At 32.1% G+C, this 202,608-nt stretch overlaps 20 protein-coding genes, 3 long non-coding RNA genes and 2 pseudogenes across 38 annotated transcripts; 18 read left to right on the forward strand and 7 right to left on the reverse strand.

Moving 5' to 3' along the window:
• Window positions 1-232: 232 nt before the first annotated feature.
• LOC105197297 (NPC intracellular cholesterol transporter 2 homolog a) lies at window positions 233-5,178 on the reverse strand. The gene is made up of 4 exons (XM_011163595.3): window positions 5,027-5,178; window positions 3,606-3,722; window positions 3,074-3,255; window positions 233-537 (listed from the first exon to the last, which is right to left on the reverse strand). The coding sequence occupies exons 1-4, from the start codon at window positions 5,103-5,105 to the stop codon at window positions 454-456; spliced, it is 462 nt and encodes a 153-aa protein (XP_011161897.1). The 5' UTR covers window positions 5,106-5,178; the 3' UTR covers window positions 233-453.
• Window positions 5,179-8,206: 3,028 nt separating this feature from the next.
• LOC105197298 (protein transport protein Sec61 subunit gamma) lies at window positions 8,207-9,752 on the forward strand. The gene is made up of 4 exons (XM_011163596.3): window positions 8,207-8,374; window positions 9,114-9,220; window positions 9,307-9,409; window positions 9,487-9,752. Exons 2-4 carry the CDS (start codon window positions 9,127-9,129, stop codon window positions 9,494-9,496), a joined length of 207 nt encoding a protein of 68 aa, XP_011161898.1. The 5' UTR covers window positions 8,207-8,374; window positions 9,114-9,126; the 3' UTR covers window positions 9,497-9,752.
• A 2,137-nt stretch (window positions 9,753-11,889) lies between these two features.
• Window positions 11,890-41,152, reverse strand: LOC105197299 (activating transcription factor 3). 2 transcript variants are annotated; one of them, XM_011163598.3, is made up of 4 exons: window positions 40,999-41,152; window positions 19,909-20,193; window positions 17,066-17,202; window positions 11,890-14,474 (listed from the first exon to the last, which is right to left on the reverse strand). In XM_011163598.3, exons 2-4 carry the CDS (start codon window positions 20,159-20,161, stop codon window positions 14,031-14,033), a joined length of 834 nt encoding a protein of 277 aa, XP_011161900.1. In that variant the 5' UTR covers window positions 20,162-20,193; window positions 40,999-41,152; the 3' UTR covers window positions 11,890-14,030. The 2 variants fall into 2 exon arrangements, with proteins under 2 accessions (XP_011161900.1, XP_011161899.1); XM_011163597.3 differs by having other exon boundaries at window positions 11,890-14,525.
• Window positions 41,153-47,046: 5,894 nt separating this feature from the next.
• LOC105197302 (nucleic acid dioxygenase ALKBH1) lies at window positions 47,047-49,962 on the forward strand. Of its 2 annotated transcripts, XM_039454122.1 has the most exons (5): window positions 47,047-47,203; window positions 47,264-47,372; window positions 47,955-48,105; window positions 48,296-48,824; window positions 49,839-49,962. In XM_039454122.1, the coding sequence occupies exons 1-5, from the start codon at window positions 47,111-47,113 to the stop codon at window positions 49,851-49,853; spliced, it is 897 nt and encodes a 298-aa protein (XP_039310056.1). In that variant the 5' UTR covers window positions 47,047-47,110; the 3' UTR covers window positions 49,854-49,962. The 2 variants fall into 2 exon arrangements, with proteins under 2 accessions (XP_039310056.1, XP_011161902.1); XM_011163600.3 differs by lacking the exon at window positions 49,839-49,962 and having other exon boundaries at window positions 48,296-48,939.
• Window positions 49,876-52,782, forward strand: LOC105197300 (V-type proton ATPase subunit D). The gene is made up of 4 exons (XM_011163599.3): window positions 49,876-50,014; window positions 50,541-50,658; window positions 51,619-52,104; window positions 52,236-52,782. Exons 1-4 carry the CDS (start codon window positions 49,974-49,976, stop codon window positions 52,326-52,328), a joined length of 738 nt encoding a protein of 245 aa, XP_011161901.1. The 5' UTR covers window positions 49,876-49,973; the 3' UTR covers window positions 52,329-52,782.
• A 324-nt stretch (window positions 52,783-53,106) lies between these two features.
• LOC105197303 (dopamine N-acetyltransferase) lies at window positions 53,107-57,044 on the forward strand. Of its 2 annotated transcripts, XM_011163603.3 has the most exons (4): window positions 53,107-53,624; window positions 54,089-54,358; window positions 54,837-54,888; window positions 55,556-57,044. In XM_011163603.3, the coding sequence occupies exons 1-3, from the start codon at window positions 53,406-53,408 to the stop codon at window positions 54,864-54,866; spliced, it is 519 nt and encodes a 172-aa protein (XP_011161905.1). In that variant the 5' UTR covers window positions 53,107-53,405; the 3' UTR covers window positions 54,867-54,888; window positions 55,556-57,044. The 2 variants fall into 2 exon arrangements, with proteins under 2 accessions (XP_011161905.1, XP_011161904.1); XM_011163602.3 differs by lacking the exon at window positions 54,837-54,888 and having other exon boundaries at window positions 53,131-53,624.
• Window positions 57,045-57,262: 218 nt separating this feature from the next.
• Window positions 57,263-60,896, reverse strand: LOC105197304 (zinc finger protein 622). Of its 2 annotated transcripts, XM_039454121.1 has the most exons (4): window positions 60,581-60,726; window positions 59,971-60,090; window positions 58,062-58,765; window positions 57,263-57,843 (listed from the first exon to the last, which is right to left on the reverse strand). In XM_039454121.1, exons 3-4 carry the CDS (start codon window positions 58,711-58,713, stop codon window positions 57,353-57,355), a joined length of 1,143 nt encoding a protein of 380 aa, XP_039310055.1. In that variant the 5' UTR covers window positions 58,714-58,765; window positions 59,971-60,090; window positions 60,581-60,726; the 3' UTR covers window positions 57,263-57,352. The 2 variants fall into 2 exon arrangements, with proteins under 2 accessions (XP_039310055.1, XP_011161907.1); XM_011163605.3 differs by lacking the exon at window positions 59,971-60,090 and having other exon boundaries at window positions 60,581-60,896.
• A 2,720-nt stretch (window positions 60,897-63,616) lies between these two features.
• Window positions 63,617-65,785, reverse strand: LOC105197305 (protein Tube). 2 transcript variants are annotated; one of them, XM_026130187.1, is made up of 4 exons: window positions 65,610-65,785; window positions 65,062-65,228; window positions 64,816-64,985; window positions 63,617-63,997 (listed from the first exon to the last, which is right to left on the reverse strand). In XM_026130187.1, exons 2-4 carry the CDS (start codon window positions 65,220-65,222, stop codon window positions 63,735-63,737), a joined length of 594 nt encoding a protein of 197 aa, XP_025985972.1. In that variant the 5' UTR covers window positions 65,223-65,228; window positions 65,610-65,785; the 3' UTR covers window positions 63,617-63,734. The 2 variants fall into 2 exon arrangements, with proteins under 2 accessions (XP_025985972.1, XP_011161908.1); XM_011163606.3 differs by having other exon boundaries at window positions 65,426-65,762.
• A 228-nt stretch (window positions 65,786-66,013) lies between these two features.
• LOC113002953 lies at window positions 66,014-69,414 on the forward strand. 2 transcript variants are annotated; one of them, XM_039454124.1, is made up of 9 exons: window positions 66,014-66,401; window positions 66,525-66,729; window positions 66,818-66,989; window positions 67,399-67,595; window positions 67,760-67,825; window positions 67,894-68,051; window positions 68,852-68,987; window positions 69,087-69,253; window positions 69,362-69,414. In XM_039454124.1, the coding sequence occupies exons 1-7, from the start codon at window positions 66,384-66,386 to the stop codon at window positions 68,864-68,866; spliced, it is 831 nt and encodes a 276-aa protein (XP_039310058.1). In that variant the 5' UTR covers window positions 66,014-66,383; the 3' UTR covers window positions 68,867-68,987; window positions 69,087-69,253; window positions 69,362-69,414. The 2 variants fall into 2 exon arrangements, with proteins under 2 accessions (XP_039310058.1, XP_039310057.1); XM_039454123.1 differs by lacking the exons at window positions 68,852-68,987; window positions 69,087-69,253; window positions 69,362-69,414 and having other exon boundaries at window positions 67,894-68,496.
• Window positions 69,415-89,520: 20,106 nt separating this feature from the next.
• On the forward strand, window positions 89,521-99,269 carry LOC105192969 (electron transfer flavoprotein-ubiquinone oxidoreductase, mitochondrial). Its single transcript, XM_011157266.3, has 8 exons — window positions 89,521-89,679; window positions 90,620-90,727; window positions 90,800-91,148; window positions 91,651-91,957; window positions 92,045-92,286; window positions 92,355-92,749; window positions 92,861-93,082; window positions 97,270-99,269. Exons 1-8 carry the CDS (start codon window positions 89,646-89,648, stop codon window positions 97,431-97,433), a joined length of 1,821 nt encoding a protein of 606 aa, XP_011155568.1. The 5' UTR covers window positions 89,521-89,645; the 3' UTR covers window positions 97,434-99,269.
• LOC120358867 lies at window positions 92,292-126,865 on the reverse strand. 5 transcript variants are annotated; one of them, XR_005575743.1, is made up of 11 exons: window positions 126,580-126,865; window positions 114,721-115,060; window positions 102,804-102,963; window positions 102,403-102,739; window positions 101,272-101,449; window positions 100,923-101,131; window positions 100,628-100,856; window positions 99,297-99,391; window positions 96,748-96,894; window positions 95,170-95,501; window positions 92,292-93,079 (listed from the first exon to the last, which is right to left on the reverse strand). It is a non-coding gene; the product is annotated as an uncharacterized LOC120358867 (long non-coding RNA). The 5 variants fall into 5 exon arrangements; XR_005575744.1 differs by lacking the exon at window positions 126,580-126,865 and having other exon boundaries at window positions 100,628-100,835; window positions 114,721-115,233; XR_005575741.1 differs by lacking the exon at window positions 126,580-126,865 and having other exon boundaries at window positions 114,721-115,233.
• On the forward strand, window positions 102,738-107,407 carry LOC105193410 (annotated as a pseudogene).
• LOC120358868 lies at window positions 107,503-108,302 on the reverse strand. Its single transcript, XR_005575747.1, has 2 exons — window positions 108,164-108,302; window positions 107,503-108,094 (listed from the first exon to the last, which is right to left on the reverse strand). It is a non-coding gene; the product is annotated as an uncharacterized LOC120358868 (long non-coding RNA).
• On the forward strand, window positions 108,216-110,567 carry LOC105192973 (odorant receptor 4). Its single transcript, XM_011157279.3, has 6 exons — window positions 108,216-108,469; window positions 108,736-109,084; window positions 109,499-109,729; window positions 109,861-109,974; window positions 110,212-110,367; window positions 110,442-110,567. The coding sequence occupies exons 1-6, from the start codon at window positions 108,216-108,218 to the stop codon at window positions 110,490-110,492; spliced, it is 1,155 nt and encodes a 384-aa protein (XP_011155581.2). The 3' UTR covers window positions 110,493-110,567.
• On the forward strand, window positions 111,404-121,842 carry LOC105192981 (odorant receptor 82a). Its single transcript, XM_011157293.3, has 6 exons — window positions 111,404-112,263; window positions 112,752-113,079; window positions 116,377-116,607; window positions 118,251-118,364; window positions 118,551-118,706; window positions 121,663-121,842. Exons 1-6 carry the CDS (start codon window positions 111,953-111,955, stop codon window positions 121,711-121,713), a joined length of 1,191 nt encoding a protein of 396 aa, XP_011155595.2. The 5' UTR covers window positions 111,404-111,952; the 3' UTR covers window positions 121,714-121,842.
• A 535-nt stretch (window positions 126,866-127,400) lies between the features above and the next one.
• On the forward strand, window positions 127,401-133,874 carry LOC105192988 (odorant receptor 82a). Its single transcript, XM_011157304.3, has 6 exons — window positions 127,401-127,895; window positions 128,778-129,105; window positions 131,482-131,712; window positions 132,576-132,689; window positions 132,874-133,029; window positions 133,677-133,874. Exons 1-6 carry the CDS (start codon window positions 127,645-127,647, stop codon window positions 133,725-133,727), a joined length of 1,131 nt encoding a protein of 376 aa, XP_011155606.1. The 5' UTR covers window positions 127,401-127,644; the 3' UTR covers window positions 133,728-133,874.
• A 1,792-nt stretch (window positions 133,875-135,666) lies between these two features.
• LOC120358866 lies at window positions 135,667-138,142 on the forward strand (annotated as a pseudogene).
• A 1,496-nt stretch (window positions 138,143-139,638) lies between these two features.
• On the forward strand, window positions 139,639-145,779 carry LOC120358860 (odorant receptor 4-like). Of its 2 annotated transcripts, XM_039454491.1 has the most exons (6): window positions 140,337-140,605; window positions 142,896-143,250; window positions 144,088-144,315; window positions 144,400-144,528; window positions 145,129-145,284; window positions 145,518-145,779. In XM_039454491.1, exons 1-6 carry the CDS (start codon window positions 140,337-140,339, stop codon window positions 145,566-145,568), a joined length of 1,188 nt encoding a protein of 395 aa, XP_039310425.1. In that variant the 3' UTR covers window positions 145,569-145,779. The 2 variants fall into 2 exon arrangements, with proteins under 2 accessions (XP_039310426.1, XP_039310425.1); XM_039454492.1 differs by lacking the exon at window positions 144,400-144,528 and having other exon boundaries at window positions 139,639-140,605.
• Window positions 145,780-145,897: 118 nt separating this feature from the next.
• On the forward strand, window positions 145,898-150,236 carry LOC105193428 (odorant receptor 85b). 4 transcript variants are annotated; one of them, XM_011157862.3, is made up of 7 exons: window positions 145,898-146,642; window positions 146,770-147,124; window positions 147,680-147,907; window positions 149,437-149,550; window positions 149,667-149,822; window positions 149,907-149,981; window positions 150,061-150,236. In XM_011157862.3, the coding sequence occupies exons 1-6, from the start codon at window positions 146,308-146,310 to the stop codon at window positions 149,955-149,957; spliced, it is 1,239 nt and encodes a 412-aa protein (XP_011156164.3). In that variant the 5' UTR covers window positions 145,898-146,307; the 3' UTR covers window positions 149,958-149,981; window positions 150,061-150,236. The 4 variants fall into 4 exon arrangements, 3 of the variants coding, with proteins under 3 accessions (XP_011156164.3, XP_039310421.1, XP_039310422.1); XR_005575736.1 differs by having other exon boundaries at window positions 149,667-149,981; XM_039454487.1 differs by having other exon boundaries at window positions 149,667-150,236.
• Window positions 150,237-150,545: 309 nt separating this feature from the next.
• On the forward strand, window positions 150,546-160,114 carry LOC105193444. Its single transcript, XM_039454027.1, has 11 exons — window positions 150,546-150,976; window positions 151,205-151,556; window positions 153,061-153,291; window positions 153,349-153,462; window positions 154,532-154,687; window positions 154,747-154,785; window positions 156,445-156,737; window positions 156,964-157,318; window positions 158,775-159,005; window positions 159,074-159,187; window positions 159,363-160,114. The coding sequence occupies exons 1-11, from the start codon at window positions 150,726-150,728 to the stop codon at window positions 159,573-159,575; spliced, it is 2,349 nt and encodes a 782-aa protein (XP_039309961.1). The 5' UTR covers window positions 150,546-150,725; the 3' UTR covers window positions 159,576-160,114.
• Window positions 160,115-160,220: 106 nt separating this feature from the next.
• Window positions 160,221-164,870, forward strand: LOC120358861 (odorant receptor 82a-like). The gene is made up of 6 exons (XM_039454496.1): window positions 160,221-161,258; window positions 163,184-163,538; window positions 163,741-163,971; window positions 164,040-164,153; window positions 164,371-164,526; window positions 164,607-164,870. Exons 1-6 carry the CDS (start codon window positions 161,002-161,004, stop codon window positions 164,655-164,657), a joined length of 1,164 nt encoding a protein of 387 aa, XP_039310430.1. The 5' UTR covers window positions 160,221-161,001; the 3' UTR covers window positions 164,658-164,870.
• A 643-nt stretch (window positions 164,871-165,513) lies between these two features.
• On the forward strand, window positions 165,514-176,469 carry LOC105198113. The gene is made up of 12 exons (XM_039454028.1): window positions 165,514-167,535; window positions 168,044-168,377; window positions 168,513-168,737; window positions 168,795-168,905; window positions 169,981-170,136; window positions 170,196-170,221; window positions 171,031-171,303; window positions 171,405-171,747; window positions 171,893-172,114; window positions 172,419-172,538; window positions 172,785-172,940; window positions 173,143-176,469. Exons 1-12 carry the CDS (start codon window positions 167,279-167,281, stop codon window positions 173,191-173,193), a joined length of 2,274 nt encoding a protein of 757 aa, XP_039309962.1. The 5' UTR covers window positions 165,514-167,278; the 3' UTR covers window positions 173,194-176,469.
• A 3,406-nt stretch (window positions 176,470-179,875) lies between these two features.
• On the reverse strand, window positions 179,876-183,308 carry LOC120358869. Its single transcript, XR_005575748.1, has 3 exons — window positions 183,186-183,308; window positions 181,607-181,790; window positions 179,876-181,461 (listed from the first exon to the last, which is right to left on the reverse strand). It is a non-coding gene; the product is annotated as an uncharacterized LOC120358869 (long non-coding RNA).
• Window positions 182,033-186,921, forward strand: LOC105193450 (odorant receptor 82a). Its single transcript, XM_039454506.1, has 6 exons — window positions 182,033-184,034; window positions 184,537-184,870; window positions 185,004-185,228; window positions 185,286-185,399; window positions 186,456-186,611; window positions 186,671-186,921. Exons 1-6 carry the CDS (start codon window positions 183,778-183,780, stop codon window positions 186,719-186,721), a joined length of 1,137 nt encoding a protein of 378 aa, XP_039310440.1. The 5' UTR covers window positions 182,033-183,777; the 3' UTR covers window positions 186,722-186,921.
• A 219-nt stretch (window positions 186,922-187,140) lies between these two features.
• On the forward strand, window positions 187,141-189,790 carry LOC113006128 (odorant receptor 22c-like). 2 transcript variants are annotated; one of them, XM_039454503.1, is made up of 6 exons: window positions 187,141-187,778; window positions 187,880-188,222; window positions 188,368-188,589; window positions 188,909-189,028; window positions 189,275-189,430; window positions 189,632-189,790. In XM_039454503.1, the coding sequence occupies exons 1-6, from the start codon at window positions 187,525-187,527 to the stop codon at window positions 189,680-189,682; spliced, it is 1,146 nt and encodes a 381-aa protein (XP_039310437.1). In that variant the 5' UTR covers window positions 187,141-187,524; the 3' UTR covers window positions 189,683-189,790. The 2 variants fall into 2 exon arrangements, with proteins under 2 accessions (XP_039310437.1, XP_039310438.1); XM_039454504.1 differs by having other exon boundaries at window positions 189,275-189,774.
• Window positions 189,791-202,608: the final 12,818 nt, after the last annotated feature.

Consider the following 202,608-nt stretch of genomic DNA (forward strand, 5'->3'; position numbering starts at 1 on the left):
AAAAATAATAACAATTGCGATATTAAAACAATGTTGAAATAAACTAAACAATTTTCTTGTGTATTTTGGAACATAAAACATCGGCAGAAAAATTTTTCTTAGAGCATATTTCCAATAATAAAAATAGTAAAAGAAAATGTATAAATCACCTTGGAATGTTCTGTATCTTCAAGAATAAACTTAAATAAGATTAAAAGAATTATCTATCAAGTATTAAAAAAAAATGCAAATGTTATTAAAAATTTTGTTTAATTATTTATTATTTCAATGTTTGTTTTTATTATAACAATTTTATTAATCAGTAAAGCTTGCATCGACATGTGTGTTGAAAATGTGTACAGCGAGGTTTATTATTTAGAAACTAATGTAGGTAACGTTGTTCACTTGGACATCTGATTGTGAGTCTAACAATTTGTCATAGTTCATGCAAAAGTGCCAGCTACATCCTTAGGCTTATTGAATCTTCACCGGGAATTTTACGCACAGAATTTTTTCGTCATTCTCGCTTCTAAATTCCCACATAACTTCAATACTCACCTAAAAAAAATGAAAATGATTTAGTGATAACATAATAATATTTTAAAACTAATATACATTGTATATACAATAGGAGAAGAGGATAATAATGTGGTATCCGAGTTTGAATTTTATCAAACAACTTTGTTTATAATCAATATTTTATATTGAAACTTGAACGATTATATTCATCAAAGTGTTGTGTAACATATTTAAGACTAAAAGTAATGAAATATTTATTACTTAGAACGTGATTTATAAAAATGTGACGCACTGCGTAATTGGTTAAAGAAAAAGAAAGTGGTGGTAATATTGCTAGCACAAAAATAAAACCGGTCCAGTTTAAAAATACAGCATTTTGTTACAAAACTAAATATATTTTTAATTTTCAATCTTTTAGAATTTTTTTGAGTTCAGAAACTTTCCTGAAATCATTAAAGTCTTTTAGATATCCACTTGTTAAAGATATCTTTAAGATATTTCTAGAAGATGTATATATCTCAACATGTTGCGTAAGATATCTTTTAAATCGCTAAAGATGTCTTATCAAAACGTTTTAAAAATTAAGACATAAGACATTGCAAGATATCTTTCAAAAATCTAAAAGACATCTTTTTTTATACGGGCTTAGAGATAATAATAGAAATATTATTTTATCCCTGTTTAACATTTAATAACAATAAATGATATAAGGTGGAGAACGAGCTATTCTTTGATTTTTTGAATTACAATTTAGTTTAATCTTAACAACCAAGATACAGTTAGCTGAACGTTTCGGACGTACTTGTCATTCTTCAACCGCATTAATTTACATTTCTAATGTCCAATTACTATACTTAAATATAAATTTCTACCTGAGCGCATAACTATGCTAAATTGTAATTCGAAAAACCAAAGAATAGCTCGTTCTCGGCTTTATATTATTTATTGTTTATTGATAAGAGCGTAAAAAGATTGATATTAAATAACAAGTATAAAATGATATCTTCAATGTTTCTGAACACTGTCTTCTATATCAATAACAAAATCGATTTATTAAAAAAATATTTCTATACGAAAATTTTGCTTAAAAAACCATATTAATAAAACCTCATGTTATTGTTTAACTTTGCATATTGCACAATTCAAAATGTGTACAGCCAAATAAAAAATTAAATAACAAAAAAACACTCGAGCAGTGTACACACATTCGTGTGATAATGAGCTCAAGTTTAAAAACAAGGGAAGTACCTATGTATAATTAAGTGCTAAAATGTACCTTGAAAAAATTTCAAAGTGCGCGCTCTCAAAAGTAAAAATGTCTAATTTTTAATAAAGTTAAATAACAATTGGCACTTATTATATTGTGTACTGGCATATTAGTGCCATTAGAAAACAATGAGTTACTAATACGAATAATTCCATAAGGAATTATTAGAATTCGTAACCTAATAACGGAGATAATTGAGTTAGACGTAATACCACAATAACCATAATACCTTCTTCTCCTCTCTACACACATGACACACACAAATGCGCGCGCGTAATTTTGTAAACATAATATTACATTTTATATATGTATATATGTTTAAATAATCTACATATATGTATATAACAAAATAAATATAATAAAAAATTTGTAAAAAAGTATATAATCAAATGTAGATTTAATATATATTAAGAAGTCAAAGGAAAACAGATTGACAATACGATTGTAATTTAAAAAAACCGCTTTTTTCAAGTCACTATATAGACAACAATTTATTAAAAAATACGGTTTTACCAAAAATTGATTTTTTACAAAAATGTACTGTTCTTGCTATGTAAATGATAAGTTATCTAATTTTTAATGTCCATCATACTAATGCGATCCAGGAAGTTATGTAATCTCATTTTTATTAAAATTTGTATTTTTTTTCTATGTTTGGTCCATCTCACGGACTGAAAATAAATATCGCATGTTACAATATATAGAAAATAAATATTGTAAGCTGGATTAAGAAATCATATATCGTAATATAGGATAGACTTTGGTACTATATGAGACTACCATTATGGTATAATAAAACGTAAATAATTTTCAATTTTCAATTTTATAGCATAATCATATTTATTAGTGTCACGAAAAATCGTGATCTACAATTAATAAATCACGTTTCTCTGTATCTGCAGTAAATATTAGACCACTATAAAAATTTTTAAATTTTGAAAAGTGTATCAAAGTCATCTTTACAAAATATTTTGGTAACGTTATATTATTTTTAACTATCTTTAATCTGTATTAATTGTAATTCTTTGAAGATATTTAATATCTTTGACAACACAAAAGGAGAAAATATTTCTTATTTTTTGGGCGTCTATAACATTTTTCAGACTTTTGTATTGTCTGGGGTATAACATATTAACTATATTTAATTTAAGTTAAATATACATGATCATTTTCTTTACAGAAAAAAGCAAATGTTTTACAAACACAAATAAATTTTTCCAATAAATTTTTCTACCCTTTGAAAAAATTGAAAAAAACCAATTTTTTCCGAGTTTGTAAAACTATAAATGTGGTTTAAAAAGAATTTACCGGAGGAGTTTTCTTCTCCACAGCGAATGAAGATTTGTACTGATATTCCTGATCTTTCTTTAACGGACAACTGACTCCAGAACTCGGATCACTGCATATTTTAGGTTTTTCTAAAGGAAAAGGTATAGGCACTTCCATCATCACGCCAAATGCAAGCGCTGTAACTTCCGAGACATCTTTGCCTGTAAAAAATATATATTAATATGACCAAAAAGGAGTAGACAAAGGACTGATGAAAGTAGTAGCGCTAAGCAATGCACAGAAAATCTTTTCTTTTTGACAATTTTTAGAGTTTTTTTTTAATTTATTTAATATTAATACAATTTAATTAATATTCTATAAATAAAATTATTGCATTAATATTGTAAACTTTTTATTAAAAATTGTAAATAAGATATAATTTTGAATCAATAACTATCTATCGATAACTATCTACGTATCAACAATGACTCTTCTCGTAGATATAAAACTTTTTCTAACGTTAAAAAAAGATCTATATAAAATATAATTAAAATACATTTGTTTTACTAACTTGCTGAAAATTTCATGTTTACATTTACGTCGGAGCCACGAGTAAATACGCATTTCTCAGCAGTCATATCGGTGCAGCTTGAAATTGAAAGTTCCACCATCTTGCCTATTTCCGAACCTAAAATGGGTAGTATAGTAATAATTTAAAATTTGCAATTATACACTGTCACAAATAAATGATTTATACGTAAACATTATACGTAAATTTATTGTTAAATAAGATTTATAAATGTTTATTCAACACGTGAATTTAATTTAATTCAATTTAATTTAATTCGATTTATTAATGATTACACAAACATCCGCATCACATAAAGATACTATCTTTATATTGCTGATTTGCTGTAATTACAGTAATAACAATTGCATGTTAGCTAACTACTGCAACGTTATTATGTACACTCAAACAAACATCTAAAGTATATATAATTAAATAGCTTAATGTGTAATACTAATAGCTTCCGGTATTACATTCTTAATTTATAAGGTCTTTATTGTGCAAATATTCCTCCTCTAATTTATAATTAACGCTACGCAAATTAATTGATAATACGTTACAAACACTAATGCTTCTTCAAACGATTTCATAAGATTCTTATATATCGCTTGCTATTTACCAAATTAATTTTATTTATATTCACTTAATTCTTTTTCTTAAGTGAAAATTAACGATTAATTTTAATAAATGAACTCTGTGTGAAAAATAACATTTTTTGCTTTAAAAAGTCCATAAGTTTAATAAAAAAAAGTCAAATATAAAGAACAGATAATCAAATATATAGAATGTTATAAAATTATTTCTTTATTGCACATTCTATAACAAAAAATAAAAGATATCTTATTCTGACTCAGTGAAATCAAAGATTAAAATGGATTTTAATGACAAAAGTCTGACAATTGCGAAGTAATAAGTACAGAAGAAAAAAGTGACTGTCGTCCTGCAACGTTCTGAATTATCAGGAATTTTTTTTCTAAGCTTTCGTATTTAAAAATCCGCTTTGAAATTAAATAAAATTTAAAATTTTTCTGGAATATCACGAAAGCAAAAATTGATTCTGCTAATAGCACAGTGTGTGTTTCAAGGTTAAAGATATTCTTTAATATCGTGACTTAAAAATATTTCTAAGTCGTTTCGAAAACGTCTCTAATGTTTCAATTTTGGATATAATATGCTGTCTGGATCATAATTCAAGATATAAAAATATTAACATATTAAATTATTTTGAATATAAGAATAACAAAATTTATTTTATAGGCAATGCAAAAATTATCGAATAAATGATAGACAAATAACTTTTATTAGTCTTGTTTATTTTAATTAGTATAATTAACATATTAAATTAATGAGCAGTCTTGATAAAGAAAATAATAACTGAGCTTCTGACGGTAAAGTTCTTCAAACTTATTAGAGTACCAACTTACCACAATCCTCGAAAACGAAGGCAAAGGAGGACGTTATGCACAGAACACATAATAACGGAAAGACAGTGATTCGCGTCATGTTGCTTCCACGATTTTCACGCAGATATTAACGATATCGTGTGAGATCTTTGCACCTAAATTTATAAGTGCATCCCCGCTTATCTAACATGAAAATGTAATTTATGTCATTACACTAATGATAGACTATTGTTACAAATGGTTTCACAAATGGCTAGGTGCCACTTGGTTTCTCATCCACATTGAACAATGTTATTGAATTTTCAATACGAAAATATTGATAACAGACAAAACTTGTAATGTATAAATAAAAATAAATATATGCGATATAAATCAGTAAAGCTAAAATTTTTTTGTTGCGTACAATAATATAGCGAAAATTATTCCAATTATTTTAAATATCTTGTTTGAGATCTTTATAGTTTCATGTTTCGTACGTTGCCTTATTAATGCATTTGTTAGTTTTATTAAAAAAACATTGCTGGCGGAATAACATAAGTAACGAACCGATAGTTTCTACACATTATTTCAGAACTATCAGACAGTTCTTTTCAGGTCCACCAATGCAAATTATTTAACTGTGGAACATACATCGGAAACGCATAATTTTATTATCAACGAAAAATAATATTACCGGACCAATTTTTAATTTTAATGAGTTATATATTCCTTTGACTTTCCCACCTTCTTATACCATGTTTATCTCTATTATTTATTTTAGATCTATCTGTGCAATAGAAAAAAACATAATTACATTAAACGGAATATTTTATATTTGAAATTGAAAATATATAAAGTACCAAAATCATGTTTAATTTTAATTTTACTTTTTAGTTTAATTTTATGCCATTTATTTTACTATACATTTTAACATGTAGACTTTTAAATATAAATAATAATAAAAATATTTAATCTAAAATGGACTGAGAAGAAAGAAGAGTGTGACTAAAAGAATCAGTATCATATTATTCTTCGTATCAAATTATTGGTGATATCACTTCCGAATATGCTCGCACCCGCGTTTATCGTTATCAACTCAACGTTAATAAGACGGACCATCTACTATGACCTTGCGAATTATATCAAATTCAAAAGACGTTTTACTATCGCAACAAAAAAAAAACGTCTTTAAGACGTCGTATGACCCGATTTATGACGTTCATAGTACTCAGAAAAAAAGAAAAAAACAAAAGATGCTATTTGTGATTTAATAAATTTATTATATACATAATAAAAAGGCTCTGGCATCTTATTAGGTACCAATTTACGGCGAAATCTATTAGGGATTTTCTAAACGCTTAAGGGAGCATATACACCCAGGAGGCCAAAGTGACAATTTTCTAGAATTTTTTTTTTTGGAAACTGTTGGAGTTACCAAATTGGGTTTTTTTTAGTTCAAAATATATATTTTAAAGAAACTTCATGATTTTTTTTATTAAAAAATTGCGCAAAATGACAGAGATATGGTGTCGTAAAGAGGCAGCCCTGAAAAAATTGCCCAAAACGGTACCAGGTGTACCTTCGCCAAAAATCCACTAAAACAAAAAATGTTTATAAAATTTTAAAATATATAATAATATCTTTGGCGTATTGGGGCCGATTTCAAAAATATCATTTTTTGACAAAATGGCGGGCGTTTAAACTTAAAGTTGCGATTTTCAAGGCAAAATTCGTTCGTTTTCTCGCGCCACCCAAAAAACTAAGAGGTCTAAAAAAACCCCTTCAATACGCGATAGATAATCATGTGTAGAATAGCCAGTATAAATTTCAAGCAAATCGGTTCAGTGGTTGTCGAGATATTTCTGGTACTAGTTTAAAAAATGTTTTGAAAAAAAACGCGTTTGAATATTCAACATATGTTTTTGTAAAGAAAACATGCAAAAATTGGTTTAACTTCCACAGAGTCGTCAATTCCAGGGCCATAGTACAAGTCCTCTGCAATAAATGCTATGCACATATCGTCTAAATTTTGTTGTCGATGACGTATTCGCGCTTCTTTCGTCTGTTCCTGTGCGTGTACTTCGGCTTGCGCTATGCGGCGATCATCTTCGCGTGTAGCACATTGGTGTGCATTCGATCAGAAAGAAATGCCCATAGTGCTCACTATTTGTAATATTGAAGTTATACCATCATTGAATATACAAGCAGCTATGTCTGCAGCAATTTCTATTGTAATAGCACCGCTGTGCAAATTGTTTTTGAGACTATTTTCCAAATTATATTGTTAAAACTTTTATTGCTATTCTGAGTATAGCTATATAACCAACACAGCACTCCAATAATGCGTCTTTACTGAGGTATTAGACACGAAACCGAAGAAACCGGCCGTGGTCCAATCTCGATATCTCAACGGCGCGCCAATGTGCTATCAGGGCTATAACTTTATCATTTTTCAGAATTTTGATTTGAAATTTTCACCAGATATTCTCGAAATATTAAACATTATAAATATGAAATAATCAAAAAATCGATTTTTTTGACCTTCCTGGGTGCATACACTCCCTTAATCAGATTATAAATAATAAATAAAAACACTATTAATATTTTATATAGGCTGATTATTAATGACTGTTTTTATGTTTTACCATAGGAGCATGATTTACCGACGGATACGTATTTCTAACATATTATTATATTAAAAATTACAAATGCATGCTCCTATGGTAAAAAGTGAGAACAGTTATTAATAATCACCCTGTATAATATATAATTTTTATTATAACTTTTCAATACACTTGCAATACCCTGAATATAATAAATTCAAAGTGCTCAAGTATTTTAAATTTATAAGAGTTTTAAAATTAATTACTTCAGAAATAGTGTTTAAATTTATTATATTTAATGAATTACGATCAGCAATATTTCAAAACGATTTCAGATTTTTAAGCAATTAATACTTCTACAAGATTTTAAGAGCAAGAACAGACAGCTTTGTTATTCTAAAAACATATTTGAAATATGCTGATAAAATATGAAATCAATGAATAAATAACTTGCATATTTCGAAATCTTTCTGAAATGTTTCATTTTTTTTCAGTTGAAATCTGTGCGCCCGAGTTGAAATTTGTTATTAAATACCCTTCGAGCTCCCCGCAATGATATCGATTGAGCAATCGCATCGCTGTTGTTTAAAACTCTCGCATCGTGGCGCCGCGGCGCTTCGATGCCAGCGACCACTGCCAGCATCAATCGTGAGGAAGTGACGTTCTGACAGCGCACTGTCCACGTAGCGTTTTGAGTACTCGCGCATTGCGCAGGGCATCGAAGCAAAGCATTCATTAAAAGCGACGTTTCGCGTTTCGTGCGGTGTGCTCGTGTGTAACGCGTGACGTGAGTATCTCGTGTTTCTGTCTCATTCGATTATTTTTGCGTATGGGTTTTATTCTTCTCTGGCGAGAGCAATATTTGTATTGTGCGATTTGTATTGTGTAAAGATTCACGTTTCTTCACATAACCCAAATTTCATTTGTCATATCGATGTCCAAGAATGCATCTTTGACATCGTTATTAGTGAACCAAAGTATTGTAGCGTGAATCTGACAGTGCTGTACGAAATAGTCGATCGATACTTTTCTTACTTGCATATGTAAAACTTGAAGGTTCTCACAATAGATTTTATTTACTGTGTCAAAGTGTAAAGGTATCTCGTATGCTGCGTAAAGTATCTTTCATGCATTGTTTTTGACACAAATGTAATAGTAGATTTACTATTTGTAATTAAACTTTTCATTATTAACTTAATTTCTCAATTTCTTCCTTTCTTTCTTTAGCTAATTATTTTATTTTGTACACAGAAAGTATAATACGGTTTATCTAAAAGAACAGACCTATTAAAGTATTATTACAAAATATCATATGACAATTGTTGCTCAATATGGAAACCCACAGAATGTCTGAAAATTGAAAGATTGAAATGTATCTAGATACTTATTTGATTAATTACTGTTTATTTTTATCAATGTAGATTAATTTTAATCTCGATTTAATTTACTTAATTTTTTCTTATCCTCAGAATTAGAAAATGAACATGGATACTTTTGAAATTGTTCTAAAGTAACTTCTTTTGCAGTCTCTCAATCGCTATGGATCAAATCAAGAAGCTCACTGAACCTGGCCGTCAGTTTGCTAAGGATAGCATCCGGCTTGTTAAAAGATGCACCAAGCCAGATCGTAAAGGTAATTTAATTTTGATTATGCTATATATATATATATATAAGGATCTAATGATTGGTCACACACAATTCACCTTTTATGCATTACAGAATTTCAGAAGATCGCTATTGCTACTGCAATTGGTTTCTGTATAATGGGCTTCATAGGATTCTTTGTTAAATTAATCCATATTCCAATCAACAATATCATTGTGTAAGTATTTGTAAAATTGTTATCTCATTTTTAATTATTTAGGTATATATTTAAATATACGTTTTTTTTATTTTCAGAGGCTCATAAAATTAATCCCTGAAAATTTTCATCAATATTCTTAAGGAAATAATTGATAAGGTTTCGATAAGACTATTTCTGTTGTTGCATGTCCTTCTTGCTCTTATTTATAAAAATGTATCTGCTGTACTGAATTGAGTTTGCGAGTGAGATAGATGAGAGAGACGTGTGTATAATATGAGTTTTATAATAAAATAGTTATCTAAAAGATCGGATATTTTTTTACTAATTATGCATTCTATAAAAAATAAAGGTTTTTAAAAAATTGAAGAGAAAGATTGTTACAATATTTTGACCATACATGTACAGAAAAAATACAATTGCAACAGTCTCTTATTTAAAAATACAAAAAACTATAAAATCAATATTTTTATAATTTTTTAGGTATTAATTAGGTTTATTTTATAACGAAATTTGTATTTTAATTCAAATCAAAATTTCTAAATAAAATTTAAATATAAAAAAGGGATTTTTATAAGAAAGTTCGGGGTCATTTTTTTAGTATTAAAGACACTTTTATTTAAAGAATAAAATTTTTCCTCAGTTTATAACGATTAAAATTTTGTCGGCCGTTTATCTGTCTCGTTCGCGCAAAGTGTTTTAACCAGAAAAAAATTTGCGAGAAAAACGGCCACATTGCATGGAAAATTATAGCCAGGTACTGAGTAATGTACGTAAAATATATAATAATCTTGTAAAAATCTGCCACGCAGTTTTTTCTTTTTACTATTTCGCAATTTAACATTGCTTCAAAAAACGGCGCTTAACTTCTAAAAGAAAAGAATTTCTTGGTTTACTGATAAAAAAAGAAATTAATGAGTCCTTAGATACTAGAAGCCACGATATCTGGGATCTTAGTATTGGCAGTATTCGAATAACAGAACGGGCTATTTAGAATCGCAAATGTAAATTTATCGAAGCGCTTTTAATAAAGTTCTTAACGTTGGAGCTATGAAACATTAACTTAAAATGTTACTTTTACTTAATTTTGAAGTAAAATATCTTCTAATCTGACATTTAATAAACATTAAACTATTAAATATAGATAGATAGAAATTTATTGTTCCCCCTAAGGGCACATAAACTATTAAATACTCTGTTCTGGCAACTTGATAAAAATTCTATAAAAAGAAGGTAATATTTCTAGCACCATTCACGCTGTTGTGTGATATTGGCATGTATGCCATACGCTCTCTCTTGCGATTTACAAATCAAAAGTCATACTTGGATTTTACATGATTTTGTAAATTCCGTATGTCGTATATTATCGAAGAAAAAGAGAGGAGAAAACGCGGAAGACTTTGTCCCGCTTTGCTTTACTCGCGAAGCGCTGGAAAAGTTTTTCGGATTTCATACAATTATCAAGAATTATTTTATCAATTTGTAGCAACACTCCGAAGAGAGGAAAAGTCATCGTTTAGTCCGCGGATTTGTATAAGCGTTTTTCTTCGTTAATTAATATAATTACAGCATTCCGCTAACGATCAGACTAACTTTCATTACGTGAGAAATCATCTTATAAGCGTAGCCCAAAGTGTGTTTGCCAATTAAAAAATAAAATCATACGCAGAAATCTTTCAAGTGATTCAAAATTATTTTAAGATAGAAATTAGAAATAGATTTGTATAATTGTAGGAAAAATATACTTCAATCATTGTAGGGAAAAAATATATTTAAAATAAAATTCGTGTTTTCCATCTGAAGATATTAACCCTATAAGCGCATATTATTATTTAAATATTAAATAATATTCCTGAAATATTTAATATTAATAATAAGTGATTATATGTCTACTCCTCATAATATTATATGAATATTATATTAAAAGTAATTAATATGATTTATTTTAATATTTTAAATTATCGAGGATATTATAATTTTTAAGTGTAATAATTATAAAGTTTATGAATATTTTATGTACAATAATTCACATTAATTTTTAAACAAAAATAATAGTCATAAAATATTTTCATAACATTTCACAGAAATAAATAAATAATGTATCATAAATATTATATAAAGTAGACATATAATATTAATACCATATTCCTATAATATTAAAAGATGTATTCTCGGAATATTATTTTAATTTTTAATAACATTCCTATAATATTCTAGGAATATTGTGTGCTTATAGGGAAGTAATTCTAAAAAAAAAATAGAATTGAACATATAGAATTTGCTCAACTTGTAACAATTATTATAGAAATACAAAACATATTACGTCATGCTTTCTCGCAGTTTTCTTTGGCATTTCCATGCTTTTGTAAATATATATTTGTGTAAGCTTTCATATAAAAATTGACAACGGCACCCAAGAAATTAACCAATAATCTCAATTTGCAAACGCACTGTGGGGAAGTAAAACAAAACTAAATTGAGGTATGTCGTTAGGCACGTAATTTTCGATTTTCCAACGATTCTAATATTTAATAATCGTCATGTAGTTAAGTGTTCATTAATTGTTAATGGCGTGCATTTATTTATGCAATTACTTACGCATTTTATACATATATGAATAATTCACATATATAATTTATATATATATATATATATACATGGATTTCATATATATATAAAATATGCATTTGTATAAAATATATGCGTACATATATAATATTAAATATCATTCTTGTATAATTATTATTTGTATAATTATAAGTATCCTCTGAACAGGTTATCGACTCCTTGATAATCAATATCAATGATAGAGAAGACTTAAATTACTTACACCGGGGTACTCGCATGTACTCTCTTTTCTCACTGTCTCGCAAATCCGAGACACGCACTTCGTGAAATTAAAGGACTCATTTTCAAAACGTTTCAAACCCTTTCTTAAATAGGGGTTTTCCACTTATTATTAAACAAATATAAAAAAGATTCTTTTCTAGGACTCCAAAATTAATCTCGAACAAATTTTTCACATATTAAGTTCTATATCGAGAATCTTGAAATTTTCCAATGTTTTTTTTCGAAAAGTGTGACTTTAAAGCGATTTGAAAATAATTCTCTCCAATTGTCGTCAAAATGTTCGACGCGGTGTCTCGATTTTCGCTTATTAGTTAACGACGAAATATCTCTTAACGATGCTTACTCGTCTCACTAGTTTTTTACATCGGCGCGACAAGTATAAAAAGGAAATAAACAAAGAAGATAATGTATTCGCTTGTCTGAACTCACTGAAAAAAATAAAAGCGGACTCTTTCAAAGTCTTGTCGTTATTACTAATAGAAAGAGAAGCAATCTTTTTAGTTAACAGAAATTATAAATCAGTCAAAAGAATAAAAAAATTCGAAAGAATACAAAAATTAATCTATAATTAACATAATTAAAATCAATAATATTTTGAATCATGAACAAAACTTTTCTATTGATATATTGCATTTTAATAACTTTTATTAGATATTTTAAATAATAGCAATAATAATTTGTGTAAAAAAAGTGAGCATCGTTGGACAATCCGTTTTTATCTTACATTATCAATTATATTATTAATTAAAGGCCTTATAAGAGAATGTCACAGTACGGTTATTACGAAGGAATGTCTTCAAGCGTTCTCTACGTTGAACGTATTTCGAGTATAACAAGAGTTCGTTAGAAAAAAAAGGGAAAAGGATAAAATGAAACGAAAAGAAAGGGGAAGGAAAGATCGATGGATGAGAAGGAAGACGAAAGATAAAAATCATTGTTCGCGGTTTAATAATAATCGACTTACAAGCTACGGACTTATACGATCGGGAGAGACGAACGGTGAGAAGCTCGGATGGCTCGTTTAGAAAACTAAAGGGTTAAGAGAATTAAAAAAATCAACGAAATAAAACAATCAACGAAATAAAAAATTAAAGGCAATCAACGAAATCACTTTCTCTCAGTTCTCCGATACCTTGTACATGGAATGCATATAATCCTGCCGTTATTGGCAACTCGACGTCAATCATTTTATCGAGCAAGGCATAATACTCAAAATATACACAATTCAAAAATAAAACGTTTCTCTATATATTCTACATCAATTAATAATTAATAATTAAAATTTATAAAACGTATACTAAAATTCTGATATGCAAACTATATAAAATATGTGAATAGAATATATAATGAAATATATTTATATTAAATATAAAAAATTTCTTTCGAACGTTTTCTCAGGACTTTCAACTTACAATTGAAATTTTATAACAAAGATTTATTCCGCTAGCACGAAGGCGATAAAAAAGCTGAATTGCATAAAAATTAAAAATATTTATATAAGATTGGATTTGCGCGAAGAGTCACTTTCACCAACGTTAATTAACGTTCATCATATAATTTTCAATCTTTGTTAACATTGATCCATGTGTCTGTGGAACAACATATCTTTTTTATGAAAATATGTTCCTTAAATATCTTTTAGACATCTTCGAAAGTTCTGTATCGTGAAATTGAATTAACGTTGGTGAAACCATCTCAAATACTCCAAGAACCTTCAATTACACGCATTCCGGGCTTCTCGGCGATCCTCCCTCCCTCGAGATGGCGAAGAAAAACGATTTTCGCCGTTTCGCTAAACCGTGCAACCGGCATCCGATGTTGTCGGCACGAATGGGCTACTCTGCCGGTAGAAATCGGTCTCGTACTCTTCGACCTTCACCGGATACTCGGAGACGCAGTTCTGCGGCTGATTCAGGGCCGGCGGGGGTTGCTGTGGCACAAAATTGTCCTGGTAGGTGGGCAGATGAAGGGGCTCGGCGAACTGCTGATACGACGTTGCGTCCACGCCCTGCTTCAAGCAGGTCGGACCGTGGAGGCTCAGCATATCGACCAGCCTGCGCCTTTGGGTCTCCAGCTCTTGTATCTGGGACTTCAGGTCGTGGTTTTGGGTCTCGAGGATTTCGGATTCCTGCACGAGGATCACCGTTTTCTCGCGCTTCTTCAGCCGGCACTTGGTCGCCGCGATCTTGTTGCGCTCGCGTCGCCGCCGGCGCCGCTCCTCATCCTCCGCCGTCAGCTGCAAACGACAAGGATTTCCGCATTTTTTTATCCTGATGTGTTCCGCTTCCTTTCGAGAAAACAAGGAAATTTCTTGGGTATATCTTCAACTATAACTATTGTTATTTTTTTTTTTTTTTTTCAAGGAAATTGCATTTTGATTCTTCGGATTTGAAATTTTTAAAATCTCGACCTTGATATGTGTGTAAAAAGCAGGCTTTGAAGATCCTGAGATGTTGAAGTCCTCAGATTTCGAGATGTCGAAAGGAGGATGTCTTGAAGGAGTTATACGGGAAACAATTTTGAATTTCTTCCAATTTGCAAGAAACAACTGTGGACACATTAATTGTTTCTTCTACTTATTTCTTTTAGAAAAGCAAGATTTCTTGGACCTTTATTGTTGTCGTTAGGAGATTTTATACTTTCAAGAAGCAAAACTTTTTTTTTGATTTTGGGATGTGAAAAGGAGAAGTTGGAAAATTTTTTGGTATGTTGCGAATCTCGCTATTAAAAAATTTAGATGTGAGTTTCAATGTCTGAATCTAAAACTGAAAGCTCTTGTAATTTTGAAAATTGCACAAATATTTTCTGTAAAAATCCGTCGATTATCGAATAATAACGACGGATAAATTGTTTGAGAGAAGACGCTAATTGTTCGCCGCTCGTTGCACTTTCGCGCACATTAGCAAGCATTAGCAAAGATAGATATGGAGGCGCTAATCAAAACTCGGAGTGATTTTCAAATAAGGAAATGCGCAAGTATAATGTTATGATGTTACAATGCATTTCCGAACAACACGATCTTATTACATTTTATTCATCACGTCACATTTTACTCATTGTGACTCTATTTATACGTTAAATCACATCCCGGTGTTTCTTAATAATCACATAGTTTGAAAAAAAAATTCCAAATTTGAAAAGCCTACAATTTTTCACAGAATGATAAATGTCGATATTATGCTTATGTATTACTCAAAAACGAAATATAAAAGCGTGAAACTTTATTACAAAGTTTTATACGATATTCGTTATTCTATATTTAAGGTAGTAATATCAGTAGCGTTAAATCTGCCGAAAAACGCGACATAATAGAAAGGGAAATGTTTGAAAAATAAAAAAAAGGTATAATTTTCTTATAGCGACTACAAACGCGTGATCCGTTTAGCGATTAACATACAACCGCGTTACTTCTTCGCGCTTTCAAGATTTCGCTAATTTTAGCAGCTTGCACTTCGTGCCGTAAACAAACGATTCTGTGCACAGCATGCAAATTCGCGAATGCCGAAACTGCCGAAATGGCTCGACACAGCGCCTGTCGGAATTAATTTATTCGCGCATGCGAATAATCGCAACAGCAGTCAAGGACATAAGAAGAATCGAAAGGATTCGTAGTCTGGTCTGGGATTAAGAGACGTCTCTAGGCTACCGCCAGAATTGTCAAGATAGAGTCGAGTCGCTATGATATTTCATTTAATTTATTGTTTTGTTACTCGCTTTAACTGCATTTTTGCGTTTTCTTGTTCAAAATTACTAATATGCAATATTTTTTGTAATTATAAACTTGTACCGCTATTTAACAAATAAGAAAAATTAAAATAAAACAGTCATATATGTGAGATTCTGAAGAAAAGTGTGAAAAAGAAAGTACAGAATGTGAAAAATGCAATTGAAAGGAACAGGTTTAACATCGGAATGTTATCAAAATCGAATAATAATTTAAAATCTTTTATATGTGTAAAACATGTATAATTTATAATTTAAGAAGGATAATTAAAATTTTAGTTAATTTAATTTTTTTCCACAAATTATACGAATTTGTGTTTGTTAACTTATACTTTTAAATTACTTGCAAATTCTTTGGTTTCATTTTTAGTGAGCAGAATTGTCACTTTTCTGAAAAGTCAAAACCCGAAAAGATTCAGGGATTCTCTTTTAAAATTGAAATTTATTGAAAGAATTTCTCCCAATAAAAAGGTTTGAAGAAACTGTTTAATTAATTATTCGAATGTTGTATGTAGTTTCTTCTTTTAAATTTTAAATCAAAATTATAAATTCTATTATTTTTTTATCATAATACAGCGTAATATCTTTTTCTTATTCTATTAATCCCTGAATATTTATATTAGCATTAATAAAGGAGAGGAATAGGAAATAAAGTTCAGAGAAAAAAAAGGTAATCATAAAACTTTATTTATTATTTACAAGCCACCAACTACATACAAATCCTAAAAAATAAGAAATTCTCTTTTACAGAATCTGGAATTTCAACCCTTTATAGTCCAAATCAATTTCATTTTATTAAATATTTTTAATTAAATTATAATTTGCAATTTTAATATTAATAGCAATTATTGATACGAAAGTATGATAATTTTTACTTTTTCAAACTCTCATAAAGAATCCAAAGATATAACTAATAATTCTTTATTTTCATGTTACTTACAATTAATTATAATTTACATAATCAAGTTGAAAAATTAATAGACACAGAGGGTTAAGTATGAGTATGAAAAGTGACAATTCTTACCAATAAGTTCTCAAAAAAAATCTAGGTGAAGTTGATTCTAAGAAGAGAATAATTTAAGAAAAATGCAAAGATTTACTTACGCCAATCTTGTTGTTGTTGCTCGCCTCGTCCTCTTCCTCGTCGTCGGCGCCGCTGCCGTCCTCTTTCCTCGTCTTCTTCTTGCCGTCGTCGCCACTACTGTTCGCCCGCCTCTTCGTCTGCAGCGTTAGCTTCAGCCCTGTCCAAAGGAGAGTTTAATTAATTTCCATTGATTAATTTTGCCCTCAGGTACATCGCCAAGGCCAAAACAGCCATCACTCGCAATATGCGGAGAATGTGAATCCGTTGGGATTATCCCAAAAAAATGAAATACTAGTTAGACGCTGTAGAAAAAGGTGGAGCACCTTCCTCTTGCTATTTCTCATCAAATACAAGTTTATTAAAATTAACTCTGGTTCTTAATTAAGTGATAATATGATTTTAATTTTAAAAGGGGCAAGATTTTTTATTAGTATCATCAAAATATTAACAAAAATTACTAAAACAGTCAAAATAACTGATTTACAATTTTCTACCAAAATTATTCAAGTTTATAATAATGCATTTTTTTCACTCTCATTACATTTCTTGTTACAAAAAAAATGATTGATCAAATTACTTTTTCCTTTAATTCCTTTTCAAATTAATCATAGATGGTTCTAGTATTAATAGCGTTGTTAAAAATAAAACTGTGGTGTTTACGTGATAAATATAACTGTACAATAACTCGAGTATCATATTCATTATAAAAATATACAGATCGCACAGATTGCGCGAATGTAATTGTTTTATTTCACATATATGTATTCCTTAATGTCATAATAAATTACAGACTTCCGGAGAATGGACTCAAAAATGTTGGAACGCACAATGTATTATTGCCATAGAAAATGACAGTGATCGCTAACATTTCCACGCGGTAGAAGGACACTCTCGTGACCTTCGAGAGATTAAATCGTGATAATTAAGGATTATTTGCGTCAGCGATCGCGACATGTAATCCATTAAATTATCAAAGCGCCTCACTTTACACCAACGTTGTTCTATATCCCGCATATCGAGAGTCAATTAAAAGAATTTCATTTAATTAATTTGGCGATTAGTACAATAGATCGGGGCAACCGGTGCACGAGCAAAATCGCAGAGGCAATTACGATAACGATCCACCTTTGCGTGTATGCGTGTCTTGCGTAATCTGTAATTTGAAAGGAACAGGATTTGCGATTTAATGCGTTGCACCGTGCATAGTGAAGACAAAAAGGTAAAAAAATAAAGAGGGAAGAGAAAGAGACGCACGTTATATTAGCGAATGTGAACTACTATATTGTCATTGACATTTGTTAAATGTGAATAAAGTGGGTGCAATGAGTGCAAATCTAGCTTAGACCTCAGTACTCTTCTCAGTTGGCGTGTTATAAAAAATTAATATTTGCTTACAATCTGATCTTATCCGAGATTTAGCAAAAATAAATACTTAAAAAAATATAAAGCGAGAGAAAAAATACGTATTTTCTTTATTAGAGAAAGATTATAAAATTGATAATTAAATGTGATACTTGTTGAATGGTAAGCCAAATCAATATTACAATAAATATATTATATAATATAATAAATTTTATATAATAAATGCATTTATTATAATGAAATATAGCAATTTGATAAATACAAGGCTCTTAAATAATCAATATTCTCACATGTATGTACACGCTGTTTTGTATTATTTATTCAGAGTTGAGTAGTGGAAAGTGAAAAGTTAAATAATAAAGTTAAAAAGTTATCAACTTTTAATTTAGCTAATTTTAATTGACTAATTTCTAATTTCAAACAGTTATTTTCAAAACGCGAACTTTGACCTAATTTTATTTTACATTAAAAATTTATCTATAAAAAAGAGTATACATTTTTGAATTATAAAAAATACATTTTAATAAAAATTATATTTTTTTGTCACATGAACTTTATTTACAAATAAAGTAATAAAATATTTGATGATCCATTTTTATAATTTACTTTAAAATATGATAGCTACCTAATTTAATCTAAATAATACTTTCCAAAATTAAACTTTAATTTAATTTAATCTTAATGTATCTTTTAATTAAATTGGTTTTTTGTTCGTGTAATTTTGAATATAACTAAATTAATTAATTTTATAATTCATTAACTTCAACTTTTAGCTAAAGGAGTATTAACTTACCCAACTCTATATTAATTTCTTATGAATAAAGAATATCTTACAATTAGTCTTGAATAAATCTTGAATAATAATTCTGTGAAGATTTCATGATATATTAAAATGTATTTGCGATTCAATCTCTTTTAAGGGAATGCTCGTTAATTTTATCGATAGCGACTTACATACAATTTATGTACAATACATATATACAATTTACGAAATCAATGTGTCACTAAATGCTATTACATCAATATCGCATGCACGTAGCTGCACAAATTTTCAAGCACACTAATCTTTCATATTAAGTATTAAAATCTAAAATTCTAAAAATTTAACATTGTATTTTCGTGTAATCTGTATTCAAAATCGTTTGCATTTTACAAATCTAAAAATGCAATTAAAAAAATAATGTGGTAAAAACAATCGCATTTAATCAATAAAAGAGAACAACATTATCTCCTTAAAGAATTTTATTTTTCTCAGAGAGAATCTTATTTCTCGTTATATTCATCTATAATTCATAGAATTGACTTCTTCATTCTCGTTCGTGATTATTTAAGAGAAAGTCTTTATTTCTTAAGAGAATTATTTATTACTTAAAAGATGAAATCGCTTCTCGATTTTATTCCCAAAGAAGTAATTTGCAAATTTCGCTTACTGGGATTAACATTTACGTGTATATAATAATTTGCACAATGTAATGAGCGACATGATGTAATCTTCATTTACCTTCCTTGATAAGCTGACTACAGGTGTGCTGGACGCTTGGCGGGCTCGGTTCACCACTGCTGGTCGAATCCGTACGATCCCGCATGCCCTTCTCGTTACCGCTGCCGTAACCCTCGAAGGGATTGGTCATGGCGATCAGCGAATTTACGATTTCCGGTGTCCTTGGCGTGACCTCGGCCGCCGCCGCCGTGACACCGAGAAAACCCGCGGCCCCGGTCGGACTGGGATTCACGTTCACGTTTAGATTGTACATGGCTTGTGCTGGTCTCTCACCATTTATCTAACCTGGGAAACAGCAAAAAGGCGTCGCGTGAAGCTAATTAAGTCTGAAAGCGCGCTAAGCGCGTAATTGAATGTTTCAAAGATAAAAAGGAAATGTTGCTTATTATAGCTTTTATTTTGTCGCTTTTATTTTTGGCTCTTTAGTAAAAACTGATGAAACGAAAAAAATTAAAATTCGAAGAGATTTGAAGATTGAGTCAATCTTCAAGTTTCTTCGAAATATGTAAATGCGTTTCACACAGTCTACACTATTTATCTTTTGAGTCATTACATTTACATAAATTTAATTAATATTTATTAAATCTGAAAACGTTCTGGACAAATTCCTCATTAAAAAAATGTTGACTCCTAAAATTTTAGTTTTGATACATTCCGCGGATTAATAAAAAACATTAAGAGAAAAAACGTTAAATAGGGATTGAAGGAGACTGAAATAAGCTCAAGAAAGAACAAGATATTGGCTTGATGAAAAATCAGAAATAGTAATGTAATAGTAATAAAGGCAATTTGCTTCTTATTTATCTTTATTATGATCGACATAAAGCAAAGACTGAAGATTGAAACAATAATCGCACTTCGAACGAAACACGTGTATAAGTATTTATAAAGATCGAGAACGACCCTAAAGTCTTCGGGCCTTCCAGAGCGTGGCCTATAATTAAGCCGAGATCGGAGGTCCGCGTGAATTCTCAAAATAAATTATCCTGCGAAAACCGCAAACGAGAGGATGTCGCTCTCTATCGCTTCGTTCCGTGCCCCGGAATTCCCGAGAAAGACTGACGCTTATTATTACGTTGCGTAAAATGTCGGTATAGTTACGCGATTTCGTTTTGGCGCGCTATCGCGAACATGAATAATACGATTATCTGGAAAGTGATCCTATTTCGCGCATTTTATTTAAATGTTCACGTCATATGCGTGCAAACTATGATAATTCCAAACCATCGATGAGTAAATTTGCAACAATTGCATATAATGCTTGTTTATTACAACAAAAGTTATTATTTCACCATTTTCTGTGTGTGTGTGTGTGTGTGTGTGTGTGCGTGCGTGCGTGCGTGTGCGTGTGCGTGCGTGTGCGTGTGCGTGTGTGTGTGTGTTTGTGCAAAATTGTAAAAAAGTATCTTCTTAATGTATTTAGAACTTCTTGATCTGCATATTATAGTAAATAATATTATTCATATGTCACAGCTATCAAACCATTTTAAAAATATTAAATATAAATACTAAAATTAAACTTGAATATAAATCTTTGTCTTTTTTTCCCAGTAAAGAATCGTATAGGACGCGTGACATAGCACAGCCGCGTCAGAAACAGCAGATTCTTATCGATACGATCACGACCTTCGTGATCTATCAATGATCGATACGTATACATACACTCGCCTACAAGCCGAGTCGACTTGACAGCACCTGTACAATTGAATTGCCGATAACAAGATACCAGGAAGACGATCTCATCGAGCAGTGAGAATTCCGCCAATTCCGTTTAATTAACAATGTATTTTTTATAATTTTAATAGTAATTTAATAATTGAATTAAAACGTTTATTCTTTTTTACATATTTGTTTGTGTTTGTTTATTACAATATAAATTAAGGTTTAATAAATTAAACATTATTTTTTTTCAACAATAAAATATTGACCAATCATACGTAAAAACACAACTAATTAAAGCTTATTTAATTATAGCTGAATCTTAGTGTTGATATTTCTTTTATGATTTTACATATTTTTTCGAGTTCGTTAATTTTTCAATATCCAGATACAAATGCAAATGCGCGACACTTAATGAGCACATTTGCATTTTCTTCTGTATTTTTTTTCTGTCTTTTCAGATGCGTAGATTTCTTGTTTATACGTAAACTCCATTATAAATAATATTCATAATATGATATACATAAATCATAATAATTTATTTAAAAATCATAAATTATAATTATATAAATTACATACAAACGTATGCAAACATAAACAAAATTACATAAATATGAATATTTATTATACTTCAATATCTTTTGCGCAAACTATTCGTGTGGATTACGTAATGCATGCTTTTTTGAAATGCGTAGAAAAATCAGAGTGTATTAATCAAGTTTACATTTAATTTCTCCTTGATCAAATTCAAGAGTTTCCGTACGCCTTTTCTCTTTCGATGCCGCGTTTTCAACTGCGATTAGATGTTGAAAAATAGGCCGATTATCTTGTCCGGTCGCATTTAACCGATCTCTGGTGTGTGAACGCGTCTATCAAAATTACTCTTGACAGGGATTGACAACCTTTTAGTTCTCGCCCGTTTGCTTGCTCGTCCCACCCACGACGAATTTTCTCGCACATTTTTCACGCACCGGATGATACACCAAGTCTTCATTATACTTCGATATTTTTACAAGCACAGACTACTGATGAAAGAATTACGTAACGCCGGAAATACGTAGAAAAATTGTAGTGTTCTACCAACAAATTTTTACTGGTTACTATAAAGAGTAACATATTTCTAAATAAATTGATTTTAAATAGCAACATTAATATCAACATTAATTTGTAAATAACTGTGGTTGTCTATAGATATCATTTAATCGTATTAAACATAAATAATCGTATACATTGTAAAATTGCGCTAAATAAAAAATATACAAATGAACATAAATATAATAAATATAAATAAACATAAAAATATAAAATATAAACAAATTTAAAATATTAAAAAGGAAGTCTCATTAAATTCGTTTTACCATTGTACTTTTGTAAAAAAAAATATTTTACATGTATATTTACAGTTGCGTTCAATTCGATTCGAGGAATTTATTTTAATTACTATCAACTTTCATATTTAACAACTCGTCGTCGCATGTCATTTTCACGGTCTCTCGCATCTTATAAATCATCGATTAACATTACCCTATCAGATAATGGTAATGAATCGTGATCATCAGCGACTTCAGAGATATATTGATTGTAAATAAATTTAAATCTAATTTATATGTCCTGCAAATATATTGAATCTGTATATATCGATTATATGTTGTTCCGATTAAATGTTATTCCATATTTTGCTCATCCAATTCTCTCGACGATATTGTAAAACTGTGCAGTCACTTTTTATACATTTGTGTTATTTTCGTACTTTTTGTACGCCTAGACGTACATGCAGCAACGTTAAGTTACATATGTAAATGTAACACACAAATACATAAAGTAACTACACAATTTTACACACAAAAATACACACTCGAATTTAGAGTGAAGTCAAGCTATTGCAATAGAAAATATTATAAAAGATGTACTTCGCTCGATGTTCGTTCTGAATTATAGAAAATCTTCAACAACAAGTAAAATAAGAATGTCTGGGATTTCCTTTTATAGAGAACACGCTTTGTCGAAATCTCTCGTTGAATTACGTAATGCGATTCAATTAATACATACGTGTCGCTCTTCAGCATCTTCAAGCTCTCGACACTCTTACATCTCGCGCTTCTCGCGTCTTCCACTTCGCTTCGACCTCAATTCGTTACATTCCTCTCAATCGCGCCGGCACTCGTGGCGCTGTTTTATCTCCGTGAATAAATCATTAAAGATAGCATTAAGATACATATTTTCTCCGAAGCGCAAACGCGTCGAGATCTCGCGACATGGCTCATCATAGCGTTTGCTGACAATCCTCTCGGAGAGAATTCTCAACTTCCGCCCGGTCGTTACTGCGCTCTTCTTGTATTCGTTTCTCTCGTTCATTTGAACAGGCAAATTCAACATTAATATCAACGTAAAATATTGAAAATCAATTTAAGCTTGGATATATTAATTTAAAATCAATAAGAGTGGACTATACAAACTAAACTAAAATATTATACGTTAATTAAAAATTGAAATTGGATAAGAACTTATACCTTCGAAAAAAGAACAGAACTGTATTATATAATAGATAAAAATGATGCTTCTTGTACAAGAAAGAGGAATATAGAAAATTTAAAAAATGTTTACAAGCAGTAGTGAAAAACGCGCGTTTTCGACGGTTAAATCTTTTTCTCGGAGACACATACACCAAATTCTCCAGCTAGTAGTTGCTCAATCGCAGAGAAGGACCTCTTTTCCCTTTCGCTCTCTGCACATGCGGGTATTTCGTAAGAATTTTATCGTTCCGTATTCGGGGGGCCTAATGCCCTTGCAACTCCTCCTCCTACTCGGCCTTCCACTCGGATCCTCCTCCACCTCCTCCAACGCCCGCTTCTCTTCTGCTCGTGAGCAAAAAGAAGAGAGAATGAAAAAGAAGAAACAACTTCCTCAGGCTTGAGATCTTTCGGGGCCCACATGCGCACGCGTGACAAAGGGTCTTCTCGGCACCCAGTGACCTATATGTGGCCGAGGTGGCAGACGTGGGATGAGCTCGAAACGAAAGAGCTTGATCAAACACGCTTTTGTGTGTTTTCTCTTTCTCTTCTCGCTTTTTCAATGGTAATGAAATCAGATATTCCAGCAGTTGCATTTTACTTTCAAAATAGCGAAAGAGTAAGAATAAATGTCTTGATTTTTATGAAGTTATATTTTTAAAATATTAATAATTCTTGCTCAACTGTGAAGACTTTTCGGCGCGCAGTTTCGCAAACTTAAAAATGTATATAAAATCGCACAGTAAATATCAGCATTAAGATTTGGCTATAAGGCGTTTCATTTAACGTACAAGTCCTATATTTAATTGGATTTTTTTATAAAGAAATAAAAATATATATTTTTTCCTCATATTTATAATTATATAAATACATTAAATATTTTAATTTCTTATATCGTAACTCTCTTATGTATAAGATTGTATTGGATATATAGCAATAAAAATAACTTTGTAGTACAATGAATAAATAATATTTCTGGCAGAATATTATTAATTTCATTCACAATCTAAATTAAACGTACATTTAAAATCTTAACATTTTTTTTAACATTCGTAGATTTTTGACTGAAAGACGATACAAGCAAGTATAACTCGCGAATTTACAGGAGACGATGTCTGGCGATTTACTGGCAGCGTTGCAGTTTGAAATAATAATCGGGCCGCCTTTTCGCGTTTGTTTGAATGAGAACAGGTGTCCGATCGAAGCCTCCACTGGTTCACCGCGCCGTTAAACTTATAAATAGGAATCGTTTGATTTTGACGTATGGCACATTCAGACTCGCCGGTATTCGACCGATTTTCTCTACCCAAGATCTTTCTTCGAACACTGTGCACGAAATTTGTTCAACTCACAATTAAAAGAACAAGAATACATATTTTACAAAAATCATATTTTTGAATTAAAGAAAAAGAGCGTCAAAAAGTTGAAATAGTGCTCTGTACTCATAGTTAAGCGTAAATATATACATATTTAATTTAATTTGGCATATTATGGTATTAATTTTACGATTATCATAGTATTTATATTATATATATAAATATTTTTTTAAAAAGAGGCAAAAATTTAAATAATGCATAATCGTTTAGTCTATTGAAACGTAATTTTTTATCACCTTTTTTTCTGTAAACACTTTTTTCAATATTATTGAAAAAACAAACTTATGTGTGCACACCCATGCACACATTTATGTATCAATTTAAATTAATATATCAATAATTTTCTAAAAATAAATTTAATTTTGCAATAAGGATAAAAAATGGTCAGTCTAAACATAAAAAAAAACGATTTTGCTGAAGAATCTAATAAAAATTTAACTAGACATAAATCTGAAAATAATTTTTTATTGGACCATTTAAAAATATTATTAGAACGCTCAAGCTGTCAATTAAAATTTCAATCTCTTTGTTTAAGCATTGCTCGTCATGCTTAAACATCCAACAAAAAATTATTTTTAAATCTGTGTCTAGTTATTTTATTTAGCAAAAACCTTCAGATACGTCAGCAAAGCCGTTTTTTCTGTTTTTGTTCGTATATCTGCAAAATTAAATATATTTTTCTCTTAAATAGTTTCTTATTTGATCTATATACATCAAATGAATTTTTTCATTTTATGTATATTAATATATATATATTTTTTTTCTTTTTTTAAATATACATATATGTACACACATATATATTGTATACGTTGTATCTTGTCTTGTTTCTAGGAAGCAGTCAGTATCTAATTCTTAGAATCTCTGTATTGCACGATCGTGATCCCAGATCCCTTCCTCTTCTTACGTATATATTGAGTAGATGGTAATTAATCTTTCTCCAAAGAGAAGGGGGATGCTTTCGAAAGAACATATGTGTTTCACATTTCTAACTCCGAATTCCGTATATGATGTAAAATTATCTCTTTCTGTTCTATTTCTCTCTTGGACTGAGGTAAAAATATAATATATATTTTGTTATACAAAATATTTCGCATTATATTATTTTCTTTTATGATAACATGCGCATTGTCGCAATCTGCTTTCGCAATTTCTGGCAAAAACAGGAAGACAGATCGTGACAAAAAAAAATGAAGAAAAAAGAGGCAGAAGAAGAACAAGGGGAGAGGATACGAAAGAGAGCTTGCGCAACCGGTGCCCATCTGGCCACCGAAAGCTTTTATAGCGCTTTTTCGACGTGTCGACGACGAGCGAACGTGGGCGGCCTAATTCCGACAAGATCGTACCGCGTGTAACGCCTGCGAACTCGAGTGCAGACTTCAGAATAATTACATATCGCGATATAGAACGCGGAACCCGACCACATATTTTGGACGGCGGAGGTTAGTGAACCGATCGACGCGTGATCCAAGAGTATCGTTACGTGTTCCATCTACTACATAGGATTTCTAAATTTGTGCGATTTAGAAAGAGAATTCTTAAATTATAAATATTATATTAATTGCGTGAAGAAAGTTGGAAATTCAATTAAGAAGAAATTGATAAAAAGAAATTCAAAGTTAAAAAATAGATATGCTCATAAAAATAGTAAAAAAAAAAAATAAAACAAATACAAGGTAATCGCGTGAACTTGAACGTATTCTTCATAAAAACGTTATATCCTTTTAAAGAAATGTAATACTGACAGTAATAATTTGATGAATAATTTAAATAATATATTATTTATTTTAGGTAATTTAAAAGTATTGTTATTCGTACTTTTAACATTCAAAATACGTAATATATTACTTGAATTACTCGCCAATTTAATACTGAGTATTACGTTTCTGTAAGGGATATAGACATCCCGGGTTTTAGGATCTCTTATTACTTTTAAATGCATTATTTAAAAAATTATTATTCATATCCTTTTAAATTTAATACGAAAGCTATAAAAATTTGATTTTACATTCTCGCTTTCTTTTCTTTTCCTTATTTTTATACAGATTTTATGAAAAGTTCTTTCTACCATAGAACATTTTATTCTAAAACATCCTCAATAAATTTCATGAATAACTAAAAATTGCACGTGTATCGAACTGTTGAAGCAGCATCAAGAGAAAATAGCAATGTCCTGCGGAGGAGGTGAATTGGACTACACATCGAAACTCCATGAAAGCCGCATTAAAGTCGAACGGTTTTACGAGCGTCAATTTACGACGACGACCAACATCTTTTCGCCTCTCCCATGTAAAAAGCGTGGATGTGGGCTACGGCAAATTTCCGCTGTCTGTTTTAGCAATCTCTACCCAAAAATGAATATGTAAAAATCGACAATCTCAATGGAGAGACTTTGCCCTCGCCGCGAGAGAAGCAGTTTGCAACCTCCAGAATGCTAAAGATCCGGAATGTCCCCGAAGTTTCAAACCGACAAAAGATATAAATAAAAAATTTTATTGGATCAGCTAAAACACATATTAAAAAAATAAATAAATATAATTGCGTGAGTACATATGATAATTTGGAGAAGAATGATTTTTGAAATTAAACGTTATGATGATTTAATGTTATAAAAATGAGCTAAACAGAAAAAAGGAAAAATAAATTAGAATTATTTAAAATTTACGGCAAACGACACGGATATTCGCTTGATTTATAGTGGAGATGAAAGGATTAAGGTAAAATAGATTTAAACATATAGACTTGTCCCCTCACACGTACCATGTATTTTACACACGTGCGACATGATTGATCGACATAATGTTCCGGAACTTTTATCGTGATGTTTGCCATCATGAAAATCCACGAAAAACATCCTAAAGTTCCTTGATATTTCGTCGATTTACAATAGATGGAAAACGCATTATCGTTATTATTATTTTTATATCAACGATAAAACAATCCATTCTCCAGTACAAGTAAGCATATATAAAAAATCAATGAGAGATGAACAGAGAAAAATTAAAAGATAAAAATGACAATAAAAAATATTGTAGAAATAAAAAAAATAAATGTAAAGAAAAAAATAAGATAAAAAGAGAAATTCATAAACAAAATAATTACAAAAATGTATTCAATTTAGTGACACATCAATCGTCGAAGATCTAGTCGCTTCTGTCGCTAAAATGGCAGAGAGAAGCGTGGTAATGTCTCGTCCTGCGGCGGGGAAAAGCGATAAAGCAGGAGCCTGTCGAAGAGAACAATATGCTCGCGCGAGAATTTCAGCGAGAGAAAAGAGTTTGAAAGGTCAATGCCTCCCCTCGGGGGGGATTATAGCCGAGTCTTACCCAGTATTGCAAAGTGTACTTTCTAAAAATACGAATCCCGTTTCGGGAGATAGGCGACTCTTTTCAGAGTATGCCACGCGCAACTCGAAAATTCGCGATTGCAACACAAGCAAGAGGGGATTAACTTTCGTTTCGCGTCAGATGCGGAATCGGCCTCGAGTGTTTTCACTAAAGTTGAACCAACGCGAAATTAATCACAAACGAACTTTAATTTATTTCTTCTGGAACCTGACGAAAGAAGACGTGTAGATTGTAAAGTAGAAACGCGCATCACATATTTTCTCGATCTAACACTTTTTTTAACGTCTGCCGCGACGTGCGAAAAGCCAGCAAAAATTATTATCGCGGGCGATTAAATGGAATTTATGTTGTACTTTAAAGAAGACAGGATTATTTTCGCTCCGCCTCCGAACGGGACGAAGAGAAGAGCAAACACAAAGGCCTGGCGTGAGACGAGGGACGCGGCGCGGCGGCGCGACGCTATCTGTCCCAATTATACCGCTTTAATTACGGCGAATTACCGTCCTTTTTCTGTCCTTTTTACCGGCGCCGCCAACCGTGATGCGACACCCGTAAAACCGATGGCACTTGCACACTTGGCGAATTTAGACCTTGTGCTTAATTAAATTTTAAGTAGCAAGAAGTTTACCTTGATAAAATATTATAAAAACTTTTATCTCGTTCAATAAAATGTTTATAACTAGACATTTCTGAATACATTTATATGACAAATATGAAAGAACCCTATAATCGTTACAATAATATTTAATATTAATAAAAAGTGGTTATATGTCCACTCCTGATAATATTATATGGATATTATATGAATATTATATCAATATTATGATAAGTAAACAATATTATTTATTTCAATATTTCAAATTATCTGAAATGTTATAACTTTTAAATGTAAGAGTTATAAAGTTTATAAATCTTTTATGCATAATAATGTATATTAATTTTTGACGACAATAATATTTGTTGAACATTTTTATAATATTCCACGGATATTGAAATATCGGATATATCGGATATATTATAACTTTAAATGTAATAGTTATAAAGTTTATGAATCTTTTATGGATAATTTATATTAATTTTTGACGACAATAATATTCGTAGAATATTTTATAATGTTCTACGGATATATTGTAAATATAAAAACGGACATATAATATTAATACAATTCCCATAATATTAAAGTAATATTAAATACTATTTTCGGAATATTATTTTAATATTATTTTCATTTTTAATAACATTCGTATAATACTTGAAAAATATTGTAGCACTTATAAAGAAATCTCAATTTAAATGTTTCCTAGAATTGAAAATTAAATCTTTTTAACTTTATGCAATTGTTTGGCTGTTTACTTAAGAAAATTTGGATATAATTATTAATTAAACATAGTTTTATTTATTTAAAAAATTTTAACCTCATGTTCTTAGGAAAAACTACTTAAAAATTTTAAAGTTTACTAAATATAATATTAGATATAATATTCGCTAAATATACATTTTATTGATGAAACTGAATTCGTGAAGTGATTTTACATTCTTCGTAAAATCTAATATGTATACACATATTCAGTGTCACAGTTTTATCGCGAATTATAGATGGTTCAAAGGATTTAAAATAAGTCACTTTTACGACAACGTTGAAATTTTATTTCTTCAGACTTAGCGAATATTAGCTCATAATCTCGCGTAGATCCCTTATTTTTACGAAGCTAGGAGTGTAGAAAACATAACACGCACGCACGCATATTGTGTCCTCTCACTAGCTGTGTTTGGAGTTCACGACGAAATTTATGCTTCCTGTCCGCGCCGCGAGCGACACACACGTGTTGTACTCGTCCTGCGTACGTCTCGCGCTTGTGTGTACGTGAGCCGCGTCCTTGTGTCCTTATAACCGAGCGCGCGCGTGTCTCGCCTATAAACCCATTCTAGACGATCTATCATTCACAACAGAAATTTTTTTACTTTATCCAAGATTATATTCGCAGAATATCGTGGTTGAATATGCAGATGTCTGTTATATAAATAGCTACATAGCGTTCATAATTCTCCATCAAATTTGACAAGCTTATACTGTAGATGCAAATGACTTAAGTCCTTTAACAATGTTCCTTTTGGCAACGCTAAGAGGTATTGCTATCGTAGATTATTATCGTGTAAAATAATTCTCAGCCTTACTTAAACAATTCCACCGCTAACCAATAGAGATAGAGAAAAATTACCAAACAAGTTTACGCTGCCGCAAGTGGTATTGTGGGTGCACGCACGTTCGTAAAATCGCTTTATAGCAAGAAGCGTACTTTCAGAGATTTTACCAAATTTTCTGCGCGACGTCCTTCATCTGTTTTTTAATTTTATTGCTAATTCGTAAATGTGTGTTCAAAAATAAATGTATACTAAAAGTAAATTTTTTTTAACATAAAATAATAAAAACCGTAGATCAAGTCTCGAGCTAATAAAAATATCTCTTTAATTATAAACATAAATTTAAAAACATTTGGTACGTCTCGGATATACTAATCCTTCAGTCACAAGATAAACGTATAATCAACATAAACGCAAGGAACTTGTATTGAAACATTATAAGTTAAACAGATAACGTAATGACCGAAATAATTATATAGAAAAACGCAATTAACAGTTCCACTTGGTCAAAAAGTAAATACAATCATGTATATTAATAATCAAGTGGAAAAACCTGTTCTTCTAGATTTTCCTTTCTTCTCTCAGTGTACATATCATTTATAGTCTATATCATTATTTATACCATTTTCTACACATAAAAAAATATCAATTCTACTACTAACTGTTAAAAATTAACTTTCTTCTTTCAAAAATCTAACGATTATCTTTAAGAATTTTCTTGGTAATAATCTTAAGATGTATTTATCAGACATTAAAAATAATACTCATGCTCAAAAAAAGAATTTATATATTCTTTCGAAAAATATTATAAAATTTTATCGAGGAAAAGTCAGAATAATAACCAAATTTTAAATTTGTTTTAACTTAATATTTTTTATTAAAGTATTAAATTAGTAGGATTCAGAATAAATTTTGAATAAACTTTCATGCTTATGATAGATTTACGGGTATATAAACATACGAGATATTTAAAATAAGTAATTTATAGTATATTTTTCCGTGTGGACGCAAAAGTTTATTTTAAGTAATTATTACTTGATTAAAAAATGACGAATGTATTTTAAGAATTTATTATCATAAAAATATTCTTTTCAAAGATAAAGTTATTCAAAAGAAAAAAGAATTAAAATTGAACAATCGCTTTTCTTAGCACGAGAATATTTGTCTGCATGTATGTATATTGTATAGTCGTATGTAAGCAACATTAATAGCAATATAAATAGTGTCGTATAAGCCTTAAACTGCACACTTTTATGTTTAAATAAGAATATAATTTTAAAATTGCGCGATAAAAAGTGAGACATTATCCTCTCTGCCTCAAACGTGCGCATAAAACGGAAAAACAGATGTTATTAAAATTTTATTCACTCGACAAGACTGCACGATTCTACACGCGTCGTAAGGTGGCGTAAAAGATTTTTTAAAAAAGGGCTGAAAGAAAATTACATTCGCCGCGATACGGTGTCAGGCTCCCATATATGCGTAAAGGCGAAAATGAAGCGATTCGGGAATGTTGCGTGGGCAGAAAATGGCGCAGGTGAGTGTAGGCTTGATGTTTTTCAAGTGGCAAATCGAATAATTCGCCAACGTAAGGAACAAATTTTATGCTTCGATTCTTTCTGGTTGCTTTAAACAGTAGATTAGATAGCAACGTCTTCATTATTAAAACGTTAATTACAGGGATAAGAAGTAACACGTTACAAATAACCAGTCACTATTAATTTAATTTTATTTTTTTATAATAACGATTTAATAATGACAAACTTTTATAATAATAATGATAATGCCACAGCTGAAATAATTATTTTTGACAAGCAACTCGTTGTCATTATGCGTTATTCATTGAAAAAAGTAACTCGTTAGTTGACTCGTTACATAACAAGCTAAAGTAATACAAAAGTAATGCATTGTTATGTAACGAGTAAAGTTATAAGTTAGTATTTTTCAATGAATAACGTGTAATAAGTAATGAGTTGATCGTGAAAAATGATTATTCCACCTCTGGCCTTACCAGTATTATTATAGAAAATTGTAACGTCATTACCAAATTGTTATTAAAAAAGAAACGGTAACAGCGTTAGTTTCCTATAAGCGCTACAATATTATTAAAAATAAAATAATATTCCTGAAATATTAAAAAAAATTAGTTATGTGTCCACTCCTGATAATATTACATGAATATTGTATGAATAATATAATACATATTGTATGAATATTGTATGAATATTGTATGAATAATATAAGACATAAATAATAATTATTTATTTTAATATTTTAAATTATCGGGAATATAATAACTTTTAAAAGCAATAATTATAAAGTTTATAAATATTTTATGCACAATAATCCATATTAATTTTTGAACAAAAATAATATTCATAGAACATTTTTATAATATTTCACGGATATTAAAATAATATACTACGAAAATTATATAAAAATAGTATATAACATTAATACAATATTATTAAGATAATATTAAAAATATCGAATAATATTCTTAGAATATTATTTCAATATTATTTTACTTTTTAATAATATTCTAATAATATTGTAGCGCTTATAGGGTTGTAACTCATTATATCCTATCTCTGGTTATCTAACCGAATATTCCATTAGTGTTTTTATAGAACAATGTTATTCGTACATAATCGAGCGAATTCACATCGCTCAAGAATAATGAAACATTCGGTTAAATAACGCTCGAATAACCGAGCTTCTGCTATGCCGAGCATATACCGTTAGGATCATTCTGCAAATTACAAGTTGATTAATCGCAATTGTAAACCTCTCGCTGATCCTGACATATCGACGACTATTCCAGATCGAGAGAACGACTGCCGTTGGCGTTTCGAGGAAAGTGAGGGACAAAACCTTAATGGAGACGAACGATTAATGGGGATCGAGACCTACCCAAGCCCGCATCTTTCTCCCTCTTCATAAGGAACTGACATACGGGCGCGAATTTGTGAGATAACTCGGCTCTAAGGAACATGGCAAAAGACTTTACGGATTTTCAAAGAATCGTAAAGCTTAACAGCATTTTTATGACTCTATGCGAGTCTTAGTTATTAGCAAAGCGACTGGAATGCACTTCCAGTTTGCAATTTCATATCTAGTTAAAAATGGAATGGTATGCATAAATACACTAAACTTGATCATTTCCCGGTAAAAATTAAAATATATTGGAAAATAAATAATAAGATAAATTAAAAGACTGCAGAATTTGAAAAAATAAATTTAACTGAAGAAATTATTAGAAAGAAAATATTTAAAAAAATTTTGATATTAAATAAATAAACGTATGTATAAAAAATAATATCTGATTTTATAGGTACACAATTTAAATCTATAAAGATATTTATAGCTACACACTTTCAACACAAATAAATTTTTATTAGAGTAATAAAAAAAATTAATAAAAATATAAAAATAAAATAATATAAAAGTTCCTCTTCCTCGATATTTCAGCTAAAAACAAAATTTTATTATTTTTCACTAATTCCTTTCCATTTTCTAATTTTTTGACTCTGAAAATTTATTGAAAAATTCACGAAAGTGACGGTTCGCGAATAGTTTAGTGTATCCCGTATTTCTGCTCAATCCCTCAAACTGTCCTGTATATTTTTTTCCGCGTGCCGATCGCGCGCGCTGCGTCGTTAAAAAGCAAGTTAGAGTTAAATTTACGTTTGCGCAGCGTACTAAGAAAAAAAAAATAAGGAGGAAAGACGGGATAGTCGATTTATCAACGATGAGCTACTCAGTTTACAGCAAAGCAGAAAGATGATATAACTGGATTTACAAGTAGAGAAAGAGAGAGGAAACGATACGACAACGGGAGGGGTGAGGGAAAGAGGGCAGAAAGGGAGTAAGGGGAGAAAGAGTCCATTACCGCTCAAGGGCGTCAAAGTCTCGCGATTGAATTTAAAATGCTAATACAATGCAGAGAGAGAAATGACAGTACGGCTCTTTCGAGAAAGGATACGGGCGAGGAAGGGAGATTTATCTTACGTGCACGTACGGATAAACGGCTGCGCCGCGTTAAACAAATACAATCTACGCGTATAATGTTACGATAGCGATATTATCGAACAGAATTATTCGTATACGCCATTAGGCGATACTGATCTTATTTGCGACGTTTTAATGATAAATACGTAATCAATTTATTTCGTGCGCTCTACGTAAGTCCATCTTCTCAACTATTTTGCTGCAGGATCCAAGATTGTAATTGAGAAAACAGTAACCTTGAATTTAAATTAACAAAACAGTAAAAAAGGCATCATGAAATAAATCAAAGAAAAAATATATAAAATGTATATAAAATATATATAAACGCATATGTGATTAACGGTGCGTAAATTTAAAAATTGTTAAGAACAAAATTTACGAACAAACACATAAACTTTATTGTCTATTAACAATTTAATAATTTGTAAATTTAATTAAATTTTAATTAAAATGAAAGAGAAAAGTTGCAGCAAGTTTTTACGTATTCTTTGAAATTAATTCAAACTATTAATTTAGAAAATTATAATATTATGAATTATAAAAAAATATATATGCGCGCCTATATAATGTTGAAAGGAAAAATATAATTCTCTCTAAAGTAGTGCATGAAAATCGCAAATTGTAGAAAGGCTAGTTGTTGTTCCTAAGGGACTCACTCCAGAATAAACAAATCTTTACATATCCACATTTACAGCGTGTCTAACGTCTTATTCAGGCGACAAAAATTACTGAGTGCGAGAGAGAATAGTCGTTCATTAGCGAAGGCGAGGCGTGTGATTTAAGTTACCTGATGATTATCCACGCTTCGCATAAGATAGCGTAAAAATTTTTCTCGACCGCGCCGAGAGACATTCCACGTGAAAGTATTTCCCCATCTATGAACATGTTTTAAAGCTCAAATTTGTCTTCGAGCGATGGATATGATCAAATTATTAAATGTCAGAAAGATCACTCAGCGCAGAAATGTTTAGCTCCGACCAATCGTCATATAATTGCGATCGTTAATTTTAGATACTGCCGAATAAGCTTGAAAAGTGCAAGCATACAGTAATCACCGTTCACCCAAGTTGGACTTTAGACTCTAATGGAGTTATAAATCGGGAATTAGAATAAAAATATGTAATGTAGAAAATTAGTAATTCTCGACAAATGACAAATACATTTACTTCATTCCTATTATTATCTTATTATCTTTCATAATTCTTTAAGAATTCTTTTAAAAATTACGTCGTTTCATATGCATTTAATGTTATTTTAAATAAAACTGTATTTATGACGTATTCAATCTTATTCATAATTAATAAAGATATTTTTGTCGCAATGTGATAGTATAATAATCTCGTTTAATATCGTTATAAAATAACCAGTTTGCAACACTGATATCATATTAATATAGCCGGCGCCAAGTTGGCATTCATTCGCAAGTAACATGATACTAAAACTATATAAAAAAAAATAATAATAAATGATTGTGTAATCTGCAATCTTTCAAGAGAAGAATATTTATTTTAATTAATAAATAATCATTAACTCGAACTATTTTAAAAATTTCGAAAAAAATTTGGTTGTCCCATCTCACGTGTTGGTTTTAACCTTCTAATAATAATTGTAGAGCAGTATCGAGGTGATTACCTTCGCAACTTTGCATAGCAAATGCGCAAGATAAGATTATTATTCTGCAAAGGTTATCAACGCCGAAGGAAGTTTGCCGACGAAAACAAACATCGGAGACGTGCAATTTAATGCCAAAATGTTTGTGTGACTAGTAAAAAAATGTGCTGCGAAAAGATGGCCAACTTTCTTCAATTGTTGGCTTCTTCTTTTCAATTTTAATAGTGAATTCTTTTTATATCATTAAACATTAAAAATATTTTTCAAGAAAAATTTACTTAATGTGTATAAGTACACTTATTTATATTATTTTCCTAAAATAAGTTTTTTCTCTTAGTTTACGTTTCTACTCTTTAGCATTTGTTTCAAAATGTATAGGTATAAAAGCTTTTTAAATTAAGTGCTCTTTCTTCTTTTTAGCGTTCTCACCCACACGCGATCTGAACCGATAATCTCACAATCGTGTACAGAATGGTGCTCAATCATCCATCGTGTAATTTAGTAATGACGGTTTTTACCCGACATGCCCATCTTCGTGCGATACCTGATTCATTCATCTCATCGAGAAAAAAAGTGCGATAACGTTATCGCATTGCTGTAGGGAAACATATAAAGCAGGGAAATATTGGGCGTGTACATGCTTGAAATTCAAAAGGTATACTTGAAATTCTTAAAGGAACAGAAAATATGAAACTGAATTATTTCATTTTTATAATTAATCTAATTTTATTATTTATATTATACCTATAGTCGATTTCCCACAATTTAACGGTTTACGAATAAAGGGTATTCATAATTATTTCTTAGAAAGTAAGAGTTTCTTATTTATGTATGTATACATATGCAGAAATATGCACACGCGTGAAATAAAACTTTTCTTTCTCAAGGAACAATTATAAATGCTATCCTACATTAATAGCTTATACTTTTATGCTGCATAAATATTAAATGGCCTCTTACGATTGTATATTAATTATTGTACATTAATAAAATTACATTCTATTAATTATTAATTTCTTTATCTTTCTCAGTTTCATTTTGGATAAAAAAAGGATAGTGAGAAAAAGTAGTGATTAGATTGATTAAATATTCATCAATATGTTTTCTTGTAATTTTAAGTCCTGTGTACAATAAAGGAATATTAGATATTAAAAATAGGAATTACATTTTTTAAATTAGTTTCTTCAATGAAGATGATAAATAAATAATCAGTTATGCTGTGTGTCTTATGACACATTTATGTCTAATGTCTAATTTGTATCCATTGTGCGTCACTTTTCATATATTCATTGAGGAAACTGATTCTAATTTTTATTCTTAATATCTATTATTCTTCTATTGGCCTAAAGCTCTGCGAACAATGAAAAATATTAGATATTAGGAATGAGAATTGAAATTTAAAAATGTTCAATAAATATTGAATGTAACGCACAATAAATATTAATAAGATATAACACATGAATGTGAATATAAAACACAACATAGTTTTATTATTTATCTACGGTATTTATTGAGAAAGCTTTCTAAAACTCTAATTCCTATTCTTAATATCTAATATTTGTCCATTACACGTTGAGTCTGATTCTTCTGCCAACGTAATTTTGCTGTCAACATCGCGGAGGAAACACGTTTCCAAAATCGAGAGACTCGCCAGGAGCGACGTCGATACATCGAAGGTACCATACGGAACACGCGAACGAGAGGTCGAGGTAGGCTCTCTCTGAGAAACAAATTATTTTCGGGCGCGTGTTCTAAATTCCGAAATAATTTATTCCGGGCTAACTACACACAAATCGCAGCGGCTGGTACTCGTTCGTCGTACGCTGCAAGTCGTGTATCTCGTAAACGCGATAATAGATAGCCAACTTCAAAGACACACGCTTAGACACGAGCGATTGCACATTCATATTCATGAGAGAAGCGCACAATACGCGAGTACCTCGTCCCACTTATTTTCTCTCTCGCGAACGCCAATTTCGAGGAAAGAACTGCTCGAAAGTTCAGAGACATTGGAAGATAAACGTGAGATAAAATACAGGGGGTAAAGATAAAGTAAAGATAACACGTGACAGATAAATATAGATGTAACAAAATAAGATAAAGATAACATAAGAAATATCGCTTAATAATATTTCTTGTAAAACATATGAGGATATTATTCTCTGGGATAATTGAAAAATGTATTTCTCATTGATTTCCAATAATAAATTTGAAAAATAGTAAAAGAAATAAACTCTACAAGCGCTAATACAATATTCTTAAAATTTTATACAATATTTTTAATATTATTTCAATGAAAATGTTGTATTAATGTTATACGTTCGTTTTTCATGTAACATTTGTGTTATATTATTTCAATATCCGTAGAATATTATGAAAATGTTGTAAAACAAAAATTATTTTTGTTCAAAGATTAATGTGAATTATTATGCATAAAATATTCATAAACTTTATAATTATTACATTTATTTAAAAGTTATAATATTCCTGATATAATTTAAAATATTTAAATAAATAATATTATAAAATATTTATATACTATTACCAGGTCACTCCTGATAACAGTATATAAATAAACTCATATAATATTTATATACTATTATCAGTAGGGACATATAACCACTTTCTATTAATATTAAATAATATTTCAAGAATATTATTTAATATTAAATAATATTATAGCGCTTACAAAGAAGAGGAATAATACCAGCGATAATAATTATGAAAAGTCAGCAATAATGTTCATTGCAAGAACACATTATTATAAACACTCATAATGTTCATTAGAAAAAGAATTTAAAACAGATAATTCTTCAATTATAATGATTAACGGATGACATTGTGAGACGAGATGTTTAAAATACGAGCAGATGCTTGAATTAATGCTGCTAAAATATATCTCAAATGGAACAAACAAGTTTTAAATCCTCTCTCTCTCTCTCTCTCGTTCTTCAAATGTTTTCTCAGCGAATAAGAGCGAGCACACGTACAACACACATGAGGCGCGTTTAACGTGTGTATTCTCTCTTGTGGCAACATTGCAACTATGATGGCAGCGAAGTTCTACTTTGTGGCGTCGCGACCTTGAGCAATTGCGAGCCCGTGGCTATGAAACCCACGTAAATCAATCCAAATCGCGCTCGCGATCGGTCTGACGTCGGACTTGGGTGCATCGTGGCGCCGCAATTTGAATCTTACGCGTACATACGTACGCGCGAACTGCGTATATCAGAAAATCCTTCCTTCTCCGTGGGAAAGAAAATCGATCGCTCGTGAGCGCGGCTGATCACGCGTGACTAGGCGCAAGGCATTATGTCAATCCGCCACGTAATAATATCCTTATCGGATGTAACGTCAAGACGTAACATATACCGCCGTTATATCTCTCCCTTTGGCCCCGCGACGGGGAATGCCCCCGATATATCGAACGCGACTTCGCGATCTCGATATCTCGCAGACAGATTTGAAACTGCTGGTGCATCAGTCGGGTGTATTTTATGGCTGCGTTCAGCAGAAAATGCAGCTTTGCGACTGTTCTTTGATACGATTGCTTCTTGCGCTTAGTTCTTGCAGAATATATGAATATATAAACCAATCATGTTAAAGAATCTTATAACAGTTGCAAAGTTGCTTTTTTTACTGAACGCAGCCAATGTTGCGATCTTCATTTGTTTCTTTGAGATAATCCTTCAACAATAATGCAATTATAATTGTAGTTAATAATAAATGTAGTTAACATGCATACAGTACTATATTATACAGTATAATTAGTTATATAATAGTAATGTATCTTCTCTTTATCTCTACGTAAAATTAAGAAGAGCTTACGATAATGTCATAACGCAAAGAAAAGCGCAAATAGCGCGATTAATGCCCGTTTCTATCAATGTAGACTAACTTCAATCTCGATTTAATTTAATTGTTATCTTTCTCCAGTTTCTAAGAATTAGAAAAAGATAAATTAGACATAGATTAAAGTTTATCTACAATTGGTGGAAATAAACGTGAACCGGCCAGACTGTACAGATCGCGCGATGCGCGAGATATTATCGAACGCGCGTACTTCGATCGCTTCGCGTGCGCAACGTCACGCCGCACGTTGCGCACTTCACGCCGCGCTTCTCGGCGGCGCGGAGCACTCTGAAATCTGCGCCTAGCCGCACAAGTCGCGGAACAATTCACAGTCTGTTCGGCCAATCTCGGACGCGGCCCGAGACGAGCCGTGTTTATTGCGAACAGAATCGTGTTTATTACAGCGAACACGTGCTCCGAATTTGACGCACGAGGCATCTTCCTTCCTTCCTTCCTTCCTTTCTTCCTTCCGCGGCTACCTTCTCGCGGTCGGTTTATTCCAAGAGATTCATTACGTTTGTCGCGGACGAATGCGCTCTGATTTTGAAAGCGCATCCTGTCCGCCCATCTGTAACGGATTCCTACCTTCGCAACGTCCCGTGTTCCGGCGCCGTGTTCACACTTCGCGCACTGCGCACGCACTTAAAATCCGCTCTCCGCTCAGTAATCCACTCGTCCTCCTCCGTCGGCCGCCGGCGCGCGACTGTGGATAATTCGCGGTCGCGACCGGCCTAGATATATACCGGCTATATTTAGCTCGCGTCGTCACCACGGCGCGCGCCGATTGGCCGACGGTGACGTGACGCGACGCCGCGATTGGTCGCGCGAGCGACTCCGCGAATACGCGCCGGCGGACCCCGCCGGAGCTGGCTGGCTGGCTGGCTGGCTGGCTGGCTGGCTTGGCTCGGCTGGGCGCGACGCCTCGGCCGCGACATTTGTTGACATGAAACTGTCAGGGAGAGTACGCGCACACCGCTCCCTTGCCGCACCGCCGCGCCGCGCCGCGCCGCGCCGCACCGGCACATTCGATCCGCGTGCGTGCGTGTCGCGCTTCTCTTCTAGGCACTCCTAGAGCGCTCAATTCTGCCAGAAACGTCAGTCTCTCCTGACAACACGAAGGATTTTTATTGACGCGGCCGCCTGTGGAAGAAGAATAGACAAACAGAGCTCTGTGTGAAAAATATTTACGCGAACTCCCTGTTCCAATTTGCAGAATTAGAAACCACTTGGTGATTTCATGGTAGTTGCAGCTTCACTATTCGCGATTAAGAGGAATGTAATTAGTTCTCTAGAGAATATATTTAATTTCAGACAAAACGCAAGCATTAAATCTAATGAATACACAGATAGACAAATAAAAAACAATCAAGTCTATTTTTTTAAAAAAGTCACGTTTTACATTATTACATAAGAAATGTATAATATACAAAAATTAATTCTTTTGAGATTTTTATTAATTAGCAACTTTTTCTGTGATCTCTTTAATTTTTTCTTAATGTGTATCGGGAATTATCAATTTTTTTTGTATCAATTAATAACGATTGCTAACTTCCAAATAACACATATTGATTTACGTTGTATGTATATGTACACCAGATAGTACAGAGAAGTCAAAAAGAAATCAGGCTTATGTCATCAATTCAGAATTTATTTTCATTTACAAAGAAAACTTTTTTCAGAAAAAGAATTCTTTGCAACTTATCTCAAAATGAATTCTGAATTGATAACATTAGTCTGAAGTTTTTGTTTCATTTATGTTTTCTATCCGTTTTATAATTGTTTAAGAAATATACATATAAAATTAACATGTACTATTTGAATTCTTTCAGTAATCAAGAAACACAAAATAACATTCGATAATCAAGAAACAATATAAAATAATATTTAGAAATGATTTTATATATATTTCTTGGACGATTTAAAATAAAATTGCATAAACATTTCAAAACAATTATTTGAGACATTATTTTCTTTCGAATCACACAGAGAAAAAATTATTGTCTAAATTATTCAATTTGATTAAATTGTTTAGTTCAAATATTGTAATCTTTAAGTTAATTAAATATATAAATACTGAAGAAATTTAATTAGGTTGAAAAATTTTATCAAGTTAACAACTTTTTTTCGATGTATTATTGAAACGCTTTAAAAACATTATCTCCGAGTCATGGACAAAGTTTGTTCATATTGATATCGTCTACAACGTTGAATATGATATATTTGAAAACATTATGTCCTTATAAGAGCTATAATATTCTTAGAATGTTAATATTAATAAAAATTAAAATAATATTAAAATAATATTCTGAGAATATTACTCAATATTTTTAATATTATTCTAATATTATGGGAATATTATATTAATGTTGTATGTCCGTTTCTATATAATATTTGTGATATATTAATTCAATAGCCGTGGAATATTATAAAAATGTTCTACGAATGTTACAGTGTTAAAAAATTAATGTAAATTATTACATATAAAATATTCATGAACTTTATAATTATTACATTTAAAAGTTATAATATAATTTGAAATTATATTATATTAATAATAATTTAAAATATGTAAGTAAATAATACTATTTATTTCTCATATAATATTCATATAATATTATCAGGAGTGGGCATAGAACTACTTTTTATTAATATTAAATAATATTTAATATTAATTCAGAAATATTATTTATTATTAAATAATATTGTAGCGCTTATAAGAATGTTATTAAATATCGTTATAATTAGATGGAGTAATGTAATGACTTTATGCTTATTGGGCTTTTCCGATCGCGACAGTGTCCAGACAACGCGCATGTCTACAAGATGTCCAAATAATATCTTTTAAATGTCTTTTAGATATGCGTTATTATTGGGTGATTTAAGTCGATCGAAGAGAATCGATAGACAGCGATCGTCGCAGGTGTGCGGGTGAACAACAGATTTAGCGTGTGGTCAGGTTGTGTGGGTGGGCGAGATTTATGGCGAATAGAAGCGCGACGGTAATGGACGATCATTATTATACCGCGGCCTGCCGCGTCTATTAATTTACTCGCGGTAGAGGCTTTCAAAAAGCCTTGAGAGGCGCTGCTGCACGGTGCCCTGCCCTGCTCGCAACTATCCTATGAAATCACTCCGTTCCTCGGCAATGCCGCATTATGCGAAAATCGCACGCTAAAATTAGTCACAGACGATTATTGCACGCGCCGCAAGAACAAGTGACGGATTTAGGATGACTTCGATCAAACTCCAATCAATCTTTTCAACTTAACCGGCCATTAACTTATTCAGCTGTACTTGTATTTTGTTAATCCAACTTTTGTATTTTTAATGCATAGAAAGAGAAGGGACAATAATTACATACTTCGAAATTCTTCAGTAATTCTGAAAATCTATATCTATTGAATTAATCACTGATCGGTTCGGTTAATCACCGCTAATAAATAATTTTTGCATTTTGATCTTAATTCTCATACAAATGTCTTATTTATTCATGAAGAGTAATTTATATGCGATAAAATAATGAACGGGTATCTTTTTATAGATAGAGAATAAAAAATTTAGAACGCAACCTCCCATTAATTATCTAACAGTCCTGTTTGATAATTTGATATCATTTGCTTAAGTGATACATTATATTACAAATTACGTTATAAACAATAACAAATTGTCATAAACCTTTTGGTGAGATTATATACTTTATATAAACGTACTCTTCATACTGAGAGAAAAAATACCTGTAAAACTGTAAACAAAAAATTTTACTTAACACAAATAATTATTTATAATTAGTGAATTTTAATAGCTTATTCACTTGTAATTGTGTTAAAAATTTCTTAATTAAAATATCTGTGTAAATAAAATAAAGAAATAATTTTAAGGAAGTAATTTTTTCTTAAAGTTCAAGAAAACGTTTATTGTTATTTTATTTTTATATTCAAGATAATCAAATTTTTTTAATTTAAGAAAACAATTTAATTAAGTTTAATAATGTGTGTGTTATTATCTTATTTATAAAATCATTATTTGAATGTATAAAAATAAAGAATACAAAATTATATACCTTTTTATATACTCATAATATATTGATTTATTTAAAAGTAAATATTTTTACTTAAACAGAACAACAAATGCTTGCATCGAAATATATGGTTTCAAGAAAATGTTCTTTTTATTAAAAAAAATTTTTTTCTCTCAACGTATTCAATCTGTATTTAATGCAAGCTGAGTAAAGAGTTTGCCCAAATAGCACAGAAAATTCAAAAAAAACTTTAAAATATTCAGATTTATGTCACCAATTATAAGTTTATTTTGTAAAAAAATTCTTTTTGCATCTCAAAATGAACTCAGAAGTGATGACGTCAATCTGAATTCTTTTTGAATTCTGTGTATTATCTGGATGGAGATCATTTGTCATTTATTCATTTTTAGCAATAAGGAATAATATAAATAATTAACATTATTTTATATTTTCGATTTATATATAGATAGATAATTTTTTTCGTTTTCTTGCTTTCTAAATCTTGTAAAGTAAAACGCCTAACCTAAAAGAATAAAAAAATTAAGCCTGTACAATTTTTCGAGTAATTTGTCATTCTAATAAGAGTAAAAATTCACTTTTCTAGAGTGAAAATTGAGTCTCTGCAATTGTTCAAGTAATTCTTTTACTCTGCGAGATTTAAACAGTATTTATGGAATTATTTTCTAACTTAAATTTTGGAAACTTTCAAAATTTATTGAAAAAGCTCTTAAGTGTTGACTATAAGGCTTTCGAGGCTTCGAGTACATCACTGCAAGAAAAACCGCCGCACTTTCCCGATGTAATCTCTCGCCTTGATGAAGATATGCAAAGTACATTGTGTAATAATAGTGGGTGGCGTATAGTTTACGTGTCCACCCGGTCCGGGCACGTTTTTCCGCTCTTAGTCAGACAATATTAACGTTCGCGAGTACGTCGATATATTCTAACATATAATTTAAGAAAAAATTGAATTGTCCTCCATACGATACGGCAATCAAAATTTTATCAAACTCTAAAATGAGTTCGATATTCGACACATATTTCGCGCTGTCACAGTTCCAATTATTTAAACAATTTTTATATAATTATACACACAAAAGCGTATGCACTATCGAGAAAATTTATGAGAATTTAAAAAAAAATTATATACCAGTTTAAAACATATTCAAAGACCTACTTCATAAATGTTAATATATTTTGTCCAAATCTCTATATGTTATTCACATTATAGCCTATAATAACGATTGTAATTTCGGCATGCTTTGTAAATGACAAAATAAAAGTCATTGAAATATACGTTAAAATGGTATACTTTTTTAAAATTCTTATGAAACATTTTTCACAGCTAGTAAAACCAGTAAGTTCATTCCATGTCTACACTTTTGACCTGTAAACGTCTTTGACGATATTTTGACGTCAAAATGACTACAAATCAGTTTGCTATTTGGAATGGAGGTACACGTGTTTTGCCATGTTAAATTCTGGACTGATTCCCTATAAATGCTACAATATTATTTAATATTAAATAATGTTTCTGAAATATTATTTGATATTAATAAAAAGTGATTGCAGCCGGTATTCATAATCAATTCTTATATTTAAGACCATTTTATAGTACCATCTTACCATAGATTAAGGTAGACGGAGCCTTTTTATGAAGGGTAGCTGAGATTAGAGGTAAGGGGGGACTACCAGCACTTCGGCTATTTCCGCAGTGTTTGATATTCGGGTTTACATAAAGCTGGGATGCCAGAGGAACGTGACTACGCGGAGCTATATTCAAAACTATACTGACACCAATATTTTAAGTTTAATACTTTAAACTATTTATTTTTTCGATTAATATCTTAATTTTGATAATCTAAAAATTACGAATTATTTAAATATTATTATTATTATTATTATTATTATTATTATTATTTAAATACGTATAACTTTTTTATTAAATAATAAATTTCCTGCAAACTTAAAAAATTAACCAATAGATATATTCTACTTACAAATGAAATGAAAAGTTTCCTGTTTCTTTTTCTTCTTCTCGCTGCTCCCAATTTTTTCTTTTACAGTTATTTCAATTACTGCACCGAGGTACAATGCAATAACTCATTGTAAAATATTCAAAAAAGCATGAAAGTGTATAATTGAATAATTACAAAATGCAATGAAGCTGTACGCAGTTTGAAGTGACAGCTAAGAGCCGAATAATTCCGAACAATTCCGAATCAAACCGATGTGCTGGTAGTCCCCCCTTATCGCTAATCTCAGCGCCCCCCTCCCCCCCCCCCCCTCGTTCTATCCAATGGTATAAGCTCCGTTTATCTATAATCGAAACCGAACGCGCATGTGTATATACACGGATGTCAACTTCAAATCGTTCTTAATCGCTTTCATGCGACCTAGACCTAGAGATCCTCAACAAGTAAAGATTTCTACTTCCACCATGCATGCCATCTCGCGTGGCGCTAAAGGACCTCGCACATGAAATGCATAACATAACATAAGCACAACATAAGACCGATGGACCAATGAGCATCCAGCATAAAGTCACCATATTGATTTATATAAAATTCCCATTGGTCCAGAGACCTTACGCTACGCTTATGCTCTGTTATGCATTTCATGTGCGAGGCCCTTAACAATGCGCGAAGGAAACATGGCGACCTACACGGTTGAAAAGAGATGTTTCGGAATAATTTCAAATATTATAAAAGCCGGAATTCCGTACCAGATTTCAGCGACGTGATCGATTTTGAGAATCCAAATCGCTTTGAAGTAGGTGGTATCTACGTGATTTTTACGTTCCTTCAAAAATTAATCGTGAAATATTTTTAGGTTAAAAAGATTGAGGCACGTGTAACTGGCGAACAGACTGAAGACAGTTTCGGTTTCGGCCTCAAATCAGTGAGAAAATGGAACATTTACGAGATATTGGATATTCCCGGTGGGCAGATTTTCTATAGAATAATAATTGTTATTCTTAAATAAATCCTTTGTAGGCAATCTGGGATTTTTGGCACAAGTGCAATTTTGCTCTCAGATTTCAATTTTTATTAAATAAAGGTTTTAACATTTGAGTTAAACGACTATTTGTTAATATAGTAGAGATGTTAAAGGATAACGGTGAATTTTTCTATATTATTTGAAAACTATAATAGAACAATAAAAATTTTAGACTAGATAAATAAAACCCAGATTGCTTACATGGTAAATAAAAATATGATTGCTTAGAGAGAATTAATAATATTGCTTCTGGAAAGTCTTGATGTTATATCAATAGTTATTAATATTTACTTAAATAATATTATTTTAACCAATAATATTAAACGCTTTCTGTTTAGTGACAAGTCGATACAAGTATTGTTCTATCGTTTTTGATATTTAATGAGTAGTAGAAATAAAATAAAGCTTATGTCTACTTGTGTCATATCACTAAATAGAAAGGATCTATTATTTCGCAAGAAATTGTAACAATTGATATATTTAATTTTACATATTTGTTTAGCCTTATCTTATTTACTTTTAGGGCTCATCTTTATTCAGAATCCATTTACATCCAATGGCCAACGATACTGGATCACTAAGTGTCTGAAAGATTACTCTAAGGAACCATATAAGATAAACATAGACACCCATAACTTTTTAAATAATGAAACGTGGTGGGACATGTGTTTTCAGTAAGATAATGAGATTGTTAAATTGTGTAACTTTTATAATGGAAAACTTGAATTTAAATATAGTAATATTTTTTAATATAGATTTTTTTGTGTATTAATTAAATAAGTCTCTATGAAAAATATGTATTAATATCTCTATCTCTGATTAATATCTTTATTAAGACTTTTGTTGTTTTTGTGTGTTATATAGAACGGAGAAGACTAAAACTCTCCTACCAAAGCTGCGATGGGCGACATTGGGCTATCATCATAATTGGGACACAAAATTATATTCGGAAAGCTCAAAATGCGACATGCCAACGGAATTATCTGGCTTAACATCCGTTTTGGCGAGGACATTAGGTTTCTCAGATTTTAAAGCGGAGGCTGCGATTGTGAATTATTATCGGATGGACTCGACTTTGTCGGGGCACACGGATCATTCGGAGACGAATGTTACAGCACCGCTCTTCTCCATAAGTTTTGGACAGACAGCGGTATTTCTGATTGGTGGTCTTAAACTGGAAGATCCGGCTAACGCTATCTTTTTGCGGAGTGGAGACGTAGTGATAATGTCGGAAAGCTCCCGTTTGAGGTATCACGGGGTACCGCGGATTTTGCCGGCGTTAAAAGCACCCTGGGACAACAATTGCGAAGACAATCGCGAAAATCCCATGTGCAGTTTGGACGATTGGCACAAAGCGCGAACTTATATTGCCGAAGCTAGAATTAATATGAATGTAAGGCAGGTTTTGAAACCCGGACAGATGGTATTATACTGAACTGCGTTGTATTTTTGTATATATGTATTAAAGATATTTATTTTAACAAACAATAAGAGATATATGTACCTCATATTTAAATATTATTTTATATATTCAATTATTTTTAATCTCATATAAATTTACGTTTATCTTTATATAGATATATCGAAATCTATATTATAAATTTAAAAATTTAATGTATGTTAAGGGAGATATTCTACTTCGAGTTTTTTTCAATCAGTTTTTTAATCTATACTGTTAAAAATATACTTATGAAATTAAATTAATTGATTGAAATTCGAACAGTTAGTTACTCTTTTTATGTTTTGAAGAACGCAATGTATGAGTCAAACGTTTTTTAAAGTTTTAAATGTGTTTCTCTAAATTCGTGTTTCTCAACATTTTTCTATATTTTTTTTTCAGAATCTACTGAACTCATCGATTTCTGTCTTGAAGCAAAATATTCATAATAGTTGGCTATGATTGAAAGTAGACCAATACCCTAGATGTTTTCAATTAAGAGCAAAAAATTTATAAAAATAAGAACTTTAAAATAGTTCTTCAAATTAGAATACTCCCTTAAATTAATTATGTTATATTAAAAAGATTAGAATATATTATTATATAGATATTAAATTTATTATAGGTATATAATAATATTATATAGAAATTATTTATAATAACTAGCATAAATTATTTAAATCAAGAAAATGTTCTATGCTAATCAAGCAGTTTTTAATGCTTACATAATTTTCTAGATGAATTTATATTAATTTAACTAGTTTCCCTAAACTGTGCACTGTAATTTAATACATATATGTATAATCTTTATTTTGTTTATAATTATAATTAATTAAGTAGTTTACAGTTTTTCAAACTAAATAATTATAAATAAATAAAATAAAGATTATTTACATATTTATATATTAAATTGAAATGTTATTTATATTTCACATTATTTATTACCTCACAATTTTTATTTGTTTTTAGGGACCGCATTTTTAAATGTGCGGACTTTCATACGTCTTTAAAATGCGCGCCATTGGGAACGTGACTACCTAGATTTCCGGTCTCTCACGTCAGCTGATCAATCCCATTCCTGTCTGCTGATGCACAGTAGTGAGGATGTCGGGCAAAGACAAATTACCAATTTTCCCCTCTCGGGGGTAAGTTTCTTGTTTTAATGAACTAATTATTGCAAATTCTCGACGAATCTTTTCATATATTATGTATTATTTATCCTCGAGCAACATCTCGTCTTGAAACATACTACATCACTGGGTGTAACCCCAGTATCTTCAATTGTTAAAAGAACGCTTATTTGAACATTTCGACTCTCTTTTATTATATTTTGCTAAAACGTATTTTATCTGTAAAGAATATTAATTTGTAAATTTTGTTCGCAAATGTTTGTTGTACGATACATTTTAAGAGATGTATCAAGAGATGTTTAAAGGTGAGACTAAATATTTTTTTATTTGTTCTTTGCAAAAATGCCTTTTTTGTAAAAAAAAATTGATTTTTGAATATATATATTTAATGTAAAATTTATGAATAATAATATTTTAGATATACAAGACTAAGTGTATTTTAATGATTTAATTTTGGTAAATGAAAATATTCTAATATGTTCTAAGAATACTTTTTTATTTATTTATCATTTGTAGACTGTACACATTAAAATTTGTATAGGGCCCAAATGTTGATGAAATCTCGCTTAGCTGGAGCACAAAAGGGTCATGGATTGCTGAAGAAGAAGGCAGATGCATTGCAAATGCGATTCAGAATGATACTCGGGAAAATTATAGAAGTATGATTAATTTTTATTATTTTATTTCTGTTGTCATATTTTATTATTTATTCTGATAGAATTTTTTAAATTCTATTTAAGTCTATTTGACAATTTTGTTATTTAATAATATGTACAAGTTAAATGTATACTATTAAAAAGATTTTATTTATGTATGTTAGGCTTGAGAAACAATGTGTTACTTATAACACTGTTATTGTTAGTTATTTTTTCTTATAATAGTACTTTTTTTATTACTGTAACATAGTTATATTTTTTCAATATTGATAATGAATTTAAAGTTGCTTGCATTGTTACTTTTTACATTTTGAACATATATGACAATTTCTAAGTTGTGTATATGTGTGTTTGATTCTTAATTCATAATTGATATTCATATATATTCTGTTGTTACATTTAAAACTATCTTAAGTGTAGTTTTAAGATGTCAGAAACCAATCATATTATCACATACATTTTAAAAACAGGTTTGAGTTTGAAATTATGTTACAATTTTTAAATACATAATTGAAGATACAATAAAGTATAATTTTGCTGCATTTATAAATTTAATAAAAAACAATTTCTTATATGCATTTTGAGCACTTCTAAATCTTTTTTTTTTAATTTTTTATGGTTTTGCAAATTTAAGATTCAATAATACTATTATTTTTATTAATTTTTAACACAAAACATTAGCAAGATACGATTTTTTGTTTGATTTAATCTTGTGTTAACATTAAAAAAAGTAATGGATAAAGTAATAAGTCATTACTTTTTCAGTAACAATAACGGTAATGAATTACTTCTTAGAATTAATAACTTATTACTGTAACTATTTTTTTGATTTGATAATGAGTTACTTTTAAAAAGTAATTTTTCCAAACCTTATATACTACATGTATGTACACATATATATTTATTATCTAATTTGTGCATCTTTTCTTATTTTCTTATTTCTTATCTTTTCCTTATTTTTAGACCAAAACTCTAATGGGTGAAGTGATGAAGGAAGCAGCATTTTCATTGGCTGAAGCAAAGTTTGCTACTGGAGACTTTAATCAGGTGGTTCTGCAAAACGTGACGAAAGCACAAATCAAGATTCGTTCTAAAAAGGACAATGTTGCCGGTGTCAATCTACCGGTATTCGAGTCCTATCAAGACGGAACGGATACTTATGAATTAGCCGGCTTAGCAAGAGGTGGTCAGCAATTGGCCAAATTGAAAAAGAACTATCAGCGGGCGGTAAAATTGCTGGTAGAATTGGCATCGCTGCAAACGAGTTTTGTTACTCTAGACGAAGTTATTAAGATCACGAATCGACGTGTCAACGCTATCGAGCATGTTATCATTCCACGAATTGAGAGAACGCTAGCTTATATTATTTCAGAACTTGACGAGCTTGAAAGAGAAGAATTCTATCGGTTGAAAAAGATTCAAGACAAGAAGAAGATTGCCAAAGCAAGGGTATAATTAGATTCAGTTTATTAATATTTTGTTTTTATTGATGAATATTCTAAGAATATATTATCCATCATTTATTATATTTTCTTTATTAATAATTAACGTATATTATTTAAATCTTTTTATTTTTATAGGTTGAAGCAGAAAGGGCAGAAATGATTGCAGCTGGACGGGATTTGGAAGCTGCAAATCTGCTCGAAGAGAGCGATGACGACGTACTGTTTTAAATAATGTAAATAATCCACTATAAATGTTAAGATGTTAATATCTAAATAGAAAGAGAACACAAATATACGTCGGAGTCACAACATTCTCGTACATTTCTTTGTACATTTTAGAGAATGTTGTTGGCAATCCTTTTTCCGCTTTAAAAAGCCATATTGCAATTTTTGTTTGTCTCTAAAGAAATATATTTTACAGTATTAATTAGGCAGCAATTTGTATAAAAAAATAATTATATATCATGTAATATACTTGCAACAGCAATGCTGTTATTTCATAACATTATTCCGAATATTTTAATTATACAAAATATAACGAAGGATATTTTACTTCTATATATTGTATAAATCATTCCATCATCATTTATATCACCTCCGGCTTTTATAATGCGAGGAATTGTGCAATCCGATAATATAGTAATGATTACAAATACATAATAAATATATATGTATATATGCATTTTTCGTGATATCTTTTACCAATTATTAGTCACTATTTCGCTTTGTTCTTGCTCTTTTTTTTGTTTCTACAGAAATGTGAAATTAAAGTAAAACGTACACAAAATTACTGAAACGCATCTTACATTTTATACATAATTCATTTAATAAAATTGATTTCAAAATTTAATCATGATCTACTTATTGTTAGATAAATTTGTTTTCAATTAAAATTAAAATCGCTATAATTTGATTAAAATTGGGATTGCTATAAACATCCAAATAAATAATTTACGTTTTACATAATCACAACATTGGTAAATGATGGACTAACGTTAAAAAAATTTATAAAATCAATTATAGCGGTTTTGTTTGCAGATTGTGTTAATCAAATCATTTTAATTGAATTCAGATTATTCTCGTTAAATTAATTGATTTTTCAATTAAGTAATGTGACACAATCGGCATGTACAACTGACCCAGTGTATCCGCTAGTGAACTAGGTCGATCAATATTATACCGGAGGAAGGGATAGAGGTGGCAGTTTTCTCATACGAGTGGTGGTGACCACCCTTCTTCACTGAGAGGAGATGCGCGTGTGGAAATTGCTTTCAGTGCGCCGCGGAAAATTCGTCCATCCAAAACATGTCGTCTTCTAGCGAGGATCTCATGATTGTGGATGTGCCCGAGAATCGCTATGATGATGCGATCCACCATCTTAGATGGAACTTCTTCGCTGATGAGCCGCTCAACAATGCTGTGGGACTTTGCGCGAGGGGGGAATCCCAACGCGAACTTGAGCGACACTGCCTTCTCACCTTGAAGCAGGGTTACTCCAGGATGCTAGTGGATAAGAAGGGAGCGGTGAGCGACACCCCCCCCCCTCCCACCTCATAAAAAACAATAATTCTTATTTATTTTTTATTTACTTTCAAAAAAATAAAAATTAACTCCAATTCTTTTTGTTTTTATTTTTTTGTTTACTTATATGTATTTTGATAATCTGATATTTTTTACATTATTAATAATAATTATTTATAATTAAAAATAATGATAATAAATCTTTTTTAATTATTTTATTTATGTTTTTTACACAAAAATTAATTTATTATTTATATTTGTATTTATTTTTTTTTTAATTATTAATTTGCAAAATAATAGAGAACTCGAAGAAATTTTCTGATTAATTTGATAATTTTTTTTATTTATTCCTATAATTTTTTTACAATAATGTTTAAAATGTTTTTATTTTATTTATTTTGTAATTTCTGAAAGTTTTAATATCTGGTTTTAACACAATGAGTGTTATTAGAATTCGTTTTCATTAGATAGCGGGAATGGCACTAAACGGTATTCTGAAGAAAGGTGAACGTGAGGAGGCAGAACGGCGTCTTGAAGAGATGAAAGACGAAAAATTCAAGATGATCTTCAGAGTGCTCTATAAAGTGAATGAAAAGATTGATTTGTTCGCAAAGTATGATGTTGATGAGCTGTTCGAGTGTCGAATCCTCAGCGTTGATGCGGATTACCGCGGCAAAGGCTTGGCCAGTATCCTTATGGCCGACAGCGAGAAAATCGCTAGAAATGCCGGTTTCAAGGTAAATTAATTAATTTGATTTTATTTATATAATTGATCTCGTAATTTATCTTTTATATTTAAATATATATTTAAATTTATTTATATATTAATTAGCAATTTTAAATATGAATCTAATTGCTCCATCTGTTTTTATCTTAATCATAAATTGATTTATTTTAATTATAAATTTTATTTATTTGTATACGAAATGTCTCCAATAGAAATTATTCATCAATTCTTTTTGCAAAGAAATAAAAGAAATATAATTTTATTGTGCGACATTTATGGTACGAAGATTACAAAAAAATCTTTATCAAAGAGGCAATCCATGTATATGTATATATGTATGTACATATGTGTGTGAGTAGTTATTTTATTGATTTTACATATTATAAAGAGGTTTTCGCATTTTTTATTTTTATTTCATTAATTTAAGACCGTTGCGTTGGCGTGATCACTGGTTTGCATACACAGCATACACTTTCCTTTTGTTTCAGCATGCTCTTCGGTTAATGTGCATGGGATAATTTTCGTTTACTTCCTCACGAGGTATAATTACAATCCTTCACTCGTTACCTTTCTTAAGAAATATTATTGTTTGCACCCTTATACCTCCCTTTACACAGTTGAGGCTCAGATTAATATAATGAATAAATCACTACTAATTAATAAATACAAGAATAAATAATTAATCAATATAAATAAATATATTATTTTCATTAAGAATAATTTTCAGAATTTAAGTCAAAATTTATCCGTTCATTATTATTTATCTGTTCAAATGGCGTTAATTCTAGAAATATCTAAGCTATCTGATTGTAACAAAGTGACTGATACATAAACGATACTATTAGAACCAATTAATGGCCAATATTAATTATGATTATTAATACTTTCGTTTTATCTCAATATTTACAAATTAAAAAAGTAAGAGAAAAATTGATTTATTCATTAGATTGTTTATTTATGTTCATTATGAGACTGACTAAAAGGAAAAGAAAGTTTACATCGTAGTTATCAAATAAAGTTGAAAATGAAATATACAGTTTTAAAATCATTTTTATTTATCTTACACTTCTTGTTTCAATCCACTTATTTTAAGAAATTTTTTAATTCCTTTTGAAAGACTTCAGAGACAGCTCTTAATTTTATTTAAAATAGAATGCAATAAAAAAAAATGAGCACCTATCTATTCAATATATTTACATCATTGTAGGTGTGTAAGGCCGATGCAACCGGCGCATTCTCACAGAAGGTCTATCTGAAGCACGGCTTTCAGGTGGAAGCAGAGATTCCGTACACGGAAATGGACAAGTCTGTCAGACCGGCGCCGCCTCATCAAGCGTTAAAACTGATGGTGAAGTTGCTAGATTGAAGATACAATAAGAAAGTCGTTCGCTCGAAGAGCGAGCTTAATTAAATTAAATCGTCAAAATGCAAAAGCGCAAAGTAGATAAAAGGTATATGTATCGTCGTCGTGTCATGACAATAACAGCTCTGTTAATTCATGTTTCGGTGTCGCAAATGACGCGACGCCTTCTCATAGAATATTTATCTCAAAGCAAAAGAGAATATCTCACGCGTTTCACGTAATACGTGTCGAAACGTTTCCGAATGGTATCCGGTATTACTGCCCCTGTATATGTGTTCCGAACAGAAGAATCTCTCTCGTCATTAAGAAAGAAACGGAGAATGATGATTCAATGAAATTGCATAATTTAATGCAGCGAACGGACAAATTCGCTAAGTCTATCACACGTCACATTCGGATCTTTCATTTGTGCAAAACTCAACTAGTCAATGTAGCAAAGAAGCTATAATGTTATATAAGAAATATAACATTATTCCGTATGTTATTTAACTCTTATATACGTTAAACCATAAACGTTTAAAGTGAATATAAATACTAATGATCAAATTTAATTTAATGATAAATATAAAATGTATATAAAAATCTTTCTAAAGATCTCTCATTGTATTACAATTTTGACACATTTTTAAGAAAGCAAAATACTTAAATATTATCAGTTCTATTATCAGCGATGCATTGTGATTATTATACATACATATATATATGTATACATATTTTTCGTAATTAATTTAAGGAAAAATAAAGTGATAAGAATGCGGTTATGAAGTCATATATATATATATATATATATATATATATATATATATATATATATATATATATATGACAGTGATTCAGAGAAGATACTTGAGAATTAAAGAGAGGAACTATTATTTACCATGTACAGCAAAGTATCGATCTAACAATAGAGAAAGAAACAAAAAGAAAGTTGCAAAGTATCAAATATTATTATTTTTTTTGCATCTTGTGATTCGCTGATGTTCCTGTGAGAAATAAAGTGCATAAACGTCCATGAGATGCATAACGTCCACTTGTATCTTTCTTTCCCTCTTTAATTCTCATATGATCATCAGCGAAATGCATGAATGCATAAACTATCTTCTAATTCATATATTTATTATTATATCCTATTGAAAGTGATGACTTCGGTCGCAATACGGAGATGTTGCTTTGGATATAACGAACGGGTCCACATAAATAAAAAAAAAAGGTTATTTGAGGAGGAAATAAGATATTTTTGTCGGTGAAACGTGTTACATGAAAGAGTATATATAAAATATATACGAGTTATTTTGTAAGAACATATGTCAAATACAAATTATAACACGATTTATATATGATTTATATTACGTGATGATGTATATCCTTCAAAAAAATAAACTTCGATTTCGTAGCAATTAAAACACGGCGTCATGAAGCGCTTGAGTTTGAATCCGATTTTAAGTTAAAATTAAATCCATCATTTACATGATTAACTTATTTAAATTTAAATAGTTTTCACTACATTCATCAACAATAATAACAAAACATAACGGTGCAGAGATCGTCAACTTTTTTATCTTATATATGCAATGTATTATATTCTTTATAATTTTTGTACATCTTTTCTAAAAATCATTAGAGTACAATTGGCCATTATAGTTAAAAATCCGTTTGCCGCCTGAAATGTTTTTGTAGTTTGTTCTGTTTGATCTGCAGCTGCGTCGAGTACTTTGCTTGGATTCGTTGGAAATTTCGAGTATCTCGTACTGCTATCCGGTTGGCTTCGAGTTTTTTATTCTCGGTACCAAATGATATTTGCTTAAACAAGCGTTTCTTAAGCCAATAATTAAAATCTTTTATCGTTACTTTGCGTTCCGCAGGTAAATTTTGCTTATAGTAAAGCGCTAAGTCACGATGGACGATTGACTTGCCGGACGGTAAAGTCATTGTGTAAGACCCATCATCTAAAATCTCCGGTGGTTCTGGCAACTCTTCATCGATCACATCGCTATTCTCGACGACTGGATAACTGGACGAGTAATCATAAAAAGACGAATATTCAAGCATTGTCTCTTCTTCAAACAACATCTTACAGTGGCCTTTGTCGATCATATGCATCTTGACCGCATTTGCACTTCGCATTTTTCTTCCTGTAAAAATATGTAAATTTTAATTCGATATAAAGCTTCTTTTTAACTAATTTTTTTCTAACTTTTTAAATTAATTTATCTTTCTTATATTTTATATTTATTTTTGTTATTTTATTGTTTTTTATTTTAATTTTAATAAAAATTTCTTTTAAGGACATTTACAATAAAAGTTTTAATAGAATAGAATAAGTTAATTAAACAAGAGTGACTAAATTTACCTGACTCATTGCACCAAATGCATTTGAATTCAGTAAATATCTTCTGTTCTAAATATTCTAATAGGCCAGCTAGATCTACGCAGTACTCAAAATCAGGTACGAAAAATGAATGCTTCTTTGTCATGTGTCTCATGATGCATGTTATGGATGTACCACGACGATCACAAAAGAGGCAATTATTTTCATAAATATGATACTTTGAGTCCTCGAGCCACTCATCTGAATCCAAAGATTCCACATCGGAATCTGTTTCGATTTCCTCTTGATTTTCATTGGACATAGTTTTTATGTTTGTAGATTTGTAAAAAGGAGACTCAACAAATACATTTTTATTTTTTTGTTCCAATTTATTTTTGTGAGTCTTTGATACCAGATGATTTTCATACTGTTTTTGAGTATTAAACTTTTTTCGGCAGACCTTACAAATGTGCTTTTCCTTAGTTTGGTTTGCAGTATTCTGACGATAAATTGCTTCCTTCTTTTGGAAGTCTTCAAGAGTGATTGAAGGTAATCCATTCACTGTTACATGCATATTATATCTATGCCATTCGGAACGATAATGATCTCTGAATACTGTCAAATCTGTAAATTTTACTTTACAAGTTAAACAAGTAAAACATTCTTTATGCTGTAAATCCTCCGAAGTATCCATTGTATTGTTTGAATAACACTTGGTTAATGCGTCCCTAGGATTGATAGAATTTCTGTAAAAAAAAAAAAATTAAATTGACAATAAAAAAATTACTAAGTACATAATTGTTAAAGTTATGTAATAGTAATGTATAGGGAAAACAAATTAATAATGCAATTAGTTAAAGAGTTATGTAATTTTAATTAAAAAACTTGTGCAAATAAAAAATTAATGGCATTCAATTGAGATTCAAAATTGGGATTCTTCATGCTTATTCCTAGCATTCAGAGCTCTATCCTATAACTTACAGTGTCACTCGCTAAATCTAGTTTAATAAAAGTATTTTATTTTTTCCCCAATAAATTGTTATCCATTTTTAAACTGTACTTCTCAGTAAATAATTAACATTAGAACATTTAAAAAAAGTTTTAGATGACAAACTATCTGCTATAAGATGCTGTTGTTCAATTTTTACTCAGCTCAAAGATGTGATCAGCTTTGAATAAAGATGTATTTGAAATCTTCAAAATGTTTGAATTTGCAATCTTCCACCAAAACTTAAAAAAAAAATTTTGCGTACACAATCATTGATATCATGTCAAAATATGGACTTTAAATGAAGAAATTGTCTTATAGTAATTTAAAAAAGCTTCTAATTATTTAGCAAAATATTACAATTTAAAATAATCCATGTTCTTTTGTGATTTTAGCATGATACTGGTATTTGTATAATCCAATGTGTATCATAGAGAAATTGCTCCGACTGATTTTGCATCGTGTATATATATGTGTATGAAGTGTACACCCATGGAATTTCATTTTGTCCATGGGGAAATTTTACAAACTAAAAAATCGCTATCTTTCTACATACTTACAGTTTATGATTAACGTAACGACCAATAAGCTCTAGTTGTTACATTAATCATAAACTGCGAGTATGTAGAAAGTGACTTCTCAATTTAGAAAATTTCCCCATGGACAGAATCAAATTCCGTGGGTGTATATGTATACATGTATAAAGTATATGTGCATATATGTAACAAATGATGGTATTGTGGAAATCATAAAAAAACAAAGTTCTTTAAACTATGATATTTTGCTAAATAATCGATGTACAACAAAATCTTTTTTTATTTGTAAAAGCAAAGACTACTTTTTCACACTTTTTGTCTTAAAATCATCTGTTTTTGAGCAGTGTAATATAGGTATATATAACAAATAATTATATAACTAAAAAATAGTGCAGAATATTTGTATATACAAGTAGAAATAAAATACTTGTTTTACTACATATAGATGATGAGCATAAATAACACACTGCATGACTCCCAATTACTCTGATTAATATTTGCCTTGATATTTGATACATTAATATTTGCTCCATATTTTTTAGTCTTGCTAAAATATACATAGAGAGAAATGCTTAATAAAAGATGTAAAATTGTTATATTTAAAAAGAAACCAATTTTGTTAATTAACTCATATGAAAAACGTAAAGTACATGATCTATTGCAATAAACGCAATATGTTGTGTATCTATGCGAAAATAACTTCAAAATAAATTCAATTTAAAGATAATCAATGTTATCAATTATCAATATTATCATGTAACATTTTAAAGGTTAGGTGAATTGTTTCTAAACTATACAACTCATTAAATACAAAATTTATTTTGTTATATTAGAAAAGTTCATCTTGTTAATTAAGTCATGTGAAAATCATTAAAAAATATGCTGTAATAAGAGCAGCGAATTGTTTATCTACGAAATTAAATTCAATAGGAAAAAAACTTTTCGATGGTAGCACGTGACGTTTTAGGATGACAGATAAATTTCCGCTAGAATTAAATTTTGTTAATTTGTTAAATATACAGTAATTTTCGACTTACCTAATACAATATTTTGAGGAATATGTACTTAATTGCAAACTAAAATCAATGATCTTAAAAAATCTTCCGATAGATATGTTCTCACACGTGTTCATGCGATTTATGATCCTTGCCGTAGTTGGCCGTAGTGAGTGTAGTGAGTGTAGTGTATAGTGTAGTCATGGAGGAACCTGCGGGTGCGCTCACATGGGATGCGGAATGGCGGAACTGCAGAACGTTTATGATTGGTAGCGGCTTTATTCCGCCGATTTTGCCGTTTCCTTTTTCCGTTTTTAGCGTACTCCGCTGAAGAGTAACTTTTGCGCATATATTCGTCTTTCACACGTTGTCACAAAAAAAAACAAAAAACTTAATAATTAATTAATAACTAATTTATTAATTTTACTAATTCATCAAATAATTGTCATTACAATTTTATCTCTTGATGCTAAAAACCGCAGTGTTATGCGTAGTCAAATTTCAGGCAAAATAAAATTACAAATTACTTGTTCTTTGGTAATAATAAGTTCGACTAATTTTAGTAATTCATCAAATAATTAAGGTGGCAATCTAAAGTAATCAATATATTTTTCTTTAGCTTAAGCCTGCATTTCCTTCGCAAGATTTGCACTTGCTCCTTGCAATAATCTTTTTTCTGCGTCGAAAACTCGAGATATGAGGCAGCGAAGAAGATGCAAAACACAATTAAACGCAACGCAACTTTATACAATACATCGCATCCGACTGAGGACGAGTGAATTGGCATATGCTTGACAATTACTTCACTTCCGACACTTCACGAAACCGGAAACTCTCGAAACACTCACTCGCGTTAAAAACTTATGGCTCTGGTAGACCAGCGCGATTTGCGTCACGCGACGCGCGATTATCCAATAGGCGTTTACAATTTTTTGAAAAGACGTACGCCTATTGGATAATCGCGCGTCGCGTGTCGCAAATCGCGCTGGTCTGCCAGAGCCATTACACGACAAGGCTGCGTTCGGGAAGCGTGCTATCGGCGCTATTCCGTCATTCTATCTTTATCGATCATTAGACGTAGAATAAGGATAAAACGACACGATAGCGCTAATAGCATGCTACGCGAACACAGCCCAAGAAGTGCGAGTTGAAATGCGCCGCGACCTCCAGCCTTGCTCCCTAACCGACCAACTGCGTAGCAGCGGCGCGCCAGTCACACTGCTACGCAGTTCGCAGTGCCAGCAGTCGGTCGGTTAGGGAGCACGGCGGAAGGTCGCGGTGCGTCGCAGCGCATTTCAATTTGTAGGGGAAAGTAGGTAAATTGCACGCACCTAAGGGAAATTTATCGCAGTGAAGTGATTTTTAAAGTTGAAATCGATACGAGTACAGAAATAGAAACTTTAAACATTTTTTTATCATTATGTATTGTCATATTGAACAATTTTTTATTTGATAATGCTATATTCAGCAAAAAGAAGTAAGTGGTTAAACGAAAAAATTTCTCGGGCCTTGGGTAATTGTACGTGCGGTTGGATAAATGGACGCGGAGGAAAAATGAGGTTATAGCCCATTCTTTTAACTACACTACACTGCACTACACTGTACTAGTGGCACTATAGTTGATCACACGTGGTCTCACGCCTTTCAAGATGGATGCGTAAAATTGTCGACGGCGGACTTGATTTGATAAAAAAACAATTACTGGATGACTATTTAATTAAATTTAATAAACAATAGCTCAAAGAACGCAGGAAAAAACGTACTTTTGTTAGGTATAACAAAATTAAACGAATAAAGTAAAAATACAGACTTATTGCCTTATTTTCTGAACGCCAAAATCGCAAGAAAAATCATGATTTTACTTTTTCTTATTTTTTAAATTAACTACGTTTTTAAATGATATAACGTATGGTTATATATTTAAAAAATGCCTTCAGCCTACAAATATCGTCGTGATATAAGTTTTATTCATCGGGAAGGTGCCAAACCACGAAGCGTACAATTACCCAGTGCGTACAATAACCCTACTTTCCCCTATCCTCGTCATCTCGTACGAGTGTTTGATGCAAGCGAATGTTTCGAGAGTGTCGTGGATTGCCGAAAGTGAAGTGTCGGCCTTCATATCGACATCCATCGTGTCGAATGCATGGTGCGAAGTCATGTCGCGTTTAATCATGTTTCGCAGCTTCTCCATTGCCTTTTATTCCGAGTTTCCGACATGCGTGAGCATCAGGATGATTTCGAGAGTTTCGCGCGTTCGTGCCAAGTATGAATTAAGATGAATCGTCGAAAATCTTGGATCCTTCGTGTCGTTCAGACAATAATCGGTCGGGATGGCACGATCGAAATTACGTCGCGCGTTCAATCGCATCTTCTCCGTTGCTCTGTATCTCGTATATCGAGTTTTTCGACGGACGTGAGTACCGGGGCTGCCGAAAACGAACCAGTGTTATGCGTTTGTGCCAAGTATGAATCGAAAGGAGGATCTTAAAGCCCGTATTAGACTACGCATTGAAGATTGAGATTGAAGATTAAAGATTGAAATTTGACCAATCAAAGCAAGGAAATTTTAACTCCTTTTATTTTGATTGGCTAAAGCTCAATCTTTAATCTTCAATCTTTAATTTTCAATGCCTAGTCTGATTAAGCCCCGGGCTTAAGATCCAATTGGATATTTGAAAGCGGTGGCTGAGACTACGAGACGGAGCTGGACGAAGCGATTAGCGAACATGAACTGTGAGTCAATTTATTTGTAAGGGTATTTACTGTTTATTCGCCCCCACATTTTAGTATTTGTGTCTCGTCTTTTGCCGTCGATTGCGCTCGCATAAATTGCGACTCAATAAATTGCACATAAGCCGTTGGGATAGGAAAAATTTAAAGTTTAGTATACGCGCGCTCGGCACTCATATTTTCACCAGGTGTGCCAACCATAGACATAAGATCTCTAGACTGAGCGATCCTCGGGTTTTTGAGGAGTGGTGTTAAGATCGGCTAAGAAAGACGGACTATGTCGGTAGTCGATACCTCAGGTTTCTTTCCTTCTGCCACAAGTATACAGAAATAATTGGTGTCATGTTACAATTTAAATACTGTACATGTATATTTCAATAGAGCAATTATAAAAAATCAATATTAAACATCATTGCTTTAGACATCGTACTAACAATTTCTTCGTTAGGCATTTTTTTGGAAATTATTTATGGGTGTTAAGAAACACTGGCAATTCTTCAGATGATAATTCTTCAGACCCATAAATTACAGGCGCTTCAAGTACAGGTTTTTCAGAGGGCAATATTCTAACGTCTGAAATTAGTTCTGACGTCGATCCTAATCCTAATATAGAATTAATAATTGTATTCTGTGGAAGCATTTGCTTATCTGATAATTTATTTATGGCTGTATCACTTATATCAATAGGAGCAGCTGGGCCATGATCTGGTCTTTTTGGTTTTTCTCCTGTAATAAGAACAGAATAATAAGAACAGTTGATTTTTAAATGTACTAAAAGTTTTACATCTATGGGGCAACAGGTGAGAGAAAATGTAAGAAGCGAGATATTAAATAAAATAAAAATCAGAAATAACGATACTGTGATTAAGGCTTTCTTAATTATAAATGCTTAAATATTTATATATTTTAGGCATTTTTTTTACATAATGAATATTTAAATATTTATAGTTAAAAAACATAGCCTCAACTTTATTCCATACCAAAATAAACTATTGGAAAGCCAATAATCATTATTAGATTTCAATAGTGATTATTTAGTATCCAATAATTGGATTCTTTGCAATTACTCTCCAACAGTTTTTAAATAAATGATTAATTTCATTAATTAGATTATTTGTAATAGTGCCATTCTCCAATAGCATTGTGTGATTTTTATTTCATGCAGTTGAACTTTACAAAGTTTGTAAAAAATGTTGAAATTAATAAGATCTATTCCATTAATTTTTCAAAAATATTTTTCTTTTATTGCAAAAAATGTTTTTTAAAATATTGCTTTGCTCATTGTAATAGTTTCCTTCATAAACCATTCAATAGTTATTTGTGAATAGTTCTAATAATCTAATAGTTCTTCCCAATAATCTGTGAAAAAACTACAATCAACTAAATAATCAAATAGTTCCACTAATAGTTTATGTAATAGTCCATTTTCATAAGAAATTATTCTTGATTTTTATTCTATTTTCATTTAGAATTATTTGTTAAATTTTTTACCATTTCTATTGTTGAACATCCTGTACATATGTATTTAAAATTATAATACTTACGTTTTAATATATCACATGCCACATAGTCGGCAGCTCTAAATAATTCTGCATTTATAAGAAGTTCCAGTAGCAATTTTAATGTTGGCCTTTCTTTTCCCATGGTACTCCACTCGTCCAAAAATATTTGAGCTGCATTGCGTTTGTCTGTACGTGCTGCTTCTTCAATGATTCTAATCATGCAATCATAATAAGAAATCTTAATATTTATTGAAACATTTTATATTTTAATGAAACATTTTGAATTACTTGATATGATCACTGTTGAATTTAGGAGCATTTCCTTGTTTGGGCACACTAGACATTAGTTTCTTCCATGCATCAGAAATGATTAATATGCTTCCTAAAGTGTATAGCTCCCCAGGTCTCAATTTTCGAATTTCCATATCCAAATGTGCCTTACAAGACATTTTTTACTGTAATAATCATACAACAAACGGTATTTAGTAGTTATTCAGTTTAGAGCCTTCGCCTCTGATATTAATGAATTTATGTGCGATTAATTTTTGCACAAAACGAACAAATCTGGCAGAAAAAAATATTCCTCTGCCCCACGAATTGAGATATTAATTGTTAAATTTGACAACTATTCAGGTTAGGAAACCTGTCATACCGACGAATACAGGAGTACATTCAGAAACAAGGCCACTAAACTCCCATGCATTTACACGTATAGCGTTGTTCCACTGATAGCGTTTTTCATTGGGAAAACTAGTGCGCACTGAGTGTGCACTCGCCGCTGGTAATTGGACGTTTCGGTTTGCGCGATGACGGTGCCAACGAAAATGCCCAATTACCTGTAGTAAGTGCACTTTCAGTGCGCACTAGTTTTCCCAATGAAAAACGCTATAAGAAAACTGAGTGTGCACTCGCCGCTGGCAATTGGACGTTTTGATTCGTGCGATGACGGTAGCAACTAGAATCCTCTACTTATACTGTGCCTATATAAAGAGAGAAGCGACATCGAACCTCCACCACACCTTCAGGCTGAATGCACACAGGACGCGTCAACGCTAGGGAATAACGTGTGAGCCACGCGTTGACCAATCAGCGTTTAATTTTTCCGGAAATAATAGATACATAACTTCTGTCGCACGTCAAAAGTTGAAATCAATCCAACTTTTGTCACGCGATATAAAAACGGAAGTAGCGATTTCTAGTAATTTTTGAAAATAGATGTAAAAGACAAAAAATTTTACGAAGGATCACAGATCACACCGATCACAGTGAATTCATTTGGATTACAAATTGTAATCGTGTTGCAATCGGTAATTTCGAGAAATCGGTATCACGGTATCCTTCATGCTCTGTATAGTCTGTATTTGAATTATTTACTGCAATAGACGTCAAAAAATTATTGGAATCATTAGGCTTGTTTTCTATTCCTGCACCAGATTGCACTGGAACGTTCCTTCTTGCTTTCACTAACTTTCAAATATATATCTATTTCATTTTAAGTGCACACTAATTTAGGGAGTTCAGGAACAGAAAACAAACGGATTGTTATCGTTTTGCTATTTGTTATTTGTAATCCTTTTGCGACGAGAGTGTCGAATGTTATCTCGTGTAAAATGGCTAATACTGAAATAGTAAGTAAAATAAATTATTACTATTTTTAGGTTATGCTACTTTGGGTTACGTAATTATAAAAATAATTTAATAATCTTTTTCATTATAATTTTTTAATTCTATTATTTAATTTTTGTTTGTAGATGTGCAATGATTGTAATACTATAGTAAACATTGGAGAAGAACACGAATGTAACATAGGAGATAACAATGTTTACGATGATTATAACGAAAGGTTAATTGCAGAAGTCTTTGTAAGGGAAGGCTTATGGAATTCCAAATTGCCTTACAAGTTTAGAGGTCCAGCACATTTGAAAACATTATTGTGTGAAGTTGATACTTGCTTAGGTAAATTTATTATTTGTAATTAATATGTGTACCTATTAAAATATATTTTTTTAATTAATCATGTTTTATAACAAATTCTGTATATTAGGAACACCTGCTGGAAGTAGCCAAATAAAATGGAAAAGTTTAAGGGATCGCTTTGTCAGAGAACATTCTTCCGTAACAACTTATATACCAAGTGGCAGTGGAGCTATGAAAAAAAAGAGTAATTGGCCATATGACACCTTACGTTTTCTAATTCCAACAGTGAATTATAGAAAGTATGTACAATTAATAAGTAAGTTGGTGTGTGTGCGTGTGCGTGCGTGTGTGTGTGACATGAAAAAATATTTTATTGAACTTGTTACACACACATATACTCTCTCTCTCTCTCTCTCTCTCTCTCTCTCTCTTTCTATCAAAAATGTTTTAATCGGACATTTTGAGCTAGGTAGACATAATAGATATAGTATTAGGTTAATTTTTTGTATTATATATTATGTATACAATACAAAGGACAACATAATTACGTTTATCTTGCTGAATGTTTGATTAAAACATTTTCATTATGTTATCTTTTATATAATTGATATACATATGAATTGATGATTTCTTTTCATACAATTTATATAGTGAAATAAACTTCTCTTTCTCTTTTCCAATTTTGACTTATTTAAAAATTTATTTTAGAACTATAAGTAATCTGGAAAACATAAATCCAGATTTTCAGTCTGAAAGTGATACACAGTTATCACTTTCAGATGAATCTAGTCTCGCTGGTACCTCTAATAATAATACATATATAAGAAAAAAAATAAACATCGCTCAGCAAGTACAAACAAAACGAAGTTTACTAAAGCCACAAACAGCGTTGCAACAAAATTGTTGTAAGTAAACATTTATTATTTATTTACTTTTTTTATTTATTAATGATATTTTCCTTTCTCAATAGCATGATGTAAATGTCTTTAATTATATTTTCGTTTTTTTCATGTGTTTCAAAATACTTTTTTCGTAATGTGGTTATATATGTGGCATATATATGTTACAGTCAATGCCGAAATTTCACAAACAGCCAAAGAATCACTTCGTTCGCCTCAACCTTCAAAATATAGAAGTTAGTATATATACAAATATTTTATCTATTGTAAAATAAACATTATTAATTTGATCTTTTGTTTACAGAGAAACAGAAAGTTACCGAAAATGTGGACACGCATTTGGAGGAAGTTCTTTTAAAGGAATTGAAACATACAAGTGATGTAAAACCCGATAAAATAGAAAGCTTCTCAAAATATGTTGAAGCGTGTCTGAGAAGCATGACTTTGGATGTTTCGAAACGAGTAATGAACAAAATTTCAATGTTACTTATTCAAGAAGATAATTAAGAAAACAATGTCTTAAATGATATCCTCATGACACAACACTTAATGAAAAAAGTTAATTGGTTTTCTTAAGTTTTTATTACAAAATTTAATTTTTGAAACGACTTCAAAACCATCTTGGTACAAAGTTTAGTTTAGCCCCGATAGAAATAAAAGGATAACAAATATACAGAAGTTCAAGACCGTTGCATTTGGAATTAACGGCTGTTTCCACAAAGATTCGTGAGATTATTCGTAAAATTGGAACTTTCTAACAAGAATTGTGAACTGATATATGTTACCTATTTACAAGTTGCTACGTTCCATTTCCTTTTTTTTCTTCAAGTGACGTCGAACACGTTTGATACTCCGTGTAATCATCAGTTAAAATAATAGTTGAAAAAACTGTAAAAACTTAAAAAAAGTTTTCCAATTATTTCATATTTTATTTTGAAATTAATAAGTTTGAATACAGTGAGATACAAAAGATTAGAGCTATATAAAATTTAAACTGCTTTGGTAAATAATTCAACTTTCTCGCCAATATTTTTCTGTACATGATTAAAGATGAGTTTTCACTTTATTGATTAAACTGATGCAATATGTTTCAAGATAATTAAATGTACATATCATGTATACATTTATACGTATTGTCGAAATTAAAATAATTTAATAGGAAGTTACATAGCACACATCAAGTGCTTGATGTAAACTAGGACAATTGTTAACTTATTAATTGTTAGTTAACTTAACTATTATTCTGTCATTTGAATTTTTAGCAAATATATGCTTAGCACACTTCACAGAAGATTTGTTTGTGAGAAGTAAGAAGATTTGACCTCCTATGGACATTCGAAGACGGTCGCTTTTGCCGAGTGCAGCTCCAACATTATTGTTACCAAAAACGGAAAATAGGTAAACATGAATAAATAATAATTGATGTATTAATTACTGAAAAATACATTTCTTTTTTGCATAACGTTATCAAAGTAACATTTATGTTTTCTATTTTAGTGACAATGAAAGTAATATGGACTTCAAAGTCATAGCCGAAGATTTTCCGCTTCCCGTCATCCACGAAAATGTACATGCAGTCTTCCGAGTTACTCGTCAGCCCTGATGATCCATCGAATATACAGGAATGTATGATAGATGTAGAATCACCAAGGTCGATTTAGAAGGTAAGAACAACATTGAACGATTACTGATGATAGTAATTTGCTATCTTAATGTGCCACGAAATTCTTGGTATATACAATAAACAATAATGTTTTGTTTTATTATTACAGTAATCGAAGGCTGGAGGAAACATATGCAATGTGTCGAACGCCACCAAAAACAAGAAAAAAATGAAAAAATCAAATAAAACTTTTAGCTCTTAGCTTTTTAACTTTGAAATGTATAAAATAATAAATTATTATATTTATCATGAAACCTGCATAAAAAATAATGACTTATTTCTACACATTTTGTCGGTAGAGATTGTCTTAGTCAGTTCATTCGAAAACAGCAACATGTGGCTCAAGCATAAAATCAATGAATATTATTTTATTTTATTTTACTTAACTATCTCTTTATTTTATTTAACTATTTTTTTCTTTTCATTCTTAATGAAAAAATATCTTCAATTTTCAATAATTTCTTATTTACAAAAAATTGATATTCTGTAACGATTTGTGGACTTAATAATTCTATTTATTTCTTGTTTTGGAAAAAAATTCTTGTATATCAATGGTTGTTTTTAAACTTTTTAAGAACTTTATTTTTTATTATTAAAATTATCGTAAAATTTATTAGGATATTTATATTTGTAGTGTTATTTCAAATATTATTTTATTATTAAATACTATTAATCTTTATATTTTACACAAACTGTTTAATTTTTATTAACTTTTTACAATGAGCGCAGTTAGTCTTTCGTGTCGTGTTGTATTTAACATTTATTTACAGCGGTAACTATCTACAAAAAGAGACAAAGTGAAAATAGAAAACGTCCGACAAAGACAGTTATATCAGGTGTACAGACTTTAGAAAGTGAAATACTTCAACTTTTCACAGTTGGCAGCCCTCTGGAATAAGAGGCAGAAAAACGACAGAGAGCGCAGATTTTAGAGAAAGAAGGCTGCAAATTGAGCACACCATGCTATCCCTTCCACCATGATATGAAATACATAACAGAGCATAAGTGTAGCATAAGGCCTCTGAACCAATGGGAATCTTATGTACATCAATATGGCGACTTTATGATGGATGCTCATTGGCCCATTGGTCTTATGTTGTGCTTATGTTATGTTATGCATTTCATGTGCGAGGCCCTTAAATCTGCGTTGGTGGAAATAGGCATAACCGACATTGGTGAAAGAAGCCTTCAGTTTCTCTCTAGTGCGGTTATGAATGATGTCGCAGTCGTTGCAATGCATAACGCGATGGTTGAAGTTGCTTTGTATAGATGGCGCTATTTGCGTTTGGCCGATACGGTGGCGTGTCAACAGTTTCTCTCTTTCTTATCTTTTTACAGAGAGGAACCAAGGTCCGTGGATTGGCGTTGGAGGGGAAGGAAGGTCGTTGCATAGCCGCCATTTTCGAGACAGCGAGTCAGTGTTAGTGTATGTACGTAGATAGTAAGGTACTACAGCTATTAGTTGTGTGAGTGAGCAAGTGTGCAGTAAAAGTATGGCCGCCGCCATTTTCGTTCCACATCGTTGAAGTGGATGCAACGACCTTCCTTCCCCTCCAACGCCAATCCACGGACCTTGAGAGGAACCTGAGAGCGGCCACGGCGGCCTTTTTCCTATAACACTTCGAAACTCCCGTACACTAGTGACGCACATCTATTCTGGTGAGAATAGGAACTACGTGTCACATCTATTTTGCAACCCGCCGTTAAAAACAGTGTGGATGTTAGCACGGACAACAACCCACATCCATCTCTCGAAGAAATGGATGTAGGTTGTTGCCTGTGCTAACATCCATTTTGCTGCAAATAAAATCTGACGCGTATCGCGTATGTTGCATCCAGAACAGGGGTCGAGAATGTGCACAAATGATTAATTACGTCTACTTTCGCGTAATTTTTTATTTATTATAGTCTGAATTATTTACATTAACATTGATATTAATACATATCAATATGTTTATGCCCATATTTTGCACAATCATATTTTTACTTAAAAAAGATAATTAATAGTAACAGAGAGAATTTGGTTCTTTAATAAAGAAACATTCATTCATCCAGAAGAGTTCTAACTTTTATCATGATGGATCGAATCGCTAAAGTGAAAAACGAAAGACTTATATCAGTCAAAGTACGAAATTTTGAGTAAAATTTTTTTTGTGAATTTCTCTTTTCGAAAATCGAAAGACTTATATCAGGCAAAGTTAGAAATTTTTGAGTAAAATTTTTTTTGCCAGTTTCTCTAATATTTTTGTGTTCTGATAGCCCCCAGAAGAGTTCTAACTTTTATCATAATGGATCGAATCGCTAAAGTGAAAATCGAAAGACTTATATCAGTCAATGTTCGAAATTTTGAGTAAAATTTTTTTTGTGAATTTCTCTTTTCGAAAATCGAAAGACTTATATCAGTCAAAGTTTGAAATTTCTGAGTAAAATTTTTTTTGCCAGTTTCTCCAATATTTCTGTGTTCCGATAGCCCCCAGAAGAGTTCCAACTTTTATCACGATGGATCGAATCGCTAAAGTGAAAAACGAAAGACTTAAATCAGTCAAAGTTCGAAATTTTTGAGTAAAACTTTTTTGCCAATTTCTCCAATATTTCTGTGTTCTGAGAGCCCCCAGAAGAGTTCTAACTTTTATCACGATGGATCGAATCGCTAAAGTGAAAAACGAAAGACTTATATCAGTCAAAGTTCGAAATTTTGATTAAAATTTTTTTTGTGAATTTCTCTTTTCGAAAATCGAAAGACTTATATCAGTCAAAGTTAGAAATTTTTGAGTAAAATTTTTTTTGCCAGTTTCTCTAATATTTCTGTGTTCTGATAGCCCCCAGAAGAGTTCTAACTTTTATCATAATGGATCGAATCGCTAAAGTGAAAAACGAAAGACTTATATCAGTCAAAGTTCGAAATTTTTGAGTAAAATTTTTTTGCTATTTTGTCCAATATCTCTCTGTTCTGATATCCCCGAGAAGAGTTCTAACTTTTATCATAATGGATCGAATTGCTAAAGTGAAAGACGAAAGTGTTATATCAGTCAAAGTTCGAAATTTTTGAGTAAAATTGGTTTTTTTCCGAATTTCTTCAATATCTCTGTGTTCTAATAGCCCACAGAAGATATATACCTTTTATCATGATGTATCGAATTTCTGAACTGAAAAAGGAAAGACTTATATCAGTCAAATTTCGAAATTTTTGAGTAAAATTTTTTTTGCTAATTTCTCCAATATCTCTGTTCTGATCATTGATGGAAAGAATGTAATTATGGAATGCAATTATCGATTCCTGAATGACATGAGCTTGCTGCTGTATTTGGTCTGCAGCCATATAATATTTCCATTTCGTCATAGAATGAACAACGTTTAGTTGCAGCTCCACTAACATTATTATCTCTTTTGCATTTAAAATATGCAATGATGGATCGAATCGCTAAAGTGAAAAACGAAAGACTTATATCAGACCAAAATTTTTGAGAAAAATTTTTTTGCGAATTTCTGTAATATTTCTGTGTTCTGTTAGCCCCCAGAAGAGTATTAACTTTTTTCATTATGGATGGAATCAAGTAAAGAGAAAACGAAAGACTTATATCATTTCTTCAATATCTCCGTGTTCTGATAGCCCACAGAAGATATATACCTTTTATGATGATGAATCGAATTTCTGAACTGAAAAAGGAAAGACTTGTATCAGTCAAATTTCGAAATTTTTGAGTAAAATTTTTTGTGCGAATTTCTCCAATATCTCTGTATTCTGATAGCCCCGAGAAGAGTTCTAACTTTATCATAATGGATCGAATCGCTAAAGTGAAAGACGAAAAAGTTATATCAGTCAAAGTTCGAAATTTTTGAGTAAAATTGGTTTTTTTCCGAATTTCTTCAATATCTCTGTGTTCTAATAGCCCACAGAAGATATATACCTTTTATCATGATGTATCGAATTTCTGAACTGAAAAAGGAAAGACTTATATCAGTCAAATTTCGAAATTTTTGAGTAAAATTCTTTTTTCGTATTTCTCCAATATCTCTCTGTTCTGATATCCCCGAGAAGAGTTCTAACTTTTATCATAGTGGATCCAATCGCTAAAGTGAAAGACGAAAGTGTTATATCAGTCAAAGTTCGAAATTTTTGAGTAAAATTGGTTTTTTTCCGAATTTCTTCAATATCTCTGTGTTCTGATAGCCCACAGAAGATATATACGTTTTATCATGATGTATCGAATTTCTGAACTGAAAAAGGAAAGACTTATATCAGTCAAGTTACGAAATTTTTGAGTAAAATTTTTTTTGCTAATTTCTCCAATATCTCTCTGTTCTGATATCCCCGAGAACAGTTCTAACTTTTATCATAGTGGATCCAATCGCTAAAGTGAAAGACGAAAGATTTATATCAGTCAAAGTTCGAAATTTTTGAGTAAAATTGGTTTTTTTCCGAATTTCTTCAATATCTCCGTGTTCTGATAGCCCACAGAAGATATATACCTTTTATGATGATGAATCGAATTTCTGAACTGAAAAAGGAAAGACTTGTATCAGTCAAATTTCGAAATTTTTGAGTAAAATTTTTTGTGCGAATTTCTCCAATATCTCTGTATTCTGATAGCCCCGAGAAGAGTTCTAACTTTATCATAATGGATCGAATCGCTAAAGTGAAAGACGAAAAAGTTATATCAGTCAAAGTTCGAAATTTTTGAGTAAAATTGGTTTTTTTCCGAATTTCTTCAATATCTCTGTGTTCTAATAGCCCACAGAAGATATATACCTTTTATCATGATGTATCGAATTTCTGAACTGAAAAAGGAAAGACTTATATCAGTCAAATTTCGAAATTTTTGAGTAAAATTCTTTTTTCGTATTTCTCCAATATCTCTCTGTTCTGATATCCCCGAGAAGAGTTCTAACTTTTATCATAGTGGATCCAATCGCTAAAGTGAAAGACGAAAGAGTTATATCAGTCAAAGTTCGAAATTTTTGAGTAAAATTGGTTTTTTTCCGAATTTCTTCAATATCTCTGTGTTCTGATAGCCCACAGAAGATATATACCTTTTATCATGATGTATCGAATTTCTGAACTGAAAAAGGAAAGACTTATATCAGTCAAATTTCGAAATTTTTGAGTAAAATTCTTTTTGCGTATTTCTCCAATATCTCTCTGTTCTGATATCCCCGAGAAGAGTTCTAACTTTTATCATAGTGGATCCAATCGCTAAAGTGAAAGACGAAAGAGTTATATCAGTCAAAGTTCGAAATTTTTGAGTAAAATTGGTTTTTTTCCGAATTTCTTCAATATCTCTGTGTTCTGATAGCCCACAGAAGATATATACGTTTTATCATGATGTATCGAATTTCTGAACTGAAAAAGGAAAGACTTATATCAGTCAAATTTCGAAATTTTTGAGTAAAATTTTTTTTGCTAATTTCTCCAATATCTCTCTGTTCTGATATCCCCGAGAACAGTTCTAACTTTTATCATAGTGGATCCAATCGCTAAAGTGAAAGACGAAAGATTTATATCAGTCAAAGTTCGAAATTTTTGAGTAAAATTGGTTTTTTTCCGAATTTCTTCAATATCTCTGTGTTCTGATAGCCCACAGAAGATATATACTTTTTATCATGATGTATCGAATTTCTGAATTGAAAAAGGAAAGACTTATATCAGTCAAATTTCGAAATTTTTGAGTAAAATTTTTTTTGCTAATTTCTCCAATATCTCTCTGTTCTGATATCCCCGAGAACAGTTCTAACTTTTATCATAGTGGATCCAATCGCTAAAGTGAAAGACGAAAGATTTATATCAGTCAAAGTTCGAAATTTTTGAGTAAAATTGGTTTTTTTCCGAATTTCTTCAATATCTCCGTGTTCTGATAGCCCACAGAAGATATATACCTTTTATGATGATGAATCGAATTTCTGAACTGAAAAAGGAAAGACTTGTATCAGTCAAATTTCGAAATTTTTGAGTAAAATTTTTTGTGCGAATTTCTCCAATATCTCTGTATTCTGATAGCCCCGAGAAGAGTTCTAACTTTATCATAATGGATCGAATCGCTAAAGTGAAAGACGAAAAAGTTATATCAGTCAAAGTTCGACATTTTTGAGTAAAATTGGTTTTTTTCCGAATTTCTACAATATCTCCGTGTTCTGATAGCCCACAGAAGATATATACCTTTTATGATGATGAATCGAATTTCTGAACTGAAAAAGGAAAGACTTGTATCAGTCAAATTTCGAAATTTTTGAGTAAAATTTTTTGTGCGAATTTCTCCAATATCTCTGTATTCTGATAGCCCCGAGAAGAGTTCTAACTTTATCATAATGGATCGAATCGCTAAAGTGAAAGACGAAAAAGTTATATCAGTCAAAGTTCGAAATTTTTGAGTAAAATTGGTTTTTTTCCGAATTTCTTCAATATCTCTGTGTTCTAATAGCCCACAGAAGATATATACCTTTTATCATGATGTATCGAATTTCTGAACTGAAAAAGGAAAGACTTATATCAGTCAAATTTCGAAATTTTTGAGTAAAATTTTTTGTGCGAATTTCTCCAATATCTCTGTATTCTGATAGCCCCGAGAAGAGTTCTAACTTTATCATAATGGATCGAATCGCTAAAGTGAAAGACGAAAGAGTTATATCAGTCAAAGTTCGAAATTTTTGAGTAAAATTGGTTTTTTTCCGAATTTCTTCAATATCTCTGTGTTCTAATAGCCCACAGAAGATATATACCTTTTATCATGATGTATCGAATTTCTGAACTGAAAAAGGAAAGACTTATATCAGTCAAATTTCGAAATTTTTGAGTAAAATTTTTGTGCGAATTTCTCCAATATCTCTGTGTTCTGATGTGCCCGAGAAGAGTTCTAACTTTTATCATAGTGGATCCAATCGCTAAAGTGAAAGACGAATGAGTTATATCAGTCAAAGTTCGAAATTTTTGAGTAAAATTGGTTTTTTTCCGAATTTCTTCAATATCTCTGTGTTCTGATAACCCTAAGAAGAGATATATCTTTTATCATGATGTATCGAACCCTGAACTGAAAAAGGAAAGACTTATATCAGTCAAAGTTCGAAAATTTTGAGGAAAATTTTTTGTGAGAATATCTCCAATATCTCTGTGTTCTGATAGCCCCGAGAAGAGTTCTAACTTTTATCATAATGGATCGAATCGCTAAAGTGAAAGACGAAAGTGTTATATCAGTCAAAGTTCGAAATTTTTGAGTAAAATTGGTTTTTTTCCGAATTTCTTCAATATCTCTGTTTACTGATAACCTTAAGAAGAGATATATCTTTTATCATGATGTATCGAATCCCTGAACTGAAAAAGGAAAGACTTATATCAGTCAAAGTTCGAAAACTTTGAGGAAAATTTTTTGTGAGCATATCTCCAATATCTCTGTGTTCTGATAGCCCCCAGAAGAGTTCAAACTTTTATCATGATGGATCGAATCACTAAAGTGAAAAACGAAAGGGTTATTTCAGTCAAAATTCGAATTATTTGAGAACAATTTTTTTTGCGAATTTCTCTAATATTTCTTTGTTCAGATAGCCACCAGAAGAGTTTTAATTTTTTTCATGATGGATCGAATCGCTAAAGTGAAAAACGAAAGACTTATATCAGAACAAAATTTTTGAGAAAAGTTTTTTTTGCGATTTTCTTCAATATTTCTGTGTTCTGATAGCCCCCAGAAGTGTTTTAACTTTTTTCATGATGGATCGAATCGCTAAAGTGAAAAACGAAAGTCTTATATCAGACCAAAATTTTTGAGAAAAATTTTTTTTGCAAATTTCTCCAATATCTCTGTGTTCTGATAGCCCCCAAAAGAGTTCAAACTTTTATCATGATGAATCGAATCGCTAAAGTGAAAAACGAAAGAGTTATATCAGTCAAAGTTCGAATTATTTGAGAAAAATTTTTTTTGCGAATTTCTCCAATATTTCTGTGTTCTGATAGCCCCCAGAAGAGTTCTAACTTTTATCATGATGAATCGAATCGCTAAAGTGAAAATCGAAAGAGTTATATCATTCAAAGTTCGAATTATTTGAGAAAAATTTTTTTTGCGAATTTCTCCAATATCTCTGTGTTCTGATAGCCCCCAGAAGAGTTCAAACTTTTATCATGATGGATCGAATCACTAAAGTGAAAAACGAAAGAGTTATATCAGTCAAAGTTCGAATTATTTGAGAAAAATTTTTTTTGCGAATTTCTCCAATATTTCTGTGTTCTGATAGCCCACAGAAGAGTTCTAACTTTTATCATGATGAATCGAATCGCTAAAGTGAAAAACGAAAGAGTTAAATCAGTCAAAGTTCGAAATACTTGAGTAAAATTTTTTTGCGAATTTCTACAATATTTCTGTTTTCTGATAGCCCCCAGAAGAGTTTTAACTTTTTACATGATGGATCGAATCGCTAAAGTGATAAACGAAAGACTTATATCAGACAAAAAAATTGGAGAAAAATTTTTTTGATGAATTTCTCCAATATCTCTGTGTTCTGATAGCCCCCAGAAGAGTTCAAACTTTTATCATGATGGATCGAATCACTAAAGTGAAAAACGAAAGAGTTATATCAGTCAAAGTTCGAATTATTTGAGAACAATTTTTTTGCGAATTTCTCCAATATTTCTGTGTTCTGATAGCCTTTTTTTTTTTTTTTTTTTTGACGAAGGGAAATGCGTTACCGCATACCCCAGGCCCCGGGTGAGGCCTGGCGGTTATGTGGGGCTCTCCCCCGCCCTCGACGTGACGACGGGGGCATACCCACTAAAACCCCTCCGGGTGTCCGGCTCTGGTCCTTGGCTGGGGGACTCCGGGAACGCGTGCAGCATGCTTCCGAAGCCCCCCGGACCGGTCGGCCGAGGCCGACTCAGCACGCCGGGGGCACCTGATGCGGGTTCCCCGGCAGGGCCGTGAGGCCAAGCCGGCCTCAGGTCGGGGGAGAGGGACACCAGCCCTCCCCCACCTCTTCCCCTTTTGATGTTTACGGGGGTAAAGCCCGGGAGTCCGGCCCCCCGGCCGGATGTCCCGGGCCCCTACGCGCCGGACTAGTCCGGCGCGGCGGCATACTCTTCTCCGTGTTGGGGGGTGAGGAGGTAGGAAGGAGTTCCTTCCCCTCCCCCCACCAGCACCCCGTCGAGGCGCTAGAGGGGGAGCGATGGCGCATTGTGACGCGCGATCGCTCCCCCGGACCGTTAAGTCAGGTCTGCCTCGCCGGGCTCACTTACATGGGGAGGGGCCCTCCTCCCACGGCCGCGCGTCCCGTAAGCTGGGCCGGCAGCCGCAGGGGAGAAGGGTCGCTCCATTTCATCATTTCGGTGGCGGTCGCCGTCGTCCCTCTCCTCCGCAATAGTGGTGAGCGAGGGGGCGACCGCCACGGCTCTTCTGCCCCGCCGCCGACTGTTGGAACTCCGGTGGCGGGGGCCGCTTCTTCTCGGTCGGGGTGGTCAGGGCGGGGGCCGAGACGAAACGTGACCCCCGTCTCCGCCACCCCTTCTGTTCCTCGCGTCGCCTGGGTCATACGACCCCCCGGCTGACGCTCCCGCACCTTTTCGGCCTCCTCCTTCTGCAGCATGACTCGCTCGCAGTAGGAGGAGACCGCCTTCCAGGCGCTCTCCCTGCCAACCATCTGACTAATGATGGCCGGCAGGGAGAGTTCATCTCCCACTTCGGCCCTCAAGACTCCGCGCAGCTCTTCCCACGCTGGACACTCTTCCAGCGTGTGCCGCGCGGAGTCCCAGGCGGCGCCACAGTGTCTCGGTCTTCTGATAGCCCCCAGAAGAGTTTTAACTTTTTTCATGATGGATCTAATCGCTAAAGTGAAAAACGAAAGACTTATATCAGTCAAAGTTCGAAATTTTTGAGTAAAATTTTTTTTGCGAATTTCTCCAATATTTCTGTGTTCTGATAGCCCCCAGAAGAGTTCTAACTTTTATCATGATGGATCGAATCGCTAAAGTGAAAGACGAAAGACTTATATCAGTCAAAGTTCGAAATTTTTGAGTAAAATTGGTTTTTTTCCGAATTTCTCCAATATCTCTGTGTTCTGATAGCCCCCAGAAGAGTTCTAACTTTTATCATGATGAATCGAATCGCTGAAGTGAAAAACGAAAGACTTATATCAGTCAAATTTCGAAATTTTTGAGTAAAATTTTTTTTGCGAATTTCTCCAATATCTCTGTGTTCTGATAGCCCCGAGAAGAGTTCTAACTTTTATCATGATGGATCGAATCGCTAAAGTGAAAAACGAAAGACGTTATATCAGTCAAAGTTCGAAATTTTTGAGTAAAATTTTTTTTGCGAATTTCTCAATATCTCTGTGTTCTGATAGCCCCAGAAGAGTTATAACTTTTATCATGATGGATCGAATCGCTAAAGTGAAAAACGAAAGACTTATATCAGTCAAACTTCGAAATTTTTGAGAAAAATTTTTTTGCGAATTTCTCCAATATCTCTGTGTTCTGATAGCCCCAGAAGAGTTCTAACTTTTATCATGATGGATCGAATCGCTAAAGTGAAAAACGAAAGACTTATATCAGTCAAAGTTCGAAATATTTGAGTAAAATTTTTTTTGCGAATTTCTCCAACATCTCTGTGTTCTGATAGCCCCCAGAAGAGTTTTAACTTTTTTCATGATGGATCGAATCGCTAAAGTGAAAAACGAAAGACTTATATCAGTCAAAGTCGAAAATTTTGAGAAAAATTTTTTTGCGAATTTCTCCAATATCTCTGTGTTCTGATAGCCCCCAGAAGAGTTCTAACTTTTATCATGATGGATCGAATCGCTAAAGTGAAAAACGAAAGAGTTATATCAGTCAAAGTTCGAAATTTTTGAGTAAAATTTTTTTTGCGAATTTCTCCAATATCTCTGTGTTCTGATAGCCCCAGAAGAGTTTAACTTTTATCATGATGGATCGAATCGCTAAAGTGAAAAACGAAAGACTTATATCAGTCAAACTTCAAAATTTTTGAGAAAATTTTTTTTGCGAATTTCTTCAATATTTCTGTGTTCTGATAGCCCCCAGAAGAGTTTCTAACTTTTATCATGATGGATCGAATCGCTAAAGTGAAAAACGAAAGACTTATTCATCAGACCAAATTATTTGAGTAAAATTTTTTTTGCGAATTTCTCCAATATTTCTGTGTTCTGATAGCCCCCAGAAGAGTTCTAACTTTTATCATGATGGATCGAATCGCTAAAGTGAAAAACGAAAGACTTATATCAGTCAAAGTTCGAAATTTTTGAGTAAAATTTTTTTTGCCAATTTCTCCAATATTTCTGTGTTCTGATAGCACCCAGAAGAGTTTTAACTTTTTTCATGATGGATCAAATCGCTAAAGTGAAAAACGAAAGACTTATATCAGACCAAAATTTTTGAGAAAAATTTTTTTTGCGAATTTCTCCAATATCTCTGTGTTCTGATAGCCCCCAGAAGAGTTCTAACTTTTATCATGATGGATCGAATCGCTAAAGTGAAAAACGAAAGCGTTGTATCTGTCAAAGTTCGAAATATTTGAGTAAAATTTTTTTTGCGATTTTCTCCAATATTTCTGTGTTTTGATAGCCCCCAGAAGAGTTCTAACTTTTATCATGATGGATCGAATCGCTAAAGTGAAAAACGAAAGACTTATATCATCAAAGTTCGAAATTTTTGAGAAAAATTTTTTTTGCGAATTTCTCCAATATCTCTGTGTTCTGATAGCCCCCAGAAGAGTTCTAACTTTTATCATGATGGATCGAATCGCTAAAGTGAAAAACGAAAGACTTATATCAGTCAAAGTTCGAATTATTTGAGAAAAATTTTTTTTGCGAATTTCTCCAATATTTCTGTGTTCTGATAGCCCACAGAAGAGTTCTAACTTTTATCATGATGAATCGAATCGCTAAAGTGTAAAACGAAAGAGTTAAATCAGTCAAAGTTCGAAATATTTGAGTAAAATTTTTTTTGCGAATTTCTACAATATTTCTGTTTTCTGATAGCCCCCAGAAGAGTTTTAACTTTTTTCATGATGGATCGAATCGCTAAAGTGAAAAACGAAAGACTTATATCAGACCAAAATATTGGAGAAAAATTTTTTTCGCGAATTTCTCCAATATTTCTGTGTTCTGATAGCCCACAGAAGAGTTCTAACTTTTATCATGATGAATCGAATCGCTAAAGTGAAAAACGAAAGAGTTAAATCAGTCAAAGTTCGAAATATTTGAGTAAAATTTTTTTTGCGAATTTCTACAATATTTCTGTTTTCTGATAGCCCCCAGAAGAGTTCAAACTTTTATCATGATGGATCGAATCACTAAAGTGAAAAACGAAAGAGTTATATCAGTCAAAGTTCGAATTATTTGAGAACAATTTTTTTGCGAATTTCTCCAATATTTCTGTGTTCAGATAGCCCCCAGAAGAGTTTTAACTTTTTTCATGATGGATCGAATCGCTAAAGTGAAAAACGAAAGACTTATATGCGATCGAAATTTTTGAGAAAAATTTATTTTGCGAATTTCTCCAATATTTCTGTGTTCTGATAGCCCCCAGAATAATTTTAACTTTTTTCATGATGGATCGAATCGCTAAAGTGAAAAACAAAAGACTTATATCAGACCAAAATTTTTGAGAAAAATTTTTTTTGCGATTTTCTTCAATATTTCTGTGTTCTGATAGCCCCCAGAAGTGTTTTAACTTTTTTCATGATGGATCGAATCGCTAAAGTGAAACACGAAAGACTTATATCACACCAAAGTTTTTGAGAAAAATTTTTATTGCAAATTTCTCCTATATCTCTGTGTTCTGATAGCCCCCAAAAGAGTTCAAACTTTTATCATGATGAATCGAATCGCTAAAGTGAAAGACGAAAGAGTTATATCAGTCAAAGTTCGAATTATTTGAGAAAAATTTTTTTTGCGAATTTCTCCAATATTTCTGTATTCTGATAGCCCCCAGAAGAGTTCTAACTTTTATCATGATGAATCGAATCGCTAAAGTAAAAAACGAAAGACTTATATGCGATCGAAATTTTGAGAAAAATTTATTTTGCGAATTTCTTCATAGCCTTTTTTTTTTTTTTTTTTTGTTAACGGAGAGGAAATGCGTTACCGCATACCTCAGGCCCCGGGGGAGGCCTGGCGGTTATGTGGGGCTCTTCCCCGCCGACAACGTGTCTGCGAGGACATACCCACTAAAACCTCTCCTTGTGTCCAGCTCAGGTCCTTGACTGGGAGGGACTCCGGGAACGCGTACAGCATGCTTCCGGAGCCCCCCGGACCAGGTCGGCCGAAGCCAACTCAGCACGCCGGGGGGCACCCTGGTGCGGGTCCCCCGGCAGGACCGTGAGGCCAAGCCGGCCTAAGGTCGGGGTAGAGGGACACCAGCCCTCCCCCGCCTCTTCCCCTTGTGATGTTTACGGTGGTAAAGCCCGGGAGTCCGGCCCCCCGGCCGGATGTCCCGGGCCCCTACGCGCCGGACTAGCCCGGCGCGGCGGCATACTCTTCTCCGTGTTGGGGGGGGGAGGAGGTAGGAAGGAGTTCCTTCCCCTCCCCCACCAGCACCCCGGCGAGGCGCTAGAGGGGGAGCGATGGCGCATTGTGACGCGCGATCGCTCCCCCGGACCGTTAAGTCAGGTTTGCCTCGCCGGGCTCACTTACATGGGGAGCTGCCCTCCTCCCACGGCTGCGCGTCCCGAAAGCTGGGCCGGCAGCCGCAGGGGAGGAGGGTCGCTCCATTTCATCATTCCTGTGGCGGTCGCCGTCGTCCCTCTCCTCCGCAATAGTGGCGAGCGAGGGGGCGACCGCCACGGCTCTTCTGCCCCGCCGCCGCCCGGTGGAACTCCGGGGGCGGGGGCCGCTTCTTCTCGGTCGGGGCGGACGGGGCGGGGGCCGAGACGAAGCGTGACCCCCGTCTCCGCCGCCCCTTCTGTTCCTCGCGTCGCCTGGGGGCATACGACCCCCAGGCTGACGCTCCCGCACCTTTTCGGCCTCCTCCTTCTGCAGCATGACTCGCTCGCAGAAGGAGGAGACCGCCTTCCAGGCGCTCTCCCTGCCGACCATCTGACTGATGATGGCCGGCAGGGAGAGGTCATCTCCCACTTCGGCCCTCAAGACTCCGCGCAGCTCTTCCCACGCTGGACACTCTTCCAGCGTGTGCCGCGCGGAGTCCCGGGCGGCGCCACAGTGGTGGCACTGTGTCGTCGGCTCCCTCCTTATCCTGCACAGGTACTCACCGAAACAACCATGCCCGGTGAGCACCTGTGTCATCCTGTAGGACAAGCCGCCAAACGGGCGGCCCACCCACTCGTCCAGGTGTGGTAGGACGGCCTCCAAGATCCGAGATCCGGCCGCCGGCGGGTTGTCGATGAGGTTCCTCTTCCATGACCTCATCACCCGCCGACGGGCCCTCTCCCGTAGCAACGCGGCGGCCCTGGGGGTGACTACCCCCCCCTCAAGGCGGATGGCTTTTGCCCTGGCGTAGGTCCACGCCAGGGCATCGGCCGTGTACTCCGCCGGGGGGAGCCCCGCCAGGGCCATGATTGCCGCGTTGGGAGCGGTGCGAAACGCGCGTGTTATCCTTCGCGCCAGCCGCCGCTGCACATCGTGCAACACCTTCTTGATGCGGCGGCTGGCCAGCGCCTCGCGGAACCACACCGGGGCTCCGTACAGAGCCCCGGACATGATCGCGAGGGCGTACGCGCGTCTAGCACCCACCCTCGGACCCCGGAGGTTGGGCATCAATCCATTGAGGGCGTTCAATCTCCTGCCCAACCGCTGGGCCAGCTGGTCAAAGTGATCAGCGAAAGCCCAGCGACCGTCCAGGTGCAACCCAAGGTACTTCAGGGTTGCACCCACCTGAACACGGGTGTTGTCCACCAGGACAAAGGCCTGGGGCGGTACCCCGGAGGAGCCATCGTGAAAGAATATGGCTACTGTCTTCTCCGGGGCCACCCTCAGGCCCAGGCCTTTTATGGCACGGACGACACAGGCCACTGCCCAGTCGCCGTTGGCGACTGTTCCTCCCCAGGAGGTCCCCCCCGGCACTATGAACGTGTCGTCAGCGTAGCCGACGACGTAGCAGCGGGTCGGGGAGGGCCATGCGGAGCACTTTGTCGTATGCGGCGTTCCATAGCAGGGGGCCCAAGACGGACCCCTGTGGAACGCCACATGACACGTCCCTCCGCTGCTGGAGTCCGTCTTTGTCGCGGAACTCCAGCTCCCTATCCCGGAAATAGTCCTGAACGATGGCGACGAGGTAGGGCGGCAGGCAAAAGTACTCGCTCAGCGCCGCCACCACCTCGCCCCAGGGGAGACTATTAAAGGCGTTGGCGATATCCAGGGATATCGCCAACGCCACCATCCCGTCCCCCGTTAGGGATTCCGTGAGGGACCGAACCTGACGTATCGCGTCAATTGTCGATCGCGCCTCTCGGAACCCGTATTGTTTGGGGGACAGTTCAGGACCATTCCGGGCCATATGCCGGATGATGGAGGGACTCTCCGCGGGCTTGCCCTCCTTTTTAAGGAGGACAAGCCGGGCCCTCTTCCACCTCCTGGGGAAAGTACCTTCCCGGAGGCACTTCGTGTACGTGACATGAAGTGCCTCCCCTACGATAGGCGATGCCCGGGCCCAGATTTTGGCATAGATGCCATCCGGCCCGGGCGCCTTCGCTTTTCTGCCAGTTATTCAGGCGAAGGCCGCGACCATTTCGTGTCTGGACATCTCCAGTTCCTCCGACCATCCTGGGGGAGGGCCGGACTTTTCCGGGATATCCCTCCCCCGGGTGGGGAACAGTGTGTTCACCACCCTTTGGAGGAACTGGGGGTCCAGCGTCTCCGAGACTGGAGGCGCCCATGGGCGAAGCCTTTTCATCACTATATAGTATGGCCTGCCCCATGGGTCGCGATCCAGCTCGGAGATCATATCCTCCCAGGCCGCAGCCTTCGCCGAGCTATGGCGGTCCTCAGAGCCTTTCTGGCATCCCTGAGGACCGCCATGGCGTTTGTCAACGCTTCCTCCATGCCCCGTCGCTTGGCGCGCGTGTGCGCCCGCCTGGCGGCCACGGTAGCTCGTCTTAGTTCGGCGAGCTCCGCGGACCACCAGTAGGCGGCGCGGCGCGCCATAGGTCTGCTGCGGGGCATGGAGGCGTCGCAGGCACGCGACATAATCTCACAGAGGCGCTCCGCCTCCTCCTCGGCTCCGAGGTCAGCTCCTCCCTCCGGCCAAGTGGAGGCGAGGAGGCTGACCTCGAGGGCTTCTATTTCGAGTTTCCTCAGAACCCATCGATTCCTATCCCGGGTGCGGCGGCGTTGCTCTCGCACCTCCGTGGGGGGGGAGACCAGCTCCATGGAGATAAGTCTATGATCAGACGTCTCTCCGAGGGAGCCGGTCTCCACCGTCCATCCCTGGATCCTGTTTAGGGCCTCGGGGGAGGCCCATGTCACCTCGACAATGGACTCTCCCCCGGTCCCCACGTAGGTGCTGACCCGGCCCCGGTTCAAAAGGACCAGGCCGAGCCCCGCCGCAAACTCTAAAGCGAGGCGGCCCCTCGCGTCAGTGCGGGGGGAGCCCCAGGCCACAGCGTGGGCATTGAGGTCTCCCCCCACGATGACAGGCCTTGGAGAGCGACTGAGTATGTCGCTCTCCATGCCGTCTAAGGCCGCCTCGTACTCCCCCCTGGTTAGGCTAGTGTTACCGAATTTGTTACCGAAATTTTATGGACCATTCCGCGTTTTAATAACCCTTTCGCCTGTCGTATACGAAATGTCAGAAGTTAATTTTTTCCAAGTTTTTTTTTAATTTTGAAAAAATTCATCATTTTTCGTCAAGTTTTTGTCAAAAAATCGACTAGATCTCTGGTCGATTTTCTCACCATTTGTCCGCTAAAGATTAATCCCAAGCAGAATAGTAAGTGAAAATGACATCAAATCTTAATTGATCGAAAAGTGACTTTTAATGATCATTTTGATATTATTTTGATGTAGTGGTGACTCCCTGTTCTGCTTGTAATATGTGAGATAGTCTCTCATTCACAACATTCCCATTATTGCCATCATTACCACTATTGCCATTATTCCCATTATTGCCATCATTTTCATCATTGCCATCATAACATTCATTCCATTATTTCCATCCCATTTCCGTCATTTCTACAATTGCCATCATTCCCATTATTGCCATCATTGACATCGTCGCCATCCCATTGCCATCATTGCATTCATTTCAACATTGCCATCCCATTGCATTCATTTCAACATTTCAACAATGCACATGATTGACATCAGTGCCATTAGTCAGCCTATAGCCTGACAATCTTAGGGCAATGTTCTCGATAATTTTAATGATGGCAATGAAATGGCAATATGGAAATGGAATGGCACATTATGGAATAAATGCTTGGTAACGTTATCAAAAAGATGGCAATGATAGCAGTAGCAGAAATGGTGGCATTTGTGACAATGATAGCAATAATGGCAATTGTGATAATGACGGCAATCGTGGCAATGATGGCATTGATGGCAATGGCTTAGTTTACACCGGTTGTTTGATACGCTTACTAAGTACAATATATATTATAACAACTATGACAATTAAGAAAGCGTCATATATGTTTTTTTAGTAATTTTTCTCGGTGAATCGATTGCGCAATCAGTTCTCCTCTACAGTCAGTTTTGACAATTTGTTTATAACAATTAATTGCAAAATTAACTTTGGCAACGGGCTTTTTACGTCATTAATGTTTTTTCATGCTTCGATACTATTTCTAATTGTTGTTTTTTGACTGATTTGGCCATGGGCAGAAACAGGTTTTAATTATTTATATAATTTATATTAAAAATATCTAAAGCTAAATAAACAAAAGGTTAATAAGAGTGTTCGCGCGATACAAGACGCCAGTTTCTTCTTGTTCAAATCAGCTTTACTTCAAATATAACTTTTTATTAACAATCTCACAAGTGTACGTTTAGCTCAGTGTTAAGATACTAGGTTATCGTTCCGAAGATCTTAGGTTCGAATCCCGCCGGCGCCGATGCGTTTCAAAAATTTATAAAATAATACATAATTGTAATTAGTGAATTAAAATGTTATATGTGAACAGCAAATACAGATTAAGCTATAAAAATAATAAAATTTGTTAAGAAAAAATTTTTTTTACCGTCCATAAGACGTCCACTGAAGGTCCGAACCTCCACGGTACACGTCCATTAATAATCTAAATTACGTCTGCTGAGACTCCATAAAGCCTCTACTAATAATCCACGTGACGTCGGTTTGTCATCCATTAAGGCTCTATGAACCCTTTATTAATAATCCACGTAACGTCTAACGGACATCCGTTGTTAATGTCTAATGGACGTCCAATGGACGTGCGCAATGCGGAACTGTGGATGCCTAGTGGCCGTCCATTGGATATCCATGGGACGTCCACTGGAAGATTCGAACTTCCACGGCAGACGTCCATTAGACGTCCATTGGAGGTTTTAGTTCTATGTGGGTTTTATCATTTCCATTTTTGCCATTCTATTACCATTATTACACCATCATTGCATTTATTCCATTACTGTCATTGTCACAAATACCACCATTTCCGCCACTGCTATCATTGCCATCTAATTGATATAATTTCCATCATTGCATTCTTTCCATAATTGCATTCTTTCCATCAATGCCATCCAATGGGATGGCCTATTTTTCATCTTTTCCATCATTGTCATTATTGCCATCGTTGCCATCATTTTCATCATTGCCATTATTATTACGCCATTATTATTACGCTATTGCCGCCACTGCCGACATTGCCATCATTTTTATTATTGCCATCATTGCCATTTTTTTGATAACATTTCCATCTTTGCATTCATTTCATTATGCGATTCTATTTCCATATTGCCATTCCATTGCCATCATTAACATCGAGAACATTGTCATAATTGCCATCATTTCCACCATTGCCGTCATTGCCGTCAGGCTATATATATTGTCATTGTCATCATTTCCATTATTGCCATTCCATTAACATCATTGCATTCATTCCAATATTTCCATCCCATTGCCATCTCATTTCCATCATTTCCACACTTGCCATCGATTAATATCGAGAAGAATTTGATTAAAATCCGTTACTTTACTGATTAACACTTTAATACCTTATATCGTATATTATTATATAATTCTTAATTAATTTTTTTTGTAAAGTTTTGATTAATCTTTACGTGATATTTCGTAAAAACTGTTGAAAGGTTGTATTAAAATCAGATCAATAATCTTCACGTTTGTAAGTTAGAGAATAAAAATAATACTCAAGTATCCATATATTTCATTGATTTTTATTACATTATTATTATTATTATTATTATTTATTGTGCCATATTAATCGCGCGTATTGTCATTTGTAAATCATGCGTATGCATGTATATGCCATTGTAACATAATAAAAAAAGAGTGGGCGCTTTCTAGTCTCTCTACGTCCCTGCGCAGAAATCGTCCGAAATCCTCTTTCTGAATTTTACGGCCTAAACGTAGCACAGAAAACGTGATGGGACCGAGAGGGGAGTGAAGAGGAGGGTATCCATAGAGATAACATCGCCGCTTGCTCCATGTCTATCACCGCGATGCTTTCTCTCTCTAACTGAAGGCCTAAACAATTAAAGGACAATCACGTTAAAAGAGAAAGAGAGAAAGAGTGAGAGAGAGAGAGAGAATTGCGTCAAGATTTAAAAAAATTAAAAAAGCTAATTTTTTCAAAAGCATAATTTGAAGACATTTAAATAATAAAGAATTATGTAAAAATAAAAAGATGGTATATTTATTCGTGGAAAGACATTTATTTCTTCTTCATCATATGATGCGATATTAATTACAATTATTTTTTAAGTACTGCGTAAAATGAATGTTTCTTTATTAAAGAACCAAATTCTCTCTGTTACTATTAAACATCTTTTTTAAGTAAAAATATGATTGTGCAAAATATGGGCATAAACGTATTGATTTGTATTAATATCAATGTTAATGTAAATAATTCAGACTATAATAAATAAAAAATTACGCCAAAGTAGACGTAATTAATCATTTGTGCACATTCTCGACCCCTGTTCTGGATGCAACATACGCGATACGCGTCAGATTTTATTTGCAGCAAAATGGATGTTAGCACGGACAACAACCTACATCCATTTCTCGAGAGATGGACGTGGGTTGTTGTCCGTGCTAACATCCACACTGTTTTTAACAGCGGGTTGCAAAATGGATGTGACACGTAGTTCCCATTCTGACCAGAATAGATGTGCGTCACTAGTGTACGGGAGTTTCGAAGCGTTATAGGAAAAAGGCCGCCGTGGCCGCTCTCAGGTTCCTCTCTGCTTTTTATATAATTTTTAGGTTGCCGTTTGATTGTGTCAATCGGTAGTTCGTACGTTGCCTGTGCGCAATTATGGCTTCTGTGATGTTTAATGCGTCCGGCACCAGTAAGTGCTTCGATATCATCAAATTTTTTCATCCACGTGTTACCTTATCGCGACAGATTGACAACACGACAGCTGTACTGTTTAGAATTCGCCGACTATTTCGTTTTCGAAGAATGAGCGATTGTTCACAATAACAAAGCTTCATCAAAGATGCATTAACTAACGATGATTAACGATTTATAAAATGTATTGCGTGTTATGTAACATTAAAGAATGCATTCAATGTATCAAAAAATATTTTACAATTGTATGTAAATATTTTTATTGCTAGTTTTGTGATTGTGAATCGTGTCTACACATTTCTTTAATAAATGTTTATTGCCTGGAATAAATACTAGCGTTGTTTAATTTGTATTTTTCGAGTTTTTGTCTTTTGTTTCATGGACATCAAGTGTTAATTTTGGAGAGATTTCATTACGTGATAAGTAAACTAGGTATACAAATACAATTGCCCTTTGCCCCCACGATATATAAATATCTTTTAAGTGTTCAAAGGTCCACTTTCTACACTTGTTCTATATTTTTTGTCTCCGTTTTTTTTTCTCTAAAGTGCGTAAGCGAGTTCTTTTATTTTTAAGTGCTCTAAAAGTTTGCAAAGAAACTGTCAGTTATGAAAATAAATTTTTGTTTGTGCTAGTAGAAATATATACTTTTATTTAAAATAAATAAAAACAGGAGAAAAAATATTACTTTTGTTTTGTAAAAAAAATGCAACTATAAGAATTTGGTGATTGATGTATCAATGTATCAATTGCACATGTGCGTAAATAAACTAAATTTTGAAAATTTGAAATATATTTGAATTCAAAATTTTAAAAGAGATTTCTTTTATCCAAGTATATTTTTATGTAAACACAAGATTAACTGTACATAATAAAATGCTTCAATTTGAATGCAGAAATTTTTATGTTTTAATTTTAATTTGGTTGTATTTTGGCAGTACAGAGGTTGCAAAAGGTTTTCCAGAGGGCCTACTCAGATGCCAAATTTCCTCAGATCACCACTCATTATACAGTGAAGCCTAGAGAGACAGATTCAAGATGGAAAGGTATGTCTCTCGCCTTTACTTATTTACTAAAATAATTTAGATAATATAATAAAAATGTTTTCTTTTATTCAGACGTGAACATGGAAAGATATGTGGACCAAACCGACATTCTAATTATTGGTGGCGGCCCAGCGGGGTTATCAGCAGCTATTCAGGCCCGTAGATTAGCTGAGAAACATGGCAAAGAACTCAGGGTTACTCTTGTTGAAAAGGCATCTGCAATTGGTGGACATATTCTGAGTGGCGCTTGCTTAGACCCAATTGCCCTGAACGAGCTCTTTCCAAATTGGAAAGAATTAGGTGCACCACTGAATACTCCTGTTACGGAAGATAAATTTGCGTTTCTTACAGAAAAGAAACGGATATCTATACCTATCTTTAAGGGGATGCCAATGTATAATCACGGGAATTACATAGTAAGGTGAGCGAAATTTAATCCCAGTCAGAAATTTTCCTTCAAAAGTAAAAGGTGATAACCTTCAAAAATTTTTTTTATTTTATAATTTGATTAATTTTCGAGTTGGAAGTAATTTCTTAAATCAATTTTCCAAAACAATATTGGAATCTAATTAGATCTGATATACAGTTTATTCTAATAAGGATATCCTTTGAATAAATACATAGATGTCTCTAAGAAATCTGTGCTGTGTGATGTACCAATATACGTTGATATATCACACAAGATTCCAATTATTGTTTTGGAAGATCGATTCAAGAATTTACTTTAAACTCGAATATTAATTAAAATTGTAAAACAAATTTATCATAATCAATAGAAATTGAAAAAATTTTTATCTTTTATTTTTGACATCAAAGCAACATCCTTTTGAGGAATTATTTCTGATTGGGATGTAGTGACAGATTCTTAAATGAGGGACGCATACATTTGTATCAACAGTAAATATGTGCATTTTTGCTTATAGATTAGGCCATGTGGTAACATGGCTTGGTGAGCAAGCAGAAGCTGCTGGGGTTGAGATATATGCTGGTTACGCGGCAGCAGAAATTTTATATCATGAGGATGGATCCGTTAAAGGAGTGGCCACAAATGATGTTGGTATTGCGAAAGATGGCTCACCCAAAGATACGTTCGAACGCGGTATGGAGCTTCATGCCAAATGTACCATATTTGCAGAAGGGTGTCATGGTCATCTGACAAAACAGCTATCAAAGAAATTGAATCTTAGGAAAGACTGTGAACCGCAAACATATGGTCTTGGATTAAAAGAGGTAACTATCATCAAATTACAACAAAAAAAGATAAAAAATTATAAATCCAAAATGAATTATATTCTAAAATAAAATATTTTGTGAAAGATTTGGGAAATAGAACCAAGCAAACATCGACCTGGAGCAGTGGAACATACAGTTGGCTGGCCACTTAATAAGAATACATATGGTGGATCATTTCTTTATCATTTGAATGAAGAAACACCTCTGGTTGCAGTAGGCTTTGTCGTAGGATTGGATTATACTAATCCTTATCTATCTCCATTTAAAGAGTTTCAAAGGTTTAAGCAACATCCTAGTATTAGACCAACATTTGAAGGAGGAAAAAGGTTGGTGTTTTTTATAAGAGATTTTAATTGTGCTTATTTGTATTCTCTACATTTACTTTTAATTTTAGAATAGCTTATGGCGCTAGAGCATTGGTAGAAGGTGGATTCCAATCTATTCCTAAACTTCAGTTTCCTGGTGGTTGTCTCATTGGATGTACGGCAGGTTTCTTAAATGTGCCCAAAATTAAAGGAACTCATAATGCCATGAAAAGTGGCATGCTAGCTGCAGAAAGTGTTATTGAAGCGATCATAGACGCAGAAAGTAATACTTCACCGACGGAAGGCTTAGAACCGAAAACATACACAGATAAAATAAAAAATAGTTGGATTTATAAAGAATTGAAAGCTGTAAGAAATATGAGGCCTAGCTTTCACAATTCTCTTGGACTTTTCGGCGGTTTAATGTACTCTGGTTTTTCCATGTTACTAGGCGGTAGAGAGCCGTGGACTTTGTCCCATGGAGGTAAGAAAAGATTTGTATGCAAACTTTAGAAGAGGTTTCCTCAAAAATATTGCAAACGTTAATTTCGAATATAATATTTTAAATCTTTTGATACTTCTCGTATGTTTGCAGGTCCTGATCATAAGAAATTGAAATCCGCAGCTGAATCTACGCCAATCGAATACCCCAAACCAGATAATGAGGTATCCTTCGATCTTCTGTCATCGGTAGCTCTAACCGGTACCAATCACGAAGCCGATCAACCAGTTCATTTGACTTTGATGGATGATACTGTTCCAGTAAAGAGAAACTTATCTGAATTTGATGGTCCGGAAGGTCGATTTTGTCCTGCTGGTAAGTCAATTTATTGCATAATTATATTTTAATTAATGCATTGTGATTACTAATATTTATACATTCTGCTTGATTCTATGTTAGGTATATTCTATTTTTGTGAATTATGTAACAGATTGATCTAATAAACATAGATGATTTTAATTTATTAAACATATTTGTTATAATCTATGGCGATTGATTTCAAAGCCAGGCAAGTCTGCCTAAGAGAGAGTCTGTTTGATTTTTTAAATAAAAGATCAAGCTGTTTTATTCAATAAACTAACTTTAACATAATCATAAAATATATACTAAGATTTGTTTTTGCGCGTATATATATTTAGTAAAATTTATTTCAAGAAAAAAGTATACATTTCTAAAATCATGAATGAGATATAGAAGAGTATGATCAAGTCTAAATTTGTCCTCATCACATATTTTTTTAATATTTAGTTTTCATAAATCTTTAATTGTATTTGTTTTATTTCTTGATGTTTTATTTTTTTTAATATTTAAGTTAATTTTTTAATTTTACACTTTTTGATAAAAGTAAGGCAGTAACTGTACCCTATATGGTTTACCCCTAAGCTTTGCGATTTTTTTCTAATTTTTTGTTAAATCCAAAATTAAAAATTGATCATCAGATTCAAAGTAAAATATGTTTCTAAACTATGGGATAATTTCAAATATTTACGTTGGTACAGTAAAGAAAAAATAACATTTGTGTATTGGGTATGTACACAATATAGTTTAATAATGTTTGTCTCTTTTTTTATAAAAAATGTTTAAAAAATAGATAATAAAGTGATTCATAACTGTATAAGTTACATAACTTTATAAGTTTATTAATATATTGACATATCGACATAAAAGAGTACATAAAGAACTATTTTCATTAACAATTCATTTAGTAAACAATTGCCTTATCTTAACTTTTCTCCCTTAAAACCAGTTTATGAATCACAGTTTAATAGATTAAAATTTATGATAAGGTAATTAAAGTACTGAAAAAACATTACAATTGTGTGTGTACTCATTATTGATCATATTAGTTCTATCGTAGAATCAAAAAATTTCCTTTTTTTAATTATAAACAAGATGTTATGATGAAAATATAAATTAAATATAGCGTTATAAGATATAAATATAGAGTTAACAATAACATGAACTGTAGAGATTAATCCATCACTTGATAGTTATAGAAAGTAGTAATTTTTTTCACGAAATATTTTGATCATGAGAAACACAATTAAGAAATTTTTACTTTTGACTTTACTGCCAACAACAAAATATGCAAAGTGAGCAGTTTATTTAACAATTGACCACAAATTGCTTGTAACCAAACAAGTCTCATTGATAGCTTATACGACATATTAGCATTATTTGTTCAATTCACCGTGTAATTACTTAGAAATTAATTAGAAATAGCAAGTATAAGGTACAGTTTATACTTGCTATTTCTAATTAATTTCTAAGTAATTACATTAAATGTAGGGTACAGTTATCTCAAAAAAATACAAATATTGTTTTTAAATAAATTGTTCTCTACTACTGATAAATAAAGCGTTAATTAATAATTATTGTATATTAACAACGATTTGTCATACAAATTTATTAATAAGTATACAACTTCTTCATATTTTATTTATTTAGCACGATTTGAAAATTATAATACGATGATATTTCCTACAATATCTTTCTTTGATAAATGTTGAAAATACTAATCAATTTGCTCTATTGGTGATAATGATCTTATTTTGTTAGCGCAAACCGAGAAATTCATTATATTGTGAATGAATAAGTAATATATTTACCGCATTGCAGACTTTGATATCTATCTCGTGTAATTTTATGCTGTTCGTGTCCTATTTCATTTTTAGATATTTAACAAATAATTTTAAAACAATTTTTTACATTTTCCTGAACGCATTATTGTCCGTTATATATTTATTTAATAAAAATTAAATCCAAATGTATTACTAAAATTTAATGGTGCATCAGCATGAAATGTTATATATCTGTTATATGAATCAACTGAATTTTTAATATTCTCATTTATGATTTTAATAATTGTTTAAATATATGCTTATTTTCTGCGAAAAATTTACCTGCAAAATTATTCAGCATTTGAAAGGTATTAATATGAAGAGAGATCAATTTTGTTCGCAATAAATTTTCGCAGTCTGCAGGCAATCTAGCTCCTTCCACTTCCGCTCTCGAGCCACGTCCTCCCCCCTCTCCCTTTTTCCAGTCTTGTCGGGGGTTTATCGACCGTTGTGTCCTTGAACCTGAGCCACCCGGACAACCCCCGCATGGCTAGACAACCCCGGACCAAGCTCAATCCCCAAAATCGAACAGCACCCTGCAGCTCCGGCCAACAACCTCACCGTCCTTTCTCTATCTCTCTGTTCCTTGAGAATCTTCCTGTATTGTATTAATCCTGAAACAATAAAAGTACTCTAAATGGTAATTGAATATGTATTAACAATTCTTCAAAAATTTTTTGTTTTACTATTATATCATAGTACATTATTCAGCATATCTAAAAAGATTGAGGCCAAACTTATACATTGAGTAGGTGAAAAAAATGTATAAAAATAATGATATCCGAAAATGCTTTATTGAACAATGATGAATGTTCTAAGATTTTGATCAATTGTTGTAATAATAATTATGATGAATGTTTGAAAATTCTTACTTTTGTAAGGATGTAAGTTTTGTCGAACTAATGACTGCTGAACTCTTTCAAATATTTTTTGAACAGTTATTGTAATTATTATAACAATTGATGAAAATCTTTAAATGTCTTTAACTTGTCTTTTCAATAAAGCAGCGGATTTTCATTTATTCGATCTCATTAACACGTTGTAAAGTTTAATCCCGATCTTTCCGGATACCTTGTATAAATGTATTTATAATATAGAATAATTTTCCTACAAGAGAAATATAAATTACACTTGTTTACTTGTTAATCAAGTATAGTTCGAAAATTTGAATTTTTATTTGAATATCTTTATTTTTATTATATATTATTGATTATTGAATATATTTCTTATAAATATATAAGTTTAACGGTACAATTTCTGCATAGCGTACAAGATAACTGTAATTATTGTAAAATTTAATGATATAATTTTGTGGAAAATCAGAAAGGTATTGCTGTTACATGAGAGATACAAAACTAGTGCATTCGTAATTTGCAAAATTAATTAAAATATGAAGGATAAAATTAGAAATATGTAATTAGATTTTTTTGAACGTTGTTACAAAAAAAAAATTAATATATTACAAATATATGTATACGTTACAAAAAGTAATATTAAAAGTGGGACTATAATAAGATATAATTAATTTACAGATTTGTCAATGAACTTAAGATTTATTTTTTTATAATTATAATTTGTTGCAATTTTTAACCATTAAGTATCTTAAAATTTAATTTGTATAGAACTTTAGAGTTAAAACTTATTAGGAAATTTAGATGGGAAGATTTCATTATTTTATTAAATTCTCAAAATTTTCTGAGTTTTAAATTAATATTATTTAAAATTACACTATATTTTTTTCTTAATTTAAACTTCATGGTTGAAAGCTTGTATGGAGCTTCTTGTATCTTATCGTGTCACATAAATGCCTTCGAAGCAAATAAATTTATGCGTCTATCCTTTCACTATTGTTTCTTGAACCTTTGATTTTTACGATGCATTCTTTCTTCATTTCCGTGCTTTTCGTTCCCGCGTCTCCGGGGTGTGTCTTTCTGTTTCCTTTCACTTGCTCCTGGCAACTCGGCGAGGAATTCGTCTGGGAGCTTTTCTACAAGATAGCTGCTCCGTCTGGAAGATGGTGGGGACCAGGTTATCGACTGTCTGGCCGAGGGCACAGTGTGACCTTCGCGACGTAAATCTCACACTCTGCAGAGTGTCGAGGATATATGCGTCTACTGAATAAATCGAGCTGAATAAATTATCCTACACATTGTGACATTATTAGCATTTTCAGTAAAACAGCCAAACGATCGGTTTTCAAGAATATCTAATAAGTTACTTATGTTATTATAATCAGTAATTATCTTTTGTGATTTAGCTGGGGAGATGCTTGGTGCTTTTAGAATGTATCTTCAACTCTCCATCATAATTATTGGAGAAGATATGTGACGGCAGTTTGTTCTGTACCTATGTCCAAAACACATGTGTGCAATTTGGTTTTAGGTGTCTACGAATTTGTGCCATTAGAAAGCGGAGACGGTGAAAGATTGCAGATCAACGCGCAGAATTGTATTCATTGTAAGACCTGCGACATCAAGGATCCGAGTCAGAACATCAATTGGGTCGTACCGGAAGGTGGGGGCGGGCCAGCTTACAATGGCATGTAAAATACCTCAATTGATCAATTGGTGATTGATTGATTGTATAATTCGACGGCTCCTATTATTTTACTGTTCAAAATCGGTTTTATACACTTTTTGACTAATTGTCTGGAAGTATTATTACAGCCTCATAATCAAGTTTTGATCACATGCTGCGGTATAATTATGGAAATTGATAAATACTACATGAATGGTGTAATTATTTTCCAAATGAATTAATACAATTACATATGGATTAATTATGATTTGATAGAAATGGAACGATCTATCTCTTTATCCATGCTTGCGCACATATCACTTATTTATAATACTCATTTGTTACAATAACACAACATCTGCAAAATCAACAATATCTGTAAGAAAATAGGAAATCTGATGAGAATTCAATAAAAAATTTTGAATTCTCATCAAAAAGAATAAAATTTTTATTTTTTATCATTAGCCAGATCAAAATCGTTATATCAGAATTACATTAAAAAATGATATAAAATGAAAATTATTGTAAGCATTCAAACTGGAAAATTTTGTTTCTTAAGTTATGTCTTGTAGCAAATGAGTAATATAACGATTTCAAGATATTATAGGTGCGTTTGAGGAGCACACTATCAGCGTTATTGAGATATTTTTTTTGTTTTGTTTTATGTTTGAATAAATAATAAAAATAGAATGATGTATTAATAGTGCTGATAACATGCTGCCCGAACATACTTTATATACAATATATATCTATCATATGTAATTTTTTGATTATTTGGAGCGAGATCTTTGCACAAATCTTACTAAGTAGCTGTTGATCAAATTGCTTCACATTTTAATATTTTATAATTCATGTTAAGCTGATTAAAAATGTTCACGGCCATTAATCATCGAATGCCTTTCTGGTCCATGATTTTCGAAAAATCTTTATATTTAATATGATAAAATACAGAAAAATTGAAATAAATCTTTTTTACCACACTTATTCATGTATCTGTAAGTGTACATTTATGATTTTAGTTTTTCGCCCATTTTCAGAATTGCTCGGAATAAACGACGTGGACATGACAAGTTTTTTTTTTCATTTTTTTAGCGTGATTTGCTTGATTCTCTTTATTTCTTATATATAATATAATTACTCTTAAATGAACCTTTTACTTTAATTCAATTTCAATATCAATTCTCGCTTATTAAGATTTATTTTTTATGTCTATGTGCTGCATTTAATATTGACTTCAATATTCGATGATATTGAAGGATATAGTTAATATGTTGTTCATAACGTGTATGTGTATGTATGTATATATATATATATATATATATATATATATATATATATATATTATACAGTGATATTATTCATAATTAATGTTAGTAAAAAGATTAATTTTAACTATTCTTTTGTATAAGATGTGATGACCCTTCAAAGGTTCTGGAGTAAAAACTAAGGCATTTGGAGAGTTGTGAGAATTTTTAATTAACTTGATATGAACTACTAAATATTAAAATTTAAAGCAATTTAATTGAGAGTCATTTTCTATAAAATTTGTATGGGATTCTTTACAGGATTTATCCTCTATTGGGATAATGCGTATTGAAATGCATGTATTGTTGAATAAATCGAAAGAAGAACATGTAATTTGATAAAAAGTTCAAAAATGTTTTTGTGTTCTCTCTCTTTGCGAGAGACTCTTGTTAGATAAAACGTTTCTCTCGGAGAAACGCTTTTGAAGCGCTTGTGTAACAGTGCTGTTGTTATTACTTTTTGATAGAGTTTGTATAAATAATCAATTTGTAGATTATATTATATTTTTATACAGAGAGATAAAAAAATTTTTAAAATATATATATATGTATACAATGAAATTTATTGCTATGGAATGTAATTTTTACCTTCGTTACTGTCCTTTTTCACAATAATCAAATCTTTTTCTCCACATTCAAGATTTTTCTAGACGATGGAGCGGCGATAAAAATTCTTCAATTTTCTGTGAATGAAAAATTTCATTTGATGTTTTCTAAAAGTTTCAAAATATCTTCAAAATTTTATCGTGATTTATATGATTAAAAGAGGAAAATTATTTGTATAACAACAATATGAAACTTGATTTTTAGAAATATACAAGATATCTCTTGGTATCTCTATCTTTTATATTACATTTCTTTTAAAACTTAAGTACGTCTTGAGCTTTTTAATTTATTTATAATATTATTTTATTAATTAGTATATTGAAGTTTTAAATATTAAAGAACAATGTTAAAAAAGATTGGTTTTTGTCCATTAATGGAAACGTAAAAAACGTACCGAATTTTTTAAAGGTTTTGACCTGCTGAACACGATGTTGCTATTAATTTTCATTAAAAATGTGGAGAATCGTCATTTTTCAGGTTAAAGTCCTATTTTTTATTCTCTCCATGATATATGATTTTGAATACGAGTAAAATTATTAAATGTGAAACTTAGTATGCGAAGTTTCCTAACATAGTTGAACAAAAATCTAATAAACAAGATGAATTTGAAATAAAAGATACAAAATGGCGGGCGTTACGGCATGTGGAGAGGGGTAGATGATCGAGGATAGCTCTGCTGCTTGAGATGGTCGATCGCGTCTTATTTTCCACCTTATTTGCGACATTCATTATTTTTATAACGATATTATTCTTATTACTACACGAAATGATCTCATTTACTTAGGAATAAGGAGTTTCACAATAATTATTAAATTATAATTGATGACAGCAAAAAATGACCAAATGACATCCGTCATTTTGTATCTTTTATTTCAAATTAATTTTATTTATTGTATTTTTTTCAACAATATTAGAAATTTTTGCATACTAGTAAGTTTCACATGAAATAACTCACTCGTATTCAAAATTGTATATCATGGAGAGAGTAAAAAATAGGATTTTTAATCTAAAAAATGACGAAGTTCCCCATATTTTTAATGAAAACTAATATCACCAACATGTTTAGCACGTCGAAATCTGTAAGATTTACTGTTTTTTACGTTTCCATTAATGGACAAAAAAGGGCATTTTTTAACGTTGTTTTTTACAATGATGAATTACTATGTGCTGAGAGAGAGAGAGAGAGAGAGAGAGAGAGAGAGAGAGAATCCAAGAATTAAATTTAAAATAAATATAATTATATAAAAATGCATAGAAAATTGAGAAATATATTTCTTGCGAAATATTTGTATTCAATACAAATGCACGCTTACCTTTTTATTCTAGATTTATAGATAACATACATTTTCATCCAGTTGATATCGATGACTCGATATTGTTCGATCTTGTTTTTCTACTGAAATTCGCGTCCCAAAGCGCGCGTAAATTCTTACGGCTCGCATTATTTCGTGTTTGTTCGCAACATTTTCCTACGTGCCGGCATCATGATTTCCTATGAGACTGCGGATGATGACCGAACGTCTGTAGTTTGCAATAACTTAACTGTAAGGATGATTTATAGGAATGATTATGATACACTTTAAAACAAGCGAGCGTAACTTGGCATACTTGCGATTTCTCCTCTCGGGTGGTTATCATCTCGAAAGATAAATTTAATAATATCGAGCGAAGGCCGTCGTCGGTTTGCGAAATGTGCGGCAAGAACGTACAGCGGAGAAATATTGTTGGAATTTTTTATCGTGAAAATCGAGTCTATTCTCATCGAGGACGTTCGCATTACAATTTTACATCCGCGCCGTAAGTTCCTCTTATTTTCACTGGAAAAACATGACGGAAACGATGTCTATCATTGCGATGTCTATCTCTTCGGAAGGGATTGTTTCGCGCGATATCGTTTCCCTTCAAAACGGCTACGGTACACATTCGTACATTTACGTGAGATACGAGCGAATCTTACATCTGCGCTCGTCCGGAAGTGGCACATCCACTGTCGCTGATACGGATAAAATTTATTACGTGACGTAACTTTAGGAGCGAAGGCAACGGCTGCCGCTGCATGCACACGTTGGGAAATTGTCACGTTACATCATCGTGGAACCAGAGGTGAAGTTCTCACAGCCGTGAATCATGCAAACCTATCAATATTTATTTACTTACTGTAACTGTTTTAAATCGAAGTCAAGGGAATACTCCCTCTGAAAAGTTATTTCTTCCAACTTATATTTATACAAAGCAAAGAGAGGAACAAGGAGGAAATAGGAGAACAAAGACTCAATAAGTCAAAAAGACAAATAAGAAGGGAAGAGAACCAAACTGGGTGTCAATGCTTCACATATTATAATAAAATATTTTATCCATGAACTACTACATCATCTTCAATGATACTTATGAAAAAACAAACGAAATCGACTGGTACGATAATTGTAGCCGTGCAGGGCACGTATTATGGAATTCTTCGAAATGGATTCCGATCGTAATTATTCCGTTTTCTCTAGAAAACACAATAGAACTTTAGGGAAAAACGGAATAATTCCGATCGGAATTGACTCCAAACAAATGCATAATACGTGCCCAGAATAAACATGTTTAGATGTATGATTACGTGCATAGCTTCAATTTCATATACTTATATCTAGGTTCGTGCAATTTTTTTCCGTCAAGTTAAGTAGTAAAACACTGAACACTGAACAGAAAAAATATAATACATCATGTTTGAAGGCACAAAGTTCACGTTTTGTTCGTTTAATCTTGAATATTCAAAAAATTTTGATTCTTTAAAAAAATATCTCGAAATATTTATCTGTCAGAGTGAAATGATTAGACGACTGATGCGAAGGCGTCACTCGTACGAATTCTCCGTAATCTATAGCAGACGCAACACGACAAACTGAACTATTATGGTTCACTATTATATTTCATTATCTACGGACAATTGTATTTTAATTTTCCACGTGATTGCTCGAGAGTCCACGAAGCAATTTGATAGATTACGGCCGTGCATTTTTAAAAGCAAACGTCTCGTAATATTTGCGGTATCGCGAAGGATGTAACGCACGACGAAATACACGTGATTATCTTTACCTCTTACCTCCAATAGTCCCTTTCTCCGACGATCGTCGTTACACATTTACGTGCGCTTCGTATAATGGCCTTCGGTAATTGCAGTCGGACGGTAGTCGTTCCGCGCAAGCAGCACTTTATCCGCTGCCTCTATGAGATCAACTAGACCCCGTGGAAAGTTTTTATGGCGAAGCATGGCGTTTAGCTAGCCGCGAGGTTCTATCCGACATCAGTGCCCGGAGTACGCAAGCACGTGACCCACGGTGCTGGTTGCGCTTAATCAGGAAGGGTCCATCTTCTTTCCCGGAAGAAACGTGATAGAACTGCGAATCTACGTTGGTCGGAGGGACGGCCGGTGGTTGAGGCTGCTTGTTGGAATCGGTCAATTAATCGAGAAGCACGGATAAAGAAGGAGAGGATGATACCTACGAGCACCATCGGCGGTCCGATGGAATTCACTTTGCGGTTTATCGGCGTTTGGCCAGATTCCTCATGCAGATTCTTGATGCGAGTTATTTGGATGACTGCAATGGTCATCTCGCAACTCTTGCAGTACTGGTACCTCTTCACTCACCTCGGTTCCGATTCTCTGCTGGACGTCATGCAAGCTATGAGTCTATGCTTGTCGAACAGTCTGTTGTTTTTTAAGTTGAGCCTTTTTTGGCTGAACGGACGGTAAGATCTTTTGGCAAAAATAGTATGTTTGTAAAATGTTCGCTTAAGTGTTGAGTAGATGTTTAACTGGAGTTTCGAAACATTTATTAAAGTGTTTACGAGATAGAAATTTAAACATGGAATTGTTCATGAGATGTTCTCGACTGTTTCATAGATGTTGGAGGAGTGTTCTATGTTTTCAGAATGTTGCAAATGTTCAAAGAGTGTTTTGCAAAACATCCTTTGAATACTTGCAACATTCTGAAAACGTAGAACACTTTTAATAAAACGTTCTCTGAACATTTGTAACATTCTAAAAACATTTTTCTAACAACTATCGAACATCTCATAAACAATTCCACGTTTAAATTTTCATCTTATAATTATTCCAATAAATGTTTAATAAACATACTATTTTCGCCAGGGGACTTATGTTAGCAATGCCATGGTGAAAAGGAGATACGGGTTTAATGTATTTTTCAAATTAACATATTCAATCTCTTTTGAACTTTTGAACTTTCCCAGACCTTTTTTAAACTTACAAAAGACGTTAGTTTTAAATAAAAATATTTCGTAAATGTCTTAATTTAACATGTATTATCCAGTATCATTTGTGACATTCTTGCGATGATGGCTGAAGACTGGAATGAGTGCGAATCTGCTCACACAAAGTTGCAGCTGATGATAAGCAAAGCAATTTTGTCCCATCGAGTTTCGAAAGGCAGCATCGAAAGGCAGCATTGCTGCGTATACGGCCACGGTACTTTTATTTGGGGTATGTGACGTAATCATTCAAAAGACAGCGGGCCCTGAGCAACTTGTCGAAGAGAAGGGATTTATTGTCAAAATGCAACTGCCGTCTGAGTGTAGTACTTCGCCATTTTACGAAATTACCATGGCCACGCAATTTCTTATGCAATTCACGTTGGCACTCGTAGCGGGAATGCTGAATGCTCTTATTGTGACGTTAGTAAGTTGATTCTGTACCGAGAAACATTGCCTTTCTACTTGAAAGAACCCAATTTCAGTACCTGCAAGAAGTTTGCCTTCACCCGTCCCAACTTTTAGAATTAACTTATTTCGACAGTTGTGCTGAATTGGATTAGGTTTGTGGTACATTGTGCTCGAATATTAAATTGATGTTACATACGTTGAAAAACTTTATAACTTACCTGCTTATCATTATGTAATTATCAATATGATACGTAATACTCTATTTTAATGATGTTTTACATCACCACAAAAATTAATTTTGTTTTAACGGGGGAATTTGAATGTCAAACATTTGAGTTAACAGAACCCTAACGTGCCCTAGATCGTTGACAGGTTGTAACCTTTGGGACAATCCTGGATCACCACTTTTAGATACTCCACATTGCCGGTCAGATCGACATAATGTGTCACGAATTGCTGGAAATTCCTGTAGCTGAGGACAAATACGTCTCGCGTATGGTTGCATTGAGGTCTATTGTGAATAGACATCAAAGGATTATTGCCTTCGCGGATAATGTCGAGGATCTATTCTGTTACATGGCGTTGATGCAATTTCTCTCAAACATGTTTGTTATTTGCTTTCTAGGATTCGTAATTGTAATCGTAAGTAATCCAGTACTTCCATCCCAAACAGAATTTTGCGATTTTTGTTCGAAGGATCTCGTCTCTGATCTCATAGTCGCTCGATTCTTCTGAGGCGAATATCGTAATAATGAAGATTGTACCTTATTACATCGTCGTAAACTTAGAAGCGTTTATACTTTGCTTCAGTGGCGAATATCTCAGTTCCAAGGTAAGATTAAGGAACAGAAAAGTCAAGTTTTGGGATCACATTGATATAATGGAAACAATTGATTCCTGTGAAGAAATGGAAAAAGTTCAAGTCATTAACTGAATTATCGCACAAATATACTGTGCACGTTTTATCTATTGTTAATATTTTATTTTTCTCTTTTAGAGCAAACGTATATATTGTGCGGCATATAATTCACTTTGGTACGAATTGAAGCCTATGGAGAGTAAAATCTTGTTTTTATTGATAATAAGATCGCAAAAAGAATTAACAATGACAGCTGGAAAATTCATAGATTTATCTTTGGAGAGTTTTACGAGCGTAAGAATTTTGGAATTATTGGTCCTTTAATAATAAAAGTGATATAATTATAATACGATAGAGGAGAAGGTGGTATTTTGAGTTATGTAGGTATTATGGTTACTTGTATTATCACTTGTATTATAATTAGATGATAAATTTTAGTAATTATTTATGGAATTATTTATTTAATAATCTTATGTAGTGGCGTTAATATGCCAATAGCCGATATTTATTACAAGGCATTTTTATTTTAAAGCTTTCGAAATTTTTTCAGGATACATTTTACCATTTAACTACATATATTCGGTAAAAAAATTTTTCATATATAATTATAAATAGTTATATATAGTTATATGTAATATATCAAATATGTCCATATATATTAAAATATCTATAATATAATATATCATTATATATAATTATGCTTGATTCTGATATATAATTATATATAATTATATATAATCGTATATAATTATATATGATGCAATATAATTGTTTATAGTAATTACATGAAATTATATGCAGTCATCATTATACATATATAAGTTTATATAATTATATGTTATATATAATTGTATATTGTTATAAAACTCATGCATAATTATATAAAATAATATATATTTTAATATATACGGACATATTTGATACATAATTGTGTATAATTATATGTATATAATTGTACATAAAAAATTTTTTTCGGATGCTTCCTCATTCTTTTTAAACTTGAATGTATTATCACTAATATTATGTACAATCGAGTGTTTCTTTTGTTGTTTAAGTTTTTATTTGGCTGTACATATTTTAAGTTAAACAATAGCATTTTGTTAATACGGTCATCTAAGTTTATTGGCACTACTGAGATTTTCATATCAAAATAAATTGAATTTTCAATAAATCGATTCTTTCTACAGCGCTGCGTTCAGAAACATTAGATATATCATTTCATCCTTATTGTTTAATGTTAAACATTGTTAAGTTTCAATATAAAATAATATTTAGAGGAAGGAAGGAGGTAACAAAATATTATTTTGCTTTTTCTAAATAATTCAAAAAATATTAACGCACCACAATTCTTATCAATATTAGTTTGTTAGCCATGAAGTTCTACCAATTACTATATAAGTAGAAATTCATAGTTCAAATTAAATATAGAATAAACGTAATTTACAATTTACTGAAGAGGAAAAAAGGAAAAAGGATATGTTTGTGAGATAGAAGGGAGATCGTGGAATATTAATATTTAATGTCATAAAAGGCATTTCTAATTATAATAAAATCACAAATTAATGATTTTTTGTAGATTTGTTTACACACTAATAAGCGCAACAAAACAAGGTTTTGTGAATCTTTCATAAAATATATTTTATTTAAAAAAAGATTTTTGAAAATAATTTATGTGGCTTCAAAAATAACTCTTTAAAATAATTTTTTTGTTAGTAGGCACTATGCAACATTTATTGCGAGGTTGTACAGTCATCTCACGACCCCCTCTCACTATATGATATAACTTTATATATCAAATTCATACGCACATTACTGCACAAAATAAATTCACTTACATTATTTGAAAGCCACACTCAAGGTCTTCAAACTAAATAAAAGTTAAAAAATTAATATCTAATATATTTCTTAAAATTACGTAGAGAGTATACACCTGTAAAAGTCGCTGCTACTTGCAAAACTAAAATTCAGTTTTTATAAAAACTTAATGAGCACTAATGATCAGTAACAATCCTATAATATCTAAACAGATTGTAACTAAATAATTTTAGCGGTTGCTCTTAGAATTTATTGTGAATTATATAAGATATCATGTATTTCATCACTCCACACGTAACTTATGACCGCTATTTTTCCTTTTTAACAAAATTATTGCGTAAAATGTAAATGGGTAACAATAATACCATTTTCTCCTCTACTTAAATATTATAAATTAAGCATATTTGTTAATTAGAAAGTTTCATTAGACAAGAAGATTTTTAATAAAAAATTAAATTCTTGTTATATTTATTTTATGTCAACTTTCTTTTTGTTATTATAAAAGCGTATGAATTAATTATTATTACAAAACAAAATTAACTTAACGTTTTCTTCTTGTAGATTATAAAGGCGTCTGCATCTTATGTATCGGTGTTACATGCTATGTATTAAAAAATAAAAATTTTGTACAGATATGGATTTTTGTCGAAAAATTAAATCATTGCGGTGCAATGAATCTTTCCAATCGAAACTATTTTAATTAATGTAGAAAAAATTATATAAACAAATATTAAAATATAATGCAAAAGTATTTATTTGTGCAACCGATTTTATTTATTTCTCGTTACTTATTTTGTTTTTAGAATAGAGGTAAGATTATCGAAAGAAAAGATAAAAAAAGGAAAACCAATTTATAACTATTAAAATTTTTTGTTTTATAACAAAATACATTGCAAGAAACTATATTAGCACTTTTCTTTACGAGTAAATAAACTTAACCTATTATAGAGTAATAAATTGTTATTTAAGAACACGGCACACACAGCACTAGATAAGCCTGCACTCTTGACACTGATCGTTGTGCACAGAACACTGCGTCATGCTCTACTCATCGATTGAATGAAAGATATCCGACTCCCTTCCTTGCGAAGTTTTTTATCTTACCTTTGATTATAACTCCGTAGTGTATCATGATGCACAAGTTTATTTGAAATGCACCTTTTGCATTTTTAAAGCAAATAACATTGCAATCGTACACCTGGAAACATTCGAGAAGCGCAAAACTTGTTACCTATGATATATTTTTTTCCTTCGACAAACTCGAAATCATAGTCATACAGTGTTCTTCTCTTATAATATACTTCATGCATGCGCGATGAATAATTTCGACTGACCGACGGTCACCGGGTTCGTGCTTGGGCGATGAACCCTCTAGAATTCTTGAGGATTACTTGACGTTGCCTGGCGTTGAATAGTGAGATTTCTGTGTCGTCTTAAACTACAGTAGTAACAATGTGTTAACTTTTCGAAGACTGCTATTAAGCGCGGCATTAAGATAGAGGCTTACTGTCAAACGCGCTGGATACGGGGTCGCCTTGCTAATCAGAAGTTAACGTAAAATGGGTTTAACGACCACCGTGAGCCCCCTGGTTGAATTCGGACTGCGCACTATAGGGATTTGGCCGGGATCTTACAACATCTTATATCGGGCTTTTTGGACGATCACCTTAGGTCTCGCTCAAACATTCCAGCTCAGGTATATCGCTGCCTGCATTCAAACTGCTAATTTGCTCGATCTGGTAGATAGCGTCAGCACCACACTGCCTTACAGTTTGCTCTGTTTGAAGCTGATTATTCTCTGGCAAAATAAGAGGTAAGGAGTTTAGTTATTCATTTAGACACAAGCTGAACTTTTGCCGAAATATCGCCAAATAATCAAGTTTTTTTTTTAAGAGAAAAGGTTGATGAAGAAAAATTCTGGGAGAAACTCTTATCTAATCTTCATGTATTTAGGAAATTTTCTTAGTTATAATTTTCTTTTATTTTGTAATTTAATTCTTTACTTTGTTGTCAAAATTACTTTCATTAGTTTGCATGGCGAATTAATTTCACTAGATTTGATGATAATAATCTTTTCAGACTGTTTAATAACATTTTAATATTAATGTCACAAGATTGGCGCAACTGCGGTACCACCGCCATCAACGTGCGTATCATGACAAGTAAAGCAAATCTTTCTCATCGTTGCTCGTTGCTGATTATTGGGGTATATGCAATGGCCGTTGTGGTCTATGTTTCCGTTATAATGGAATATAATACTATCGGTAAAGGGTCCGACAAAGAGGAGAATCAACTTTTTCTTAAGATGGATTTCCCTTTTGTTTATGAATTCTCTCCTGTTTACGAAATCGTGATGTTTGTTCAATTTGTACAGTTGCTGAGCAACGCCTCGGTAATTGGGATGCTGGATGCGTTTATCATAACATTGGTAAGTTTTCGTTTAGGAAACATCAAATATAACTGCTATATAACATAGATGTAAATATACACGTTTTACATCTATGTTATATAACAGTTATGTAAACATGTATATTTACATATTTACACGTTTTTTACATCGTAGTATGTCACATATGTGTTTACTGATTGATTTGCTTCTAATGTTTTATATTAAATATTATTTAATAATGTATAAATATAAAATAATCCTAATTTTATTTTACTGTCAAATTTGTTTGAAGATCGATGAAGGGAATCTGAATTGATCTGTTAAGAAGTCTAGGTATTGAGGATTTATACTGATTGTGTTGACTAGATCATTAGTGTCAAAATAATTCAAGAATAATTACAGTATCTGCAAAAATTCTGTCCATCCGTATAACGTGGAATTTTGGATTTTTAGGTACTTCATATAAGCGGACAGATAGATATTGTGTGCCGAGGATTACTCGAACTCTTCTCAAAAGATTGCGAATCTAAATCGTACAAGGATGCGAAGAGCGCAATTATCCGTAGGCATCAAAATGTCATTGCATTTTCAGACAATGTCGAAAGTCTTTTCTCTTACATTGCACTAATGCAGTTTCTTACGAACACGCTTGTCATATGCTGCATAGCATTCGTGATCGTGATAGTGAGTATTTTTTATAAATATTTCACGCCAAATAAGCGATTTAAAAAATTATATAACTCTTATCTTTTATTTAGCATATAATAAGCTAAACATTTTAAATGTACGTATAAAATCTTCTTTCAATGTTTTAGACGATCAATGCTAACAAAGGCTACATCATGTTATTGAAATCCTTATTTTTTTACATTGCTATCACTTTGGAAGCGTTCATCTTCTGTTTTGCTGGAGAATATCTTAGTAATAAGGTTTAAATTAAAACTTTTCTATAAATATTAATTATTTATCTATAAAGATTGATTTTTACGTTACAGATATTATAGTTGTTTTTTTTATATGTATCTTTCTGCATAATAATATATAATCTTGAGGAAACACAGATTCTTTTGACAATCTAATTTCTAATTCGTTGCTTAAATATTTTATTGTTGTGTACGACATCTTATTGCTTATTGTTTATTATTCTTCTTTTTTTATGTTTGCAGAGCAAATCAGTCGCAAATGCAGCTTACGAGGCTATTTGGTACGACGTGAAACCTTGTGAAAGTAGAATTTTATTGATTTTAATATTGAGATCACAAAAACGATTGACTTTAACGATTGGAAAATTTAACGATCTGTCTTTGAAAGTTTTTGCAAGTGTAAGATATTAAAAATGAAGTTTTTTTAGACACACGAAATGTTTTTACTAATTTAAAACACTACTACATTTCAGATTTTAAAAGCTTCTGCTTCAAGCGTATCGGTGCTACTTGCAATGTCATGATCAAATAGATATGAAATAAACAAATAGATATGAAATACGAAATCGATACAAATATATACACATATTTGCATTATACATACATATTCTATCATTTCAAACCTTTATACAATACGTGAATATTTAACTTTTTCATATTTTGTTCACTTATTGTTTTCATACATGTTTCTTGCTTATTTCTTCATAATCTTCAAGAACGCGTCATATAGATGTACACACTAAATGTCCATTGTAACTTAAAAATATATAAAGCAGCATTTACCTTGCCGTGTGTTTACCAATTCCATCGTACAAAGTTTTATTAAACTGCTTTCGTCAACGAAATTCTCTCATCTAAGATTGATGTAAGGTTCCAATTTCAATATCCCTAGACACTTTCATGTAAATGGCGACACAAGTCGAGTTCCAATTGCTATAGCACAACACTATGCATCTGTAATCAGCCTGAGAGCTACTAATCAGTTGCACAAGCTTGTGTTTTCTAGTGACAATTAATATAGTTGCTAACCGTGGTAGCCATAAATGAGGTTGAAATGATGAAAACGTAGTTTCTTACTTACTACCAGGAATAAAGAAATGCTAAGGCACTGACACAATATTAAAAAATAATTCTAACTCTATCCAAAATTGTGCACAGCATATTACTATAATATACATATTACTATAATATACACTTTGTTTTAACCCAAATAGCAAGCTGACGTTATTTGTCATCATTTTGATGTCGAAATGTCGTCAAAGACGTTATTTTGACGTTAAAACGACAACAAATAACGTCAGCTTGTTACTTGGGAATTGAATCGTGTGACTTTGTGCATTCGTGTATATATTTGTGTCAAGATGTGTTAAGTAATTGGAAAGCACCCATAAACATCTCAATGTACATTGTATATCAACTTGCATATATCAAAGAATTATTGACAGTTTTAGAGAGAAAAAGAGAGAGACTTCAGAGATCACTTTAAATCGTTCACATTCGAAGAAAAATTATACACGAAGTTAATTTATTTTGTGCCTGTTTCATTTCCTTTTACATCTTGATCATTTGCAAAAATTCGGTACCATATCCGGAACTTATGATCGTTACTTTGTTCAGAAACTTCGCTTGACGATGGTCATTCTGGCGACCTTTGCTCTTGCACTGGCGCACTGCAACTTTTCCCCATTTTCTTGCATTTTTAAAGTAAATCACCCTTAATGACGGCAAGAGGCGGTTTTCCTGAGCCGGAAACTACCAAACTGCATTCTCGTCGATTCTTGACCCGTCGAGGCCTGCAATCATCGTTCGATCGTTGTAACTTTTTTCTGCATTCTTAAGTATGTGACGAAAATACACGTCTAACGTTCTCGATTGGTCGGCGGCCATGAAGGTGGGGCCATGTCCAATCTTCATGTTAACATCTTGAGCTTATCTTTGAGCGAGTAGAAATAGCTATCGTACGGAAACCTCGTCAGAGACTTACATGTTCGTTTTATTTGGTTCTGTCAACGAAGTAAACGAAAAACTTGGAATTTTACGTACGATGATACCGATTAGTACTATTAGTCGACCAGTCGAAATTGGCCTCCGTCTTACTGGAATATGGCCGAATTCTTTGGTTCTCTTTAGAATGCTGTGGACACTGGTGATGGGAATAGTACTGATCTTCCAGTATCATTATCTTCTGATACACTTCAGCACCGAGGAGTTACCGAATCTGATAGATGGTTTAAGCACAACTTTGCCGTATAATCTCCTCTTCATCAAGATGATTGTTCTGTGGGTCAATAACCGGTACGTGCCTCCTACAACATTATAATAATTTTAGGAAACGTTATATTTTTATGTCATATTTTCATTAATTTTTAATAATAATAATATGAAATATACCTATATAGCACAGAATATTTCAGCAATATTGCAGAAACGTTAAAAATATTACCGCAACATTAATAAAATATTCTGTGCTGCGTGAGTATGTTGATTGCTAAGTCAGATTGTTTCAAAAAATTTTACAATTTAACACTTTATTTTGGATCGATTTTATGTTATAAACATAATGTAGTATGTATTGTTTTTTTATATTTTATTAATAATACAGCGCAGCAATTCGAACATTGGTATTTGATAGTCCAAAACTTCTGTTTTTGAAAAAAGAAGAAAAGAGAAAACTAACTCGGCAATTGACTTTCTGTTTTCTTTCTCTGGCAAAAGCACATTTTTCGTAACACGTCGTGAATACAAATCCGTTGTGCGACGCGTTGTGAAGTATTGTATTGCAGAATATTCAACGATGTCCTGAAAGCGATGTCCAACGACTGGCGCGAATATTCTGGCATGTATGCCATGATCGACAAGGCGGTCCTCGCGCATCGCTGCTCGAAATTAACTATCGGTGTTTACTCGACAGCGGTGTTGCTTTACAGCACCGCGTCCATCAATTTTCGCAAGCAGTCCAATGACAGTTGCCGAGAGTTACTGATAAAGATGGAGTTGCCCTTCAATTTCTGTGAATCGCCAGTCTACGAGATCGTGATGTGGGTGCAATTCGTACATCTAATGGCGGTCGCCTCCTCCATAGGTATGCTCGATGGATTAATGGTTACATTGGTGAGTTGCGAATGTTACGTTGAGTACAATTTTCTTTGTTGCATTTTAATGCATTGCAATATTTTGCTATAATTTTATATATAAGTAATATTATTAAAAATAATTAAGTAAAGTAAGATAAGTAATTCCTTTTATTTTTTTGCTGTAAAATAAAGACGCTATCAGGCGTTATCATCCAGTAAAAAATATCTATGTATGTACATATACATATAATTAGTTTGTGTTTTTTCTATGCACAATATAATTTTGTACTTGTCTAAATAAAAATAATAAAAATAAAAAAAAAATTATAGATGCAAGATAATTTTTATATTGTTTTATTTATATATGCAATATACATGTATATATTTTATGCAATACAAACAATCTTAATACGGCCAGAAAGTGTAACAACAACTTAAAATAACGGATATGGCATTATTGATCAAAAGTAGTTCTTAGTGTTCAATAAATTTTTAGATAAATTTATAAACATTTACAAGATTTTCCCAAACTGTGCGCCGCATGTTTGCTAAATTTAAAACACAGCTTTTTGAAAAGAACTCTGAATGTAATATCACAAAATTAAATTACTAATAAATTTAATTGTTTTTTATACTTACACGCATCTCTATAAATTTTTTTATGAATTTTGTTTATTATGATAAATATTAACAAGTGTTTTGGTAGTCAAATTGGCTAAGACACCCTTCCCGAATATATGGGAGATCCGGGTTTAAATCTTGGTCGATGTAATATTTTTCGCAATAACTAAGATTCATAAAAAAATTTATAGAGATGCGTGTAAGTATAAAAAAATTAAATTAATTAGCAATTTAATTTCGTGATATTATATTTAGGGTTCTTCTTAATAAGCTATGTTTTAAATCTGGCAAACATGCGGCGCGCAGTTTGAAGAAATTTTGTAAATGTTTATCAATTCATCTAAAAAATTATTGAAGACTAAGAACTGCTTTTGAACGGTATTGCCATATCTGTTATTTTAAGATACTTTATGTATATAGTATTATATAATATAATGATATTTTTTCATTTTTTTATAAAAAAGAACAATACAAAAATTATTTTACTAATAATTTTTTTAATTATTATTCTTAATATTTTTTTTTATATAAATATGTAAGCATAAAGATTATGAAAAAGAAAGAAAGAAAGAAATATATACACATATATTTTATATGTAATAACATTCATATATCTGATTTATAAATATAGACATTTTTTATCAGATAAGTAAAGCTCTTTATAAAAGAATAAGCAAATTTTATAAGCAAAAGTCACGGTAATGAACATAAATAAACAATTACAAGTATTGTGCATGTGGTTAAACATTATTTATATATGTATATATGTGATATGATTTTCAAACAATGTTTAAAATTTTTAATTATTTCAAAAGATAACAAAAATATCAATCAAATTAAACAATATTTTCTCGAGAAATTTCTAATAAGAATGTTCAAAAGTTCGCAAAAAGAATCGACACACAATATTGTATTCATTAATTATAAATCGCGATGTATACACGACGAGCAAGAAAAGCGTTGATTGAAAAAAAAAAAAAAATTGCACCAATAGCAGTATAGCGGAGCTAAAGTTTGCAAGATACGACATAAAACGCAGGCGCGAATGGTAACATACGTGTCATGCGTGAGACATTGCGAGACCGACAAGTTCCTCGATCCCGAAGAGCGATCGATGCGCGCATTTCAATTCAACTTATCCCCTCTTCAGTCCAGCAGGCTCGCGTCTCTGCGATTCGTCCGCGCTTTCGATCTACGATCCATGCGCACGCGAATGTAACATCGGCTTCTTCACATTGGGTTCCGTGCTTGAGTGGGGTGGTCCCGCTTCCGTTACTTCACGTTCTTCTTTTTAACGCGAAGTGAACAAGATCCTGCTATTACGTTTTGCCTCGTTCTGATGTTTTACCGCGAGACGGTTGGAATTTCCATTTATTATATTTCAAAGACGTTAGTACCTAAAAAAAGTTTAAAAAGATCAGCATGACCATCTGTTTTCTTGCGATTCCTTTTTAGGCCGTTGACGCATGTATGTAATAATTCCTATGGTTAGTACTATATAGAGCTCCTACATTGAGTTTTTTTGCTCAGTCAGAAGCACTTCAGTGCAGCATGTTAATGCTTTAGCAGATATTTGTTATAACGCATAAGCGTGACAGTTGAACAATCACCAATAGTTACTTGAGATAATAAACAAGTTTTTTAATTCATCAATTCTTCAGGTGATACTTCAGTATTGCAGTAATGATTTTAAAATATTGTAAAAAATGATCACTTCTTAACAATACTTTTTGTAATTAAAAAAACAAGAATACCTAAAATAAAAAGGGCGTAGTAGCATTATGAGATTTTCCACTTATATTTTAATGAAATAATTCCTTAAAGAAGTAAATTCTCTAAAATATTCTCTAAAATATTGAATGTGAAGATGAAAGTAAATAAACTGTATTTTGACACGACATAATAAAATCTTTGATTCTTGAGTATAAAAATTAATTCAGGGGCTACAAATTACGTTGCAATATTTCTAAAAGATTTTTATCGTTGAGGATATTTTACCATTGCTGCAACTGACTGCAACATAGCAAAATTGCAACAAACATTTTGCAACGTTTTTGCAAACTTGTAATAAAATAGTTTTGCAATATTGCTGCAATCTTTTTGTGCTGTATAGAATTTTTTAAATTTATCATATCAATAAATACATGAGCTATAATTTTTATAATGTTTACGTTTATATGAACGATGAAAGAGATTATGTTTATGCAATATTCATTGACATAATTAATGTTGGATTTAATGTTTTGATTTGCAATTAAATCAAGATTAAAACAAATAGAATCTTCTCTTTCAAGAGAAGTTTGTTCACGTGAACAAAATTTTTCATAAATGGCAAAAATATTACAGAACTGCTTATTTCTATTAGTAAAGAAAAATCTTTTTATTGCTATTAGTCTGTTTATGTGCATATTTAATAGAAGACTCCTTTTAAATATTAAATAAAATGTCAGGACCGACGAGATAAGAAGAAAGATGACATATTACGAGGTTTTGCTAATTCAAAGACTAATTTTTTATTTATAGTATGTTATATAAAATATTTTTACTAAGACTCATACTTCTGCTTTCGGTGCACCGAGAATTATTTGTAAAATCGAAATAAACGCGTCACCCAACTTATTTAAGTTTAATATTTTGTATTTATTTATTTTTTAGAGTCCAAATGTATAATTTTATTTAACCACTATTTAATTACATAATTAACAATATGTAGATGCTGCACATTGGTGGACAAATAGATCTCATGCGACAGGAAGTGGAAGAAATTTGTCCCAACGATGATAAATATGATTTACCTATTACCATTGTGAGATCTTTAATTAATAAACATCAGAAGATTATTGCTTTCACAGAGAACATCGAAAGTCTTTTCTCTCACATCGCTCTAATGCAATTTTTTTCGAATACAATAATCATATGCTGCATCGGGTTTCTTATAGTAACTGTAAGTATTTGAGATTTACAAGAGTTTTCGTTTAAAATTTTATTTTTAGTGCCGCACTTGCAATTTTTTTAGTGCATTGATCATTGTGTTTTATAAAAGTTACGACTTATAAAAATATGCAAATATAAAAATGATGTTTTATATGTACGTATACTTGATGAAGATTTTTAGGTTTAAAATTACGGACATTTCACGTTACCGCAAGCTTGTAGTAACATTGTAGAAATCTTTTGTAACTTCCATACAATATTACAATGTTTCAATGTAAGGTTTATGCAATATTTCTTTAATCTTTGCTATGCTGGTTATAATTCTAACCTTCATTTTTTTATAACAAATGTTATATTAATGATTAATATTATTAAAATATGGATTTTTTTCATTTTTAACTCCTCCTTTTCTTTTTTTCCTTTCTTCTCTTCATCTTGATCTTTTTTTCCGTATTTAAAAACTCCTGACAGAAAAGAAAGAAAGGAAGAAAAATGAAAGAAAAAGGAAAAAAGGAGTTTTTGAATATGAAAAAAAGATCAAGATAAAGAGAAAAAAAGAAAGGGTTTAAAATAAAAATATTTATATTTTAATAATGTCAATTTGTATAATATAACATTAATATAACATTTGTTATAAAAAGTGAAGGTTAGAATTATAACCAGCATAGCAAAGATTAAAGAAATATTGCATAAACCTTACATTAAAACATTGTAATATTGTATGGAAGTTACAAAAGATTTCTACAATGTTACTATACAAGCTTGCGGTAACGTTGAAATGTCTGCAATTTTAAACCTGAAAATCTTTATGACGTTACGGACTATTTGAGGTCGTCTAATGGTTTTACTGATGGAAGAAACGAAACGCAGTAATTTTCATTTTTGCCAACTGCATTATTTTTACTAGAAATATCCAAACCCATTTTTGAACAGACTATTTACATATATTTCGTGTGTTATATATTTTTGTTTTGTATATCGTATGGTATTTGAAATCATAACCTTCGGCAGTGATCTCAGATTCATGTTCGCTCAAACTGTATAATACCCAAGAAAAACAAAAGTCACGATGATATCAAAACGGTTTTAAAATGATTATTAAAAATCATTTTTAGAACAATCATAAAACATTTGATGTTATTTTGACTTGTCCTACATGGGTAAACCTTAATCTCTTTATTTGCAAATAATGAGTAAGTAAAAGATTTCTACGTAAATTTATTGATAATTTTGAACTCTTTAAAAATCAATTACCCAGCTCTTGAAAAAAAAATTTGTATATATAATCATATATAATCATGTCTAGTATTATATATAAAATATGTCCATATGTATATAATTATATATAATTATATATAATATTGTGTATATATATATATATATATATATATATATATATATATATATATATATATAATTATATATATTTACATATAAACATATTTTATATATAAAATATTTTTTCCCGGGCTGTTGAAAAGCGGTAAGATATTGACCGGATATCCTCGATCATCTTTATCGCCACACAAGGCCCATTGCGGCCCTCGCGTGTTGCACAATGGTAGAAGATGACCACTTGTTGCTTGCGCGTCTGAGCTCGCTGCCTCATAACAATCGTTGAACTTTCTTTTTGATCGTTTCCTCGACTTGTAGTCAATGGGCACGGATGAAGGCATCAGAATGTTAATAAAGACCATGTTTTTTTACATCGCTATTACTTTGGAAGCGTTTATCTTTTGTTTCGCTGGTGAATATCTGAGTAATAAGGTGAGTATTTGAATTTGTCAATTTTTCTTCTTTTTCAATGCTGTTAAAAAGATCATTAAGTTGCGTTGGTGATAAAAAGATTGGATCAATACGAAGAGATTGTTCATGTGCAAATGAAGCACCATGTACGTGTAAAGGACGATGTCTTGTTTTTTTACATGTGTCTGTCTCTCATTTGCATTTTAGAGCAAAACGATCGGCGATGCTGTGTATGAATCTGTTTGGTATAATCTCAAGCCTCGAGATTGTCGTGTTCTGCTATTTGTGATAATGAGATCACAAAAACGGCTGACAATCACTGCGGGAAAATTTATGGAATTATCATTACAAGGATTCACAAATGTAAGAGTTCAATAATGGATATGTGATTTTTTACGGCTACTCATAAGTTAATAACAGATATCTATATTACAATATATATCATATGTCCGTATCATGGTGTTTTTGTGTTTTATTAGAGAATAGTGCTAACAATTATTTTATATTACATATTTATTATATTCAATTTATCTTATACAATGAAATCAAATTTGTTAGTGGTTTGTGTCTATCACTTAATGTGCAAATAATAATATTTAAAACAGGTTATTGAGAGTCAAATGCGGTTATTAATGTACAATACAATTTTTAAAAAAATGTAAAACTTTGTTGAACATAAAATCAATGAAACTAAAATCAATGAAATACGTTTCGATTTATTTTGGAAGCATCCTTAGCGTAATAATATTGCCGAGATACATGTTTTTGTTCATTCGTTCAGTCTATGATGGTTAAGTCACTAGCAGCACAGTATAAGTAAGAACAATAAGTTCACTCCGAATGCGCCGAAAATTGTCCTTCGCGCATGACCGAATCGCATAACCAGCACTATGGCGGTTAAGTTCTGATTGGACAATTCCAGCATATGGCGTCATTAACCCGACTCAGCTTGAATTAAACTTTATTAAACCATTGCGCTCGCAAACGCTATTGGATCCTCGCACAGCCAGCAACATGGCGACCTTGTAGTCATCAGATCAAAGACGCCGACACCGAATGAACCTACTGTTCTTACTTGTATTGTGCTAGCAGGTTACCATATTCGCAGTGACCATCAGATAAGAATAAACTAATCCCACAGCGAAGTAGAAATACTTCCCCCGAATAGACCGTGAACGACAATAGAAGTTTTGGATTTTAATAATATGTGGTGCGTTCTAAGTTAGTGTATAAATTAACTATTAATCTCGAGTCATAAATTTATATACTAACTTTGAATGAACCACATATTATTAGGATCCAAAGCTTCGATTATCGTTCAAATCTATTCTCGGAGAGAGTATTTCTCCTCCGCCGGAATTACTTTATTCGTTAAAGACGTACAATATATGAGGTAAGCGTAAAAGCTAGAGTTAGAGTAAAAATTGAATTTATTTGTTGATACCTTTACTCCAGCTCCGTACGGAAATACGCAGCTTTACATCTATTTTTACTTTTTACGCCAAGCTTACTCCGCGTATTATAGGACGGTTTCTTATTTGTGGCCACTTCGAACATGGCAACCCATTAGTAACTCAACCGCCGCAGACTGTGGACGAGTGAACATATGTTTCGACAATATTGTTACGTTGAGGATGACTCCAAAGTGAGTCAAAATATTCGTATAATATTTTTGGTTTTATTGATTTTATATTCAATAAAGTTTCGCATTTTTAAAACAATTATATTGTGCGTTAACAATACACAGTTATACAAAAATAAATCTTTTTTTCGGAATCTGAATAAACAAAGTGTTTTTTAATGGATTTTTTGTTGCTAAAAATGAATTTGGCGGCCAAGGATAGCTATCACGTCACAATTAAAAAAAAAAATAACATCAAAAACGATTTATTCTAGGATTTTTAAGACATACACTGAGAGAAAAAATTGTAGTAGTGGCTATTATAAAGGGACAAGAATTATAATAGCATAATTATAATACAATTATAATATATATATATATATATATATATATATATATATATACAGTTAAATGAACTGTATTATAGTTATTGCAATTAAGTTAATGGTTAGGAGAATTAAATAAATATAGTTGTAATATATTACATAGTATATTATAACTATTTTTTATTAGTTCTCTTAACCATTAACTTAGTTGCAATAACTATAATATAGTTTACTTAACTATATATTATAATTTTACTAACAAACGATTGTCCTCTTATAGTTGCCACCATTACAATTTTTTCTCTCACAGGGAAACATTCCTATGTGTAAATTTTTTATTTTAATCTATGCAGATTATATCTGTTCAAAAGAACTAAACACAAATCCGTTAATTAAATTTGGCTATCACAGCACAATTAGCCAGTTTACTGGTAATGAGACATATGAGCGAAAAAGTGTATCACACCTGGTAATGATTCATATATGAATACCATGCAATGTAATAGTTAAATTTAGTTACCAAATTTGTGGTTAACAGTGAAAAATATGTCGGAAATGACTATTCGCATTTATTGCAAAATAATAATGTTGGACATGATGTTAATATCGAACGCATGCGGTCAGTGTCCCTTTTTTTAAGTAGCTGTATCTCAAAAACAAGAAATCAAATTGAAACGGAGCAAAATGCAAATTAAACCTAAAAGTCGATACTTTCGCATGACATTAACGAAATTTGAAAAAAAATTTGATGCCAATGCTACAATGTCCTAAAAATCCTAGAAATCGATTTTTGATCTTTTTGATGCCATTTTCTTCAAATTGTGACGTGATAGCCAACTTTGGTCGTTGAATTCGTTTTCAACAACCAAAAATTCATTGGAAAACACTTTGTTTCTTCAAATCCCAAAAAAAGTGTTGAATTGTGTCATCGCACTTGACTCTCAATAGCTTATTTTAAATATGAAGAACAATAAATATTTTTTGCTTGTTGTTAGCAATACAATATAACAAAGAATATCGGTCCACTACGAGCTCGTAACGGACTGCTATTCTTTATTATATTCTTTTTTAAATTTTGTTTTTAATTCTTAAGAATTCTTTTGTATTTTTATTGTTAAACTTGTAAATATAATATAAGAATTTAACATCATTTAAACAGGATAATAAATTAAGGATATAAAATACAGTTGATACATGCCACATAAAAATAATTTTCGGTATCTCACACTTATTTCGTACTATGTAATGACTGTGAAAATAATAAGTAAATATAATTTATATCATTCATGTCGTTTGCGGTAATTGTACTGTTTCGTTTTATCAATCCACCTGCATAGTAATCTGATTTATTACGTATTGTTTAATTTTTCAGAGTATGAAAGCCTCCGCGTCGTACGTATCTGTTTTATATGCCATGTATTGATGCCGAAGAAGTTTAAAACTGTATACACACCCTTTGTAAAGTTAAAATATTTTTTACTTTCTATGAAATGATTGTCACAATTTAATAACACATATCGTGGATTCAAATAAAAAAAAAAATGAAACTGTTTTCTCTTTTTATCTTTATATATCTTATATCTTGTTTATTATATGTTATAAAAATATATAAACTGTTTTTCTTTTATTTTATATACTTTCAAAGTTTCTGTTTTTTTTTCATAGAACCATTATTTTATATTCAAGATTGTTCTAGCGTAACTAAAAATGCCGTTTCTTACATTATTTAAGCATCTAATTTGTCCAATCGTCGTAACTTTTTACGATGAAATTAAGGCAATTAATGTACACAAAGCGATTATGCGTCGTAATCATCGCTCGATTGTTGCAATTATAATCCCCTCTGTTTCGCGAAAACTACTAAAACTCTTGTTCTCAGTTGTTTGCAATTGATCGGTGATTACTTCTATGGCTGCGTTTAGTCGACAATCCTTGCGTGATCAACTTGCCGCTCTAGAATCATCGTTTTAAAGTTGCACACAGTCTATTGCCATTGTGATCCGTGACTTTTATAATTTTATCAGAGGGTCAACAAGTTACCCTAAGTTATGTTTCGGAACTCAAGTGCCGAATCCTTTGCCAAACTTAACGTAATAATAGATACGAATTTGTATATCAATATTAGTATGCTTTGATATAAATTGCTAGGACGCGATAAAACCACTACAAATACTGTTGTCAGTGCAAGTCGGTCTTTAATTTCTCAAATTTGACGTTTAATACGTCAATATGTGTTTGGACACTAACGATTCGCATAGTACAGACTTGCCAGAGGGTCATTATTCACTTCGGAATCTACATTGATTGTTTTCTAGTTGAATAATCGGTAAGAGAATATTATAATTAAAGATAGAAATCGAATACAATTGCTTAGATTATTTTTGAAAGCTACGATTCTCGTAGCAATATTTTTTTCTCTCTTAAGCAGAGATCTTATGTATTCTATTTTTCAGTAAAGATCTTTGTTTACTGGAATATAAAGTAGAAGATGTCGTAAATTTAATTCACACCTAAATGCAACTGTTTTTAGTTTTGTTAGTTAAATGACACAAACATTGGTATTTTATTGCAATAATTTTCAAGTATAATTATTTTTAGATAAAGACACATTTATCACAATATTTTTTTACACTTGCTATTATAATTATATTATATATTAAAAAGTTAGATCTGTTTTCTTTGTGGAACTCATTTTTTTCCATCTTATATTCTCATTTTAGTGCGGATTATTTTTATATGCGTAGAATAATCTCTCACAGTATATTTTACGACGCCGTAGCTGCTGTGGCTGCAGACTGGAGACAAATCATCTTCAACGAAATAAACATGACGAGCAAATCTGTTGCAGCGTTTCTCTAATGTGATCATCGAGCTTTATTCGTCAGTGATATTTTTTTAATGATATCCTTTTAATTTAAATCGAAATCACTGTTATTCACTAATTTGAAGTATTGCACTTAAATATAAATGTGATCATCAGTGACTATTCATATATTGTCTTTCAATTATTACAATAAAAAAATCGGGAGGAGGGGGTGGTTTCTCACCAATTAAAAGCAGTGCATTATTACTGCATATGTCACTGATTTATATTGTTAAAAGTATAGGACAGTAAAATTTCACTGATACCTATTTAAAGAATTCGTCTAATCATGTTCCATACCAACAATTGCAATCATGGAATGGAATGGTTGAGTTCGCATTTTTGCGAGATGTTTGCTGACACTATTAGTTGCAATAGCAAAACTGCTTGGAGTTTGCCATCAATATTCGATATTTGCTTGCTGCTAGCCGTCACTCTGTCACACATATTTTGTCGGACGGAAGTTGTTACGTTATTTACGTGTATTAATACTATTGGCAATAACAAAGCATGCTTCCCATTCGCAGGAACATAATTTTTTCGAGGAACATAATCTGTTGTCAACGTTTGCAGAACATATTCAAAGGATTTTATTTTATGTAATAATATACATCATTTATTTCCTATGTTACGCAATTAGCAACCATTATTCGATAATGCGTGAAATCTCATTCTTGTTATATTATATGACACAGTTTTACAGAACTTGTATTTTCAGATTCTTCATACGAGCAGTCAGATAAACATTTTGTGTAACGCATTGAAGGATGTATTTTCCAAAAAGAGCAACTAGTGCCTCCATTATGAAGAAATTAATCAGCAAGCATTAGAAGGTTTAATCTTTCTCGAACAAAATCAAAAGAACCTTCTGTATATGCACTAATTCAATTCTTGTCGAACATATTGATCTGCTGCTCAAGATTCATGATTGTAACAGTAAGTAATTATTTGTTATGACTGGAGAGAACAACCTGCACCTTGTAGTGATAGAGATCTATATCGGGGTTCGATGTTGCAGTTGATCAATACGCAGGGCTCGAATGATCGATATTAGCTCGTCATTAGTAAAGGCTATTATGTCTTACATAGCTATTAAGGTAGAGGCGTTTACCTTTGTTTTTGCAAAGAGTACTTCAGTGTTAAGATCGTAACAATCGAGACACTTACGCTTCTTACTCTGTAAAGACATCAATTTACGCCGTTTGTCATACGCTTTCTGGTGATTTTAAATATTGGCAGCTGTATTTCCATTGTGAAGTATTTTTTTTTTTACTTTGTAATGAAAATCTTATATTTACGGACACAGCACAAATAGCACTGGATATAAAGCAACTTCGAAAGCCTTCACTCTAGACACTGATCGCTGAACGCAGAACACTGCGTCGTGCTTCGCGCATCAGTTATGCCCTAAGATATCCGGCTCCCTTGCCTTGCAAAGTTCTCCATCTCATTTTTGATTATAACTCCATAGCGCAATACAATGCACACGCTTATCCGAACTCTTCTTTTGCATTTTTAAAGCAAATAATATTGCAATTGCGCATCTGGAGACACTCGAGCAGCACAAAATTTATTACCTATAATATATTTTTTCCCTTCGATGTGAAATCATAGCATAGCTTCTCTGCTCCTATAATGTACCACATGCATGCGCGATGAATAACTTTGACAATCACCGGGTTCGTGCTTGAGTAATGAACCCTCTCAAGAATCTTCGAAGATTACTTGATATTGCATGATGAAATTTCTACGTCGTGAAACTACAGTAGTAATAATGTGGTAACTTTTCTACGATTGCTATTAAGGGCGGCATCAAGAGGGGGTTTACTGTCAAATGCGCTGGATGGGGTCGCTCTACTAATCGGAAGTTAACATAAAATGAGTTTTACAATCACCGCGAGCATCATGGTTGAGTTCGGCTTAATGCGCTACTGAAATTTAGCCGAGATCTTAAGTAGGATTTTTTGGAGGATCCCTTTAGCCTCGTTCAAAATTTCAGTTCAGATACTTTGCTATTTGAAACTGCTTTCCCCGACTTAGCATTAGTTTCCTTATAGCTTGCTTTGTTTTAAACTGACTGTCTTCTATTAAACTCAAAGAATAAAAGTTTCTCTTAAGTTTTTGCGTATCGCCGAATAAGTATTCATTAGTGACAACATATTTCTCAAATAAAAAAAAATTAAGAAAAATTCTGCAATCAAAACTTTATTAGTACGCCTAATGCGATGGTGATAAACATTTTAGACTGTTTCATAAAATTTTAACATCGATGTCTTGAGATTTGCGATGTCATTGCCTTTAAAATATGCATCATGATGACTAAAGCGAACCTTCCTCATCGTTGTTCGATGCTGATTATCGGAGTTGATGGCAGTTTATATCATTGTGGTGGTCTATATTTTATCTTCTTCATAATGGAATTTAATGACGTATTGATGACGAGTACGATATACGGAAGACTCAACTTTTCCTTATGATAAAGAATTTTCCTTCATTTACAAATTCTTTTCTATTTACGAACTCATCATGTTCTTATATATGTATAATAAAATATATATTTTTTATTTAGCACATAACGAGTTACAAAAATTCGATATGCACGTATAGTATAAAATCTTCTCTCGGTATTTCAGACGATCGATGATAACTATATTATTGAAATCTTTATTCTTTTACATCTTAGCGAAAAGATTTAAATTAAATACTTTATTATAAACACTTGTAATATGTACTATGTATATAAAAATATTAATTTTTATTTTGTAGATAATTATTTTATTATTCAAATCATATACAGCATAACATAGAACCTTGAAAAAGCACATTTTTCTCAAAATCTGAGAATCTATTTAAATATTTTATCTTTGTGAGCGACATGATCGTGTTGCCAGTTTTTTTTTTTTTTTGCAGAGTAAGTCAGTCGTAAATGCAGTTTACGAGGCTCGTTGGTTACGATGCGAAACCTTGCAAAAGTCGAATTTTATTGATTTTAATATTGAGATTACAGAAACGATTGACTTTAATGATTTAACGGTCTTTAGAAGTTTTTGCGAGTGTAAGATATTAAAAATCTTATTTTTTTTGGACACGTTAGAATGTTCTTTCTAATATAAAACGATACTACATTTTAGATTTAGAAAGCTCCTGCTTTTCATGTATCGGTGCTATTTGCGATGTCTCGATCAATAAACAGATATCAATTGCAAACTACATAAATATACGTATTTACATATACGTATTATACATACATATATATTATTATACATCATTTCAAGTTATTATGTGTTACGTGAATACGTTTATCTTCCCATATTTTGCTCACTTTTCAAATATTTCTTGCTTACCTCTTCATAAATTTCAAAAACGTGCTATAATGACGTACACGCTAAATGTTCTCGTGACTTAAAGGTATATAAAGGCATTTACCTTGCCGTGTTTACCATTTGCGCTGTACAAAGTTTTATTAAAATGCTCTCGTCGATGAAATTCTCTCGTCTAAAGTTGATGTAGACATCCGTTATCAATGTAAACATCATATATCAGCTTGTAAAGTATTATTGGAGATTTTAGAAATGGCTTGATTGACAAATATCAATTACAAAGTCTGCATATATACATATACATATAATCATATTTGCATATCATTTTAAATGTGCTATATGAATATTTTATCTTTCTATCTTATGTCACTTGTCATTTTTATACACGTTTTGTTTATTTCTTCATTAACTTCGAGAACATGGCACAAAAGTGTACACGCTAAATGTCCTCGTGACTTAAAAATAATATAGGAGCAGTTATTTTGCTATTTATTATTTGTATCGTACAATAATCTAAAATGTTCTCATCGATGGATTTCTCTTATTCAGAATAGAAGTGGACATTTGTATCAATATACCATCTTATATAGTGAAGTAACCTTAAACTTCTAATCCGAGATAACTTTAAATCGTGCATTCGAATTGTAATTATATACAAAGTTAATTTATCTATTTCCTGTTGGAATCCCTTATAAATCTCGACCGGTTATTTACAAAGATTCAGTCTTATATCCAAAACTTATATGATCGTTACTTTGTTCAGAAACTTCTTTTGACGATGATCACTACAGCGATCATTGTTCCTGAATTGGGACGCTGCAACTTTCCTCATTTCCTTGCATTTTTGATGTAAATCACCCTAATAACGGCGAGAGGCAGTTTCTCCGTTCGGGACGCTTCCAAATAGTACTCTCGTCGATTGTTCGTCGAGGCCTGCAATCATAATTCGATCGTAGTAACTTTTTTCTGCATTCTTAAGCACATGACAAAATACACGTCTAACGTTCGCGATTGGTCGACGGCCGTTAAGGTGGGGTCGTGTCCGATCTTCATGTTAACGTCTTGAAGCTTATTCTCCAGCGAGCTTAGCGATCGTACGGAAGTCTCGTCAGAAACTTATGTTTGTTTCGTTCAACGAAGTGAACGAGAAACGTGAAATATCTTTTGCGCGATGATACCAACCAGCACTGTCAGCCAACCGGTTGAAATCGGCCTCCGCATTATTGGGATATGGCCGAACTCCTCGATTCTCTTCAGACTACTTTGGACATTGGGAATAGGAACATCGTTGACCTTCCAGTATTATTACTTTTTGACGCACTTCAGCACCGAGGAGCTGCCGAATCTGATAGACAGTTTAAGCACCATCTTGCCGCACAGTCTGCTCTTCTTCAAATTATTTGTCCTCTGGATCAATAACCGGTACGGGCTTCCTGAAATATGTTATAATAATTTTAAGAAACATTATATTTTCACGTCAGATTAATTTTTAAAAATTCTGAATAATAATGATGTATGAAATATTGATTGCCAACTAAGATTATCCCAAAGTATTTTATAATTTAATGCCTAAGTTTGGATTGCACTTCTTCTATAAGCTCTATAATATTATTTAATATTAAAAATTGAACTATTATTTAATATTATTATAAAGTAACATGTCCTGGTAATATTATGTAAGAAGTAAATAATATTATTTACTTTAATATTTTAAACTATCGAGAATGTTGTAAAACTAAATATAATAATTATAAAGTTTATGAATATTTTATGCATAATAACTCACATTAATTTTTGACTGCAATAATATTCGTAGAACATTTTCATAAGATTTCACGAATATTGAAATAATATGCTACGAATATTTTACAAAAATGCATATATAACGTTAATACAATATTTCCATAATATTACAAGAATATTAAAAATATTGAATAATATTCTCAAAATATTATTTTAGTATTAAATTAATTTTTAATAATGTTTGTATAATATTCTAAGAATATTGTAGTGTCATGGTTTTAAAAATATTGTATTATAGTTCTTATACATAGAAAAAAAATATTTTATGCTGTAATCATAATGTAAATGGTATAATAACTTTTTTAATACAACACAGCAATCCGAAGACTGGCGTTTGATTATTAGTAACTTCTGATTTTGATAAAGATAAAGGAAAAGCTAACTCAACCATCACCAACTTGGTGTTTCCTTTTTCTTTACGTACTAGTAAAAGCTTATCTTTTAAGACACGTCATGAACATAAATCGATGTTGTGACGGATTACGAAGTGTTGCATTGCAGAATATTCAACGATATCCTGATGGCGATGTCCAACGATTGGCGCGAATATTCCAGCATGTGCGTCATGATTGATAAGGCGGTCCTCGCGCATCGCTGCTCGAAATTGACTATTAGTGTTTACTCGATAGCGGTGTTGCTTTACAGTATTGCGTCCGTTAACTTTCGTAGGCAAGCCGATGATGTTTGCCGTGAATTGCTGATAAAGATGAAGTTTCCTTTTGAATTCTGCAAATCGCCGATCTACGAGATAGTGGTGTGCATGCAATTTGTTGATCTTATGGCGATTTCCTCTGCTATAGGTGTACTCGACGCATTAATGGTTACATTGGTGAGTTATGTTTATCTTATTTTTCTTTTTGTGTTTTAATTCATTATTGTTTCTATTATTTAATAATAAAAAGAAATAAAGTGAATAAAGTAAAGTAAATTGAATATAGATTAAAGAAACATTATAACCCTTGAAGTATTATAAACGCTCGTAATATCACCATTGATAAGTAACGAAGTCTAATGATTATTATGGAATTATTTATTTAGTAGCTGTTATGCCTTAGCTTTAATATGCCAATACAGAATAGCCGATATTCGTTACAAAGCATTTTTACTTTTAAACATTTAAAAATTTTTTCAAAGCATACTTTAAGCATTTAATTACGCATGTTCTTTTATTTTTTTAAAACACACTAGAGAAAAAAATTCAATGTCTTCAATAAAGCCTATTTAGTTGAGGCGTTTTTGAACTACGACCAAATATTTTGTTATATGCAACAAAAAATTTGGTTGTTACGAAATACACGTAAATAAAAAAAAGTATTTGTTTATACTAACTAAATACTTGTTTATATTAACTAAACAGTTTTATTCTGTATATTTTAACCAAATTATTTGTTGCAATAACAAAACGTTTTTTTTTAGTGCATGGGTATTGTTACAAATATATATGTACACTCAAGAGTCTTTTTATTATTTACAATAATATTTTTTTTGACTATACATATTGCTGAAGTATCTAAAAAGCTATATGTAACTCTAAAAATAAATTTTGTCGGACCATCAAAACAATTGTGTAGGACACTCAAATTGATTGCTAGAATGGTAAAACTTTTTGCAATTTTACTCATTATGTTTGAAATTTTTACATAATTATTTTTACGGCCTAACAAAATTATTTTTTAATCTGTATTTAGCTAAATTCTTAGATACTTTGGCAAAAATACGTTTTTTTTTTTCGTATATGCATGTAATACGATTTTCAAAAAAACTACGTTTTGAAAATGACTTCTTCTTTTTCCAACGTCTTTCAGAAAGAAAGAAAATTGAAAGAAATGACAAAAAAAGTTTTTAAAAAAGATTACAATAAATATAAGTCAACAATAATTAAATTAATGCTTCCATTTTTTTTACAAGATAACAAAATGATCAGTCAAACTAAATAAGCAGCTTCGCGAGAAATTTTCAATTGATTAAAAGTCCGCAAAAAAATCAACACAACATTAAATTTAAATCGCAATTCATACGCGACGTGTGTACAAGCGTGAAAAAAGCCTGTTAAGAAAAAAACAAATTTAAAGATAAAACAAAAGATAGTGCAATAGAGCGAAAGTTGCAAGGTACGACACAAAACGCAGGCGCGAGTGGTAACCACGTATCATGCGCGAGACATTTCGAGACCGACAGATTCTTGATCCCGAGAAGCGATCGATGCACGCAAGCCTCTACCTTATCCCCTCTTTTACACGAGTACGTCATGCTCGCATCTCTGCGATTCGTTCGCGCTTTCGATCCATGATCCATGCGCATGCGAACGTAACGTCGCGTCGGCTCCTTCTTTGAGTGTCGCGCTTGAGTGGGGTAATTCCACTTCTGATTGCTTCAAGTCCTTCCCCGGGTCATGAAGTGGACAAGACCTTGCGATCTTTCGTTACATTTTGATGCTTTACCGCGGGCCAGTCAGCATTTCCATTTCGAAGACGTTAGTACCTAAAAGAAGTTTAAAACAGTCAACATCCATTTGATTCCTTACGATTTCTTTTTAAATCGCGTATACGTATGCATGGATCGCAAGTACTTATAAGACAAATTGTCAAGGCACACGTGACAATGCGTTCAATGTATCAAGAAATATTACATAAATACGATTTTTTTATCTTTCACATAATTTAAACAATATTAAAAATTTAGCCTATATATTTAATGATCATCAAATAAGAAAAACTTTATGTCAAATAAGGAGTGATAGACAAATTGTCAAGGCACACTTGATAATTTGTCTATCACGCCTTATTTGGCATAAATTTTTTCTTATTTGATGATCACTAAATCTATAGACTATATTTTAAAAAATTTTAAGTTATATGAAAGATAAAGGATCGTATTTACAATATTTGTTGATCGCGCATAAGCGCGATCGCTCCTTGAGTGCCTAAGTAGCAATTGAAGATGGTTAGATTCAAAGGTAATTGCTACTTAGTTGTTCAGTGAGTGGTTGCGCATTTGTGGATACGCCCATTCCATACTAATACCTATATTCTATCCTGCAAAATGCAATTAAAATTATCATGTCACATAACTTATGTAAGTTTAAGTTAATATTTACTTATTTATCTTTTAGAGTTTAAGCATGTGCTTCTACTTAACAATTATATAACTAAATAATTAACAATTATTTGATTAACAAATTGCGTTTATTAACAAATGAATGCAGATGCTGCACATTGGTGGACAGATAGATCTTATACGACAGGAAGTGGAAGGGATCTCTTTCCAGAATAACAAATATGATTTGCCTACTGCTATTGTGAGATCTTTAATTACTAGGCATCATAAAATTATCACTTTCTCGGAGAATATCGAGAGTCTTTTCTCCCACATCGCACTGATGCAATTTATTTCAAATACAATGATTATATGCTGCATCGGGTTTCTCATAGTAACCGTGAGTATCCAAGATCCATAAGTATTTCTTTGAAATTTCGTTTTAATCATATGTATTTGAAATTTTTTCAATACCTATACTAAAGATTGTGTTTTGTAAAAGTTATGACGCTTGAAGGTATGTTTATCATATTTGAAAATAATATCTTATATTTATATGTACCATATAACATACACCAGTGCAGACTCGTAGATCTTTATCTAATTAGAATGAATAAAAATTGTTTTTAAAATTCTTTAAAACTTCTGTAGTATTCTTGTTTCTAAGATTTTCTTATTCTGTATTTTTCGAAAAACGTTTATAACGTTTAAAACGTCTAAAGAGATGTAATGTATTACTTTTTTCAAAATCTTTATAAATTTAAAATATAAAAAAATTCTTAAAATGTGTTATGAGATATGAGAACATTTTAAAGCAGAATATAAATCTTTTTACTGGAATATAAATTTTTAATTCATTAATTTATTTCTAGACATAGCTATATATTTTTTGTTACATATTTTTGTTTTTCATGATATTTGAAATGGCAGTGATCTCACAATCAGATTCACACGTTCAAACCGTATAATAAACATGAATCTCCATTATTTAACCGCAAGTAGGGAGCAAATAAAAAATTTCTATGAGAGCGTATTGACATGACTTCGAACTCTTCGAAAAGTCATCTCTTCATCTATTGAAAAGCTATAAAATTGACCGGATATCCTCGATCTTTTTGTCTTCACATAAGAGGCTCGTTGTGGCTTTCGCGCGTTGCATGATGTTGGGAGATAATCACTTGCTGCCTGCGCGTCTGACAATGAGGTCTCTGCCTTATAGGCAGATCGTCGAACCCTTCTTCTGATCGTTTTCTCGACTTACAGTCATTGGGCACAGATGAAGGCATCAGGATGTTAGTGAAGACCGTGTTTTTTTACATCGCTATCACTATGGAGGCGTTTATCTTCTGTTTCGCTGGTGAATATTTGAGTAATAAAGTAAGTATCTGAAATCACTTGTCAGTTTTTCCTTTTTTTGTGCAAATCTGAAAAAAATCACTAAATTGAATTGCTGATGAAATGATTGGACCGGGAGAGTGCTCATATGAAAATGAAGAACCGCAAACGTGCCGAGGACGATGTTTGATTTTCCCTCTGTATCTGCCTCTTATTCACATTTTAGAGCAAAACGATTGGTGATGCTGCATATGAATCTATTTGGTATAATCTCAAACCTCAGCATTGTCGTGTTCTACTATTTATGATAATGAGATCACAAAAACGATTGACAATCACTGCGGGGAAATTTATGGATTTATCATTGGAAGGATTCACAAATGTAAGATTCCGATAATGGAGATTACATATAAAGTAAATTTGTTTTTGTAAGATTATATACGTATACATTTATAATAGACATTTGTATTGCATTTTACATGTTCGATCTACATTACTCTGTTTTTATTAAGGCCCGGTTTTTCATTATCCGGTTAACTTATGGTTAAACTTAACTTGATGTTTTATCCAATGTGTTTCACCCATGATGATGCCATAGGTAAAGCTCATTGGTTAAACCATTAGGTTAAGTCTAACCACAAGTTAACCAGATAATGAAAAACTGGGCCTAAGAGTGCTATGAATTATTTAGTATATTTATTTATTTTATATAACGCATTGTTTATGGAAATGATCAAAATCAAAATTAACATCGTGTTTATCTAAATGCGTTAATATAAAAAGAACAATACTATTTTAAATAAAATAATAACTTAAGAATATAATTGACAGTATGTTACGTGATATAAATTTTGTGCAACGTACACTTTTTCAATGAGTGTAACAACAAATTTTTATATGTAGCATGAATATATGTTATACATAATTAAAATAATAAGTAAATATAATTTATATTTTTTTCATTAATTATATTGTTTTGTTTTATTAATCCATCTGCACTAATTTATTGTGTATTATTTAATTTTTCAGAGTTTGAAAGCCTCTGCATCGTATATATCTGTTTTATACGCAATGTATTAATGCCATAGAAACTTAAGACTTTGTATATATTTGAAAAAGTCAAAAGCTGTAAGAAGGTCGAATTATTATTTTTTTTATTCTGTAAATTGTTTGTAACAATTTATAGTAACACACGTCGTAAGTATAAATAAAAAAATATAAACTGTTTTTTATATCTTTTTATCTTAGTTGATTTTGTGATGCATATGAGACAGAAGTTAATATAGTTTCGTTATGTTCATTTATGATTAACTACTTTAAAACATTATATTCTAGTATACATATGTACATCTTCATTTTTTCATTATATAAAAGAAGTATCTAAAAGAACAATGCAAATATGAAGTATAACAAGAGAGATATAAAAATAAAAGTATACATAAAAATTTTTATGTTATAAGAATGAAGTATAATTCTATTAGAATGAAAAAGTCATGTCGTTCTTCCTCTATGTAAATGACATGTATTTTTTCATACAAAGCAAAAACTTTCATTGACATAAAAAATAAAACAACATGACTTTTATCAAATTAATATATTTAGATTTGTAAATGTATTGTTATTAAGATAAAATTTTCATTAGCTTTATTATTTGATTTGTCATTAAGTAAAGTAATTTTATATTTACTAAAAAATTCAATGTTAAATTAAAAAGAAAAAATCTGAAGTATATGATACTAGCATTATTCCACAAGAAATCGTCACTCACTGCGTACCGTTAGAAGCATTTAGCTACGTACTTCATGCGCATTATTCACGTTTTTTCTGCTATATTTCTGTTTCTTCAAAAAATTATTACTTTAAATCTATGCTCGTTTCTTAGCATAGCTAGAAAATTTGTTTCTTGCATTATTCAGGTAATTACTTTGTCAACATTTTTAATTAGAAAACAAAGCAATCATTGCGATCGTGCAACGTAAACATTAAACGTTGTAATTTTAATTCCATTTGTCCTGTAAAAACTACCATAATTCTTGTTCTCAGTTGGTTGTAATTGATCGGTAATTACTTCTATATTGCTGCGTTTAGTCGGCGACCCTTGCGTGATCAACTTACCGCTCTAGAGTCGTATTAAAGTTGTTCGCAGCCTATTGGCATTGTGATCCGTACTTTTACGTTGGCAGTGTCAACAAGTAATCTAACTTATATTTCAGATAACGCAGGTGTTAAATTTTTTTACAAGCTTTACATTATATTAGATATAAATTCGTATATCAATATTAGTGTATTTTGATATAAAATGCCAAGACATGATAAAATTACGGTTACAAGTACTGTTACTTTTTCGGTGCAAATCGTTCTTCGATTTATCGGGATTTGGCCTAATGCGCCGTGTACATTATTATTTTGTGGTGTTTGGATATTAACGATTGTCATAGTACAGACTTTCCAATATTGGTGAGTCATTATCCATTTCGAAATCGATGATATCTCGCATCTGATGGACAATTTAGGCGTCACCTTGAAGTATAGCGTAATGAAAATAATTATTTTATGGTTAAATAATCGGTAAGAGAATATTTCTTGCAGTCAATGATGGAAACCAAGTTTTATTCGTTCAGATCATTTTTGAAAGGCACTATTCCCATAGTAATATTTTTTCTCTCTTAAATAGATATCATATATTCTTCTATCTCTTCTTCAGTAAAGATGGCTGTTTATTTAGAAATAAGGAAGAAAATATATTGAATTTAATCTAGATTTAAAAGCAACTGTTTTCAGTTTTGTTAATTTAAACGATACAAACATCGCTATTTTATTGAAATATATTAGTCAAGTATGGTTGATTTTATATGTAGACATATTTACAGTTATATTTCTGTATTTTAAATATTAATATACTTGTAACTAAATGTTTTGTACAAAAGTCAGGTTTCCTTCCCGGAGAGAAACCTTTTCCATCTTACTGCTGCTCGTTTATTCATACATTCGGAGGAAATAAACTGACGGCAATATATTTTATGACGCTATAGCTACGATGACTGCAGATTGAAGGGAAGCCTCCATCAGCGAAATACACATCATGACGAGCAAAGCAAATCTGTCGAGGCACTCCAATGTGATCATCGGTCTCAATCGGCAGCAGCGTTTTCCTATGGTATTGACGTGCTCGTATCCCATACTGATAATTACGACGTTGATGGAATTGAACCACGCGTTTGCGAGTTCACGCTGAAGTTACAACTCCCGTTTGTATGCAACGACTCGCGCTGCGGTATTAAGTCGTTATGTGTCTGGAGTTTCTTCGTCAATTGGCATCTTCCGTCATGACCGGCTGAATTCTCTGATCATCACTGTTAGTAAGTGGAATCTGCAAGAGAAGAATTCTCTTGATGTATTTTTAGTTTACACTTAACTAGATAATATTGTTTGATAACATATAGCTTTAACGAAGTTATTATTTATCAATGTGCTATTGAAAATGGACAAAAGTGGATATCCAAATATTGGATTGTATAATGTACTGATACTTTTTTTTGCTCTATACCTGTAAAAACAATTTTTTTTTTTATTTTTTCCACAATTAGACATTGTAATATATAACATGTGAAAATATCTTCAAAATTTTAATCCGAGAAAAGTTCAAGTTATTTGTTAGCACATAAAATACAATTGCTGGTTTTATCCAAAGCTCATTAATTTTATAATCTGTAGCTTCTCGCATTTAATAATTAAGCATTTCTTAGAGAAATTATAATATTTTATAGTATAATTATAATCAAACGTTGGTTGAAAATTTTTCTTTTTCTTATAAAATATGAAGTTTCTTGAATATTTCTTGCATGTTACATTTCGTTCTACGCAATAACATATACATAATTTATTTTCCGTATTATACTTATTTCTACTTCTATTACTACGTAGTAGTAGAAACTTCATATTACTACGTAGTAGAAGTAGAAACAAGTATAATACGTTTAATGGTGGGAAAGTTTTTCTATTTTTATGACGCAGTTTTACAGAATATGTGCTTTCAGATTCTTTACGTGAACGGTCAAATAGATATTTTAGGTGATGTATTAAGGCATACTATTCCCGAAAAACAGCAACCAACGTCTTGCTGTTTCCATCATGAAGAAATTGATTGGCAAACTTCAGAAGATCATCATCTTTTTCGGGCAAAATCGAAAGAATCTTCTCGTATACGGCACTGATCCAATTCTTGTCGAGTATATTGGTGATTTGTTGCTTAGGATTTATGATTGTAACAATAAGTAATCTTCCGCTAAGACTGGATATAAACGACCTGCGTGTTGGGGTAGAGATCTATATTGGAGTTCGATGTTGCAATTGATCAACATGCTAGGCTCTCATATGATCAATAGCTCGGCATTAATGAAAGTTATAGTGTTTTATAGTGACCACTACGGTAGAGGCGGTTATTTTCTGCTTTTGCGGAGAATACCTCAATGCCAAGGTCGGAACGCACATTCGAGCTATAGACCAAGATGCTATTGATTATCGATAATATATCGAACTTATAGAAACGTCAATTTATGACGTTTCGACTATGCTATTCGACTATACATATTCTCAAGCGATTAAATAAATTTACATTTTTATTATAGAAGAGGTATAAGTTTAGTTGAAAAGTTATACTTTTATTTTTTCAATATGTGAATGTGTTGCAAAACTATCACAATAATTATGTATATTATATAAAAATTTTTTTAGAAAAAAGTCTTATTTTTACGTAATAATTATTAAATAATTCTTAAATTATTTAAATTGATAACAATAATTTTGTAGTTATTGGTATTAATTTATCAATGCAAGACTGTATTTTTTTAAATAATTTTAGTTTATGATTTTTTTTGTATTATAGTCATTCATCTGTACTATTGTTCTTTTTGTATCATAAAATTTTATTAATTTATCTCATTAACAACATTTTTGCGACACTTTTTTTTAAAGTAAAATGATTGACGATGCGTCATTTAATTTAATCTGGTATGATTTTAAGCCTAATGAGTTCAAGCTCGTCCTGTTTATAATATCAGGATCACAAAGAAGAGTTACCATTACGGTTTAAAAGATTATAAACTTGTTATTACAATAGAAGAATTCATGAATATGAGATTTCAGCATTGAATTTTTTATTAATAAACTTTTTGATATGTCAACATTGACACATTTTGAATTGCAATTTAGTTTATTATTATTAAGTGATTTTATAAATCAATTTTTTAAAATAATTTAACATATCCATTTGCATAAAAATGTGATTTACATTTAATTAGTTTATTTATTTATAAATTTACTTTACATATATCTTTTTGTTACATTATTTCATATAATTTTTCTAAATTATAAAAGCCTTTGTTTCGTACATATCAATATTATGCAATGCATTGAAGATAAGCTAGTTAGATGTTCATTACGTGCAGTCAAAAATATTAGAAATACTTTTTATCGGTTTTTACTTGTCCATATCTATGAAAAAACGACAAGAATACTTAATGCAAATTGAATGTAGACAATCGTGTACCAATTTATTTTTCACAATTGGAAATGAAATGTTTAAATTTCCAAAATCCCTGCTTGCATATATATTTAATCTGTTTTTCTTTACATCTTAATATAAAAACGACAATTCTGTTGTTACATCAATATTTGATTGTGTAAGTTGATTCGTATCCGACTTGAATTGATATTGTTATTGATATTATGGCTACACTGTAACAATATCTACATATTATATATCGTTTAAAATGTGAAACTTTTAGCTATTATTTAAACGTAAAATTGATTTGTTGTTGCAATTGCATTTTAGTGGTGAAAATAGTATTAAAAATGAGTAACACAAAAAATTGAAATAATATGTAATAGTTGAAATTATTGTAAAAAATATTAATGAAGTTTAATAACAGTGAGTTTTTGTAACTCTTAATGACAGTATCGGTATCGTTATGTTGTTCTTGCGGAACTTTTTTTTATCATATACAATATCTGCGCAACGACAGTATTAATGATACTGATACTATTGTAAAGAGTTACAAAATTCTGATGCAGATCGTGTGCCAGTGAGAAAAATACGTTAGTTCCTCGCGCTGCGCGTTTACTTGGCGCGAGACACTACCGTGTCTCTTGATCTCGCAAACCAATCAAGTTTAGATTGGTTTACAGTGACGATATTGTATGCAATTTAATGAACATTAATCCGAGAATTTCAACAAAAGAAGTTGCTCAGCAAAAGATAATAGATTGATAGATTGATTACATTTTGATATTTAAAAAAGATGTAATAGAATTTAAAGCTTGATGATTAGAAGCCGCATGCTAACTAAAATCGATCAAGTCAATTTTTTTCGGACAACTAGTCAAAGTTCCAATTTTAGAACAATTAGAAATAAAAGATAGATACGTCAATCCATTTCAATTCAAACGGATTTGTAGAGAAAAAAGAAATAAATCCCCACTAAAAGCTAGTTTGTATATTTTTAGAAGATTAGCTTTTTTTGTGGAATTGTAAAGGAATAATCCTCTTTAGCTTATTCTCTATTGGTTTACAATCTATTATGTAGTTCACAATTAATTTTAACAAGTACTATTAACAATTAAATAATTTGAAGGAAGTAAACTAGAAAAAAAGCGTTTAGCGCAATCGGAAGTTCATCGTTTTTCACCACGATAACGCCAGACTTTGACAAACGTACGTAAGTTTATAAAGTTAAATTAGAATCTACTGTTATATCCCAATATCACGTCATTAGATTATCACTTGTTGCAGTCATTTTTAATGAAAAGAATATCCTTTTCGAGATCTTAAAAAATTAGATTTTGAAATTCTTTGACAAAAAACCGCATACATCTATGATCGTAGTATTTCTATGTTGACTGAATCTTGAAGAAAATTTGTATAAAAGGATTTAGAAAATTATTTAGTCAATTAAATAAAAACTTTTTTTACATTGGACAATTAGATAAACTTTTAGTAAAAATTGGCACATTTTTAAAACTTTTTCCATTCCAATATCTTTTTTTTTTTATTTAATATATCTTCAAATGATGAAAATAATCTTTAGTGCAGAAAGAAGCGCGTCTGTAGAAATACGACCGTACAACACACTGTCCGTTACATTTTTGTTTACCTTTCCCTCGATGTTCATTTTACGTCTACATTTTAGTATATTTAATGAGTTTCTTGAAAGCCATTATTCTAGAACCATGTTCGCTCTCTCGCAGCGTAAGTAGAAAAGCTGTTGTTTGCATTTTTTAAACAACTAATTTCTACCTACAGCGAGATTTTTTTACGATAGAATAAGATAACGCGTTGTACACCGCAATTGTGCATCGTAATCATCTCTCAATCGTTGAAATTTTAATCCTGTATTCCATGGAAAACTACTGTAATTCTTGTTTTTAGTTGCAATTGATTGGTAATTACTTTGCTACGGCTGCGTTTAGTCGGCGACCCTTGCGTGATCAACTTGCCGCTCTAGAGTAGTTTCAGAATCGTACGCAGCTTATTGGCATTGTGGTTCCTGGCTTTACGACATTAACAGTGTCGACAAGTACTCCAAGTGACGTTTCGGATAACGCAGATGTCGAATCACTGGCCAAACCTTATATAATAGTGGATATAAACTGGTATATCGCCATTCGTATATTTTGATATAAAATTGTAAGATGCTACAACGTGATAGAATGACAAACGCTGTTGCTCTTACGGTGCAAATCGGTCTTCGAAGTATCGGATTTTGGCCCAATACGCCGTGCGCGCTATTGTTTCGTGCTTTTTGGATATTGACCATCGGCATAGTGCAGACTTGCCAATACTGGTGGATCATTATTCACTTTAGAACCGACAACATGTTCTATCTGATGGATGGTTTAAGTGTCGCTATAGAGTACACCGTGATGTCCCTGAAACTAATTATTTTATGGTTGAATAGTCGGTAAGAGAATATTTTAGTTGAAAATAGAAGCTGAGTCTTTTTCTTTAAACAAATCATTCTTGAAAGCTACAATTTTCATAACATGTTTTTCTGTCTTGAGATCTTATATCTTCTTGCACTGCTGAAAATAGTATGTTTATGTTTGCTTAAGTGTTGAGAAGATGTTTAATTGGAGTTTTAAAATATTTGTTGAAGTATTTATAAGATGGAAATTTATACATGGAATTGTTTATAAGATGTTCACGATTGTTTGATAGACGAATAGTGTTGTATGTTTTCAGAATGCTGCAGGTGTTTTACAAAACACCCGTTGAACATTTGCTACATTCTGAAAACATATAACACTTTTAATAAAACATTCTTTGAACATTTGTAACGTATTGTAATCTATCAAATAGTCGTGAACATCTCATAAAGAATTTTATGTTTAAAAGAAGGAGTCCAAATTAATAATGGACACCTTTAAAACCTACGCATGTCGAAAGGCCATTCATTAAAAAAAAAAGCTTATTCAGCGATAAAATATCAAAAACCCTTTCAAAAATAATAAAATGGATTATTTGAACTTTTGGAAAAAAAATTTATTTTGTTTCTAATAAACGATAGATTTTAAATCTAATGATGTGTTTACTCTTTACATGTTGGACCATTAAATACTGTAAGAGAATACACTACCAGAAAAATTTACAAATATATAAATGTATACTAGGTGGAACATTTTAACCGTTTAACGAGGATATTTCGAAAAATACGAAGAAAGTATTTTAGACAAAAGTTGTAAAGTTTAAATATGTCTATTTATTGATTTTATCATATATTTATTGATTTGATATTAAGTGGCGTTACCGAGATTAGCAAGATTATTTTGAAGTTTTTAAACAAATATTCCCATTTTTTATAACATATTCTAGTAACTGAAGTCGAGACGTTTTCAAAACTCTGTAACAAAATATTTTTTTATTAAGCACAATACTTTTTGAGTTATAAAACTTGAAACAAAGCGGTATTATTTTAAGTTTTATTACTTGAAAAGTACTTAATAAAAAAAAATTTTATTATAGTGTTTTAAAAACCTCTTGACTCCAATCACTGGAATATGTTATAAAAAATAGGAATTTTTGTTTAAAAAATTTTAACTTAACCTTGGTAACCTCAGTAACCTCAGTATCCTAAAGTTAAACTGATAAAGTCAATAAATAGATATATTTAATCCCTATAACTTTTGTCTAAAACATTTTTTGTATCTTGCGTATTTTTCGAGATATTCTCTTAAGGCAGTTAAAATCTCCTACCCTATATACATATGTATATTTTTCTTGATTTTCCTGATAATGTATTCTTACAATGATCCAACCTGTACTAAGTGTAAACACACCATTAGTTTTGAAATCTATCGTTCATTAAAAACAAAATGAGTATCTTTTCCAAAGCGTTCAAATAATCTATTTTATTATTGTTGGAAGGATTCCCGACATTTTGTCGGTAAATAACATTTTTTAAATAAATGTATGGTTTCTTAACATGATAACTGTGTAGGTTTTAAAGATGTCCGTTCACTATAAATTGGGCCAATTTTATACTTCCTTCTTTCCAGCTCATAAGTACTTCAATAAATGTTTAATGAACATACTATTTTTGTTAGGCTTTGTCTATTCTTCTATGAAGATTTCAATTTGAAATACGTGAGCAAAAAGATATAGTGTGAATTTAATCCAGACTTAAATGCAATTTTTTTTTAACTTTGTTAGTTTCTAGCAAACACCAAAACAGATATAATGTTATATAACAGATATATTACGTGTACATAACATTACATCCATGTTGTATTCGGTGTTCGCTGGATTAGTTGAAATGATATAATCATCACCTTAATGCAATAACGTTTAAATATAATTAATAAAGCCATTTTCTAAATCTCGTAGAAAGTGAAACGTTATTCTAAAAGAGTGCAAATTGAGCTTGTGTAATTATTCAAGTATATGGTTTGCCATTTTCATAATAAGAGTAAAAAAATTACTCCTAGTTCTATAGAAGTGAATTTTAACTCTTACAATGACAAATCACTCGAGTAACTTTTTAAACTCAATTTTTATCCCTAGGAGATTTAAAAAATATGTACATTACCATATTATTTCTGCTCTACTACATATATTATATTTATCGTTAAACACACTTTAAGGTCAGATTTGCTCCTCTCTCAGAGGGAGAATCCATCCTTTTCCATTTTATTGTAATCCCGTCTTAGTGCGAATTGTTTATCCACACACCTGGATAGAGTAAACTGTCGCAGTATATTTTACGACGTCCTAGCTGCGATGGCTGCAGATTGGAGGGAAGCAGCCATCAGCGAAATGGACACCATGATGAGCAAGGCGAATCTATCGCGACGCTTTTCCAAAGTAATCGTCGGGCTTCATTCGATAGCGGTGGTCTGTTTCGGCATTGAGGTACTCGTATCGGCCCACACCGACGATTACGATGTTGATGGAATGGAGACGCCTGTTCGCGCATTTACATTGAAGCTACAGCGCCCGTTGCAGTTTAACGAATCGCCGCTGTACGAGATCGTTGTGTGCCTGGAGTTTCTTCATCAATTGGCATCTTCCACTGTGAGCGGCGTACTTAACTGCCTGCTCATCACGTTAGTGAGTGCAATCTATGAAAAAGGAATTTGCTTTCTTTAGGTTACATCTATTAAGCAATATCGTATGATGGCAGTTATAATGGCCAATATCTTCAACTAATTTTTATTGATAAATGCGTATATTTATTTCCAAGATTTTTTATTATAGTTAACGTAAATTGTATACTTAAAAACGTATTGGTCAATAAAAATGAATTGAAGAAAATGTAATTATACCTTTTTTGGATATTATATTTTTGTCTGTCAACAATGTGTTATGTACTATTTAAAATGTGCAAGCATAGTGGAATTTTTGATTATTGTATGACAGTGATACTAATTTTGTTCTTTATTGACAAAAAAAGAACTTTTCTCTAATTAGCTTTCGAAAATTAGATTTTGTAACATTCAAAGATGTTTCCAGAACTTTAATTCGAGGAAAGAAACTGAATGTATTAGTTTTATAATTTATTTGCATTTAATAATTCTCATAAAAAGGACAGTAATGTTTTAAAATAAATTTATTGGATATTTGTTTATATGAATTTTTCTTTTTGTTTTAAGATACCGAAATTATAAAATATTTTTCACATACTTCGTCTTATATGATAATATACATAAAACATAATTTATTTTGTATATCATTTTAGTTTAACTATTATTACCCGTATAGTACGTAATATTGCAACAATATCGCAGTAATATTACAGCGATATTGTAATATTACAGCAATATTGAAACAATATTGTTGTTAGATTGCAATATTACGTGCTGCACGAGTAGTTTAACTATTATTGATACAGAGTATAACATTATTTTCTATTTATATTACATAGTTTTACAAAATGTCTACTTTCAGATTCTCCATACAAGTGGTCAGATAGAGATTTTATGTGACGCCTTGAGGGATATCTCTTTTGAAAACAAAAATGAACAGCTAGGCTTTTTTATGAAGGAACTGATCGTCAAGCATCAGAAGATTATCATCTTTTCAGACAAAATTGAAAGAATCTTTTCTTATATAGCGCTAATCCAGTTCTTGTCGAGTACGTTACTGATCTGCTGTGTAGGATTCACGGTTATAACAGTAAGCAATCGTTCTGAGGTAAAGAAGTGTGTCGAAACACGATGTGCGTCTGTTAGTTATCTATATTGCGATTCGATGTTGTAGTCGATCAGCACGATACAAGACTCGGATAAGATTGATAGCACGGCATTAATAAAAGCTATAATGTTTTACATGACCGCTATGGTAGAGGCGTTTATCTTCTGCTTTTGCGGAGAGTACCTCAGTGCCAAGGTCGGAACAATCAAGATCTTTATGTTTGATTCGCATTGTACAAATGTCAATTTATACGATTGGATGTACATTGTGTGGTGGATTCTAAATACTATTATTTGAATTTTTATCGTAGCGAGCGCACAATCATTTAAAGAAAAAAATTCTCTTTTTCTCTTTTTTCTTTTCTCCAATGGAAAAAGATAAATCGAAAGATTTTTGTTTTTCAATGAATGTGTTGCAATGCGTCTGCAGTAATTGTACGAGTTTGTATAATATGCATATATTGTCAAGTACGAGTTTCTTCAAAAGAAAATACTGTTTTAATATATTAAATAATAATTATGTTGATCGTATTTCTTTTAATTAAAGTTTATACGATTATTACTTATAAGTTTAAATCATAATTATTCAAATTAATGTGATTGATACACCATACATAATTATTTAGAGCTTGCGCATACGCAAAACTCATTTTTATAATAATTTAAATATATGACGACATTCATATAGTTAAACTATATGTCTGAACAATTGTTTCTTTTATAATATAAACAAAGTTTTTATCAATTTAGTCATTTATCTCACTGACAACTCGACATTTTTGCGACACTTCTTCAGAGCAAAATGATTGGCGATGCGGCGTACAAATCACTCTGGTACGACTTTAAACCGAATGAGAGCAAGTTCATCCTGCTTATAATATTGAGATCACAAAGAAGACTTACCATTACGGCTGGAAAGATCATGGACCTGTCTTTAGAAGGATTCACGACTGTAAGATTCCAAGCACTAAATTTTCTGATAATAAAATCTTCATTTTGATGGATCAACATTGATATCTGAACGATCGCAATTCACTTTAATCACTAACAATAAGTGATTTTTTTAAGACAATCTGTATCTATTTTTATAAAAAAATTTTATTTATATTTAAACAGTTTATTTATTTATTTTTTTGTATTTTTGTACATTTGTCAATGTATTATTATTTGCTGTAATTCTTTTAGATTATGAAGGCTTCTGTTTCGTACATATCAGTATTGCACGCGATGTACTGAAATATTCAAAGATATGTCATCGCGTTTAGATTCTAGATGGCCATTATGTGCTATTATATCTATATATATATAAAGATATTAGGATTTCTTTTTAACGGTTCTTGTTTATTGATATCTCTGTGATGGACCGGCAATAATTATGCAAATTAAATGTAGACGTAATGTATCAATTTACCTTCCGCAGTTTAATAATAAAGTATTTAGACATTTCCATGCTTGCTACTTGATTATATATTCGAACCTTTTTATATCGTATAAAAAAAATAATCTTTAGTGTACAGTAACGTTTTTTATTATTTTATATATTTTTAAATCTTTAATAGAAACGTCGTACAGACCGTTCAACATATCTTCCAGCTTGCGTTGCATTTATGTTTATCTTTACTTCGATGTTCGTTTTATGTCTCAGTATATTTAATTTTTTGCTCTCTCAGCGAGCGACCGAGCGATCTTCAGAAAGCTTTATGCATCTTTAAAGTAAATGACTCGGCAAACTAGCGACTCTGTCGTCGGAAACTCGACGCTTTTAAGCTGAGGAGAAAAAAAAGCCCAGAGACTAATCGCTTTTTTACATGTCACATTTTCTTTCTAAGTCTATAATTCAGCAAATTGGCGAGCATCTAATTTCGATTTCATTCGCCATTTCTGCGAAGTACGGGTAATTACGATTGATCGAGAATTTATTATCGTATCTCCCTTTTTTCTGCCGTTTCAATTTTTTGCTCTATTCCATGTTATTATGCCGAGGAGATTTACACGGCTCAGATGTGATAGCCTCTCTCAACAGAGAAACATGCTGGAGTTAGGCAAAGGTACGATAGGACGCGCGAGCACCATCAGCGAGTCGGTCGAAGTGGGTCTACGTTTTATCGGAATGTGGCCGCATTGCGTATACGCGAATGTCAACTGGTGGACTTATATCGTGTCGGTGGCGATAGTGCAATACTTTCAATATTCGTACGTCTTCGCGCACTTCGACGTTAGTAAGCTCTCGGTTTTAGTAGATGGTCTAAGCATCACTTTGGGCTACAGCCTGTCGTTCCTCAAACTGATCAATCTCTGGTTCAATCGTCGGTAAGATTACTCTTTAATGGTTTCTGCGCAGACAAGACGAGCGATCGACCGTGCCCTTCGTTTCGTTTCGTTTCAATTCCATTTCTCTCCCGCGCGAACGATACCGGATGTAAGAAATGTTCCGTAGAAAGTTATACGTCATTCTGGATACAATGGACAAAGATTGGAGCGACGGGATCGCCATTCAGTCGGACGTATCCACGATGATTAGATACGCCAACTTGTCTCGTCAGTGCTCCAATGTGATGATCACGACAAATGCATTATCCGTGTTCTTCTACGTGATCGGCGGTCCGATTCTTCGGTCAATGATTCAAAAGAATGATCGCGAAAGTTCAACTCGCGAGCTGCCCATCAAGATGGAGTTTCCTTTTAAGATTGACCACTCTCCGATTTTTGAGCTAGTATTGGTAGCTCAATTCTTTCATGATTTGTCGGTAGCTTGTATCATCGCTATGTTGAATGCTTTGCTCGTTACACTGGTAAGGTTTGATTGTATATATTTGATAATATGCGATCTAGATTAAAAAATTATTATTCAAATTTTGTTAAACTTGTAAAAAATATGAGTAATTGCATTTGTATTATAATTTTTAATCTAATTGTGTGCGTGCGTGCGTGCGTGCGTGCGTGCGTGCGTGCGTGTGTGTGCGTGTGTGTGCGTGTGTGTGTGTGTGTGTGTGTGTGTATGTGTGTGTAATATTTTTTTTTTATATGGTATGTTATTTAACTATTTGCTTCGTTAAGAGATAAGAACACGAGTGAATAAAAGCTTGACTTTAATTAAGAAAATAATTTTCCTAGTTTTGCAACTTCTATAAGATACTTTATACTTTTATTCCTGCAATATAATGGCGGCTCTATATTAGATTGCTAGTCTTTTTAGTCTCTTTAGTGACATTGGTACCTTGTGTTTCAACACATATCGTAATTCCTTATTTTTAAGTACAATTTTGTGTGTATAACTTTTCAGATTTTTTTATGAGGGTATATAGTGATACTGCTTTAAAGTCTGTAAAACTCAAGATGTTTTTTAGGTGCTACACGTAAGTGGTCAAATTGATATTATGCGACAAAGCTTCGTGGAAATTGCTTCTAAGAAACATACGAGATCTTCTCTGCCTATTCTTAAAGATTTAATTAACAGACATCAGAAGATCATCGAGTTATCAGATAATATTGAAGACCTTTTCTCAAACATCGCATTATTGCAGTTTATCTGGAATACTTTGGTCATCTGTTGCATTGGCTTTGTGATCGTAATAGTAAGTTATGATTTTTTATCTCTTTCTCTTTCTTTCTCTTTCTTCAAATAAATATTATGATTAACTTGAAATATTTTGTTTACACTGAAAGAATAATTTTATTGAAATATAGATCTCAAAATAATTATGTTGGATTAGTAAAATAATTATATTGGTCGTTTAAGCTGGTTCTGGAATGTCAAAATATTTTGCAGCATTATCGCGTTTGAGCTTTCTACATAATTATTTTGATGGTTTAATATAAAATTATTTTTTGATCTGTATTTAGCAAATTTTTTTATACTGAAGTAAAATTGTTCTTTCTGTGCAATTGGGAACATAAAAATAACGCATTATCGTTACTTAGAAAATAGTGATCTGTGTTTTTCTGTTATCTTTTTACAAGATTTTAATAATTCTTTTTTTAGAATAACACCCAATTATCTATGTTCCTTTTTTACATGTTCAATATAGAATCTGTAGCGGTAATATCAACATGGCATGTGTTATGTATTTATAAGCATAAAAGTAACGATAAAGTTTTTTACCGTTTTTGTAAGAATGTAGCAGCGTATCGTTAAAATATAAAAAAAGTAACGATCGCTATAAAAAAGAAAGTAACGGTATTACAAGTAATGCGTTATTTTCCAACCTTGGTACTAAGATATACAAGATATTTGAAAGTACTTTTTAAATTTGAATTAGTGGAATCTTACTGATTTGCAGTGCTATAACTTATAATTGTAATCATCAGTGACTATTCATTATTTTTCAATGATTCTGAATAAAAAGGAGGTACTCTCATTGACTGAATCAGTGTATTGTCACTTAAAAACAATACATATATCACTTAAAAACAATACATATATCACTAAACGAGATAATTGTAAATGTATCACATGGAAAAGAGTAATTATTGTAGCTAAAAACGACGTATTGTAACTAAATTACGTCGTATATGGACAGCTAATATTCTATTTGTGATTTTAGTTGAAAAAGTTTCCCTGATAAAAACCGATAGAAAACGATAGAAAGTGTCAGAAACTTGATTCAAAACGACAGAATTCTATTGTTTTGAATCAGGTTCTGACATTTTCTATCGTTTTCTATCGGTCTTTTTAATCAGGGTTAGCAACCTGGTACACGAATTTAGCTACACAAAATATTTGATATATCCAAAATATACTCTGTAGCTAAAAGTTATTTTAGGTAACTACATTAATTAGCTACCAAGTGTATTACCTATGCATCACTGACATATCGGTTAGTTCCGATAACTATTTTTATGTTGCTATAAGATGTGATTCTGGTAGACATGCGTGTTTCGTTACTAAAGTCTTAGGAACAACAGCAAATTGTTTTGCTGTAGTTGATAAATTTATAGCTACGACAACAAGTGCAGCCTTAGCAAACCATGGTTAGCTGTAACAGCGAAAATTTTTCTTTCTGTGCACTGACAACAGACTATTCACTGTCTTTCAGTGAATAATACACTGATTCTAATTTAAAGAGTATGTAAATTACGTACAAGTATTATATACACATTGCAGTCAATCGGCACGGAAGAAGGCGCTACAATGATAACAAAATCTCTCATCTTTTATGTCGCGATAACTCTCGAGGCATTCGTCTTTTGCTACGCCGGAGAATACCTCAGCGCTAAGGTCAGCGTAAGGTCAACGTAATGGTAGAGTCGTAGAATTCTAAAGTTTTGCGTTATAACTCCCGAAAGAAGATTAATTAGACGCGATTAATCGTGGAAGCTCGTTTGTCATTGCAGAGTAAATCCATCGGCGACGCTGCGTACGAGTGCCTCTGGTACGATCTGACACCCAGCGAGTGTCGGGTCTTGCTGTTCCTCATGCTGAGGTCGCAAAAACGATTAACCATCACCGCGGGAAAGATAACTGATCTGTCCTTGGAAGGTTTCACGACCGTGAGTTTACTAAAGTCATCCAGCAATCTTCGTCGTCTAAACAATAAGGGCTGAAACAAAAATTAACACGCTTAATTGCTCCAGATTATGAAATCGTCCGCGTCTTACATATCCGTGTTGAGTGCACTGTATTGAAGAGAAACGATAAGTTGGGTATAGGTAAGTCCTCTAGGATACAACACTAATGTAAATTAACTTTCACGGCAATAACAAACACTATATATATTTTTTTTTAAAGGCGTGCAATGACTTCTATGTAATGCAGGGATAGTTTTAACTAAACGTTCAATTCCGTTGAACGGAATGTTGATACATATACCATACATAAGTTAGAGATCTCTAATTTTTGAATAATATTATTTAAAGTCTTACTGTGAAGTGATGTTACTTATATAATGTTATTACTGAGAATAATCCAGCTCTTCTTCATGCGCATGTTGAATACTAAATTCTCCACTTTCCTCCTCCACTTTTCTCCTCCACCTTCACCACTGAGCCTGGAGATATTAACATCTTTTTTTTCGACAACCTGTATAATTTCTTTTTCTGTTGGATATAGAAGCGATTGTAGAAATAATGCTCTTCGCATTTAGAACTTTTCATTTCTACTCGCAATTATCAAGCAATATTATATGAGCTATTGCAGAGAGAAGAGTACTTATAGATGCATTTTGTTTTTTATTCGGTGTACTTATAAGCTCTCAAGAAATAATGGGATTGGAATAGTTGGTGTATAATTATGATTGATCGAGGGAGAACCTGCGCGCTTTACCGTCTCTCCCTACGATTATTCGCAGAGCGGCGTTCACATTGCGCGTTTTACTGGACGAAGTTTACGTGCGCTACGGTGCATTGACATCTCGCTAGCCATCGGTTCGTAACGTTCGATTGTCGCAGGGAACAATGAAGCGCGTAAGCACCATCAGTCTGCCGGTCGAAATCGGCCTCCATTTCATCAGCATGTGGCCGGATTCGACTTATGCGTCTCTTTTAATGTATATGACGTTAATAGTGACAGTGCAGTATTATCAGTACGCGTATGTCGTTGCGCATTTTGACTTGAACAATATCCCGCTTCTCATGGACTGTCTCGGTCTTACCCTGGCGCATTCTCTCTGCCTTCTCAAGCTCTCCACCTTATGGTGGAACCGCCGGTAAGATGTATTTTGTTACAGACGTAATTCAAAACAGATAATAGCGATCGCGGAAGGCAATAGAGCTATTAAATTGTCACTGAATAATTGCCACGAGACGAATAAAGATCGGATTTAATATTAGTATCATATCTAAGTACTTAATCAAATACTTAATGTTCCTCTGCCGTTTTCTGTGAAAAAATTTTGTTTGTACACAATACTCGATATATAAGCTGCTTCCTGCAGGACATTTTATTATATTGTAAAAACGATGGATGAGGATTGGAAAGAGCGCAATGTCAATGACTTTTACGCGTCTACGATGGTGGGCATGGCGAATCTGTCGCGTCGTTGCTCCATCGCGATGATCAGTTTCAATGCTTTTGGTGCCTTTTTCTTTACAATCGGTGAGCACATGCTTCATTCGTTGGTCGCTAACAAAGGTGATCATAAACCTCGAGTACTCCCTCTAAAAATGCAAGTCCCTTTTGATGTTAGCAAGTCTCCAATTTTTGAGTACTTCTTACTTGGACAATTTCTTTATGAAGTGGTGCTGGCTTCTGTAGTTGCTATGATTAATTCGTTACTCGTCTCATTGGTAAGTTTGCGATAACTGTAAAAATTTTTATATTTTAATTAATATCCAGTACTATTTATAAGTTATAAGTTTGTGATAACTCCTATTTATGTTTTAATTGACATTTATTACAGTTTATAGTTCCAAAAATACTTGAGATTTTTTTGCCTCTTTCAAAGAAGAAAAATCTTTAAAAATTTTTGAAAAAATTTATGCTAATCCAGAACACTATAATAAAAATTTTTTTTTCTTTTTTTGTTATAAACTCTTTAATTTCAAAGTTAAAAAACATTTTATAAAAATCAATTTTTTAAACAAAAAATTTAATTATTATTGCAAAATATTATCGCACTATTTAAAAACACTATTTTAAATCTCAAAAAGCAACTGTAAAATATTATGTTTTTGTTAATCTTTACAATTTGTCTGATAATGTTTCATCAAACTGCAATGCTTCGAAATAAAACAAAAATATTGAAAACAATATTAATTTTTAATTTTCTGTTATTTAGAAACAAAATAAAATATCTCACTACTGTACATTTCTTTTAAAATAAAAACGGCGCTTTTTATCGCAAATTCAAATTACACGCAAAGAAACGAAAATACGACTTTGTTTTGTCTCAAAATTTTTTTTTCTAAAAATAGCTTAATTAACTTTTTATTTAAGTTTACTTTTTTATCATATTCATTTTGAAGATTATTTAAGAATAATGAAGGCATTTCCAGAAAAATATTTGAAATGAAAGCTTCTTATTTCTTTTGCGTGTAATCTGAATCTGCAATAAAAATCACATGTCATGTTTACAAAATTCAACATCCAGTTTGGAGAGTCCATTTCCTGTCGGAACCGTAAGTTAAAAATATCACTGTTCGATAGAGCGTATTTCATTTATTTATCAAAATCTTTTTGGGGATTTTGATAAAAATTATTTTTCTTTAAAAGGGGTGTACAAGTGGCCTGGGGATACTTTGTATATCATAGAAACAAAATTATAAAACAAATTCAGTTCTATCTCTCTTTTTTTAAATGTATTTTTTTCTTGAAAACTTCTCTTCAATTTTTTGTCACCGTAACTTTTTGTGAGAAAATCTCAATTTATAAACAGTAATGTATTCCTTTTTTACTTTTCATTGCTTATAATTATAATACCTTCTACGTGTGTTTCATATGATTAATTTATTTAATTTATTTAATTACTACATTAAAAGAAATTCTAAATTTTAATAAATATTTATTTGTGCATTTGCAAGAAAATATTTATTGAATATAATATATATTTTAATATATATTTAATATATATTTATTTAAAGGACAACTAATTAAATTTAACTATCGGTTTTCTTTTATTGAGTAAATACTTATGTATCGCAAATAAATATTTTTGTAAAAATATACAAATAAATATTTATTAAAATTTAATAAATTTTTTTAGTGTAATGATGATCTAATTAATAATAAAATATTAAGATAAGATAATGAGATAAGCTGCATTTTAACGTTTTAATTGTTCTATATTTATAGATACTTCATGTAAGCGGTCAGATTGATATTATGCGACAAGAAATAAATGAAATTTCTCATGGCAAATACGATTCCAGTACATTTTTAATGGATATCAAAGGCCTCATTTGCAAGCACCAGAAGATTATTACTCTATCAAAAAAAATCGAGAGCTTATTTACTTATATTGCGTTAATGCAACTCTTATGGAATACTTTAATCATCTGCTGCTCTGGCTTCATGCTTATACTTGTAAGCGAGACCGATTGATTTGCGATCTTCTAATAGATAATTTGCCTCCTTTTGCAGGGTCTCAGTAATAATAAAGAAGCAATGGTTTTAATAAAAACAGCATTCCTTTATTTTGCAAAAGCGTTAGAAGTCTTCGTGTTTTGCTACGCAGGAGAGTTCTTAAGCTACAAGGTAAGGGTAGAGAATTTGTTTCGTATGTGCACACTATACGTATAATTACATATTTCTTTGCATTTGTTTTAAAACCGTAAATAGAATCTAATGACCTACCGTAGTACGCCACTGTGAGTGAATTTTTACCCAAGTAATAATTCAAATTTAGTACAGTTTTATTAGTTTGTGATAGTATATTTTTTAATTTAAAATAACATTTAATTAAGATAATTTTTTTTAACACTAAAATAGTGTTAATTCAGTTATTCTAATCTTGCAATTTAAAGAAGATATAAAAAGTATTAAGAAAGTTTCTTATTATGTGGATGTTGAGAAAAATGTGAGTAGTATTCCACAGTTAATTGAAACAAGGATAACTATTAAAATCATTATTATATAATTACAATAATATTACACGACCATTACGCATAATAAATTCTACTGCATTATATTATAGTTTATTAACAATTATTGATTAATTTGCTCAATACCTTTTGCTCAAAAAGTAACCGAAATTGTTTATTTAAACGAAGCGTTTGAAACAAAATCGAAATTTCTTTTCGCCTCTCGGTCAAACAATTAATAAAAAATACTAATTAAGAGTTATAAAGAGTTTGTGTGAAATAATCCGCAAGAAACAGATTAGATTTGTGAAAAGACAATTCTTAGATTTTTTACCATAATAATATACCATTTTATACATCGATGCTGGTACGCAACTTTTTGGCAAAACTCAACATTCGCTAGATTTGGTCCCTTCCAACTTTTTCCTGTTCTCAAAATTCAAATTATCACTTGGTGGAAAGCATTTTGAGTCGACACAGGCTTTAAAAGAAAATTCACTGAAAGAGCTGAAAGCCATATCCTTATTGATTTATAAAAAAGTGTTTTCAAAAATAGTAAAGAATGCAGACTATTTTGAAGTAGACAAATAAATACAAACAAAATAAATTTATTCGAATAATTATCAATTTTTGTATTTTATGTAACAATTCCAGCTACGCTTTGAGCAGACGGTTTGATATTGGATAATTAATATTTAAATGATTGTCTTATTCACATGTTTGGTACTTGGATCACTTTTCAGAATAAATCGATTTGCGACGCAGTATATGAGTCGCTTTGGTACAACTTGATGCCATCCAACTGTCGAGTTTTATTGGTCATAATGATAAGATCGCAAAAGCAGTTGACAATCACCGCGGGGAAAATTCTTGATCTCACTCTGGATGGATTTATGAGTGTAAGACGTATTACTCATTTCCTAACTTTTCGAGTCTTTTAACCAAAATTATTTTTTAGGTCATGAAAGCTTCTGCGTCGTATATGTCAGTAATACATGCTATGTGTTAAGGGAGAAATTCGTTTTTTTTTGCCTTAAACATAGTAAAATTTAGAAATGTTTTTTTAGAAATTAACTATTAAATTAATTTGAAATTTGCATCATGTTTTTATCCATGTTTTAAGAACGTTCAATTTTTTTTGTTAATTTTTAATTATAAATATAGAAGTTATATATGATTGAATATCACGCTGCGCAAAGTTTTTCATCTACTGGTGTGCACGATATTGATCTTCCAGGTAATCTAAAACAAAAAAATGGAACGGCGTTTTACTTTATGCACATTTAATTTCAGTTTGATAAACCAGAATTAAAGAAAAAGATTATTATGGAAGTGATTAATTTTCAAATCAAAATTATAGCTTTTACTATCAAAATTCATCCATTTTTATTATTAAAAAAAATATGTAACTTATCAATATTCTGGTTCATTAAACGATAAAGTAATGTTTACTAAACATGCAAGCCAAGTTTTAAGGTAATCGGTTCAATAATTACAAAAATATCATGCACATCATCCGCAAAATTACTTTTTCGAGATAACACCGTTTAAAGGTTTAAGTTTAGTTTATATAAGTATATGAAGTACTTACATGATTTTTCTGTTACTCAGCTATTCTAGAGCCATATAGTAATCCTTTCTCTTTTTCGTAGAATTGAGTCATTTGTTTGCATCTACGCTTTGTCCGAGCTTCTTTTGTAGCCCCAAGGCTTCGTCGCGTTAATCTTTCAAACTATTGATATTGCTATTCGGAATATATTTTAGCTTTTTTTCTTATAACTCTTCCTATCGTTGTCATAGTTTTAAGGATAGCATAAAAATCTTAAAAATTCTCTTAAAAATTCCGGTTGCTAAATAAGCCGTGATTTTAATTATTTCTCGTTATTATTTTAAGTTTCACCACCCAAACTTTCTAACAATTCTCTTAATAATATATCTTCGAAAATAGGCTTTATGATTTGCTGAACATCTTCATGTAGTGGCGGTTTATGATCGAATTCAACAAGACCTGCGTTCGGTTGAGTTAAGACTGACTCATAACTTCGGAAGTTTAAGGAATTCCAAAATAAAATTTTCTGGTGATATTCTTGAGATGTTAAACTAAAATATTTTGTTAAAAAAAACCGATTTTTTTTACCCGAAAAACCAAATTTTGTTTTTAAAGTTTTACTGTGATGTTACTTATATGTATAATGTTATCATTGAGAATAATCGAGCTCTCCTTCATACGCATACTGAATACTAAATGTTTTCCACTTTCCTCTTCCAATTACCTTCACTTTGTGCCTAGAGATATTAACATCTTTTTTTTCTTTGACAACCTGTACAATTTTTTTCTGTTGGATATAGATGCGATTGTAGAAATAATGCTCTTCGCATTTAGAACTTTTCATTTCTACCCGCAATTATCAAGCAATATTATGAGCTATTGCAGAGAGGAGAGTACTTATAGATGCGTTTTGTCTTTCTATTCTGTGTACTTATAAGCTCTCAAGAAATAATAGGATTGAAATAGTCGGTGTATAATTACGATTGATCGAGGGAGAACCTGCGCGCTTTACCGTCTCTCCCTACGATTATTCGGAGAGCGGCGTTCACATTGCGCGTTTTACTGGACGAAGTTTACGTGCGCTACGGTGCATTGACATCTCGCTAGCCATCGGTTCGTAACGTTCGATTGTCGCAGGGAACAATGAAGCGCGTAAGCACCATCAGCCTCCCGATCGAAATCGGCCTCCGTTTCATCGGCATGTGGCCGGATTCGGCTTACGCGACTCTCTATTGGTTAATTTATATGGCGACAATGGTGATAGTGCAGTATTATCAGTATGCATATGTCGTTAGGCATTTTGACTTGAGCGATATCCCGCTTCTCATGGACTGTCTCGGTCTTACCCTGGCGTATACTCTCGCCTTTCTCAAGCTCTTTGCCTTATGGTGGAACCGCCGGTAAGATGTGTTTTGTTGCAGACGTAATTCAAAACATAATAATAGCGATCGCGGAAGGCAATAGAGCTATTAAATTGTCACTGAATAATTTCGATGAGACAAATGAAGATCGGATTTAATATTAGTACCATATCTAAGTAATCATTTATACTTAAATGTTCTTCTGTCCCTTTCTGTGAAAAAATTTTGTTTGTACAATACTTGATATATAAGCTGCTTCCTGCAGGACATTTTATTATATTGTAAAAGCGATGGATGAGGATTGGAAAGAGTGCAATGTCAATGACTCTTACGCGTCTACGATGGTGGGCATGGCAGATCTATCGCGTCGTTGCTCCAACGTGATGATCAGTATCAACGCATTAGCTGCCTTTTTCCTTTCAATCGGCGAGCACATGCTTCAGTCGATGGGCGATGCTAATAAAGTTGATAATAATCCTCGAGAACTCCCTATAAAAATGGAATTTCCTTTTGATGTTAGCGAATCTCCAATTTTTGAGTGCTTCTTAATTGGGCAATTTCTTTATGAACTGGTGCTCGCTTCTATAGTTGGTATGATGAATGCGTTACTCGTCTCATTGGTGAGTTTGTGATAACTCTGTGAAAATTTTTATGTTTTAATTGACATCATTATCGTTTATAAGTTCAAAAATACTTGAGATTTTCTCGCCTCTTACAAAGAAAAGAAATCTTTAAAAATTTTTGAAAAAATTTATGCTAATTGAGAATACTATAATAATATGGTTTTTTTTTCTTTTTCTGTAAACTCTTTAATTTTAAAGTTAAGAAACATTTTATAAAAATCCATTTTTACGCAACAAATTTAATTATTATTGCAAAATATTGTCACACTAATTAGAAATACTATTTTAAAGCTCAAAAATCAACTTTAAAATACTTTTTTGTTGTTTTTGTTAATCTTTATAATTTGTCTGATAATGTTTCATCAAACTGCAGTGCTTCAAAATAAAACAAATATATTGGAAACTATATTATTTTTCAATTTTCTATAATTTAGAAACAAAATAAAGTATCTTACTACCGTACATTTCTTTTAAAATGAAAATATGGGGCTTTTTATTACAAATTCGAATTACACGCAAAAATAAGAAATAAGACTCTGTTTTGTTTCAAAAAATTTTTTTTCTAAAAATAGCTCAATTAACTTTTTATTTAAGTTTACTTTTTCATCATATTTATTTTTAAGATTAATTAAGAATAATGGAGACATTTTGAAAAAAAATATTTAAAATAAAAGTTTCTTATTTGTTTTGCGTGTAATCCGAATCTACAATAAAAATTACATGTCATGTTTACAAAATTCAACATTCAATTTGGACAGTCCATTTCCCGTCGGAACCGTAAGTTAAAAACATCACCATTCGATAGAGCGTATTTCATTTATTTATTAAAATCTTTTTAGGGATTTTTGATAAAAATTATTTCCCTTTAAAAGAGGTATACGAGTGGCCTGGGGATACTTTGTATATTGTAGAAACAAAATTATAAAACAAATTTAGTTCTATCTCTCTTTTTTAAAATGTATTTTTTAGTTGAAAAAAATTTCTCTACAATTTTTTTTTTTTTTTTTTTTTTTTGAGGTAACTTTTGTGTGCGAGAAAATCTCGACTTTATAAACGGTAATGTATTCTCCCTTTACTTTTTCAGTGCTTATAATTATAATAGTTTCTATGTATGTTTTAATATGTTTAATTTAATTTATTTAATTAATACACTAAAAAGAAATTCTAAATTTTAATAAATATTTGTTTGTACATTTGTAAAAAAATATTTACTAAATATTTACTAAATGTAAATATATATTTATTTAATAAAAAGACAACTAATTACATTTAACTATCGATTTTCTTTTATTGAGTAAATACTTATGTATCGCAAGCAAATATTTCGTTTAAATATACAAACAAATATCTATTAAAGTTTAGTAAATTTTTTTTAGTGTAATGTTGATCTAATTAATAATAAAATACTAAGGTAAGAAAGTAAAATAAGTTTAAGATTGTTCTATATTTATAGATACTTCATGTAAGTGGACAGATTGATATTATGCGACAAGACATAAATGAAATTTCTTATGGCAAATACGATCCCAGCGCATCTTTAAATGTTATCAAAGGCCTCATTTGCAAGCACCAAAAGATTATTACTCTATCAGAAAACATCGAGAGCTTATATACTTATATTGCGTTAATGCAACTCTTATGGAATACCTTGGTCATCTGCTGCACTGGTTTTGTGATTATAATCGTGAGTAATGAGTGTGGCTATTGTTCCATGCTTTCGATAAAAAATATTTCTTCGGTGTTCTATTGCAGACTATTGGTACCAACGATAGTGGTACAACTTCGATCAAATCTGTGAGTTTTTATATGGCAATTACTCTAGAAGTTTTCATACTCTGCTTTGCCGGAGAATTTTTGAGCGCCAAGGTTCGTAAAGAACTTTATATATCGATGATTATCTTTTCTATTTTTATATTTTTTATAAAATTATATTTTTTATAAAAAAATATTACAAGATATATGTTTTGACCGACGGAAAACGCTTCTAAGTTTATCGATTGTCTATTCATTGTGTTTCGAAATGAAATTACTTTGTTTATAGAGTAGGTCAATTAGCGATGCGGTGTATGAGTCACTTTGGTACGACATGCCGCCGACAAATAGCCGCATTTTATTGTTTGTAATATTAAGATCGCAAAAACGACTGACGATTACTGCCGGAAAAGTTGTTGATTTGACTTTGGAAGGATTTACAAGCGTAAGACATTACATTATAAATTATATTATACGACATGCTGGATCATCTATTTTTTAGTTTGTACAACTTTTTAGATTATGAAGGCATCAGCTTCTTATGTATCTGTATTAAACGCGATGTACTGAGTTCTAAGTAACATTTGTCAATTGCTATATATACACTCACTGTTGCCTTAGCCGCAATAATTTTGTCAGGCAATCGTTATTTTTTATCTAAATAAAATTACACATGTTACAAAAGAAGGCATAAGATTACTTCGGTATAAATTATCCTTTATGAATTAAATGGATAATTATTTTTATATGGTAACTAATCTATTTCTATTTAACTTCTCTGTGAAATATTGATTTTTTTGTTTTAATTTTTTATATCTTAGTTATTAATATACTGTCAATTAAAATATTTCAGATGTAAAGAGGAGGTGTACGAACATATACTTCAATGATTGATCCATGTTTGTAACATATGTATGTTTATAAATCTTTTGTTCCAAATATCGCCGATGCACCCACTAAAGTCTTGATTTATGTCTTTTCTTTTTCATTTTAATATAAGTATGTAATTATTATTCAAGTAATATATACTGTACTATTATATTATTTTTGTGACTTTCTTCATATCTTTTTTATCGGTGACATAAAATTTTATATATATTCGTGATAGATGTATGTTTATATATTGTATTATTCATTAAAAGGATTATTTATTATATACATTATTCTTCTAATTCTTTGACAAATTAGAACGCGTAGTGTTTTTTTTTTTCTACATCTATCTCGTGAAACAATTAAAAAAATTAAAGATTTTCTCTCTTAATTATTCTTCTTTATTTTAGTGATTCATTATCCATTTGAAAATCAGCAACATACGAAGGCACAATTTATATGGTTGGGACAACTTATCATTTTTACATCACAGTCTATTGGCACAAAATAATAGCAAATTTCACTGTTTTCTTCGCCATTGTAACTTTAGAGACCTTTGTCTTTGTTCGAAATAAAAGCGAGTTACATGAGGGGATATATGAGAGAAAAATAAAGGGAACTGACCTGTACCACGAACATATTTAAGTCCAACTATAATAAACTTTTTTCTATCTTTTATTTCCATAGAGATATCAACAGTTTTTGCCAAGACTAAGCTTTTCTTTTTTTAATGGACATGGATGTACACAAAACTGTCCCAAAGCGATTATCTGTTATTGTGAACCATCAAAGTGTTCACTAATTCAAAAGCGAAGCGGGTGTACTCGCTTATTTTTTGCCTAATCGGTACAAGTTATAAGCTTACATTATCCAATGCGATGAGAACGTTCGAGTAATTACGATTAATTCGTATTTAGAGGGGCTCGTGTCTTACGATTTTTCCTCTACGATTATTTAGTACTTTAGCTATCATGTGGAGCATATTGAACGATCTCCACGTGTCTTCCGCGCATTGACCCCGTAGTCGTTTTCAAACAATCGGTGGTCGACAAAGAACGATGAAGCGTGCGTATACCATTAGCCGTTCGATTGAGATCGGTCTCCGTTTTATCGGCATGTGGCCGGACTCGGCTTATCCAAATCTCTATTGGTTTAGCTACGTAACAACAGTAGCAATAGTGCAATATTATCAATACACGTATATATTTGTGCACTTCGACTCGAACAATCTTTGGCTCCTCATGGACTGCCTTAGTCTTAGCCTGGCGTACAGCCTCGCTTTTCTCAAGCTCCTTGTCCTGTGGTGGAATCGTCGGTAAGATGCGTTCTTCTACAAAAATAATATACAATGTAGTCTCACAATCTCCATACAATATTTTAACAGTTTATTCTAGAGATAAAGTAAAAAATCGTAATACGAAAAAGCATCAAAGCTATAAGTTTTTTAATTATAATCGATCAAAAATAATTACTTAATAAACACACATATATAACAGATGTAATGTTATATAACAGATGTGTTATATCTATGTTATATTTAGTGTTTTCTAAGCAATAATAACATTTAGAATTCGCGCACTCAGGTTGTCTACAGTTACATACAAGCGCGCATCGGTCTATTACCTGTTTTCGATTTTCATAGTTATTATTAATTTATACTGTACAGCTAATTAGTAATATATAGTATTAATAATTATTATCATTAGAGTTATTAAATATAATAGTTTTATATTAGAGAAATAAGAGTCTTTTGTATTTTCGGCATAAAATGTATAATTAGGAAAATTAATCTATTAACGTTTTTTTTTACTTTTTATGTCTTAAGAAAAATAAAATTGTGTGATTTTTATAAATCAAAAAAATAAATTTACACTATTTATATTTTTTTAATAATTTAAGTTTTTATTAAAATTGTAAATCTTGATTTATTAAAATTATACAATTTTATCTTTCTCAGGACTTAAAGAGACTTAGGAAAACATATAAATATAGTAGGATATAACATTATATTTTAGAAAAGAAAGTAATTAAACGATCTTCATAGAACAATATTTTTCTTTTAGAAACAATATTGGAAATAATATTTCTTTGAAAGAAATATTGGATAATACTTTTAATAATTCTTTTAAAATCCTCTTCATTAAAAAGTATATACTAAATAAAGTTAAGATAATTTGCTTAGCATATATGTAATTTGTTAATAACAGTCTTTTTATTATTTTTAATATTAACAAAAAAAAATTATTTTAAATTTTAAACTGCATACTTGATCAATTATTAACTTACAGAAAATTTTCAAATTTTATGCTGTTTTAAAAAATATAATTTATATTTGTTTCTTAAATAAAGATTTGTAAAGATTGTTTAATTGTTATTTTTCTTTTTCAAGTATATTTTCTTCAAGTTTTTAAGTCCTGAGAGGAATAAAATTGTATAATTTTAATAAATCCAGATTTGCGATTTTAATAAACATTTAAATTAATGAAAAAATATAGATTTTAGTCGGTATTCATAGTTGGTTCTCTTATACTTAAAATTGTCTTAAATATGGTTTTTAAAATGACATAAACCAATTACAGAGATTAACATTTCAAGACATTATTTAAGATAAAATGAGATAAAAATTTATTATGAATATCTGTTTTCATCTTATCCTTCCTTGATGTATTATATTCCACAGTTTCATTCTTCTCAAGACATAAAAAGTAAAGAATAACAAATTAATTTTCATAATTACGTTTTATATCAAAAACTCAAAGACACTTATTTCTCAATGTAAAACTATTAGATTTAATAATTCTAATGATAATAATCATTAATACTATTAATAATCAGTTGTGTAGTAAAAATCAATATTAACTACAAAAGTTAATAACAGGTGACAGATCGATATACGCTTGTGTGCAATTACGAATTTGAGTACACGCAATATAATAGCTCGCGGATTATGATTATAAATTCTATTATAAATTCTATTACTGATTATCCTTGACCGATTATCATTTAAAAATTATTGTGACCTTTTTAGGATTTTTCACTTTTTTTCTAAAATATGCCGTTAAAATATTGTGTAATGTAAGATATCTTGTACTTTTAATATCAATATAATATACGTTAATACAATATTATATACATTTTGACGAGGCAAAAGTGTGAAGATACATTTTATTGTTTCTTAAATAAAATCATGTATCGACACTATCTTTCATGATTTATTACACATAAAGAAATGTCCTGCAGGATATTTCATTACATTGTGAAGATGATAGATCAAGACTGGAATGAATACATAATTAATGACTTGCATAGATCTATAATGACAAGCATGGCGGGTCTGTCGCGTCGTTTTGCTAATATAACGTTTAGTTTTTATGCCTTTTCTGCTTTCTTTCTGACAATTGGCGAGCATTTAATTCAATCGATGGACGATGGTAATCAGTTCAGCAATAACTCTCGAGAACTTCCCATAAAAATGGAATTCCCTTTCGATGTTAGCAAATCACCGATTTTCGAGTGTCTTTTAATTGGACAATTTCTTTACGATATGGTGATAGCTTTCGTGGTCGGTTTGATAAATGCATTACTTGTTGCATCGGTAAGTATGTAATGGGATTCAAAGACATTAAAAGAATTAAAGTAATAATATTTTATCATCATTTCAATACGATCGATTTAAATTATTATTAAGATAATAAAGTAATACAAAATGTTACTTTAAATAATTAAATATTATTTTTTACAAATATTACTTTTTTTATAAGTTATACAATTTATATAAAATTATCTGATGTTTGTAGATACTTCATGTGACCGGTCAGATTGAAATTATGCAGCAAGACTTGATCGAAATTTCAAACGGAAAATACGATCGCGCAACATTTATACTTGTTATCAAAAGTCTCATTTGCAAGCATCAAAAGATTATTACCTTATCGGAAAATATCGAGACTCTGTTTACTCACATTGCGCTTATGCAAGTTTTGTGGAATACGTTAGTGATGTGTTGCACTGGTTTTGTGATTGTAGTTGTAAGTAACGTCATTGATCGTTTCTTCACGTTTTGAATAATGACATTTTTATTTTTATATTATTGCAGATCGTCAGTAATGGCGAAGATACAACAAATCTGATCAAATCCGTGAGTTATTACATTGCAATAATTATGGAGGTTTTCGTATACTGCTTTGCAGGAGAATTTTTAAGTGCCAAGGTATATAAACGATTTTTTTCTTTTTACTATTGCAGAGGCATCATTACGGATTCATGTTCTTTTTATTATGTTACATTGCTTACAAACGTTGACAGTTTTCATGTATCATGTTTTAAAATTTTTATCGTTACAAGATGTGAATTATAAAAGATCTTCACTAATGAAAATATTATTTAGCGTTACTTTGAACATTTCAAACTGTTTATTCTGCTTCCAGAGTAAGTCAATTGGCGACGCAGTATACGAGTCACTTTGGTACAATTTGCCTCCAAGCGACAGTCGCATTATATTGTTTATGATGTTAAGATGTCAAAAGCGATTGACGATCACTGCAGGAAGAGTCTTCGATTTGACTTTAGAAGGATTTACAAGCGTAAGGTTTTATGCTATAAACAATTTTCTTTTTTAATACATTACCTTATTATATGTATAATCACGGATATTCTTTTTCAGATTATGAAGGCTTCTGTCTCCTATGTTTCAGTATTAAATGCGATGTACTAAAAACAAGAAAATGGTAGATAATTAGAATTTCTTAGCCAAATAGTTTCATCGATTGTTAGTCGTCAGTATTCTTGAATGAAAAGAGTTTTATTTTAATACAAATTATGAATTACATAGTTATTTTAGTACAAATCATTTATAATAATTTTATTGAATAGTTATACAAAGAAAAATTAGTACCAAATCAACAATTCATTGTTTCATATATAAGCAGACATATAAAATCTTGCAAAAATTTGATAATCTTCAATAAACAATTTGCAAAAAAACAAAATTTCTTCATGTTAGCAAATTTTGTCTATTTAAGATTATAAAGATTCTTTTGAAAAAAATTTGATATTTTTACTCACATATATATATAAAACAATGAATTATTTATCTGACACTAATTTTTTCTGTGTATTCTTTATTGATGACAACTATTCGATATAAAGTATCAGCTTACTTACTAGTGTTATAAAAGATTATTACGTATTTGAATAAAACAAACATATGTGAATATGTATTTTAACATTATATGTAAAATTTGTTTTTATGATTATTGAACATATCTTTACAAAGTTTTTACTTAAAAATGGAATTTTGTTTTAATTATCCGATTTCTGCTATTTTTTTCTTTTTTTAACATACTATATATTTATACAATCAGAGTTGGGTAAGTTAATGTATTTTTTAATTAAGTTAAGTTAAAATTAATAATATATCAAATTAATCTAATTATGTTAAAAGTTACATAAATAAAAAGTTAACTTAGTTAAAGTTACGTTAAAATTAAATTAAGTTAATATTAAAAAAAATTAATTTTGAAAATTATTGTTTATGTTAAGTTGAAATATTATAATTTTTTTAAAAATTGTATTAATTTAAATAACAATGTAATTATGACATGGATAATCTAATACATTTTTATTTCAAATTAAATTAATATAAAAAAATTTTGTTTTTTTTATATAGCGTGTATTTTTTTTCTCTTTCACGGTTTACATCTTATAAACTACGGCGATGGTGTTATCACAAACTCTTTCGCTCTGCAAGCATTTAGTCGGAGTAAAGAATTAGCAATCCGGTTTTCGGAACAGACATATTTGAATTCATGGTTAGACCGGGTATAAAAACGTGTATTTATAACAATAATGCTACCTCAAGAGCAATGGCCGTAGAAGAAAGCGGTAATAGTATTGTCTCAGTTCGGTTTTTAAATAATTGTACTATGCTTCGATTTCTTGGCGACAAACAATAGCAATATTTAAGAAATGTAAGCTGATAAAAAGCGGAAAATCGTACAGCACACAATTACTTGCCGGGCAGGCCGCGACGACGTTTATATGCATTTAACGGAATTATACAGATATAACAAATTATCAAAAATAAACGGCAAACGAATTTTCGGGAAGAACACGTTTCGAAAGAGAAAATAAAGTAACTTCTCGAAAATAAAATTGGAAAACGGCACTCGTCTCAGCATAGCAATCTCGAGCGAACGCTTGTAGAATCGATCGTCTGTTACTAACGCGATCAAACACATTTTCATTTTTTGAACTTGGAGAATTATAATCAGACGGATTACTGACAATGAGATTAAAAGTGTTTAAGTACTTATGAATATTTTAATAAATTGTGCTTCATAATAATATTGAGACATCAAATTTATTCCAATCCAATTTACATAAAAAAATTATTAGTAACATGATACATAATCGTATCAAAATTTATTTATTATTAATATTTGGACATTGCTAGCATCACGTTCATTAAGAATTCCTAAATTAATTGTGCTTAACGTTCAAGATTTCATAGAAAATCCAAATATTGACATTTACAGAGATAAAAAAGTTAACGTAGATAAAAGTTAATACATTAAAAATTTAAAAATAACTAGTTGAAGTTAAAAGTTAGTGGATTTAAAATTAACTAAAAATTATTAAAAGTTATAAACTTTTTATTTAACTTTTAACATTTTATCTAATTACTACCCAAGTCTGTTTACAACTTTTAATTGATATACTTTATGCCAGTGACGAATACTTACATTTTTACATCGCATGCTGGCAAGTTCGCTTTTCCTGCCTGGCTTCTCTACTGCAATTGTGGCCTGGAAGTATCTTTGGCTATAGACGAAAACATAGAACAGAAACGGAACAAAACATGAGCGAATACATAAGTAAGGGGGAAAATAAAAATAACGAGTCAGTCGCTCGCTTCTCAGATATCAGGTATTTTGCTATAATAAATTCTCCGCTTTTCTCTTGCCGTTTACATTTACATAAGTCGCGCAAACATTAACATTTGGTAATTATTTTTTTCTATCGGTTATAGCTGAAAGCGAAGTCGAGCTTAGAAATTCACTTTTAAAGCAATTATGTTCCATTATACAACTAACTAAATTGTTCACTGCCACAGAAGGGGAGCTGGCATCATTTTTGCTTTTAATACCCGCGAGCTTCCAAGAATTAATGCGACGTGGTGCAATTACAATTGATCGTTGCTGCCTGCGCTTCAGCGTCTTCGCTTCGTTATTCAGTATTGTACTTTTACCGTCATCACGCGAAGCATACAACTGTTTGCTTTTTATGCGTTGACGTGACCATCCATTTTTACCGTTCGATAGTTCTGAAAAAGCGATGAAACGTGCGAGTACTATTAGCCTTCCGGTCGAGATCGGTCTTCGTTTCATCGGCATGTGGCCGGAATCGGCTTATTCGAATCTCTATTGGTCCATGTACATGACAATGGTAGCAGTATCGCAGTATTATCAGTATTCGTACGTTGCCGCGCGTTTTGACATGAACAATCTTATAACTCTAACGGATTGTCTGGGTCTTGCCCTGGCAAACACACTCGCTTTTCTTAAACTAGTTTGTCTATTTTGGAATCGGAGGTAAGGTTCTCAGTTTTAACATCCGAGAAATGATATCGAATACTATAATTATAAAAGAAACAATTGTAGAAAATGAGAGAGAGAAAGAGAGAGAGAGAGAGAGAGAGAGAGAGAGAGAGAGAGAGAGAGAGAGAAATAGAATTTATAAACAATCGAACTGCCTTGTTGGTCATAGATAAATCTTAATGTTGATATTTATTGTATAATTTTATTGAATAGAATTTTTATTATATTGATTCAACGAAACTTTCGAATACAAATTCTGCTTGAATTTCTTCTTATCTATTGTCAGGAAGTTTCTTGAGACGAATGATAAGTCATGAATAATTTTTGTAGTAGAATTAACAAAAACTTTACGTTTAATGCAGATACAAGGACTTATTACTGAAGGCAATATTTGTTAAAATTAAAAAATGTAGAATTATATATTTAAGTACTTTAAAGCTCTTTCTTTTTTGTGATAAAACTGATAGCGTACAGTTTTGATAAAAGGCTACGATGTCTGCAGGATATTCTTTAATATCCTGGCAGCAATGGATAGAGATTGGAGGGAATGCATTATCAACGATTCTTCCATCATGAGGACAGTCGCGGATCAGTCGCGTCGATGTTCCCTCGTGCTAATCGGCATGAACATATTAGCCGGCTTTTTCTTATCAATCGGTCTTTACATAATTCGAATGATGAACAGCAACGTTTCCCGAGATCTCCCAGTAAAAATGCAGTTTCCCTTCGCGGCCCTAGAGTCACCGATTTTCGAGTTCATCCTTGCCGGACAAATGTTTTATATAATGTCGATAGCTTCTGTGGCTGGTATGATAAACGCGTTGCTTGCCTCATTGGTAAGTATATAACGATTTATTATAAATCTTTAAATCGTTGTTCGCGATTTTAGAAATGAAAACGCTCTGCACTTTTAGAAGAAAGATTTTTTTTTTACATTAGTTTAGGTAATGTCAAGTGTTTTATATTTGTAGGTTATTCACATGGGTGGTCAGGTTGATATCTTGCGGCGAATGATAATGGAAATGCATCATAGCAACGATGACAGATCTGTAACTTTATTCAGTGATCTCATTCATCGACACCAAAAGATAATTAATTTGTCGGACGATATCGAAAATCTATTTTCGTCCATTGCTCTGCTCCAACTTCTGTGGAATACTTTAATCATCTGCTGCTCTGGCTTCATGATTGTACTTGTAAGCGAGACCAATTGATTTCCAATCTTCTGATAGATAATTTGTCTTCTTTTGCAGGCTCTCAGTAGTAAAAAAGGCGCAATTTTAATAAAGTCGACGTTCCTTTATCTTGCAAAAACATTAGAGGTCTTTGTGTTTTGTTACGCAGGGGAGTTCTTAAGCTTCAAGGTGAGGGTAAATGTTTCGTATGTGCAAAATATACGTTTAATTTCTTTCCATTAGTTTTAAAAACGCAAATAGTACTAATTAACCGTAGAATGCCACTGTGGGTAAATTTTTATCCAAGTACAAATTCATGTTTAGTATTAACACAAGCTTGTTAGTTTTTGACAGTATATTTTGTTAATTTAAAATTGCATTTGATTAAGATAAATTGTTTTAACACTAAAATATTGTTAATTTAGTTATTTTAATTTAGTTATTTTAAAATTTTGCAACTTAAAGATGTAAAAAGTATTAAAAAAATTTTTTATGTGGGTGTTAAAAAAAAAAAGAGCAATATTACATGGTTATAGTAATTGAAACAAGAATAACTATTAGAATTATTATTATATAATTATAAAAATATTAAATAACCATTGCGCATAATAAATTTTACCACATTATACACAGTTCGTAAATAATTATTGAATGACGTACTTTTTGCTCAAAAAGTATCCGAAATTGTTTATTTAAACGAAGCGTTTGAAACAAAATCGAAATTTTTTTGCCGCTTGGTCAAACAATTAATAAGAAATACTAATTAAGAGTTATGAGGACTTTGTGTAACGTAATCCGCAAGAAACAAGTCACATTTGCGAAAAGACAATTCATGAATTTTGCATCATAATATTACATACCATTTCATACATCGATGTTGGTACGCAACTTTTTGGCAAATACTCAACAAGCAACAAGCATTTGCTAAATTTGGTGCCTTCCAATTTTTTCCTATTCTAAAAATTTAAATTACCACTTGGTGGAAAGCATTTTGAGTCGATAAAGACTTTAAAAAAATCCACTAGAAGAGCTGAAGGCCATATCATTATTGATTTACAAAAAGTTTTCAAGAATGGTAAAGAATGAGGATTATTTTGAAGTGAACAAATAAATACAAACAAAATAAATTGATCCAATTAAATATCAATTTGTGTATTTTATTTAACAATTTCCGGTATTTTTTGAGCAAAAGGTATAATATTGGATAATTAATGTTTAAATAATGGTCTTATTCATATGTTTCGAACTTGGATTACTTTTTCAGAGTAAATCGATTAGCGACGCAGTATATGAGTCGCTTTGGTACAACTTGATGCCATCCGATTGTCGAGTTTTATTGTTCATAATGATGAGATCGCAAAAGCGGTTGACAATCACGGCGGGGAAAATTTTTGATCTCACTCTGGATGGATTTATGAGCGTAAGATATATTACTCATTTTCTAACTTTTCGATTGTTTTACCCAAAATAATTTTTTAGGTCATGAAAGCTTCTGCGTCGTACATGTCAGTATTGCATGCTATGTATTAAAGCGGGAGTATCATCTAGCCACAGTTTTAATAAACCCTCCGTGTTAGTGATATATTGCTAGTTGCAAACTTTTTCAGTAGACGCAACAAGATTAAATTCTATGAGAGAATAAACATATATATTTTAATACGTTTAATATTAACATCAAAATCTTATTCATAGAAAAATGTAATAAATTTATCTCCTTATTATCTCTCTGTGTTCGATGTGCAGCCTATGTTTTACTTTTCTTATCTGTGATAACTTGTTTTCTTTTTGTTGACGTGAACATCTGTAAATATCCTCTTATTTGATGGCAATACTGTTCAATATTCGCATAAATCATCTTATAGCTAGAAAAACATTTAGTTTTCAGATCTCTCGGGAACATTTCTTTTTTTTTTAACGTTTTTTATAGAGAGATTATTGACAACGGCGATTGTCTGCGTTTGCCTTTTTAAAAACGATTATTCGCGCATAGATACTGTACACGTGTATCTCGTTTTTGCACGCTAAAGTTTGTAATCGTTGATTTGTCATAGCAATTTAGCTTGCATCGTCGCGCAATATATTCTGCGAAATGTGTAATTGCGATTGATCGTTACTCGCGTACAAACGTTGCGGTCTTTCTCTGCATAATTGCTCTACCTTGTGTGTAAAACCATGGTGGGGGAGTACACCACGGGGCTAGATATCGAAGGGCTCGACTGCCGTATTTTCTTCGCGACATTGCGTCTCGTACAGTCGTTATTCACCTCGTTGAAAGGGAACGACGTGTACGGTTTCTTGGAGTGAGATGATTCAGTGTGTCGTTACATGCTACGATGTTGAGAAGTACTATAAGCCCCTTGTTGAGAATCGGTCTCGGTTTGATCGGCATATGGCCCGGCGCCTCTTATGGCACGCTTTGCTGGCTTTTTTACATGACAACCCTTGTCGTAATACAATACTTGCAGTACTCCTACGTCTACGCGCATCTCGATTTCTACAATTTGACCAAACTGATGGATGGTCTGGGCCTAACCTTGGATTACACTCTGACGATATTCAAGTTAATCAGCTTATGGTTTAATCGTCGGTAAGTTTAAAGACTAGCGATCGCTCGGGATATATAATTTTTTTATTCTGATGCTTTATGCTTTTCTGAGCAATCCAAGAGACACAAATTGATGATCATAGGATATTCTCGGATATTTTGATCGCGATGGACGACGATTGGAAAGAGTGCGGGACCGAATTTCATGAATGCATTATGGTGGACAAGGCAAATTTGGCGTACCGTTGCTCCAACGTCTTGATATCCGTCAACGCTATCGCTACTTTTCTATATTTTATTGAAAGCTACGCGAGTGAACGTAAGTTATCTAAGAACGGACAGTTGCGTAAGTTTCCGATACAGGCACAGTTTCCGTTCGATGTTCAAGAAACGCCCATCTACGAGTTCGTCGACGTGGTCTTGTTTTTCCACGTATTAGAAACTGCGACCGTAATAGCAATGCTGAATGCTTTAATCTTAACATTAGTAAGTCAGGAAATAAAAGAGATTGTAAATTTAGCTAAATGATACGTAGAATTAACGTAATAAAATTAAAAGTTTCCTTGCGTATTAATTGAAGCTTTTGTTGGATTTTTTTGTCGAATTTCGTCTGAAACTTTTTTGTTTCGAGGTACTTCACGTAAGTGGACAAATCGATATCATGTGTCAAGAGTTGAAAGAGATTCGTTCCACGTCTAAATCTAATTCGATATCTACCAGCTCGCTTGTCGCAAGACATCAGAAAATCATATCGTTGTCGAAAAACATCGAAAATTACTTTTCATTTGTTGCTTTGTTGCAATTCGTGTGGAACACTTTTGTTATTTGCGCCATTGGATTCATGGTAGTGATAGTGAGTAAAACTTCTTCAGCTACAAATTGTTGTGTTTCTAAAACCTAAAAAAAAAAAATGTATATATATATATATATATATATATAATATGTATTTTTTTCATATAATTATTTATAAATTCCGAATGTGCGTAATTAAGATTATGATAATTACATTCAATTAAATAATAACTGTGCTCAATATTTGAGAGAAATAGATCAGTTTATTTATTATAGTATTTTCTGTCAACACGTATTTCTATGCTGATATTTATTCAATACTGGTATTATTTCATACTATTTATAAACATTGTATCACGTTGCAGTCTTTGAGTATGAATATAACAAGTAAATCAGGAATACTGATACAATTTATTATTCCATTCTGCGCAGTAACTATGGAAGCTTTCGTTTTTTGTTTCGCTGGCGAGTATTTAAGCACCAAAGTAAGCATATTATTTTTATTTTTATCAGTTTCTTTGTGTTATTACCATAGGTCGATATATAGATAAGACAAGTGCTAAAAACAAGTGCCAAGTGTCGTACAAAAATGACTTGGGAAATTGATAGTTTATTTATGAAGTGTGAAACTATATTGTAATGGCGTTTATTTAACTAGAGAATTTTACGTCATTTGCTTTAATTGCTTATACCAAATAATAAATGATTAAAAATTTTTCTCTCTTTTTCAGAGCAAAGCTGTTGGCGATGCAGCGTATGAGGCGGTTTGGTACGATTTGCCTACCAGCGAATGTCGAATTTTGTTATTTGTGATCCTCAGATCACAAAAACAACTGACAATCACTGCTGGTAAAGTCATGGACTTAACATTGGAAGATTTCACCAGTGTAAGTTTCTTCCTTTAAATTTTATAATATAATGTTTATTTTTAAAAAAATATATTGTTATTATAATTGTCGAAAACAAGTTTTAATATTGTACAATATTTTTAATGTGTTTGAAAGTTTATTAATATGTGTATCGTATTGATAGAACGTCTTTGGAATAATTATTCGCGTTAGTATTCCTTTTTGTGTGATATTCTTTTAGGTCATGAAAGCTTCTGCCTCGTACATTTCAGTTTTAAACGCGATGTATTGAAGCATGTATCAATTTATGCTAGCCATAGTATATCCTCAAATCATTGCGAGTGAAATAATAATGTACATTTGTAGAAAAAAACTAATAGAAACAAATGATTATTATAATTTTGTAGTTTTTCTTTTATTTTCAACAATCGCTGTTTATTTAAAATATAATATAACGGACTCACGAAAATTACAAATAAAAGTGAAAAGAATAATGGCTAAGCACTGCAATTGATGCGCAAAAATAAATAAAAAAATTGTTTATTTATATAAACTTTTTTTAAGGCTTAAGTTGTAAAATAAGGTTAATGTAAATTTTTTGCGATAAATTTTGTTGCAAAATATTCTATTCACAATAAATGTTTTATACATCAATATTTATTTCTTTCAGTGAAACATAAATTAGTGTGAATTTTTTAAAAACACATTACGTAATTAATTAAGAAGCCTAGAAAATTTAATAATAATATAATAATAAAAAAGTGTAATTATACTATATGTAATTACATATAGTATACTTAGTCGCTGCATAATCTACTTTGTTTACAAAGTAGATTTTGGACTGAAAATTACAATTCCTACTTGATTTCTCGGTGTAAAACAATATTTTCTTTTTCCGCAAATGGCAGGATAATATTCAACAAATTAATATTCTATTAATATTACCGATTACTACGCTATATGTCATTTGTCTCATTCAATTGCTCTTTTCAAATTTAATTTTTATATCTACTTATAATATGTACTTTTTCTAATGACAAAAGCGTACTTATTTATTCTGTACTAAAGAGTCGCGATTATGCGTTTTTATGTTATTGCGTTTTTCAGGCTATTCAATTGATATTTTCCACGTATACCTCTTTTTAATTACAAGAAAAAACTTGTAAACGCTTGTCATCGCAATTCAGTTCATTATTTTGTGCCTGTTGTCATACTGCAAGGTACATGATTACAATTGATCGATGCTCACGCTACCTCGTATTTTTTTTTAGGGTGTAGTTTTGCTCTTTGCGAAATTACTAACTACGCGCAAGGGGACAGGAAATGTACTAGAGTTTAAAGACCTCGTTTTCATGTTTTTCTCGCGGCTCTTCCCCTAACAACCGATGTATTTCACCCGAACAAGACGGCGCGAGTGATTCAACCAAGTGTCGTTTCGATGTGAACGTTCAAATCGCTATGTTGACAAGCACTATAAGTCCCTTGCTGAAGTTCGGTTTTTGGGTGATCGGCAAGTGGTCCGATTCTTCGTGCAAAACATTCCTCTGGTTTTTTTACATGATCACCGTCGTTGTCACTTTCAGCATTTATATTTTTTTACGTAATTGGCCACAAATAATTTCTCTAAGCTAATTGACAGCCTGAGCGTTACTTTGGATTACATTTTCTCATATCTGAAGCTACTAAACCTCTGGTATAATCGTCGGTAAGATTGACGAATACTGACTCTGTCGTGATTTCGAGACATTGTGCGGAAGTCATTGGCTTCAAAATATTTTCGTACATTTTGAACACGATGAACGACGACTGGAACGACTGCTCCACGGATTCGCAAGTATACATAATGACGAGCAAGGCCAATCTTTCGCATCGATGCTTCAACGTTATGCTAGCTCTCAACACTTTGTCAATCCTTTTTTATTTCATCGGTAGTTTCCTGAGTCACCGTACGATCTTTGAGAACTAAGATCTTCGGGAACTTCCGATGCAGGTCCAGTTTTCATTTGACGCAGCCACGGACTCGCCGATCTTTTAGCTCATCGTTCTGGGATTGTTTCTTCATATGTTGAAAACGGCTACCGTGATTGCACTGCTGAATTTTTTAATTTTGACATTGGTAAGTCAAGGAAATAAGAACTTTTAAAGTCGTTAGATGGTCAATGAAGTAAGCTCATCAGGCTCATTGCATGAGTTCTTTTCGGTCAAATTAAATTCTTAAATCGTCGCGAACGTATCTCAATCCTTCAGTTTTCATTTTGAGGTGCTTCACGTAAGCAGACAAATCGATATCGTGTACCAAGAACTGAGAGAAATTTTCACCACGCAAAAACCTCATCTGTCCGCCATGAGGTCACTCATCGTGAGGCATCAGAGGATTATATCTCTGTCGAACAATATTGACAATTTCTTCTCATTCGTTGCACTAAACTGTTTATATGGAACATTATAATGATCTGTTCCATAGGAATCATGATGATGATAGTGAGTATGAACGTTTTTTCTACTACAGAAATTACGCGATATGCAAATATTTCTTTAAGCTACGTTATTCGACATCGTTATGATATTTGTTCATTTGTTTACTTTGAAACTAATGAGTCTGCAAAATAATAAACTCAATTTGATTTTTCCAGAATAATTCTATCGTGAAAAACAGCGAAAGGAGAGGAGAGAAGAGAAAACTCGTGAAATAAATGTTTTGTATTAATATCGTTTCTCTCAGAATAATGCGTTACCCCATTTCCTTGACACTGCGATTACGTTTTTAGGGTGTTACATGTAGAGCATAATACCTTTCCAATAATTAAAAGCACGGACGTACACGAGATATTACATTTTACTCGTGATTAATCTAACACCATATAATGCAGTCTCTAGGCACGGACGTTGAGGGTAAACCTGAATTATTAATTTAATCCATCATTCCGTATATTGCTTTTACATTAGAAACCTTTGTTTTCTGTTTCGCTGGCGAGTATCTGAGTATTAAGGTTAGATCCCTTTGTTTTTAAGTGGCTTTTGAATGTGAATACTTTTCTTTAATGCCGATATAAAAAGTATTTTTTCTACTATTCAAGAGCAAAACTGTTATATGACTATGCTTCTTGCATGCTTGTTTTATTGCACATTAATGTTTTAATAAACTTTTCTTTTTTCTCAGAGCAAGTTCATCAGCGATGCCGCATACGAGGTTATTTAGTATAATCTACCCATTAGCAAATTTTGAATTTTATTATTGATAATTTTCAAATCTCAGAAGCAATTGACGATCACGGCTGGGAAAGTTATTGACCTTTGGAAGGTTTTACAATTGTAAGATTTTTATTATTAAAAAATGTCTTCTCCTTTAGTGTGATGTATGATTAATGCTATTTAGATATGTAGAGAATTAATAATAACAATAATATTATTATTATTAATAATGAAACTGGCCGATTCTTGCGGTTGAAGATCTTCCTGTGGTACGCAGACCATTGTGTCTTCCTCTATCCGTCCGCCGCCTATGGGAGTTCTGGTTTTCTCCAAAAAAGATTCAGGTCCCTTACCGGCAGCCTGCATATCTGCCCTGGCTCGGGAAATCCGAGCCTAGCAGCTTTAACTTCAAACCAGCATAGGCCGGACAGTCACAATGTCTTTGGAGACTTGTCTTCTCTTCCATCTCGTATGTTCTACACTCGGTCATATCAGATCGGCCCAGCTTGTGCATGTGATAATTAAGAGCCCCATAGCCAGGCAGTATTTGCACTGCTAACCTGGCATCTCTTGTATTCAAAGATTTAATGTTTCTGGCCATGCCCTTGCTAGGTGTTTTCTCCAACAAAACCACATCCTGTCGACATTTAGTCATCATCTCATTTTTCCAGAACCCAAGGTGTTCGTCCCGCAGCCAGGCCCGAATCCTCCTTCTGCTAAGACAGGAAGGGACCTTTTTTTTGATTCACCACTGCGCAACCTTTCCTCACACACCGCCTTATGCGGGGTTTTGTTAAAAGTATTTTCTATATCTAAGAAAATGCCGCATAGTCATTCCTCTCCAACTGCCCTTCAATAAACGACACTGCATAAAGTGCAGTTTCCGTGGAATAGCGGTATGTATATTGCGCGTGATATAAAGGATGCTGCTGAAGAACAACGTCCTTCACATACGCATCAACCAGTTTCTTTAAAGTCTTTAGAAGAAATGAAGTCAAACTTATCGGTCTAAAATCCTTAGCGTTCCAGCTTGTTCTTCCTGCTTTAGGGATGAACATTATCCTTCGATATCTACCTGGAACAGATAGTAAGATTAAGAAATTCTTTTTTTATTACTGTGCAGAAGGTGAGCTTGTTACCTCTGTTGAAAATCTCCAGGCTTATTGATACCAGAAATTTCAACAGCTTCTTACCTCTATTGTTGGTATCCGTGCTTCTCCAGACTGGGTATGGTGCAAATTAGCATTGCACGTCTTTATCAGGAGAAGCCGTTTTTCCTGGTAGTACTTTATCAGTTTGTTCACCAATTTTGGTAGCAGCAGGCTCTCCTTATCATGAGGAAAGTACGCAAAGCATACTACTACCAACCTTCTGTTACCGTCCGAAGCGTCGGTGATATCCAGCTTGATAGCTACCACATCTCTGGAACATAGATATGAAATTAGTTGAGCGCCTATATGCTTCATTGCCACGCAACCTCTGGGCTTTTTAACAGCCGGAGACTTAAACATTTTGCCGCATTTTGCCAAGCCATTGATACGGCCTCAGACGAGCAAAAGCTCTTGTATCAGTGAAATAGTTATATGCGCTCCAGCTTGTTTTCTCGACAGAACCGTCGAGGTCCCTTTTCTGTTGTGCAAGTTAATCTGGGTATTGATCATGTAACTTTTTTTCTAGGGCAGAAAGGTAAAAATAAACAATTTTACTATTGACGTTAATAGCAAAATTTTACACTTTTCACCTTTCCGCTCTAGCGAAAGTTACATGATTGATACCTTGGGTAAAGACCACCTCGGCGCAAGTCATTTTTATAGCTCAATCTTAAGGAGTCCACTCTTTACTCCTCTTAATCTTATCCTGCTAACCTAAAGGTGACCTGGTCAAGCTCAAAAGGTAAGGCTTAAAATCCAGCGCTTTTAATTTTAGAACGCTGGATTTTAGAATTCTGAGAACCAGATTCCTATCGTCCATGGTAGTCTCTACGTTCTCGGCCATTATTTTTCAACTTCCAGTACTGAGCCCTGGTGTTTTGGCTTTCCAACCGGTAACGCAACCGAGGGACTCAGACCACGGCCCTGTGCTGCCTTTGATGCACCTCAGGGACCACCACTTTGAGTTTGGCGTTTTTCGAGGGAGAGATGTTTCCCATCTGCTCACTAAGCCAAATTAAGGATGCCTAATCCTTGTTTATTACTACCGCTACTCTTTCCCTGAGGAAGACGCAACGGAAACAAGGAATAAAACCCTCCCGAATCCCACTGATCGCCCTACTAACGGCTAGCCTCAGAAGAGCCAGCCGCTCACCGGTAATTTCCTCTTTAGGATAACCCTCGAAAATAATGACTCTTGTGAGAGGGTCTGCCGTCTCAACGTAGATCTCACTCTGCTGGACCTTCTGCTTCCTTCTGCTGAGGAACGGGAGTGTTCATAAAGCCCTTCAAACGTTTTTTGTCGGTGTGCCCCTCCCTCTTCTTCGATGTTATTGCTAAGAAAGCCACAATACTAGAAGGAGTCCCACATTGAGATTTCTCCCGTTCCCGCGTAGCTCTCCTTTTCTCCGCACCAGAGCGGTTACACCTAACTGGCAGGGCCACTAGTGTCGCGGCTGAGACAACGGCGGTTACACTTTTTGAGTCCAGATGAGCCCTGTCTGCAACCTCTGCCGCTGCCCCCGCGCCGAAGGTCCCGCAATACGAACCCTCCATTTTCTCTATTACCTCTTTTAAGTTCTTAAGTGTTAGTTGATAGTTAATAGCTGATCCCACGAGTACCTAGGAAAATAAAGATCCGTCCACAGAGCCCCCAGATGCGTGGGAAAGGCTAATTATTCTGGGATTGCGACCGGTTCCCCAGAGGCATCGATTGAGACATTGCTCTCTTAGTGCTATGCAGCCGTCGCCACGATTGTTTCCAGCTTGGCATAGAGAGCTGGTCCGCGGGGGCAATCTTCTCAGCCTAACACACAGTTTAATGCAATAAAAAATATCATGTTTATGTGTTATTTAATTATATAAAATTAAAAAATGTAAATATTAAAAATTTATAGTAAAACTTAATAAAACAAAATTAGTTCTTTATTACTATTTTATCAATAAATTAAAATAACAAATATGGCCATACCGATCAAAAGTATTTCACAGCGTTCAATAATTTTTTTAAAGGTTTATTAAACATTTACAAGATTTTCCCAAAAATATGCGCCGCATATTTGCCATTATTACTTTATCTATAAAGAAAAATTGATTTGACTAGTCTCGAGCTACCTTAGTGTACTGTCAAATTAAAATAAATAGTATTTACAATATGAAATATCCAAAACGACTTATAATGAAAAAACTAATAAATATGTTATTTGAAACTTTTGAGAATGTAATCGTTTAACTTTTACACTTTTGACTTTTCAAGATTAATTTTATTTTAATAAACGCATTATTATTTTGTTTTATAAAATCTATAGTTAATTTTGAAGTTTGCTGCAGAATGTCTTTTGTGCATGAATATAATTTATAGGTAAAAATTAATTCCTTAACTTTTATTTTTTTTAGATTATGAAGTAACATCATCATGTATTATCTGACATTAGGTATAACGCTGCTTACGAACAAATAGAGCACCAAATTGAGTCGAAAAGTTTTGTATTCGCCTGACCTCCAAATGCAAACGTGCGATGAGATACGACGTCCCAGCAATTATCGTTGCTAATCACGCGCAAAAATGTTAAAAGGTATGCTTATACTATATATTGTAACTATAATATTATTGTGTCATTCGCACAAAGTACGTTTCGAAATATCTTCCTGCGTAAGTAGCAACAATGATCGCTGAGTGGTTGTACCTTGCCGTTTACTTTTGACAGTAGGCCACTGGCCAGGCGAATTTGGCTATCTTCATAAATTAATAACTTGTTAACCATTGTAAAAATTATAAAATACAGGACTTTTTGTTTCAATTTAGTCCTCTGTTTTTGCCTAAATAAGCGATATCATATGGTTACATCTAATGTCAAACACTCTGTATCTGTTTTGGATGTTATGACTACTGCAGTAAAAAATAAATATTATTTGTTATTCGTAAACGTAGTATGATAAGTAAACTAAGCTGATAAATTGAATAGTAGTAAAGAATAAAGAATTAAAATGTTATTGAAAATATCAGTTTTTAAATTTTATATACTTATATACTTATAGTGTAAATTTAAAATGTAAATGCAATTAATATTTTATTTTATTTTTTTCATTATTACTAATTGTGTGTCAAATTACTCAAAACAGATATACGACTAGGTACAGAGTGCGTTGTACGTTTAGATTTTATTAAAAGGACGTATATATGGTTTAAATAGATACGTTTCATTACCAATATTTGTAACTATATGTCTACAATATCTTTGCAATTTTTGTTCTATTGAAATTTAGTCCATAAGCGAATGTTACACGACAACATTTTTTGATTTAGTAAAAGAAACTATTTATCATTACATGATTCAAGCGCACACATCAAAAGTGTTTTCTCCCCTCGCTTTATTTTTTTCAAAACTGAAGGTTGAACAGCACACAATTTAATACCGTTCGCTTAGAATACCTAATGCGTAATTATCATCACGAGCACTGTCGTGCTTCTAGTAATTTTCACGATTAGTATGAAACGCAATAGGCATTTGTTGCTTGTCGACAGAATTATTATTCAAGAAATGAGAGTGCAGAAAGAACTGATACTTGGAAAAACTTCTTTTCTTCCGTAATTTTATTTATACACCGTCTCTGTTACTTTATAGTATAGTCGCAGTACACATTATCTGCTTCCGACATAGACTGTTAACAAAATTATAGGATATTCATGTAAACAATGAGTTCTGTCATTATTTGCAATTGTACTACGTGTCGTATAATAACGATTAATCCCTATCCACTCGAGTGGGGACGCATGGAAATGCAATATATTTTGACAATGTTATATGTAAAATTTGTTTTTATGATTATTGAACGTCTCTTTACCAAATTTTTGCTTAAAAATGAAGTCTTGTTTCAATTATCCGATTTCTCTTATTTCTTTTCTTATTTTAACATGCTATATATTTATAATCAGGGTTAGGTAGGTTAATATATTTTTTAACTGAGTTAAGTTAAAGTTATTAATATATCAAATTAATCTAAATATGTTAAAAATTACATGAATATAAAATTAACTTACTTAACTTACTACCTACCCAAGTGTGACACTCCAATTTTGATAAGCTTTAAATATGTTGTAGTCTAGGTCAAAATAAGAGACACGTATTTTTTTTATACGAGTCCATACGCACTTTTACGGGATGAAATATCCTTTTGGAGAAAATTGGTTTTCTCCTTCGAAGCGTATGTTATTGAAACTATAGGAGATAGAAAAATATGCTTTAATTTAAAGTTGAATGGTTTAAAAGTGGTGAAAAAACTTAAATGGTTAAAAAACTTTATAAATACAGTGATAAAAAAAATTTAAAAAAATTCTTTTTTCTACTTTTTTCTACTACTTACCTATTTTTTTCAAAATTTTTATATCTTTTTATAAGCAAAATAAAGCTTATTTTATTACAAATTCAAGGGTATATAATAAAGCTATTTTGTGATATTTTCATTTTCCAAAAATAATTAAAAACCATTCCATAACGCGCACCCGTCCGTGCGCTATTGGAACTGTCTTCCTTCGATTTTCATGAACCTTCAATATGTTGTAGTACAGATAAAAATATGGGACATGTTTTGATGCAGGCTCATTTAACCGTTAAGAGGGTGAAACACGCTTTTGAAGAAGATCGATTTTTTAATTTCTGAGATAATACCGTCGAAACGGTAAAAAATATAAAAAAAAGTTTTAAATAAAAGTTTCATGGCTTTCTATGTACTTTATAACAGTTCACTCAGATTTTTTGAAAATGTTATTTTTCTTAAAATTCCCTCTTTTCTAAATTTTTGATAAATTTAAGTTATTTTATATCAAAACTTCTAAACATATTTAACAACAAATTTAAATATGTATAATAAAGTTGTAGTCCAAAGGCAAATTTTTCAGAAATAAACTAAAAATACCTATATATATCGCTATACACTCGCCCCATTCATATTCACTTTATGGTATCTATTGTTAATATTTTTTTCTATTTTATTAACTATAAGATTGTTTAGGTTTTTTTTTGTATTATTATATTTTTTATAGACTTTATTAGATATTTAATTTGATTGATTGACTGCTGGAAATCTATATAATAATGAGGACGCCCAAAATTTGTGGCGTCAAAGAAATGCCATATACACTTTGATTTTGTGCACCAAGAACATTTAATAACTGCTATATCATGACAGGTATCACAATAGAATCATAATTGTGACACGCAGGCCGTAACAATGTTTATATGCATTTGATGGAATTATACAGATATAACAAATTATCAAAAATGAACGGCAAACGAATTTTCGGTAAGGACACGTTTCGAAGGAGAAAATAACGTAACTTCTCGGAAATAAGATTGGAAAACGGCACTCGTCTCAGCATAGCAATTTTGAGCAAACGCGTGTAGAATCGATTGTCTGTCACTAACGCGATAAAACACATTTTCATTTTTTGAACTTGGAGAATTGTAATCAGACGGGTTTCTGACAATGAGATTGAAGGTGTTTAAGTACTTATAAACATTTTAATAAATTGTGTTTCATAATAATATTGAGACATCAAATTTATTCCAATCCAATTTAAATAAAGAAATTATTAGTAACATGATACATAATCGTATCAAAATTTATTTATTATTAATATTTGGACATTGCTAGCATCACGTTCATTAAGAATTCCTAAATTAATTGTGCTTAACGTTCAAGATTTCATAGAAAATCCAAATATTGACATTTACAGAGATAAAAAAGTTAACGTAGATAAAAGTTAATACATTAAAAATTTAAAAATAACTAGTTGAAGTTAAAAGTTAGTGGATTTAAAATTAACTAAAAATTATTAAAAGTTATAAACTTTTTATTTAACTTTTAACATTTTATCTAATTACTACCCAAGTCTGTTTACAACTTTTAATTGATATACTTTATGCCAGTGACGAATACTTACATTTTTACATCGCATGCTGGCAAGTTCGCTTTTCCTGCCTGGCTTCTCTACTGCAATTGTGGCCTGGAAGTATCTTTGGCTATAGACGAAAACATAGAACAGAAACGGAACAAAACATGAGCGAATACATAAGTAAGGGGGAAAATAAAAATAACGAGTCAGTCGCTCGCTTCTCAGATATCAGGTATTTTGCTATAATAAATTCTCCGCTTTTCTCTTGCCGTTTACATTTACATAAGTCGCGCAAACATTAACATTTGGTAATTATTTTTTTCTATCGGTTATAGCTGAAAGCGAAGTCGAGCTTAGAAATTCACTTTTAAAGCAATTATGTTCCATTATACAACTAACTAAATTGTTCAGTGCCACAGAAGGGGAGCCGGCATCATTTTTGCTTTTAATACCCGCGAGCTTCCAAGAATTAATGCGACGTGGTGCAATTACAATTGATCGTTGCTGCCTGCGCTTCAGCGTCTTCGCTTCGTTATTCAGTATTGTACTTTTACAGTCATCACGAGAAGCATACAACTATTTGCTTTTTATGCGTTGACGTGACCATCCATTTTTACCGTTCGATAGTTCTGAAAAAGCGATGAAACGTGCGAGTACTATTAGCCTTCCGGTCGAGATTGGTCTTCGTTTCATCGGCATGTGGCCGGAATCGGCTTATTCGATTCTCTATTGGTCCATGTACATGACAATGATAGCAGTATCGCAGTATTATCAGTATTCGTATGTTGCCGCCCGTTTTGACATGAACAATCTTATAATTCTAACGGATTGTCTGGGTCTTGCCCTGGCAAACACACTCGCTTTTCTTAAACTAGTTTGTCTATTTTGGAATCGGAGGTAAGGTTCTCAGTTTTAACATTCGAGAAATGATATCAAATACTATAATTATAAAAGAAAAAATTGTAGAAAATGAGACAGAGAAAGAGAGAGAGAGAGAGAGAGAGAGAGAGAGAGAGAGAGAGAGAAATAGAATTTATAAACAATCGAACTGCCTTGTTGGTCATAAATAAATCTTAATGCTGATATTTATTGTATAATTTTATTAAATAGAATTTTTATTATATTGATTCAACGAAACGTTCGAATACAAATTCTGCTTGAATTTCTTCTTATCTATTGTCAGGAAATTTTTTGAAACAAATGATAAGCCGTGCATAATTTTTGTCGAATTTACAAAAACTTTACGTTTAATGCAGATACAAGGACTTATTACTGAAGGCAATATTTGTTAAAATTAAAAAATGTAGAATTATATATTTAAGTACTTTAAAGCTCTTTCTTTTTTGTGATAAAACTGATTAACGCGTACAGTTTTGATAAAAGACTACGATGTCTGCAGGATATTCTTTAATATCCTGGCAGCAATGGATAGAGATTGGAGGGAATGCATTATCAACGATTCTTCCATCATGATGACAGTCGCGGATCAGTCGCGTCGATGTTCCTTCGTGCTAATCGGCATTCACGTATTAGCCGGTTTTTTCTTATCAATCGGTCTTTACATAATTCGAATGATGAACAGCAACGTTTCCCGAGATCTCCCAGTAAAAATGCAATTCCCTTTTGCGGCTCTAGAGTCACCGATTTTCGAGTTCATCCTTGCCGGACAAATGTTTTATATAATGTCGATAGCTTCTGTGGTTGGTATGATAAACGCGTTGCTTGCCTCATTGGTAAGTATATAACGATTTATTATAAATCTTTAAATCGTTGTTCGCGATTTTAGAAATAATAACGCTCTGCACTTTTAGAAGAGAGATTTTTTTTACATTAGTTTAGGTAATGTCAAGTGTTTTATATTTGTAGGTTATTCACTTGGGTGGTCAGGTTGATATCTTGCAACGAATCATAATGGAAATGCATTATAGCAACGATGACAGATCTGTAACTTTATTCAGTGATCTCATTCATCGACACCGAAAGATAATTAATTTGTCGAATGATATCGAAAATCTATTTTCGTCCATTGCGCTGCTCCAACTTCTGTGGAATACTTTAATCATCTGCTGCTCTGGCTTCATGATCGTACTTGTAAGCGAGACCGATTGATTTCTAATCTTCTGATAGATAATTTGTCTTCTTTTGCAGGCTCTCAGTAGTAAAAAAGGCGCAATGATTTTAATAAAGTCGACGTTCCTTTATCTTGCAAAAACATTAGAGGTCTTCGTGTTTTGTTACGCAGGGGAGTTCTTAAGCTTCAAGGTGAGGGTAAATGTTTCGTATGTGCAAAATATACGTTTAATTTCTTCCCATTAGTTTTAAAAACGCAAATAGTACTAATTAACCGTAGAATGCCACTGTGGGTAAATTTTCATCCAAGTACAAATTCATGTTTAGTACTAATACAAGCTTGTTCGTTTTTGACAGTATATTTTGTAAATTTAAAATTGCATTTGATTAAAATAAATTGTTTTAACACTAAAATAATGTTAATTTAGTTATTTTAATATCTTGCAACTTAAAGTAGATGTAAAAAATACTGAAAAAGCTTTTGTATGGATGTTAAAAAAATATGAGTAATATTACACGATTAATTGAAACAAGAATAACTATTAGAATTATTATTATATAATTATAAAAGTATTATATGACCATGCGCATAATAAATTTCATGACATTATACACGGTTTGTTAACAATTATTGAATGATGTACCTTTTGCTCAAAAAGTATCTGAAATTGTCATTTAAACGAAGCGTTTAAAACAAAATCGAAATTTTTTTTGCCGTTTGGTCAAACAATTAATAAGAAATACTAATTAAGAGTTATGAGGACTTTGTATAACGTAATCCGCAAGAAACAGATCACAGTTGTGAAAAGACAATTCATGAATTTTGCATCATAATATTACATACCACCTCATACATCGATGTTGGTACGCAACTTTTTGGCAAATATTCAACAAGCAACAAACATTTTGGTGCCTAAATTTGGTGCCTTCCAACTTTTTCCTGTTTTCAAAATTCAAATTACCACTTGTTGGAAAGCATTTTGAGTCGATACAGACTTTAAAAAAAATTCACTGGAAGAGCTGAAGGCCATATCATTATTGATTTACAAAAAGTTTTCAAGAATGGCAAAGAATGAGGACTATTTTGAAGTGAACAAATAAATACAAACAAAATAAATTGATCCAATTAAATATCAATTTGTGTATTTTATTTAACAATTTCTGATATTTTTTTAGGTATAATATTGGATAATTAATATTTAAATAATGGTCTTATTGATATGTTTTGAACTTGAATTACTTTTTCAGAGTAAATCGATTAGCGACGCAGTATATGAGTCGCTTTGGTACAACTTGATGCCATCCGATTGCCGAGTTTTATTGTTCATAATGATGAGATCGCAAAAGCGGTTGACAATCACGGCGGGGAAAATTTTTGATCTCACTCTGGATGGATTTATGAGCGTAAGATATATTACTCATTTTCTAACTTTTCGATTCTTTTAACCAAAATCATTTTTTAGGTCATGAAAGCTTCTGCGTCGTACATGTCAGTATTGCATGCTATGTATTAAAGCGGGAGTATCATCTATCCACAGTTTTAATAAACCCTCCGTGTCAATGATATGTTGCCAGTTGCAAACTTTTTCAGCAGACGCGACAAGATTAAATTCTATGAGAGAATAAACATATATATTTTAATACGTTTAATATTAACATCAAAATCTTATTCATAGAAAAATGTAATAAATTTATCTCCTTATTATCTCTCTGTGTTCGATGTGCAGCCTATGTTTTACTTTTCTTATCTGTGATAACTTGTTTTCTTTTTGTTGACGTGAACATCTGTAAATATCCTCTTATTTGATGGCAATACTGTTCAATATTCGCATAAATCATCTTATAGCTAGAAAAACATTTAGTTTTCAGATCTCTCGGGACCATTTCTTTTTTTTTTTAACGTTTTTATAGAGAGATTATTGACAACGGCGATTGTCTGCGTTTGCCTTTTTAAAAACGATTATTCGCGCATAGATACTGTACACGTGTATCTCGTTTTTGCACGCTAAAGTTTGTAATCGTTGATTTGTCATAGCAATTTAGCTTGCATCGTCGCGCAATATATTCTGCGAAATGTGTAATTGCGATTGATCGTTACTCGCGTACAAACGTTGCGGTCTTTCTCTGCATAATTGCTCTACCTTGTGTGTAAAACCATGGTGGGGGAGTACACCACGGGGCTAGATATCGAAGGGCTCGACTGCCGTATTTTCTTCGCGACATTGCGTCTCGTACAGTCGTTATTCACCTCGTTGAAAGGGAACGACGTGTACGGTTTCTGGGAGTGAGATGGTTCAATGTGTCGTTGCATGCTACGATGTTGAGAAGTACTATAAGCCCCTTGTTGAGAATCGGTCTCGGTTTGATCGGCATATGGCCCGGCGCCTCTTATGGCACGCTTTGCTGGCTTTTTTACATGACAACCCTTGTCGTAATACAATACTTGCAGTACTCCTACGTCTACGCGCATCTCGATTTCAACAACTTGACCAAACTGATGGATGGTTTGGGTCTAACCTTGGATTACACTCTGACGATATTCAAGTTAATCAGCTTATGGTTTAATCGTCGGTAAGATTAAAGACTAGCGATCGCTCGGGATATATAATTTTTTGATTCTGATGCTTTATGCTTTTCTGAGCAATCCAAGAGACACAAATTGATGATCATAGGATATTCGCGGATATTTTGATCGCGATGGACGACGATTGGAAAGAGTGCGGGACCGAATTTCATGAATGCATTATGGTGGACAAGGCAAATTTGGCGTACCGTTGCTCCAACGTCTTGATATCCGTCAACGCTATCGCTACTTTTCTATATTTTATTGAAAGCTACGCGAGTGAACGTAAGTTATCTAAGAACGGACAATTGCGTAAGTTTCCGATACAGGCACAGTTTCCGTTCGATGTTCAAGAAACGCCCATCTACGAGTTCGTCGACGTGGGCTTGTTTTTCCACGTATTAGAAACTGCGACCGTAATAGCAATGCTGAATGCTTTAATCTTAACATTAGTAAGTCAGAAAACAAAAGAGATTGTAAATTTAGCTAAATGATACGTAGAATTAACGTAATAAAATTAAAAGTTTCCTTGCGTATTAATTGAAGCTTTTGTTGGATTTTATTGTCGAATTTCGTCTGAAACTTTTTTGTTTCGAGGTACTTCACGTAAGTGGACAAATCGATATCATGTGTCAAGAGTTGAAAGAGATTCGTTCCACGTCTAAATCTAATTCGATATCTACCAGCTCGCTTGTCGCAAGACATCAGAAAATCATATCGTTGTCGAAAAACATCGAAAATTACTTTTCATTTGTTGCTTTGTTGCAATTCGTGTGGAACACTTTTGTTATTTGCGCCATTGGATTCATGGTAGTGATAGTGAGTAAAACTTCTTCAGCTACAAATTGTCCGTTGTGTTTCTAAAACCTAAAAAAAAAAAAATGTATATATATATATATATATATATATATAATAATAATATGTATTTTTTTCATATAATTATTTATAAATTCCGAATGTGCGTAATTAAGATTATGTTAATTACATTTAAGTAAATATAATAACTGTGCTCAATATTTGAGAGAAATAGATCAGTTTATTTATTATAGTATTTTCTGTCAACACGTATTTCTATGCTGATATTTATTCAATACTGGTATTATTTCATACTATTTATAAACATTGTATCACGTTGCAGTCTTTGAGTATGAATATAACAAGTAAATCAGGAATACTGATACAATTTATTATTCCATTCTGCGCAGTAACTATGGAAGCTTTCGTTTTTTGTTTCGCTGGCGAGTATTTAAGAACCAAAGTAAGCATATTATTTTTATTTTTATCAGTTTCTTTGTGTTATTACAATAGGTCGATATATAGATAAAACAAGTGCTAAAAACAAGTGACAAGTGTCGTACAAAAATGACTTGGGAAATTGATAGTTTATTTATGAAGTGTGAAACTATATTGTAATGGCGTTTATTTAACTAGAGAATTTTACGTCATTTGCTTTAATTGCTTATACCAAATAATAAATGATTAAAAATTTTTCTCTCTTTTTCAGAGCAAAGCTGTTGGCGATGCAGCGTATGAGGCGGTTTGGTACGATTTGCCTACCAGCGAATGTCGAATTTTGTTATTTGTGATCCTCAGATCACAAAAACAACTGACAATCACTGCTGGTAAAGTCATGGACTTAACATTGGAAGATTTCACCAGTGTAAGTTTCTTGCTTTAAATTTTATAATTTAATGTTTATTTCAAAAAAAATATATTGTTATTATAATTGTTGAAAACAAGTTTTAATATTGTACAATATTTTTAATGTGTTTAAAGTTTATTAATATGTGTATCGTATTGATAGAACGTCTTTGGAATAATTATTCGCGTTAGTATTCCTTTTTGTGTGATATTCTTTTAGGTTATGAAAGCTTCTGCCTCGTACATTTCAGTTTTAAACGCGATGTATTGAAACATGTATCAATTTATGCTAGCCATACGTATATCCTCAAATCATTGCGAGTGAAATAATAATGTACATTTGTAGAAAAAAATTAATAGAAACAAATGATTATTATAATTCTGTAGTTTTTCTTTTATTTTCAACAATCGCTGTTTATTTAAAATATAATATAACGGACTCACGAAAATTACAAATGAAAGTGAAAAGAATAATGGCTAAGCACTGCAATTGATCCGCAAAAATAAATAAAAAAATTGTTTATTTATATAAACTTTTTTTAAGGCTTAAGTTGTAAAACAAGGTTAATGTAAATTTTTCAAAAATAAATTTTGTTGCAAAATATTCTATTGAAAATAAATGTTTTATACATCAATATTTATTTCTTTCAGTGAAACATAAATTTATGTAAATTGTATAAAAACACATTACGTAATTAATTAAGAAGCCTAGAAAATTTAATAATAATATAATATTATATTAAAAAAGTGTAATTATACTATATGTAATTACATATAGTATACTTAGTCGCTGCATAATCTACTTTGTTTACAAAGTAAATTTTGGACTGAAAATTACAATTCCTACTTGATTTCTCGGTGTAAAACAATATTTTCTTTTTCCGCAAATGGCAGGATAATATTCAACAAATTAATATTCTGTTATTATTACCGATTACTACGCTATATGTCATTTGTCACATTCAGTCGCTCTTTTCAAATTTAATTTTTGTATCTACTTATAATATGTACTTTTTCTAATGACAAAAGCGTACTTATTTATTCTGTACTAAAGAGTCGCGATTATGCGTTTTTATGTTCCTGCGTTTTTCAGGCTATTCAATTGATATTTTCCACGTATACATCTTTTTAATTACAAGAAAAAACTTGTAAACGCTTGTCATCGCAATTCAGTTCATTATTTTGTGCCTGTTGTCATACTGCAAGGTACATGATTACAATTGATCGATGCTCACGCTACCTCGTATTTTTTTTTAGGGTGTAGTTTTGCTCTTTGCGAAATTACTAACTACGCGCAAGGGGACAGGAAATGTACTAGAGTTTAAAGACCTCGTTCTCATGTTTTTCTCGCGGCTCTTCCCCTAACAACCGATGTATTTCACCCGAACAAGACGGCGCGAGTGATTCAACCAAGTGTCGTTTCGATGTGAACCTACAAGTCGCTATGTTGACAAGCACTATAAGTCCCTTGCTGAAATTCGCTCTTTGTGTGATCGGCAAGTGGTCCGATTCTTCGTGCAAAACATTTCTCTGTTTTTTTTACATGATCACCGTCGTTGTCACTTTCAGTATTTAAATTTTTTTACGTAATTGGCCACTAATAATTTCTCTAAGCTAATGGACAGCCTGAGCGTTACTTTGGATTACATTTTCCCATATCTGAAGCTACTAAACCTCTGGTATAATCGTCGGTAAGATTGACGAATACTGACTCTGTCGTGATTTCGAGACATTGTGCGGAAGTCATTGGCTTCAAAATATTTTCGTACATTTTGAAAGCGATGAACGACGACTGGAACGACTGCTCCACGGATTCGCAAGTATACGTAATAACGAGCAAGGCCAATCTTGCGCATCAGTGCTTCAACGTCATGCTAGCTCTCAACACTTTGTCAACCCTTTTTTATTTCATCGGTAGTTTCCTGAGTCACCGTACGATCTTTGAGAACTAAGATCTTCGGGAATTTCCGATGCAGGTCCAGTTTTCATTTGACGCAGCCACCGACTCGCCGATCTTTGAGCTCATCGTTCTGGGATTGTTTCTTCATATGTTGAAAACGGCTACCATGATTGCACTGCTGAATTTTTTAATCTTGACATTGGTAAGCCAAGGAAATAAGAACTTTTAAAGTCGTTAGATGGTCAATGAAGTAAGCTCATCAGGCTCATTGCATGAGCTCTTTTCGGTCAAATTAAATTCTTAAATCGTCGCGAACGTATCTCAATCCTTCAGTTATTATTTTGAGGTGCTTCACGTAAGCAGACAGATCGATATCGTGTACCAAGAACTGAGAGAAATTTTCACCACGCAAAAACCTCATCTGTCCGCCATGAGGTCGCTCATCGTGAGGCATCAGAGGATTATATCTCTGTCGAACAATATTGACAATTTCTTCTCATTCGTTGCACTAAACTGTTTATATGGAACATTACAATGATCTGTTCCATAGGAATCATGATGATAATAGCGAGTATGAACGTTTTTTCTACTGCAGAAATTACGCGATTTGCAAATCTTTCTTTAAGCTACGTTATTCGACATCGATATGATATTTGTTCATTTGTTTACTTTGAAACTAATGAGTCTGCAAAATAATAAATTCAATTTGATTTTTCCAGAATAATTCTAGCGTGAAAAACAGAGAAAGGAGCGGAGAGAAGAGAAAACTTGTGAAATAAATGTGTTGTATTAATATCGTTTCTCTCAGAATAATGCGTTATCCCATTTCCTTGACACTGGGATTACGTTTTTAGGGTGTTACATGTAGAGCATAATACCTTTCCAATAATTAAAAGCACGGACGTGAACGAGATATTACATTGTACTCCTGATTAACATAATCTAATACCATATTATGCAGTCTCTAGGCACGGACGTTTAGGGTAAACCTGAATTATTAATTTAATCCATCATTTAATCAATCCGTATATTGCTTTTACATGAAACCTTTGTTTTTTGTTTCGCTGGTGAGTATCTGAGTATTAAGGTTTGATCCCTTTGTTTTTAAGTGGCTTTTGAATGTGAATACTTTCCTTTAATGCCGATATAAAAAGTATTTTTTTTACTATTCAAGAGCAAAACTGTTATATGATTATGCTTCTTGCATGCTTGTTTTATTGCACATCAATGTTTTAATAAACTCTTCTTCTTTCGCAGAGCAAGTCCATCAGCGATGCACCATACGAGGTTATTTAGTATGATCTACCCATTAGCTAATTTTGAATTTTATTATTGATAATTGTCAGATCTCAGAAGCAATTGACGATCACGGCTGGGAAAGTTATTGATCTTTGGAAAGTTTTACAATTGTAAGATTTTTATTATTAAAAAATTTTTTTTCTTTTAGTGTGATGTATGATTAATGCTATTTAGATATGTAGAGAATTAATAATAATAATAATATTATTATTATTAATAATGAAACTGGCCAATCTTTGCAGTTGAAGATCTTCCTGTGGTACGCAGACTACAGTCCATTGTGTCTTCCTCTATCCGTCCGCCGCCTATGGGAGTTCTGGTTTTCTCCAAAAAAGATTCAGGTCCCTTACCGGCAGCCTGCATATCTGCCCTGGCTTGGGAAATCCGAGCCTAGCAGTTTTAATTTCAACCCAGCATAGGCCGGACAGTCACAAAGTATATGGAGACTTGTCTCCTCCTCCATCTCGTATGAACTACACTCGATCATATCAGATCGGCCCAGCTAGTGCATGTGATAATTAAGGGCCCCATAGCCAGGCAGTATTTGCACTGCTAACCTGGCATCTCTTGTATTCAAAGATTTAATGTTTCTGGCCATGTCCTTGCTAGGTGTTTTCCCCAACAAAACCACAGCCTGTCGACATTTAGTCATCATCTCATTTTTCCAGAACCCAAGGTGTTTTTCCCACAGCCAGGCCCAAATCCTCCTTCTGCTTAGACAGGAAGGGACCTTTTTTCTGATTTACCTCTGCGCAACCTTTCCTCACACACCGCCTTATGCGGGGTGTTGTTAAAAGTATTTTCTATATCTAAGAAAATGCCTACCGCATAGCCATTCCTCTCCAACTGCCCTTCAATAAACGACACTGCATAAAGAGCAGTTTCCGTGGAATAGCGGTATGTATATTGCGCGTGATATAAAGGATGCTGCTGAAGAACAACGTCCTTCACATACGCATCAACCAGTTTCTTTAAAGTCTTTAGAAGAAATGAAGTCAAACTTATCGGTCTAAAATCCTTAGCGCTCCAGCTTGTTCTTCCTGCTTTCGGGATGAACATTATCCTTCGATATCTACCTGGAACAGATAGTAAGATGAAGAAATTCTTTTTTTATTACTGTGCAGAAGGTGAGCTTGTTACCTCTGTTGAAAATCTCCAGGCTTATTGATGCCAGAAATTTCAACAGCTTCTTACCTCTATTGTTGGTATCCGTGCTTCCCCAGACTGTGTATGGTGCAAGTTAGCATTGCACGTCTTTATCAAGAGAAGCCGTTTTTCTTGTCAGTATTTTATCAGTTTGATCACCAATTTCGGTAGCAGCAGGCTCTCCTTATCATGAGGAAAGTACGCAAAGCACACTACTATTAACCTTCTGTTACCGTCCGAAGCGTCGGTGTTATCTAGCTTGCTAGCTACCATATCTCTGGAACATAGATATGAAATTAGTTGAGCGTCTATATGCTTCATTGCCACGCAACCTCTGGGCTTTTTAACAGCCGGAGACTTAAACATTTTTCCGCATACTGCCAAGCCATTGATATGGTCTCAGACGAGCAAAAGCTCTTGTATCAGTGAAATAGCTATATGCGCTCCAGCTTGTTTTCTCGACAGAACCGTCGAGGTCCCTTTTCTGTTGTGCAAGTTAATCTGGGTATTGATCATGTAATTTTTTTTCTAGGGCAGAAAGATAAAAAATGAACAATTTTGCTATTGAAGTTAATAGCAAAATTTTACACTTTTCACCTTTCCGCTCTAGGGAAAGTTACATGATTGATACCTTGGGTAAAGACCACCTCGGCGCAAGTCATTTTTATGGCTCAATCTTAAGGAGTCCCCTCTTTACTCCTCTTAATCTTATCCTGCTAACCTAAAGGTGACCTGGTCAAGCTCAAAAGGTAAGGCTTAAAATCCAGCGCTTTTAATTTTAGAACGCTGGATTTTAGAATTCTAAGAACCAGATTCCTATCGTCCATGGTAGTCTCTACGTTCTCGGCCATTATTTTTCAACTTCCAGTGCTGAGCCTTGGAGTTTTGGCTTTCCAACCGGAAACGCAACCGAGGGACTCAGAACACGGCCCTGTGCTGTCTTTGATGCACCTCAGGGCCCTCCACTTTGAGTTTGGCGTTTTTCGAGGGAGAGATGTTTCCCATCTGCTCACTAAGCCAAATTAAGGATGCCTAATCCTTGTTTATTACTACCGCTACTCCTTCCCTGAGGAAGACGCAACGGAAACAAAGAATAAAACCCTCCCGAATTCCACTGATCGTCCTGCTAACGGCTAGCCTCAGAAGAGCCAGCCGCTCACCGGTAATTTCCTCTTTAGGATAACCCTCAAAAATAATGACTCTTGTGAGAGGGTCCGCCGTCTCAACGAAGATCTCACTCTGCTGGACCTTATGCTTCCTTCTGCTGAGGAACAGGGGTGTTCATAAAGCCCTTCTAACGTTTTTTGTCGGTGTGCCCCTCTCTCTTCCTCGATGTTATTGCTAAGAAAACCACGATACTAGAAGAGGTCTCACATTGAGATATCTCCCGTTCCCGCTTAGCTCTCCTTTTCTCCGCACCAGAGCGGTTACACCTAACTGGAAGGACCACTAGTGTCGCGGCTGAGACAACGGCGGTTAAACTTTTTGAGTCCATATGAGCCCTGTCTGCAACCTCTGCCGCTGCCCCCGCGCCGAAGGTCCCTCAATACGAACCCTCCATTTTCTCTATTACCTCTTTTAAGTTCTTAAGTGTTAGTTGATAGTTAATAGCTGATCCCACGAGTACCTAGGAAAATAAAGATCCGTCCACAGAGCCCCCAGATGCGTGGGTAAGGCTAATTATTCTGGGATTGCGATCGGTTCCCCAGAGGCATCGATTGAGACATTGCTCTCTTAGTGCTATGCAGCCTTCGCCACGATTGTTTCCAGCTTGGCATAGAGAGCTGGTCCGCGGTGGCAATCTTCTCAGCCTAACATACAGTTTTATACCTGGGAGGAGAGGGGCAGTTATAGTCGCCACTATCCGGAGAGGCTATGATCCCGCACAAAATTTTAGCCGGCAGTACTCGGACTCCTCCGGCCATTCTCCTGTCCGCCAACTGGAAACGTGCCCGGTAGATAGCAACCCCCGGGTATGTAGAGTGTTATGGATCCAAAATCAGATGACGTATGAGTATTGCATAATTAGATGCAATATTATTGAGACTGTACTTTTGCATACATTACATTAATATTTGTATTTTGGATAATATTCATTTTTTGTTATTATTTATACAAGAATAAACTTTTCCGGGTCATGAAAGCTTTGACGTCATACAGGTCGGTATTGCACTCAATGTATTGAAACTCGAATCTATTTATCTTGAATAATTAAGTTTATTCGTTAATTAACTATGTGTAAAAGTATTTGTCAAACAAATAAAAATTATTAAATGATTGAACTTGTTTTGATATAATCTGTTGAAAATACTGAAAAACACGGAACTGAAAGTAGAAATTATGATTTAATAAAGCATTTGTGTCAATATTTTTATGCAACAAATAGAAATATGTTATATGATTAAATCACTCGTTATTAAAAAATGCATTGGGCTGCAATAAGGTTATACATCAAAACTTTATTTACAGATCTGTTACATTACATTTTAGTTACATTTTTGAATTTTTTAAGCTGTTTTCTATATCTTTGTATTGATACAGTAATTCATTTTTTATTAGTAATTTTATTGTATAATAGCGATTGAGGCATGTTCACCCGAATAAGGATGTACCATGTGAAAATGAACTTGTAATGTTGGAAAAACTGCTGTCTCATTTTCTTCTCAACTAGAGTACCAAACAAATGTACTAAAACTATTTTCTTAAAATTTCCATAATTATTGACAAATAACAATTACACGTACTGTCAGCCAGAGCGGAAAATTAATCTTCGATTTTTTAGTTTTCAGCCATGTATGCCATATTTTACCGTTAATTAGTTGAGTATTATTATCATACTAATTATACAGTACTTTTAATATTTAAACATATTGGATTACTTGAAGATCAGCAAATTGTCAAATCTTATTGATAATTTAAATGTATTTATTACAGTTTGGTATTCTTTAAATTGGCTAGTTCATGACTACATTGTTGGTAAGACGCGCTGCTTAATATTTTAACTTTGTTAAATCATCGTATAGCAAAACAACAGGATTTCTCAATTTTTTATTACACATAAATCATTCAAATTTTTTTAACGATTTAAAATTATGTTAACATCTTAATAATAGTATCGTAGCATCTATCAAATTAAAACAATATATTACAGGGTACATCATGAAATCTTAACGGATTGGATGCCGTGGACAATGATTGACATGAGTGTATCAATCTTGTTCAATATTTGTGTCGTTATGCAAATCAAACCGCATATTTATTTCAACGTTTTTTGTTTTAATGTAATCACTACGGTACGTTACTTCTAGGAGAATTTGTTTTATATTTCTAACTGAAGATTGTAATACTTTACGATGGTTTTTCTATAAACTGTAACGTCTCCTTGAAACTCAACAATTGCCTGTTTGAGTTTCTCTTCGTGATATTATTCTTATATGTAGTGTTAAATGCAACTTTGCTGACTATTGTAATTGGATTGTTTTTTGGTAATTTTTTTATTTTATATCTATATTTTATTTAAAAAATTATATAACAGATTAATTTACGATCAAGGCTTGATTATATCTGTGAATATCGTCGTATATCAAATATTGTTATTGTAATTTAACTTTTCCTGATTTTTCAGACATTTTTAAAAAATTAAATTGTAAATAAGACAATGTGCCTTAATCAAAGTTTTCTAACATTTTTTATTACTTTTCCAACTTTTCAGGAAACATATGAATACTGTATCTAAAGAAATTATCATCTTTATAAGCAATCCATTCATCGATCCATTTTTTGACATCCATTTTTCGCAAAGTGCACACCAGATAACCCGTGTTATAGATCTGAATAGATAGTAACTAAAGGGGCAAAGTCTGTAATAAGTGAGTAATTGATGGATACGACAGGACTTCCCATTTCAAGTCCAACAGAGCTTCCTTCGTCTGCTTAGCAACGTGAAATCTGCTAACTACGTCAAAATTACCACTTCTAAACCGCTTAAACCACTCGCTACGTATGCGGTGGATATAGAGTTCTCACCATAAATCTGAAACAAATAATTTTTTTTATTTCTGCAATCTTCTTTTTATTATTAAACCAAAACGAAGTGCAATGAACGCATTTTATTTGACTATATTTTGAAATGTATTACAAACGTTTCTGCAGTGATATATAAGGCTGATATTTCAAATTAACTTGTACGCTTGGACGTCATTGATTGGCTGTAAGACAAACTATTTTTGCAAATTTGGAAACTTCTCTATTCTGTAGCTCATTAGAACGCTTAAAAAATTTATTATACGATACATGAAATACTGTGCTAATGCTTGGTATATATCACTTTCAACGTAGAATATCCAACATTTGAAAAATAAAAATTATTAATTTCATATTATTACATCAACGCATGCGTACAGCTAATTATGTATGATCCGGAGAATTTATGTTGCAATCTAATATTAAAATTTTGTTTCAAATAACTTGCTGAATTTTTTTATATGTGATAATATGTACGTATTTGTATAAAAAGTTTGGAAGTGTTAACATTAATTTGTGCCAGAAAACTTTTACACCTGAGTAATTAAATAAGTTGCGTAAGAATGTTGAATATTTTGATTTAACCCATTTTTTAGAGAACATAATTTTTTAACTGCACTAAAAAAAATCTTTATCGAATTATAAATTATTTTAGGCGTTTTAGGTGAGCAGACAAATTGATAAATATGTCAAGAATTAAAAAATATTTCTGATAATACCTTTTTTCTTAAATTTTTACTGTTAAAAATTTTTTAATAACTTTTAATTAACATGTAAAGGATGCTTGGTTCAAGTCCGTAAATAAAAAGTAATGAATGAAAAGAAATGCAATATATGAATATTCATTTAGTAATATCTTAAATTCCACGTTCGTATTACTTTTAAAGCATATACTTTTACTGAATTTAATGTAGGTACATGTTCATTACTTTTAATACTTTAATTCACTTAATCCTAATTTTATTGACATGTATATTAAAAATCATTTTAGTTACGAGTGATTAAATATCATTTATCATTGTATATCAAAAGTTCTTGAAATTTTACTTTATTTTCATGTTTAAGAGATAAAAGAGAATTATTTCATTTTGCTAAAATATTGAAAATCTGTTGTTTATTTTGTTAATGTAAATTATTTTGAATACATTATTTACTGTATGGGATTTGTGATTATAACTGTAAGTACTGTAATACATACACAAGAATAATATTAGTGATTAAAATTGTATGAACCATTTATTTTCGTTTAATTTTTTATTGAAATATTTTATTTATAATGAAACCAAACTTTTACATCAAAATATTTTATATCAAAACAGCAACAGTTTTTACTAATGTGAAGCTTTTATAACTTGTTTTGCTATAGAACATCTTAAGCAAGAGATAAGTATTCAGAAGCGGTTAATTATAAATACAAAATTTTGTAACAATACATAATTATTTAGTAATGGAAACTATAATAAAACATAATGTTACATTTTAATAAAAATTTTAATTCTTAAAATATATAAAATAATATATAAGTTAAATTTATGTTCCATAATTTTGTAATTAATGTTTTCCATTAAAAAAATATTTGTTTTAAGAATATATCTTTAAAAATAATATCAATATACATTAAAATAAATAAAATTTTTAAATAAAATTTTTATAAAATTTTAATAAACTGAAAATTTATCAGTAAAGTGTCTGTTTATTCCAAAATTATGGAACATTTTTTATCTTAAAATAGGAATAAAGTGGAGTAGGCAAAGAATTTTTTCTCTTCTACAACGACTCTTTTTGTAACTGCAATATTTTTAGAACTATTTTTTTCTATTTTTAATTTTTCATTAAAATGTTTGTCGAAAATCTACAATACTTCTAGTACAACATGCGATACGGTATGATATAAGGTAAACTGAGGCAAATTAGGTCATGACGAATCGCATTATTATAAGTTTTAAAACAGTTATTATTAGTTTTTTTTCTTTCATACAATTTATTTTATTATGCATTACTTCCACGAGCTTTCTTTGCAATAAAAACAATAAACAATAATTTTAAATTGCGTGTGATTCAGCGTTAGTTGATGATATAAGCGCCCAGATTGCGTGAATAAATTTCAACTTTCATATTAAATCACGATCTTAGTTTTGTAAGATTGTAATTAAAAAGTTTAAGAGACTCTTTCAAAAAGTTTATTTATTTTTATTTCTTTTAGATTTTATTTCTTTTAAACTGGTAATTTGCTGTTAGAAAAAATCGGACAATTTTATTTTCTTGATTTTTTCATTGTGCAATAAAAAATATCATGTTTATGTGTTATTTAATTATATAAAATTAAAAAATGTAAATATTAAGAATTTATAGTAAAACTTAATAAAACAAAATTAGTTCTTTATTACTATTTTATCAATAAAGTAAAATAACAAATATGGCAATACCGATCAAAAGTATTTCTCAGCGTTCAATAATTTTTTTAGGTAAATTTATTAAACATTTACAAGATTTTCCTAAAAATATGTGCCGCATATTTGCCATTATTACTTTATCTATAAAGAAAAATTGATTTGACTAGTCTCGAGCTACCTTAGTGTACTGTCAAATTAAAACAAATAGTATTTACAATATGAAATATCCAAAACGACTTATAAGGAAAAAACTAATGGATATGTTATTTGAAACTTTTAAGAATGTAATCGTTTGACTTTTACACTTTTAACTTTTCAAGAATAATTTTATTTTAATAAACTCATTATTATTTTGTTTTATAAAATCTATAGTTAATTTTGAAGTTTGCTGCAGAATGTCTTTTGTGCATGAATATAATTTATAGGTAAAAATTAATTCCTTAATTTTTATTTTTTTTAGATTATGAAGTAACATCATCATGTATCTGACATTAGGTATAACGCTGCTTACGAACAAATAGAGCACTAAATTGAGTCGAAAAGTTTTGTATTCGCCTGACCTCCAAATGCAAACGTGCGATGAGATACGACGTCCCAGCAATTATCGTTGCTAGTCACGCGCAAAAATGTTAAAAGGTATGCTTATACTATATATTGTAACTATAATATTATTGTGCCATTCGCACAAAGTACGTTTCGAAAAATCTTCCTGCGTAAGTAGCAACAATGACCGCTGAGTGCTCGTATCTTGCCGTTTACTTTTGACAGTAGGCCACTGGCCAGGCGAATTTGGCTATCTTCATAAATTAATAACTTGTTAACCATTGTAAAAATTATAAAATACAGGACTTTTTGTTTCAATTTAGTCCTCTGTTTTTGCCTAAATAAGCGATATCATATGGTTACATCTAATGTCAAACACTCTGTATCTGTTTTGAATGTTATGACTACTGCAGTAAGAAAAAAACACTATTTGTTATTCGTAAACGTAGTATGATAAGTAGACTAAGCTGATAAATTGAATAGTGGTAAAGAATAAAGAATTAAAATGTTATTGAAAATATATGTTTTTAAATTTTATATACTTATATACTTATAGTGTAATTTTAAAATGTAAATGCAATTAATATTTCATTTTATTTTTTTCATTATTACTAATTGTGTGTCAAATTACTCAAAACAAATATATGACTAGGTACAGACTGCGTTGTACGTTTAGGTTTTATTAAAAGGACGTATATATGGTTTAAATAGATACATTTCATTGCCAATATTTGTAACTATATGTCTACAATATCTTTGCAATTTTTGTTCTATTGAAATTTAGTCCATAAGCGAATGTTACACGACAACATTTTTTGAATTACTAAAAGAAACTATTTGTCATTACATGATTCAAGCGCACACATCAAAAGTGTATTCTCCCCTCGCTTTATTTCTTTCAAAACTAGAGGTTGAACAGCACACAATTTAATACCGTTCGCTTAGAATACCTAATGCGTAATTATCATCACGCGCACTGTCGTGCTTCTAGTAATTTTCACGATTGGTATGAAACGCAATTGGCATTTTTTGCTTGTTGACAGAATTATTATTCAAGAAATGAGAGTGCAGAAAGAACTGATACTTGAAAAAACTTCTTTTCTTCCGTAATTTTATTTATACACCGTCTCTGTTACTTTATAGTATAGTCGCAGTACACATTATCTGCTTCCGACATAGACTGTTAACAAAATTATAGGATATTCATGTAAACAATGAGTTCTGTCATTATTTGCAATTGTACTACGTGTCGTATAATAACGATTAATCCTTATCCACTCGAGTGGGGACGCATGGGAATGCAATATATTTTGACAATGTTATATGTAAAATTTGTTTTTATGATTATTGAATGTATCTTTACAAAATTTTTGCTTAAAAAAAGAGTCTCAATTCAATTATTCGATTTCTGTTATTTCTTTTCTTATTTTAACAAGCTATATATTTATAATTAGGGTTGGGTAAGTTAATATTTTTTAACTGAGTTAAGTTAAAGTTATTAATATATAAAATCAATCTAAATATGTTAAGAATTACATGAATATAAAATTAACTTACTAAACCTACCCAAGTGTGACACTCCAATTTTGATAAGCTTTAAATATGTTGTAGTCTAGGTCAAAATAAGAGACACGTATTATATTTTTTTATACGAGTCCATACGCACTTTTACGGGATGAAATATCTTTTTGGAGAAAATTGGTTTTCTTCTTCGAAGCGTATGTTATTGAAACTATAGGAGATAGAAAAATATGCTTTAATTTAAAGTTGAATGGTTTAAAAAGTACTTTATAAATACAGTGATAAAAAAAAATAAAAAAAAAATTAAAAATACATTCTTTTTTCTACTTTTTTCTACTACTTACCTATTTTTTTCAAAATTTTTATATCTTT

This window comes from Solenopsis invicta, chromosome 10, assembly GCF_016802725.1.
Source record: "Solenopsis invicta isolate M01_SB chromosome 10, UNIL_Sinv_3.0, whole genome shotgun sequence".
NCBI lineage: Eukaryota > Metazoa > Arthropoda > Insecta > Hymenoptera > Formicidae > Solenopsis > Solenopsis invicta.

Excerpts from the sequence above, each read along its gene's own strand:
- LOC120358860 (XM_039454491.1), top strand. The coding sequence starts at position 140,337 with ATGCTACAACGTGATAGAATGACAAACGCTGTTGCTCTTACGGTGCAA. Across the intron at positions 140,606-142,895 it reads ATTTTATGGTTGAATAGTCG|TATATTTTACGACGTCCTAG; the intron begins GTAAGAGAATAT and ends AAACTGTCGCAG. Across the intron at positions 144,316-144,399 it reads TAGGATTCACGGTTATAACA|TCGATCAGCACGATACAAGA; the intron begins GTAAGCAATCGT and ends TCGATGTTGTAG.
- LOC105192973 (XM_011157279.3), top strand. The coding sequence starts at position 108,216 with ATGGGTTTAACGACCACCGTGAGCCCCCTGGTTGAATTCGGACTGCGC. Across the intron at positions 109,730-109,860 it reads TAGCATTCGTGATCGTGATA|ACGATCAATGCTAACAAAGG; the intron begins GTGAGTATTTTT and ends TCAATGTTTTAG. Across the intron at positions 109,975-110,211 it reads GAGAATATCTTAGTAATAAG|AGCAAATCAGTCGCAAATGC; the intron begins GTTTAAATTAAA and ends TTATGTTTGCAG.
- LOC105193450 (XM_039454506.1), top strand. The coding sequence starts at position 183,778 with ATGAAACGTGCGAGTACTATTAGCCTTCCGGTCGAGATTGGTCTTCGT. Across the intron at positions 185,229-185,285 it reads CTGGCTTCATGATCGTACTT|GCTCTCAGTAGTAAAAAAGG; the intron begins GTAAGCGAGACC and ends CTTCTTTTGCAG. Across the intron at positions 186,612-186,670 it reads CTCTGGATGGATTTATGAGC|GTCATGAAAGCTTCTGCGTC; the intron begins GTAAGATATATT and ends ATCATTTTTTAG.
- LOC105197297 (XM_011163595.3), bottom strand. The coding sequence starts at position 5,105 with ATGACGCGAATCACTGTCTTTCCGTTATTATGTGTTCTGTGCATAACG. Across the intron at positions 3,723-5,026 it reads CTTCGTTTTCGAGGATTGTG|GTTCGGAAATAGGCAAGATG; the intron begins GTAAGTTGGTAC and ends TACCCATTTTAG. Across the intron at positions 3,256-3,605 it reads AAACATGAAATTTTCAGCAA|GCAAAGATGTCTCGGAAGTT; the intron begins GTTAGTAAAACA and ends TATTTTTTACAG.
- LOC120358861 (XM_039454496.1), top strand. The coding sequence starts at position 161,002 with ATGAAGCGTGCGTATACCATTAGCCGTTCGATTGAGATCGGTCTCCGT. Across the intron at positions 163,539-163,740 it reads ATGCATTACTTGTTGCATCG|ATACTTCATGTGACCGGTCA; the intron begins GTAAGTATGTAA and ends TGATGTTTGTAG. Across the intron at positions 164,154-164,370 it reads GAGAATTTTTAAGTGCCAAG|AGTAAGTCAATTGGCGACGC; the intron begins GTATATAAACGA and ends TTCTGCTTCCAG.
- LOC105197305 (XM_026130187.1), bottom strand. The coding sequence starts at position 65,222 with ATGTCTTGTAAGGCACATTTGGATATGGAAATTCGAAAATTGAGACCT. Across the intron at positions 64,986-65,061 it reads TTCAACAGTGATCATATCAA|AATCATTGAAGAAGCAGCAC; the intron begins GTAATTCAAAAT and ends TTGCATGATTAG. Across the intron at positions 63,998-64,815 it reads GGCATGTGATATATTAAAAC|GAGAAAAACCAAAAAGACCA; the intron begins GTAAGTATTATA and ends TTCTTATTACAG.
- LOC105192981 (XM_011157293.3), top strand. The coding sequence starts at position 111,953 with ATGTTCGTTTTATTTGGTTCTGTCAACGAAGTAAACGAAAAACTTGGA. Across the intron at positions 112,264-112,751 it reads GTTCTGTGGGTCAATAACCG|AATATTCAACGATGTCCTGA; the intron begins GTACGTGCCTCC and ends ATTGTATTGCAG. Across the intron at positions 116,608-118,250 it reads TCGGGTTTCTTATAGTAACT|TCAATGGGCACGGATGAAGG; the intron begins GTAAGTATTTGA and ends CTCGACTTGTAG.
- LOC105197299 (XM_011163597.3), bottom strand. The coding sequence starts at position 20,161 with ATGTACAATCTAAACGTGAACGTGAATCCCAGTCCGACCGGGGCCGCG. Across the intron at positions 17,203-19,908 it reads TAGTCAGCTTATCAAGGAAG|GGCTGAAGCTAACGCTGCAG; the intron begins GTAAATGAAGAT and ends TCCTTTGGACAG. Across the intron at positions 14,526-17,065 it reads GCAACAACAACAAGATTGGC|GAAGCGGAACACATCAGGAT; the intron begins GTAAGTAAATCT and ends TTTTCTCGAAAG.
- LOC105197300 (XM_011163599.3), top strand. The coding sequence starts at position 49,974 with ATGTCGGGCAAAGACAAATTACCAATTTTCCCCTCTCGGGG. Across the intron at positions 50,659-51,618 it reads TACTCGGGAAAATTATAGAA|ACCAAAACTCTAATGGGTGA; the intron begins GTATGATTAATT and ends CCTTATTTTTAG. Across the intron at positions 52,105-52,235 it reads AGAAGATTGCCAAAGCAAGG|GTTGAAGCAGAAAGGGCAGA; the intron begins GTATAATTAGAT and ends TTATTTTTATAG.
- LOC105192988 (XM_011157304.3), top strand. The coding sequence starts at position 127,645 with ATGATACCAACCAGCACTGTCAGCCAACCGGTTGAAATCGGCCTCCGC. Across the intron at positions 127,896-128,777 it reads GTCCTCTGGATCAATAACCG|AATATTCAACGATATCCTGA; the intron begins GTACGGGCTTCC and ends GTTGCATTGCAG. Across the intron at positions 133,030-133,676 it reads CATTGGAAGGATTCACAAAT|AGTTTGAAAGCCTCTGCATC; the intron begins GTAAGATTCCGA and ends TTAATTTTTCAG.
- LOC105192969 (XM_011157266.3), top strand. The coding sequence starts at position 89,646 with ATGGCTTCTGTGATGTTTAATGCGTCCGGCACCA. Across the intron at positions 89,680-90,619 it reads GTTTAATGCGTCCGGCACCA|TACAGAGGTTGCAAAAGGTT; the intron begins GTAAGTGCTTCG and ends GTATTTTGGCAG. Across the intron at positions 92,750-92,860 it reads GTGGACTTTGTCCCATGGAG|GTCCTGATCATAAGAAATTG; the intron begins GTAAGAAAAGAT and ends GTATGTTTGCAG.
- LOC105193428 (XM_039454487.1), top strand. The coding sequence starts at position 146,308 with ATGCCGAGGAGATTTACACGGCTCAGATGTGATAGCCTCTCTCAACAG. Across the intron at positions 146,643-146,769 it reads AATCTCTGGTTCAATCGTCG|AAAGTTATACGTCATTCTGG; the intron begins GTAAGATTACTC and ends AATGTTCCGTAG. Across the intron at positions 149,551-149,666 it reads GAGAATACCTCAGCGCTAAG|AGTAAATCCATCGGCGACGC; the intron begins GTCAGCGTAAGG and ends TTGTCATTGCAG.
- LOC105193444 (XM_039454027.1), top strand. The coding sequence starts at position 150,726 with ATGAAGCGCGTAAGCACCATCAGTCTGCCGGTCGAAATCGGCCTCCAT. Across the intron at positions 153,463-154,531 it reads GAGAGTTCTTAAGCTACAAG|AATAAATCGATTTGCGACGC; the intron begins GTAAGGGTAGAG and ends ATCACTTTTCAG. Across the intron at positions 154,786-156,444 it reads CGTATATGTCAGTAATACAT|CCATCGGTTCGTAACGTTCG; the intron begins GCTATGTGTTAA and ends ACATCTCGCTAG.
- LOC105197304 (XM_011163605.3), bottom strand. The coding sequence starts at position 60,675 with ATGAACACGTGTGAGAACATATCTATCGGAAGATTTTTTAAGATCATT. Across the intron at positions 58,766-60,580 it reads TCCTCAAAATATTGTATTAG|AAATTCTATCAATCCTAGGG; the intron begins GTAAGTCGAAAA and ends TTTTTTTTACAG. Across the intron at positions 57,844-58,061 it reads CATTTGGTGCAATGAGTCAG|GAAGAAAAATGCGAAGTGCA; the intron begins GTAAATTTAGTC and ends ATATTTTTACAG.
- LOC105198113 (XM_039454028.1), top strand. The coding sequence starts at position 167,279 with ATGAAACGTGCGAGTACTATTAGCCTTCCGGTCGAGATCGGTCTTCGT. Across the intron at positions 168,738-168,794 it reads CTGGCTTCATGATTGTACTT|GCTCTCAGTAGTAAAAAAGG; the intron begins GTAAGCGAGACC and ends CTTCTTTTGCAG. Across the intron at positions 170,137-170,195 it reads CTCTGGATGGATTTATGAGC|GTCATGAAAGCTTCTGCGTC; the intron begins GTAAGATATATT and ends ATAATTTTTTAG.
- LOC113006128 (XM_039454503.1), top strand. The coding sequence starts at position 187,525 with ATGTTGAGAAGTACTATAAGCCCCTTGTTGAGAATCGGTCTCGGTTTG. Across the intron at positions 188,590-188,908 it reads TTGGATTCATGGTAGTGATA|TCTTTGAGTATGAATATAAC; the intron begins GTGAGTAAAACT and ends ATCACGTTGCAG. Across the intron at positions 189,431-189,631 it reads CATTGGAAGATTTCACCAGT|GTTATGAAAGCTTCTGCCTC; the intron begins GTAAGTTTCTTG and ends ATATTCTTTTAG.
- LOC105197302 (XM_011163600.3), top strand. The coding sequence starts at position 47,111 with ATGTTTCGGAATAATTTCAAATATTATAAAAGCCGGAATTCCGTACCA. Across the intron at positions 47,373-47,954 it reads CGAGATATTGGATATTCCCG|GGCTCATCTTTATTCAGAAT; the intron begins GTGGGCAGATTT and ends ATTTACTTTTAG. Across the intron at positions 48,106-48,295 it reads TGGTGGGACATGTGTTTTCA|AACGGAGAAGACTAAAACTC; the intron begins GTAAGATAATGA and ends TGTGTTATATAG.
- LOC105197298 (XM_011163596.3), top strand. The coding sequence starts at position 9,127 with ATGGATCAAATCAAGAAGCTCACTGAACCTGGCCGTCAGTTTGCTAAG. Across the intron at positions 9,221-9,306 it reads CACCAAGCCAGATCGTAAAG|AATTTCAGAAGATCGCTATT; the intron begins GTAATTTAATTT and ends TATGCATTACAG.
- LOC105197303 (XM_011163602.3), top strand. The coding sequence starts at position 53,406 with ATGTCGTCTTCTAGCGAGGATCTCATGATTGTGGATGTGCCCGAGAAT. Across the intron at positions 53,625-54,088 it reads TAGTGGATAAGAAGGGAGCG|ATAGCGGGAATGGCACTAAA; the intron begins GTGAGCGACACC and ends CGTTTTCATTAG. Across the intron at positions 54,359-55,555 it reads CTAGAAATGCCGGTTTCAAG|GTGTGTAAGGCCGATGCAAC; the intron begins GTAAATTAATTA and ends ACATCATTGTAG.
- LOC113002953 (XM_039454123.1), top strand. Across the intron at positions 66,990-67,398 it reads CCAACAGTGAATTATAGAAA|AACTATAAGTAATCTGGAAA; the intron begins GTATGTACAATT and ends AATTTATTTTAG. Across the intron at positions 67,826-67,893 it reads TCAACCTTCAAAATATAGAA|AGAAACAGAAAGTTACCGAA; the intron begins GTTAGTATATAT and ends TTTTGTTTACAG.